This window comes from Miniopterus natalensis, chromosome 14 (assembly GCF_054644295.1).
Source record: "Miniopterus natalensis isolate mMinNat1 chromosome 14, mMinNat1.hap1, whole genome shotgun sequence".
In the NCBI taxonomy this organism is placed as follows: Eukaryota; Metazoa; Chordata; class Mammalia; order Chiroptera; family Miniopteridae; genus Miniopterus; species Miniopterus natalensis.
This window is the reverse complement of record NC_142094.1, coordinates 24,567,410-24,855,767: the sequence shown is the minus strand read 5'-3', so window position 1 is coordinate 24,855,767 and position 288,358 is coordinate 24,567,410. Positions and strand designations below refer to the sequence as shown.

The following is a 288,358-nucleotide window of genomic DNA, read 5'->3' as shown; positions in this document are numbered from 1 at the left end:
GAAACTGAATCACAAAGAAGTTCAGTCACTGACACAGGGTATATTAGGAAACAATTTCTAGGGCATATTAGGAAACACCTTCTATGTCTCTTCACATAAAAACAGAGGTAGAGAGAGTCTAAGGTGAGAGTTCCCTTGACTCTCCATAAGTGTCAAATTTGGCACAACTATACTTATCCCAGTAGAGTTAATCTTTAAAAGTTTGTCCCCACAGCCTTAAATACCTTCCTCTTACATATCACTGAGAGGAGATGCACTGTGTGTGTGCACAGGCAGGAAAGACAGGGTCATGGAGTTGTGACTGGTAGAAGGGGTTATTCATTGCGTAGTTTGTACATTTTTGGTCAGTAATCTCAAAGAACTATCCAAGAGAAAAAAAACACTCCCTTCATTAAAATAACAATAGTAGGCACAACAGAAATAAAATGCTGAGGGACGATGGCTTACCCAAAAGCATAATGTCCACAGTGCAGTGACACAGCCAGAAACAGAACCTAATTAAAATGTTTTTTATTTTATATTACTTGAATGTTGTTTACAAGCTTAGAAAGTGTCTACATCTTGGGTCTTAATGTTTTTACTTTTTCTCATGTGGCCCTTATCTTGGAGAGAGAAGGTATTCAATCTGTTAACAAGGTAAAAAAATCATTCCTACTTTTGGGAAAATAATAAATGAGCTGAAAATTCTTTGGAACTAAGTGGTTAATCATGACCACGTCTGAATAGGAAGCTGCTAAATCTGCACTGATGTAAATGATCACACCACAAGCCCAGAGGCCTCTCCAGCTCTTGTAAAGCTACCTGCAGGGTCACACTCTCCCTGCAGCACGACAGCCCTTTAATTCAGCAGGTAGCTTCTGAACACAGACTGAGTTACGGAAAACTGATCTACACAACATCACTTAGCTGCCTGCCAGTTACAACTCAGGGCTCATCTTTACTAGCTCCCTGGAGAACCGTCTGAGGCTGACCACAAATCCCAGAAGCGACATTCTGGATTGTCATAGAAATGTGCTTTTTGTATACTGGAAAATTTAGAAAACAGGTCTCCAAAACAGGAGACTCCTACACCTGTGATGAATAATTCCTCTTGCGTGGGTTGTTCTTTCACGATTCTTAGATAGGAAGGTATCTTAGAAACAAGCACAGAAACAGATGGGCCTTGGGTGATGTCTATGCTTTCGCTCATTCATCTTCCTCCTGCAGATTACAAAGGTTTATAACAACGATAAAAATAATAAAGCCAGGTACAGAATGAAAGGGACCCCCTCCCCAACTGGCATGAACTTCTAGGTCAAGTGGAATGCTTATACTGACAACAGTTCAAATGTCGGAACAGAAGAATTGGCGGTGGCAGTCCACTGCTTTAAAAAAGCTGCTGACTGTGCTTCCTGCTGTCAGGTCTGGCCACCAAGCTCATCGACTCATCTCCGGAGTCAAAGGCATCAGCTCACCTCATGCCAAAACTAAGCAAGGAAAGCTAACAACACAAGGGGCCTGGGAAACTGGAAAAGTACGATAACATAAAATGTATGCATCTGGGGATTAAAGGCCTTCTAAATCTCCTAGCATATGCAAAGCGGGAATGTCAGATCCGGGTGTGTGTCTCCAAGCTAATAAAGCAATCCCACAGCTATTTTCTCTGACTTCAAGGTCACCTTTTTTAAAAAGACGACTGCTTTAATGTTTCTCCTCTGGTCTTTGCCAATACTGCTAAAAACTGTTGAATTTTTGAAATCAGATAAATCTGCTAACTTGAGTGGAAATGTCCTCTTGTGATTGCTTTTCTGGGTGTATTTTATATCTGCTGGGCTGCTGGGTGACAGATGCACTACAGCTCTTGTCTAATTAATATCCTGGAGATTCTGGCTATAGTGTTTATATAAAAACACTGAAATAATTTTAATTGACTGTTGGTCAGAGATAAATGATTATGTTCACTAGTAAGACATTATCTTAAATTTTTTTATACCACAGTATTTTCATTTTTACCTGGAACTTCAAAAATTAATAAAATAATTAATTGATAAAGTTTAGTTTTAGAGAACTTTTAGGTTCACAGCAAAATTGAGTGCAAATTTCTGACATACCTCCTGCCCCCACACATGCATAGCTCTCCCACTATCAACATCAGCACCAGTGATACCTTCGTTACAGCTGATGAACCTACATTTGTAAACCAGAGTTTGTGTTATGATAACGTAAATGTAATGTAAACCAGAGTTTGTGTTATGACTCACTCTTGTTTTACATTCTATGTGTTTGTACAAATATATAATGACTTGTTTCAATCATTCTGGAATCATACAGAATATTTTCACTGGCCTAAAAGTCCTCTGTACTCTACCTGTTCATCCCTTCCCCCAACTCCCAACAACCACTGATCCTAGTTGATAAGCTCCGGTAGGGCACAGTCTATCTTTTCTCTGTCTATAATGGCATTCACCTCAGCACCCAGCACAGCTCCTGTTTTAAATATATATATTTGAGGAACAGATGGCTTTTTGCAAACATAATGCAAACTCTTTTGACATCATGTTGCTAGCCAAGAAAAATCAAAGCCAACTAAGATATTCTTCTTTGACACAATGAGCAATAATTTGACTAGACCAGTGTTGGAGTGAAAGAATAAGAAGGAGCGTTAAAATGAAAGAAAGGTAGGGGGAGGGAAGGAGAATTTGTAGAGCACATTTACTGGGCTGATTCAAAGCACAAAAGTAAAACACTGTAAGGATGTTCTCCTTTTCTTTTGGAACTCCATGCATAATTTTTAAAAATATATCAGAGTGATTTAGAAAACCCATCTCTTTGGATGCTGCTTATACTTTATACAAAGTGATTAATGGAATGCAGAGTAAGTTTGACTTTGTTTTTCAGTAACAGAAGAATTTCTTTTTTTTAAGTATGTCTTTATTGATTTCAGAGAGAGATAGAAACATCAATGACAAGAAAGTCATTGATCGGCTGCCTCCTGCACGCCCCGTGCTGGGGATCGAACCTGCAACCCGGGCATGTGCCCTGACCTGGAATTGAACCACTATCTCCTGGATTCCAGGTCGATGCTCAACCTCTGAGCCACGCCCAGCTGGGTTAGGAGCATTTCTTAAAAAGCATAAAATCTAACACTCTCATCTTGCAGAAAGTGTCCAGCCTGTTTTCTTATGAAGGGGATTTTCTGGACATTCACAGCTTTCAGCAGGTCTAATGCACACATGAACGATCCTTTAACATGATCCCCTTTATCGGCTCCCCACTCCTACCCGAGCGCTGACTGCAAACAGCAGAGGAGATCAGAAGAAAAGACTGATCTTCTGCGTGCCCTTAACTCTTTTAAATACACCTCCTATTTCAAGGTTAACCATTATTGGAAAGAAAACTGGTAGAAACCCACTTCCCCAAACCAAGGTCCTTTCCTGTATTTACTACCTAGCTATAATACCTGATTCTCACTAATAAGACATCCTGCAGATCTGATCTACACGTCTTACAAAAATCCATTTTGCTGAAGTTTGTCTTTTAAAACTTGACCTTAGAGCGAATATTGTAAAACTAATAATCCCTGGCATTATGTATTGGCACAATTGATAGGACTGTGTTTTTGCTTTTATTTTATTTTAAATTGATTTAACTGTCCACAATTAGACATCAACAGACTTTTACATTAAAATCTGTATTTCTGGGTTCTTTTCAGAAATTCTATTGTCTGACAATACAAGGCCTGTATTCATGCACAGCAATAATTGACCAAGGATAAGCTGAGGTCCATCCTTTAAAGTGGGCTTATGTTCTCTGTTATATCACAGATACCCCCTGACCAGCCCTTTCACTAATCACTTGTTTGTCCCCCCATTGTAAGCACCTGAATTCTCTGCCTCCAACTTGGGGACGTTCTGCACAGAAGGTTGAGAGTGGGCTGAGTGATAGAAAGGGGCACCTCTAAATGCATTTTAGATTAGAAAGAATGCCCCTAATAAAATGCTCTGCAATTTCAGACTTCTATTAGGGACTTAATAGGCTCTTGTGAACTAAAGGAGGAAGCTAAATAGTATGCATAACACTGATGAAAAGGCAGAATATATTCTAAGATTTAGACAATCAACTTATAAATGGACCACTTCTACTTTCTCATCAGAAAATGATGCCTGATCTCACTTAGGTCTTACATCCTGGACTAATCACTAAGTATTAGCTAAGCAGTTACCTAAGAATTACAAAGAATGCATATGGAGAAGTTCATGGGCATAAATGCATGCTTCTGGCTTTCTACTGCTCTGGTAAGGAAAGTGGAAGAAGATTGGAGATTCTTAGAAAAAACGAAGTCAACTCTTGGAACTTTCACAGCTTGATCCACTTAATAGCAGGTCTCTGGTCTAAAAGCATTCAGAAAGGTTTTCCTCTCTCCACCAAGGAATTAATGACATAAAACTTGGGCTCTTCCAGTTTTAGATTTATTGTGCTACCATTATCCTTTAATCTCTGACATTGATAGAACTGAGCCGATGCCCTGTTCTGCCATTCATTAGCTCTGTGACCTTAGAAGAGTTGCTTAATTTCTTTCAGCCGGGTGTCCGTATCAGCAAAATGTTCACTGTGAGCATTGATGTAACGGGGTAATAAGTAGAAAGTGCTTTGCACGATGCTGGTACAGATTACTAAATGTTTTATATTTGACTTTAATTTCTTCCCTTGTTTTTCTCTTTTTATTATCCAAAAAAGTGATTTTTGTCCTGTGAAAGCCATAAAAAAATCCACTCCTCAAATACTTCTGGTTAACCAGCCTTCTCCATCTATGACCATATTTTTTATGCCCATAAAACAAATAGAAGAACTCTACTCTCTGGTTCTTAGAAGTTTGAATGCCAGGAATGGAGAAGAATATTTAATCCTTTATTTCCCATTTACAGATAATCAAATTGAATTCCAGAGAGATTTAGTGATTTGCTAGAGCCACTTAAGCAGGAGAGCAGAAGAACTCTTCTAAAACACAAAAAACAAAAACGAAACCAGGTTTCAACAGCAGGTGTCTGTGCAGATGAGCTCTGTAGGCCACATTGGAGGGACTCACTATCTGTACTTTTAATTGACTGGAATAGTGAACCAATTAAAAGAAATAAATTAGTCCCAATATCCATGATCAAACATGATTAAAACAAAGTTTGGCTTCCAGACCTAGGATTACTTGTCAGCTAGTATATTCGCTTATTAACTCTTGGCCAAATACCATCATGGAGAGTAATATTGGGAAGTTTCTAGTTTCAGAGAAGTTTCACACACCTGTTAACTGTATGTCAAACTTTTACTACATAATTTCTACAGGAGCTTTTGCACGTGCCATCTCTTGGCCCATTAATGTTCTTAAAAAACACCTTTATCTATTTTCGGAGGTAGAACACAAAGGTTCAACAACTACAGCAAATTTGAAATTACCTTATAAAGTTGATTTTTCAAAAGGAAAATGCCATTGCTTATTAGAGGTACTCGAGATTCAAGTGACCTGTATTCAAATAAGATTTCGAGGGAAAAAAATTATGTTAAATAGGGGAAAAGGAAGAAGATTAATATTCACCGAACAACACTGTCCACCTCATGCGGCATTTGATGCCCCAATCTGTCACCCCATCCGACCTCACCGTCACCCTCACTTTACAGTGGAATATGTCCTTCACAAGGCAGATGCAAGGGATATATTAAAGGACTTTCCCAAGACTATCTAGCCAGGATTCGAACCCAGATCTGTCTCTATATTTTATACCTTACTCAATAGGTCACGCTGTTTACCATCTTTAAGATTTTCTAGCCCTGGCAGGGTAGCTCAATTGGTTAGAGCGTCATCCTGATACACCAGGGTTGCGGGTTCATCCCTGGTCAGGGCACATACAAGATCAACCAATGAATGCATCAATAAGTGGAGCCACAAATCTATGTTTTCCTTTCTCTCTCTTTGTCTCTGTCTACCTTAATCTCTCTCTAAAATCAATAAATACAATTTAAAAAAAGATTTTCTATAGGATTAATAAACATTCTACTTCATATGTTTATACACTAATTCATTCAACAATGACTTATTGAATGCTTCACTTGCTATACATCAGGCTAGGGAAACAAAAACCAAGGCTCTAGACAGCATTACAAGTGTCCAGCACAGAATATGTCACAAAGTAGGCCCTGATGATATATCTGTTGAATGAATAAATAAATAAATGAATGAATAAATGCTCTCCTGTCCTCAACTTGCTAATCATCTATCTAGTCCAATACATAGCCAACAGCCACAGGTGACTATTATACACTTAAAATGTGTGTAGTCTTGATTAAGACAGGTTGTAAGTGTAAAATATGCCCCAGATTTCTAAGACTTAGTACAAAAAAAGAATGTCAGATATCTCATTAGTTTTTATATCAATTCCATGTTAAAATTATATTTGGGATATATTGGATTAAATAGAACATACTGTTAAGGTTATTTCCACCTGTTTATTTTTACTGTTTTTAGTATGACTATTAGAACATTTTAAACTATGTATGTGGCTTGCCTTCTATTTCTACTGGGTGGCATCAATCTGGTGCCATTAAGTCATGAGGCCCTTGCTTTCCTGTTCCAATTTCATTATTAAAACTAGTTTTCTTCTCTCTCTTTAATGTATGGTGATAAGTTACATTTTAAATGCAGTCCCATTTAAATGCCAGTCTATGCTCATGAGATTCGAATCAATTGCTGGGGTTTAGAAAATTTGATATCCAGATGCAAAATAGTCCATAGGCAAACTCTCTCAACATGACTTCCCTGCAAATCCTCCCAACTCCATTACTGGATCCAGTTCTGTAGGATGAAGCCTAACCTCTTCTCCCTGGCAATCAAATATTCAAGGCTGTTATAAACTGCCCCTATTCCACTTCATGCTTCAGTCAATTTAGTGATCTAGAGCTCATTTCTACTGTTCCTGGAGCACAGGAATGAGCACTGTGCCTCCTTTCATGCTGTTACCTCCACTTGCAGCTCTAGTTTTTCAAATCCAACTCCTGCCTAGTCCTCAAGAATCACTGTAAATATTGTTTACTTCATGCTGAATTCCCGTAATGCTCTAATCCATATCATTTTCTCCCTCCTCTTAATTCCAAAACACTAATATTCCATTCAAAAATATATATTCTTGATTATTGTGGGAAGTCTCTGATTTTCCTGTAACTGTAGCACTACCCTTTTCTTGTACTCCAAAGACCCTGAATGGAAAATGTATAAAGAAACCTCTAAAACATGGAAAGATCATTCACTAGGATTTTAAGGATCATGCTCATCACATCTTTTGGCTGAAAGAGGACTATATGGTGACAGTTTCTAACCCAGGGAGCGGGCAGGCACACCTGTGTGCTCTCTTCTATATAAGCAAAGGCATTGCTGCCTTAGCTGTAACATCGCTTCCCACCAGAGGAGAGCTGCCAAGATGCTCGCTGAGAAAGGTGTTGCTCTGTGTACAACTGCAAGTACAGGTTTGCTCATTTCTTTTGAAGGGGCAAGGAGAAAAAAACGGAAGGGGATTCTAACAGCTTTATTTACTTATAACTGAACATACCCTTATTTGATAACAGATGATCGATTCAAGCAATGTGTGACATGGAACAGCGTCCTGTCAACAGGCAAAGACATCAGGAGAGCTGAGAGCAGTAAGCACTTCTTGCAAAACAGCAAGAGTCCCTCTGAAGCCTTCTCTTTTGGCGCGGGGGCTCTGCTAAATCTGGCTCACCATTTTGTGAGTGGGAACAATCAGCTTTGTAGGTTGGAAGGAAGTATTATAATTAAATGTCCACCTCCTTTTTTCCTTTTTGATAAAAGGCTCCCATGAAACTTACTAAAATAGGGTGAAGACAGATGAATTTTTGATGAGTAAGTCAAAGCACTGAGGAAAGCTGGCTTTCATATAAACTTCCTTAATTCATAGACCATTAACACTGTCGTAGTTAACAATAATTAATATGCTAAAACCCCTGGGATAAACTGGAGGTTTTATAGTCTTACTAGCAACTGAAGTGTTGGCATGAACTGATTTTCTGAGAACAAATTAAAATATGATTCAAAAATAATAGTGGAGTTTTAAAATTAATTTCAGAGAAATGTGTATTATTTATTATAATGACCTTTATAATAAATAATACATTTGTTGAATATAATGACAATTATTCTTCTGAATAATAGTTGTATTATCACATTAAAGTTACAGATTGCACCTCTAGAGTGGGCAAAGTTCTTTAAAGATTCTATCAAATTGTCACAAAGTCCTGAGCAAAATCTTCAGCTCGGTTTATAGTGTCTGCTCTTGATAATTAATGGAAAAGGCACCTGCTAAATCACTGTGAAGAATCACTTTAAGGCATCCATGCACAGTGGAGTAGGGAGATCCTCTACTAAATAATTGGGCGCAGGCATATATCTCCAGTCCAGGAAATGAGATCCACAAAGTCAACTGTTTAGAGAGAATGAGAACTGAGCTGCTGTTAGGAATGTGTTCCTTCCCTCAGTACCGACTGATTTGGCACTAGGAGCAAAGATTTTGCTATTATTTGAGGAGTCTCAAAATGATAAAAGATAAAATGCCTACTCTCTAGAATTACTGAATATTAAGACAAAATTAACATTTTTAAATTTTCTGTTTAATAGGTATTATTGGTGGAATCCAGTAGAGTTAATGGTGCTCTAAGTGACTGTCTGTGCAAGATCAAAGTACTGGGCACATAATTCAGTGAGCACATTTGTCACTAATTGCTAATCACTAGGCGAAGATGACTTTCAAAATGCCAGCTCCTTGATTCCTGCTTCATCTTCCCACTGTGGCTTGGTGGATCCAAAAACACAGAGTAACTTGGATGTTCAAAGCAGGAACAGCTTTGCGTAATAGTTCAGCATAACAAAATAAAATTAGTCACAAGGATGTAGGTTCTCCAAGTATTGGCACTACCCGGGATTTTATAACCATCGTTTCAACCATGAGCATCTTATAGTTTTTTACAAACTACGTGATAATATAACAGGAGGCCTCACATGTGACTCCGCCGGAGATCATGAGCCCTCAGCCCTAATTATTGGCCAACTTGCTCCTTATTTCCGCTTCTTTTCTCCAACACCCCAAATCCTGTTGGTTTTCTAATTATCACCTGTATAATTTCTTCATTGTTGTTGCCTTAATGCTTTGTGTTCAGTTCCACTTTTTACTATCTGTTTTGTAAAAGTTATACATGAATCATTATCGAAAGTGTTCCTTTAACAGCACAGAGCTTTTCTTCAAAGATCTGACAGGAATTCTTTAAAAGTGAACTTTTGTTTTATTTAAGTCTAACTTCAGCAAGTCCACTGATTTTGGATTTCTCTGACAAACACAGTGGCGGTATCCAAACCCAGACACGCTGAAAACAGCTTTTTCTCGAAGCCTTTTAGAATGGACCTTTCCGGCCTGCTACGTGAAACTGGCCAGCTCGGGGGCGAGAGGGGCACGTGGTGTGTCTGCGCGGGGAGGTGCAGGGCTGGTAAGCAGCCTCTACAGAGCGCACCCAGAATGGCTTCGGAAACTGTTATTTATAAGCTCTATTTCCCTGACTGTCACAGATGCTTCTGGCTCAATGTTTGTGATAAGTTAACGATGATTTTCTCTGTTGCTTTGGTTAGACATCTCTTTTCAAAAAATAATTTTCCTGGGAGATAAATGTAGTGCTCTTTTGTTTCCTTCTTAATAAAGAACACTGTACAAGCAGTATACCTAAAAAATCATTTCTATTTTCTCCTATGTCTATATCTCTTAGAAAAACAGAAGTCTCTCAATTTTAAGAAAGTATTTGTTGGATCACAGAAGTTTAGAAACTGGTAGTGGCCTTAGACATGATCTTTTTTTAACCTTCACTTTATAGATAAAGAAAATGAAGCCCAGAGAACTGTAGTAGATCGCAGGTGGCCACAAAACCTTTGCTATTCCTTCCATTGAAAAGTCGTCTCATGCCCCCTACCTGCCACCCCCTCCTTGTGTTTGGACAGGCTCTGTGATTGCTTTGACCAATAAAATGCAGAGGAGGTCTCATCCTGCCAATTTCTGGGCCCAGCCTTAATAGAATGTCAGCTTCTACTTTCTGTCTCTGTCTTGCTCCTAAGACCTCTCATCTCAGAACCCAGCAACTATGCCGTGATGAGCTGAAGTCACACAGGGCAACCATGTATTGGTGCTCTCTCGACACCCACAGCTAAGCTCCCAGCTGACAGCTACATGCACTTTCAGTCATGGGAATGTGCCATCCTGTATGTCTAGCCTAGTCAAATCTTTGAAGGGCTACATCCCCAGACAATATTTGACAGTAATCACATGAGAGACCCTAAGTGAAAGTTGCCCATCTCTGCCCAGTCAACCCACAGATCAGTGAGAGAATAATAAATGGCTGTTTTAAGCACTAAGTTTGGGGATGGTCTATTATGTATTAAAAGCTAAGTGAAACTGAAAATGACTTAGGCCAGCTTCTAAGTATATCAGGGTGAGAGTTAGAAGACTCCAAATCTAGTATAATTTTATAATGCGCTAAGGGAACATGCAGAGTTAAATTGGACTCATTTTCGGTCCTCCAGTAGCTCAAAATTCCAAAATCTTTCCTTTCAATAATAACATAAGATACATAATCTTCAAAATCCTTAAACATTTAAAACAGACCTGAAGAGCTCTGCCTACATAATAAAAGACAATCATTTGGTAATAAATTAAGGTGGCATTCTCAAATGCTCCCTGAAGGCAGGGCCTTGTTAATAAGTGACATGAAATAGAGTTCCTTAGTTAACTGATTTGGGGAAATTCTGACATGGATTTTTCAGAAATATAAAATGTCCAAGAGAATAAACATTTTCCCCCAAAACTGTGTGATCAAGGAGTCCTTCTTTACGAACATCTCATGAGGCTTATGTTTCATAGAAATACTAAACTGAGAAATAGAAACGGGGATGCAACTTTATTAACAGAAATCAACTTTTACTCTCAGAATAGTTCACCAAAAAGTTGGTTTTGGGTGCCTTCAGCTCAGAGAACATATTTTTAGACAAAACTTTTACAATTCTCAGGGGCTACACTGAGGTCCTTTAACAATCTGCTCCCTCTGCTCTGAACGCTTTCCTGGGGAAATAGTTAAAAAATATTGGAGGAATGAGTATAAGAAGGAATAAAAAAACTAGATAAATAATGAACAAATTAGTTAAAAATTGCAAACCTGGAAATCAGCTCTGACTCTAATTAACCTGGTTTGGGTTTTGTATGTTTATTTCCATATAAGGTCAATGGGAATTGTAACCATTGCCCTGTCTCATGGAATTCTTGGGAAGTTCAAAGGACATGTCAAAGTTGAAGGTGGGGGAAGTTTAGGGCTGAAGTGATCTTAGCAGCCATTTATTTATCCACTCCTTTCATTTTTTAGATCTGAGGACTGGGACTCAGAAAGAGAGTTTATAGTACATGTGCTACCAACATTAGAAACTTCCTTCCCAGTGGATCCACATAAAAGAGGTTGGTAGAGCCCTCTATTTTAGTATATGTTATATTGAAAGCTGTGGTTCTAATCCAGATGGTGACTATATCTAACACAAGTTTTACAAGCAACTTGGGCCCCCAAACACATATTTCACCAGTGTTCATGGCCAGTATAGGAAGGTGTGACAGTCGAAACAGTATGGCACAGGCCCTGAGAATGAGACTAGACATTAGCCCCAATAACTGGCACAGTCATACTGATGGTTACTGATGGGTACCAGCTCTGGCATACGGATGTGGTCAATCACAGTTCCCCCTTCCTGCCACTAGTCCCCAGCCTTCTGAGGACTGTCATATTACTGGGTGCTGGAAATTCTTCCACTCAGGCTCTATCTTACACTGTGGCTGCATTTTAATGCCCATAACACAATTGGTTCCATTATGTGTCTACTGGTAACCACCCAGTCCTTCATGGCCCCTGGAACAAATGCCACCCTGTCCCCCAAATCATGGAGCATTTCCATGTTTTAAGGTTACAAGTCAGAGGAAATTATAGTTTTATCATCTCCTCTTGCCCCAACTAAGACATGGACCAATCCACTAAACCCTACTTAATTACTCTAGACCTCTCTACCCCTCTATATCCTACATTCTTATTCTGTAGTCACATTACATAGCGGAATATTATTTAAAAGTTGAACCAGTAATGAAAGGTTGAACTAGCCATGAAAATATGGTAGAAAAACAAAAAATTAGCATGAGATAGAATATTTGATACTTTTAAGTTACAACGGAAAGAAAATATTTGTAAGGATAGAACAAACTATATGCTATGCATTTAACCGGTTTATCTGTGTAGCTCTGAAAAAATAGGCATTTAAAAAATAGGCATTTAAATATTGATTATAGGTTCATAGCTCTTTCTAAATAAATTGCTCCTTTTCCAAGCCAATGGGGAATGGTTTACACAGCTTGACATCTATACCTTTATATTACGCTGGCCCAGTTCTGCTTCATTGGTAATAAGTTGTCACGAGTTATTATTAAGTATAACTCAACTGTAAATGGGGAAGGAGACCCCATTCTCCCAGACGTAGAGTAGTTAAAATTCGAGCGCACTTACTTCCACAAGCCTGTTGGTGTGTTCACGAAATATCGCAGCATATTCTTTTATTTCCTTTTCCCGGCCATTCTTGGCAGCTTCGATGAGAACCAAAAGTGGGACTGTCGTATCCAGAAAAGAATCTGACACATGATCTATAATAGCCTTGCGGAGCTAAGAAGAAACAGAAAATTCATGCTTTTCAAAAAAGTCAGGAAGTAGTTCATGTTATTTTGTATTTTTACAACAGCAGCTATATTTATTTTATATATTTTTGCACAATCCCTAAAATCATATTTAAGACTGTGTATGTATGTCACTTACAAAGCTAAAATAAGCAAAATATCAAAGAAAATCGTATCGAGCAATAGCTCTCTTGCTCTCAAAAGTCTCTAATTTTTTCTTTACCTGTACTTAGCCCAAAAGTCAGATTATAAGTGATAATATGTCCATTTTTCCCCTCAAAGAAATTACACTACTGTAATGTTTATGCATGTGTACAAACAACATTGTACATCATGTATTTTCATAATTACAAAATTATGAAACATTTTCTACCTTGTTGGAGGAACTGATAAATTTTGATTAGCTAAACTGTAGACGTCATGGTGATTAAACCAAGTTAGATCACCGATTATGCCAGTTGATAATAGATTAATAGAGCAAGGAGAATCATAAATGAGTTTGACGTCCAATTCTCTTCATTTGCATTAATTGTTCTTGCCCTCACACCTTAAATTATTAAACAAGTGTAACATTCTGCTACAATTAGTTCTTTTAAATTAGATTATGTGTAAGCTTATAAATGACAATCAGGCAATTACTCTACTCAGCAGATAGTTCCAGAAATTTAAAACAGCATGAGAAAATTAATACACTGAATTTATATAATATTGAATGCTTAAGGATCACAATATCATGGAATGTTCCATTAACAATGTCAATGATTATGAATGGCCCCAGAGTTTTTTGATCACCCCTTCATTTAATTTAATAACCTCTATATGGGAAAACAAAGAAATGAACAGCTATCAGACAGAAAATTTATAATTTTCCTTTTGTGAAAATTATATTTTAGGGTATTTTTTTTAAAAATAGACACTTAACCTAGTTTTGGATTACATTAGAAATAATAATACATTTTTAAGGGGTTGAATGATGTACCTACATAAAAAAAAGAAGAGCACGGTCTATCTTTCTATAGTGATTATAGGAAAATAAATCCATAATAATTATAGATTCTTTGAGAAAAATACCTTTGCCCAAGATGGTAGAGCTTGCTCAGCACTGTGGAATTTCCTGGCTACCAACCATTTCACAAAGGCTATAGGAAATCCTCAAGGGAAAATTCTCCTTAGCATGCAGAAAGGCAAACCACTGGTGACCACTAATCAATATTTACTGAGCCCTTACTCGGACAGGGTGCAGAGTGGGAAGCGGTTACCAGGCAAACGCAGTGCATGAACGATCTGTTTGACCTCCACAAAGACTGACCCGAGGAACCGGGAACCACAGGCTGTGCTAGCTCCAGATACCTAAGAGAGAAGCTGAAGGAATCTCTCCGAAGGGGAGCCGTCTTCAGTGACCATTTCTCTCCCCCATCCGCCTCTTCTCTCATTTGTAACCAGGACGTGGGGAAGGAAAGCTAAAAGAAGACCAGCCCTAGAGAAATGCGACTGAAAGTCAGCATACGCATGGGGGCAATTTAAACCAAGGAGGTGGACACGACCATAGAGAGAGGGGATCACAACGAGGAGATGTCTAAAAATGAAACCTTAGGAAACAGGACCATCTAGGGGAGTCACGCAGATGGAAGACAAACTTAAAAAGAGACTGAGATGATGGCCAAGAAGCAAAGAGAGCAAATGACCGACAACTAAAGGAGAAGCTTTTTTTAAAATTTATTGTTGGCTTTATTACAGATGTCCCCAATTTTATCGCCCTTTACCCACCTCCACCCGGCCCCTACCCCCCTCCCTTAGGCCATCAACACAGTTACCTGTGTCCACGGTTAGCCAAAGGACAGATAAAGGAGAAACTTTCAAATAAATCTGTGTCAGTGCTCTCCAAATGCACCTATTGTACCAAACACAATTATAATGTCCACATTATGAACTTGTTGGAACTTTTTTCCATTTTACTTGATTCAATTCAACAGATACTCTGAAAACCATCCTTTACATTTCTAGCAAGTGCACGGTATTGTGCAAAATGTCAAGATGGAAATACATGGTCCTTTATAATCCATTTGAAAAGCGAGTCATTAAATATTATAATAAAGGAAACCAGGACACTGGCAGCAAAGAAATTTCAAGAAGATAATAAGTTTCAAAATCTAATTTCAAAGGTAAATTAAATGAAAATAACCTAGACTTGTCTATTGGATTTGACCACTAACAGGTTCCTGCTGAACTTAGAGTAGTTTCAGTGGAAAAACTGGAGCAAGAGTCCTACTGCTAAAGCTTGAAGAATACATGGGAGACGAGGGGACAGAGACAGTAACAATAAACTTTTGTTTTTAGTAATTTGGGACATGAAGAAGCAAGACTTGGTATTAACAACATCGAGACAGGCTTAAAGAGGGATTGTTTCTCATATAAAAGACTTTGATGTTTGTTCCCCTCTGCAAATATATGCAGAAAGTCAAACTGTCCTCTTGTGCTTTTAAAAAAATGCATTTTAATTTATCACCATACAAAAGACTAGAGAGATGGAGAATAACAATTGCCTCACATTGGGCCAATTTCTGTAAATACTTCAACAATTATAGCAATCTTCTCCCAGGGCTGGATACATTTGCTATGGTCTGTTCCTCTCCCCTCTCTGATGCTACCTTTAGTCTCTCCTTCATTTTTATGGTCTTTATACTCCCTGCTCTTTTTTTATTTCTTCAAGGTTTTCAACTATACTTTCTCTGCTATTATATCAACCCTTCATTCCATGCACAGGTATTAAAACATATTGCAAAGGAGAGGCTCGAGGTACAGCTGACTTACTATTAATTAAAGAATAAATAAATGACCTCTTTGGTTAAATTATTTTTTAAAAGTTAAACCAAACCAGGAACTCTGTTTTGCATTTTTCTAAGACCTGTTGCTAACTACATAACACATTAAATGAGAAAAGATGTACCACATAAGTGTGGTATTATGTTCAGTAGGACAAGACAAAAGGACTGGAAAATAAGCTTTCAAATAAGTTCTATGCCAATGTCTTCAACATGCTGTTGGAAAATAGGCTAAAATTACCTGACATAATATAGTGGCAAATATAATGAGCAAAATAAATCTTCTGTTCTGTAACTGTACATTCATTCAAATTAACAAATGCATTTTGAGCTGTCTGTCTAAGGACAAGGCAACATTCTAGGCAGCCTGGGGAGCGTGAGGATGACAAAGACTGGGTGACTGTTAGGGAGTGAGAGATGAACAAAGAGTTTGATGAGTATCTTAGAAAAAAGATTGAGAAAATGTACACTGATTGTCATGGTGAACAAGGCGTTAGTAAGAATGAGATACATGTATTCCATTTTAAAAGCTGAATAGGAAGTGGGGAACATAACATTCTAGGAATAAAGACTATCCATGAGCAAAGAAAATAGAGGGATCCTCAGGACATCATAAGCATCTAGTGTTACTAGAACATAGTGGTAGAGGGAGGGCTGAAATAAGATCTCATTGGGTACAGTGAGGGTAATGGAAAGCAATTTCAGGCAAAAAGAACAAAATAAGACAAAACAATTAAAAGATAACAATAAGATGCTCAGAAGTTGGTGACTTATGTTAGGAGTGATAGCACACAGTTGGCAGGCAGGAAAATACCTTCTGTTTTGAAAGCATCTTAACCCATACAAATAATAAACAGAGCAATTAATGCAACCAAACCACAATTCCTTCACCATACTGTCTGTTTGCTGATTCCGGGTCATTTACCGTCACATTCACAGCTATGACGATGGACTCTGCATTAAAGGATTTGCTGCTTTACGTTTCACCCACTGGGCCAGCCTCTGATTTCAGCTGTTGCTGAGGAGAACAGATCCACGTCCTCTGCAGACATCCCACCTTGAGCGCCTTCCACGTTTCTCTTTGTTATTCTTTCTCAAGACCTGCTCTAAGTCTCCATGAGATACTCAGCCCAAGCACAAGCACTTCTCCTGGAAGTTCTGGAGAGTCAACACCACTGGGAGCAACCCTCAGCCAATGGGGATGGAAGCTGCTGGATAAAACTCCCAGCCTCCATCCACTGGCCAGACAATTCTGGAAGGCATCTGTCCCCTCTCAGAGGCCCTTAAGTTCCTGTTGCCTATAGTGGCAACCTCAATAGCAAGTCCCTTCCTCCTTCCCTGCCTGTTCTCTTACACTTCATGGTCTCTTACACTTGCTTCTTGGCATCACTTCCCAAATAAACTACCTATAATCAGGCTGCAGTTTCAGGATCTGCTTTCAGGGCATTCCAATATTTGTCTGGTGTTAATATTGTTTGGTCACATGCCAAGTAACAGATTCTAATGTTTTACATAAGCTATCCATTGACAGTCACACTTTACCACTTCTGCTTTGCACACCACTGGGTTTGATTCCCCCTGTGTATCATGCTGACTATGAAAGAGGGATTATTAGAGGGATTATAAGATAGAACTAGAAACACATATAAGGACAAGACATGGAAGGCCTTGAATGTTAATTTTTTTTGTATATTCTGACACTCATATGGGATATTTTTTCACTTAAATTGCACAGTCATTTATATCTATATAAATATGTACGCATTTTCTATCTTATTTATTTCCATATTACTTTCCTGTCCAATGGAATAACTCATTCCTTTCACTTAGGTGATGGACAAAAAACTTTAAAGAAGAATCCAACATGCCAGTGTAGAAGTAAGATAACCTTAGAAGCTGCAAAACTAAAAGTTGGAGTCAGTGAGAGGCCAATAGCAACCAGAGGTATGTATTTTTAATAAATACCTGGATGAAAGATGTCAGGCACAAAACCAAACTGAGGGGCTTTCCATCTTTCTCACTACAATTTAATAAAAGGCTTTGAGACATCAATTCTTGTATCTCCCACTGATGTAAGTAGTTTGGGATCTCAAATAAAAAATAATATATTTCTCTACAATTGAAACCCCAAAGTGAAAGCTATATGTGAAACTAAAAAAACCCTGTCCCACCACAACCACCAAATAAGGAACAGAGAGGATGAAATTGTCAGGCGAAGGGGAAAGAAGAGAAAGTGTTTTAGAAAAGAATCATCCTTAGGGAACTAGGAAAATGTGTATTTGTGTATATTGATGCCAATTTAATTTTAAGTCAAATAGCACAATATAACTCTCAAAACTCAATTGACTAATCGGAACTAAATTACCTAATAATTAATTCAGCATATAAATACTGTGTCAATTTAATGGGACTTGTACCTTATGGATACTTACTATCATTTGATGATGAGAATGAGCAGGAAAAAACCTACATATTTTTTCTGAGTATGGCACTGGTACTACCAACATGAAGAAGAGGTGGATATAGCAATTCAGCAACTCAGCAAATAAAGAATTAATCAAGTTTTCATTTTCTTTGTTTCTTTTTACCAGAATCCTATTTTATTTGACATACCTACAGTCCTTACTTTGGCATCTAAGAGACAGACAATCTTTTTCTCAAAATACACACATAAAAATTTTAACTTGCCTTCCATCAAAGTAAATTCACATTTTACTTGGAATAATACAATAGATATAGAATTAATTCATTGTTTTAATTTTTTAATGAAGTAAAGGAGGTTTTAAAATTTTCCTCCCTTTTAAGAATTTCAATAGGTATGAATTTCTCAAATAAATAATGGGAAAGAAGACTAAGGAAGAATAATATTTGAATTTTTAAAAACATGTAAAATAAATAATAAGGAATAAAATAATTTATGATAGCAAAATCAGGGCATTAGGCACTAAAAATTCTGAAGGTGGACTGGCCCAGAGGGTAGTGGTTACAAATCTGAGCAGAGGCTGAATGGACATGGGCTCAAATGTTGGCTCTACCAGTTGGCTGGCTGCTGTTCAATAAGTTGACTCACCTTAGGGACAAAGATAATACTATGGTATTATTTCTTGTTTCAGGGATAAAAATCAATAATGAAAGGACTACAGTTGGTAGAGAGCTTTGGAAAGCATTTATTAAATGAGAGACGTTGTCATAACTATCATTTTAAGGGTTTAAAATTCAAGTGGGAAGGGAAATACTGGCTGAATGTGATGACTGCTATAATAGAACGACACATGCTATATGTGCTCGAGGGGGAATAAAATGAATTTCCAGCTGATGAAAATTTCAAAGGTTTCATGAGAGAGGTAGCATTTACTTTAGTCTTGAACTTCCTCAGTCAATTCCCTAATTGGGTATGGGGCATAGAGGGAGGCGGGAAGGCACCCAGTTGAACAAGCCATATATTCAAAGACACATGTGTGTTTGGGAGTGGGGAGAAAGGTGATGGGAAATTGGTGAATAGTAAGTAGAGTTTTTAGTTAGAGAACAGGCTAATGTGCTGGTGTGGTGAGCAGGAAGAATAGAGAGAGCGAGTGAAAAGAGAAGGAACATTAAGAATTATGGGGATTAAGTTGGAGCCAAATGACAGGGAACACCATGCCAAGGACTTTTGTCTTTGTTCTCAAGTAAAACAGGCATTAAAGTCGCAGAACAAGAGGGTTGAAACAAACTCTATGTGACCTACTAGGACAGTTCACCTTGTTGCCCCAAAATGTATAATTTGCTTCCCCCCAGGTATGTTTAAGCAATCCGTCTCATTCCTCACGGATGAATGAAATCCAGTGGTTCTCTGAGCCAAAGCTAAAATGTCTTTGTGTTGCTGATTGACAAGCCATGGGTAAGCAAGGGAATTAGGACGAATGGGCAGAAAGATGGGCTCTGATTATTTTTTACCAAAAGCAAAGAGATCAATAATAAGAGATGAACATTAAATATTCCAAAGAAAAACACTTCAAGGGTTGTGCCTTTCTCCTTCCTATGTGAAAGAGTTAAGGTGCTTAAACCAAACTGCTTGAAAAACTTTGCAAGAATAAGAAGAGGCGGAGATGACTCATGTTGCTGTTTAAACTAGTTTTTATTATTGCTAGAAGCATGAACATCAGAACAATTAGGATACTGAGAATGAATCATAGCAACTACCTCACTGACATTGAAGGCCATGGATGTGTACAAAGACAGCTTCTAATGATCCCACCCCTTCCTGAGTACTCACACTCATCTCCCACAAGAGATATTGCTCTACTTGCTCCTATTAACCTCGGAGAGGGTTTGTGACAATTTTAATCTATATTATGTGGAGGAAACAACATTCTAGTGACTTTGGAACTCAGGCACTAAGAAAGCCTGGCAGCTTCCATCTTTCTTTTCTTGGAGCCCTGAAACATCATGTAAGAAATCCAGGCTACGCTGCTGGAGAGAGAAGCCACAAGAAGGGTTCGGAGATTAAACAGTGCACTGCGAGAGGAAAGAAGGGGCCCTGAGGCCTCAAATACCCAGCTCTGAGCTGAGACATAGCCACCATTTGACTGCCACTGCATGGGAGACCACAGTGAAAACACTACAGGAGTGGCCCTGCTGACTCTGTTGATTCATGGAATTGTGAACATAATAAAATGGTTGCTATCATTGTGGTGGCTTGTTCAGCAGCAACACTTAACCAAAGCAATGAGGATATTGACCTGTGATGCCACACTGAGTTTTCATACCTCTGGAACACAACAGTTCTCTACAAGCTGGAAACATTCCCTTACTATGAGAAAAAGTATCAGTAATCCCCCATGTTCTTTCTATATCTTACTGACAATAGTGAAGTAGAAACTCAAGTAGGATTATAAGATAAACTACAAGATGCCTGGTTAAATTTGAATTTCAGATAAACACAACTATTTTTAAATACAATATGTCACATGCAATATTTGGGACATATACTAAAACATATACTAAAACATATTTGTTGTTAATCTGAAATTCATATTTATCTAGGCATCCTGTGCTTTTATTTGCTAAATCTGATAATTCTACACACAAAGGATTGCTTTATCTTGATGATGAACAAAGCTGACCCAGAGACATAGAAGCATGGAACAGACTGACAAACCTCAGAGGGAAAGCAGAGTTGGGGGTTAGGGGGAAGAGGTTAACCGAAGAATTTATATGCATATATGCATAACCCATAGACATGGACAATAGTGTGGTGAAGGCCCGGGGAGGGAGTGGGAGCAGGATGGAGGGGGTCAATGGGGGAAAAAGGGGGACATCTGTAATACTTTCAAAAATAAAGATAAATTTAAAATAATGATTCCAAAGCTTTGGAGATAATAAATGTAGATTAACTCTTTGTGCATGACTTCATCAAAGGCATAGAGGGATGAGAGGAATGAAAGACAAAATTGCTGATATAGGAACAACTTTTCCAAATCCTAGGAGGAGAATATGGAGTAGAAATCCTGAAGAAGATCCAGAATAGAAGCCAAGCAACCAACAGGGAGGATGGCCCTGGGGTTAAGAGTCCCTGAGTCCATTGTAGGTTCTGACCCAGTGTAGATGCGATGCCCCTTCCTCCTTAGACTACCTCACCACACTGGCTTGCTTTCTCCTCTGCGTCATAAGACAGGTTGTGCTAAGTTCCTTCCAGCTCTTATATTCCATAATTCTAAGTGCTGACAGTAGAAACAGAATTCACATTGAATCCATAAAGTTGAGATTCTGGATGTTTCCCAGCCTTCAAAATTGTGTTTTCCACAGCTAATTTTAACTGGCTGGGGATCCCTATTTATTCCTTTCCCAAATCTATTTCTGGATTAAAAGATTGCTCAGGTCATTTTACTAAATCTTCCCATTAAACTGCAGTAATATATTGCATTAAAAGCTTAGGGTTGAAAAGCTTTTGGCCCTCTTTTATGAGTTAATGGTGACCAAGTTAAAGTTGTGCATGAAAAAGAACTATGGTTTTTAAATAGTGGAAAGGAATGGAAAGCAAGAGTCTTTGAAAAAAGCAAAGTCTTCATATTTCTGGGAAAGGGGGAATTAATTTGTGGCATAATTATATAATGAAATTCTTTCTAATCCTATGCTCTTGATGACCTAAGTTTGAAAAGGAGCCTTAACTTAAACAGAAACTAACTTGTGAAACATCCTGAAAAGTACCTGGAAGGAGTAACTGGTAGGGTGCCTGAATGACTAACTATTTACTCTAAGCATTTGGATGATAAACTAGCTTTTAATGTAATAGAATCAATTCACCAACATTCCCTAAAAACTTACTATGTACCAGGCCCTGATAGGCATTTCATTGAATCCTTACGGCCCTATTGTGTATGATTAATTCCATTTTATAAGCTCAGAGAGGTTCAAAAAGATAAAAATCTGTCCCCAAGATCACACAGCAGATAAGGGCAGAGTCAGCATTTAAATGTAACCCTGACTGATAATAAGTGACACACTTCCTTCGAGATTATGTTTGTCACAAAAACAGTTGAGGTATGTAATGCGGAAAGGGCATATTTATTGTCCTTGTTCCGTGTTCTAAATTAATTTTAAGAGAACAAAAACAAGAAATAAGCATTCCAGCAATGGAAAAAAAGTTCGTTTTGCATGGCGCTTCTGTCTCCATGTCCCTCTTCCCTTACCTGTCTGCGAAGGTCCCTTGTCTTCTTGCACATGTTGTCTATTGCAGTATTCAGGGTGTTACTCCTTTCCTTTCTTCCAGTCTGCAAGGGAGAAAGAAGAAATGACGTAAGTAATGATACGAAACTTACTCTTAACAATTTGCATTCTAAATCCTCTGAAAACAACAGCTTGAAAATACAAGAAGAGAATTAAAAATTGCTGTGATATATTGCGTATGATTCATGAGCACTTTGCTTACGACTAAGTAGAATGGTGATGAAAGCTCGCATTACTTTCTTCTTCAAGCTTCTGTAATATTTCTGATACAGGGTTGGGTTGCATTCATTGTGGCAGTAGGCAGAGCATTATCTACCAAAACTGTGATTCTCATTCTTAACAAGTTGACTTTTTAACTGTTAAGCATATAATTAGTTTAAAAGCATTAGATGCCCAAATTGTCAACTTCTGTGGGAGTTTCTGAAGTCATTTTCTATGGTGCATTGTGTAAGTTATGCAGAACCATATTGGAGTTTTGCTAAACACTAAGTAAAATATGCAGTGCAAATTCATACAACTTGCAAAACTTGACCACAATTTTAGCTGACAATATTCCAAGAACAAATTGTTTCAAGTTCTTAAGAACTGGACGTTGTTTTTGGCTCTTTAAGATAATTTGTGCCATACTCATGTTTTAAGCAGAATGATCCTCTCTGTTACAGCCTTAACCTAAATCTTTAGGCTATTAAGCACATAGAGAGTCACCTTGGTTGGTATTTTCTACATATTACTTTTGTGGGAGACAATCGAAATTGAATCTAATCATACTTTTTTCAGCGATATCATGTATAAAAGAGATTGAGAAAAATCATTATGTGATTCACCTCCAGAAAATTGCTACTATTTAAATTAATAAACTGAAAGGGCTTTTGAGAGGAGACCTTGAAAATCAGGAAGGCAAGTTTAAGCAGCTGATAACTGAGGGAGTTTATAACATGGACTTCAGAAAGAAGGACTTTGAGGCAAAGTTTAGACCATTAGGCAGGATGCTATACCCTACCTCCAATGAAGAAACCCATACATAAATCCATACCTTCAAGTGGAAAGACTCCTTGACAAGAAGTTCAAGGCTATCTATACTCTATCCTAACCTGTCTTTTTAGTCTTATCTTCCACCGCATCTTAAGTTCTGTCCTTTATGGTAACAATATTCCTATACTTTCCTATTTCTTTTTCCAAGTTCTTACATACAATGTACCTTTGACTTCAGCAAGTGTCTCCCCAAATAACCCCCTATTAAAATTCTACCTATTCTTCAATGGTTTCCTAAAAGACTTCCCAACATTCTGCTCAAAAGCAAACTCTCACCTCTCCGTGCTCCTATAGCATTTTAAAAATTTATCAATGCACTCGTCTTATTTCTGTGCATAATCATCACCCCTATGGAACTGTTAGACTCTTGATGTTAGCAAGTGTGTTTAAATTATTTTTTCTATATCTGAGAGTAACTTGTATAGGACTTATTGAATGGTGTTGACTAGTTTGTAAATGAACATGATTCAAAATGCAACATAGCTTTATTAGGGGCCTACTACATGCCAGGAAGGCGTCATTCTAGATTCTAGAGGAAATTTTAGCATCTACCCATCAAGGCACTATTAAAATTCCCTATTGGCTAAGGTTCCTGGTACCCACCTAAAATTAGTTACACCTAGATTTTCTCAGCAATAGTGTTACTGATATATAATACAGGGAAAATCGCCAGAATCTGAGACCACATTCTATACACTGCACATTGTCTGACACCCATGCACCCTTGTCTACCAAATTCTAATAGCAACCCCCAGGCACTGCGATAGCCAAACATTGATCCCACACATTTCCGGATGCCTCCTAGGGGGAGACACTGTAAAGAACTACAAAGTCCTTTACTACATTTTATTTTTGAGGGAGCCCACTGTCTGGGAGAATATATTTGCCAATGATACATCTGATATGGGGTTAATTTCCAAAATATATAAGGAACTCATACAACTTAACAAAAGGAAGACAAACAATCCAATTTAAAAAATGGGTGAAGGACCTTCTCCAAAGAGGACATACAAATGGCCAAGAGACATATGAAAAAATGTTCAACGTCGCTAATCATCAGAGAGATGCAAATTGAAATGACAATGAGATATCTCACCTCACACCTGTCAGAATGGCTCCATCAACAAGTCAACAAACCAAAAGTGCTGGCGAGGGTGTGGAGAAAGGGGAACCCTGGTGCACTGCTGGTGGGAGTGCAGAATGGTGCAGCCACTATGGAAAACAGTACGGAGGCCCCTCAAAAAGTTAAAAATGGAGCTGCCTTTTGACCCAGTTACCCCACTTCTAGGAACATATCCTAAGAAACCTGAAACACCAATCAGAAAGAATATATGCACTCCTATGTTCATAGCAGAGCAATTTACAATAGCTAAGATCTGGAAACAGCCCAAGTGCCCATCAGTAGATGAATGGATAAAAAAGCTATGGTACATGTCCAACCAGCATGGCTCAGTGGTTGAGTGTCAACCTATGATCCAGAAGATCACAGTTCAATTCCCAGTCAGGGCACATGCCCGGGTTGCAGGCTCGATCCCCAGTCAGGGGCATACAGGAGGCAGCCAATCAATGACTCTCTCTCCTCATTGTTCCTATCTCTCTCTTCCTCTCCCTTCCTCTCTCTGAAATCAATGTATATTAATTTAAAAAAATTTTAAGCTGTGGTACATTTACACAATGGAATACTATCCAGGTATAAAAAAGAAGGATCTCTTACCCTTTGTGACAGCATGGAGGGACCTGGAGAGTATTATGCTAAGTGAAATAAGCCAGTCAGAGAAAGGCAAGTACCACATGATCTCACTTATATGTGGAGTCTAATAAACAAAATAAACGGATGAACAAAAGAGATCCAGAGACATGGAAGCCTGGAACAGACTGACGAATCTCAGAGGGAAGGGGTTGTGGGGGGGGGAGGTAACAGGAAGAGATTAACTAAAGAACTTACATGTCTATATGCATAACCCATGGACACAATGGAAAATGGAATATCTGTAACACTTTCAACAATGCAGATCAATTTAAAATAATAAACAAAGGAAGAGAGTGTGAAATGTGTGCATGATGGAGGCTGTGTCCAGTGAAGGAAGAAGAAACAAGACTGAGAGGGAGAGAGAAGTGAAACTGGATGTCGAAGCAATAAGAGCAACAGTGGCGATTACTCAGATAAAAGTGTGGCCACGTCCCAGCCGCAACGCGGCATCCTCCATGCCAGCAGCGAAAACTGTGGAAAGGTAATGCAGGGCTATGGAGGCAACGGCATATCCAGATTCACAATGGTATACAAGGCATTTTAAAATTTTACCTAAAGAACCAGCTCTTATTCTCAGTTCCATGCAGTGTTAGTTCTCGACTGTATCTCTTTCTACTTCACCAAATCAGAGAGAGTCAAAAAGGAGGAGAGGTACACAGAGAACGCCCCCCCCCCCCCCACACACACACGCACGCACAGGGTGTCAGGAATCATCTGAGCAACTCCTATTGTTTGGGCCATAAAAACCCACCAGCTTCTGCAATATGATTCATCAGCATCACCACAGAACGTCAGCCTGCTCAGAGCGAGCCGCGGTGGCATACAAAACTTTAATAAAGAGTACCAGGAGGGGACAGCATGGAGAGGGTCAATGTGGACTGTGAAGATGATTTCCTAATTTCCACCCAGGGCTTACCCTTAGTTAAAAATGTTTCATTGGGTCAAAGTCACTTTGTTGTCTAGGCAATCGTAAACAGTCCCCATCATTATAGGAAGAAGAGAGGTTCTCCTTCCTCCGGCCCCCCTCTCTCCTCCTCCCCTCTTTCTTCTTTCTCACCTCCAGCTTTTTATCGGGTTCGTGCTCTATTTATACAGATTTATTTGGCTTCCGTCAAACCATTTTATGCCTCTATATTCCTTTTGCATGGCATAAAAATAAATAAAGCAAGGAGAAATAGCCCCATCCTGCTTAAAAGCCCTCGTTCCTTCTGTTTTCAAAGCCTTAACAAATCATCAAGCAATGAGCTAGGACTGAAGGTAAATTGCGTGTGCAGTAAGGGATGGAAAGGGCAGGATATTGAAACACAACACAGATAACAGTCAGAGCCTCCCTTCATCCCAGGTGCTCAGCAGAGGGGATGCTCCTGAAAGGAAGCCTTGACAGGAGCCATCAGTAAGTCGGCACTGCCCTGCTAATGGAAAAGGTACCACTTACTTGGAAAGCCAGAGGGAAAGGCACTGAGAAAACATGGCATGGATCAGCACCACATGGGGAAAGCAATCACATTCTCCATCAGTAAATAAACTGCCAGGAAAGATTTTTATTGAAAAGAACAGTTTTGAGTATAAACTTCATTCAATGAAATGTCATTAAAGTTATTATTGCATATTATAAATCATGCCCCAGTGTGATCCAGGCTTATAATCTTAACTATGGTCTTTCTATCAATTCTGCCTCACCATTGCTCCCATGTCACTGTCACAGTTAATTGCACTCTCTTGTGTGGTGCCCTTAAGGCTGCCCACACATTTAGAAAAAGTATCTTTCTAAATAAGCTCTCCTTGAATTATCCTAATTTGAGTGCTCCATCTGTTTACTGTTGGGAGTCTGTTAGGGAGAGCTTTCTACACTATGTTGTCCAAAATGGACCCACCAAGTTACATGGGGCTATTTAAATTTTAACTAATTAAAATTAGGTATAATAAAAATTTAATTCCTCAGTTCCTTAATTTAAAGTAAGCAATAGCCACATGTGTCTAGTGACTACTGTATTGTACAGCGAACATATAGAACATTTCCCTCATCTCAGAAAGATGTTTTGGACAGCACTGTTTTAAAATACACCTTTTGTTTTTAACTGTATAATAAGTCTCTATCTTTATTTACACAAGTCACCCTTTATTTGAGAATAAAATAGCAAGAAAAAACACAAAACCCCAACCCTCAAGGTGTTTACTCTCTGGTAAACTTAAGGTCTATTCTGACACTTCTTTGTTCTAAAACCGTCCACTCTATTCCCATTGTCCATGGAATTAAGAACAAACTCTTGGTCATGGTCTTCAAGGTCCCACATGACCCACTCTCATATTTACTCATCAATAACTAATGAGATAATATAAATAATGGGTCCTTTATTTTCTGTGCAGTACAGTAACAATTCAGGAATGGTGCTAATGGAAAAACTTCATTTTGCATTTCTTGTCTTCTACTTTTTTGCATTATGCACTTTTTTTAAGATTCAACTCAATACATTTTACATGGAGTCTTTTTTGAACTTCTCAGTTGGAATTAACTATTCTCTTCCATACTTTCCTATACTTTTTTATATTTCTTTTATAATAATTAGTTCATAAAACTGTTCAATCTAGTCAAGAAATCTTCATTCTCTACTATATGACAGGCAGCATACTAAGGACCATTGGATCTTCTGCCTGCCTCTGAGGAGCAGACATCTAGTGGTAGAAACAGACATAAACACAGTATTTAGGAGAGGTATCCAGGGTAACATACGTGTCAGTGGGAGCAGCACTCCCATTAGGGATGAAGGTATCATTTGAGTATTGAAGCATATGGAGGAGCCTGCCAAGAGAGGCTGAAAGAGAGCCCACTCGGGAGGTACAGGGATAGCCTTAGCAAAGGCAAAAGTCCTTATGGAGTATTTAGTAACTAGTACAGAATGTGTGAGGGGGGACAGATTTTGGAGGTTTTTGCTACATTAAAAAATGAGGTTGAGCGTATAGGTAATTAGGAGTCATAGAAGTTAAGCAGGTGAGTAACACGGACAAATCATGATTTCCAATACAATGACCTGGCTATGATCTGAACAATGTATCTGAGGAGGTTAAGAACAGAGGCAGGCGAAAGGGTTGGATTACTGCAGTAACAGTCCTACAGGCTCTGTCTGAGTCAGAGGGACAGGATGGGAACGGGCAGGCTCTGGGGGCGAAGCAAGGAGAGCGAGCTGAGCTGGGCGCAGGCTCCCAGCAGTGCAGATGGGCGAGAAGGTAATGGTGCTTTGAGCTGAGGTGGTCACTTCAAGGCCGCTGAAGGGCCTGTGGAGGGCTCGCCTCCTGAGCGGTCCTGTGGTTAACTGCTTCTCCTTATGCATTTCTCTCACTGCTCCACGATCCTTGAGGGAAACTTCTCACATATAGTTTTTCCCCCATGGCATCTAGCACCAGGCTTTGCACATGATAGGAACTCAAAAGTTATTCGTTGAATAACAGAAAAAAAAAAAGAAAAAAAAAAGAGTGGATAAAGGTAGTCTTTGGCAAATCCCTTGGCACTCCTGAGAGGTAGCTTCCTCACCCATAAAATGAAGATTTGCCCCAATTTGTCCTTCCTAACTTTAAAATTCTGTGAAAGGGCCATGCTCTCTAATATAAAGAATTATAGAATAATATGTTACTTTTATTGTACAATTTCTTGTGTAAGTAGCCATTGAAATATGTCAGAAACATACTCATAATATAAATCAGAAATGGTACAAATAAAAAAGACATTTAAACTAGGAAGGGCCTGATGCTGACCTCAAAAAACCATGAAGCTTCAAATACTAAGAGATGAGTTTGAAAGCAAATGAAAGTGTATCTAATTCATAATCAAATGAAAATGTTATCAGTGCAGAAAGGAGCCCTGTATGAAATTTAAACAACAAGAAAAAATGGTTTTGTTGTTGTTTTGGTATTTTGTTTGTTTTTGCATTTTAAATGTGTGCCATTTTATTTAACCTTTTAAAATTATACATCTCCTTTTAAATGGGAATTCTGTATTTCATGGTCAAAATGAAATATGATGCCCTTAAGTTAGCTCTTTTCTGCAGAAATAGCTTTAAAAATATTTTATGCCTAACACAGAGCAGGGGCATAGATTCTAGTGAACATTTTTCAGGCATGAAAGACATACAAATAGACAAGCATAAAAAAAGGAAATCTCTTCTTCTAGAATGTCACTGTATGAAATGGCGTGTGAGGAAAACATCCTGACAGGGTCTGTGCTATGGAAATAAAACTAAAATAAACAAAAAATTAACCCTCAGACTTGAAATGAGGTTTTTAAAAATAATTTTATAGGAATAGAATGACTTCCCAATCAAGGGAAATAGGTTGAAGATTGTAAGTGTCTTTAACTTATATATTGTTTAGGAAAGTAAGATGTTGCCCCAGGTAGGGTGGGTTTGGGGGTCAATGAGAGAAAAACAAAGATTGTGAAATATCTACCACAGCAAAGTACTTTACATGTATTGTTTCCAATGCCATTCACAATAACTCTTTACACATATGCATATGAAGACACTGAAGTTCAGTAAGTTTAAATTAATATCCAAGGAGGAAACGCGGTAAGAGGTAGGATCAAGTTGAGTTGTGTCCAGTCTCAGGCTTTATCCACCATGCTTGAATGAGCTATAACTTAAACCTAAATTAATAGTTTATATAAGTTATATAACTGTATTTCTTAAAAATAATGAGCAAAATAGCATAAGTGTCTTTAGATTCAGTTAGAATTGTGTTTGAATCTACGCTTAACAGCTGTGTGTCCTTGGACAAATTACTTAATCTCTCAAAGTCTTACTTTTCGTACCTATAAAATAGAGATAATATAACCATTATACTATTACAGGATTATTTAAGGACTAAAGAGACGAAGAATGTACATGTTTCGGCAAGTAGAAGGGCACAAGAAATGTTAGCGGTTGTTATTGTATTTATCACTAGTGTCCCCATTGTTACTAACACTTGCATTTCCCAAACTCCACCTGCCAACTGATTTCCCTATGCTTCTCCGCACGCTAAACCTTCATCCTGGATTCCCTCAGCTCTGCCATTCAACAGGAAAATTCTTTTTTTTTTTAATATATCTTTATTGATTTCAGAGAGAGGAAGGGAGAGGGAGACAGAGATAGAAACATCAATGATGATAGCCATTGATCAAGCCCACAACCTGGGCATGTGCCCTGACCGGGAATCGAACCCCGATCGCCTGGATCCCAGGTCGATGCTCAACTGCTGAGCCACGCCCGGCCGGGCAACAGGAAAATTCTCAATTCATTAACTCAAGACTCAGTTCAAGCGCCTCATTCTCTGTATCATCTGACACCAAAATAAAAAATAAATAAAATTTTAAAATTAAAACCCTGCTCATCTGTGTTTCCACTAATTTCTCTTACGTATTTCAACTATAATACCTGTGAAACTTTTTGTCATCTTTTGTTTACACTCTGCCTCATCTTATAAACTGTCAAGTATTAACTCTGCAGTCGTAGTATCTACTACAGTGTTTGGCACTCAGTTAATGGCTGTGGATAACAAACATAAATGGAAGAATGGTTAACCACACTTTTAATAATAAAATTAGTGTTCATATTAGTGTTCAAGTAATTAACATTCATCCTGTTAGCTGTCATATGTCCTATTCAATCAGTGTTTTTATTCAGACTGTTATAGTGACTCCCTGAAAGAAAGTACAACATAAACTTGGTAAGAAATGTAACCCATGGATCAGAAAATGGGGCTTCTAAAAAAAGCTCCCTGGGTGACCTTAACTAAGTTGCATCACTGGTCCTGTCCTCAGTCTCTGCATCTGTAAAAAGAGACCATTGTACTAGATGATCTTGATTCCTTCCTAGCTCTAAAAGCATTTGGTGCTGGAAGTCCCTGTTGACACCGTCTAGTAAGTGTCTAGTCAAGAACCGAGACCACCACACTAGAGCCTGGTATATGTATCTTGGACCAGAGATGCTTATTCAAGACCACAGGATTTCAACTCATACGCACCAAAAATGAAAGAAATATTTGTGGGTTTGCACAGCAATAAAATTCAAGCTATTTCACTGGTGATGTTACTTACTTTGAATCTCAGAGATGGATATAAACCATGAGCTTCTCTTTTAAAGATAAAATCAGCCATATGTATGTACAAATGTAAATGTAAAGATTCACCCCAGTGACCAACAGGTAACCTTGAAAGAGAATGGAAGAGTCAGGAGTAAGCTGGTACTTTATTTCCTAAAATCACTGGCTCTTTCACGATTTTTACTTTAACCTATGATGTTCTGTGGTAATTTGCCTCGTTCTGTGCCTACCATTTTCCCCTCTCTTCCTGACAGTTTCTTGTCCTCCACTCAAGCCCAGCAAACTCTGGAACCAACATAGTTCTTAATAAAGAAAAATAAAAAAGAAGGAGCTTATTAATTTAATTGATGGAGTGATTAATTCAGTAATTCAGCATTAAGCTACACTTCTGACCCCTGCTCTAATGGGTTTCAGATCTAGCCAGCTCCTATGCTATGGTTACTATTAAATGAAGGGAATATGTTCCAAATTCTAGCCTTTACTTACACTCAAATAAGTGTAAATAAGGACCCCAAAATATTGTGTCTCAGGACTCATATGGTGAAAATGCAGAAATAGATATAATCAAGTTATTTGACCATAAGAGCTGTCTTTAATCTGAGAGACTTTTCATTTTTCATGCTTTTTAAATTTGTTTTAGAAAATGATGGTTTTATTTAATGGTAACAATATTTTTATTTAATACAGCAGAGTTATAGAAAACCTGTCAGTCTCATGAGTTTGTATATGTGTGTTTTGTTATTGTTGTTTTTGAATAAGTACATTGCTTCAGGGATTGAGGTTTAAAACAGTGAAATAAGAATTCTGACCAATATCCCAATCAAAACTGATTAAATCAGTCATTTGTGGCATTGGCATTCAATAATTTCTGTGCTTTTGAAACTGGACTTCTTTGCTCAGCTTGTTTAGGATGTTTTATGTCAATTGCATTGCATTTAAAATAACATTTGTGTTAAACTGCTATTAAAAGTCGGTGTCATAGGAGAATTGGATATATAATCTTCATGTCTTAGGGCTAACACTTACTAACAAGATGACCACATGCCAGTTACGTAAGTTAAGCATTAGTTTCCTCGCCTGTAGAATGAGGATGACAATACCTGCTTTAGAGGCAGTTATGAAAATTATGTGCAATAATATACAAAAAGCATGTAGGGCAGTAACTGTCATTTAATAAATTACATTTATTAGAAATAATAATAATTGTAAGATGATAGAGGGTAGAGAGCATAAACTGTTATTCACTGCTATATTCATAGCAGTGCTTGCCCATAATGTATGCTCAGCAGTTATTGATTTGAATGAATATTTTAAAAATGACTGACTGATATATGAATAAATAAACATATGAAACATGATATTGATCAGTTTGAGAAGGATTTGCTTATGGTCAATAGAAAGATTGTAGAGACCTTGTTATATTGGACTCTAAGCCATTGAAAACGGTGTAATCTTTAGGACAGTCAATGTAGACAACATTCAGATACCCAGGCCAAAGTTTACAAATCCTCTGATTTCAATTAATGAGTATATTGTGCATTATGTCTTTATTGACATTTCAACTTCCGAAATCCCTTTATTGAGTCATTGTCAGAGGTTCTTAGCATATTTCAGAAGGAACTGTGGCTCATTCTAGAAATCGGTGTGACCCAGCTGCCAGCTTCAGGAGAGTGCCTACCATGAAGAAACATCTGCGATGCTGATATAAGAGCATCTGTAAGAAAGTGTAAGAATGCAATGCTTTATGTTGTCAATCATACCTTGAGTTCTTTTGGCAAAGACTCTTTTTTTTAAATATTTAAAACCACTTCAGAGTCTAATAAGCAATGATATGGCACTATACACATTGATGAAATAAATTATTTTCCATTTTTCAAATAGAACTGCTGTCCTCTAGCAATTTTTCTGTCTCTATTATGCTTTCTTTGGGAGGTAAACTATTAGAACAACACTCGTCTCATTAAAATTTTATTTTCTGCCATTCCTCCAATTTCTTAAATCTAATTCCCATTCTTTTTGTTTCCAAAGCCAGGTTTTCTAGTTTAATTATGCTCAGTATGCAAACTTCGCCGACAGTGAGCTTTATAGAGTTTGTAGAGCTTTATAGAGTTTACAGACTAACAAAATTTTTTCATGGCCTGTACGTGTGAAATCTAGACCTCACAGGTTTCCACCATTCTGATTATTGTTTTTACTTTCACCATCAACTGCAATCTGTGCCTTGAAAACATGTTTATTTTTAACTTTATAATATAAGGATACAATGGACTTATTATTTCCTGATTAAAGCAAATTCTATCACTGCAGGCTTCAATTAGCACTTTCAAGGTTCATAATTCAAAGGGTTTCATATTCTGCAGAATGGAGAAATATTAAATAGGTTCCACTTGAAAGAAACTTGGATTCTGAATTTTTTCTTTTAAAATAAATCAGCAGGTAATAATGTCCTATAAAACTGAAATTTCTTTACAAATAAAGAGAATAAGTATATTCCCTTTTTGAGTATACCCTCCTTTATGGCAAGTCTACTTAACCTATTAAAAGTAGTATTTGGGCCCGGCCGGGCGTGGCTCAGTGGTTAAGTGTCGACCTAGGATCCAGGCGATCTGGGTTCGATTCCCGGTCAGGGCACATGCCCGGGTTGCGGGCTCGATCCCCAGCAGTGGGCGTGCAGGAGGCAGCCGATCAATGACTCTCTCATCATTGATGTTTCTATCTCTCTCTCTCCCTCTCCTTTCCTCTCTCTGAAATCAATAAAAATATATTTTTTTTAAAAAAGTAGTATTTGGTATAAAACTTGATTTCTACATACATCTTTAACAGAAAAAAAAACAAAAAACCCTCAGATTGATTCTAACCATGTGCAGTCAGAATAAATAATTATATGATGTAATTGGTATAATTTGAGTCTCTAATGACCCCTGCTTGAAAATATTCTCTCCTTCTCCAAACTCCCCCCCACTCCTAAACCCTACCCAACATATAAAATTTTCCATTTCTATTTGTTTCCTTGAAAATGTTTAGTTTTAGCTAACTCACCAAGATGCACATAGGGCATTTCACACTGATGAGCCAGACCAAGATAATGAGTTTCAAAAGAAATAATTAAAAGCCAGTTACATGACTCAAACCTCTCCTCTACAATGAAAGTATAAAGGTTGAAATGTGTGGCGGCCGCAGAGGTTTTTCGAAGAGAAATGGACAGAGCTCGCCTGAGGTCCTACCCGCCTCCCGCACTCTCGCCCACATGTCTGACAAGGGAGGCTCGATGGGACCATCTAGAAAGCACGATCCGAGGGCTGGCAGCTGCGACTCAAGGCAAGTGCAAACTGCCCCCGAGAAATCTACCTTGGCGGGAGGTGGCGGGCTAGTTCGCTGATGAACTCACAGGAGAGGTGACTGAGTTCCAATGTCTGAACATTTTCTGTGGTCCAGATACAGGCCTCCTGCAGAAGATAGCTGGTCTCGGGTCATCTCGGGGTTTTTTTTCAAGATCATTGCCTAGACTAGTAAATAAAGCTAAGCCGAGAGGAGTTATAGAAACTGCTGGACTTTGAGAATAAGCGGCCGGCTAGAGAAGAAACACTCACACATGTCAAGTGAATTGCAGGTGAAACAGAGACCCCATGAAGGCATCTGCGTCGGGTTTCTCCATCGACCCCTCCAGATTCCACTGTTTTCACCGCAGTCTCTGCCACCACAGCCCAAATGTTATAAAGATGTTCTCTTGTTCCCTGCTTTCAGGTGGGCTTGGCCACTGGGAGGCACGGGAGGGTGAGAGGAGAGTAAGGCCGGGTATTAATTTTTTAGTTGCTACTCTGAGGAGTTGCTGTAAGTTTACTATGCTCCTCTCCTGAACACCTCAGCTCCTGACAGGCAGCCGTCTTCATACACCTGCCCTTCCAAGTTCAGGAACCAGCCCTCGCTGGCTCCTTGGGGCCTGGGGCTGGGTTGGCCCTGGGCAGTTGCCAGCCCAGAGTCTTGGTCTACCCTTGTTGGTTCCCCTGAACCTTGTCCACACCATGTAAAAAAAGCCCTTTAATATAGTCTTCTCAAATTACCAGCTTGGTGCACCATGTTTTCTCCTGCTGGGACACTACCCAATACAGCAAGTCTAGGGAAACAGCTCTCACTACTCAGAGACCCAACAATTCTCCTGTTCCCCTTACCTCTTCTTCCCCTTGCTTCACGCCAGAAGGAAGGAGAAAAAGAAATAAAAAGCCAATACCATCCCTTTCCCAACTATTGATCACCTTCCTGCAGTAGGCCTAAACTGTGGGAAATTAGGGTTCAATTTAAATCAAGATAGAAGTTTTGACAATTATATTCTAATAGGTGATTAGAAGAGAGGAAGTAACACAAAAGACCTAAGGTAGCAGGGAAAGTGTTGAGATTGCTTGACTTTTCATCCAGGATTAGGGAAAGAATTTGCCCCACTGTATAAAATTAAAGGGATAGGAAGAGATAAAAATGCAATTGTTTTATTTTGCCTTCTGTTTGAACATCCTATGAATTTCGATTTTAAATTCCAAAGGCTGCCTTGGAAGCATCCACATGTTGGATATTTGTTACTGGGAAAGGATAGCAGGAAGAAGGAGATTTGTGGGGAGATATGTAGAATATTGACCATTCCCAGAGAGCAGGCCTGAGGACAGTGTTCGAGTCAGTCAAGGGGCAAGAAGGGCATCAAAAGGGAGAAAACCTAAGGCAGTAACCAGCTATGGAGTGTTGTCCCAGACTCACTTAGCACCCTGCCAACAGAATGACGCACACTTAAAATTCACAGTGCAACTTCAGAGAAAGCTCTTCTCTATTCAAAGTGATAGTTCAAAGACTAATTTCAAATATATCTTTCTAAGTTTCTTTTTTAATTCAGAATACTGATGTGGAGGGGAAAAAAAATTATACTTAGTGATTCAGAGGAGAGGGTTTAAGTCCTAACTTTTCTACTTACTGAATATGTGAACTTGGGCAAATCACATCATCTCTATGGGGCTCAGTTTGCTCTTCTGTTAGATGTGGTACAGGAACAACAGACCTCTTGGGGTCCCTTCCAGATCTGATCTCCATGTACCAACAGTTACTATTAGGAGTTCTTATTGCCTTCTGGTTACATTTCCCTACAGGAAGAACATTTTTTATTTCTCTTCCTAGAAGGGAACACTACAGGAGGAATATTTCCAGTTTGTCAATCCCTCAAGAAGCAGCAACTTACCTGGTGAGCGAGTTAGACAAAAGATGGGGGGGGCACATTCACAGCCCTGTCACTTGTGGGTTTTCCTCTATTTCACTCTCTGCTGTGATCTGCTTCATGGCAGGAGGTAAAGTCTCAGGCAAGCGCTGAGGAGTCCTCAGTTTAGGGAGGAAGAAATAGGAAGCCGTTTATGACCAAGTCTAGCCCCCTTGTCTGGTTCTGTTAGTTCTAGTTTCCCTGGAAGTGAGGAGGGGCGAGTGACAGGCCACAACAAAAGCATGAAAGTAGGTAGGCACTGGCGGCAAAAGATATTCTCATTCTCAGCCCAATGGGCAAGATTTAAAATGAATTACCATCTGGCCTATGGCAGGTGTAATAGATGCACGTGCTACCACATCCTTTCAAAAGTGCAGATTTGGACATGAGGCACTCGGTCCCCTTAAAAGCTGCCCGCCAGAGTGGTGCGGGTGGCCGAGCACCACGCTGGGCACCGCAAACTCCCGGGGGGGCTCACGCCCAGGCTGCAGGTCAGCCCCCGGGGCCATGTGTAAGGCAACCAAGTGAGGCTTCTCTCATTTCTCTCCCACATCGATGTTTCTCTCCCTCTTTCTCTAAGCATGCCCTTGAGTGAGGATTAAAATAAATAAAAATTTTTTTTAAATGAACAAGTATCTAAAATTGTTACTGAAAATCACACAAAATCAGATTCCAATTAGGAACATTCAGTGAATGGCACCAAGTCCTGGGGACTAGCAGGGGCCACGCACTTCATAACAAGTGCAGTGGATGGTGCCTGTGGTTCCCAAAGCAAAGCAAGTCAGGAAGGCGCCCATCAGTAAGGGACCTGCGGCTGGCTGCACCCCACCCCTTCAAGACCAGGCAAGAGATGGGCAAACGCTCCCCACCTGCTCCTTTCTGACACCGAGGGCATGGACATCTGCCCTGACCTTTGTCCGTTCTCAAACAAAATAAAGCTCTGCCAAATCACACAGACTAAATGGGGCTGGGGGCAGTAATGCTTCCCAGAAACATAAAAAAAAGAAAAAAAAAGAAGAAGAAAAAAGTGCAGATTTGGTGAGTGATTCCTCTACAGACAATCAATACAGGGATCTCTAAGGTCCTTCAGTAAGGTCTAATTAATGCTACTGAACAGAACCTAGAAAACATCCAGGTACCTGACAGGCAAAACTAAATACTGCATATTCAAAAGGGAAACTATAAAATAACCATTTGAAATGTGCCTCTGAATCTGAAGCAGTTCCCACCACTATTTTGCCACCTCTTTAGGAGATTTATACTCCACTTCTCATCTTAAGTTTGCAAGGGAGACTAGGTAACACATTTGCTTCATTATTATTAAGCACTGAACAAAACTCAGTAAATTTAACTTAATGAACGATACCATCTAGTGTGGTTCAGATGGGTTCAGCGTCTCAAATGTTCTTATTTAATGACCGCCGCTATCTTTCCCAAGGGTCAATTCTCCTTCTCACTGAGACTGTGCAAACTGGCCTACCCAGTAGGTGAGACAGACACCGCGGGAGTCATAAACCAAGGCTTGCCGAGCTGGGGTGATTTGGACGTGGTGCTATATATCAGTTCCAGGCGTCAGGGAAGCCTGATAAAGCCGCACAGAGCTCCCGATGAAGCACAGCTGAGTTGCAGGAGATTGTTTTGATGATAATCGTCAGAACAAACCATAAATTTTGGACTCAGAATTAGGAATGGCCTGTAAACATCAAATAATAGGTGTCTGAATTGAAAATGAAACTATCTGTTGCCTGTAATATTTCTTGCAGTCTGGCTTAGAGAGCCAGGAACATTAGAGCCAGCCGAGATCCTTTCCGATGTCTGCTGTTAGAAAGCTGACGATATTAACTTCTCCTTCCATCAAGCTTAAGGAAACAGAGCTAAATGAACTAGCTAGAAACCATGGGGCATGAAATACAGATCTATATTATGCAGCAAGAATTTTACAGGTTAACGAAATATACAGAGAAGCACAAGCATTGCATTGGAAAACCACACCAGCAAACACTAAAGGAATGAGCCCAAATGATTTACATGGGTAACTAGTTCACACTCATCTAAATATATATATTTTTAAACCCCAAACTTGACTTTCTTATACCCGATTGTAGGGAGATGTCAGTCAATTTTGTGTGAATCTACATCACATAACTATTTAAATATGGAAGTTCATGGAACCAGGATAATTGCAGATAGCTACTCTTGAAGCTAGGTTGTGAACTCAAGGATTTTTTAGGCCCTTTATTAAATAGGTAAAAATCATGTGCGATAAACACGTTTCTAATTAAATATGATAATTTATAAATAACAGGTGTGCTGCTTGTGACAAACATGTGAAAAAACATTTTGTCTTCTACCATTTATAAATAAAACATCTTTTTTGCTCTATATGCTTACCAAATGTTTGTTCTTAAAGAAAGAAATTAAAGATTTATAGATTAGTGACTTCCAAGACACATGAGAATTTACTATTACTCAGTCATAAAAAGATGAAATACTGTCACTTGTGACAACATGGATGGATCTTGAGAGCACTGTGCTAAGTAAAGTCAGTCAGATGGAAAAGGAGAGGAACCATATGATTTTACTCATATGTAGCAAAAAAGTAGCAAATGAACAAATAAAACTAACTCATGGACACAGACACCACCACAGGGAAGGGGGTGGAGGAGGGTGAAGAGGCTAACGGGGGTCAAATACATGGCGATAAGGAGCTAGGCTTTGGGTAGTGAGTGCATACAAGGCACTATATAGATGATGTAAGTTTTACGCCTAAGACTTACACAATGTTATTAACCAATGTCACACCAATGTTTAATTTAAAATAAACAAATAAGTAAATAAATAACTGGTGGACTCACAAAAAGAAAAAATGCTCCTTCAGATATTAGATAAGCAGATATTAAATAAAAAGAACCCATGGACACAAAAAGCAATATCCCAGCCAAGAAAAAGTGGGGCGAGAGCAGTGTGAGACACAAAAGAAGACAATCAGGCAATGGTAGAAGAGGCACAATCTTGGGCAGAGCATAAGTTAATTTCTTTGCATTCTTGGTGCAGAGGAACTTGAGTTTAATTTAAAAGAACCACTGGAGAATTTACATATTATATTTTGTGATATGTCAAAGTTAATGCATCAGAAAATCCATATTATTCTCACCTTAGGTAATAAGATTGGTCATTCTAATCAAATAATTTTATTGTCCTAAAAGAAGTTGAACCACAGAATGTCTTCATATTTGAAACCAAACTCCTGTCCCTCCCACCCAAACTTAGATCTCTTCATAGCCAGCCATAATGGGCCCCACACTGGAAATCCAGAAATCCCAGCTCCAAAAGCTCATCAAGGCCTTCATTTCTATTGCTGGAATCCATTCCCTTTTATCTTAACCACCACCACTACCTTAATTCTTTATTGTCTGGACTGACTACCCACCGTTCTCTAACTGGTCTACTTGCAACCTTTCACCCTCCCAGTCTCCTAGCCAATGCATTAGGTACTCCACAGTCAATGTGATTTTAAAATAAATAAAAAATAAAAAATTACCTTCATGTCATGTCCCCCTCTTTAAAACTCATCAATGGTTTCCCCTTAAAAGGTTTTAAACAGGACCCAAGTCCTTACATCCTTAAAGCTCCTAAAGGTCTTATATGTTAAGGCCATGATTTGGCCTCTGCCTATCCATCCCTCCAGCTCCACTTCAGGCTACCTTTTTAACTGTTTGTGTCCCAACCATTAAGCCTTTCCAGACTCTTAAACATGCTGTTCCTTCCCTCTCCACAGGGTTCTATTTATGTTGATCTCTCAACTCAAAATTCTCTTCCCACTCCCTAGCCCCTATAATCTCATCCTGGTTATTTTTTACTCATCTTTACCATCTTAATTCCAATGATGCTTCCGCAAAGAAACCTTCCTACTCACAGCACTTATAATGCTTATTACAGCTTATAATTATAAATTCACTTCTGTGATTAACTGATTAATGTATATCTCCCCCAACAAAGGCTGGAAATACTAGGAAGGTAAAGGACTGAGCCACTTTTGTTCACTACACTCTCCTCAGCACTTAGTATATGCCTGACACTTACAAGCTGCAATAATTACTACTACATATGTTAATGAATTTATTACTCATAGTTATTAGGATACTGTGTATTTTTATAAGAATATTGGCACTGAATGGACCTTATTACAATCAAGATTTTTTTCCCCAGAGCAAGCAGTAATTCTGAACAATACTTTCTTACCAATGTTTATTTCTATATAAATGGACCATATATTACACTCATCCACTATCACCTGGTACATGTTTAACTTGAAAAACTGAAAAATGTAGAAGAATTCACTGGGAAGATGGCAAAACTTCTGCAGGACTATTTTGTAAAATAAAGTTTAAACTGGTTACATTGCACTTAACAAATATAAATTATGATGACACATTTACCTCTTAAATCTATTTCACCAGTTGCCTGTGTAGCTTTAATATACCAAATGCTGATTTAAAATGACTTATTTTCTTTAAAAAAAAAAATATATATATATATATATGTATGTATATATATATATATATATATGTATGTATATATAAAACATCCTTTAACGTTAGCTTGTAAAGGAATTATTTTGTCTGAAGGTGGATAATTTACATTTGGTCTGGTTTTGAGATTAAAAAAGGTACTTGAAGTCAACAATCATTTACAAGAATAATGATTGTCATAATGGCTATTAATACTCCTCAAGTTTCATTATTTTCAATTTGTGACTCAGTATTAACAATTCACATAAAACATAATTTTAAGTTTTTAAAAAACACATGGCAGAGACGCAGGCAGCCCACAGCCCACAGCCCACAGCCGTGTTCGGTTCTCTCCCACAGACTCACTGCAGAGCCGCCCAGCACTGAGGACCTCCCAAGGCAGGCGGTCAATCTCTAGCCCCGCCCATCAAGCTGCTTCTTGGTGTTGTTAGAGACACAAAAAGACTTATTAGACTACAAAAGCATTGGGATTAGTGTTTTTGAAATGAGCCACAGGTCATCAGATTTCACTACGATTCTTAAAAACACAGAGAATCTTGTGTGGGAATTAGCCATTCTAGACAACTATAAAGGAGATTTTTGTGCAAGGAGGTGGGTCTGGCCAGTTCAGTGTTGTCCCCTTAAGCCTGACTGGACTGAAAGCAGGAAGGTGTGAGGACTCTGTGGTGATGGGAGCTTGGTCAGCTAAAGCCTCAGAAGAAGCCAAGAAGTCTTGGATTGTGAATATTGTCCACCCTAAACTTGGGAGTTATACAAAAATTCTAGACCCAAGCAGCTGGACCCTCAGCACAGACATCTCCTATGGGTATTACTGGACCAATGAGACCATGAAAGGTGTGGAGTTGACTTTATCCTTGTCATCAAGGGAGCTATGCTGGTTTGTGACATGTCCTCAAACTTCCTATCCAAGCCACTGGACATTTCCAAGTTTGGGGTGATCTTTGATGGTGCACAGAAGAATGTTGGCTCTGCAGGGGTTATGGTGGTGATCATCTGTGATGACCTGCTGGGGTTCACCCTCAGAGAGTACCCTTTGGTCCTGGAGTACAAAGTGCAGGCCAGAAACAACTCCTTGTATCACACACCTCCCTGCTTCAGCATCAAAGTCATGGACTTAGTCCTTGAGTGGATTAAGAACATCGGGGCTGCAGCAGCCATCAAATCTCAAATGATTTATAATATCATTGATAATTCTCCAGGATTCTAGGTATGTCCAGTGGAGCCCAAGAACAGAAGCAAGATGAATATTCCATTGCCCACTGGCAATGCCAAAGGAGAGGATGCTTTAGAAAAAGATTCCTCAATAAAACCCTTGAGCTCAATATGATCTTCTCGAAAGAGAATAGGTTTGTGGGAGCCATTTCAGCCTCTCTGTATAATGCCTTCACAATCAAGGATTTTCAGGAGCTGACAGCCTTCATGAACAAATTTTTAGAGATGCATCAGCTGTGAACACATCCTAACCAATATATACTCCACCCCTGAACAATGTCTAAAATTTAAAATAACAATGGTTTCAAAAACTTAACCATGGTATTTTTCTCAAAGGAACATGCTTATTATAGATTCTTCTCCCCGACCCCACCAAAGAACAGCAAAATATCCACAACTCTGCAAAGCTGGTGGGACTTAATAGACACTTTAATTGTGAATTGAACTGGAAGCATTAAAAAAAAAACCCTTCTTTTAGTTTTTCTAACGATTCCACCTTATGCTGTCTTTGCTGCTACTCTTTCTAGCTAACTCTCAGGATTCAGACTTGCCTGTGGGTTTACACATAGTGTAATTCATGTTTCTGGAGGCACACAAACTCGTAGCATTGAGGGTGGGTAGGGACCACTAGGTGCAAAATCTTGATCTTTTTCAAAATGACAGCAGTGGGGGCTCCTGGGCTCCACAGCTGTTAGTTCAGGTCAACCTTGACCATGTGGTGAGTATTTAGGAGTTCTAGGCTAAAGGGCCAACTGGAGATCTTTATACTGTTATTCCATAAAGAGATAAAAGTGACATACCGTATGTTTATATATCAAAGTCTGTTTTTAATACCAAACAGTTTATATCACTACACCCTTATATTTCTAATACTGCAGTTCTCAGTGATATACAGAGAGATTTTGGGAATTGGTTAGAGTCCTTGACCTTGCACATTACAGCATTATATTTTCAACAGTTTTGTCTCTCCCCTCCTTCCTCCCTTTTGAAGCTGTTTCACAAGATTTAGAAGCATCCCAATTCACTTTTATTTCCCTTTCAGTGGGTAGAAGAGAGAAGGTTGGTTGATCGGTTCTTTATTTTTCAGTTATGCTGCTAAACTAAAAGATCTCTGTTAAGCTCCCTTATGGTTTATTCACTTGACTGTTCTCATTATAGTGTTTGACCAGAATGATGCTGTGAGTTCTGGAAAATCCTTACTGGAGAGTCTTTTCCCCTATTGCTTACCTATTGTCAGTATTTTATGTTGAATACATGAAGGACATCAAAGTCCTAAAGCATCTAAAAGCAAACAAACAAACAAAAAACACCCCAGTGTTTCTCAAACTTCAATGTGCATAAGAATCTGCTGTGGATCTTATTAAAATGTAGATTCTGATTCTCTAGGTCCATGTGGGGCCTGAAATTCTGCATTACTAACAAGCTCCCAGGTGATATTGATACAGCAAGTCCACAGGCCACAAATATTTGAGTAGCAAAGATATAAATAAAATAGTCCTATCTAAATACCACACTGTTTGAGATACCCCACCTTTTCTGTTCTTTTTCTTTTTGCTTTGAATTCTGGCACACAAACACATACAATCAACTTAATGTTAGAGTGCCAAAAATCAAAAGTCAATCACCACTCTGTAACCTATTCCACCTATCTGCTTTTGAAATATCAAATCTATCCTGCAGTTTTGTAATATTAGGCAAAATCATGGGAGATATGATCAGGATATAATTGTAATATCTATAACAAGCTTCTAAAGATCACCTAGTCACCCAGGTCTAGGCAGCAGGCTGCCTAAAAGCCACTCTATTTAGGTTATTATCTTTCTAGAGGTTCACAAGAGTGTTAAAGGGGTTTTCAACTATTGCTTTTCATTGACCAATAGAATATAGACAACAAAAGAACCATAGTAAAATGTATAGAAATCACTTCATTTTTATCAATGTGGAAACTGAGTCAGAAATTCACCAAAATTCAACAGCTGGTTAATGATAGAGCTGATATGAGAGTTAGGTTTGTAATCTACCAGTGTTGAATGCCAAATGGTAATCCAGTGGTATAGTATTTTTATATTCTGAAATTCCTACCATGAAACTGTCTCACAGGGATTTTTGGCTTAAAATAAACTTATCCAATTAATAATTACCTAATTGTCTATATCAATTATAAACCAGGAACTGTGCTATTCTCTTTATGTGTTTTATCTACCTTAGTAGGTAGAACATTAGTATTCACATTTTGAAGAGGAAAAAATAGGTTCATTAAATTTTTATAAGTGGTAGAGTCCATACTTATTTTACACTATAGTATACACTACATATTTTAAATGCTTATCAACATTTTTATTGTTACGTCCTTTGAACTTGAGCTGTTATTTAGATGCCCACTAAATAGGCTCATGACATCTGCTCTGTTGATGTGTCAGTAAAGTAATATTTCTGCAACTACATAAAAAGCACATAAAGCCTATTTGTTCCCTGTACTAGGATCATATTTCTGACCTTTTCCCCCTATTTGAGCTATATCAAGTTGGTTCTCACATGAGACATTAGTCACAAATACAGTAATACACAGGCAAATTTGACACCGTGAGTCACTAAAGATCAAAGTATCCCACCCACCTTCTGTTGAGACAACCATTTAATTGCAGACTAGTACATTTTAATACCAAGCACTTAAGATCAAATTACTTGCCAGAAATACATGCTAAAGAATCTGGGTAAAACCAAATTAGGCCGTAGTTTAGAAGGGCATAGAAACAGCATGATAAGAAAACTAGAAGTTTTGAAAAGACCCCACAACACTCGAATCAAATGCATCAAATTTTAGGCCTTAAACAACAACCATCCTTTACTTGAACAGGCTGGGAAAATGTCATGGATCAAAATCAAGTATTAAGGATTCTTAAAACATAGTAGCCTGAAAGACCAAGTAGATATCAACAAGGAATGAATGAATGAATGAATGAATGAATGAATGAATGAGTGAATGACATAAGGTTCCTGTGGTCTTGTGCCACGTGACAAAGTAAAACTGATCCCAGCAGCATGATCTAGCCACCACTCCCCAACAGTGTCAATGCTTTCACCAAGCTCACAAGTGTTCTGCGCTATATGAGTTTTTCATTATGATCATCTTTACTATCCTTCATTATTATTGTTTTCTTTTTGTACTAACAGTCTTGAAACACACAAATAATAACTATCCTATGGGTTTAAAGTCTATTGACACAGTTTCAAGGAAAAAAGACTGGAAATAGTGAATAGCTTGTAAATACGTTATTTCCTTCTGAATTGTAAGGGCAAGAATGTCAATTCATGGACCACTGAAGTGCCTCACGTAATGATGTTTTCTCTTTTTATTCTTTGTTTATCCCCAATTCCTCAGGCCCAACCAAAGTCCTACCACAGAGGAGCCATATTTCTTGAAGCTGGAAATTAATTTAAAGATATCGCCCTAATACTTGTGTGGTAAGTGTTGTAAGGCAAAATACCTACAGCCAGATGATGCCTGTGTGGGGATTAAATTATGGTTCCCAGGATGGCAATGCTACATTTACACTGCACAAGCAGCCCCAAGAAGATACAGTTCACTGCCTCAACGAATTCAACGATAAAAAGGAACACATTTAAATACTAAAGACATTGTGCATGAATAAATAGCAAAATAAAGGAAACCTTTAAGTGCTTTCCAGCAGTTGAACCCATCACCATTCAATTTCCCTTTATTCGTTCCTCTTAATAACCTTTTCCCCTGGGTAACGCTGGGAGAGCACAGTGCCATTGTAACCTTGAATTTGGTATAAAGCCAATAACACATATTGACCTTTGCAATAGTTGTGTGTGTGTGGTGGGGGGTGTTATTCCTTATTTTAAAGGACAATTTTTTTAAAGGAAAGCCAAATCAAGAGTTTAGGGCTTGTTCTAAAGTTTCTGTGATTGCCTTTGCCCTAGGCCACAGGTTACTTATTTCTGCTCATTTTGGAGACATGGGGCAGGGGTCTCCCTGAACTGATATTTTCTTCAGTCTACAAACTCATGGAATAAGGAAAATAAGCTAAGCCCACTGAGATAGAGCCAGAGATTTTCCAGATAATGGAATTAACAGACAAGGACTTCAAAATGGCTAAGATTAATACTTCAATGAAAATGAGTAATACATAGACAAGATGTACGGAAATATAGAGTACTCAGAAAAACTGAGTATACAATGTATAAGATTGGCATATTAAAACTGAAAAATACAATATCTGAAATTAACTCATTGCACAAGATTAACAGTAGACTGGCCACAGAATCAGATGGAATTAGTAAATTTGAAGCAAAGTCAGTATAGAATATACACGCTGAAGCACAGGAGTGGGGAAGAGAGAGGACCACAGGGATGAGCAAAAGAGAAATGCGGGACATAGTCCAAATGTCATCCACACATTTAATAAGAGTCCCCAAAAGAGAGTGTACAGACAATGAGACTAAGGCAATATTTGAAAAATTAATGGCTATGAATTTTACAAATCTAAAGAATGAAAAACCCACAGATTCAAGAACCTCAGTGAACCCCAACTGGGATAACTTCAAGAAAACAGAACTAGGAACATCACAGTCTAATCTCACTAGAGCAAAATAAACATAACATTTAAAAAACAAGCAGAGAAAAAAGACTCATTACTTTTAGGGAAACAACTACATTAATGTTGTCTTTCTTCCCAACAGAAGCTGTGGAAGCTAGATGACAGTTAAATGGTATCTTGGAAGTGATAAAAGAATAAAAATTTTGAAAATCTAGAATGTAAAACCCAGAGGAAATATACTTCAAAATGAGTTTAAAAAGACAGTCTTAGATAAACAAAAACTGAGAGAATGTATTGGTAGATGTCATTCCCTATAGGAAATACTAAACAAAGACTGTTAAAGTTGAATCGTCAATATTTGGGTGCCACAGAGAACAGTATTGGGGGAAAACATATCTACAAATGACTGAAATATTTAGAAGAATTCGATTCTGAATGTGAAGAGTAATGACTTACTCCACATGTTCTGCTTATTTTTCCCCTTTGATGTATACACAATAGTGATAAATGTTTTAAAATTATGCTAAGTTATCAAAAGGGCTCTTTCAATAAATATAACATAAAGAGCATAAGAGATGAAAGAAGCAGTGTATCAACACTATTTGGCAGTGCTTTACTGTTTTATTTACTTTCTTAGTGGTATGTAAGTTAATGATGTATCTTGCTATCCACTGAATTATAAATTTGATAAAACACAGCAATACTTTAAAAATGAAATCTGCAAAATTGAAAGAGAAATCCCAAACCAATTCTTTGTATTAAAAACAATGAGAAAGGAAAATATTTTAGACATTTACTGAGAAAATAAAAATAAAAATAGCACATAAAAATAGATGGGATAAATAAGATATGGCAATTTTCAAATGTTCCTAATAAACTTAAAAATATTATTTAAATTTAAAATTTTCTGGGAAAGTATAACACAATTTTGTCACAAAAGGGTAGATAATCATGAAAACTACAACTATACAAAAATTGAATGAATAAAGATATTTTTAAATTATCCCCATTAAATCCCCTATGGATTTAAGTTAATCCTCTACATATTTATACATTAACTTTTACAAGTCCTATATACTCTATAATCCTCGGACTCTGACTTTACTTCAGAATACAAAAAAATTTGTTAACGTTTTAAGTACTATAACATTATATGCAATTCTATCAATTTTAAAATGTCAATAAAATGGATGGCTATATGAAAAAATATAATCAAACTAACTTAAGATGGTCTGAATAGACTAATTAATGAAGTAGTTAAAAGATTTTAAAATAACTTCAAATAGACTTTAAGCTCAGGTGGCTTAATGGGTGAGTCCTTTTAAACTTTTAAGGAATAATGTTTTTTAAAAACTTGTATAATATGAATTGTTCCAAAACAAATAAAAATAGAGAAGCCTCTCAATCCATTTTATGTGAGCGTATAAGCTTCTTTAATAAATTTTGACAAAAATAGCACAAAAACAACAAAAAGACATAGCAGATCTCACCTATGAAAACAGATGTGAAATATTCCTAAGTAAAAAATAATCATATTTCACACACAGGAAAAATTCAGACCTTAGGTGTTACTAGTGAATTCTAACAAAATTTTTAAAAAGTCATATAATCACACAAAATCTTTTAAAAATATAAAGAAACATTTTTCATCTCATGTATGATGCTAACATAACCCTAATACCAAAACCATACAAAGTCTTTACAAGATAAGAAAATTATAGGCCAATTCCCTTCCAAAATTATACATGCAAAAAACGTAACAAAATATTAACAAATTATACTCATTTCTATATAAAAATAATAAGCCACCTCAGCCAACTAAGCTTTATCTCAGGAATGCAAGGTTTGTTTAATATTCAAAAATCACTATAAGTCACTATATTAACAGAATAAAGGCAAATAAGTATATGACCATTTAAATATATGCAGGAAAAAAAACATTCGAGAAAATTCAACACCCATTATGATAAACTATCTCTGCAAAATAGGAATAGAAGTAAATTTTCTCAACCAAATATAAATCTATAACTAATGTCAAATGTTTTTTCTTCTAAGATTATAAATAATACAAGAATGTGCATTCTCCATATTTCTATTCAACATTATGCTGGAGGTCTTAGTCAATACAATGAGGCAAGGAAAAAAAGAAGAGAAATATTAAACATAAAGGAATAAGAAAAATTGTCTCAGAAAATAATTCATAGACATGATTATATACATAGGAAAACCACAAGAAATCCAGTATTGAAATATCAGAACTAGTAAGTTTAGTCAGATCACAGGCTATAAGATTATGTGAAAAACAAAACAAACCAATTATATGTGTATGTACCAGCAAGGAACAAATGGAAAACAGAATTTAAAAAGCAATGCCATTTGAAATATCAAACATCATGAAACACTCAGGATAAATTTAACAAAAAATGAAGAAAAATTTGCATTGAAAACTATGAAATATTTCCAAGACAAAGTAAAGTCTTAAGTAAATGGGTACCAATGACTTACATATATATCAGAAAAGTGGACATTGTTACATTGTCAAATCCCCCAAAGTTAATCTATAAATTTAATGTAATCCAAATCAAAAGTTGAGCAGGCTTTCCAGTGTAAAAATTGTTAAGCTAATTCTAAAATTTATATGAAAATACAAAGAATCTAGAATAGACAATATACTCTCAAAAAAACACCACAATAAAGTTGGAATAATAATGGCTCTTGATTTAGAGACTCCCTATAAAGAGATAGCAATCAAGAAATTGTGCAAAAGGATAGATGTAGAAATAAATAAAACAGAAAGCAGAGTCCAGAAATAGATCCATATTTATAAGGTTAATATAACTTTTACAAAGCCTCTATAGCAATCAGTGGGAAAAAGTAAGTCCAACAAAAGGTGCTGGAACAGCTAAATAACCATATTTTTAAAAATGAACCTCAATTCCTTTCTTACACCATGCACAAAAAATAGTTTGACATGGCTAATAAATAAGCAGCAGAAAGCCTCTTGAAGAAAACCTAATATGACATATTCATAATCTTCAAGAAGACAAAGGTTTCTTAGACATGATACGGAGAGTAGTAACTATAAAAAAAGAAGACAAATTAGGCTGCTCATAAAAACACTTAAGTATATGAAGAGGTGTGTCACAAATTGGGAGAGAACATTCACAATACATACATCTAACGAAGGACTAGTGTAAAGAACATATAACTAACACAATAATAAGAGAACAAATATAAACAATAAAAACGGGTAAAAAATTTTTTTGAACAGACACTTCACAAAAGAAGATATCCAAATGGCTAATAAACACACAAAAAATGACTCTACACCAAAGATCACTGTGGAACTGAACACCATTTCAACATCCATGAAAATGTCTAAAATTAAAAAGACTGACAACACCAAATTTTGGCAATATGTGGAATAATTTGGAGTTCTCTTACACTGCTGGTGGGAGTGTAAAATGGTAGCCCCTCTTTAAAAAAAGATTTGGCAACTTCTTTTAACATTAAAGATATATCTACGATTGAGCAATCTCTCTCAGTATGTGTCTAAAAGAAATAAAATAAATATCACCAAAAAAAACTGTACAAAAATATTCACAGTCATTCTATTCATAATAGTACCAAACTCGAAACAGTTCAATGTCCATCAGCATGAGAACGGATAAATTTGTAGTATATTGACTCAAAGGAACGCTACTCAATAATTAAAAGGTTCCAACTACTGAGGAAGGCATCAACATGGAGCAATCTCAAAAATAGTTTGCTGAGTAAAAGAAGCCTTATATAAATCATTTATATGAAACTCTACACTGAGCAAAACTCATCTTTGGCAAAAGAAATCTGAGCTTGGGGGGTGTCTTCTAGGGGGCTGGATTAACTTAACTGCATGTTGTAAATATTCTACATCTCTATTCTATATCTTGTTAGGAGTGTAAGTCACACTAGTGAATGTAGTTTTCAAAATACACCAAACTACTGTAACATGTAAGATTTCTACATTTAATTTAAATATGACTCATTTTAAAAATGCAAAGGTGTTGGAATCATTTGTTTATTCTTACAATACATAATTCACATTTTTTTTCCCCCAGCAAGGAGATTATTATCTCATTTTGGTTTGGTTCTGACTTTCCACTTAAGACCCTTTTCCTGCCTCTAACTTTCACATTGTACAATCCACCAATATCATCTACTTATAATTCCCTAAACATACATTTGTACATGAACTCTGTGTGCTTGGAATGTTCTTTCCCTCTTTCACCTACAAAACATTCACTTGTAAATTTTCAGACTGCAGTGAGTTCACTTCCTCTCCAAAGACTCCTATTCTCCTAGGAAAAGCCTTAGAGAGGAAGCTAATATCTTTGGAAAGGAAAAAATAGTATCTTCCACTTCTGTTCAATCCTGTGCCTCATATCGACTTTCACTATTGCGTATCAAACATTTTAAGAATTTATTTGCATGTCTCTTTCACCACATATAGTCCTTAAGGGTAGAGACTGTACCTATAGCACCTACTATATAGTAGCAACAGCAACAAATGAACCATTTATTTAATAGTTTGTACCTGGAACAGAGATAAGCATTCCTCATAAATATCTCATTTAATTTTCAGCATAATTCTCATTTTACAGATAATCAAATTGAGGTATAGAGAACCTGCACTGCCCATCAGTAGTCACAGTGCCAGCATACTGAATGAAGTTAAACTTTCAACTAAGTTCTCTTTGATTCTCAAACCCATGTTCTTAAATCAATAACTAGGATTAACTACTTTCCAGATCTCCTATGAAAAAATAATAGGTATTACCAATATTTGCATCAAATTGGCCAAAAAAGTCTACATTTCTTATGATACTATTAAAAAAATTAAATCAGCTGAAATCAAAGATACCAGAATTTTTTATGCAGGGGTAAATATGTATTGTTTTTCTTTCTTATCTGTTGCTACTGACATTTGTGAACATTTTCAGGCAAAAGTGTATTTTTTTACCTCCACTAGGCATCTGATTTAATTTTGTTCTTAACTACTGCCTGCTGTAATTAGCTGTGTATACGTGTGGAAAATGTTTTTTATCTTAGATATACTTCTATGGTTCATCCAAAGATGCAGAAAAAAATATACTACCAGCTCTTAAATTGGCTTCCAAAATACTGAAACTCTGTTAGACAACTCAAGAAGTCCCTGGTTTCTTTTAAGATTTGTTTTGAGTTTGCTGCTCTGTTTTGTTTATCAAATCATTGTGATTTGTGACTTTGGCCCTGGTATCTCCAGCTGCCCTAACTCCTCATTAGTGCATCTGAGCACCAGCCCTACAAACTCTCATCTGTCTCCTTACTCAGTATCACTTCTGCAGGCACCCTGTCTCCTAATAATGAGAATTAACATCAGATCCTTTGTCCTGAAGCCGAAATACCCCTTAGTTGCCTTTTTATGTTCGTACATATAAGTTATTTTACTTTTTGTTATTGCTGTACAATCTCAGAAGTCTACTGAAAGGATCACTCCTTTCATAAAACATTAGAGGAAGAAAATTATGGCACCAATTTTTTTTCCAAAAGAGCACTGAATAGATTAATATTTATTTAACTTCTACAATATAAAATAATATAATTAATATAAATATAATATAATATAATATAATATAGTATAGTATATAATAATTAATAATACAATAATATAATATAATATAATATAATATAATATAATATAATATAATATAATATAATATAATATAATATAATAATATAATATAATAATAGCTATATTGCTTTTCTCAGTTATTTTCAGACCTGAAACAAAATTTTAAAAGACTATGTGGACTTAGAAATATGTTGGATTCAGCTTATGTAGGGAATAGAGTTAGCATGGTGGCCTGAGACCGCTCTCCCTAGAAAGGCCTGTTTGCAAGGTTGGCCTTTGGTTGGGATCTAAGAACTTGAATGGAAAAGACATAAAGAAAGTAGTACTAAGACATAAAGAAAGATGTTCTGAGATGCTTGTTTTTATCAGAAAATTCAAGCCACTGCTTTTACATTCTCATCTGTAAACTCAAATTGCTAAGAGGAATCAATAGATCTAGAGAACAGTCAGAAAATACCAGTTGAAGGTCTAAAGAGTTAGTTCCTTGAAAATGTCCATCATTTTCAGCAGGAAATGATATTTCAAGGAGTTATAATATCTATATTCCAGGAAAATAAATGCACATTCCAGGAGCAGTCAGAGAGAATAAAATGTAATAGGTATATGGGAACAACTAGACAAATACATATTGAGTGAGTTCTGTGATGTAGAGTACCAAGAAAGTTTTTTCAGCTTTCACACTTACTCTTCATTTTATTTTTGAACTGTTAAAGTGATATTTTTCTTCTTTTTTTAATGAAACAATATTTTATTTTTAAAAGGCAAAGTTTTACTGCCAACGATTAGTAGTGTTTTTCCTCTTTGAATATCTTTTTTATTACATTTACTAGGTTGACACTGGTTAATAAGATTATATAGGTTTCAAGTGTACATTTCTATGATCACTGTATTATATTGTGTGCCCACCACCCAAAGTCAAATCATCTTGTCACCATGTATTTGGCTCCCTTGACCCTTTACTACATTCCCAATCCCCTTCCCTCTGGCAGCTACCATACTATTGTCTGTGTCTATGAGTTTCCATTTTATATCCCACATATGAGTTAAATCATATGGTTCTTAGCTTTTTACGACTGACTTAATTTGCTTAGCACAATACTCTCAAGGTCCATCCATGTTGTCACAAATGGCAGTATTTCTGAGAATAAAGAACGAAGCCAGAGGTATCATACAACCTGACTTCAAATTATACTACAGAGTGACAGTAATCAAAACAGCATAGTATTGGCAGAAAAACAGAAGCAAGGAGCAATGTAACAGAATTGAGAGCCCAGAAAGGAAATCACATGTATATGAGCAAATAATTTTTAACAAAGGAGCCAAAAGCATACAATGAAAAAAAAAAAAAGCCTCTTTAATGTGATGCTGGGAAAAATTGGAAAACATTTATTCACAAAGATATATACACCCCTATGTTCATTGCAGCATTACTCATGGTGGCCAAGACATGGAAACAACAAAGTGTCCTTTGATAGATGACTAGATAAAGAAGATGTGTACATGTATACAATGAAATACTACTCAGTCATAAAAAAGATGAGATACTCCTCCTCTTCTTATACCACTCACAAGAGTAATTTGGATTATTTCAAAGCAATAAAATGGAAAATTGGGGCGGGGGGAGGTCATCCTCATTAGTAACATGAAATTCTCAATGGTAAACTAAATAGTCACTTGATTATATGAGTGTTTGGGGGGGAAATAGAACTAAAAGAAGGAAAACAAAACTTCAAAAGCATTAAGTGCTGAAGTTAGAACATGACATAAATAACAATTCCTAAAAACATAGCATTTGCTATGTGCAAGGTATTGTTCTATATATTAACTCATTTACTCTTTGCAACAACCCTAGGGGATCAACCCCATTTCAACAATGGAGAAACTAAGTTTCAGAGAAATAAATAAGAATCAGTGAAGATCACGCATTAATTTGGAGAACTGGAATCCAAAGCCAGGTGGTCTAACGCTAGAATCCAAGCTTTTAACGACTATACTATGTCATATACTTAAAGACAAGACATATTATAGAAAGATATCTCAAAGTAGTGATAAAAATTTTGACTCGCTTTTCAAGTTTGTAGTTTTATAAGGAACTAAAACTGGGTAGAGGGACCAAAACTAATTAATCTTATAGAACCAAACACTTCCTTCCATATACGTAAATGCCCAAGGAAAGGCTAAGCCTTTCCTAAGGCTACATTCTCTATGGATCATTCATATGATTTAGAAGTATTTTGAATGAGCGTAACTAATTACAGTCTATAGATAAAACATTTCATGAAATAGATGTCTCTATGTTGATAGAGATCAAACCGCTGAAACACAGGCATACAGAAAAGAGGTGACAAAAAAGTATGGGCTAGGATGCAAGGTAATTACAATAACAAATCCTAAGCAGTTCAGGCAGGAAGAGTAAAAAGAATAAAAAAAATAATTTTCATGAATATTTAAAAACTATTTTTCCAAAATCAGAAATCTTAGTTTGGTGCCCAAAGTTTGTACCTGTACTTGGAGGACTAATGCCTAGCTGTATGGAATAGTGAGACTTATGTCTGTCAGCTCAAAACTGTATGAAGTCTCTGACTCTATTTTCTAGAAAAACAAAACAAAACAAAACACATATTTAGAGAGCCAGACCGGCAGTTATTTTCTTTCATGGGCCTCAGTCTCACCCTTTGAGGGTCGAATTACAAACACTTTTGAGTTTTCATATGCTCTGATATGCTTTCTTGCACTTGCTAATAGGAGCTATGTAACCTCTCATACCCATTTTGACTTAAGCTATCAAGGAACTCATTTTCAGTAGTCTCCTCTAGCAGGTTTTCTATTAGTATTATGTCATCAGTCTTGCTTGCTTGGTTCTAGCCACAGTATACTTAATTTATTTATTTTATTGTATTTGGCGCTCTGGTGATAAGTCAACACAAATTCTCTTTTGAAGTATATAAAATATAATAGGTTTATGAAATGCAATGCCTACACTAAGGATAAAAAAGATGTGTCTAATCAGTAAAAATGTAAAAGAACAGATCCAGTGGTTTTATTGAACAGTAAGTTCAATGTAGTTAAATAGTATACTGTGACTGCAAAGAAGTCAACATTATTTTACTTAGGCTACATCCAAAGGCATATGGCCCCTATGATAACAAAGAATATGTCCCTAGCAAAGTACTCAGCACATAGCAGATCAGCTAGGCACCAAATGTTTCATAAATTTAATAAGATATTCCTGTTCTTAAGGTCACACATGGAATATTGTGTTCAGTGAGTGAAACCACACTTTAAAAAAGATACGTTTGACCATACCGCGTACTGGGAAGTAGGTGACACTGCTGGTACAAATGGAAAATGGTATAATCACTTTGGCAAACAGTTTGGCAGTTACTTACAAAGTTAAACATATGTCTATCATATAACCCAGCCATTCCACTCCTAAGTATTTATTCAAGACAAATGACGATATACATCTAAAAAAGACATACACAAATGTCTACAGAAACTTTATTTGTAATTGCCAAAAACTGGAAACAACTCAAATGTCTGTCAACAGATGAACGAATAAATGTGGTATATCTATACCATGGAATACGATTCAGCAATAAAAAGTAACACTGATGCATATAAAAACACGGAAGAATTTATAAAGCATTACACTAAGTGAAGAAAGCCTGACCAAAAATACATACACTTTGATTCCATTTATATAAAATTTTAGAAAATGCAAATGAATCAATAATGATAAAAAGCAGCTCAGTGGTTACCTGGGAACGGGGTGGGGAAAGGGATGGGTTACCCAGGGCCACCAGGACACTCGAGGGGGTTAGAAATGCTTGCTGTCGTTTCAAAGATGGTTTCTGGGGTGTACACAGATGCCGAAACTCATCAAATTGAACACTTTAAGTATGTTTAGCTTATTGTATGTCAATTATAACTCAATAAAGAGTTAAAAAATAAAATAAAGAAAAAATAATAATAAGGACAAACTGGGCCTATCTAGAAGAGAGCAATATAGGCGGCTGCAAAGCCCCCAAACCATGGCGCTCACTGAGGAAGCGGAAATCTCTGCCAGGCAAACACAATCCCCAGCGAATCAAAATAGGCAAAGTAACGAAGTGACTTGGGCGGAAAAGTAATTTTATGTTTCCTGAATAGTCCCAATAGGCAGTCCTGGCAAAATGAACTCTTGCCTTTGCCTCACCATAGGAGAGAAACTCAAAACACGCTAGCGATAAACGCATTTTCCCTGCGCCCAGTCATCAGTATGTGGCATCCACCCCGCTGCTCACGCTAAATCTTACTCCCACAGCAACATTCAGTATACCTTCAAAATACGTCCTCAGTCTACCTGCTTCTCTTAATCGCTTCCACTATCCCTCTGTTCCCATGTGAAATACCCACGTATGTGTCAGTGCATCCAAAGCCTGCATCCCCGGGATACGCCTCCAAACGGTCCCCGTTTCCACATTTACCTTCTTCCCGTAAAACCCAGTCTCCTCAGGGCAGCCAGGGTGATCTTGAAAAAATGTAAATCAAATTGTATAATCCCAATTAAAATACTCCAGTGCTTCCCGTGATACCTCAGATAAAATCAGAACCCCTCCCACGCTTCCCGCGGCCCAGCACGGTCCCCTCTTACCCCGGGCTCCGGGCTCCCGGGTGCCCCGCCTCGCAGCTCACCCTCTTCAAGCAGCAGGACTGCGCCCTCGGGCCCTTCCCGGCCCTGCCCTGCGCCTGGAAACCATCCCTCCACACTGCCCCCTGCTGGGCCCTCCCTCCACACTGCCCCCTGCTGGGCCCTCCCTCCACACTGTCCCCGGCTGGGCCCTCCCTCCACACTGTCCCCGGCTGGGCCATCCCTCCACACTGCCCCCTGCTGGGCCCTCCCTCCACACTGTCCCCGGCTGGGCCCTCCCTCCACACTGCCCCCTGCTGGGCCCTCCCTCCACACTGTCCCCGGCTGGGCCATCCCTCCACACTGCCCCCTGCTGGGCCCTCCCTCCACACTGTCCCCGGCTGGGCCATCCCTCCACACTGCCCCCGGCTGGGCCCTCCCTCCACACTGCCCCCGGCTGGGCCCTCCCTCCACACTGCCCCCGGCTGGGCCCTCCCTCCACACTGTCCCCGGCTGGGCCCTCCCTCCACACTGCCCCGGCTGGGCCCTCCCTCCACACTGCCCCCTGCTGGGCCCTCCCTCCACACTGCCCCCTGCTGGGCCCTCCCTCCACACTGCCCCCGGCTGGGCCCTCCCTCCACACTGTCCCCGGCTGGGCCCTCCCTCCACACTGCCCCGGCTGGGCCCTCCCTCCACACTGTCCCCAGCTGGGCCATCCCTCCACACTGCCCCCTGCTGGGCCATCCCTCCACACTGCCCCGGCTGGGCCCTCCCATCACTTAAGCTTTAAGCTCCCCGTTTCAGACAAGCCTTCCCTGTTCATGGATTTAAAGTTTTTCCCTCTCCACAGCTGTCCTCTGTCTCATTAGCCTGTTTCACTTTCCTCATAGCACTTAATTCTGATATATAATTGATATATTTGTTTATTGGTTGCTCCCCTACAGAGTGCAAACTTTTATAAGAACAGGGGGTGCAGGGTGGACGGGGCCAAAGGGGGGGGGGGGAAGAGGACATCTGTAATACTTTCAACAATAAAGATAATTAAAAAAAAAAAAAGGAATTAAGTCTGTCATAGATACTTGAGTATCCCCAGTTTTTAGAGAAAATACAGATTTATGGTAGACAATATTAGAGAGACACATATTTGTTCAAGGCCAAAGGTTACTTTCTAATAAAGAGTTACTCAAACTTAAGTAATATATGGACTACTTTATAGGGAAAAAAATCTCCTAAGAATGCCCAGCATTGACTTAATTACTTTTGAGTATAACGTTATATAATTACTTATCACCAAAATTTTTGAATGCATTCTTTATTTATAGCTCAGTTATTACTATGAAAACCAAATTCACTAATAAATACAGTCAAAATTTTAAAACAAATATTTTGTTTGTTTTGAAAAAGCATATATGTAAATGATAGATAGTGTTGCTTTATTGAAACCAAATTACTTCTTGCAACATGAACATAGTGTTACTGACTGTCACAGCAGAGGGTCGCTAGAGTTTGGTCACCTTAACCACGATGTGTTAGGTAAAGACATCCTCATGTTATTTTCCTCTCATTTGAATTTTCATAAAGTCTTCATTCTTAAAACTCACTTTGACATAATTTGTAAATTCTCATTTCTTCTTCTACATAAACTTTAGAATTGGTGTGTGTGGGTGTGTGTGTGTGTGTATTTTAAACCAGGTACTTTGATTGAAATTGCATTAAATTTATTTATTTATTTATTTATTCATTTATTTGGCAAAAGATGACAGTATCTAGGAACATGGTACTTATTTCCAGTTATTTAATTATTATTTTATCTCCCTTAATAATTTTAAAAAATAGACTTATGTAACTATTAAAAGTATCTCTGGTTATTTTATGTTTTTGATACTGTTGTGAAGAGACTTTTTTTAATTATTAATGTTTTCTTGTATGTAGGCTCCTTACTAAATTCTCATTTTTGTTCTCATAATACATTTCATTTGAGTTGTGTCGATTTACCATCAAATCACATATAAATAATGATGATTAATTTTTTTCATTATTGTTAAGGTTTATTCAATTTAATTTCTATTAACCAGAAATACCAACTAATGTAGGATCATTGTGATGATACAAAACAACCTTGATTTATGTCTTATATTAAAGGGTCAGTCTTAGCACTTCTTCACATTCTATGGTATTTTCAGCTTGATGTTAGGTCTTTGCAGTACTTAGGAAGTTTTATTCTTTCCCTATTGTATATATGTTTTTACCTAGACTAGCTATTAATTTTTATCAAATGATTTTCATGCCTGTGTTTCTACAGTCATATGATCTTATTCTATAATTCTCTTTTAATATAATGAGTAATATTGCTACGTTGTTAATCACAAAATATCTATCCATCCACGGAGTATACACTATTTTAAACAAATCAGTCAAAATCATAGTTCTAACAACTAAACATACAAATATAGTATGGAGGTGTTTGGGCTTAGCAGCACTTCTTGCAAACTCATCAGGTCCCCTAAGCCCCTAAAATCACTCCTCCCCTGCATTCCCTGCTTCTCTGGAATATAACACTTTCCAGTCAGCCAGAACACTGAAGTCATCCGAGCTCTCTCTCTCTGACTCCCACAGTCAATCTGTCCCCACATTCTGTTCATTCTACTTTCTAAACATCTCTCAATTCCAGGTACCATATCCATGACTTAGGTCCTGGATTTCTAATAGGAATTGTGGTCTCCCATATTGCTCCCACACCCCCAAAATACTTTCCACACTTCAGACAGAAACTGAGTATGACTTTTGTTGCTTAAAATGCTTCAATGTTTTCTCATAAATAAGAAGGTGGTTTCCAAACTCCTTAACAGGGCACATAAGGCCCTGCATGATCTGCCCCTCACCCTGCCAGTCTCTGCCTCCATTCCCCATGCGTGTAACCCAGAGCTGTAGGTACGTTAGTTTCTTTCCATACTCATTGTGATCGCAAAGCCCCCTTGCAGTTCCACATCCTTCCATCGTAGCTAATCAGCTTCTTGATATGTGCTCCTTCCCACAAACCCCTCCACTCACAGTGTCCTTTCCTCAGAAAAAATCTTTCTTGATTACCATTCTCATAGAAGGAGCTAGTCTTAGACTATTAGTTTAGTCATCTCCCGGCTCCTCTGCATTTCACCTCTGAATCTCCAGTATTTGGAACAGCATAATGCACAGTGTGGAGACTCAGTTAGGTCTGAATGTATATATTGAAACTGTAGATTAACACAAATTGAATTTAGCAATGCATGTTCTGGTTTGCAACTTAATTCTAAGGTCAAAGTAAACAAAAGGTCACAGTATTCTGTGCAGGTACTATTCCATATGCATAGTGTACTAAATCAGGACATATATTCTAGACAAAACAGTGAACAACTAGAATGAGTTCAGAGAAGGGCAAGGACCCTGACAACAAGGGCACGTAACAAAATTTTCAAGATGTGTCCGATCAAGGAAAGACTAGCAACCCAACTGCAGGAACGTGGATTGTTTAGAGAAGAGGTACAGAATACTTGTCTCCTATACTCAGAGTCTTCAACTTAAAGAGAAGAAAGGTAATAGAATCACACATCACAGGATGAGAGCCGATTCTCACCTTAGGCAAGAGGAATTTAAGGAAATTTCATCCATATGACAGAATTCATAATGATAAAATAGCTATAATTCTTTAGCTTCTGCTAGTGTTTCTCAAAGATAAGTGAATGGCAGTTTTCAGTAGAGGAGTTCCCAGCTGGGTAGAATTGGGCACTGCAGAACACATAGCATCTCAGGTTCCCACCCACAAAACTCCAATAATGATCCTTGGTCATTGGGACAATAAAAAAAAAAATGCCCTAACACTGAAAATTGCTTTCATTTGAGGGCAACTGAAATTCACACTATGTTTTTGGAAATATGTGAGGTGTTTTTAATATATTTTTTAATTCTCAACAACCAAGCAAGATAGGAACTGTCATTTCCACGTGAAGATAAAGAAATGAAAGATCTAATAGAAGACAGACCTTCCTGAATCAGAGAGCCTGTTTGTGTATTTGACTGCAGAACATTTTAAGATTTCTCTCAGATTACATGGTCTATTCAGCTACCTGAGACTCTGTTAAGGTTCTGCGGTGCTGACGATTGATTTCACTTCCAAATATTTTCAGTGGTCGAACCATTTACATTCAGGCTCCTGTCTCCTGAGGTCAATTTACTTCTTGCGGTAGCTCTGCCACATCGAAACGATCTAGTTTGATGTCTGCTCTCTCTTGTTTAGACCTATCTCACTGTAGTCTTACCATGTAACAGGATGTAAAAATTCCCTACTTACTAAAATTAATCAAGTAGTTTAAATAAAGAGAAACGAGGCAACCTGCCAAAGACCATAAAGTAAATGAAGCTGGAGTCAAATCCATGTCAGTACTGAAATCAATAAATTGAGGATAAAAGGAATCCTCTTTTAGTTCGTGCAAGGAATACATTTGTAGGTTATATATAAAAACATGCTAAGAAAATATCTTAATTTTGATTGCTAAAGACAGAGAGTCCATGGAAGTCTGGTATTTTGTTATCATAACATAAAATTATGCAATATTCTGCTATGAAAATAATGTTAAATCTCAATTCATTGAGCAAGTGGGAGGGATAGTATAATGTAATTGTTAAAAATTCATGAACTGGAGATAGGGCATCTGAGTTTGAATCCTAGCGGGACAATTTATTAATTTCATGACTTTGAGTAAGTTATTCAACTTCCCATACCTCAGCTTTCTCATGTGTAAAATGAGATAACTGTAGCATTTACTTCTTAATCTGTGGAATAAGTAAACTAATACATAAAAATTGCTTAGAATATTTTCTGCAACATTAAAAGTTCTCCATAAATTTCAACTATTTATGGTTACGAGGAAACTGTTCAATTCCAACTTTACCATTTGTTATCTTGGGAAAGTCATTTTATCTCCCTAGGTTTGCTTTCTTGTCACTAAACAATGACTTAAAAGTCAGTTCAGAAATTCTAGTTTTATTAATAGAAATGCATCACTCTTTTATTCTTCAATATTTTCACTGGATATATCTGACCAATGCATCAAAATAAGCATGTAAGTCCTTGGCTGCACATTTCCTTTTGAAAACTACCTCACCTTTGTTTTACATTCCCATTCTGCTGACACCCAAGCAGTAATTTCTGGTTCTCTTTTTTAATTAATAAGTTCTGCTAACACCTGATGACAACTGCTCAGGGTTCAGCCTTTGTGCCTGCTCACCCAGGGAACAGAAAGTGCAGGCCGCCTACCACAGCTCCGTGTGCTGAGTGGGAAGAGGAAAGGGCGTAACGCTTGCAAGTACATGTTCGGAGCTTTGGAATATTCGATTTGTTGATCTTCTAAGAGAATTGCTCATGAAATGTCTGTTTTATGTCTCAGTATAAGATGGCCACTTCTACAAAATCTATACTCCATTTGCTGCATTTTATCCTGCCAGCTGTCTCTTTGGGATCTTGTCTAATAAAATACACGAGTGTCTTTTTTCCCCTCCTATTCATTATCCCTAAAAGCATTTCAGTATCTTATTTGGTGATAACAAGTGTCTACTCAATTTGTGCAATGATAGGAAATCTATGTTTTAAGTCATGCTTGTCAACCTCCTGAGCTTCCCCTAGTGTTTGGAAAGTTTAACTCACCAATGCTGCTTTAATAAATCTGCTCCACGAATTAGTTCATTCAGAATAAAATAATAATGCTGATGAAAATAGAATTTATATGTAATTAGTTAATAAATTCAATAAATCCCTCTAGGCATTACTAGCCATTCTTTTGTTAAAAATTAATTATGTTTTTATTATATTTCAGGCAATACACTGGACGTAACAATCTTTTTTAATGCTCACCCAGGATATGTTGTTGTTTTTTAAATTGATTTTTAGAGAAAGAGGAAGAGAGAGGGAGAAAGTGAAAAACATCAATCAGTTGCCTCCCACACATGCCCCAACAGGGGACCAAACCCGCAACCTGAGCATGTGCCCTGACCAAGAACTGAACCTATGAGCCTTCGGTACATGGGACCACTCTCCAACTGAGTAAGCCACACTGGTGAGGGCCATAACAATTTTTAAACTTAAGATGACATGGCTCCTTTTTTAGTTTGTTTATTTATTTATTTTTTGGATTCTATTTCAAATTTTTTATTACTTTCATAATCAGGAAAAAACCTAGTAAGTATGGTTTTAAATCATTCATAAAACTCCTTCTCTCTCGCTATGGCCCAGATAACATTAATTTATTTACAAAAGGGTCTTCTAGAACAAACAATTCTTAGAAATGAAAGTCCAAATGTTGGACCAAAGTTCTCAGGTATACACAAAAGTGATATGTCTTTCTTACAAAGCATTAACTTACTAGTCTATTCCATCCAAAATGTTTTTAAATATTGACAGCATATATGATTGCTTACTGAAAGTTACTTAGAGATATATCTGAGGCTAATTTGAATCTGAGTACACATGTGGGCATGCACATACAATCATAAATACACATCTAGGTCTATTTATACACATAGGTTCATGGACTTAGAAGCAGCAAATCTGTGGATTTTGTTATTATGATATACTTTTAAAAATGTGATTACATGTGGTTGACATTTTAAAGCAAAGGGAAAAGTATGGCATGTCAAATTATTCCAAATGTTTAATGCTTTGCCCTCAGGTCCTATGTATTTATCAGCATATTCCAACTATACTCTGAATGAATACAATAAGAGTTTGGACAACAGAAATCAATACAAAACAAAGCAGTAGAATTAATAGGAATTTGTAGGGGAAAAGTGATAGGGAAAGAAATAAGTTGAGGAATCCAAGTATTCATGAGTTCACCACAACTAAAAATTCAGTGGAGTATCAATTAGCAGCAATAGAAAACCAACAGCATCCTTAACCATACAGCTTTACCACATACCAAACGGCACTATCCATTTTCTGTAGCATAGTTTTGAACTGTAAAAGCAAATGATTCCTAAGTGTTTACTGTTATTTCTAGAGACTGAAACGGCGTCATGCTTGTCACCCTTGAGAAGATTTCCTTGTGAACTTAAGCAGAGTTAATTTCTTCCTCCTCTCTGTAAATATTCAGTATAGTACATATATTTATTATTGTATTTATTATATTTCTGCAATAGTTTTCACATCATCTCCTCTAGTCAACAAAGCTCCACAAGAACTTACTTAGCTCTAGATCCAGAACACCTAGAACATAGTTGCTAAGTTTTAGCTGAAAAAAATAAGGAATATGTGGAGTATTGATTGTTTTTGTAATTCACAGTTATCCTGTATATTTTATGAAGCACAAATATTTAAATTTTTTATACTCTTGAATATAAATAATTATAGCTGCCATGCTTTGGTCCAGCATAAATAGTGATTCTAGGGATATTCAATATACAAAGTGTCATTTCCTTCTGCCACACCCATAGCAGATATTTTTAATCCATCATGATCCCTTTACTGTAGAGTTGGAATGGGTTTGGGCCCCTCATCACAGGGTCCTAGGAAGCCACCACTAGAGTTCTAAACAACTTCTTTTTCTAATATTCTGAATATTCTCAGAGGAATCTCATTTGAAAAAACATCACTTTTCAAGATTTATAAGTACAATTAATGAAACATACTCTTTTGTCTATATATATCAAGAGTTCTTTAAAATACATCATACCCCTTACGTGTTCTAGAATCATTTTCCAAATGCTATGTTAAATGTGGCTCCAGAGACACTTCCTATAGCCTGTAATGAAATGACTTTAATATTAGACTATTACCAGCAGTCCTGTTTTGAACCACGGGGCACCGGTGCCATAAGGAGCGTCACTACTGTGCCTCTGGGAGTAAGCGCCTGCGTGAGGACTGGCGCTACCCCCGCCAGCGCGCCGGGCGGGCCGAAGCTGCTGCCCCGGCTGCGGGCCGGTCCCTGCGGGCGACTGAGCAGGTAAGGCCCTCTGCATTCCGGCAGGTGTGGGCTCATCCCCCGCTGCGCTCGGAAGCAGCGATCCAAGGCCAGCACAGAAAGCTGCACTGTTTCACTGAGGCAGCAACAGACGAACAGAAGGCTCTGCAGCGGGCATACCGAGACGACAACGACCAGTCCTTGAAGAGCCAGGGTTTGTGAGTGTGGGCAGGGGGCCCGCAACAGCGCCGGCGGCATAGTCCCCGACCCGCCTCTCGGGCCCCCAGCAAACGCAGGACTGTGTCTAGGGGTCAGGAAAATCCATTACCAGCAACTTGTCCACGAGCCTGGTGGGTGAGAACCGAGCAGTGACTGCCAGAGAATGCCAGTGGTAGAAGTCAGCTCCAGCTGGTTTAAAAAATAATAATAATAACCTGATCTTCTTAAATATTATACTTCCTTATTAAGTCCATGTGGTCACCGAGGCAAGATACAGCATGCAAAATCCTTTTACGATTAATTTCTTAATTCAAATGCGTGTTTTATATGGATTTTTAAAAACATCATTTCGTCCGGCTGATGTGGCTCAGAGGCTGAGCATCAGCCTACGACCCAGGAGACTGAGGTTGGGTTCCCGGTCAGGGAACAGGCCCGGGTTGTGGGCTCCATCCCCAGGAGGAGGTGTGCAGGAGGCAGCCGATCAATGACTCTCTCATCATTGATGTTTCTCTCTCTCTCTCTCCCTCTACCTCCTCTCTCTGAAATCAGTAAAGACATATTTTTAAAAAATAAGAAATTAAAAAAAAATCTCACTTCTTTAAAAGTGTGGAAACAGCCATTCTCTGCAAGCAGAGTGAACGCAGAGGTGTGGTGGAGGGCTGGTGGGAAGGATGCTGGAGGCTGGGGCCTCCAGAATGGCCTCCAGAATGTCTGAGCAGAATACCAGGCAGTGAGTGAGTGTAGTTAAGACACTGTCTACTATGATGGGACAGTGGCTGATGAATCCAGGTTTTTATTAGTTTATCATGCTAGATACTAGGAATAACAGTAAAAATAAGAACAGCTAATTTTTATCGGGCTGTTCACTGTGCCAGACACTGTGTTGGGCACTTTACATACTTTGTCTTAATAATTGACTCTCAAATCAAATTTAGGAGGTAAACATTATTATCTAAACTTCATAGATCAAAACATCAAGGCTTAGAGAGGCTAAGTGGCACAAATAAAGCCACACTGCTAATAATGACCAGAGGGGACAGAATCAAAAGCAAGAAGTTTTAAGTTTAGAGTATGCACACATTGAGGAATAAAAAATTAAAAAGTTACCATATTTTCTTTAAGGATCTTAAAAGCTGGAGTGAATTCAAATTTACATAGTGAACAGATAAGGGGAAAGTGACCTTTCTTTATTCCAGAAGCAATAACCCTGTGGATATACTCCTTTGTCCCCAGGAGTAGGCTCAAGTCCACTTTTTTTTAAGATTTTGTATTTTACAAAGAGGAAGGAAGAGAGAGAGAAACATGGATGTGAGAGAGAAACATCTAGCAGTTGCCTCACCTGTGTGCCCCGGCTGGTATGTGCCCTGACCAGAAATTGAACCCACAACCTTTTGGTGAAGGTGAATAGGACAACGCTTCAACCGCACCAGGGCCAGAGCCCAAGTACATTTTTTACAGTTAAGGAATGTTGAGTTAAAGAAAAAGTTCAGGATTCTTATTTAGGATCTCCTTGCTCAACTTTGGGTGTTTCGATTCCCAGGAAGGTTTGAGAGTCTGTAAGAAAATGGCGCAGTGGCCTGTGGGGACACCTCTGTACACTGTTCTTTTAGTTGCAGGAGTCTGTGATATGGCAGCTAGCAACCTGCACAAAGTTCAAGCTAAACTATATGGTGATTCAAATCCTGGAACAGAGCACAGCTAAGCATTTAGTCTTTGCAATTGTACCACAGAGGTGACTACATTATCACTCAAAGGCCTTAAGGTCATGGGAGGATTTTTTGGAATCTGTAATTCAAATCCTTACTGATTTGATAAGAAATCCTCTTTGCAGAAAATGCTGGTAAACTGAAACAGGAAATGTGACACCTAAGATGAAGAGGTGAGGCAACAGATACCTTAAAAATGATTTGAGGAGAATACGAGGTTTACTGTTGAAAAAAGATAAAAGGTATGCAAAATCCAAACATGAAGTTAAATAAACTTCTTTAGATTTGTGGATGGAATTCTCATTTGTTATTTCAAATGAAATAACAGTATAAGGGAAACATCAGACAAACCCCAATTGATGGAAATGCCACAAAATATCTAACTAGTAATCCTCAAATGTCAAGGTCATCAAAAAAAGGGAAAGTCTGAGAAACCATCACAGTCTAAGGAGCCTAAAGAGACTTGGAGACTAAATGTAATATGATCTCTTGAATGGGATCTTGGGACAGAAAAAGGGCATTAGATAAAAACTATGAAAATACAAATTAAGTATAGAATTTGGATAGCAATAATGTACTAATGTCAGTTTCTTAGTTTTGATCAATGCACCATGGTTATGTAAGAAGTTAACAGTTGGGGAAAATGGATGTAGTGTATATGGGAGCTCTGTAATATTTTTGCAACCCTTTTATAAATCTAATTTTTTTTTAAAATAAGCTTACTTTAAAGGCCAAATTCCATACACACATGCACACACACAAAGCAGAGAATGCCCTTATTTTACATATGACCACATATTAAAAGCATATTCATTAGCACTGAAACAGTTCCTGACATAGAGTGGGCATTCAATAAATATATTTTTGAATGACAAATGAATGAAGTGGATTCCTTTCCCTAGTTAAAATAAAATAAAAAAATTTTCAACTGTTCCTCATTATCTTAAATCTACACTCAGCCTCATTTTCAAGAGCCTTCACAAGCTAGCCAAACTCTATTTTCTACAAATGATCAGCAAACTACTTCTGTTCAAGTTAAGGAAGTCTATTCACTCTCCTAGGATTGTGCAGCCTTCATTCCTGGCTTCGCTTTGTAGTCCCTTTGCCCCAGACTGAAATGTTCCTCCAACTCATTCCACATGTTCCAGGCAGAATTCAAGCTGCTCCAGCTCTAAATATTGTTCCTAAACACTCCTGTCTTTTCCTGAAGTCTTCCCTCTCTGAATTCCTACTGTAGACCTCTTCACTTTAACATGTATATAAAATTTATTAGTGTGGTCAATCTAATGTTGTATGCATTTAATTTCCCTTTTGATTCAAGAGATATCAAAAGGAGAGATTTTTAGGAGACAGAGGGTGGTGAAAAGAAAGAATTAGAAAAGGACACAATGAAAATTTGTGGAATGATCAATATGTTCCTTACCTTGATTATGGTGATGGTTTCATGAGTGTAGTAGGTATATAACAGTCTTACCAAATTGTACACCTTATGATGTATGTGCAATTTACTGTATGTCAATTATAGCATGATAAAGCTTTGAAATGTCTATGTGGTTGAATGTTTTGGTTTTTACAGGGTGGGGCAAAAAGTAGGTTTACAATTGCTTGTACAGAAAATAATACAATAATTAATACCTAATAATACAAGAATAAACTCTGTGTTTCATATACTTACAACTGTAAACCTACTCCCCCCCTACACGTTCATTTTTTAATGATTTTATACAATTATTTTAAAATAATATGATTTGTATTGTTTTCTGAGGTTTAGGCCAAAAATAAAACTCAATAAATTCTAATTTTTAAAAATATTACATGAGCACTTAAGAAAAGGAATGAGTGCTTTCTAATTTAAAATATTTGAGACATATATTTTATCTCATTGATCTGTTAAGGAGTGAGAAAGTTAGTACTTTGGAATCCTGGTAACCTTCAAATTGATCGTATTTTTTTTTTTTAGAAAATAGCAAATCAGATCATTGCCATGGACTTCTAATATTGATTATATGCCATGGAGTCACAACTTCATCTGGCTCTTCAACCTTCACAGCATCCTCAAGAAACTTAACCCAAACCCTTCAACCATATTCCAATAACTACTCCCACCCTCACACTGCTGTGTCTGGGAACAGTGACATTACATGAAATGAAGTGTACCAAATCCCTTATGATTTGCAAAGGACTGACTATATCCTTGATTTTGTAGGCCTCGCTAACCGGCACCTGTGGCATCAGTTCTAGCTGTGGATAATCAGTGTGTAAGACGTCCCCGCTTCAGAGTGACGGTGGCACAGCATCCAGCTGCAGTCAGGCCTTCCCCCTGAGGCTGTCTCTTAGAGCAGCTTCCTGTCTAGGTCCATTCCCCACTCAGCAGCCCCCTGGGTTCTACTCTACTACTGACTTGGCTTCACCAAACTCACCGTACTCAGCCTAGTATGGTTATTACTTTACTTTCTCTCCAGTCCTCTATAATCTCATCCACTCAAACCAGGAAGAATGATACAATTTTTGCATTTACACTGTCAAAAAAAATTCTACTCCTTCATTTTGACCTTCCTTTTATGTCTTACATATAACAAGATTATCCTGCTATGCAACAGTGTTCGAAGTGCTTCATAATTGGAGGCTGAAGACTCCCTGAGTCCTGGTTTTGTCACTGACCAGCTATATTATCTGGAATAACTCACTAAATTTCACATGCTCTAGTTTCCTTGTATTTCAAATGGCATTGTGAAGGTTAAATAAAATGATGCAGCTAAAACATTTTACAAACTATAAAAGCTATACAAATATAAGATATTGCAAATAAACGAGGTATATTTATTCTCAATGCAGGTATATTTATTTGAGATCTTAAAATTAAGTAAAATATTCCATTTCTGAGACTGGAAACTACCAAACCTTTCAGAGAGCCTCACAGCAGTTTGGTGGATATAAAAATAGAGACAAAAATTGCCTCTCTGAGTACAGGAGGGATAAAGCTGAGAAAATATAAAACAACAGGTTCACTCCAATATGGAGAAGTGGATAAACTTGAGGTACTAATAGAAATGTTTGAAGACTGTCATCCTTCTAAGAATAATGTCACGCTTAAGAGCCATGTGTTCAACATCTGCAAACCAAAAGCAAATGAAAAATCTATTCGCTTGTACGAGAAATGCGAATACTCAGCTGAAACGAAGACTATTGTGGGGGGCATAACTCAAAGTAATATCAGGATGGAAATGATGCGTGAGAAGAAAAGGTAAAAATTATTACATAAACACAATTTATTTTGGAAAAGCATCTGAGCACATGCAAGGCAGCAAAATCTAAACTTTCTCTTGGTAATTGAATAGCAGAGTCAGCACAGGATTTCAGAAGAAAATCAGGAACCAAACTGAACCAAAGCAGTTTCATCTGTGAATTTTTTCCTGATTCCCCCAAGCCAACTTAAGTACTTAATTCTTTTTCTTTTTTTAATACATTTTTATTGATTTTAGAAAGAGAGAGAGCCTGGCCAGGTGTGGCTCAGTGGTTGAGCGTTGACCTAGGATCCAGGCGATCTGGGTTCGATTCTCGGTCAGGGCACATGCCCGGGTTGTGGGCTTGATCAATGACTCTCTCACATTGATGTTTCTCTCTCTCTCTCTCCCTCTCCTTTCCTCTCTCTGAAATCAATAAAGATATATTTTTAAAAAAAAGAAAGAAAGAGAGAGAGAGAGAGAGAGAGAGAGAGAAACAGCAATGATGAGAGAGAATCATCAACTGGCTGCCTCCTGCACACACCCTGTTGGGGATGGAGCCCAAAACCCCAGCAAGTGCCCTGACCCGGAATCAAACGGTGATCTCCTGGTTCCTAGGGGGATGCTCAACCACTGAGCCTTGCTGGCCGGGTGGTACTTTATTTTTTATGCTCCAATTGTCCCTTGCACTTTCCTCCATTGCACTTACCACCATTGTAACTATCACCACAATGACTAATACCATCTGTGTATATGCTAGTTTCGCTTCAGCTGCCCTTTTGGCAAAAAATGTATATTTTTTACTTTGTGTTCCCAGTGCTAAGAATGTCACCTGCCTCATGGTGATCAATAAATTGTTATGAAATAATAAAGAAAATACATTTTGGCCAGTAATATGTCTGGTGATAAATCTCAGATTCTTCTTGGGACAGCAAATAATGATACAGTCATTTTAAAACACTTACTTGATGGTGTATGGTTTATGGAAACAGCCTCATTATTTTATTAAAACCCAACTGTTTTTGTGCAGTTCTAGTCTAGACAGGTTTAGGGGTTTACCATTCAGAGTCACAATCTGGGTAAGACCATTCACATGGTTGATACCAGTGAAAGCAAAGTCACAAGGCCAGTGCCCATACAGGCCAGATGAAGTGGCCACTGAAGGTTCGGCAGGTTGCAGACTGCACGGCTCTGTGGAGATTCCTTTCACATCGATTAAACACGCAGTGTCATGCAATACAACCTGCACAACCCAAGCGACAGTACTGATGTCAGGTAGCTTGTTGATGATGAAATCAGCCTATTTTGCAGCCAAAATATGTAACCCTAGTCTCTCAGCATTTTTACAAACATGTGCCTTTGTTTAAACAATTAATGAGTTAATATTTTTGGACCACTTCATAGAAGACTATATTTCAATGACTATAAAAAATGACTCACATATTGTAAATTTCCATGAGGGAACACCAGTTGTGTGGGCTGCTAACAGATATCCTAGTAAAAGTGATTGAGGGGAGATTTGAGACAGAGAACATAGGAATAAACAAAGTGAAGCTAAAATTCTTTCACTCAGAATATCCCAGGATCTCTAATATATAAAAGACATTATCTCACACAGTGTATCTCACATTTCTTTTTCCCCAAACACTTCTTCAAGAAACAGTTTGCAAGATTAGTATGATTTCATGGACCACACCCAAAAATACTGCCTTAGAGCACAGCACCCACCCCTGCCTGCCTTAGACCGCCCCCTACCGATCAGAAGCTGTGAGCAGAGACCAGGGATCTGTATTTTGACCAAGCTCCCACAGGGGATTTTCATGCTGCCAAATGGGCACCAGTCAGTGGACTTCAATTGGGAATAACTACACACTTTAGCCCAATTTTTCATTACTAAAAATTTCTATTCTCAGAAGTTAAATGTCCCTGGCTCATCTTTCGCAGACCCCAAAATCTCCTCTCGTGTCTATAAGCATGTATGCAAAACAGAAAGACAGTGTGATTTTTAGTTTTAAATTTACTATTGTATAGGGTCAGCTTTCTTATACTATTAGCAAGGCTTTTTACTTGTTGAATCTAGAATTTCATTATGCTGTCTACCAGTGGGGATTAAAACAGTATTAAGATATTCCAGAATGCAAATAAACACCTGGAGGCTTTTCCTCGCTGAGTTCTTGCACACAGGCAAGCATCCACAGAATCACGGGAGATGAGAGCTGAAAGGAGTAACTACAGAGGTTAAGTTATTTGCCCATAGTCAAAGAGCTCATTAGTGGCAAAACTGGGGCTTAAATTCAGAGCTCTGGCTCTTATTCTGGTGCTCTCTCTTCTACTCAAATCAACACAGCACCTAGAAATCTATTTGAAACACCTGAACCTCTCACAGCTAGGAATCTACTCCTTAGGCAGCCTTTATGTCCTCAAATGAGGAACAATAATAAAGAGGAAGAGGGGGAATTTTTGGTTTATTTGCTTTTTAAAATAGCTTTAAAGACAATTCCCGGAAAATAAAATAAAGACTTAAAGGCTTTGTCAGATGATACAGGACACTCCAGTATCCACCCATACCTCCAGGTCCAATGGTGCATCATCCTAATTATCGTCTCTTACCTGGACATCAACAGTAATCCTATAATCACCTCGTGTCCCTCCAAATCAGTTTCCAACCTACAGAAAAAGTGAACTTTTAAAAATGGAAAACTGATCATGTTAATGTCCTTCTTTCAATCCTCTAGTGACTCCCTGTTACTCTGTGGGTGCATTACCCCTGAGGTCTTTGTAAAATCTTGCCCTCCCCATTCTACTTCTGGCTAATTTCCCCTTGCGCCTCAGGCTTCAGCTATACTGACTTTTATTGTTTCTTAATTGTGCTGTACTTTTTTCTTTCTGAGGATTTTACTATGTGCTTTCCCTCTGCCTGGAATATTTCTTACATTCCACCTACACTCAACCTCTTTGTTTAGCAAACTAAACCAACCTTTAGCTCTCGGGTTTGAAACCTATTCTGGGATGGCGTCTCTGGCCTTCATCACTAGACTGACTGCTCTATGACTGCATTTCAACTGTTTACTTAAATAATCCCGTGCTTAGACTGTAAGACCACGAAGGCAGATACCTTACTAGTGAGTAAATCCCCAGCCTCACTAACAGTGGCGATTCAATAAATACTTATGGACAGAAGGAAAGGAAAAGAGGAAGGGAGGGTGGGCTGAAGGAGGGCAGAGGAGATGGGAAGGGAAAGAAAGCAGAGGAAGGGAAGGAAGCATGGAAACAAGTCACTATATTCCCTAACGCTCCACCCTTAATACATTAGTCCCCCCATCAGCAGGGGATACAAGACCCCCAGTGGATGCCTGCAACTTCAGACAGTGCCAAACTCTATATATGCAGCTGACCCTTGAACAACAAGAGTTTGAACTGTGAGGTTCCCCTTACATGTGGATCTTCGGAACAGATGATGTAAAGTTACAGTATTGACAAATGCAGTGGAGTACTGTAAATATTTTCTCTTTCTTATGATTTTCCTAATACTGTTTTCTCTTCTCTAGCTTGCTTTATTGTAAGAACACAGTGTATAATATATATAACATGCAAAATGTGTATAACTGCTTATGTTGCCCATAGGCATTTGGTCAACAGGGCTATTATTCAAGTTTTTGAAGAGTCAAAGGTTCTGTGTATTTTTGACTGCAGAGGGAGGTAAGCACCCTTCTCACTCCCGTGTTGTTCAAGGGTCAGCTGTACTGTGTTTTTCCCTATACATGCTTATACTTTATGGCTTCTCTTGGTATATCTCAATTACCAGCATCACTACTCTGTGCCTTGGGGCCATGAAGTGAAATAAGGGTGACCTGAACACAAGCCCTGCAATACAGGGACAATCAATGTGATAACCAAGACGGCTGCTAAGTGACTAAAGGGATACACTCAGCAAAGGAATGATTCAGGTCTTGGGGGGGACGGAGCAGGAAGGCAAGATATTTATTTCAACATGCTACTCAGAATAGCACATAATTCAAAAAGAAAACTTATGAATTGTTCATTTCTGGAATTTTCTACTGAATATTTTTTGTCTGCAGTTGACTACAGGTAACTTAAACTACCGAAAATGAAACTGCAAATAAGGGGGGTCTACTATATAATGAATTCTCTTTTATCTGGGATGAGCCAGGAAGAGATATTCTGGTTCATGCCCATTCATTTAATTAAGATACAGTTCAAGGTTTCAAAAATTAATAAAGAAAGGCAAATACAGATAAAATAATATCTAATTTTAATCAAAGAAATTTAATTGTACGGAATATGGTACAAACTCTATATTATACAAATAACATAATAGAGTGAGTGAAATGTACTAGGTGTATTAAAACATTGAACAACATGCCTATGCATGCTGCCAGGCCTCCTGAAAAACCCAGCACATTCCAAAGCCCACAGGCACTACAGACCATTAAGTGATCACTACTCAATTAAAACTTATACTAATGAAATAATACTTCTATAAGTTAAAAAGAAGCAACATTCATTTTTTTGGCAGCACATATACTCCCTAATTCTGATGATAAATTGTTATTCCTACAGAGAAGTCTGACACCCTGTGTATGTCTACAGTAGACAGGACCTTAATTTTGAAAGACTCATGCCACACATCTAAGATCATACACTGTAAAAGCACATGCAGTTCAATTTATCTGTATTAGGAGGAAAGTGAGCCAGCTGGACCTTGCCAAGATTTGTACCTGAAAGTTATAGGAAAATGTGAAGTTCCAGAAAAGTTCTTAAGGCACACCAGTTAGACAAAATAAGTTGAGGAATATATTACTTTTTAAGAGGTCATTGGCTAAACTAACAAAATTAAAATAAATGTCCCAATCACTGAGAAAAATAAAAAAATTTTAAAAAAATAAAAAAAATTAAAAAAATATATATATATATATATACACACATATATATGTGTGTGTGTGTGTATATATATATATATATATATTCTCATTATGGGCCTCAGTTATTTCTCTGTAATTGAGATTTTGTTCTACTAGCTATAGATATATCAATTCTCAAAAAAATACCAAAAAGGGGGGATTGTATGACCCAACTCAGAATCATAGATTCTTATAGCTGGAAACAATATCAGAAATAATTTAGTGCAAGTTCTCATTTTATAGATTAGAGAAACTGAAGCCAAGAGATATTACATAACCTGAACAAGGTCACACTGTGAGGAACTGGTTCAGTGAGTACCGGAACCCCAAAGCCCTGACTCAGAAGCTAAATTTCTGAACATCAAATCACTCTAGTGAGCACCCATATTTTTCTATTCAGTACTTTGTGGGGTTTTTTCAAAGCAAATGCATCACATTCTATTTGAGCTTGTAGACATCTAAAACCCCCAGATGGCTTCATATCAACTTCCTCCAAGGCAAATCACCGGCATCCTGAGTTTGCATAATAGGTTATTTTTACTCTAAATGAAGAATTTATTTATATCCATGTTATATTTTATCTTGGTGATTTCAGATAATTGTTCCTGCCTTTTGAGACAAATATGAATGTTTGATCTTCATTCATGACATCAGCTCATCCTGCCAGGTCTGAATTCCCTATGATTTGAAGAGTGTGCCTTCCACGTCTTCATCCAGGTCACAGGAAAGACACTGAATGGGGAAGCAGAAGTGCAGCCAGCCAGGCTGCCAGGAAGCCTGATGCATGAGTCGAGACCTACTGCAGGTGGCTGTTCTGTAGGCACTGAAGTCATCTAAAGTTTCTGTTATTGAACCCAATTCATTTCTAGCCGGTTTTTAATTCTATAAGAAACACAGTAACATTGACTACATATAAATGCTTCCAGAAAAAGGCTTTTGAAAATAAAATCTCGTGTTTCTAGCATGTTTTATAGTTGACAAAGTACTTTCATATACATTATTTTATCTGCAACTTAGTGAAAGTAAGTAAGTGGATAATTATTATTTCTGTTTTATAGATTAGGAAACTAAGTTTCAGACAGGTTAATGGACTTTTCCACCATAGAAAAGCTAATAAGTATGGATGCAGAGTATCCCCATACACTTGTTCTGGCACTTTCTTTGCTATTTTATTTGGATAGTGTATGTAATTGTAAATATATGGCTGATATGAATTTCAGGGTATTGTATTACAAAATCTCAGGTGCATGATCTATCTGATCTTCTGAACACCATGAAAGCCCCACAGGAGGGAGATATCTTTTAGAAGATTCCCATGTGTTTTCTCAAGATGAACTCTCACAAATCCTGTTTCAAATATTTGCCATTAACACACACACACACACCAGACCAGTTCGGTTATTTTCTATTTTGAATAGCACAGATAGCCCATCCACCCTACCATTTGTTCCAATAAGTATGCTTTTATGGTCAAGAAAAGGTCCTAGTTGTCAACCAAAAAGTTATTGGAGAGGCTACTTACCAAAAACCAACAATAGGCCCTGGCCGGTGTGGCTCAGTGGTTAGAGTGCCCCTCGGACTGAAGGGTCCAGGAACAATTCCAGCCAAGGGCATGTACCTTGGTTGCAAGCGTGGTCCCTGGGGCCATGCAGGAGGCAGCCAACTGATGAATTGCTGTGTCTCTCTCACATCCATGCTTCTCTCTCTCTCTCCTTTCTACTCTCTCTGAAAAAACAATAGAAAAAATGTCCTGGAGTGAAGATTAAAAAAAAAAAAAACACAAACAGGGTGTATTGTTTCCCCCACCCCCATAATCCTGTTATTTAAATGGCACATACATACACTCAACTTCTTGATATCTCACAAGTTTCCAGGTAAAGAAAGTCAAGCAAAATTCTAAGGTCTCCAGTGAATCCTCAACTTTCCCTGCTTCCTGAAGTCTTGCTAATAATCAGCTTTTGTACCTACTATTGTGTACTTGCTTCCCACACTCAGGTCAGCTATTAAGTCCATAATCAGATGCCATTTTGAGTGTCAGCTTCCACACCCCATCCATATCTCAGAAGCCAGATATTACATCTTAAGGGTCTATTCCATGTCCTAACCTGCTGAGTATTATAAGGGACACATATAATGCTTCACAGTTACATAGCATTTAAGAATTTGCTAAACACTTTCATAGATATTGTGATCCTCACACTAAATGAAATAAACAGTACAGATGCCATTATTTCTATTTTATATAGAGAAAGAAAGTGAGAGCAAGCAAATTAAATTACCTACCCAAGGTCACAGAACAAGTCAGCATCCAAGATAGTTCTTAAACTAAAGTCTTCTCACTCAAGTTTAATGGGGAATCTAACAAGTAATCCAAAGATGTGACTTTAAAAACTGAAAGATAACTTTAGCCTCCCATATTCAAGTGCTACATCAAAGAGTTAAAGAAGACAGATGCAGGAATCCCACTTGATCTCAACGATAAAGTGCGCAAGGCCTCCGAGAGCCATCATGACAATCTTTTAAATCTTTTAACCCCAAGTCATAGTTCAAACCAGTAAACACTTTAAACTGCTTTTCATGCATTGGAAAGAGCTTCTATTATGTTGTAGAGAGTGAAATAAGAAAAGTATGAAATTCAGGTGCATTAAGTTATTCTAGTCAAAGGAAATAAATTCTATTCAAAACAGGAAAAACCACCTCTTCAATCTAGTGAGTGATCCGGATGGCAGTGAAAGGTGTGACTCATAAGGTCACAAACACTGCAAAGAGGAAGCAGCTGAGTTTCATCTGACACAATATCACAGTGCCAAGGCTGTAAAAACTCAGTAGGAGAATGAAGGAAAATAAAGTGCATATGACTCTGAATAATACCTTCACAGGAAATGGAGGGTTCAGCAGCCTCCTGCACGTAAAAATCATGCCCCGTATGATGTGGGCTGCACCTTCTCTGAGAAATCACAGCCAAGCTAAATGCAGAACAGGCTAGAAGAAAATGCTGAGAAGCTGAAACACACAAAAACAGATCTTTCAGAAGATGCTCTAGAACAGTGGTTCTCCGAGAGAGGTCCCTGGGTCCCTGGACCAGCAACATCAGGGTCACTCAGGAAGTTGTTTAGAAATGCAAATCATCAGGTCCTACCCAGGCCTTCCAAATTAGAAACTTTGGGGGCGGGCCCAGCAATCTGTTTTAACCTGCCCCCCAAGGGATTCGGACTCAGCCAGGGAAGAGGGCAGTCCAGTTACCACACTCTCCCACCTCACCTGCCCTCTGGCAGTGCTTTCAGCTGAAGAACAGGAGCCGCAGAGGGTGAGTGGTGCGTTTCCATCTGCTAAGAACTCAGGAAACAATACAGTTTTGACATATCCCCACCCACTGCCGTGAGCGCTATAAATAACAGTCCCATTTGCCATTATTCCCTTAAAGCTTGATAAGTGCAATGGGACAGGTGTGAGATAATTAACCATTCAATTATGGTCAGCCTTCCTTTAATTAAACATAACTCATTCCTTCTCAATCCCTTAGTCTGCAGAGCTGTGATTACCACACTGTTGCATATACATCAGACCCACCCCAGAGGGGGGACTTGTTAAAAGATTCCCGAGTCCCACCCCTAGAGTTTCTAATTCAGTAGGTTACAGGTGGAGCCAGATAATTTTCACGTCTAACAAGTCCTCAGATGAAGGTGATACTGCCGGTCCAAGGGCCATACTTTAAGAAGGCCTATGCTACAGAATAATTTTTTCTAAAAATCCGTGACTCGGGTACACTGGCTCGGTGGTGTGCGGTAACAGTGGAACCACTGGATCTCCAGGACAGGAAGAAAAAACAAGTCTTTGTAGCATTTGTGAATATCCTAGTATAAATACTTCAACCATGGCCCACACCAAGCTACCAACACGATGCCACTGAGCTCAGAGTTAGAGAGAGGTGTTCACAGTCCGCTTACAATAGCCAGTCCCAGTGCACCACTGTGGCCACCTTACACTTTTCTGGCCTCGATAGGGGTGAAACTGCAGCACCATGCTGTTTAAATCCCACAGTTCCCCAAGGAAGGAATTCGAGGGGTCAATCTGGTGCTCCATGTTAATTCTGCTTCATTCTTTGGCAAAAGAGTGATGTAAAGATCCACTTCTCACAACAAAATGTATAGTAAATTTCCCCAAATGGTGATGCATCATCCTAAATACCCAACACCCAGAACTTGATTTGGGAATGGCCTTGGCAGCAGACAGCCCACTAGGAAATGGGGATAGTATAAAAGTAAACGGCAAAATATAAAAGCTGTATTGCCAGGTAAGTACTGCAGTGGGGTTTCTAAAGTAAAAATCAAGGTGATTCCATCTAAGGATGAGTTCCTTTTAAAATATGGAATAAATGCTCCCAGAGTGAAACGCTCAGAAACCTTAAATGGCATCCAGTAGGAAAAGATGGAAGGAAAAGAACTATGTTCTGCTTTCCTGTCCCTTTGAGCCTCTACTGCACAGACATTCTGGAAAAAACCTTTTGTTGACTCTGTAAAATCATGGCATCCTCCCCACTCCTGCACAGCCGTTTTATGCAATTAATGTTTTCCCCATCGACCGATCCTCCAGATTGCTCAGTAATCCTGGTCAGAATCTTGACTCACGCACTAGCTAACCAGCCCCAGAATAATCAAAATGTGACCATAAAAGTGAAGTCTGCCCCAGGTCTTTCTTGATTTGTGAAAAGATAGAGCATTTCTCAGATCCACATGCAGAGAATAAATGGATCAGCACACTAGGTGCCCTTTAAAAAGTCCTTTTCTTCAATCTACTTATCAACAGATTCTTCTGACCATGGGTCCCAGTCAAAATCATTGTTAACTATGTAACGTCTGGAAGTTTTACCATTATGAATAACTACCAAAATCCTTTGGCTCAGGGCAAAAATGACACCAACTTAGATAGTATTCTTCTCCATACACTAATGAAAGTAATTACTTGTGACCCACAATTTCACCTAGTACTAAGGAACAAAGATAGCTGGTCCATGTATCACATGCCAACCTCAGCCTTCCCGAGCTTTCTTCCACACATTTCTCCCAGTTGCTATTAGCAGGCACTGCCCTTCCCCTGCTGAAGAGCTTAACCTACATAGAGTTTACTGGGAATCATTCAGCACAGCTGTGGAATTCCACACTTGAAAAGTCTCTCTTATTGTTGGACCACAGCCAGAACAAAATTAAAGCATTTCCTATTCGATTTTGTCAACTGCAAGAACTTATTCGTTTAAAGCTTGATGCCAATGAGTTAATTCAATTGTCATTCAAGAAGAAACATTTTTGTAAAATGTGTTTCCTGTCAGCAGCCCACACTAAGCTCCCATTTTCTCTGCCCCCCCTCCTTTCTCTTTCTCAGACATTTAGAAAATGCTACATCCTGAGAACTTACCTCTTTTGGTGATCCCACTGAGGAGAAATAGTCACTGGATTCCAATACACATACCATTACATAACATGTTCCTGAGGACACACACAAACAGCAAGGTCTATAAACCACCCTGACTCTCTCTGCCCATCTGACTGTGGCTCTGCTTACAGCTTCCTCCTTACTCGTAGCTTTTAAATCCACATGATTCATTCTTTTTCTTAATTCAAACTTCAATGACAGTACAGCTCTAAGTCTGAAGAGTCTTCATTGTTCCTCTCTTCCATCATTCATTGCATCAAAAAGGGTAATAATACGTTTTTCAAAAGAAACTATAGAGCAAATAAGACTTAAGTGGTTTATTTGTGTGTAGAGATTCCAGGATAAAACTCAAAAGTTACAAAGTCTTTTATGACGCATGACTTACAAGAATACAAAGCAGGCCAAGAACCCTGGACCACACAAAGGGAGTAAAACCACTAATCACTTATAGAGCACTCAACACAGCGGAGATGATAGAAATCCACGTTCCTAAAGTTCAGAACACTGTGAGTTGATGTTAGGTGATTCATGTATAAGCAATTTTGCTTTACTAATTATATGTTTAGAACCTATAACTTAGTAATTAATTATATTAATACTATTGATATTATAATTATGTTTTTTTGTTTTGTTTTGTTTCTGTCTTCTAAAAGTGAATTCTTTAAGAAAACACTAATCCTTAGATGGCAAAAAAGGTTTCAATGTGCATGACAATACTCAAAGATATATAGTGAATGACCGGAGATCTATGTATGGGCAGATGTTGAAACCATGTCTAAATTCAGCAGAAAACAAAATGCCTTCATCAATTATGGATAATTATCTTGGGTTTGTGAGCATATCTGTTATGTAGTTGCTCCTCTCCTGCCTGCCCCCAGTTCTATCTTTAAAAGTTCCCTAGAAGAGAAACTGTATATATACATATGCATATGGGTGTATTGCTGTGTTTTACACCGCTGTATTACCAATTCTTGGTGCATAGAACCTACTTTGTAAATTTTAGTTAAAGTGAATTGATTGATGTAGAAGCACTAAAAGGTAGCTGAATAAACACTGAACAAAATGCAGGAGGTCTGTGTTCTGAAACCAGATGATAAAAGTATCTGCAACCTCAGGCAAACCACTGACCTATCCCAGGCAGGTATTTGTAAAATGTTGGATAGGATGATCTCTAAGTCTTTTTGCAGCTCCAAAACCTAACATTTCATGTGTCCCTTCCTTTTTACTTGGAGAAGACATTTGTGACCTATGTTATCAATATATGTCAATACACTCATAGTTCAGAAAAATAGGATCAAGGGTAAGCTCTGAAAAGGTTTGATGTTTAAAATACTTGAAAGTTGTGAAAGTATAAAATAGAATGGAATGGACTGTGATTATCCCACAGGGCCACAGATAATTTTCAAAAAGAATCTGAACCTTGATTTGCTTCGGAGAGGTGAGCTTCTCAAATCAGATTCACTTCATTGTATGACACATGTCAGTGATCATTACTGATCACCTGCTTGATGATATTTGAGCTATAGGTTCATATTGGTGATTGGGAAGGGTAGAGATAGGGCAGCTGTCAGAAATATGATTAGAGAAAGGAGACCGGAACATAGAAGATGAAAAAAACAAAAGGTAAAAATTCTAGTTCTCAGATGACATATGGTATAGATAAGAGTATTTTACAGAGAAATCATAAAAATTTACAAAATTACATAGCATAGAGCCCAGTGAGATGCAATCTAATAAAAGTCTTATCAAAGCAAAATGACAAAAATCTCATAATAAAATTTTTAGCCATTCTGACTTTTTAGGATAAAACCAAAATAATACTTAATATCCCATAAAAAGTATACATGGACAACTGTTCTATGATTTTCATACAAGAAGTGTGAAATGTGAAAGCCCTTAGGGTGAATCTTCCAATGTCAATCTCCTAATTTCCTCAAAAGTCCCCCCCAAAAAAAATTCAGGAAAGCACTAACTATAAAAGTAAAAAGAGAACAAATTATAGCAGGCAGATATCTTCCACATATAAACAAACACAAAAGTATGCTCTTCTGTCTTAAAATGCTGTATACTACATTCCTCAGTGAAGAGCCCGGACTTTTAAAGAGCTCAGCTCTAACCATGAATCTCAAGTTTCCCCATTCATAGCTGTCTGTGAAATTCAGATGTTTGAAGTATCTAATTTTTGGTGGTAGGTGTTTACCTATTAAAAAACCCTAGCAATGAAAATCCTTCAAGTCATTTGAATTAGAAAGCTTATATATTGCTTTAAAAACTATCCCAAATAGGCCAAGTGTTGACTACTTCGGAAGCTAAAGCTGAAGAATTAGTTGAAATATGTTCTGGTTACAATCATCCTGAAATGGAAGAAGCCTTCATTGCCCAAAAGGGGTAAATGTCCCAGACCAGAGCAGACCAACTGAATCAGATGGACTATTTCTCAACTGGTATTTCCTTCAGTCCCTTTGCTGTGACAGACAATGTCAGGCCAACTCTGGCTTACCCTTGAGGACTTAGCTCCTACATGGCCTCTTTCAGGAAGCCACCTTCCTGCACACACACCGGTGTGGGTTGCAAGCCTTTCCTCAGTATCCCCATGACACTCTTCGCAAGTCTCTGTCATACCACCTGTATTTTATGTGCTTTCTATTCCCAGCACCCAGAATACCTGGCATGTTGTAAAAACAAACAGAGAAACAAATAAAAATAAAAGATATTCAAGGTTAAATGAATAAAGTCTTGAGTGCAGTGTGCCAAAATCTTTACACAACAGCAGTACTCTACTTTCACTAAAAGCATGAATTAGAAATTCTAATTTATCTTCTTTTAATGTAGAATTGTCTAAGGTCCCTCTATCAAATTAATAGTTAAGGTTGTTATTTTTCATTAAGATTAAAATGTATTTTTATTTTCACAAGCTCTCTGTTTTATTTTTTAACTTACATTACTCATTTGATTTTCACAAAGCATAGAATTAGGACTCATACAAAGAGAAGCCTGGCTTGACTCATGACTAGCCATAGGAGCCATAAAATAAATCAATTTCTTTCTCAACACTAAAATGAGATAGTCAGAATAACTGATCCAAGAGGAAGATTTCATCCCAGCTCTATAAGTCTATAGCCCAGTACAGTTACCTTCAGTATGATATCTATTTAAAAAAAACACATTAATTTGAATTATAGTAATTCAGAATGGGTCAGAATGTTAACTGAGATAATCAAACCTACTGTATTGTTTTGTTTGCTCGTTTCCTCTCTTAAGAAGAAGAGGATTCTGGCTAAATAAATTAACCACGCAGTGGAAAAGGTTGAAGGCACCTCTCTCTACTCTGCTAAAAATGCAAACTGGCCTTTAAGTGCTTTAGAAGCATCTATTTACTTACAAACCATGTAATTACAATATATGTAGGGCCGACACTGTTCAGACTAGTATTTTGATGAGCTAATTAGAGATCGTCTTTATCTATTAATTGAAACTCCACTAGGTAGTGTAAGAGTAGTTGTAATAGTTGTAGTTACTGTGTTCTTAAAAGGATTAAAACCGAAGCAAGTATTCACCAATTTAATTTATTTTTCTTCCAATTCATTCATATTAGGGATGTTTGACTATGTTTATGTTAAAGAGCTTAGTTTGCCGCTGTTTAACACTAGCCGGCCTACTGATTGAGGAAGGCGTGTGAAATTAATAACTGAGAAAGCCACTTGGCCTCATAGCGTTCAACGAAATCCTCAGCGTTCCTTGTACCTTGTTTGCAAATTATTGTCTTTATGTCACTTGCTTTTACATACATGCAACAGTTTCTTGTTCATACTGTGAAAATTTGTTTCCTACGAAGGTGTTTCTTCCTCTCTGTGTTGGGCTAGTCCTTTGTGGAATCTTCAGAAAGGTTTATCTTGAGGAGCCAGCCAGGAGCTAAGAGGTATGACGAAGCTGTTTCATGAATCAAACCATGTGTGTCCGTGGGAACATTTTCATGCTGTTCCTTTTCATTACACTATAGAGCTGATGATTTACAATGTGTCTCCCGCCCCCTTTGGTAGCGGAACAGTGACTAAATGGATATTCTCTCACTAAGAGTTATTTGCATTATTTAAAGATAACTCTACTGTGGTTTTAACATCTTAAAGAGTCAAGTTTCTTTCCCCCTAATTGCTGTATTTACTTCATAATAAATCTGGTTTCAAACAGTAGGAATGTTGGATGCTGGAAAGGAGAAAAGCAAGAACTAGAAAAGGTTTTAAAGATAGTGTTTACAGGCATTTTGTGGAACCAAGAAATACGCGAGTCTAAACAGTATAAACAATTTGCAATTAGGGAGAGAAATTAATGTACAAATTATAGTGTCCCGTGTAATTTAAAAGGAAAAGGGATCCATACAAACTATAAGAACACTTCCTTTAGGAAATGAGACTTGGGCTGTGCTACGAATGAAAAATAAGTAGCGTTTGCATTGACATGGAGAAGTAAGGGACGGCATACTAGGCAGTAAGAAAGCAGAAGCAACGAAAGTGTGGGATGGACATGACCCATGTATGAAATGATGAATATACCATCATTACTAATATGCTCTTTTAATATCTACTGAATCAAAATTTTTACTTTCACTGCTTAAATTTTCTTTAGTTCTATGTCTGCTTGATGTATTATGTTCTGACACAGGATGCTAAAAATCTCCCATTCTGATGGTTTATTGTCCATTTCTTCTTGTAACTGTCAAATTTTGCTTTAATCTATTTTGAAGCTATGTCATTAGAGACTTAAATGTTCATCACTGTAGATCTTTCTGATACACTTTTTCTTTTATTATTAGGTAGGGTTACTCTTTATTTGCAGTAAGATTTTTCCATAAATTCAATGTTATCTAATATTAATAATGTCATTATTAATATCTTTATCTTATTATTTTAATAATACACAAGAATAGAATATATCTCTTATTTATTTCAAACTTTGGTAGATTTTTTATAAGTGTGGTCCTTAGAAGAAGAATGTAATTGGATTTTTTTAATCAAATTAAACTATCTTTCCTTTCAGCCACATTCACCTATGGTAATTATTGTCATATTTAGACTTAAATCTATAATCTTCTTGATGTGCTACTTCACATTTGCTTTCATTTTTCTCCTTTTCTGATTTGTTTGGTGAATGAAGTTGTTACAATTTTTTTCTCAGTGTGTTTGGGATCTGTATAGATCTTTCTTTTCCTGTTGTCTTTAATTTTTTTTCAAAATATGTTTTTATTGATCTTAGAGAGAGGGGAAGAGAGGGGGGAGAGAGAGAAACACTGATGAGAGAACCATACATTGGTGCCTCCTGCACGCCCCCTACTGGGGATGGAGCCCACAGCCCAGGCCTGTGCCCTGACCGGGAATGGAGCCAGCGACCTCTGGTGCATGGGAGGACACTCAGTCAGCTAAGCCACTCTGGCCAGGGCTTGTCTTTAATTTTTAGCATATGTAAATATATACTTTTCCTAGCAAAGTACCTGAAGTTATTCAGTAATCCTTTCTTCTTTCAAACACAAGGCCCAAGCTCACTTTATCACCTACTTTTGGATTTTTTAATTTTTGTCTAGAATGTTAATTTTATCCTTTAAACCCAAACAAAACTTTGTTATTCTTATTTTTCACAGATGATAGTTGAGTTTAACTTCAATTTTTGAGCTCTCAGTTGCTTCTTGTATCCATGTTTTCATTCTAGGTTTATTTCTTTTTGCTTAAATAGTGCTTTAAGTGGAAGTTTCTACAGGATAAATGTTTTCAGTCTTTTTCTGTACGAAAATATTTTTATTTTCGTCCTCTGATTTATATTAGTTTGGGTTTATTAAAATACAAATTCTAGTTTGGCAGCTGTCACTTGGCACTTTTAATATTTTGTTCCTCTTTTCTGGTATTCAGTGTTACACCTGAGAAATCAGCTAACACTCTCTTGCTCTTGCTTAGTTCACCATCACGTAAAATGGTACCAGATTCTGTGGGAAATATAAGAGTTCAGTACACATGTCCTGCACGCGAATTTTCTTTTGCATTGGTAAGGGAATAGATGTGAAAGGAAGAATCAGAAAGCCATTATGCCAAGTAGTTCCAAATGGTATTGTACAGATTCTAAAACATAATAGGAATGCCCAGGTGACACGATCTATAAGGACTGGGGGAGCTCAGGAAAGCATCTTGGAGAGAAGAGACTTGAGTTGTGTTAGATGAGACAGATTGAGGGAATGGTTATCACACTCTAGGAAGACAATACAACTAGGTGCAGAGGAGCAGAAATGAGGGCGATGCGTAGTAGGATGGATGTGACATGTATGGGGAATAAGGCAGATTGAGATTGTAAAAAAAAGGGGGACAGCCATGGATCAGCACGGATGAGACTGGGATAGGAACTTCTAAACGCCTGGGGGAAGAGTTTAGACTTTAAGCAAATAATTTTCAACAGAGAGCTCCTTTCAGGTTCTTCTGTGGAGTAATGATAAAATGGAGATGGTATTTGGGCAAGATTTTTTCAGGTAGTTACACTTAGTTTAATGGGCTAATACCTAATTTTATGACCAGGCAACTGCAAGTTTGCATGCAAGTATCTTTTGATTTCAAATTGGGATGATCTAATCAGCCCTGTAGAAGGTGTTAGTAAAATGGGAGAAGAGTACACTGACAGCGAAGGGCACGTCCATCTGACAGGAAAGGGCACATTCCCATCACTTCCTATTTTCACCCATCAAAAATGAAAAGTACAGGATCAGACACATAACTTCATTTAAAGTCCACTTCGCATTATCGCCAATGAAAATATTCCATACTCTCCCGATGGCCCTTAAGCATTGTTTAAAGAATGTCACTGTTAAACAAACACCACATTTTTTCAAATAAAGCATACTTCAAATTATGAGCTTACATAGGCTTCACATCAGGCTAATAAAATAGAACATGTTGACATTGTTAAAGTTAATGTACAGTAATTTAGCACTTACTACAAACATATTCAAAACTTATCAGGACAGCAGACATGTTGGAACACTTTGGACACCAAATAGGCTTTCTGCTGTGTCCTTGAGGAGTGTCTAGGCTGCAATATTAATTTTGGAAAACCACCAAATGTAACTATAATGACAACGATACTATTAGAGCTCTACAGAAATGTTTTCAAATTTTATTTTATAACTAAATCATATTTTATTATTACACTAAGATATTTATATTGCACAGTTGTGCATAAAATCGTCCAATTGAGTATTCAGGAAAAAATAAACAAATTAGAAGGAAATAATGAAGCCATCCCAAATTACAGATGAATACAAAGCTAATTTGATCTTTAAGGTACTTCCATCTGTTATTTTTATTTATTTTAAGCATTGCACATTTATGTACCTTTAAATAAATAGTTGAAAGGCAGACACATTTACAGTGCAACACTTCATTCACAAGGAGAAACGTCCAATAAACATAATTTCTTTTGTAATGGTTTGATGGAGTCAGGCTGAATATCTGAGGGATGCAACTTTTTCCGATAACTGAGAAATAATCAGGCGAAGAAGGTATTAGGCAATGTGAAAAGTGAAAGAGCAATAAAATTATAGCACATCCTATAAACATCATGGCCAAATCATTAATGTGGTTTTTAAACTTTGTTCTTATTGTTTTGTTCTATTTCTTCCTATTGAGTAAGTTTAAATAAAAATAATGAAACTTTTAAGTTGGTATAAGTGGGTAGAATACTCTAAAACTTCTTGTCCACCTGAAACTTCAGAATGTAGCTTTATTTGTAAATAAGATCTTTGCAGAGGTAATCAATCAAGGTAAGGATCTAGGTGAGTTCATACTGGATTGGGCCCTAAACCCAATAAAGAGTCTCTTCATAAGCGAGGACACAAGAGACATAGGAAGACAGAGAAGAAGGTAGAGATATAAATTCAGGGGCAGAGGGCTAAGCTCTGCGGCTACAAGTCAAGGAAGTCTAAGAACTGCTATGACAAGAAGCGCAGGGAGCCGCAGCAGTGAGGACGAGGTAAGGAAAGATTCTTCCCTGAAGCCATCAGAAGGGGGGTGGCCCTGCTAACACCCTGATTTCAGGCTTCTAGATTCCAAACCAAGAGAGAAAATTTCCATTGTTTTAAGCCACCTAGTTATGGTACTTTGTTATGACAGGTCTGGGAAACTAATACAGCTGAAGAATTTTATTTAATATAGATTCTGAAATCTTTTGAAAGGTTGAACTTTTCACTCTAGAAAACTTAACATACCTATGAGAAAGAGCAGCATGTGGAAATTTAAAGATATAAAAGTTTCTTCTCAGACCCACAATGAAAGTCAATTTAGAAATTTATAAAAGATCCACATTCCTAAACGACTCAAAATGTGTTTAAGTACTGTTTTGACTAATGCATTCATCCAAATGTTAAAGAAAAGAAGATACACGTTAGAAATCGTGTCCTAAAGTATAAGGAATAAATGGAAATAAAAAATCTGGTATTTTACTGCTTCCTTTCGATCTAAATATGTCATCTATTTCACAGTGCATTAGTTTCAAATCTGAAAATTAACTAAGATAATCCATACCTGATCATCAATACCAGATCTTTATCCCTGCTTTCTTTTTTTTAATGTTTATTGTTGAAAGTATTACAGATGTCCTCTTTTTCCCACATTGATCCTCCCTCCCAGGCCTTCATTGCACTATTGTCCATAGGTGATGCATATATGCATATAGGTTCTTTGGTTAATCTTTTCCTGCCACCCCTTCTTCCCCCCCCCCTTCCCTCTGAGATTCCTCAGGCTGTTCCAGGCTTCCATGTCTCTGGATCTGTTTTGTTCGTCAGTTTACTTTGTTCGTTAGATTCCACATATAAGTGAGATCATGTGATATTTGCCTTTGTCTGACTGATTTATTTCACTTAGCACAGTACTCTTCAAAACTGTTGTGTCTATGGGAAATTAGAAGATTGTGATGGTAGGAAGGAAAGAATATAAAAATCACAATTTTTCATTTTACCCTCCAAATTTAAGAGTAGGCAAGTTATTTTCTCTTTTTTGAATCCAAATTTTATTTAATCTTTTATTAGGTCAAAAAGCTTTATTATTCTGTGTGCCTCGTTCATTTTGGGGGTATAATCCATTATTCAGTTTGCAATCCTGTGTGGCACTGTATTTAGGAGTATGTCTATGTGCAATAGCATGTAGCATATGATTTTTTTTCTTTCATCACTTCTTAATTCCATAGTATTTAGACTATCACACTTAGATAATAACACAACCATTTTTGTTCATTTTTTTTCTAGCTGAATAGAGTACATGAACTGTGAGAGAGTAGTCAATTAAAATCAAGGCTGAAAATGAAAACTTCTGAAGTCTGTTCATGTTAAGGAGCGCATGCCACTGAAAAAGTAAGTCTTGCTTTCTGGCTTACATTCAGGTGACCAACTCTCTGAATCCTGCAGTTTTCTCCTCTACCTCCAAAGGTATTTTGAAATTTCCTTCAGATTACTAAAAAAAAAAAAAAAAAAAAAAAAAAAAATGCATTGGCATCAGGGCAACAATTCATAAGTCAAATAGCTTTGTCTTGGGCCACTTCAGGGATTTCAAACTAATGTTTCCAAACTATTGTATTCTGCTTTCATCATGTCCCTCTCTACCAAAAACTTTTGATGCCTCGTGAAAGAAAGCCTCACTCGTCATGCACCGCAGCCCAGATGGACCTCATAATCTGGCTCAGAAGATACCTTCCCAAAGCCCTCTCCTAGGATTATATATATATCCTGGTACTATTCTCCATGGATTAGACTCATCCAGTCACTGCTTCTCAGGTACCTTGTGGGCATCCTTGTTTCTGAGCTTTTATTCACCTCCATCTCATTAGAAATGCCCATCACTGTTTGAGGCATCCAAATCTCCTACATGTAAGCCTTAAACTTCCTTGGAACTCACGCTCTTATTGCTTGGCCCAGAGATTTGGCACTTAATCACACAGGGTTGCCCAGCTAGGTGTGGCTCAGCGGTTGAGCATCGACCTAGGATCCAGGCGATCGGAGTTCGATTCCTGGTCAGGGCACATGCCCGGGTTGTGGACTCAATCAATGACTCTCTCATCATTGATGTTTCTATCTCTCTCTCCCCCTCCTTTCCTCTCTCGAAATTAATAAAGATATGTTTTAAAAAAAAAATTTTTTTTAATCACACAGGGGTCACACCAATTGGAAAGCACTGTGGTGTGTGTGTTTATTACCAATTAATATTCACAATAGATACTTGCACTGCCTACTTGAGTCTCACTTCATGTTTGACCATACCACATGCTTGACCAACTGGGCCCCTGAAATCTGAATCAAAGACGGTAAGATGAAGCATCGATGGCCCACACGCCGGGTGGGGGATGAAGATGAGGGTCAAGGTTGAAGTGGAGCTCAGGAACTGTCAAGATGAAGGCCAGGTATTTCCTTGCAAAAATTTGTATTTACATTTTGAAATTTGTTTGTAAAAACATCTTCCATGACAAAAAAGCTAAATTCTGATGTCCATGTAAAAATTATACTGCTTTGACTACATATTATTTTATGGTATTTCTTAAACTGTTTCATAGGTTATTACTGAAATCCAATTGCTAATACAGATGTCAACTTAAATATAAAGAACTTGATGGAAGGAGCTTTCTCTGATTCTATTCATACTTTTCAGTATATGTATGAGAAAGAAGGATATCCTACTGTTTGCAATGACATGGATGTACCTTGAATGCATTTTGAGAATTAAAATAAGCCAGACAGTGAAAGAAAAACACTATATGATATCATTTATATGTGGAATCTAAAAAACCCAAACTCAGAAAAGAGTAGTATTTACCAGGGACTGTGGGGTGGGGAAAATGAGGCAATGTTGGTGAAACTTCCAGTTATAAGATACATAAATTCTGGGGGATCTAATGTATAGCATAGTAATTATAGTTAATAATGCTATATTATATGGGTAAAAGTTGCTAAGAGAGTAATTGTTCTCAACACAAAAATGAAATGGTAATTATGTGACAGGATGGAGGTGTTAGGTAAGGTTATGGTGGTAAGCATTTTGTAATATATAAATGCATCAAATCAACATGTTGTAAACCTTAAACTTATACATTGTTATATGCAAATTATATCTAAACAAAATTGGGAAAAAACAAAATTGCTTTTAGGCAGTAGGAAAAAATACATTATGATCCAGCAACCTCACTTCCGGGTATATATCCAAAAAAAATGAAAATAGGATATTGAAGAGATAGCTGGACTCCCATGTTCACTGCAGCATTATTTACAATAGCCAAGATATGAAAACAACCTATGTGTCCATCAACAATGAATGATCAAAGATGCTGTGTTTGTACAATGGAATATTATCCAGCCATATAAGTGAAGGAAATCCTGCCTTTTATGACCACATGGCTGGACCTTGAGACATTATGGTATATAAAATAAGCCAGACAGAGGAAGGTGAATACTGCATATCACTTATATGTGGAATCTAAAAGTAAAAAAGTCAAACTCATAGAAACAGAGAGTACAGAAGTGGTTGCCAGGGGCCAGAGGTTGGTGGACACAGGGCAGGGTTGGTTAAAGGCAACAAACTTTCATCTATAAAATTAATAAGGCTTGAGAATCTAATTTATAACATGGTGACTATAATTGATAACACTGTATTCTATAATTAAAATTTGCTAAGAGGGGAGAAATTAAATGTTCTTACCAATAAATAAACAAGGTGTGTGAGGAGATGGATGTGCTAATTAAGTAGATGGGAAGAACACTTTCACTACGTTTATGTACATCAAGTCATCAGGATGTATACTTTAAATGTCTTATCATTTTATTTGTCAGTTAAACCTCAATAAAACTGAAACAAGTTTTTTAAAAGGCAGTAAGTACAGGAACAAAAAGTTGAACATTCTGAGAAAGAAGAGAAATATATTTCTTCTTCAAGTGACGGTAATACTTTGGTGCTGCCACCTCCTTCGACAGTGAATTGATGTAAGCCGAACACTAGGGAGGCGCATGAATGTTAAAAGGTTTTAATCTTGCCGACTATACTGTAGTATATTTCCTAATGTGGGTAGTCAGTAGTAAAGCTGATCATTTAAATTTACAAACGCTTGTAATAATATTGTTGAATGTTAAGTGCAGTTGGCTATTTAAATATAAATCTCATGTTTTTTCCTATAAAAGATATTCCTGCAATTGGTAAAGTTTTATATTTACTTTTTAAAATTTTGCACTGAATTTTTAAGGTTTTGCATTAGCACTAATATTATTCTTAATTTATCTCATCATGCCTTGTCACATTTAAAAAATTTGTAACTAATAAAATTTTCTTAGGATAGTAAAAAACATCTTTTTGGCCTATATTTAGAATTTAAAGTTAAGGTGGGCCAAATCTGGCCCATTGCCTGTTTTTGTATAGCCCACAAAAAGGAAGTGTTTTTTATTTTTTAAAGAGTTGAAAAAATAAAAATAAATATCTCATGTGTGACATGTTAGCATTATTTGTGATTCACATTTCAGTGTTCACAAATAAAGTTTTATTGGAACACAGCCATGCTTGTCTATCTATGTGTTGTTTATAGCTATTTTCGTGCTTTGTAATACTTGTAGCAGAGAGTATATGGCTTGCAAAGGCTAAAATTTTCAGTATCTGACCCTTTATAGAAAAAATTTGCCTGTCTCTAATTTCTGAGAAATAAAAAGAAAATATTAAAGTTTATAATATAGGCTATAAATTTTAAGTAACTTTCCTTTATGTGCAATGAGATAAGAACATTGTATGTTCCAGTTGTATCTATCCCCAGAACATCAAACATATACCCAACTTAAAATTCATAAGTACAATAATATAAATTTAAGACAAATACTTTCCACAACAATAGTTAATGTTTTTAGTTTAATACAAACCAGTATACAAGATACAACACACTAATTGTGACCTGTAATCAAGTAACACCCACTGGTCAGGAAATACTCACTGGTCTGTATAATCTCTAACAGGTATAAATTGATGCAATCTGAGGCAAATAGAATGAAATCACCCTTTGTGGGAATCAGAATGATTTTCTAAATAAATGTTAGAGCAAAAAATTATTCAGAACTACTGAAGACACCCTAAGCCATAATTTTGCTTTCACTTTTTTTTCTGCTTTGCTATTAGAGGCTATCTAAGCATTGTCTCTTCTAGATATTGAGAAAAGTACATAATTTCTGACAATTATGCTACATGCATTAGTGTTCCCTTAATGAGTACAAGTTGTAGATGTACTAAGAGCATCTTAAATGCATTGAATGTGAAAATTCTTCTGCATAAATGTGAAACGGAAATGTTTTAAATAAAATAAAAGATGTTCTAAATTTTAAAATTTAGGATTATACTATCATCCCACACCATCACCCATATGTACACTTTTCTATTCTTTCCAGTTGCTTAAGCACATGACCAGAAACACAGAAACAGAGAAATGCTCTCATTTCTTATTTATCCATTACTTACTTGGTTTGCATATAAAATCATAGCATCCACATAATACCTTTAAAAGGTGAAGTTTTTAGAAATCAAATGATTTTACACAAAAGAGATATTTCCAAAAATAGAGATGTTTGCAGTATATCTCGTATTTGCAACCAGTTCTTTTCCTGTCCCTAGTATAGATCTGTAGATCACCTTAATCAAATTGCTTACTTTTTCTTCATTCATTTGCATTCCTTTAGCAAATATTTTTTTTAGCATCTGCAACTGGGCTAGGTACTATGTGGGGTGTTTTAGAGAATAATAAAAAGATGAGTCAGATATAACTGTGATCTCAAGGATCTTATAAACAAGGAAGAGTATTAATCACACACACAAATAACTGTAAGGTAGAAAATGATGAGTGCGCCTGAGAGAGGCACAGATAAGACACTTTGGAAGGTCAGAGGGAGAAGTGATTACTTCCAGCTGGAAAGATCCAGGAGGGATTTATTGATGAGGCTGCATTTGAGCTGTACCTTAAAGGGTGGTTAAGAAGGGGAAATTAAATTGAGTGGCAAGGACATTCCACAAACTAACAGGGTGTGTAAATGACAGGTGAGACTGTGGTGGACAGGTAGGGTACAGAGGAAAATATTTGTTTGCCCATAGCTTAGGATGTGTAGAGTGGGACAAGTTATAGTTAAGTCTAGAGATGTAGCTAGAGGTCAGGACAGGAAGGCAGTGCACTCTGGAAGGAAGCTTTGAATTCAGACAAGTCTGGACTAGAATCCTGGCTTTAGATACTGACTATCTGGGTAAACTAGGACCCTTCATCTCTAAGTCTCGACAAGAAATCTAAAATATGTTTACCTACCTAACTTGCAAGGTCATTGTAAGATAAGAAATATATATGTATCTATTCTAACACACTGTCTGGCACACTAGTGATGCTGAATGAATGCTTGCTATTGTATGTCAATATTCTATTGAATAACAGGCTAAGAATTTTAGATAGTTCTGTAAGAATTTATTGTACCACCCAGCTGGTCGTCGCTCAGTGGTTGAGCATCGACCTAGGATCCAGAAGATCGCGGTGTGATTCCCGATCAGGGCACATGCCAGGGTTGCGGGCTATATCCTCAGTCAGGGGCGTGCAGGAGGCGGCTGATCAATGATGACTCTCTTATCATTGATGTTTCTCTCTCTCTCTCTCCCTTCCTCTCTCTGAAATCAATAAAGATACCTTTAAAAAGAAAAAGAATAAAAGAATTTATTGTACCAACTATGGGAAAGTACCACAAGGTCATGAGTTTCTGAAATGAGGAACTATGTATTTGGAAAGTAAGAGTCAGGGAGCTAACTAGTACTTTTTAATTGGGAATGGCCATTACAATCACCTGGTGATCTTTGCAAACAGTATCATGCCCGGACCTCACCCCACACCAATTAAATCAGACTCTCTATGCCTAGAGCCCGGAGATGGTGTTTTAAAAAGCTCCCTAGGGCTCTAAACTATAGCCTGGGTTAAAAGCTACTGCTGCTTTAGATGCAAGTTATTACAATTAATATGAGAAATCTAGCAAAATATAATTTATTATTATAAATTGAGTTATTTTTTTCTACTACATTAGTGGATGTCAGTTTTCCAGACTGTCTTTTTCTGTTTCTCTGCCACATTCTTTGGCTTGTCCAAAGGTCCATCCAGTACCTAACATAGGACCTGATATAGTAAAGGCCAAATAGATGTTTGTTGAATGACTACATGATTGACTTATATTATTCCTACTCCCCACTAGATAAAAAAGACAAGCTGAAGAACAATATAAGATGGGTACTATATAGCAATACTTAAAATATTTACCCATTAATTCTTGTTTTCTTTTGCAAAGGCAGTCTCATGTGTTGAGTTAATGTTTACATTAGGTTTATATATGTAATTATAATGAGTAATCAACTACATCTATACAGTAGGATCATAAGCCAAAACATGCAAGGATAAATTCATGATTGATAACATATCTTTAGATTTATTACAAACAATATAAAAGTAATATATTCAACATTTTTTAAAAAACTATTTCAGATAGTGTTTTACCTAGACAATACACATAGAAAAACTTTTCTTTTAATTTTATCATGTTTTATTTCAATAGTCTTTCCATATTATTTTATGGAGCAGTTGGTGAATCACAGTTATGATGTTAAATTTGCTAATAATCTTCAAAGAAAAAAATTTTCAGTCATAAAATCAAGTATAAATAGGGGAGACTGAGGTATGCTGAAGGGCAACAGATTGAGAAATAAGTGCTAAGGGAATCACCAGTGATCCGTGGCTTTTTAAAATTTAGAGGGATTTTAGAGATAATTTTGGAAAATATCTTAGCAAAAATAGGAAATTTCTCTCCTCCTGAAATCTAATAGTGAAGGAAAAAACTACTTGCTTCTTGTCAAAATATTGAAAAACCTAATGAAATATCAAAGCTCACCTCCAAAAGGTGGGTCTTCAATTTTGGGGCTCTCTCATTATATCTTAGTGGATTGAGAGCACTTCGAAGGAACAACCTCATTCAAAAATATAACAAACAGATGGCAAATTTCACAGTCAGCAGAAGTAATGGGGATATTAAAAGGCTACCAACAGGCTCCCTAATGGCTCTTGTTTTGACAGGTGTCTACTCAGGTAGTTGTGTTTTCTAAAATGTTTATTCCTGTGTACAAGGGGCCCTCACCTTTTATGAGTATCTAGGTCATCACAGTATTTGCTATACATAAGACAATCAAAACCATTAAATTGTCTCTAATCCTTTCCTCTGTGGTTATATAAATTATTTGTTTACTCTGAGAGTACATGAAAATTTTATAGGCACAATCTGGGATTGCATCTATCTAGCTTTGCTCTCCAATAAATCTTCTGTAAATATTCAAACTCGTGTATGTATACCTCAGTGTAACCACACTGTAATCCCTGTCTGTTGCTTTCACATAAACAACCCAGGCTGGCTAAAAGGCACACCTCATGGCCAAGAAAGGAACGTAATGATCAAATTCTAATTCTCTCCGGTTTGGTTCACTGTAACAGCCTTCCCCACTCTCATGGAGGAGGCCAACTATATCCTGGAAATGGAGTCTCAGAGAACTCATTGCAATCACGTCTCCTTAAACTGTCACATGCAAATTATTTCCCCTATTAGGCTGTAAGGTAGGTCATTCATGCAACAAATTTTTGTCCTAGCAACTGTTTTAGGCACTCAGGATACTATTATGAACAAAGGCAAAGTCACTGCACTAAAGAAAATTGTATTCTAGATTACAATAAAAAATAGAAAAGAAATCAGAGATGTGCCATGAAGAAAAATAACACACATTAAGGGAGACAGTGAATGGGGGCAGGAAATACTTCTCAAGAAAGGACAGTGAAGGAAGGCATTCCTGAGGGGGCCATGGAACACAGATGTAAAAGTAGGGATGAGATCAACCAGACATTTTAAAGGAGAAGACCATTTTGGAAAGAGATATAAAAAAAATCCAGTCTGGAGGCTACAATGTATTACAAGAAAATGAGAAGAGCCCTGGCCGCTTTGGCTCCGTGGTTAGAGCATCAGCTCGCCAACCGAAGGGTGGCGGTTCAGTTCCTGGGCAAGGGCACATGCCTTGCTGGCAGGCTTGATGGCGGGCTCCTGCCAGAGGCAATTAATGGATGTGTCTCTCTCACATCAATGATTCTCTCTCTCTCCCTCCTTTCCACTCTCTAAAAATCAATGGGAAAAAATATCCTCGGGTGAGGATTTAAAAAATAAATAAATACATAAATAAAATGAGAAGCAAGGAGGCCAGAGTAGCTGAAACAGAAAGGAAGTGGAGCAGATTAATAAATGATGGGATTAGAGAGATTTGTATCTGTGATGATTGATTTTTATGTGTCAACTTGACTGGGCCATAGGAGTACCTAGCTACTTGGCCAAACATTATTCTGGGTGCTTCTGTGAGAACTCTTTGGATGACAACATTTAAATGGACCCCCTGAGTAAAGCAGACTGCCTGCCCCCCCTAATGTGGAGGGCTCTCCCCTAATCAGCTGAAAACCTGAACAGAACAAAAAGGCTGACCCTCCCCCAAAAGGGAGAAGTCCTCCTGCCTGACTTCCTTCAAACTGGGACACTGGCTTTTTCCATCTTCAGACCCAAACTGAAATATGGCTCTTCCTTGGTCCCAAGCCTTCCTACCAGCCTTCAGATGAGAAATGCACCATTTGTTTCCCTGGTTTCCAGGCCATGAGACTCAAATGGGAATAAAGACACTGGCTCTACTGGGTCTCCAGTTTGCTGACCCGCTTTGCAGTTCTTGGCATTTAGCCTCCATAATCTTAGAGCCAATTCCTTGATATCTATATCTATATATCTATATTTATCTATGTATCTACGTATCTATCTCCTATTGATTCTGTCTTTCTGGAGAATCCTGCCTAATATAGGGGCTTAGAGGTGACATAATCTGCTTACTATTTAAAAGGGTCACGCTCTATTTAGCCTAGTCAGACTGTGGTGGGGTGAGGTGAGAATCAGAGAGAGCAGCCAGGATGTTATTGCAATAATCCAGGCAAAGAGAACAAATGGTGGCCTTTAGTAGGGTGAAAGTAGTGGAAATAAATGAGAAGTAGTGAGAGTCTATGTATATTTGAAGACTGAGCCAACAAGATTTGCTGCTAAGGGATAAAGGAAGGAAGAAGTTGAAAAAGGTTTACAGAGATTTTGTTCACAGCCCCAAACTGGTAGGAAAGCATTTCTATTTTCTGAGATAGAAAAGGCTTGAGAAAAGCAGTTTTACAGAAGAAATTGAGAGTTCAGCTTTAGGGCCATTTATTTTGAGAAATCTATTGGACAAGCAAGTGAACAGGCAATTAGACACACTAGTCAGAAGTTCAGAGAAAAGGTGAGTTAGGGATGGGGGTCAAATTTGGCTGTAATTGGTAGATAGACAACATTTAAAGCTAGAGGGCTAGAGGAGACCTCCTAGGGAGCTTGTGTGGACCCAGAAGATTTCTTCGGAAATAGGGGTCCCCTCACAAGGCTTGGCTGGAAAAAATATTTCATAATTCACAGAGCACCTAACACAATATAGTCTACCATAGAATTCAGAAAGATGTAGGGATTACATCGAGGTAATAGGTTGGTGGTGGCTTTTCTACTTATATTGTGGTGAATCCTACCAAAATGCTACTACTTCATCAGTCACTTCACTCATTTTATAAGATATTTTAAAGTTATTCAAGTATGAGATTAATATGCATTCTTTAACTTTTCTGTGCTATTAGTGTTTTCAGATTATAAGGGTATAATATGTGTGTACCTCATACTAATATATACTGAATACATTCCAATAATTATGTTTCCTAGGCTAACATTGACTTGCAATTGACTCTAGGTATCACCTCTATTTTTTGTCTTGACCTAAAACAATTTATTTTGGTTTAATTATCTATAAAAAACATTTCTATTTAGCAAAGTTTAAACACTGCAATAGGAGCTACTATACCCAAACTCTGTTAAAAAGTCCTTTTTAACATGGAGGCAATTTTTGTAGTTTATATAGATCCAAATAAATTCAACAACTTAATATACATAAAGAGTATAAATATCCTTTTTATATACCTAAAAGTACAACATAATATAATGCTAATATAAAAATACGTATTATATTAAAATATGGAATTTTTCAAAATTACATGTTTTATAGTTATATTGTAATCAAATTGTTCTACTTTTTCTTCCCAGAAGTTAGAACAGCATGTTTTAGGAAGAAACTACAGAACAGTGCAAAGAGAAATGGACCGAGAGCACCAACTATGACGCTGTTAGTATGCTATTGAAAAATCACAACCACTTAAGATATTTTTTCTTATTTATAAAATACAGATATCAGTATAGATGATTGCTAATGTTCCTTCTTGTTCCAAGGAAGCAGCACGCAATGAAATAAACAAACAAAAACAATAAAACAAAGATCCTCACCAAGAATATGAAAAGAGAAGCCTCTATCTCTTCCCCCCATCTCTCTCTCCTCAGAAAGAAAGAAGAAAAAAGAATGTGAAAAGACCACCCAAAGAATGGGAGAAAATATTTGCAAACTGTGTATCTGATAAGGGACTTGTACCTAGAATGCATAAAGAAATATTTATAGCTCAATATTAAAACCCAATTTCTAAAATGGGGAAAGGATTTAAATAGACATTTCACCAAAGAAGATATACAAATAGCCAATAAGCATATGAAAAGATGCCCAATATCATTAGCCAGGGAAATGCAAATGAAAATCACAATGAGATCCCACTTCACACACACTAAGAGTGTTATAAGCAATGAGACAGATAGTAACAAATGCTGGTGAGCAACGAGAACCACTGTGCTGGGTGGAATGAAAAATGGGGCATCTGCTTTGGAAAAAACAGTATGGCAGTTCCTCAAAAGGCTGAACACCGAGATACTATATATGACCCAGACACTCCACTAGTACACAGATTTTGTTCATGGCAGCACTGTTCATAATCGCTAAAAAGTGGAAACAACCCCAAATCCCATCAACTGATGAAGGGATAAATAAAATATGGCATATCCATGCTAAAGAATATTACTTGGCAATAAAAAGTAATGAAATACCAATATATGCTACAACATGGGTGGATCCTGAAAACATTATGTTAAATGAAAGAAGGGAGTCACAAAAGGCCACATGTTGTATGGTTGCATTCATAGGAAATGTCCAGAATGGGAAATCCATACAAAGAGAAAGCAGATGAATAGTTCTGTAGGGTTGGAGAGGGGTGGGGTGAAAGGAGTGACTGGGTACAAAGGTTTTTTAAGGAGTGAAAAGAATATTCTAAAATTAATAGTGGTGATTGTAGCTTAACTGTAAATATATTACAAATAATTGAATTGTATACTTTAAATAGGTGAATTGTATCTCAGTAAGGCGGTAAGTAAAAGAAAAAAGAATACTATGATTCAATATGAATACTTATCTGTGTGTGTGGTTTTAATGCAGCTCTGAAAGGAAGTATCGTTTTACTCCAAGAAAATTTTCATCACCATATTTTATGTGAGCTATACAGCAGAAATATGGTCAGGAGTAGGCATTTCTATCATCATGTTAAAAAGGCATCAATGTGCAGGTGCCAGCATCTTGTCAGTAACTAATCACAGTCAGTCCTGAACAGAAATTTCTGGTATGTGCTTTTACCACAACCACAGTGTTTTATTAATATTCTTAATTCCTTTAAATATATTTTAGTTAGTCAGTTTATGCATATAATCATATTTCCATAATTATACTTAAGTTCTTAGCAAAATTTATGTAATCAATAATTGCCACATGCAATTATATAAAAGCTATAAACATAATGGAAAAATTCAAAGAAGATGTATTTACATTAAAAAAAAAAACTTTTTTCACTTCCAGCTATCTATATTATTTACTACTGATTTTAACAATTTTCATTTTTAACCCAAATCACTAGATATGAAAGAGATTTATTCTTAAGAAAAAAATCACCAGTAATTTCCCATAGAGATGATATACTGTTAAAATATGTTAACACTCTAAGAAAAATTACATGTAATATATAATTTTTAAGGTATATTCGGGGAAAACAAACTTTCTTTTTTGCTCTTACCCTTAATACTCTTCATTTTTAATGCATTAATTTTATGTTTAGTTGTATACGTTCCTGTTTTATCTACACCTTTAGTTACCTGTATCTGACTATGAAATCATAGAGCCAGAAAAATAATGAAATTTAAAATAAATGTAAAAGTCATCTGGGACACATCCACCTGATTTTACACATGGAAAAAAGGCAGTCCTGGGAGTTTGAGTGACTCGCATGTTCACAAAACTAGTTAGCAGCAGGGCTTAGCCTGACCTCAGAATCCTGCCTGCCAGTCCGGGGCTTTTTCCTTCTACACCAAGAGGTTCCTCAGTTGAGCACTTGAAGTTCTGTAGTTCAGTGATCTGCTTTTGTGTTGATGCCCTTCCTTTGATTGTGAGCTCCTTGAAAACAAACGTTAGGTCCTCATCACTGTATCCCTCTGGAGCTTAGAAGAGTGCCTGGGACATAGTGATAATTATGAGCAATAATAATTACTCAACATATAGTTCTTTGAAAGATTTTTCAGCTTTTGACTTTTCTTTAAAAAAATTTATCTCCTCACCTATCACAGTGGGTACACAATAAATGTTTGCTTAATGACAACTTGTTGAATTCCTTATTGTAAAATTGAGAGTAAATATATAAAATGTGTATTTTATTTGGCTTTATAAAATATAAAAACTTGTTACCCACATATGTACTAAATCTTACACTGAATGCTAATTGTAGGGTATTAGCTAGAAGTAAGAGTGTCATAAATTCTCTGGCACTTCCATGGCAGAACTGTATAATTGACGAACTTTCATTTATATCAAAATTATCCTAACTCAAAGAATAGTTTATAGATAGAACATTAATATCCCATAGGTATTTTCATTTGCTGCAGCATCAACTTTTTCTCTTTGAAACAACTGTATTTAACATATGTGTATTAGCATTTGGATATTTAATAAATGCTTCTGGGTTTCCATTCTGGAGGCTCCACAGGGTAGATGTGCATTTATTTTGTTTCTACTGAGAAATTCACAGAAAATTAATAACTGATTGATACCAAATCATTGACGAGGTCGAAGCCCTTAACAGCAGATTGCCCTGTATTTGCAAATGGGAGCTATAAGGCACACCCTGGCGATTATCAAGAGTAGAGAGAAGGAGGATAAACTAAGATTTCCTTTCTATGGGATGTAACTTTGGCTTCAGAGGATGAAGGAACAGAGCAAGGGAAACTCAAGGCCCATTGACTTATTTTCTCTATTTTCCCTATTAGCCAAGACTGAAATATAACATATATCTCATACATAAATTCAAGCTTCATAGTATCATTAGTGGGAACACATAACAAGTATCGATGAACAAAATAAATATAATGTTCTGAACATCCAATATGCATCTGCTACATCTTTTGAAATCAATATATTTGGTGTGAAGTATATATTTATATTTCAAAAGAATAGCTCCAGTTCTCATTCTCTCCACATTTTTGCCACACACCAATCTCAAAGTTGGAGACCAAGCTACAGTGCTACCAAAAAAGTCTTTTAACTCAGAAGGCAGAATTGTATGTCAAATATTTTGCTCTTTTAAATTTGAAGGTTTTTTAAAATATACATTGTTTTTTAAGGACTGGGTCTGCTCAACACATTGAAGATATTGAGTATTTACAACAATGATAAAGATTATAAAATAATAGTCACTTATAGGCAACCACAAGGCAGATGACACTACCTTAGTCTCTGCATTGACACAAATAGGCACAGTCATATTCTCAAAGAGCTTCCTATGAGCACAGGGGAGACAAAATGTTACATAAAATACATCCAACAGTTTGAAGCATTTAAAAGCTAAATAAAAGATGGAGATGATGAGTAAGTACATAGGAGTTTAAAAAATGCTAAGAGCAAGAAAAATTCCTGGAGGAGCTGAGACTTATTGTGGACCTTGACTAAGAGACAGCATAACAGATTCAGAAGGTGCGAACTCTAATGCCTACGCTAGGCAGCTAAATATTGCTGAGTAGGAGGGGAGATGCGGGGTTGCCGTGTTTTCCAAGAGGCTCTGGAATTCCAATTTGATATGTAACAAATCCTGACTTTTTAAATAGCGTCGATTAACTCAGTTGAAAAAATGAAATGTTACATAGGCCAATAAAATATACTTATGGTGTGCCTGTTATTATTTTCTTTGTCATGTCCTCAAATATTGGAGCAGAGAAGAGGGACTGCATGAGCTAATGAGCTGTGATGACACCAGGTACAGTTAATTTAAAAAGACAATCAGAAGACCTGTGAAGGAGGCAAGCAGTAGTGGAGATAAAGTGGAGTCAGACTGAAGATGATTTTTGGATATGAATGAAAGCATTTAACATTTACTCTGTAGGCAGATTAGAGAAAGAGCACTGTAGGGAGAGAGGTTCAATAGTTTAAAGTGCATCATCTTGAATAAAGTCAAACTCCTCTTTTTTTGATGGCATTTGAGTAATGACATTAATCCTTTTGCCCGGTTTAATTGCTGAGTTTAATCCATTTCATCTTAGAAATATTTGAAGTGGCAGGAGCCAAATACCACACAAAGGCCTCAAAGAAATGTTGCCATGTTAGTATTTTTTTAAATTTACATTATTGGTAATGATAGAATAGTGACCCAAAAAATTAAGACTTTATTAATATTTTCTGATACTACATTCACATCTAACACATCATTGGCTAGTTAACATTTGATAATTCCAATTGGAAGGGTTTGAAAACTTTTACTAGGATTTACCATGGCTATATCCCATGCAAACAGCATACCACCCAGCTTGGCCAAGCAACTAGGTCATGCTCAGTTGATAATTTCTTTTTAACTTCATTATAAGAACATTTGGTGTCTCCTATAAACTGACAATCCAGTTAAGAGATACATTATGCAAATTAAGAAATCAGCAACAAATTACTTCTGATGCTACTATCTGGTTCTCCACGTCAGATTTGCAAAAATGTAGTGATGCAGTAAAGTCTACCAATGAATGTTTTGTTACCACTATTAATAAATAATATTTTATTGCAATGTTAAATTTACTGCAAAATTTGGGAACTTACAATAGCATACATTTTCTTATACAATCTAATATAATTTAACTTCCTTTGTCCTATGAGAAAAACAAATAAAGGTAAAATGTATTGCAAATATATTCACTTGAGCTTGAACTTTTACCATTTATTAAATATTCAGTCAAATTTAGTATCACCCCAAGAGCTGTGAACCCATTTTATATTCTCCAATGGAAAATTAAAGAATTTTCCGTCTTCACAATATTGGTGAACATTCTTAGCTTTAGTCACATGTTTCTGATCAACGTAATTTTAGCGTCTCTCCTCTGTTCATCGGTTGTTCCTATTGTTACTCCACACACTGATGCCAAACTCCCACTCCAGGGATACCAAATGTATCAGGAGCCATTATAATAAATGTGTAGTTCAATTTTTTCCTATTCTTTATGCTTATTTATGCTTTTCTGTGTAGGTCCTTTTGACCATCAGTTCCTCTAACCTAATTCAACAACGAGGTCACAAGCGTTTCTGTTTGTCCTAAGGTGTCTGTACTGAGCTAAAAACCTACTATGTAAAAATCCAAGGGAAACCAGATCACACATCTTATGCCTCATAAACGGAAGACTGAAGCTGCTGACTTCTCTCATGTAAATAAAACCATTCTGAAATGCATTTTAGAAACAGGGATTTTTGTTTGGTTGGTTTTTTTATGTTCATTTTGCTTTGCTAATTTTGTTTATTTTCTATGTTTGTTGTTTGTTTGGACGGCCAAAGTACATTTACCAATGAGTTTTATAAAGTACATGTATAAAACTCATTGGTAAAAAGCACAGAGCAAAAGTAGAAACTGTCCACCAAAGTTGAACCCCGTTTTGTGCACCAAGAAAGCATCGGCAGATAATTTGTATTCTCTGATTTAAACGTATTGTTCTGCTTTATATAACAATCTAATTCAACACATTATTTTTTTTAACATAAGTTCATATGGAGTTTGAAACAACCAATTAAACTTTTATTTGGTAGTTTGTGTTTTAAAAACTCTAAAATATGCCTGGCCGGGCGTGGCTCAGCGGTTGAGCGTCGACCTAGGATCCAGGCGATCGGGGTTCGATTCCCGGTCAGGGCACATGCCCAGTTGCGGGCTTGATCAATGACTCTCATCACTGATGTTTCTATTTCTCTCTCTCCCTCTCCTTTCCTCTCTCTGAAATCAATATATATTTAAATAAATAAATAAATAAATAAATAAATAAATAAATAAATAAATAAATAAATAAAACTCTAAAATATACCAAAAACTCAAGTCATTCACTTTCCCTCTGACTTCAGGGGAAAACAAACTCACCTTCCGTTGTAGAAGACAGACATACAAATGCTCGCTCTGGACTGAGAAATTTCCAAACAACACTCTGGCACGCCTACAGTGCCTGGCTTCCTCTAGTGAGTTACACTGTGGAACAGAGGTACAGGAATAGCCTCTGTCTTCAACTCTGCTGCGAAATACATCAGACAAGGCTCGGAGCTTCTTAAGCTCAAATGGAGGCCTATGAAGACACACCTTTCTCTTTATAGTCCTTTGGACATCTAACTTATGAATAACACTTTAGTAAAGCCAGTTATAAGATGTAAAGATAGCCAAAGATAAATTATTATCATATCTGTATAAATAATGAAAGAGTACGATATTTTCAAATGCAGTAATTTACAGCTTTGTCATGAATTGTTTTCAACCCTCTAAATTATTCTAATTTACATTATCTTGGAATAATTTAGTAATTAAGTAATTACTTCTTTCATTTATATCTTGAAATAAACCAAGATAGAATTAAGTAATTACATGGAAATAAAAGAAAAAGAGACTTAAGAAGTCTGAAATATTACCTTTCTAATTTAATGACTTTACTTACCTATGGTTTTTAGTGAATTAATTACAAGATAGAATATACCTCAAATCTACCAAAGTAAGAAGTAACAAGTACAAAGAACCACTTTCTTTCCAAATTTAGGATAAGGAAGGAGAGTCGAACAGCCTTTCTACTCAGGGCTCAGGCACGCAATTAACAGATGCATTCCTGTTGTTTCAATTAGTTTAAAATACTCGCAGAACATGTGTGGTCTCCTGAGGTTTGGGAGCATGAGTGCTACAAGGACACATTTGCTCTTAAGGAGCTTTTGTTTCAAAATCCTGGGTATTTCTAGGGAAAATGATGATCATGTTTTTTACATTCCCTTCAATCAACCCTTTGATAGTGTCATTATATTGTCTTTACATATGGAGAACAAGAAAACATTAACTACCTCTTTCGGTGGTAACTAAGGAGGTGCTTGATCACCAGCTAAGGGCACTTACATTAATACCATTGCCTGGCCTTTTCATTTGTGAAACATTTTTATTTCGGAACTAAAATTGCTAAAACTTTTAAAATTACTGTAAGAGAGGTTTGGACTTTTAAAGAAAAATATATAGATTTAAAATATGATTTTATAAAAATGAAATTAACTGATAAATATACATAGTTATTTAAAAATATATGTCCATAGTACTTCTGGAAATGTTAGGTAAATAATGGGTGCATGAACACTTTCAGGCCACTGTAGTCTGAAAAAAGAAAAAATAAACAAGGTGCTCTAATGTGACAGATAGAATATGTGCTTGGAAAAACTAAGGGTAAAATGTTCCCCAGGGTATGAGGTGCTTTACATATGTAAGACGATGCCATCTCTCCAACTCCTGAGTAGAGTATTGATGAGCTAAAGGTCATTACTTAAGCATAAGAAGTCAAGATTCTAACATCAGAAAAATAATCCCAACTTGCTTTCTTTTTTACTCTTTCCCATTTAAATCTTGTTGTTGCCCAGCCAGGCGTGGCTCAGCGGTTGAGCATCAACCTGGGATCCAGGCGATCGGGGTTCGATTCCTGGTCAGGGCACATGCCCAGGTTGCGGGCTGCAGCCGATCAATGACTCTCATCATTGATGTTTCTATCTCTCTCTCTCTCCCTCTCCTTTCCTCTCTCTGAAATCAACAAAGATATATTTAAAAAAAAAAAAAATCTTGTTGTTACCATTAATAGTTATATGGCAGTTAATTCAATTGGGAATTCTGTTCTCCATAAATGCAAGATACACAATCATGAATTTAATGAAAAACTGTACTTATAAAATAAGTAATATCAATAAAACAAAAAGAAAAATTTCAATCAAAATTTGGAGATTAAAAGGACCTGCAAAATTATGTAAATAACTTGCCATCAAAGTGCATGTACTATTTTGAAAGCTTCACATTGAAAAACTACAGAATGACAAATGTCAGGAAGAAGTCACCCATAACTAGCATCCATTAGGGATTCTGAAATCATTATAAATGCTAGAGTTCAGGAAATTAATTTTCTTTGATTATATGACTATCACATCATTTTATATGATAAATTTCATGCAAGTATGTCACAAAAATATTTGAATCGATAAATTTTGCGCACAACTATAGTAGTCTCTATTTTAACCCTGTGCAAGGTGCAAATACCGACACTGTTATTTTCCATTGAGGCACAACTAGCAAAATTAGTTTTGTAGCACAATGAAAATATTAAGGGATTTTTACAAAAGTCCTTCTGTAATATATATATATTTATTTTATTTTTTTTAAATATGTCTTTATTGATTTCAGAGAGAGGAAGGAAGAGAGAGAGAGAAAGAGAAACATCAATGATGAGAGAGTCATTGATCGGCTGCCTCCTGCACGCCCCCGACTGAGGATCGAGCCCACAACCCGGGCACGTGCCCTGACCGGAAATCGAACCCTGATCTCCAAGATCCTAGGTCGATGCTCAACCCCTGAGCCATTCCCGGCTGGGCTGTAATATACTTTTTAAATTTCTATGCACCTGAGAAATAAACACCCACTTAAACTCTCAAATCTTAATCTTCATGATTATTTGCTTATTTAAGAAAGCAATTTCCTTTTGTTATTGTTTTTGCTCTTCATACATTGTCCCTTTTAATCCATGATGTAGATGTTATTAACCACATTTTATGTATGAGAAAACAAGACTAACAGAAGTTAAAGCTTTCCTAATTTTGTGCAGCTATTGTTGTAAATACCAGAACTCAAATTAAATGCTCTAATCAAAGGGTCTGGCTCCCCATTTGCCAAATACAGGATTTCCTCTGTCTCCTCCTTTTCCCATCCTGTTTCTTCTTGCCTTTCCCATTCAAGTAGGCAAGTGCTATTCTTAAAGAAAAATGAAAAATTCTAACTCCTTGAAGCCCTGCCCCTGGAAAATATAACCTTGCATTGGCTGCTCCCTCACTGCCTTCTTCCAATTGCCTGTGCATATGTCAAATCTTTCCCTCCTTAAGGATTTCTTGATAGAAGGATAAGTTACTCTGGATCCTCTGAGAAGCAGATTCCAACACCGGATTAAACATGTTAAGGATTTTGATCAGGGAGGAAGGCTGGTAGAACTGCCAGACACCAACTCTCATGCAGAGACAGGGAGGAGGTTTGGGCAAAAGCTTCCTAGACTGCATAGTCTAAAGAAGTTCTATAAAGGCCACTGGGGAGTCCTCAAGCCAAAGTCAGTCAATAAAGAGGTTCATGTGTCCCAGGAACAGGGTTTACTTTAGAATCTCTGCTTTGCTCAGCCACTGGCTAGGACCAGCACTTAAAGAGTGTGGCCTAGGTACAAACGTGGTGGTGGGCTTCAGGGCAGAGCAGCTGGACACTCTTTAAACAGAGTCAGCTGCACTCACCAACTGGCGGACTACAAGATGCATTCATAAGACTGACAAAAGGAACAATTCACAACTGGGTCACTTGTGTGCTTTTATCACGTCAGAAAGTCATGGAGTCTCTGAGTAATTTTACAAGAGTAGAACTGTCATAGGAAATAGATGTGATAAATTCTGTGAAAGTACCTACTGCAGGAACTACTCAAAAACATTAGTTGTTTGCATCTTCTCTGAATTCAGTAGATTTCCTATACATAGTAGGTGCTTAATATTTTAAAAATTATTCTATGTGTACATATATAAATAAAAAACATGTGTATAAACCTGCATTCACACGTACCTATATAAAAATAGAATCTTTGTTTCTATATCTCTGTTTAAAGAATTTTCCTACTAAATTTCATGTTTCATCTTTAAATCAAATGTTTCCTGTATATACCAATCTATATTATTAGCTTTGTTTCTACCAAAAGAGATACTTGTACAAGTGAAGGTAATCCAATGACAAGGTCCTGTCTCATAAAAACAAATAAATAATAATAATATAAACTTCTTGCTGTGTTCATTCATTTATATAGTCATTCAATAAGTATGTCATACTCTGTGCCAGGCACTATACGAAGGAAACAAAAACAGACACTACTCCTCTTCATTCAGCTTACATTCCAGTTCAGGGAAAGAATTACCCAAAGGATCACATAAATCCATGGGAAATTGCAGCTGCCACAGTGCTTTGATGGACAAGTTGCAGTGTGTAATTACCGCGCACCATGGGCTGTTGGATGGCGTCAGGGGGTTGCCAATGGCTTTCTGGACATTGTGATACTGTGCTCTAAAGAATGAGGACTTTATAAGCAATGAGGATAGGAAACGCTTTTCCAAGTAGAGGGGAAAAATTATGTACAGTCCAGTGTCGTAGGAAGATGAAAGTGGGAAAAGTTTCATAGAGAGAGAAAAAAAGGAGAGGAAGAGGCTGAGAAACTGGAAAAATCAGGAGGGCTGTGGGTAAATGTAATGGTTACATAACCATCCCCAAAGACTGTACCCGAAAAATAGACTCAGAGCTCACTCCTGGATTTTCATCACATTCACTGAATTATCACTGTCCATTTTGTTCCATTTGCTTTTAACCTATAATTTTAAAAAAGACAGCAAATAGCAGGAAACACAGGAGAAATATCAGTTGGCCAGTTACAAATCATTCAATAGTATTTAAATGGCATTAAAGATATAATGAAGAATACAAAAATGGGTTATTTTATGCCTCTGCTGATTCTATCTCTATATAGCCAATATCTGATTTAATTATTGGACTATATGAAAAGTAGTTTATTCAATAATATGACAACATAATAGAAAGTTTTAAAATAATAAAATTAGACAATCTTCTAATCTCATCTCACAGAGCAGAAGAATAAAATTGTCATTTGACCCATGAATGTTGAGATAGTCTCATTAGTACCTTATTTCAGTGCCTGAGGCATAGCAATAGCACTAATTCAATTATGGGGGAGAAAGAGTAGTAAAAAGATGCAATCAACCACTGGCTCAGAGACCATCATTGCTGAGACACCTTATGGGTCAAAAGAGTCCTTAAAGAAGATAAGCACATTCAGAATTTTGCACACATACAAACCCTTAACTGTTTTTCAGTGTCATGTGCCCGCAGATTTGTGGTGTGTGGCCTCTTGGCTAATGTGTTAAATCCCCAAAGGTTACACTAGGCAGGCCTGAGCCTTGTTTAAGGTAAATTGAAGACCATACTCTCAGTCTCTTCAGAGAGTAGTATTACCAAGTGAGATATGTAATAAATACCTGCCTTCTCCAGAAGAAATATGTAATATTTTCTTATTGCTATATCTTCAGGGAAAGATTTGGATCAGTGATAAAATGGGTCATGGAGAGGCTTCGGTGTGCATTCTTAAGAATTCCACTCTGAAAACTTGTTAGAAAAGAAACTAAAACTCAAAAGAGAACAGGTTGACAGCTCGGGGGGTTGGGTGGCATGGAGAGGTTGATGACAAAGGAAAAGAGAAAGAACACATGGACGTGGACAACAGTGTGGAGCCTGGGGGCGGGAGGGTGGAAGTGGGAGAGAGTATGAGGGGATAAATGGTGATGGAAAAAAATTAAATTAATTTTTTAAAAAAATAGCAGAATCCTTGCCTCAAGATTTAGAGTCTGATAAGTTGGGGGGGGGGGGGGGGTGTCTTTGTTTTTAGCCAGTACAGCCAGACATTCTCATGTTGATGTTCTATGTTCTAAAACTTTGTTAGAAACTGCTATTAACTCTTTTGTGTCACATATTTTTGTTAGGGATTTAGCCTTTGTTAAATAAATTTGAATCTGATTATGTTATAAAAAAGACCTCAAAGTAGTAAAGCAGAAAACTAAGCATGTATTAGATTAAACAAAGAAACAAAAAAATGCTAGTCAGATCACTAAATCTTCTAAGAAAATAAATAAAATTGGGACAAAGAACATTTTGAAAATGTCTTTGTTTTTAATTTAGTTTTCAAAGCCTTAGAAAAACCAGGTATTTTCTAAGAATTACTAGGTATTTCTGAGAGTCGCTATTTCATTTTTAAATGCCTTTTGCCTACATAATATGTAATACTTGTTTAAGCTAGTTCTTGCAATAATGCATTAGCATGACCTTGATAAAAAATATAACGTGGTTATATTCTCATACGCATTCATACTCACCCAAGCCAAATTTTAGAAAATATTTGTTATCAACCAAATTGCACCCATGATTGAAATATGGACCTATTAGGAATTTTTTCTTAAAAAATAGAGCAATCCTACATTCGGCCTTAGCAATGTTTAATCTATAGCAGGATCAAGGAAGGTCATGATTGCTGTTAGGCGAGAAGAAATACATACGGGAGCAAGAAAGTATAAGTAGGGGAATAGCAAAAGAAAGAAGAGAGAAGAAAGCAGAGAAATCCCCAGAGAAAGGCTAATCTACAAGCAGTTGTTCTGAGACATCTGAACTCTGGAGATCTATTTTTATTAGGTTCCCCACACACGCCTGTGCTTGCCTCAGGAACAGTTTTGTTTTGTTCTTTTAAAGACTAGAAAGACGGAAGCCCTAAGACACGTAATGCAAAGGGCACCATTGATCTCTGCCTTTCCTCTGCAGATGCTCAGGACTGAGCACTGGGCTGGGCTGTCTGATTTTCTTGCCTCTGCATCACCTGATATGTACCTTTCCCCAGTTTTGCCCCCACTTCCCCGTTAGCCAGCCAGCTTGTTTTGATAAGACACCCTGCCTCCCTCCCATCTTGGCACCTGCCTAAACCTTATCATGTTAGTACTCTACGCACTGTCTTCTGGCTTTTTCATAGCAGCTCCTAAGCAGTAAATTGCTCAAGACCAAAAAGGAAATGGCAACTCCAGAATTTATAAAGAACTGGTATAGGATGTGGTGGGGACATGGAAGGAGAAATTACATAGCCTCTCTTGAAACTGCTCTTTTACACAGCAAGGCTGTTGTGGTTTTTTGGGGTGTTTTGTTTTTTTTTTACTTGCTTTGTGTTTTCTTGAAGTGGACTGGGGCCAGAGATGAGCTGCTGCTCAAAGTCTAGCTCCAGGGCCTCTCACCAATCCCTGCTGCCTTTTATTACTATCTCAACAACTGTCACCTCTCAGGGACTGCACTGGAGCCAGCATCAGTTAGAACAGTAGGAATACAGAAGCCTGATAAGATTCTCTCACTACTCACCTGTGAGAGGGACACTTACATTGCTCCTAGGGAAGCAAGGAGGAAACATTTTTAAGAAAATAAATCCAGCTTTCCTCTTTCAAGCCTTGTGACCATTTTCAATTACTGACTCTTTGAACTCAGTTTACAATCACTGCTTTTTATCTATAGCCTATACTCTTGCCTTGATCTAGAAAAATAGGAAGTTTCACCTTAGGTAAGTAATTTTAGATCCTACCAAAAAAGCAGAAAAATTTATCCATTTTTGCATCCAAATATAACAGAGCTTAAGAAAGTTTACTTAGGGGGATCCAAGATGGTGTCTCCCCAATCAATCATTCAGGCAACCAGTCTTCTCAACAAATCTTACAATACATAATTATGTGTTTAGCATTTTCTGGAGGTTTTTTTTTTTTTTCAGGGTGGTGGTATGCAGAAATATATCTTCTGTCTTGACAATGACCTAATAGGAGAGAAATGCCCATGAAGAGTTAAGTAATGATACGAGTGATCAATGCACATGCTAGCTAAGGGGACACAAATAATAGATGGGAATACAGCAGAGAAAGAGAGCAATCTTCTTGGGTTCCTGGACTGGGAAAATTTCAGAGTAGAGGTGGAGGGCACAGGGAAAACAGTCGTGCAGAGGCAGACCTGAGCAAGGCATATATGGACAGCATGAATAGGACTGAAGTTGACAGTTCGAGTATTCATGTTAGGGAAGTAGTGATAAGCTTAGAAATAGCCTGGGGTCAAACCATAAGTCTTACAAGACACTCACTGAGAAATTTAAACTGTGTCTATAACTAAGGGTAGAAGAGGGAGTATTGAAGATGTTGCAGCAGCAAACTGATATGATGAAAGCAGTGTTACAAGAAGATTACTCTAGCAGCAATTTCAGAACGCAGTGAAGATGCCAGAGACCAAAGCCAAGAGCAGCAGTTTGGAGGCAACTGCAGGCAATCAAATATGAGGTAAAGTCCAGAGAAGGGAAATGAAGAGAATGAAGTGACAGTGGAGCAGTAATACTGCTCTGTGTTTACGAGGTCCTCTTTCATCCGCCTCTTCCTTCTACCTGTTTCCCAGTTAGTTCTGGACTATGAGCAGTGAACAGAAAAACAGATAGAAGCTCCGCAAGTCTCTCTCTTTCCCCTGCCACAGGGACCTAGAAGCCACGCATTCGGATAACAGAGCTGTAAGACGGTAGCAGAATGCATCCTGAAGTCACTGATGGAAGGCAGCTGCCCTGCAGAGCCACTGGACAAACAAGGCTTTGAATGATAAAATCTAGATTTGTATGTGTTTTAGGATTTGTGAATCAAACATAGCCTAATCTTTTCTTGCTAATACAAAGATGGCTGTGTCAGAATTGATAGCTGAGTTCAGGAACTTTGAGAACCCTAGTCTTGAAAGCAAACTGAAGGCAGGGATGGGGGGGGGGAGTGGGAAGAGATTAACCCAAGAATTTATATGCATGTATGCATGACCCACAGACACAGACAATAGTGTGGTGAAGGCCTGGGCCTGGGGGCAGGTGCAGGGTAGAAGGGGTCAATGGGGAAAAAAAGAGGACCTCTGTAATACTCTCAACAATAAAGATAAATTTTAAAAAAGGTGGAAACAACCCATATGCCCATCAACTAATGACTGAATAAACAAAATGTGATATAAAAAAAAATAGGAGACAGAATTTGCCAGTGACTTCAATAACGGCACTAACGCATTACATGTAAAGAATGCCTGCTGTTCAATGAAAGCAACAATTTTTCTATTGTTATTTCATTAGATTATGAATTTTTAAAAATCATAATATTATATTAAGTAATTAGCAAAACACAGAATTCCTTTCCATTACAGTGATAGCAGCACTATAATATCAGTTTTCCTATAAAGCTAAACCAGAAGCTCTAAAGAACCATATATGGCCCTGAAATCACAGCCATACCACTCATAGGAAAGTTCTTCCTGACTACACAATCGTAGAACGGAGGAGGGATAGAAAGGGAAGGCTGTAAAACACACTCCAGCATGCGTCAGCGCAGAGGGGTGTTGAATTAAACATGTAGAATCCATCCTGCCGCTCAGTTCACAGCTGTATGTCAACTGTGTCAGACATTATCAGGAGCATTCTGGCTGGCCTACCAGTAGGCTTTCTCAATCATTATAATTACCCAGTTCCTATACCCACGGATATTTCTACTCTTGGAGCCTCTGAAAAGAAGCCAGAAGGATGAGGACAACACAAGGCAGAGTTTGTACTAAGTTCCAACACTACACAGATCATGCACTGGTGTCCACACATGCAGCCAAGTAATCTGAGTAGCATGGTCTTCCAAGGCAGGGAAGGCAGAGTGCGTGTCATACAAAGCCTACAAGTAATTGTTTACACTCTTTTGTCAGAGGGAAGGCTCCGGCAAGGCCCCCAGTAGGATTAAAAGAGTAATCTGTGACAATGCAATAGAACAAAACTAAATAACCCACTTGGAAACTAAATCCAGATCTTGGATGTATTACAAATGTGCTTTATCCAACAGAGCTAATTATGAGAATAACCAGACATTTGTGATTAAAAATTTCCATCTGGGAACTACCTTTTGGTCTGTGTCTTTATTGTAGACCAAGACTGAGCCTGGAATAGTTCGGAAAGCCCTGACAAGTGACCTTCTCATAGCTGTAGATGAGAGCCAAATGCCCATGCTGATTCTATGCTACATTAGCTCACTGGCATTTTCCAAGAGGACACCTACAGATTCTCCACATAGGACACGGATATGAAAATGTCCTGTACATATCAAAATATTTAGCAGCAACATGCCACTTTGGATGACATATTATTGGCTTCTGAGCTGTCGTTTGTGGGATATAATCAGGGGGTGGAGATGTCATTAGACTAATCTTGACCAGCCAAACCCAAGATATACCTCATGTGGTGAAAAAACTATTTGTTTTCATTCAAAATTAATTAAGTTTGAGATAGAGCAGAAAGGGAGTGGTCCCATAGCTTTACTTGCAGACATTCAATACAGTACAAAAGACTGGCATCCCAGTGCGTTGGCCTTGAATTCCTGCCATCAAAACCATTAGTCACTTCAGAGGCAGGGCTTGAGCCCCTGCCTGCCTGCGCTCAGCCATCTGCTGCCAGCCCAGCCCCGCGTGCCAGGGCCAGCCCGCAGTCCAGGTGCCAGGGGCCCTGAGCATCCACGCTCTGCAGAGCCCGGGGGGCCCGTGCGCCTCCCCCAGGCAGCCCCCCAGGCAGCGTGGGCTCAGCCCTCCTGCCAGGAGAGTAATCCACCTCAAAGCGACGCCACAGATTTGGGCCTGCTTAATTCTTTCTTATGATTTTAAAATGTGGAATATATTATCTGAGTACAAGGGGTTTGGGGTTGGGTAAAGCGAGAACAATAAAATGAGATGCTGCAGAACAAGTGGGTCAAATGAATATTGAGAAAATTAAAGCAATTTATCAAGGGGAAAAATTGAAAGCATAGAAAGAGAAGATTTAAATAAGTGTTTTTAGACTATTTTCCCTTTGGTCTGATACAGAGATTTTCAACCTTTTTCATCTCATGGCACACATAAACTAATTACTAAAATTCTGCGGCACACCAAAAATATATTTTTTGTCGATCTGACCAAAAACAGGTAAAATTTTGACTCATTCTCACCAGATGGCTATTGGTTGGCTGTTGTCTGTCTTTTTTTTTTTTCTTTTTTCTTTTTTTTTAAATCTAAGGGAAAAGAGGTAACCCTGACTAAATAGTCAGGTATTGCATGTTTTAAAAATTATTGCAGTACACCAGTTGAAAATCGCTGGTCCAATTAATTTAGACCATTTGGTCTAATGATTGTTATAAGAGATAAAATTATCAGCCTAAATCAGTGGTTCTTAACATATCTGGGAAGATTAAAAAACCCCAGATGTGTAGGTACCATATGGCCTCCACACCAATGAAACTGGAATCTCTGGGATGGGATCAGGCATCAGGTTTTTTTAAAGTACTGTTCTCCTGGGGATTCCAATGTACAGCCATGTTTGAGAACCACTGTCTTAAAAGAATGAGGCATCAGTCTGTAAGGCTCTGTTGCTTCTACTACAACTGACCCAGTGTGCTGCAGGAAAGAAAGAATTTTACCTAATTTTATATGTAAGGAAAGATGACTTTAAAAAGGTGGAAAAGTTTGCCTAATGTCACACAGGTCATGGACAGTAGAGCAGGGTCTCAAAATCAGAGCCATACACTGAGTGACATCTTCACTAAGACACACTGAAGCCCTTGGGTGAGGGTCACTGAGGGACCGGCTGAGTGAGGGATGGAGGTCATCCTTCCGACTGAGGAGAGTGCTGATGACAGTAAGCACTGCTTCACGCCCATCTGACACAGCGATTCCCACCACTTAGAAATTTCTTTCAGTTATTCCAAAGTCACCTAAAGTTCCCAAATACCATGAGAAGGCTACAATAATAATTAATGTTATTGCTATTATAGCTACAAATTATTGTGAACCTGTTACATACAATGCTGCTTTATATCCTGTGAAGTAAATATCAAAATGCCCATCTAACAGTTGATAAAAGTGAGGTTTATAGAAAATAAGTATCCTTTCAAAAGTCACATAATTAGCAAATGGCAGAGACACGATGTGAACTGGCTGTGTGCTCTTTTCTAATCTTTACATGTTACTCAAAGGGGCTAAATATTTTAACACAACTACTCTTAATTATTAGTTTAGTTAGGAGCTGAATCATCCACTAAAGTTATTAGACAGGAGACAGATGGATTGAAGGCAAGGGCCGGGTGTGGGCATGTGGTAGTTTTAAAATATGTCTACCAATTCTTTGATACGCCTCCCTTTCCGTGTGAGCTGGGCTTAGTGAATTGCTCCCAATGAGCAGAATGTGGAGGGAGTGCTATTGTATAACTTCCAGAACTCAGTGAAAAAGGCATCACTCACTCTGGGAAAAGCCGGCCGCCCTATCAAAAAGCTTTCCACCCACAGCCATGTGATTGCACCATCTCGGACGCAGACCTCCAGCCCCGGTCAAGCCTTCACATGACGACAGGCCCGTCATGACTGCAACCTCATCAGGGTTCCCGAGTCAGAAAGCCCCTGCTAAGCCACTCCCAAATTCCTGACCCAAAGAAACTGTGAGATAATAAATGTATATTATTTTAAGCCACTAAGTTTTGGAGCTATTATGTAGCAATAGATAACTAATATAGAAGAATTTAAAAAGACTAGGGAGGAAGATAATAAAATGTCCAGAAATGGGGCTAAATGATCCCTTAGAGTGAGCAATCCTGAGCACCCAGAGATACCAGGAGGACACTGGGTAGCTGCATAAAGACAGGGGACGAGTTTGGAGAAAGGGCAAAGAGGGTCATAAACTATCTACAATCACTTTTTTTAAAGGGGGAGAAAATGCTGATTTGAGGGTAAATTCATTTTCCCAGGCTATTTCAGAGCTTGACAGCACTACATATGACATACTAAAAAGCACCCAAGCACCTGAAGCAATAATGTGTCATTCAAAGTCAAGTAATTTACTTACTGGCAAGATATGACTACTGTATCACAGAGAAAGACATCCCTCAGAGTGTGGAAATATCAGGCAGGGAAGTCAAAGTCATTTGCAACAAAGCTTGTGTTTCTGAAGTAGGTGTAGATTCAGAAATAGACAGTTCTCTTTGGACATAGGATATTCAAAGGTGAAAACAGCAGGACTTTTAAAATCATTTTGCTATTTTATATAATTCAATAAGAGAGTTCACGAGAATATGTCATTAATGTGAATGGACTGCATTAATTTGAGGCTAGGAATTATGTATAATATCCCTTTACCTATATACCTTAAGGCAAAATGTTATTTATACCTTAATAAGCAACTGTATCTACTACGAGGAGATACAGACGTCTGAGGTTCAGTTTGTCAGTCGTAAGTCTTGTTCAGGTGTTCAGTTGGGGAATGTCCAAATTTTAGAATCAAGCCCCCTCTGAATTTCATAGATCATGATCTAACAAGTCTGTTAAGGAAACACTGGAGAGAAAACAGGATACACTGATTTTGTTCTTGCCAGTAAGTCACCTCCCCAGGTAACTGTTCTTACAATAAAAATGTCAGTGGGGCAGCAAGTCTCTAAGCCAAGAAAAGGTTGTATTTTAGCCCTCTCATGCAGCCAGTACAGATTTTAAAATCACAAAGAAGAAGAAAAATAAAATAAACTCCTGCTGAATAAAGGATAATAGAAGGAGAAATGGAAATAATTTGGGGGAGATTCCTTGTAATGCACCTTTGGAATTGCAGTTGATGCTTTAAAGGGCAAATACTGTGTGTTTCCTTAAGAAAATGAACTGATCATACCAGTAACTGATAATCCTATCTCTGTTTGCCCAACTGGATAACAGGACTTCCTCCACTTGATCGTTTGCAACATGTCCCTTTTTGAAAATATAGAGAAATGTCTGTATCAAGACTTCCCAAAGAATCTTCCCAGCTGATTCCCTTTCTGTATTTTCCTTACTGCCCCCATATCTTAATAGCCTCTAAACCATTTTGCCATGAGCCAAAAAACAAGAAAGAAAGGGCAGAAACGGGTTGGAGAGGAGATGGGGATAGAAATGAGGTTTGTTGTGTTTTTTTAAGTGCCATGAGTTTTGGAGAATGTTCTAATATATTTTTGTAATCTCCCTGTGGCTGGGGCCCTTGCCCTCTACCTATAAACTCCATAATCTCACTATGATAAACCCTGCTGTGGCCTCAGAAAGGATGTGCTCAAAAAGCTCTGCTCCGTGATCTCTGACTGAGCATCAAATCAACCTGATGCTGTTTGGTTTTGCCATCAGGTATCTTTGCCCTGCTCTAAGCCCAGACTCCATCTGGATCACCCTCCTGAAACGTGGACCCCTCAGTTGAATCCTGTGCTTTAGACGCTCAGAAGCAAGACACTGCCTCACTCTGCCTAACCCCACCTCCAGGGACTACAGACTTCTGTTCTTCATCATTACCTGCCCAGGAATTTTCCATCAACATGCTGAATCCTACCCTCAGCACCACCCGATTCACTTTTCTTCTGCCAACATCCTCAACTAATCAACAGCCTTAATACCTGCAGGCTGACGGTAGCCAGATTTTCCAGAAAGGCTAGGATTCATCTTAACTCCTTACCACCGTCCACATTTGCTTCCCGTTTCCTTAATTCCAGGTCATACCCCTTTTGAGACTGCCCATTCCACTGTTATTATGTCAGGCCATATCCTGAGACACATTTTCCTCAGCCAATGCAAAAGAATGGAATTAAATGCAAAGCTTCCCTTTCCTATAATATAAACAGGGAAAAGTTTTTTCTTCTTCAATCTATCAAACTTTAAATTCTGAGGCATAATTTTTCCTCTTTTTAAAAAAAATACCATTTTAACAGACTTTGATTGACTCATTGGTTCACCAGTTCCAAACTAACGTTGAGTTGCAAAGAGCAATGACATTTCTAAGTGCTGTCTGCACTTCCTGTATCAGGTGATAGGTATCCGTGGAGTTTCGCCAGCCCAGAAGAGCTGTCTCACCACTGGCTCTCTTCTACATGCTCCACTGTTTTGCTAGTTAACATTCATGCAATATATATTTGCTCCCTCTCCATGCAAACAGATCAAGATTGACACCTAAGAGCTCATCTCTAGGTGAGAACAAAAATCCTTAGGGACTCAGAAGAATCTAATTTAAAACAAAGTTCTGTCTTAAAAATATCTGGTGCTTCTCCTCTCCTGAGCAGCAATGCCTTCTTTCTTCGAATAATTCTATTTCCAAATCAGTAGCCTACTACCTCCTTATGCTAAAACAAAAGGTCTAGTATGAGAAGAAAAACAATGCATATGCAGTTTCATGATTACTTTTGCCAAACACTCATGTGATTTTTTTCTTCTTACCCCCAATACAAGAGTGAATGTTCATTACAGAAAAACTAATGTAATGTGCCCAAAACATGTTCCACTCCAATTCCTCAGGAACCCGTATCCCTGGGGACCAACAGTCCAAACATGTAGGTTTGAGAAAATTTATTACCATCATATTGATCAGATACAATCTCTGGTCTACATAGCTTCTATCATCCCCAAATTCTCACAGCTTTAGTTAAAGGAAAAGGGTATCAGAGAGGAGGAAAACATGAAGACATTTTATAAAAATGCATGATATCTAGGAGAGCAAGAGAGGAGAGAGACTGAAAATAGAGAAAGCAGGCCTCTGTATCAGATACCATGAAGAGACGGGGTGAGATGAAGGCAAAGCAGTGGCCAGGAGACTTGGTAATATGGAGATGTCTGAGAACAAGACAATTTCAGTGCGGTGGAAAAGGCAAATTGAAAGTAGTTTGAAGAATGAATGTTGTATAGGAAATTGGGGTTGATACAGGTAGTTTAAGTATCAAAAAAGTTATTATATAAAAGGGAACACAAATGAGGGGTTGCACTTAAAGGAAGGTCCAAGGGAAGGCTATGATTTATTTTCTCTTTTAAGGTGGACGCTGAAGAATGTTGGGATACTAATGGAAATGATTAAGTAGGGAGGGAGAGGATGGTGACACAGAAAAGGTGCCACCACTGAAGGAGTAAAGTGAAGTCTTCGAAGCAGTAAAGGGGTGAAAATCAGAGTACATGGGGAAGGAGCAGGGGGGGAAAAAGAACCATTTACATGTCCACACACTTCGATTCTGACCAACGCCCAAGCCCTTCTACAAAATAAAGTTCATATTAAAACCCAACTCATCCCCCTCCCATCTTTCCTACTTGACCTTGTGACTGGGGGGATTACCGCGTCTCTAGTCCATATCATAATATATGACAGAAATAGCTATTTATTCCAGTGGAATCAATATTTCTCTTTCAGCTTTATTTCATTGGTTGTGCACTCTGAGATATTAGCCTGTCTGATTTATCACCACAGAAACAAATACATTTTAATTTATTTTTACATAGTAAGATTAAACATACAGTTTAGGACACATGGAAAGGGGAGAGAGAAATGGAAAGAAATGCTAGGTTATGAATTTCTACAGAAGTCAATCTAAGTCAGTTTAAGTTTATGATAAATGGGTCTGATAGTTCTCATAACAGCAACTCTCACTACGGAAGGTCGGGTTCCAAGAGTCAAACTTCTATACAAATACCTAGAAAAGAATTTTGAAGGGCATTTTGATCACATCATTCATCATTTTTAATCATATTCTGAAAAACTTCAAGCTCTGTCTTCCATAGAAGAGATCAGTCAATACGATATCCCCTAAAAGAGTGCGACCTGCTCTTCTCCCTGTAGTGGTCCTGCAATTACTTCTGTACATTGTCCATAATCTAATTCTTTGATTTTTTTTCTTTGCATGCATTTCAGAGAGAGGTCCTATTTCTGCATATTTGAATGACTGGGTTATAACATGTGATAAAATAAGTCATTAGGAGTTGAAGATTTATATTTAAGTCCTGGTTTTGTCATTTGCTAATTATGCAATTTTAGAAAATTCTTATCCTTTCCTGAACTCTGGTTTACTCATCTATTCAAGGAGATGCTAAGAATGTCCCTACCTAATCCATTAATATTACTATGAGGCTCACTAGAGGGTTTGTAAGATTATGTGAGGCTCAAATGAGTTTGGCAAGAAAGGGGAGGAGAGTAGGACAGGAAGGGGGAACATAATAAGAGAGTATTTTTAAAACCACAGAATGCAACACAAATGTATGGTATAGCTGTATGTAAATAAAGCTCAAGCTAAGTCACCACTGAATTATACAAAAAGATTCCCATTTCATCACAGCCCTAGACTAGAAATTTCATGCTCCTATTTTCTGGGATTCCACAAATCAAGGAATCACAAGGCATGGAGTCCAGACAAAGGGAAAAGCACTAGCGTGGATATCCAGAGACTTGTGTTTTAGTCCCAGTTCTGTCACTGCCAAATGTAATCTTGTACAAATCACTCCACGTTTCTGATTCACATTGATTTATGGTTTTATACATTGTACAATAGTCACTAAATAAAGGCATCAGAAGCAACATGATAAAACTAATAAAACTGTAAGATACTTATTTTTATAGCAGAAATTATTGTAGTTCCTTTACATCTTTTTATTGAAAGATGAGATTTAAGGAAAGGAGAAAAAATTCCTTAATAACAATGGCAACTCAAACGAGATGAAATTGCTTCCAAAGTGCCAACCTTTCAACTAGAGACATCAAAACTCAGTGTGTTCTCTTAGCTTCATTATTTTGAAACTTTCTCGTTTCCCAATGAACTGAAGAAATAAACAGTGGTTTTATTTATTTATTTGTTTATTTATTTATTTATTTATTAAATATGCTTTTTATTGATTCCAGAGAGCAGAAGGGAGAGGGAGAGACAGAGACAGAAACATCAATGATGAGAGAGTCATTGATCAGCTACCTCCTGCATGCCCCCAACTGGGGATCAAGCCCGCAACCCGGGCATGTGCCCGGACCAGGAACCAAACTGCAATCTTTTGGATCCTAGGTCGATGCTCAACCCCTGAGCCATGCCAGCTGGGATAAACAGTGATTTTAAAAATGAATTATGTAGTGCAATTTTTTTTTCAGGAATACCAATATAGCTTAATTTTCATTAACTATATTGTAAATTTCACTACTCTGAGAAAACATTCAAGGGTGTTTTTATTTATAAACAAATAGATGAGAACTATAATGCATTTATTTTGTGTCTGGATACTTTCAAAGGTGGCTTCTTACTTGAAAAAAACTACAAAGTAGAATTCAACGAGGGTATTTTTCCTTCTAAACTCTTTCAAATGAGAAAACTCAATATATCCTTGAAGCCAGAAATAGTGACATCCAGGGTTAAACTTCAGGATGCTAATTAGCTAACCATGACTGTATGTATAATGAAGATATTAAGCTTTTCTCTAAGAACATTCCCCATTGTGGGGTAATTGGGAAATATGATTAACTGATTTAAACACTATTGAAAATGCAACACAATTCCCTTTCAAGAGGAAGAACAAATATATTCTATAGACAAATGCCAAAATGAGAATTAGCACATAGGCAAGAAAGGAGGTGACTAAGAGTACACGAGTAACCACTTTGAATAAATCACTTTAAAGCTAGTCACAGTGCGAATGAGGATAATTACATGGCTCTCAACTCTGCTCATGCTTTTTCTCTTTCAATTGCAAATCCTCACAATTGTCATGTGTAGTTGTTTCTTTGAGATGTTACTATACATGGTAACAGATGAATCTGCTCTTCTGTGAGTTTTATAAACGATCTTTGCTCACATGGCAAAGGCATTAAGCTTAGGTTAGGAAAAGCTTGACCCTTGGGTGCTTGCATGCACTTTTCTGTAGCATAAAAGCTTTACAAAACTCTATAGGAAGATTTGAACAGACATCAGAAAATAATCTGAAATGCAGAAAGTAACCAAGATATCCTGTACTTTTCATTGCTTGTACGATTGCATGTTTATAAAAAAGAGTAAGTCAATAAGCTATTCAACAAGGGATTCCCAACGAGAAGGTGTGCTTTAGCAGGAATGGCTAATTTGGACCCTCTGGGTTCTTTATAATGTTCCAAATAATTATGTATAATCACCCTAACAATCAGGAGATAGTCAATAAAAGTAATTACATGAAATCAGTCTAAAGCATGGATTAAAATGCAAACTTTCTGGAGGAGATAGCCAAGAGAATATTACAGGCAACAAAATTTCAAAATGGAAAACCAATTAAACAGAATTATAAAAAGCACCATGGAGAAATAAAAATCATAATCAATCTGCTTGACAGGTATTTATACTTTTAACTGTAGGAGAGCTACAGTGACTTGTACTTACTACCTAGTAACAGGAGCAAGGTGAGGATAAAGGCTAAGAAAAGCAAGACCTCTGGGATAAAATTAGTTTACTCAATCTGAGAAAACAATGAAAAGAAAAATAGGGAAAATCTAATATACTAGAATTTAATGCAAGGTGGATCATTTCACTGCTGAATGAATACTCCAATTATTTTGTTCTAATATTACATACTAAGTTCTTCTGATTTGCCATAGGCATTGCCTAAAGGATCAAAGCCGTAAAAACTAAGTCTAAAGGGGCCCTCGGGCAGAGGGAGACAGAAATGTGGCAAGTTCCTTTCAGCAGGGATGGTGTCTTATCCATCCTTAGGTTTCTCTGCATCTAACACCACTAGAAAAGCAGTAGGTGCTTGATATATGTACATATTTTTAAATTTCATGTACAAAATTTTAAAATCTTATTTCCCTTTAAGCAGGTTTTTGCAAATACTGTACTTTTTGTGCATACAGTAGACTTTTCATTTTCGAGAAAAGTAGAAAAATGATTAGAGCTTTAGGTAAATATTTTTTAAAATGAAGGGAAAAAATGAAGACCCAGACTTCAGGAACCTCGTCTGTTGAGCACTGGGTATCAACTGATCTTCAACCACATTCTACAAGAATATTCAAAACGTTTGTGAAATAGATTAAGATGTATTATCACTAAAATCAACTAAGATTTGTTCATTAAATAGGAAAAATGATAGTGACTAAAAACTTCTTAATATAAAATGCTCTTTCATAAATATTCTTCAACTGTGTATATCCTTTGGCTTCTTTCTCTCCCTTTCTCTCTCTCTCTCTTTCTTTCTATTCCAGGAGAGGGAGGCAATATAATATAGTCATTAACAGCCTCCACCCTGGAGTCATGCTGCCTGGATGAGTAGGGCCCTGCCCATTTACTACTCATATATACTGGTAAAGTCCCTTAATCTCTCTATGCCTCAGTATCCTCATTTATAAAATGGAAATAGCAAAACTGCTTCTTTATAAGAAAATCAAGAGGATTTACAGAGGCAATGCATATAAAGCACTAGAGCAGTGCTTGCCTAAATATTGTCATAAATGATAAGATACAGTAGGAACAAGTTTAGTGCAAGAAAGGATACTTATTTTAAAATTCAAATGTAAATATTGCATGCTGCTCTGTGACATTTAAGGTGCGTTACAGCAAAACATGTCCTGCCTTCCAGCTCTAAATGCCTGTGGCTCTGTTCTCTTATGGAGGCTAAAGGGCTCTATGAAACACAATTCATATTTTTGTTCTTTAAATTGTCTGTACTTAGATTACATAAGAATTGGAGGTGGGGTGGCCAGATGGTAGGTAGTTGGGCCACAGGTTGGTTGGTTAGTTGGTTTACTTTAATGATGACATTTTATTAAAGGTTTGTTCTTCCTGTACAAATTTTACAGCATATCCAGCAGGCTATGTTCTGATATTTAAGAACATGATTGACGGTAACATGGACTATAAATCATTTCTTAAATAATGTCTGTAAACAACTGAATGAAGGGTGGTATTTGTAAAATACAACTCCTGCTTCAGCAGTTTCATGTTAAAGTTCTTTCTTTTCTAAGCTACTGAGATTCTTCAGGCTCCGTGGCCCAAATGACAAGGACTTCACTTGCCCACCTGTTTCTCTAGCTTCATTCTCTAGGGTCCGTGGTGTCATTCCCTGCTCCATGCGAATTCACTCCTGCCCCCTCTGCGCCAGAACCTCCTGATCCACCGTAACCTGGCCAACTCCTGCCCTTCCCTTGGGAGTCAGCTCAAGGCCTCTCTGTTTTGATGTCCCACCTATGGGCTCCTTGGGAGCACTATGCGATGGCTGCCATCAGCACTGGGGAGTAATTGTTGGTTTGAGGGTCTCTCTCTCTGATATTAGAGCTTAAGCTCCATTATGACAGAGCTTTGGATTATTAATCTTAGTATCACAAGACCATTACACCTCCTTTGATTGGGTTCTCCGTAAAAGTTTGTCAAATGAATAAATGACAGTATCTACCCTGGTTCCTGAATAGGTCCCATGCTTAAAATGTATGCTTTTGTGGGGTTTTTTGTAAAATGAATGAGGAATATTACTAACTACTGTTAGGATATATTTATTTTTTCAGTGAAAAGAAACAAGGTGCTTAAGCATATATAGTATGCTATCTCTTACCAAAGGAAGGAAGGATAGGAATACAAATATATATTGATACATCTGTATACTTTTTAAAAAAAAGGAAAGATAAACCAAAAATTAATAAAAATGGTGACATCCAGGGCAGAAGAACAAGAGAGGGAAGCTAGAATTCTCCAAATGTGCTTTACTTTGAGGTTTTGATTTTGGAAACATAATAATGTTTTAAATAATTACTAAACAAAATTAATTCCAACTAAAGAAAATAATCCATGAAAACTAAAAGCAAAATGAAACAAGGGAATACAACTGTGTATGAATTGGTAGCTTAACCATGCACAGATTATTTTCAGTGGTATAAATCAATAATAATTAAATTGTATACTCCTGGTGGGTATTTCCTAAGGGCAATAAGAATTGCAGAGAAATCAAATTGTTTTTACTAATCATATTATTAATATTATTGCTGTTGCTCTAAAATTCTTCTTAAATTATTATATTTAAACAATCATATGGAACTAAGATTTTACAGTTTAAGAGAAAATAGATAAACATATGAAATAAAATGAATTATAAACAAAATGTATAAACTGAAATTTGAATTAGAAATATGGAAAGTTTGGAAATATCAATATAAACATATAAAATATTTCTCTTTGAAAATATTTCTACAGAAAAGACCTAGGAGTGGCCAGTTAAGTAGCACTGAGCCTTCCCAGTGTCCAGATTATGGATATCAATTTCCCACAAAAAACAAAACAACAAAAACAAAATGTCTTAGAGATATGGCTGTTTCCTGCTCTGGGCAGAAAGTATAAGAGAGGAGCGTGGGGCTGCTTGTCCTACCAGGGCAAGGATGTATCAGTGACTCCTGGGATCAATTCAGAAGGACTTGGGAGCAAAACTGAAGGAATTCCTTGGGAAATATGAGATAAATTCAACATCATGAAGAACAATAACTACAATGGATTAAAAAATATAAAATATGATAAGACCACCCATGAAGTTATGCAAGACAACTCAATAGTCAGCTCTAGAGCATTTTAGAGAACCAGCCTACTATTTTGTAAACTTATAATTAAAGAGAGAGAATCAAGCATTTTTCCTACCTTTTCTATATAAAATGTATCTCAACATAAACACCTAATACAGTGAAGTTATTCTTTATATGAAGAATTTCAACTAATAAATGGGAAGGTAATGGTAGAATCAAGATTTTACTATTTTACAATACCTACTGCACAAATAGGCCTATGTAATAACCATCAGTGACACTAAATTATTAGGTGAAAAGCTGATGGGGAACTTTATAATGGACGAATCGGGCTAATCGTACATAAGCCTATGGATCAGTCTTAACACCATAATAAAAAGGCATTAAACATTATGGTTCCAAATGTGATGCGATGGGAGGGTCCCAACATCCTAAAGGAATTAATCTTGCCAAAACATCAAATCTGGATCTGATCAAACCTCTATGTCTAGATACAGTTAACAGAAAATAGAGGTTAGAGAAAATTTTTAAATAATATCATGGAGATGCATTCGGCAGAACACAGAATGTGGGAAATTCTACAGGACAAATGACCCACTTATCAAAGTGCAAAGGGGAAACAGAGGGAGGGGTGAGTTCATAGTTTTAAAAAAAATTTAGGTTAATATGAATAAAATACCAAGTGAAGATCTAGTTTGGATCTGGTTTAAAAAATTCAACCATGTATTTGAGAATGTGCGTGTGCAGATGTATTCAGTTTGAGGTTGACTGATATTTGATTTGAAGCCTCCAAATTTTTGCTACTTTGAAAAATGGGATAATAGAATCATGGAAATACTTTTTTAAAAAAGAGCTCATCTTTTAGCACTAAATACAGGTAAATTATACAATGTCTTGGATTTGCTTTAAAACAATCCGTTGGTGGGGAGGGGTGCGGGTGATAAAAGGAGTTTGGCCATGTGCTAATAATTGGTGACACTGAACCTAGGGTACAGAAAAGTTCATTGCATTTGTCTCTTTACTTCTACGTATATTTTAAAATTTATGTAACAGAATGCTTAAAATGAAAAATATGATTAAAGCATAGAGTTAACACAAAAACTCCTGTTGCGGTTTTGATCATGTTGCATTGTATTAATACACAAATTAATACAGGCTGCTGCATCTTCATATCCAGAAACCTGGTCTCTACCTCCATTCTGTTCGTCAGTTAACTTTTTGTTGTTATAATGGCCGGTTTTCTTTTCATTTTCTTGTTATCGGTCATGCACATTCCTACGTGTAGTCAGAGGTAATCCTTAATTTGGAAGACTTTTTCTGTTTTGCTAGTTTACAAGTCTTTTCTGTTTTACTAACAATAATCAGTTTGAAAACAAATAGGAAGCAATTGCATTTGTATACTTACTTTTTAATGTTCATGGTTACTATGCTGTCTTTTTGGCACTAATAACTTTTTGACCTAATATGTAATGTTCTAATATCTAATTGTCAATCTATTCTAATCTAATTTCTTAGTTATTTCAGGTGGAAATCCATAATCTACAAACAAAGAATAATTTTTCTCCTCTCTTTAAAAAACATGTGCTGTGGACTGTATTGAAACCACTGATACCACTTCAGTTGTTTCCTGCAACTCATATTTTGAGAGGTTTACTATCTTAAAGCAAATAGAAATTTGTATTATGTTCCTGCCAAATTCAGAGCTCTCAATATCTCATATCTAGGAAGTCTGAGATTAACATCCATGTATCTGACGAATTTGCATAATGATTGAAGTTCTCAACTCATTCTACCATCAATTATAGTTGGGAGAACACCATCAAAGTCTAACAGTTGAGAATACCTATCCCCAACACATGTCAAAATACGTGTGCCACAACCACTGGGAGGCTACACAATAGAAGGCTTCCCTGATTATTTTCAGCTCGATGAAATAAGATGATTAAATTAAAATGAACCCAGATAGTTCCTTATTTTAAAGTGGATGTAGAAGACGCTATCAGAGAAACTAACTAAAAGTTTTGGAACCCATCTCAAAACATCAACATGTTGGTTTCTCTTCTTTTCTTTTTTACCATAAGGAATGCATTTTGTAGAGAAGTTACATTATTATTCCAGAAGACATTATCTTGGCTTCATTACACACAGCACATCTGGGAATTGTCTGCTTGAAAGCCTGGCTAGAAGCTCTATGTGCTGGCCTCAAATTGATTCTGATATTGAAAAGTCTAAAGGAAGTTAGTGCGCACCACATGCCAGGCTGCTTGGCAAAAACTGCCTGAGACACCTACTCTTATCGTGGGAAAACAACAAAACATTTTGGATCAGGGATCCACATTGATTTTGCATTTTGAGATAAAAAAACTTTTTCCTTCAGTATACTGCTTTTTGCAATGACTTAAAGTGCTTTTGCTTTGACCTCAAGCCTCTGTGGTGACTCGATGCCAGTTTTTTTGCAGCACAGAATCTGCCAGACAGTTACCTCTGACAATCGGTCTGCATTTGTCACAGTCTAGTTATGGTATTTGTGCACAAGGATCTTATCCAAGCTGTTACCATGGCTCCTCATCTGTTTTAAAAAATGTTTAGGATGAAAGGGTGATGCACACTACCCAAGACTCCCTGAAGTGGATTTTTTAAAGATCCTGACCAATAACCGTTGCCTGGTTTTTCATTGACCAATACATTATGGGCATTCACAGGGGTTCTGGTCATGCTGAATTCTAGTTAGGATAAGTTTCATAACTTATCCTGTATTAGTTTTTTTCTTTAATTTTTTTTTTGCCCCAACCATCATCATTTATTTTCACTTGCTTTTTAAGTTGTCGATTAAGTTATCGCTATTCTCTCTCTCCATTTAAAAATAATGTTTTTCCCATTTTCCCTCCCTGCTGATTCCCATATCTTTTCTCCATGAATATATATATATATGGGACATAACCCCAGAGTGCTTATGAGAAGTCACCAAAATCCATAGAGAAGGTTTGAGATACATCTCACAGATTTCACCAGATTGGGGGGGGGGGGGGGTGTCTGTAAGACAGGGCAGCATAAACAGTGACTTAAGGCATAAGAGAACGTGGCTCGTGCAGAGAATGATAATCACCTGGGTGTGCCTGGATTGTAGGTTGCACAGCATATTGGATAGTGAGTGGAAGTGACGACAAAGTAGATTTGGACCAGACAGTAAAGGATCTTTGTATCAGGTTGCACCCACTGTCTTTCATAACTGTAATTAGCCCCACCTAAAGCCAAGGCTGATACAACTTCACCAAAACCATTAAGCCTCCATCAGACCTGATTAGACTCAGGATGATCACCTTATCCAAGAACAACCAACTCATAAGCCAGATGTGCCACATGAGGTGGCACAGTACAAAAGGATCGGTCTCCTCTAGAATGATAAAGTAAAAAGTACTGAAAAAAATGAGCTGATTTGCAAAGAAGCTGAGAGCATCATGAAGTTGTGTGTAGCACTAAGGATATTATGGCAAACCAACCACATAGGAAGCAGGAACCATAAACAAGTTAGAGCTCTGAGGCAGAACAGAGGTGGACAGGATGGAGATACAACTGGAGAATAGCAAAAGGCAGGGCACTGGGATGAAGCTGCGGTGCTTTTTCCAATGAGTTTCCTACTTTTTTCAATGGCTGGTTGGTTTTATCACAACAAAACAGTCAGATCACAAGAACCTTGTGTGTCATGAAAACGAGTCTGTTGTTTAACTGGAGGCGACAGTGAGCTATTCAAGGGATTTAATCATGACAAAAGCATAACCAAATTGGTGGTAGTATTTTATGGAAGGGGAAAATCATCCTGGTGATGACCTTCAGGCCGTTCTACTAAAGACTAACCAAATCTCCAAAGAGAAGAAAGCGATATTTTTTTCTTTTCCAAAGCCAATAATTTACATTTCAGTGACTTAGGGGAAGGTGAGCCTGAATAATTCATCAATCAAGATTGTCCTATAAACAAAATTCCTAACCGTAGAAGAAATTTAAAATAATTTTTACCCACTGAAAGGAATGTGATGCATTGAATTCAAGTTAATGAAAAATCTGTATAGTTGCCTAAATGCTAATTGGGATTATCTTTGAATGGTGAAATATGTTCTCAAATAAATATGTATTCCTTTTATAACAGGAGGAAAACGAACTTAAGGAATAGGTTAGTTGAAGACTTATATGTTTCATTTCTAGTTAGCAAAACAGATTTTAAGCCTTACTTATCTGGATAAATCTATACGAGACTAGAAAAAATTTACCTATTAATGTCCGCTATTGTTTTTCATGTGGTATAAAGACTGGTTTAGATTCAAAGACAACAGAATGGTTATAAAAATACAAGTAGAATCAAAGGATCTATGTTGCACTCAGAGTTCCTATACTCATGTCATATATGAATAGAGCCACTTACTTCATCTTTCTGAGCTTGTTTTCTGAAATGTCAAATGTGGGTTGGACAAAATAATCTCAAAATCCTTTCCAATTCCATGATTCTCTAAGTCTTTATATCACTATTACTTGGCATTACTATAATATTTTTTTAAATTTAACTTGCAAAGCTTGTAAGCCACTTGAAATTACGTAAAACCTCTCAGGTCTTTTAGAAGTATCCCCAGAAAATCTACAAAGCTTAAGAATTAGGAGTAATGGCAGAAACATGTAATGACGTGTTTGCTTTTGTTTCTCTAGGCAGAAACTTAGAGTATCTCAGAAGGAAAACATCAAGACTAAAAATCGTATTACCAGATCAAAGATATTTCATGATTTTAGCTAAATACTACAAAGAGAAAAAATACAAAATCAATGTAGGCTTTTTGCATTTAAGAGGTAGTCTGATCTCAAATATTGCCAATGACTAGAAGAAATCATTTATATGATTATGTGATACCTATTACCAGTTTTTGAATACAGGCCTATATGGCTTATTAGAAGATACAAATTTAGATCATAAATAAATGGTTGCCTATTTAAAATATTATACTTACTTGTAAAGCTCTACTTCCTAGAGATGTAAAAACGCACACATCATATTCATACATATCAAGTTCATGTTTTTCTAATTTTTTACTCTTAAGTCACAAACACAAATTTGAAAAAAGTATATATTTTTCAGTTTGAAAATTTATTTTAAAGTGTAAAGGATAATAATTAAAACTATATCTTGATACACACACAGAAAGGTGAGAAAACATCCCTATTTCAATTCAGAGTATACTTGGTTATTTAAGAACACATATGGACACAATTCTATGATTCTATTTCATTATAAAATTATAAACTCATTAATTTGAGGAAACATTGGGTTCAGGCAAATTAAACACATTTATACATACTGAAAATATTTAGATTTACAAACAGTTATAATAAATACAAAATATCAAATGCTAGAGAAGATTTAGCTTAAATGAACACTGTGGCCTGAAAAGTCATTCTATTTCCACCAAATATATTCCCTCAATATGCACAGCAAGATGTAAACACAAAAAGTATCTAAAAAAATGTATTTCCCTAGCACTTTTGGTGGCTGATGGCTTGAGGAAATGAATAGGCTGGTCTGGGCTACAAGGAAGATGTGGAGAAACCTCACAGAAGGGATGATTCAAGGTTCAAAATCAAAGGAACAAATGAGGGGATACTTCAACTGCAACCCTCAGAAGAGTGAATAAAATAATAGTGGGCACAAACAGTTATACAGCCGAGGAAGCCACAAGGACAATATACCCCAGGTTCTTCTCATTTAAAAGACCATAGAGAGAAATATGTACATAGTAAGAGATCTTATAATGATACTGCTTAAAAGTTAGCCTGAAAGACATGAGTTACCAGGAGGACAGCAGCTCACTTTTAATATTAAAGACCTTTACCTCCTTTCTGTCACTGGGCTATAGAACTGGCTTGTATTACAGCTCAGCGAGGCTCTCTCCCACCCCCCTGTCATTACCTGCCATGCCTAAAATCAGTCATGAGAAATTTATATCTGAAACATGGCAGATTGAGTGCACACTTTTATTGCCTCTTCCTCCTCAAAAGTCATTTAATGATAAATGAATACAAATGAGGATATTGAGGAGATAAGAATGGATGAATGATTTTATAAACTTTTTGGAAAACATAAAATATACAATTAGGGTATCCCAAAAAACATAGACACATACTTTGAATAATTATAAAGGCAGTGTTTATTTAAATACATTTCATTTTCAAAATTGAGCTACCAGTTGTTACAGTGTGAATACATTTTGGGGGACACCCTGTATATGACTACAATCAACAAAGCTATAACTTATTTGCTTATGGAAGGGGGACCCCACATTGTACAGAAAAGTCTTAAGGGGGTTCTAGAAGGTAAAGGTCACTAAAAGTATAAGGACTGGTTTAAAGTCTTCATGAAGGATAATTAATTGCCAGATCCCCATCATCACACCAAAAATCCAGTGGCCTGAATGTTTGTGTGTCCCTCCTCCCTCCCCCTGCTGCCTGCAAATTCATATGTTGGAGCCCTAATGCCCAATGTGATGATATTTGAAAGTGGGGCCTGGGGAGGTAATCATGAGGGTGGAGCCTTCATGAGAGAGATGATGTCTCTCCCTGCCATGTGAGGATACAGCAAGGATGTTTCCAGCTGCAACCCAGGAAAGGGGACCTCACCAAGAACCCAAACATGCTGGTACCTTGATCTCAGACTTCCAGCCTTCAAATCTGTAAGAAATACATTTCGGTTGTGTAAACCACCCAGGCTATGGAATTTGTTATTTAAGTCACCTTGAGCTAATACACTACTCCTTTCTTCCAAAAGAGAAGAGGGAAAGTTTATGTTCTGGCAAATACAAACCCAAGAAGCCAGACCTAAGTAACGGCAAAGGAGTGAGGGTTAGGGCTAAACATGGGAGAATTAAATGAGAATGTACATAATGAACTTGGGGACCTCAGCTGAGACATCACCTAAAATTTAAAAAAAAAAAAAAAAAAAGAGATAAAGAAATGGAAAATAGGAAAGAAATAAAAACAAAGAATCAATCAAAGAAGTCCAAAATCTTTCCAATAAAAGTTTCAGAGAGGGGATACAGAAAATGGGGAAAGGTAATTAAAACCAAAAAAAGACAAATTTTGACAAAACTGAATTCAGGACACAAGTCTTCAAATTTAAAAGGTCCACTGGATACCCAGCAAAATGAATTGAAAAAGGCCCAAAACAAAATACATCTTTGTACAATATCAAGAAAAAGAAAGTATCATAAAATTTTCCAGAGAGAAAACAATAGATTATACACAAAGGAGTGAGAATCAGAAGAGCATCTGATTCTTAACAGCAAGAGTGGATGTGAGAAGACAGTGGAACAATGGCTTAAAGAGTCTAACGAAAAATGATTTCTAATTGTGAAATATATATGTATACAGCCAATCTATTAATCAGTAAAGACAAAAAAACCTCCAACATAGTTTTTATTTCACATGCACCCTTTCTTAGGAATCTACTAATGGATATGGTTTAACAAAATGAGTGGTAAACTAAGAAAATGAATGTATGAATCTACTAGTGGGTATGCTTTAACAAAATGAATGGTAAACTAAGAAAATGACCTAAGAAACAGGATACCCCAACTAGAGAATGGTAAAGGGGAGTATGAGATTAACAGCTATGATTAGATATTGGAGCAAAGCAATGGAATGCTGCAGAAGGAAGGGATTATTTGAATTGAGGGGAAAAATTAAGCACTTGACAAAGCTTTTAAAATATTGGGGAAAACAGTTAACACTAGGTACAGACAAAACTAAGCAAATTTGAGAGAAAGAGAGCATGAGAGAGAGAAAACAATTCTTAATGGCAAAATACCCAAAACGTGAAATGCAAATGAAAACATAATCTAGTAGCCCACTTAACCCAGGAGCATCATTGCTTGCACAGTCATCTTAAGTTAAATACTGTCTATTTATTTAATACTATATTAACATAGGTTGTGGGAAACTAGGAAAGGATATAATACTATATGTTTAGTTATAATAGCAAAAAATAAAAATATCAACAAAATTCAGAAATAGTATATGAGAAGAAAATAAATAGTAATTGTTGAAAGCAGCTGAGTCGGAGTAAGCATGGATGTTTTCAGTACAAGCCTTCTCCTATTTGCTTTTCAAACTATGTACATAAAATTCAGTTCTCTATGATCCCTTAATATTTTTTCATTTCGCAGTTACCTATGAAATTTCAGGTACACTGAGAAAGCTATTACTATAGGCCATTATCAGCTAATAGCACAGAATTGATTTGTTGACAAGTGGAAATACATACACACACACACATATACACATACATAAAAGGGTCACCATAGACACTAGGGACAAAGAACTGAAGATAAGGAAATCACTGAGGAAAAGATAAGGAGCACTTGGGGAGAAAGCCTCACTTTTCATTGTGTGTGTGTAACTCATGGGTGAACACTGGGCTTACTGTGCGATATGACTGACGAGGCTGAACAGTCTTTGAGTGGGCAGTGTCACATCTGATAAAGCAAATATTCCCCGAAATCTGAAAACTAGACCTAAAAGCCAACTCCATGAAGACTCATTTCATCAGTCATGTTTCTAGGTTTGTTCTATGTGTTATCTCTTAAACTGCTTGATTTTTTTTAATTTTGTAAAATTTTGTTTAAACTTTTGGCTGTGCTACTTGTTCCAAAAAGAGAATATGTCCACTCTTGGGCTGAAGTGTCCAAGGGGGGGGAGCAGTGACTGCCTAAAGCCACTGTAAAGGTCTCAGGAGTGGTCAATAAAAAGCTCAGGGAGATTATTTCTGAGGGGACAGAGTCACCTGTGTTACTTCCTATTTGCTCTCAATGTGAAGTCCTCAGAGAGGGATTTTCTGACCACTCTATTGAACTGTCACTAACTCTTATCCTGTTATTTTTGTTCATGGAGCTTACCTCTAGTGGACATTGTAATGTGTGCCTAAGATGTTTATTTTTTATTATCTCACCAACTAGAATACAAGTCCTCTGATGGTAGGCAGGCACTTTGTCTCATTCATTGCTGTATCCCCAGCACCAAGAACAGAATAGGAGCTTGACAAATATCTGTTGCATAAAACAATTCTCAACCCAGTACCAGATATTTTATTTTTATTAAGGACCTGTGGCATTTGTTTCCAGGAACTAAGTCAATTTCTGCCTAAATCACAATTTTGCCACATGGGGGCTCTGTTGTTAGCCGCAAGAGATTCCTAAGCATTCCCCACACTCTTAAGGGAACTACTTTTCAATCAGGATTAAGCATTAATATAGAGAAGGGTTCTCCAGCCCAGTTTAAGAGTCCTCAAATAGACCGATGCCTTTTATTGTACAATAAGGACCCTCGGGGTCCTATTCCCTGCTACTACACGGCAGACTTATGCAAGGTTTCTTTTCTCTCAGAACTATATCATCTCTTAGGTTTGCAGCATTAAAAAAAATTTAAAAATCAGACTTATTATTTCAGAAACAGAAACAGAACCAATGGAACATTATGCTTTTTTATCCAAATCAAGATTTCTATTATCTTTCCCTGCCTGGTGGTTGAAAAATTTAATTCTTAATGCTGATACATTTGTCAGAAAGGCAAATTTAAAAAAAATAGACTACTAAACTCAGTTGAAACTACTATACACATTCTTTAAATATAAAGAAAATGTTATAGGCTGAACATTGGTGGCCCCAGCCCCCAGCTCCCAGCCCCCAGCCCCCAGCCCCCAGCCCCCAGCCCCCAGCCCCCACCCCCACAGTTCATTTGTTGAAACCTAATCCCCAATGTGATGGTATTTGGAGGAAGGGCCTTTGGGAGTTACTAGGTCAGGAGGGCAGAGCCCTCCCTTCAGGATCAGTGCCCTTATCAAAGAGGCCCCTGAGACCTCCTTTGCCCCTTCTGCCATGAGGTACAGAGAGAAGACAGCTGACTATGAACCAGGAAGCAGGTCCTCCCCACACAGGGAATCTGCCAGCCTCCTGATCTGTCTTCCCAGCCTCCAAAACAGGCAGAAATACATTTCTGTCATTTATCCACTACCCAGTTTATATTCTATTGTAACAGCTCAAACGGTCTAAGACTGAAATTTTTCTTTAAAAAATTATGTTACATCAGAATATATGTGAAGCAAATATAGCAGTATGTTTATTATGATACCATTTAAACAATATTGACTTTATATTCAGAGCACAGCCATCCATGTCAAGTAAAACATAATATTAAGGTGGAAAATTGGTTAAGAGACTTTTATCTAAAACTCCTTTGTTCTACTGTGAGAAATTATAAGAAATTTGGGAATATATATAGGAGTATAAATTTTACAGTGTGACTCCAGTACCACATGTTCCTTCATGGAATTTGCTCTAAATGAAAAGCGAGAAAACTGATTTCTCTCAATATAAACAACAACATATGAATTTTCATTGCTGTTCTTTTGATAGGAATGCTTTGAGCTTTTTTTATACAAGTACCTCAGCGTCAATACAAAAATTCGCCATTTGCCCTAGCCAGTTTTGCTCAGTGGTTAGAGTATCGGCCCTTGGACTGAAGGGTCCCAGGTTGAACTCAGGCCAAGGGCATGTACCTCGGGTGCAGGCTCAATCCCTGGCTGCAGTCAGGGCACTTTTGGGAGGCAACCAATCAATGTGTCTCTCTCACATTGATGCTTCTCTCTCTCTCTCTCTCTCCCCCCACCACCCTACTCTCTCTGAAAAGCAATGGAAAAAAAATATCATCTGGTGAAAATTAAAACAAATAATTAGCACGTTTGACTACAGGCAAAAAGGCAAGTGCAATGGGAAGTAAAGAACAGAAATACTGGTAAATATGAAAGTTAAACCCACATAGGCTCATGGCATCTTAATAGTAAATCTTTCCTCCCAACCTTGCCAGTTGATCTCATCACTCAATTATCCTATTACATAAATACCACAAAATAAAAGTACATATTTTCCTCCAAGCTCTAAGTCTCTTATTATTCAAAATTTCTGCAAGTCATAAATATGCTACCAAGAGTGAATAGGTGCCCCCAAGTATACGTTTGGGGCTGGATATACTGCTTAAATCTGCTTAGATAAATGAGTGGACTCTTGCTCAACATGTTTTCCATTAGAACTTACTCCTTGCAAGTTAAATGACATAAGGGGCAGCAATCAACCAAGTGCACAACATGAAGCAAGCTACAATCCAAATGACCTGGAATCTCCCAACAAATCAATGGCATTAAAAAAGTTAAAGAGACTTCAGAAACATGAAAACCAAATGCAACGTTTGGGCTTTGCCTAGAACTTGACTACAAGCCACTTGAAGGACTTATTGTTGATTTTGTTAGGTATACTAATGCTGGATGGTTCAATTATTGGCTAGAGCTGCATACTAAAAATATATGTGGCTAAAGTAACATAATTTCTGAGGTTTGCTTTTACAGTAGTCCAAAAAAATACGTGTATATGGGAAGGGCGATGGACACAGCTAAAACAAAATTAGATATTGTTAAGTTGATGCTATTTATACTATTCTCTATACTTTTTTAAAAATTTTTAAATTGTATTGTTAATCCTCACTCTAGGACATTTTTGCCACTGATTTTCAAAGAGACTGGAAGGGAGGGGGAGAGACAGAGAGAGAGAAAATTTGATGGAGAAATATCAATTGCTTGCCTCCCATATGCGTGGTGGGGGCAGAATCGAGCCCGGGATCCTTCAGTCTTCAGCGGACGCTCTATCCACTGAGCAAACTGGCTACGGCCTATCCTCTCTACTTTGAGGTTTTTTTAATTTCCACTAAAAAACAAGTAAACAGTTATTTTCTCAAAGTCATGTAGTCTTCTCAGTCTTCAGAAGTCTACCTCTACGTGTTACACTTTGTTTATTTTTTCTTATCTCCAAATATAGCTGAGGGCTACCTCTGCAGGAAGTGACAGTGAGAATGCAATAAAAGCTGAGAATAAGGATTGATGCTGCAGCATAAATGTAGCTTCAGGTGAGAAAGAGGGAGATGCGTTGGGTAACCTTGTAAGCTCTCATTCATTTGAATTTGCCTTGTTCAAGAAAGACCCTGAGAAACTATTTTAATGATCAGACCTGGAACTTTATTCATCCATTTATTTAAGTCAGAGCTATTCACTAAGAACCATATGTGACCAGACAGGGTTTGTAATGGACCCCTTGAAGCAAGCAGATGGAAACCAAGGCTATTTCAGAGATGTGTTAATGCTCTGATGAAAGATCAGGATATAATTACAACTGAACAAATGCATATGAGTATTCTCACCAACTAGATATGAAAAAAAATCATTTTTATAGCTGTAGGAAACTCTGTTAGCATTCTGACAACCTATTACATGAAGAATAACTGAGTCAAAAACGTCAAGCTCTTTATAATATCTAGATCAAACACATTTATTGGTGAAAGTACTTTATGAGCTAGAATATAGACTGTCAATGATGCCTGCCATATAATGAATGGTTGTGTTATTAAAACTGTAGTAGAAAGGCTCCTGAGGAATTTTTTAATAATATTAGTAAATTCTGATTCTGCCCTTCGTTATGTTAGTGACCCTTGATATATGTTCATTCCAGTGTATGCTCATGACCAGAGAACTTAGAATCAAAGGAAAAATAATTTTCTCATAGTACTCTGACTCCAGAAATATTTTATAGCACTTTATAGTTTACAATATATTTCCTTATGAATTAGAAAAATTGATCCTAAGTAAAAACCTTAGAGATTCATAGAACAAGTTTTATGAGTCCCATTTTCCAGATATAAGCAAACTGAGACCCTGAGAACTTTGGCCATAATCAGTTCCAAATTCTAAATGTTAACTGACATATGCAATAAAAAGTATATGTCATTCTCTAAATTATTTTAGAAAGACATTTTCTATTTACCAAAGTTATTTTCTTAGAATGCTCAGTCCAAATGTTTCCATACCTGGTATTTACGCAATTTTCCATTTTCATCAAAGCTTTCGCCTTCCTAACCCATATGCAAACATGCTGCCTCTGTCTAGGCCATCTGAATAGAAGCCCATGTTGCTGTTGCTTAGTGGCTAATTTTGCTAATTATTTTATAAAAATATTTTAAAATACACCATGGTGCTTTGAGGCCTAATATCAAGAAGATATTTTCAAAAATTAAAGTTTCATAAAATTGAAGAAAAGTGACAGCCAAATTCGGACTTAATTCAAATGTATTAACTCTTAAACTTATGCCCAAGACTTGACCCATGGCAGCAGTGAATGGCTTCACCAACCCTTCCAGTTGCTCAGCCCATAAAACTAGGAATGGTCTTTAATTTCTCTCTTTATCACATACCTCCACTTTTTATCCATTAGAAAACTCCTGCTGCTTTTACCTAAACATACACACAGAATCTAACCAGTTCTTACCACATCAGCTGCTACCATACTGATCCAAGTGCCCCTCATCTCTCTCCTTGATTGGTAGAAGAGCCTCCTTACTGGTCTCCCTGCTTTTACTCTTGTCCCTTTAGAGTCTATTCCCACAACAGCAGCACAAGAGATCCTTTTAATAGGCAACTTGATCATATCTTTACTCAGCATAAAATATTAAGTTGGCTTCTAGTTTTCTCCAGAATGAAGCCGAAGTTCTTTCAATGGTGTGTATAGCCCTCCCTGGTCCAGTATCCAGTCCCTCTCTGACTCCATCTCCAATTACTCTACCCCTTGTTCCTCCCTACTCTAGACTAACTGGCTCTTTGCTGTACATTGAGCATATGATCTGCTCTCACCTGAGGACCTTTGCACTGGCCACTCCCCATATATATTTAATGTTAACAACCTCATCTCCTTCAACGGTCTACTCAACCACTTTCTTAATAGTCCTAATCATCCTATTTAAAATTACAACCCACTTCACCCTTTGCATTCCCAATCTTCCCTATAGTTCTTAATTTTATTCTTTCTATAGTACATGTAACCTAATAATATATAATTTACATTTATTTTTATTGTCCATCTTACCTCTTTAGACTGTATGCTTAGGTCTTTGTTTTGTACACTGATATACTCCATGTGTCTGAAACAGTGTCTCGCACATAGTGGGTACCCAAACTATGTATTTTTGAAATAAATAAAATCTCTGAGGCCAACCCATTGTTAAAATATCAGTACATCCTCTTTAAGCCTGACTTTTTAAGTTTATATTTTGCAATTCAGTTTCATATTGGTCTGAAATTTGGCATTATATACTGAGATTGGATTTATTTACCCAATTTAAACAAAACATATTAAGCAATTTGAAGTACTATAAGTGTAATAAAAAAAAAACTTTAGATACATGGCACTATGTTTTATAATTGCACAAATCTTTAGGGCCCTGATTCACTGGGGAAATTTAAAATGTCAGGTAGTTTATGGTTTGTTCTGTATGTGGTATTAGGTGCAAACAAATTTGCTAAACACGTAATGTACTGTAATTCTGCTTCTGTTGAGAGGCAAATCGGAAATGATCATCTTGATGTAGTCAGTGAGTAAAAAGAGGGTAACCTTGAAAAGTACACCAGCAAATTACTAACATCTTTCAGGTACAAGCTGTTGGTTTTTTTCTTTTGAGAGACTACTCTCTGTTTGGGGAGTAATTTCTACAGCTTCAAGTATTCAGTCTGGCTTCAAATTGCATTATTTTATCCTGGATATCTCTGTACTAGCCTCATGATGGCCTTCCTCTTCAGGAACGTCATTACCATGAACCAGGACAGACCTGGTAGTGATGCCAGCTTAAAGACTACTGCCAAGGTAGGGGGCACACAAAGTGCCTGAAATCAGATCCACTCCAAGAATGGTTACTGATCACATTGAGGAAAAGACCAACAGTCAGTATTAAGAGAAAATATCAACTATGAGATCTAAAGAGTGAATGTGAAGTCAGAACCACGGAGCAAGACAAGATCAGAAACCAAGGTAACAGGAAAATGTCTGAGACCTAAGGGCAAGGTGCATAGCACAGCAAAGAATATCATTCATCATAAATAATCCAAGATTTCTCCCCAAAAAAGTAAAGTGAGAGAATGACATTCTCAGTGGGCCCATCTGTGCTTCCGTCATCAGGAAACGAAAAACAAATCAGGGACACAAGGTTGATGGGGCCTCCAGTCATCCTAGAGGGGCCCCGTGCAGCTATTAGGCAAAGCAGACATCTCATGGCTAATGCTAATAGACAAGCAAGGCAAGTAAGAAGAAAAATCAGAGGCTTTCGAACAACAGAGGTATGAGAGGAATTATAAATATGATTCCCTTTAGTCTTTTTTAATAGGTACATACTGTCAATCCCCATTGGGAATGTCAGATGATAAAAGTTGTGATATGCCAAAGGTAATATTCAAAAGTATATTTACTATTCTCATAAAATCTATGACTTAACTACAAAGACAAGCGATATCTACGTGAAGAGTGACGATCACTTGCTGACCATCTACATGTTTCCACTTCCCAGTTTCTTGCCTTTTCATACACATTCTTTAAAAAAAAACAACAAAAAAAAACTTTCCTCCAAAATTGTATCCAATCACAACTGGCTAAGGAACTCTGCAGGGACCAATGCCACGTACACAAAACTAGCATTACATTACCAGGCTATCCTACATCAAGAGTACTTGTAACCCCCATAAAAACATACTTATTCAATAAATATTTATTGAGCATCTATAATGTGCCAAGTACTGTTCTAGGTAGTAGGGAAACTGAAGTAGACAAAGCAATGTCTTCATCACCATGCAATGTATATCACAATGTCATAGGTTTGCATGTCCTGTCTTCCTACTAGGAGAAAATTTATTATTTTTAATTATTCCCTTATAGCACCTTTCTTCTACCTAGTTGTCCATCAGAGTCTTGATAAGCACAGCCTCTTCCATTCCCTTGAATGAGAATTTTGGGAGAGGGATTGGGGAATTCATCTTTTAAACAAGGTCTCTAGGGGCTTTGTCTGCATTCACACCATTTTAGGTGGAACCACTGCCCTATTAATAGCATCCTATCTGAGGAACTGGTGCTCTTCATTGGACTATTTCTGCGGGACTCCTTTTGATTGTCATGATTTACTGTTACCAAACTTCTCATTTTTGGTAATGTGAAAGCTCTCCAGGGTGTCCCAGTTAATTCACCTAACAAAAACTAACAAGGCAAACTTTTTAAAGAATGCCATTCCTTTTTAAACAAAATGGTTTTCTCTACTTTGGGGAAGAAAAGAATCAAACATTGGTCACTAATTATGGTCCATAGAACCAAAAGATTCATTTTAAAGATAAAGTTGAAATAATGGCATAAAGATGTGTTCCTATCAAAGAAGGCAAGACTGAATCTCAGAAATCCATTGTGAACGACACAGAAAATATTCATTAAAGTAGTTCTTGGTGAGCTAATGACAATCGGTATAGTTGATATTTAATAGCAAACAACATGCAATAATCAATTGATATTCAAATAGCAGCTAATGCAGGCTTTATGTGCCACACACTATTCTAGGTATTTTAAAGATATTAAGATGACTTACTCCGCACCCCTCTCTGAAATGGGTTTTTGTTATCATGTCCATTTTGTAGAAGAGAAAACTGAGGTACAGAGAAGAAAAGTAACCTATTCAGGGTTATACAGCTAGTAAATTTTAGCCAGGATTTCAACTTAGTTGCAAAAATCCATGTTCTTAATCATTAGACGAAACTGCCTGTCCTTAGTTTTTATTATACTTCTTTAAAAGACTCATACCAAAGAAGTTTATGCAAACCTATTCTAGGAAGCAAGATATTTTTTTTCTTAACCATAGCTTCCCTGCCCCGATGCCTCAATCAGGCTAATTTTCTTTTCAGTCATTTTAAAGTGAAGAGAACAATGCTGTTGAAGCAAGATCACCCAGTTAGCAGTTCAAGCATAACAGAGATATTGTTCTGAATCTCAGTTCTGCCACCTGCTTGCTATATGACTTTGAGCAAGTTACCTCTCCAAGTCTCAGTTTCCTCATCTTTAAAATGAAGGTTTTAATGGGACCTACATCATAACCCTATTTAAAGATAAAACAAGATAGCCTGTTCAAAGCACGTAGAAAGCACTCAATAAATATTATCCGTGTAATACAGCAGCAATAAATAGAATCTAATGATTTCATTCATACTAAAAATAGTTTATTTCTCTTCTAATTAAAAAAAATGAAAAAACAAAACAAAACAACAAACCAAGCCACAAGCCATTAAACCAATGATGTCTTTTGTGGAAAAACCAGAAAGGCTATTGGACACATGAATTTGTGTCATTAGTTATCTCCTCTATTACAAAACCTATGTGTTCTAGCATCCTGAGACACCTTGCATAATATAATCACTGTCACTCCTAGAGGTCAAATGGGCAGGCAGCTAATACTTCTCTATGAAAAGCTCAATAATTCATCTTCTAAATCTCAGTTCGAAGCCTACATTGAGGTTAAAGAAAATTGACATTCGGTCTGTGAACTTAATGTCAAGCTCCAAAAAAAACTCTAGGCAGCACATGTTTAGCGATTAAGTGGACGCAGACAATAAAGACGTTGCCAAATTGTAAAACAAGACTTGGAAATTACAGAAAATGGTGCTAGTTATTGATTATGGTGACCATTCAGTTCTTACTGAGCCACCCAAAACAATCATTCATTTTCCAGCAGAGAGCCTGCTCATTTGCAAGATAAAAGAGGGACATTTCTGCACATGCCCATAATGTTCTTCACCACTGGGGGCAGCTTTACATAAGACTGCATTCACGGAAACCAAAGCAACAGTCGGAGCAGCTTTCAGAATGACAGTCTGCAGAAGTGAGCTGAGCGTGTGCGCGGCCCGGGGCTCTCCTGCCTTCTGGGCTCCAACGCAGCTCTGTGGCTGAACTGGGTGCTCAGCACCAGAAATGCGGGGCTATGGAATACAGATGTGGCAGCTCAGGTAGCCCCGCGTTGCCTGGAGGAATACAGCATGCTTTCTGATAAGAAGAAATTGTAGAAGGCAGTTTGTTTGTTTGTTTTTAACGACACCCCCCCCAAAAGAAACCTGTAAAGATGCAAAAACGTAATATCCATGAAGATCCTATTACCTAGGAAGATTCTGATGTTTTGCTGCAAATGCGGAGTTGGGATTTATTTGTTCTTGGAGTGTTCTGCGTGGCTGGCAAAGAATAATGTTCCAAAATCGGTCCATCTCCCAAGGGGTCCAATTTTTCTTCCGGGGTGTCAGCGAGCCCTGACTCACTACAGAGCGACTGACAGGGGCTGTCATGCAAGTGGCCCCCTAAGCCAAAGCAAAAGACCTAAGGACGACCTTTGAACAATACAAAGGATGGGTATGTTTTGTCATTTTTCTTCTTTCCTTCTTTAAAAAAAAAAAACATCCTCTAGTCTGTGTATTACTTCTGCCTTCATTATTTTAGAGATTACCTTGCTCTGCTCTAAAACTATAAATTCAATTGCTTAGTGAACACGTTTCTTGCTTAACTATTAAAAAAAAAAAACAACCAAAAAACCCCTGAAGACAATTCTCTTTAAATGACAAGGTGATGCTTATTTGATGTAAAATGTTGTTATCTAGATTTAAATTTTTTAAAAAATGAAAATACATGCCTGTTCTTGCTTGATTAAAAATAAATGAATTCTTTTTTGGGGGGATAACTTCTAAGTTGTTTTTATTTTCAGGTTTCAATGTAATTAGGCTACTGAGCGGATCAGCTGTAGCACTGGTGATTGCCCCCACTGTCTTACTGACAATGCTTTCTTCTGCCGAGCGAGGATGCCCTAAGGGCTGTAGGTGTGAAGGCAAAATGGTATATTGTGAATCTCAGAAATTACAGGAGATACCCTCAAGTATATCTGCTGGCTGCTTAGGTTTGTCCCTTCGCTACAACAGCCTTCAAAAACTTAAGTACAATCAATTCAAAGGGCTCAACCAGCTCACCTGGCTGTACCTGGACCATAACCATATCAGCAATATTGATGAGAACGCTTTCAATGGGATACGCAGACTCAAAGAGCTGATTCTGAGTTCCAACAGAATCTCCTATTTTCTCAACAACACTTTCAGACCTGTAACAAATTTACGGAACTTGGACCTGTCCTATAATCAGCTGCATTCTCTGGGATCTGAACAGTTCCGGGGCTTGAGGAAGCTGCTGAGTTTACATTTGAGGTCTAACTCCCTGAGAACCATCCCTGTGCGAATATTCCAGGACTGCCGCAACCTGGAACTTTTGGACCTGGGATATAACCGGATCCGGAGTTTAGCCAGGAATGTCTTTGCTGGCATGATCAGACTCAAAGAACTTCACCTGGAGCACAATCAATTTTCTAAGCTCAACCTGGCCCTTTTTCCGAGGTTGGTGAGCCTTCAGAACCTGTACTTGCAGTGGAATAAAATCAGTGTCATAGGACAGACCATGTCCTGGACCTGGAGCTCATTACAAAGACTTGATTTATCAGGCAATGAGATTGAAGCTTTTAGTGGACCTAGTGTTTTCCAGTGTGTCCCGAATCTGCAGCGCCTCAACCTGGATTCCAACAAGCTCACATTTATTGGTCAAGAGATTTTGGATTCTTGGATATCCCTCAATGACATCAGTCTGGCCGGGAATATATGGGAATGCAGCAGAAATATCTGTTCCCTGGTAAACTGGCTGAAAAGTTTTAAAGGTCTGCGGGAGAACACAATCATCTGTGCCAGTCCCAAAGAGCTGCAAGGAGTCAACGTGATCGATGCAGTGAGGAACTACAGCATCTGTGGCAAAAGCACCACGGAGAGGTTCGACCTGGCCAGGGCTCTCCCAAAGCCCACCTTCAAGCCCAAGCTCCCCAGGCCGAAGCACGAGAGCAAACCTCCTGTGCCCCCCACGGTGGGAGCCACGGAGCCCAGCCCAGAGACCGATGCTGACACCGAGCACATCTCCTTCCATAAAATCATCGCCGGGAGCGTGGCCCTTTTCCTGTCCGTGCTTGTCATCCTGCTGGTTATCTACGTGTCATGGAAGCGGTACCCTGCGAGCATGAAGCAGCTGCAGCAGCGCTCCCTCATGCGAAGGCACAGGAAAAAGAAAAGACAGTCCCTAAAGCAAATGACTCCCAGCACCCAGGAATTTTATGTAGATTACAAGCCCACCAACACGGAGACCAGCGAGATGCTGCTGAATGGGACGGGACCCTGCACCTATAACAAATCGGGCTCCAGGGAGTGTGAGGTATGACCCCTTGTGCTAAAAGCGCTCTTAAAAGCTGGGAAATAAGTGGTGCTTCATTGAACTCCGGTGACTATAAAGGGAACGGGCGCCCCCTCCCATCCCTCTCCCTCTCCCTCTGCTGGCAAGGTCCTTCCCTGTCCGTTTCAGCACATTCATAATACCGGTCATTTTCCTCTCATACATAATGAAACCATTGAAACTTAAATACCACAGTCAATGCGAAGCTTGAACTCTGGTTTAATATGAGCCTATTGTGTAAGACCCTTTATTGATTCCATTAATGCCACACTCGTTTTCAGATAAAACTTCTTTTACAATTAGCCCCCCACATCTGCTGGTATTCTGCTAGAACCAGATGTACGGTTCTCAGAGGTTTGCAGTTCGTTGGCAAATCGAGGGAACAGTGAGTGACCCCGGGTTCTCGTACCTTGAACTGACTCCAGGAGAATGCCCGATAACAGGAACCCTTAGCGACAGAGCCCTGAAACAATGCCTGGCTCAAAAAGAAAACTGCAGGAAGCTATCAAAAGATGGTGCTGGGTAAAAGCAGCGCCACGAGCAGTTTTCAGAGGCGTCTGAATTATGATGAGGCAAGTCCAGGGGCAAGCGTTGAAGGGTTAAAAGGCTGTGAGTAGACAAGTACAAGATGTGAGGTGGTAAAAATACAAAGTTTCAGACTTGAAGCCCTGTCTCTGAAACCCATCCCTGTGAGATCAGACTAGAGGTTTCACCGTCAATTTCCTCTAGTCTCTACACTCCCCAAATAAGTCAATTAACTCCATAGCCACGAAGCAAATTTGAGGAGGCAGGTTTCCCCGCAGCTCCTTGGTGTTAGGGAGTTTTCAGAGACCAGGCTTGCAACAGGGGAGGCAGCCTGCTATATGCATGTGGTTGGGAGCTCACCAGAATTTCTCATTTCAGCTCTTTCAGGGACCCTTATGCAATGAGTGTTCTCTGTTCCTCTGTTTGGGGTTTGTCAGGCTGTCCTGTTGTGTTCCGTTTGTGTCCTGCACACACTAGTCCCCTAATGACTGACACTTCATTCAGAGGTGCAGAGAGAACACATTCCAAGATATGCTTTCCACCAACAGCCTCATTAAAAAGGACCGTTTTGATAACACCTTACTAAATGTATAAAATAAATCTTAGAGAGGAAAAAGAGCAACCCTATGGCACTTGTCTTTGCTTTTCTATTACTGATGTTACGGTGTCCCTGTGTTCATCTGTATTGTGAACTCATCCATCAGTGTGATTCTGTACAGACCCTGTTGGCAGTGTGCAAGCTGCATGCATGGTTTTATGTCGTAGGTGAAAGTTTATTGACTGCAGCACAAATATCACAGCTTTTGGATTTAAGTAACTTTGACCACAGTTCATTAAGATTTTAGAAAAATGTCTTTAGCCTGTGTCCTCTGTCACCCTCCAAAATGAACAATCCAATTACAGGGGTAAAAAAATCAGGAATTGCAACATTAAGTCTGTTTCATTTAATTTGGCTTGACAAGCCATGTCCCTGTTCTTTCAAAACAGAATCGCTGCAGCAAAAAAGAAAAAGTGAATGGCTATTTTTATCAGCATTTTCATATAGTTTGGAGGCTTTTCACATGCTGACAGGCAAAAATCTAGGCAAGTCACCACGAAATATAATTGCAAGGAAGCCAGATTATAAAAATCATGTTTTTATAAGCAATAAAGAAAAGGGAACATTTAAAGTGGACTTTGGTTTTAATTAAATTCTAAAATAGATGGCAGTTCAGAAAAGCATCATAGCTACAGTATATCTAGCCATGAATAATTGTCGACTATACACTTATTAATGGCAAATTGTCACAGATTCCCAATTGATTGATAATGCAGATACTTCCTTACAGTATTATGAACTGGATGACTGAGCCTACTGTGGTGTTTTTCACTGAAGTTGTAAGTTTACATTTTTTCAGAAAATGTCAGTAAATACACATTCCATCTAAAAAAGAAATTTTCTTTGGTCAGACTCATTTTTATCTGTACTAAAGATGATTGTATTAATTAAATGCAGTGTTAAAGTGAAAAGGCCCATTTCTATTCTTTGACTTGACCTTCTGTCTCATTTGTCATGGATACCAAATAAATTTAGGCAAGACATATTTATATTTTTGAATTCTTGCAAATTCTCAATGCTGTGGTACTGCTAGTGTATACAAAATATATTTGCTGTATTGAAAAGTGTTTCTAAAATTCAAAGCCACTTGGTGTGTAAGATGAATGACCAATATTTTAAAGGCTAGTCATTTTTTAACATGTAACTGTAACTCCTTATCAATTTAATGAGTAAGAACCTAAATAAAATCCCATAGATAGTGAAACTTGTTTTGATTTAGAACACGCAGGTACAAATTTTTAAAAAAAGATCTTTTCCCCTTTTGGGGAATGAGGCTTCTCTAGTTTTTAAGTATCTTCTCAGCTCAAATACATAACCCTTGTAAGTTAGACAATAACTTGCTCACCACCACAAATTTAACAAAGCCACCTGGAGAATGTTCTCCTCCTCAAAAGTTGTTTCCCTCACCCCTACCCCGTGGCACTTCCTTAACTTTAGATCATAAATCTATTTCTTTAGTATTTCAAACTCACTGCATATTTGAGACATATAATTGATATTCCATTTTCTAGTGCAAATTTACACGAGGTATCTGACTTTCCTCAAAAGTGACAACAGCCTGACCTGTTGAACTACATAACAGACACACCTCGAGGCAGATGGATTCAGTCAGTACTTGGACTGCTTGGCCAGAGAGGAAATGCCATTTAGTCTCTGAACTGCAAGGGGTTTTGCCCCCACTTTTATAGCCCCAGTACCCAAAGTGCTACCGCACCTTAAAGTTAACAGTCCCAGTGCCACCATGTTCTAGCAAGACTTATGCAAGATATAGTCCTTTTAAATGAGTTTATGTTTTCCAAGGATGTTGACATTACATCTTTTCAAAGAATTTAAGCCATTTTTTCGTTATTTAGTGAATCAACTACCTAAGTAGACAACAGGCAATAAACTGTATTTCTGTGGAGCAGCAGTGACCTCCAGTGGCTGCTTAGACTAACCACAGCAATTCATACACATTTTATATAGTTTTTAACCCTGAATCCTTACAGAAACATGGTTGACGATGTAGTTTTTGATCTGTGAATCAGATTTGAATTTATTTAGTTAATCTCCCTGGGAAATTCAGTGATAGTTTTTTTTAAGTTATATTTTGCATATTGACTTATTTAGCAATAATTCCCAAACATAGGCCAGAGAACTGGTACTGAGGGCTCAAAATAAGTGCCCAAAGATGAAGAGCAAGTTATAATGTAATAAGAATAGATAAGAAAAATTTTAAAGCATTTATACTCATTGATGTTGGGCAAAGATACATACTTTCATTAAATGGGCTAACATTTTCCATAGGCAGGGTACTGAAATATGATGTAATTTAGTTTGGGAAAAATAAACTTCAGTATAAATATTGGAAGAATCAGCATCAGTTATGGACTAGTCAGTAGGAATGTCTGAGCTATCACGTGAGGGAGGCTCCCCTTCTGGCTCCAGAACTCTCCAGTCTGTGGATCATGCCGGTGACCTGTGCTTTGCCCCACTGCTCTCTCCCTCCCTCCTTCCCCATTTCAGCCAGCTAAACACTGGTTCTGTTAGGCTCTCTGACAATGATGGTGCAATCCAAGAGGCGATGATTCATGGATAATGAAATTATGCTCTCCTTCTGGGGAAGGATAATGCAGAGTCAGATTCATAGATTTGGCAGGGGTTTGGGGGATGCTGTAGGTGCATGAAATATCTTCTCTTTCCTTGACATTTACTGAGAAGAGAACTTAAAGAGTTTATTTAAACTGTGAATTAGACTAGCATCAGAAACAATCAACAGGCCATGAAGCCTAACACAAAATGAGTTCTGCACATGACACATGAGAATTGAACCATGAGAAATGAAAAATTCAGAAACTGTCTGGCTTCTTGTATTCCTTTCCCCCGGATTCACATTAGAATCTGCATCTGTAGCAAAGCAATTGTATCCTCTTAGCTACCTACATTAAAAATCAGAGGCAGCTGGAAGTTACTATGAACATGAAAAGTAATATCAGTAAATTCTAATTATAAATGTTGTAAGAGAAATAGAATTGATGAAAGCTGAATAGCTTGTATTAAGGGACTCTTGAAAACTAATAAAAAATACACAACAGAAAGTGACAGTTTCTCTAATCCAATCATAATAGCTTACTGAATTAGACCCAAATTTTGCTTAGTCTCCAAAATCGTTGGTGATATTTACATAGTTGGGTAGAAGACAATAGAAATACTATAGAGAAATCTATATAAAAATAGTTCTTTATTTGAGGGAAATATCATAGCCATATATGATAGAGTATAGGTGTTAGGTTCAAGATTATCTGACATTTGCTAATCAAATGATCTCAGGCAAATTACTTAGCTTTTCTGAACTTGAAGTTCCCCATCTGTAAAATGGACATATATTATTGACTTCACCTGGTTACTGGGAGAAGGAAATATGAGAAGTACTTTGTAAGCTATCTATTCTTTTCCAAGAGTGCTCAGTGAGATATTTAGCTGTGTTTGCCAGTGTTCTATGTTTGGTCTGGGTTACAAAGGCATAACTACCTCTGCGTTACAGAAGCCCAAATCCACTTTACATTAATATGAATTGTGAAACATGCCAGTGAGTTTAGATCTTAATTTGTCTTTGACCTTTAGTTTCCATAAAAACAGTTTCTTCCGCCCCATGTTATCTAAGTCTAGCAATTTATCAATAATGATCACAAAGTACAAAAGACATAAATAGACACCAACCACAGAACACTGAATTAAAAGATTATCAAACTACATCAAATTTGAACTGTTTCCCAAATCAGGTAATTATAGCAAGGGCTTTGAGTCAACATGGCTTACTTATCCATCCCTTTTCCAATATTGCTATTTTGAGCCCTCATTGACTTTATAAATACAACATGTATGGCAAAAATGAGATTGTTATTGAGCAAAAAGATATTAATCACATGACATCTACTCTGCTGTTCATTTTCCCCCCACTGAAAGACTCCCCAAAATCTCAATAGTATTGAAATTACTATTGACTTTATTTATAAATTTTTATGAGTAACCACCTATTCACTTATGCAAAATAAAATACTTAAGAGTCCTCTTCCTGGGCCTTTCATGAAAAACAATTACCAATGTAATCATAAATCTCTCTCCAATGGATATAGCTGGTCTTAACAAGTATGACGTAGCAGGTGTATTTCCAAAATTCTTATAATTCAAGTAGACAAACTGTTCCTGTTTGACAGCTGGGTTTCTCCGAAATTTCCAAAGAACAGAGATAACAGTGGTTTTTCATTTGGAAAAAGCACTTGTGAATTCTATGCTCCTCTACCTTCATGGGGTTATTGGTGGATGTTCTTGAGCCGGGTAAGGAGAATTCCAGGAACACCGAGAGAGCAAGGATGTAAGGACAAGCACAACACTGCTTCCTAATGACAGACTCTCCATAGACAATAATGCATTTTATTGAAGTAAGAAGCTTCTGTGTTAGTTATTCTATCCAGCACATATTGTAATGAAAACTCATGATTTTCTTTTTTGTTGTTAATTTTCACTCGAGGACATTTTTTCCACTTATTTTTTTTTTAGAGAGAGTGAAAGGGAGGGTGCAGCGCCGGTGGCGGGGGGAGAGAGAGAAACACTGATGTGAGGGAGGCCCACCGATGGGCTGCCTCCCTCCCGGGCCCCAACCTGGGCCAGGAGTCAAACCCACAGCCCTTTGGTGCTCAGGGACGGCACTCTAACCACTGAGTCACACCAGCCAGGGCTGAAAACTTATAAAATTTTCTTGAAAATTCTCTATATTTTATTTTTATTTTTTAAGGACTCCCACCCCCACACACACCAATTTTTTTTATTCCTTTCTTCCACTCTTGTTGTTCTCTTCTTCCTATACAACAAAAAAATATCTTTCCTCATATAAATCAACACAACTTGGTCATCTCACTCCATGAAGAGCCCATCTCCAATGAAAAATATTAGAACATAAAATTTAAGTCTGGCTGACACTCTCTGCTTTCCTCTATAGCCGACAAACCACCTCTTTAGTGTCTTATTTTCAAAGGAAGAAAGAAGAAATATAGTTGAATGACAGGCTGGCAAAGTATTAAAGTCTGCTATTTTCCTTAGTTGACTGACTCCTAGAAAACAAAATTTTGGCCTTTATGTATGGGAGTGCTCAACTACATTTTACAAATGAAAAATGCTCATACCAACGATCAGAATTTTGTCTTTTCAGGAATAAAATGCAAATATTTGTGGTCTCACATATAAAATGATACGGCAAATTCTATACTGAGCAAAGGTAATTTCTGTTAAAGCTTAATTGTAATAATTACCATCTATCCAGGGTGTGAAATACATTTTGCCAGTAGAGAGCAAAAGGCTTCAATTAAATATAAATCCTTATTCAGCACTCTTGGGGCTCAACTTACTAATAAAGTGGGGTAAAAAGAAAATGCCCTCCAATAGCGAGGCTATTAAGCGGTGTCCATGACTTCAAAGGGTGTTACACTTTCTGAAAGAAGAAACATGCTCAACCCCTTTTGATACAAACAACCAAAATCCCACAGGAATATTTAAAGGAAAACTAGAAAATAGTAGGTGGAGGCTGAAGTAGTAGAGTGACTTTAAACCTGTGATAAGATGACAACAGCGAAAAGTCTCTAAGAAGTTTAAAAACTAACTCGGTACTTCAGGATCAGTGTTGGCTTGTACTCATTGATTTAGGAACAAATTTTGCGTGATTTGTACTAAATTTTAAAGTGAAAAGGTATAAATAGTTGGGCACTGCCGTTTATCCTATGAAAAGTGAGGTAACATCACTGAATGATGATTTAAATGGAATAACATATTACATAAGTGTATTTGTCTTTCACCAAGATAGGCTTGTTGATGCTTGGGAACGAAATCTGTGTCCTTCCTATAAGGTGATATATTTTTATTACATATTTGTAGGAGTGTGTATACTTTTGTGTGATGGAACCCTTATTACGTGCCAGGAATGTCTATATAATTTTAAATATAAAAACACAGTCCTAAAAGTTTTATCCATTAGTCTTATACCTTGCCCCTTCTTTATAGGACTGCCCTGAAATAAGGCATACCCCACCACACAGGGTTTTTCAAGCCAAATTATATATCTCTAGTTCTCATTAAGTAGTGATTTCCAGTGATTTACCATTGGCTATCCCTCTGCTAAGTAAATTATAAGCTTCCAGTACAGTATTCGTCCCAGCCTGTGGCACACGCTCCAGCCCATCACTCGTCATTAAAAGGCAGCCTGCACTTAGTCCCACAGATTTTTATCGGAAGGACTGAATAGGAAAGTGTAAAAATCTACATATATTTTTATGGGCCTCACTTTGTTTCTCTTTATGGTCTGCCACACAGAGATGTGTGGGGCCTTTGTCGGTTTACACTAACATGCAGAAGCATCAAGCTAGCTGTCAATGAAAAAGAAAAGGTCAAGGTAGATTTTTTAAAAGTAGAGTCCAGAGCTCACATTATCTATTTATTAATCTACAAATAATCCTAAGTGATGAGCATGCTTTATGTCACTTTCCTGACATCTGATTTACCCTCCCAGTCGACCATCGTGTTCTTAACTTCACATTCTTTTCATTTTTCATTGCTGACAGGGAGGTTCCTTGCGCTTGCTTCTTGGTGGTTTTGTTTTGTGTTGTTTTCTGCCTGTAGGTACTCTCCCCATTCTTGGAAGGTATCACTTTGCCTGCTTTTCTAGAATCCTCAAATTTTGATCCTGTCAGAAAGTTACAGGGAAATTTGTTGGTTTTACGGTTGGGGCAATCAGGCAGACAGACTGGGTTTGTCTCTAGAATGCAATCTAGTCAAGTCCGGGATATCTGCCTCCTATCTTCCCAGCCTCCCGTTTCCATGCCTTTTCCCCATCGGATTTTTCCCCAAAGGATTTTTCATACCGAATTCCCTCCTTCCAGTAATACCAAGGGATCTCTCAGTTCCTCACTTCTTACCTAATATCTATTCCAAGATATAGACCAGTATTATTGTCCATCCCAAGAGCACTCACATTTAAATAAAAACCTTTTAGCTAAAGGTGCAAAAGTCATATGCTAAGAGCAAGCATACCCAGCAGGGTTGGGTAAAGTGCTTCTGGGGGCAGAGGGCATTGCAAACACTTATAAAATCATCATATACATACATGCCTCTGTATTTTTCTTAATCATGAGTTTGGGCGTTCTCACAAAGCAGGGCAAATAATCCAGGTTTCATTCAGTAAACGAGAGTTTGAGAAATATCTTCAGTAAATTGCCATATACACAGGTGTGGGTTTTTTTTAGTTTTTCTCAATGGAGAGACAATATTGTATAAAAAGACACTTGGGCTAAGGATCCAGGAAGACCCACCCAGTTTGGATTCTGGTTCTGGGACTTAATAACTAAAAACACTTGAGTCTTAGCTTCTTCATCACAAAAAGAATATGCATAATACATTATAATCATCCCAGAATTGTTATAAAAGGGCGAAAATTCAGGAATCAGCATTTCTTGAATATTTTTATGTACCTTGTTTTGACAGATAAAATCACTTCCTACAAAGCTTGCATAACAGTAACTTTCATCTTCCCTTCATTAACTCTAACTGCTAACAATTTCAGTACCCCCATTATGTTTTAATAGTATTCCGCTACCTGTTTTTATATGGAATAATAAACAGATATCTGACAAACTTTCAAGAAATAGCATCTAAACTGCCATAAGCTCAGGGGCATCTAGGCACATGGTTAATACTGAACAGTAATATGCCATATAAAACCAGTGTCCTAACGCTCCCCACAAAGGCCAACTGTGTCTCCACCTGTATCTCCACCATTTCCCATGCTCTAACACTGGCTAGTTCTTGAAGTAGCATGTGCTTCCCTACCTCTGTGCTTTGGTCAATCTATTTCCTTTGTGAAAAAATGACTTTCCTCCCTCCCAATCCTCCTGGCAATCTCTGAGACTTTCTACAATAGATCCACCTCAAATTCCACTCATTCTAGGCGGCTTCTTAATCTTGCTCTCCCCTGTTTTCCATATATTGTATCTCTATTGGAGACAACATCACAGGCCGCCCTATATAGGAGCTATTAAGGTATCTACATATGCTTTTTGAGGAAATGGACCGTCTTGCCTCTTTCTTCTTCCAGTGATAATTGTACAGCCTTTAATTCATGGTAGTTATCTGTTCAATCGATTTACCGGTGATATTATAAGGTGATTGTCAACTTCATATTTATTTATAGAGCCTAAATATACACTTTTGTTTTTATTTCATATATACTTTTCATATATACATTCTTCTCATTTATAATTTAACTGGTTTCACTTTAAACTGTTTTCATGTCATAAATAACCCACCAATGATTTTCCTTTGATAATTACCAAGGGTGTTAACATTTTAGGGCGTATGTTAAAGTGACTAAGAGCTAAAAATAATGTAAGGCAAAGAAAGAATATTTAATTCTAAGTATGAATTCATCTTGATTTTAGTGGAGACTGAGTAGTCAACTTTTGTTGTAAAAGCCATATATCGTGACCTCTCTTTGTCCACTGCCTCTTGGGAAAGGTCCTTTTCTCTTTAACTTGCATATCTCCACATCCCATGCCCAGCTCCAGAAGGCTTGTGCTTTAGACACATTCCCAGGCCTCCCCTCTCTTACCAAACACACAAAGGGGCTACCCTACACCATCAGAGAGATGAGGTCAGAGGTCTTTGTCTTTCTGGTCTTATACACATTTTCAAAACAACTATTCTACTGGAGGCTTCGAACATCGAATACTCAGAAGTTGACAATTATCAATGTCCATCTTTATTGCCTCCTGAACACTTCTTATGCAGAAGGCACATCAGATCATACAGAACTGAAGCATCTGCCCTTTGCTGGTGTCTCTCCCTTCCTCCCATCTGTCCACCCTCTTACTCTGTTTCACTGAATTTCTTTCCTCTCTTTCATCTCTACTTAAAATTTCTTTCAATTTTCCCCCTCTATCTAACTTTTATTTCTAAGTCAATTTTAACTGCTTGAATTTGCATTGTCTGGCTGGGTTAAAAGGTAAATCCTAATGGTTTTTATCTCTTAAAAAGCAATAATTAAAATGACACAGTCTAATAATTTAATTGAAAAGAGTCAAAAACCTATTTGTATTCAACAGCTTTGTTTAGCTCTATAAAGAACTGTAATTTTGTAAATTATAGTTCCATCTCAGAAATAGAAATCACATCCTCCCTAATATATTTTTAAGTCATATTTTTTATCATGATTTACAAGGCAGAGAAGATTTGTAGAACATCCAAATATTCCTTCTTGTATGAGGTGTGGATCAGGCTCTGGACCTCGTTAATCTTTGCCATCAGTGGAGCATATTCATTTTTTGGAACGTATATAATAAGAGACTTGAAATGAAACCCTTATTTAGTCACAAAAACTCATAGCTATAAGGATTTTTGAGAAACTTGTGATTCATTTTCTTACCTTCTATTTGAAATTCTAAACAAATTTAATGGAATTTCTAACCATATTCCAAGAACTGAATTCTTACTCCCTCTCTTAGTTTCCCATTCCAAGTTTTCACCATGAACACTATAGCATTTTCTTTCACTTCTAACCTATATACCTCTTAATATATATTCAGTGGTTATTTAAATTTCAAAAACTTTTTGTTTACATTTTTACTAAAAAGGAAGAAATATAAGTAGTGGTTGGGCTTTGGTATTGTTTTTAATTTTCAGTACTGGAATCTTCTTGGTCTAGCTCAGACAGAGGCCCCTAGGTTCCATGACATATAATTTGAATAGATGAAAAACCACTGTTCTGAAATTGGCACTAATATGCATTAGATTCAAGATGTTCTGCATAGAGTGACAGCTGAATGAAAACAACCCAGTTCTTAACTAACCTATAACCGATCACATAGGCAAGAAGTTTCAATGCCAGGCTCACAAATTATATTTCCAGAGGTCAAATTTGTACATAAATCATTGAACCCCAACCACCTCCTCATATTCAAATCAGTTTTAACATCCAGCACTGTGTTGTGAAGAAATGATCAATGGTTAAATTATTCCCATGTTGTTGGCTCAGCTCACAGTAGCCCACTGATTAGGTTTTTTTGGTTTGTTTTTTAAACTATCTGATATTCAATCTGTATTTCAACTGTACCCAAATACAGATGCCACCTCCGGTAATATGACAAAACAGATTTAAGTTTATAAATGTTTCCATGTGCACCAATAACAGCATGAATCTTGAAGTAACTATACTGTGTTCCCGAGTGTTGTAGAACAGCAACTGAGTTTGCTGGAGAATCATTTTTGAGTTTATCAAACCTTCTCCACCTGTAATTTAAGAAAAAAGAAGAAGCCCAACACTCTTAAAGGCCATGGGGGAGAGGCAGCTTAAGAAATAGAAGTCCTCTGTTTATCCGGGGAGGCACTTTACAAGGCAGACAGCCACCCCACAGTAGAGAGACCACATTTCCTCCGCTGATTCGGTTAATTAAAATGCACAGTTACAACAGGCTTTCTTAGAGCCTGCAGCTGAATGACCGGAGTCTCCATTTTCCTCCGGTGTCACCCAGAGCGTGGAGAGGCAAACATACTGCCCAAACACAATTTGACTCACTAAAATCCAGCGCCATAAACATGAAATACATTTCTCAGGCACATTTTAAAAGACGTATTATCAAGATTTATGGCATAAGGATAGAAATAATTTGCAGCGAGGCAGCACCAGGAGAATATTCTAGGTTCCTCTCCAAGTAGTTTAAAGTAAAATTTACAAATAAATCTTATGGGTAGAGTCCACTTTCAATGCAGAAATCTTCAACTCTTTCCTTTCACAGATATGGAATTTGAATCTGACAAACAGCCCGTATGTTGCCAGAATTTATGAGTGATAGGAAAAGCCACAAAAGCTATTTGTCACATAAACTGCAGAGCGCAATGGCAGTCTGCAGGGCTCATTTGCAGAGGCCGCAGGAGCCGGGAGGAGGGGCCTCCAACAGCTGCAGCCTTGCCCGCCCCGCCCGCCCGTGCCAGCCAGAATCCAAGCCGAGCCGAGCGTGCCTGAGGGGGGTGGGCAGGCAAGCAAACAGAAAGAAGAGGGTCTTATTTCGAAGTTTGTATTAAATCGGTACATCAGTGCGCACAGATGAATACCTGCAAAACCAGTGTATGACAGATGAGGCCTGCAGGTATTCAAATTAAATCTGTTCATGAAAGACTACTTGCAGTTCCTGCTGTAGGGGAGAGATCACAGACTTTGAATCAGTTTGACTAACAGCATAGCTTGGAATCAGTTTCCTCATCTGTAAAATGGGACCAGTACTTCACATCTCAGGGAATTTTGAGGATAAACTGAGATAACATATATTTGTGGGCATGGCGGGTCCTCAGTAAAAGTCATTTCCCTCCCTCTTGCTAGGTGTTTTCATGATGCCGCAAGTTGATATGGATGACAAAATGAAAGTTCCCGTATTAACCATTTAAATGGCCAAGTCTGCAATGTATAGAAAATAATTATATATCCCTGGAGCTTCCTTAATCAATCATTAAATCAAACCCAGAAAGGGCTTACCATAAATTTGGCAACCCTCTGTTAATATCTGTTAATGGCACTGCTCTATTAAGTATCGTTCTGTAATAATTTTGCTTTGCTTAGCACAACAAAAAAATTCTGATCTTAAGATGTATTATCTTCTAATAATTCAGGATATTGCCTTTTCAAAAATATTGCTCGAAGCATTGACTCTATTATCTTTTAAATCTCTCTTTAAAATGTTGCTATAATGTCTGACCGCCCCCCTTCATTTTTCTCCCCAAAACAGACATATCCTATCCCTTCACACTCAGTGCTGAAGGGAACATGCTATTACTGTTGTAGTGAGCCAATTAACCTACATAATTTAGCACATAACCCATTTCTAGTGGGAAATAATTTAGGCATTTGGAAGAAAGCAATACAATATTAATATTTATATTCTCAAAAATTACAATTGAGTCTATAAAATGATGGCTGAATTGTCTAAAGCAATTTACCCAAAGAGTTATAATACAGGAATTCCAATGGGACATTTATGGAGCACCTACTATGTACAGGCACACAAATGGATTTTTGTTTTTTCTCAAAGCAAACAAAACATAACAGAGGACATACGATATTTGAAATTTGGAATCATATCACCAGGAAAGCCTTTGAATTATTTGACTGGTTTGGAAAGTTACTTCTTAATAAAGCATTGGGTTTTCTGCTCTCAAGAGAGAAATCTGATTCGTACCCTTCACTGGGGACATGACAATACTCAGTTCTTTTTAAAGACATTGAAAAGAGAGAGAGAAAGAGCTATAAGAGTTTCTAAATGACACAAGATCTGTGAAGTGGTAAATATTAACACAAACCTCATAGAGCTGCTATGTGGATTCATTAGTTAATTAGTTAGTTAATGACTTGGAAGTGTTAAGTCTTACTAGATTTTTTTTTTACACTTTAACGAATGTGAGAGAGAAATAACTCTGTCTGAAATTAGAAACTGACTATACCACTCTCACATATCAGGTCTTTCCATGATATACTTTCAAGACACTCTTTCCTACTCTGATTTCTTTTTTTCATATGACTCCTGAAAAGCCTATCTAGACCCTGAACCCCAGACCCTTTATTTTCCAGTATTAACATTGGTTTTCAGTTGACACTAAGCACAGAATTGAGAAACCCTGAGGGTGAGGTATTTGATGTGATAATATAAGGCATTATTCGATAATAAAGGCATCAAGTATTAAACATGATATTTAAATGTAGTTTTGTATTTCTGTACAGCAGGGGAGAAAAAAAAAATTGGGTAAATCTGAGAGAAAGTAGACAAGGGAAGGAGCTGAAATCCATTGATAACTACCTTGCTGTTTGGAAATAGTGACTGATTTCTCTCCTGCATGCTGAGAAGTTGAGGAAAGACGGCAGAGGCATAATTAGGTTAGCAATATTCTAATATGTGGGCGGCAATTCTACAGCTTAAACAAAAACTTTTGGGCAACATATATTAAATAGAAAAGTGCACATCAATACCATCAATGTACAGCTCAATGGATGCTGGGCACGCTGGTGTTCTCTGCACTCAGATCAAGAAACGGAAGATTCCCAGCATCCAAAAGGCTCCTCAGCTCCAATTACTACTAGCCTGTCTCCAAGGGTAACCACTGCTGTCACCTCTAGCCGCACAGAGCAGCTTTATCTGTCCTGGTACTTTATACAAATGGAATTGCAAAGCACGTGCCCTCTTCTGAGCCTTGCTACCTTCTGATGCACATTATCTTTCATGAGATCGCCCATATTCTTGAGCATAGTTGTAGATCCACAGATACCTAATCTCTGTCCCTCCACCTCTCCCACTCCAATACCCATAGAATTAACCCTTTTCTTATTCAAAGAATGGCCATGGATCCCTGTACTGGGAAGTCTTTGATGAACTTCTTCTCTCATATACTCCATAGCATGGCTGACTCAGGAAGTGCTAGTGAATAATCTTCTCCAGTAAATATAATACAACCTTAAATTATTTAGCACTTTTAAAATCTGGCCATGGACAGAGCTAGCTCTAAGGAGCACTGAGAGGCAACCATTTTTTTCAGAAGCCCTAGTTTTCAGTCCCAGTCCCCTTCCTCAGCTACCCTCCCCAGCAAAGCCCTCTCAGTTCCAGGTCCTCAGCTCCTAGAAAGCCTGCCCACCTCTAGCAGTTGTATACAAAAACAATTGGGTGAACTACATCACATCAAGGCATTGATGCCTAAATCATTAGCTCACCAAGGTATGGCCCCAGGACAGTGCTGTAACAGAGAGGTCCAAATACTCTCAGATTACTCCCTAAGGGCTTTCTTGTGCTCTGAGTCTCCTTTCCATTGAAGAAGGACTCCAAGAAACAGATCTGTGACACTTACCACTGTTTTTACTATTAGAATGCAATTGAAATTATTTCATTACATCACACAATAGTCTCTTTATGAGAGCTGATGGGGGAAGAGAGAGTAGTTCTACTTCTTCTCAATGACTTTATTTTAAAATGTTATTTTACATGCAACTGATCCTGTCCTCATGCCACCCCCACGTCCCCTCCTCTCCACCTCTCCCCCTCTTTCCTGCTAAAAAAATCAAAAACATCAGAGACAAACACTTCCGACAAGGGTTCAGGCATTTATAACTTGTAACTTTGGTCTACCTTACTCACCCTTGGTTTCATCTGCTTTTTTTAGGTTCTCTGTTCAAATGTCTAATTTTTTTTTTTAATCTGATGAATTTAGGAAGGAAATAAATTAAATCAATAAACTATGCTATCCCCTAAGGGAAAAAAATCAGTCATTGTCATTAGGCTAGGCTGGCCAATGAAGGAATATGTTTTAGGCAGAGGGCTCTTCGACAATTTTCAAATTACACCCCATTGGCTGGCTGTGATTAGAAAGATTGGAGGAACTGATATCTGAGGGCTGAATGGTGTAATTACTTATACAACATAGGTTTTAGTAAAGCTTTGCTGAATGCGTTGACTAAATTCAGGTATTTTCCATAAAGTGAACAAAATGAGAAAATGTTTAGGAAGACTCTAGATCAATAACAGGATAAAAGATACTTGTGAGAAAACATGGAGTTGTGTTTTCAAGATAGTGGAACTGTTACTATTTTTCTTATGTGATATTTTGCAACTACTAGTCCATTCTTATTTTCAAGGCTCTCAATTAGAGTTCTAGTTGGGAAGATTTGATTAATGCATTATTTATCTAAGAGTCATTGATTTATGGAGCTTAACCATAAGATTCAGCACAGCTCATTTTCTTTCTAATATTTATGTCTACAGGAAGAATGCCCCAATGACATGGGGTGTTCTACCCTTGACTGGTAATCCATATAAGCAATCACCCAAACTGACAAAATTGAAAATATTAAATGATAACAATCTGTTATTTGTTCCTTTCATTGCTAGGATTCTTCTATTGAAAATAAGTGAAAAATTTTCCAGAAACTCAGTGATAATCCATAAATCATTTATACCACAAAACAGTCCAATATGCATTCCAATGAAATGTTCTCTGAAATGGGGAGAAGATGCCAAATGTGGATCTCTTTGTTAGTCCCTGTATTCATTTTTAGATTAAAGCAATAATTCTAGCTCAGATGAATTAAAATTATGCGGTTGTTTTTTTTTTTAGTTTGTTTGCTGCTCAGGCTATTTGATTATGAGACTCTGGGAAAAGCATCTCATCTTGAAAAAAAAAAATACAAACACATTTTTTATCAGAGATTGTGTGAGATTAGCAAAAAACTTGCAGTCTGTATTCATGGTGTTCCTAAGGTGTTCAATGCGACCATTCAGTAACATAACAGAATACATTCATATTTACATAATTTTTACTTATTCAAATATATTTTGCCAAATTTATTAAGAAACTATCACTCCTGGAAACACTACAGTAAACATTCCCATTAAAAGTCACTAAATCCAACATAAAAATTAGGATCTAATAGGTTAAAATTTGCCTCTCAGCAGTGATTATAGAATTAAATATGATTAGAGTACAACTGTGTATATTTCAAATGCTCATAATGTACAAGAATTAACGTCTATTTGTTTATGCTTGGCAAACACCAGCAGACGTGCTGGACCTTCGCAGCCTCCAACTTCACAAGACCTGTGTGCCCAATGCACACGTAAAAGGATCTCTCAAATACTTTGTGCACAGAGAAAAATGGATACTGAAACTATGAAATGGAAAGCATTTTACTAGATTTCTGAGTGTTCGGAATCATAGGCCCCAAAGCCAGACACTGCAAAGTGAACATGTCCTCAAGTCTTTCTCATTCTGGAGTCCAAGCTCTTGACCGCTCTCTCTACTTTATTGCCCTTCATTCTTTTTATAATCTTTCAATTATTTTTCTTAAAAAGAAAATTAGATTACTTGAAACACTCACTCTTTAGAATATTTATCTTAGCATGGGAGAGGAAAGATCTAAAGGACAGAAATGGTGTGGAGGGGGGAGGTAAAGAGAGAGGCTCATCTCACCTGGTCTCACTAAGCGGTTTACATTTTTCACAGAGCCCATCTCCAAGCCGAGCCCTAAAATGACAGTGAATCTTGACCTTTAATAGACAGAAGACCCTGTAGCAGGGCCATTTAGATAAACAGAACATACATCAGGGTAGCAGCCAGTGCCCTTAACAAATTGGCTTGCTTGTCTCTGACCCCAGATCCATGACTTTCAGAAGCTACACATAATATGGGAAACCAGTCAATATTTTCCAGCATGCTGAGTCCATTTCCTCCCCCCGATATTTTTAAGCCTGAGACAGGTGCAGAAATCATTTCAGTCAGCACTGGAGGAGTGTCCAGCAGCTGTCACGTAGCCGCACAGAGGCAGAGGACAAGCTCCCCAGATGCACACAAGAGTTCTGAGGGTTTGAAAAGGGGCACGTGACACTTTTATACTCAAGCTAAGAAATACAACCTTTCAACAGGTCATTAGGAGGTATAATCAAGTCTTCAGAGAGAAAAGACATAAGCAACACATCTGAAAACCCAGAAAGCAGATCGTTTGTAAGCTAGCTCCAAGGGGCCTTGAAGATGATTCAGGGCATCCCCTCTTGTTTCCCACGTCATGACAACAAGGCCCACAGAGGTTAATATTTGATGACTGAGTGAAGCTTTGTCAATCAAAGGTCTTGAAGCCAAAGCCATGACTTCTTTATTTCTCCTACCCTACCCTGATGACTCTAATCTTTCTGTTTTGTTTAGTTTTATTGTTTTTGCTTATTTTGTTTGTTTTCTAAGGGTTGCTTAGTGAAAGACAAGTGTGACATAGCACCAATACAAGAGGAATTTCTTCCAATAAAGGGAATTCTGTACAATGAGCATCCCTCTCCTAGCCAAGGCACTTAGTTGCTCCTGTAGTGAAAATAGTTATAAACAGAAGTTCATGACAAAGAAATAAACTAAAATAGATATTCCTCTGGGTTGTGACTGAGCTCAGCTCTCTGATTCCAAAAGAACACCTCTTTTCTTTATGAAATCTTTAAGTCTCCGCTGGCTGAAGTATGAATTGTCAAATCGCTGCACTCTGTTTTAAAATGATCGGTTTATACACAGGTCATAAGAGATTTATGTACTCATCAAATCTTTATGTATTCATCAAACCAAAGAAGCATTCATCCAGCCTGTTTGATGCCAGACTAGATGCTGGTGATACCAAGGTTAAGCGTCTGACATATAATACACCCATTTTACAATCATAGAAAAGTGATATCCTGCTCTGTGGTACAGCTGACCTCAGTCAGTAGTTATTCACTCACTAGCAATTAATTAATAAATATTGATTTATTGGCTTGTTATAAAAAGACTTATAAGTATGCAGAAAGATACCAAAGCATAAGCTTAAAATCAAATGGAAAATATAAAATGTACTCATATGAAGTGATGAAAAAACAGAATGGTATTTTAATAATCATTATGATATATTACAAGGTGAATTTAGCAGTAAGATTATATGGTGTAAACATAGAAAAACTTGGAGGGATTCCTAAAGTCGGTATTTTGAAAAAGGGATGGTTGTAAAAAAAAAAAAAATGGATGGATAGAAGAGAGACCATTTTAGAAAGAGCAAATGTAGAAAAGTAGGTCCAAGCGTGGAGATTAGCAGAACATTAATTTTACAAGATTAGCTTGATTAATTGAAGTGGTTTAATTACGATATTATAAGCAATGGAAAAAATGTAGCGCTGTGTGTGTGTGTGTGTGTGTGGTAATTTACTGCTTATGCAATAATAGGCCATAATAAATGCTAAATCAATTCATTGTAAGTTGATATTGCCACAGTCAGATGAACTCAGGATCTCCCTGTAAATCCATTTTCATTTACAATCTGAGTGGCAATCACTATGGGTGCACCTGTTGTGTACAGCTAGGGATTCCTATGCCTAGTTGATGCTCATGTCATACTAGTTGTTATATATTTTTTAAATTGTCCCATCTTAATAACTGATTGTACTTCCCCAACAAAAAGTTAAGTTATACCATCGTGTTCCTCTGGAATTACTCTTTTCTTAAAACAGTCTTATTGGAGCACCGTGCTTAGTCATGACTCACAAACTTTTTTTAAAGATAAATATAAACTTCAAAGATATGCTACCTCATAAAAATAATGAGACATATTTCTCAGAGATCCTCCTCTGTTTCATCTTTGAAACTTTAAATAGGTATTATCTAGATTGTAGTTCTGGCATGTTTTATGACAAGTGACATTGTCCTCCTAAGATAATATTAGACCTTATTAGTTTATATGGTTTTTTTTAAGTTAACCAAAGGTGTTTGTAACCTTTGTTTAATGTACTTATACAAAGTACAGGGGCCAGAACCAGATTCATGGGTCCAAATCTCAACTAGAAGAAGGCTCAGAGTAATTTATTCAAGAGCCTTGAATATTTCCTCTGCTATAAAATAAAGATAATAGAAGCCATCTCAGAAGGTCAAGAATACCACAGAAGTTTACAGATATAAATGGTTAATACAAAAACAGATTACAATGGTAATTAGAAAACATAATAAATGCTCATAAAATATTAGCTGTTACTTTGTTTTTGCATATTTTAATTTAAAATGCTGGTCAACAATAGAATGGAAGCCTCCATTATTCAATAATTCAAGCCTCATCCAAACATAATTTTTGTATTTAAAATAAATTGTTTCAGACATTAAACTTGAAAAATATGGATTTTTTTCTTAGTACATTTCAGTACCTGATTTTAAGAATTGGGTATAACCATATATTGTTTAGCAGATATTGACAAATGTAAATAATTCTGTAGATTATATATTTGCATTTTCTCCAAAATTTGCCTTACGTCTACTTAAGCTAATATTACAATCAAGGTTGCTGCTTTATAAGCTCCTTTCCAGGGCAATGACTAAAGAAAGGAAAACAACCAACACAGAAAGAGCTAAAATAATGCCAATGCTGTGTCAAAGGCAAGTCTGCCATGTACAGCTGTGTCATCAGCATTTACCTCTTGTTTTATTTTGGCCTAGTTAGTGAATTTCTCTGCATTTGTTTCCTCAAAGGCCCTTACCCTGTTGAAGGGGAACAGAAGTGTTCCCTCACAAAGATTCCAATATATATTCTATAGCAATTTACTGTGTGCTGGCAGACCTGAAGATTGTTAATTCTCTGAGAAACTATTACAGCCCCGGTAGAACTGCATGTGGCAAATTCAGCTGCTATTTTTTATTTTTTTTTTATTTTCAAATTGTCAAGGTCTTTCCACAAAGGCTGATTATATAGCCTTTGGTTAAGAATAAAAAAGCCACTGGACTAGAAATCAGGAGCCATGAATTCTAGCCTAAGCACTGCCATTGGCTTCCAATGTTATTACGTACAGTTTTCTCATAGATAAAATGGAAGTCATAAGCTCTGATAGCAATTAGGAAAAGTATTGAGATAATAGGTGTAAATGTGCTTTGGAAAAAATTAGAGCATATTAACATATATAGTATTATAAGTCTTTCCAAATTTGTCATCATAAAATGCATGGTAAACAAAAAATAAATAAACAGACTCCTGTTAACCTCTAAAAAGTAAGAAACTCTTTCTAGTTGTCTTTGGTCTTTTGTAAACTTAGTGTTGAAAAGATTGATTTTACTCTGAGCCATTACTGTAGAAGACAGGAAAATAAATATTATGTATATAAGTCATCAATGGAGAACAAGAAAAAAATCATGATTACTTTGTGGTATCATTGCATCATGCCTCTATATAATACCTATTGATTATTGATTACCCACTGTGTCAAGCCCAGTAGGCACCATAGAGACGCATAGTATCTTTGTCTATCACTCATCCTATAATGTAAGTGATAAGATAATCTGTTTCCCAGATGATGTCAACTCAGTAAAGTTAATTATCTTGCATAAAATCATGCATCTAGGAAGTTGGGAGACCCAGACTTTTAGCACATGTCTGTTTGTCTCCAAAGCCTATGTTCATTCCAGGATTCCTCATTGCCTCTCATAACATTTGACACAGAGTAAACACTCAATAGGTATTGATATATGGATGGAAGGATGGAACGATGGATGGATGGATGGATGGATGGATGGATGGATGGATGGATGGATGGATGGATGGATGGAAGGATAGATTGACCTCTGGAAATTACAAGTCTATAAGAACAAGACTTAGGTAGCCTAGCTGGGCTCTGTGACAAGATGGAGTTTAGCTTCTATTATGCTTTCTTTTCTGCAATTTGAAATCCCCAGGTTATAGGAGTTTCCTAGCTGCTGATATGAGCATCAACTCTCCTCCTATTATTTCTGCTCCAATAGATCATGGAGGAATTCAAATTCTTGGAACCAGTTGCTCCTCACCTCCACAACTGAGATCTGAAAAGGGTCTCTCTCTAGCAAGACTACAGCATGGCATTTTGCTATTTGCTCAGGCAAAGTTTGGTAATTCTGGTCATGAGGAAGTACCCTGCAGAAAAGGAGTTCTCAGATCTAACATTAAGAGCATCAGAAAGAATTTTGCAGAAGCAGCCACAAATAAAAGAAAAAAAAAACACTGTATAAGTCCAGAGCTCTGGCATTTGCTTTTGCATGATAGATGAATGAATAAAGAAGGTGTGGTATGTGTATGTATATATATGTATGTGTGTACATATATATGTGCACATGTATATATGTGTGTGTATATATGTATATATATATGTATATGTGTGTGTGTGTGTGTGTGTGTGTGTGTGTGTGTAATGGACTATTATGCAGCAATAAAAAAGAACGAAATCTTGCCCTTTGTGGCAATATGGATGATCTAGAGGGTATTATGCTAAGTGAAGTAAGTCAGGCAGAGAAAGACAAACATGTGATGTACTTGACAACTGAAGGAAGAGGCACTCTCTTGTTAGCCTTTTTACTTTGCACATGTGGGGGAATGCACCTTCCCAGAGTTCCCCTTTTTTATTTACACAAAAGCAATGTATAGGCCAGTAGCTATTGTATACCATTATAGGATGGTCAATCCTAAAGTAATGATAATACCAGGTACATGAAGTAGATAAGACTTAGTATGAATAGCAATGTATGTCTTATAATTTCAAGAAAGGCTCCTAGAAAGTATATTCACTCAGTCATTTATTGAATAATATATGTGTGTGTTGGGTGGGGCAATGGGTGTGTGGAAGGTGACTATTCAACAGATACATTCTATAGTTTAAGTGACTGGCACTATAGTCAGACTCATAAAAAATGACAATACAGTGTGATTGGTGCCATGACAGAGGTTTATAAGGACCAGAGTACTAGCAGAATCAGCATCACCTGGGAACTTCTTAGCAATGCACAGACTTATTGAACCAAGAAACTGTAGGGCCAAGACTGACATTCTGTATTTTAATAAGGTAAACCCACCAGCTGATTCTGAAGTCTGCTAAGGTTTAAGCACCACTGACAGAGAAAGCTTTGGGAGCAGAGTGCGGTCTTCCCAGTGGAGGTAATAGTTAAATTGTCTTAAAGAATTAGTAGACATTGCCTGCTGTCTTGTTAGCAGTATGGACCCTACAAAATCCACTGATATCCAGATTTAACTAAATCTCTAGATTAATTCTTTTGCCTCTTGGCTTGCGGAGTTTGTACTGAAAATCTTTGCAAGTCATCCAGGCAATAAACAATTGCATTATTTCCACTCCTTAGCAAGAAAGAGACAATCTTTGCAGGCAGCTAGTAAAGGTTGGCAGTTTCCCTCCAGTGAAACCTTCTCTACAAAATGCCAACCGTTAACAGGCATAACGCTATTATTTCAAGGTGAAATTAATGCTTCTTATAATTTTTACCTGTTGCTCTGGTTCCACACAGAGCAAACCTCAGCAATCTGGCTGTTTTTAAAATAGATGCAACGGTATTTTTCCTAACTGGTTGCTTAATTGCCTTTGGCTGAATTCAGCCATGACAAATCACACTCCAAGAGGAGTCTAAAAACTGACCCATGACAGGTTCAACAGTGACCACTGTCCTGTTTACTCCTAACCCTTACGAGACCAGGTGGAAGGGCCTACCACCATAAAGGAAGTAGGGAGTGTAAAAGTTTTGTGAGGAAATGGTGAAGTGAGGAAATGGTGGAGTAATTAGGGAGAGCCCAATGGCTTCACCTTGGGGAAAGAAAAGTAGTGGTAATAAAACCCAGGGAAGTGGGAGATCTAATTGAAAAGAGAAAAGGTATAATACTACCTAGCTCTGTGTAAATGAAACTCATAATATGCATCCATCACACACTTCCTGCACACCATCTCCTGGTGAGCAACAGAGAACAAATAGAAAAATTTCACCCATTATCTTATGAAAAGACTTTGGTTTAATGTTTCCTATCTTGGTCAATAGACGCCCAACTTTATCAAGGGTCCAATAACCACCACCCCCAAATCCAGTTGTACCAAATGGATAGAAAAAATGTCATTAACTTTTTATATTAAAATTTTTATTTGCTCACTTATTTAAAAAGAATATGTGAGAGACAAATTAAAACACTTCATTAAAAATAGATCCAGAAGTTTTATAGATGTTGATTTGATCTTGAGAAAAAGGAGACTGCACAGTTTTTTACTTGGGCAAATTGGAAAGGGTATTAGAAAGAGGTATGATGACCTGGGTCCCAGTCCCAGCACTGTACTTACCAGAGTTATATCATTCTGAATTCTGGTAGGAAATAGATGGACTCAAAAGGGGTGACTCGAGAGAGCTAATGGAGCAAAGTTTTGCAGCAGTGTCAGCAGAGTAAGGAGAGCTATCAAGGCCGGTGAAACACCTGGGACCAGCAATAGCAGGATTCCATTACCCGCCTACGGCAGAAGGACAAGGGAAGATAAAGTTGCCAGAGCTGCTAAAAGGATGCTGATAGGAGATGGCCACCAGGAATTCAGCCTCTACTAACCGAGGCAAGCAGTGAGTCTATGTTCTAAATGTTGTATGCCCCAAAATTCATATGCAGAAATCCTAACCCCCAAAATGATAGTATTATGAGGTAAGTCCTTTAGAAGGTGCTTAAGTCATAAGGGTGCTATGGGATTAATACCTTTTAAAAGAGACCCCACAGATATCCCTGGCCCCTTCCACCATGTGAGGACACAGCAAGAAGGCACGGGCTATGAACCAGGAAGAGGGCCTTAATCAGAACGTGATAGTACTGGCCCCCTGATCTTGGACTTCCCAGCCTCCAAAACTGTAAGAAATACACATCTATCAACAATTCAATCTACAAACAAAATGAACAAGCAGAACAGAAACAGACTCATAGATACAGAGAACTTTTTGTTGGTTCCAGATGGGAGGGAGTTGGGGGGGGGGGCGGAAAAGGTGAAGGGATTAAGAAATACAAATTGGTTGTTGCAGAACAGTCACAGGGATGTAAAGTACGGCATAGGAAATATAGTCAATAACATTCTAATAACTAGGCATCAGGCTAGATGGGTGCGGGATTTATTGGGATGCTCACATATTAAGTTATGTAATGTCTGGTCACTGGGGTGTACAAAAAATATAGTAAAAACAACTGTAAGAAATTAATTTCTGTTGTTTATAAGCCACCCAGTTTATAGTATTTGGGTTATAGCAGCCCGAAAGGACTAGTGAGTTAGAGAAATGAGAATCCTGTCCCTGCTCTCCTGCTGCTGCCTGGCCCTGTGTTTGAGAACCTACATATGACTAAGTCCAACTGAAAGCGGCAAGAGAGCAAAAGGGCCCCTGAAGCATCCCGTCCAGTGTAGCCTCTGGGGCCTGGAGCAGGGGGGAGGGGAGGGAGCACAGCACGGGGCACACCCGCAATGCAATTCTTGCTGCCTGCAGTACTACCTTCTAGAAAATTAAAAATCTGAGCTGGATAATCTCCAAACGTCATTCCATCTGTAGTATCATTAATGAAGACTGAATAAAAGAGAAAGGAGGAAAATAAATGTTCTAATTGGCCCAAATGATTTATTGGAAACAGGTAGATTTAGCAACTTAGTTTTTATCGGTTAACAAACCATAGAGATTTTTTTTCTCCACCTGTTTTCTTGTAAGAAAAACTGTCTGTGCCTCAAGGTTATTTAGAAAAGCTTCTCAAAGCTATTAATCGAAAGCAAATTTAAACCCAGTCTCTAAAAGGCTTAACTTTGTATATGATAGTTCTGCCCTTGCAGAAAAATTTTAAAAAGCTTTTTGGGGGAAAAAATAGCATATAGCTCAGATTATTAGCTATCTCTTTGTCACAAATGTGCAGCTGGGTTCAGAATTTGCATGTTTCCCAGGCAAAAAGAATTCAATAAGCAAGTAAGCGAATCCTGCCATTTTATTAAATACTTTCAGAAAACAAAACCAAAGCAAGCTTTCACTCAGCTGGAACCAGAACATAATCCCCAAAGCCAACAGCACATGTTAAAATTCCAGCACCAGAGCTAAGCTTGACAAAGAAACCCTCTATCCTGCTACCCCTGTGGCAAACTCCCCTACATGTGATTCTCCCCTCCTTCCCTTTTGAAAGCCTCTAAACAGGGGTGCTCCAACAAGGGAGACGGGAATTAAGACAGGGAGAGCTAAGATTTGAGGTTTAAAGTGCACTTTCAAGATACCTTAGTGAAGTGGGAGGTTTCTGAAAGCGCCCTTCATAGGCCAGATACCATTTAACTCGCCCTAATAGCTAAGCTTCTGTATGGGGGGTAGGAAGAGACAGTGAAAATGAATTATCTCCTCCCTACGGCCTTTCAGCAGAGCCTTCTCTTAATTACACACAGCACTACTGCACAGGTCCCGCTGAGCACTGCTGTCCACAGGGTAGGTGTTGAAAAAAATCAGGATTGTCATGTTCGGCCCGCTGCTGTTATACCCACAGACTCAGGGCAAAGGCTTACAGCAGAAGTTAGCTCAGTGTCCTAATGCTGAGGATCCATCTTTCTGACAACCTTTTATTCTTTTCAAAACCTCCTTCTCTTTACAGAATTTCATATTTCCAGTGATAATGGGGGCATTCTCAGAGAAAATTTCCAGAGCATCCAATGGCTGTCTGGATTAATACTTAGGGAACTCTTTGAGCTAGAAGCCAAGAGAGGATTTCTATTTTTATTCCTGTTTCAATCTTTATGCTCAATGGAGATAATGAAATCTTTCTTAAACTCATTTGTTTTATTAAGAAGAGTCAGGATTATCATTCTTTCTACTTTCGTGGCAATAAGCATGGAGAGATTGAGTCCAGTCCACTGAGTTCTAGGCACTCTGCCCCTGGTTATTTGTAAGCATTTTGGGAAGAGATTTAATCTCTCTGGATCATCTAAAAATGAAGTGGTTAAAATAGATGATTTCTACAGCTACTTTCAGATTTAACATTCTTTGACCTTGTTCGGCCCAGTGCCTTCCATTCCATGTCTTCTAGTCTCAGGGTAACTGAACTTACTTTTCCCTCATAGCAATCACTAATATCCTGAGCTCTTCTTAATTTCTTAGCCCACTTTTCTTTCCCAGCTTCACTTTTCTCTCTATCCAGCATGAAATTCCAGAGTGAGACACTTTGCTGAGACTCACAAAGCACTATCTTTCTTGCCCCATCTTCTTCTACCAAAGTCACTTGGCAAGTCCTCAATCTTGGATAAACTCTACATCTACATTGTTATGTCCAAGTTTCCAAGCATGAGCTGGCATCATCTCAAGGCTAGTCTATGCTGAGTTTATAATTATTTCCTTTCCTATGTTTCATCAATCCAAGTATGTAAGCTTCATGAGCTGAGCCTCATAGCTGTTTGGAAAGCATTTTATTCACCTCTGACAGGCACCCTAAATATATTTCTTGCTCCCTTCAAGCTCACAGACTTCTCTCTGCAGATAACTTTACTTTTCAGTAAAGTGATTACAATAAAACCATTTTCATAATGAAAATGTTTAAAATTTAAAATATAGCAGCTCATTTTTAGTGCCATTACATTAACATAACAAACGATTTCAAATCTTCTGCAAAAATCATGGGGTATTTCTACATCACTTCCAAGTCGGCTCCATTTTGATTTATAAGCTTGACTACAGATTTAGCTGTCAGACCAGATGTTGTCTAGAAAATACCAGCTAAGTCTGTTTGGATTTTTCAATCTGCCTTATTCAAAACCCTACAGCAAAACAGAAGTAGTTATGAAACTTCAAAAAGTTTTAGGGCATAGCACTAATTGCTAATTGGAATTATCTTTTCTCAGATAATATGTAGCATGAAAATACAATTTAATCATTCATAAATGCCTATAAGAGAAAAGAGAGAGAAACACAAGACATTTAACTGAATCAAATATTATGACATGTTTGACATTCTGATAATTATTGGAAGGTTCATTTCACTTTGCAAGCATCACTTCATAGCACAACATCCCCAACCAAAGTTTAAGGGGGAAATGTAGACTAGGATGATATAGGATCAGTGGTAGGTAGAAAACTATTTTTGAATTCTACTTTGTGGGTTCCATTAAAAAAGGAAGAGCAGTAGGTTAGGTACATGGGAAATGTTGGTAGAGGGTAGAAGAGGAAAAGAAGGATGTGTAGAAATCTTGATAGTAACCCTAAAATAGGCGTGGTTCTTAGTTTTGTTTTGTTTTTTTCTGAGGACTACTAGTTAATCCCATGCACCCTCAGAACAATGTTTTCAAATGCATAAAATAAAATAAAAACATAGAATTACAAATGAATTCAATTATATTGACATAGTTTTCACAATATTAAAAACACAAATTTGTGATACAGTAATATAAATGCAAATTTATGAAATGTTCAATAGCAAGATCTTGCAGCAAGTCTGATAACTGCCATCATTATAAAAATGATGAACATAAAAATTCTCTGTAAAGCTGGCTGCAATAAGTGTAGTATGCTATGGAAATATTGGTGATTTCTATTGTCTGTAATCTCTGATCTCCAATTCACCTAATTCTCTCTTTTCAACTTACTCCAAAGCTTTTTGCCCAAAATTCCACTGAAACTACTCCCTTTAAGGTCACCAGTGAACTCTATGTTGCTAAATCTAATGGTAGTTCTCAATCTTCATCTTACCTGATCTGCCAGCAATATATGACACAGTTGATCACTTCCTCCTGCTTGAGCTCCTATTGTCATTAAATTCAAGAACACTACTCACTGCTGTTCTTCCTCTTGCCTCACTGGCCTCTCCTGTGAGGTTTCCATGCCTAGTTCCTGTTCATCTAACCAACCTCTTTATCTTGGTGTGTTCCAGAAATCAGTCCTTGGATCTGTTCTCTTTTGTGTCTAAATGTATTTCTTTAGTAATTCCATCAATACTACTAATACAGACATATACAGATGATTTCAAATTAGTACCCATAGCCTGGACTTCTCCCCTGAATTCTAGACTCATACCAGGAGGGGCAAAAGTAGGTTTATAGTTGTTCATGTGGAAAAAGACACGCAGGTTGTGATTACTGCAATAGTTTTATTACCTCTGTGTTTCACGTACTCACAACTGTAAACCTACTTTTGCCCCACCGTGTATATCCAATTGTCTACTCGATGTCACCTCTTGAAGGAGTGATATCTCAGACTTCGCATACGTAAAACCATGATCTGATCTCCACCTCCCCTCCATCCCCGTTAAACCTGTTCATCCTCTAACGTTCTCCAGCCCAGTTAATGATGCGCTCAGGTCAAAGTCTTTGAAGTCATCCTTGATGCTTGTCATTCTCTCTCAGGATCACCAAATCCTGTGATCAGAAAGCTGCACGTTCTAACTATAAGCAGAATCTGGCATCTTCTTACCAACTCCACTACTACCATTCTGGCCTGAGCCACTAACATTTCTGACCCGGTTTATTGCTGTAGCCTTCTAATTGGCTTCCACCTCTACCCCATCTGAAAATGTCAGCTAGGGCTATCTTTCAAAACATAGTCATAGTCTGTCACTTTTCTATTTAAAACCCTCTAATGGCATCCCCGTTTCCATCAATGTGAGAAGCGAGGTAATTATAATAAATTACAGTAGCCTCAAGGTCTTACAGAATAAGATATATATATATATCTTCTCACTGACCTCACCATCCACAGCTCTCTCCCTGGCTCATTACAGGCAGGCACCTTCCTCAGGGCCTCTGTGCTTGTCTCTGCCTGCAACAGCTTTCCCCAAATGTCTACATGGCTTCCTTCCTCATCTCTGCCAAGTCTTTATTCAGATTCCTCCTCAGCAAGGCCTCCATGATCTCCTCTATTTAAAATTATTTTAGTTTTCTCCTTGTTTTATTTTTCTTCAAAGCAATTATCACTATATAGCATAACATATATTTTATTTTTGTCTTTATGTCTTCCCCAACAAGACATCCTATGAGGGCAGGGACTTTGATCTGTTCTATTCACAGATATATCCCAGTGCCTGGCATAAAGCATGCATTTGGTAAATAGTTGTCGAAATGAATGAATGAAGAGGGCCTTTGGAATCTTATCTTCTGTGAAGTCTAGCACATTTATCCATTGTAGTGAGAAGTACACATAGTTCTACTTGCCAAAACTGTATCATACTTTATAAATTGACTAAGATTATTTTAAACATGATGCTTGAAATGAAACAAAGCTAGAGCTTGGTACTTGCTACAGAAATATCATAAGCATGAACAAGCCACTGATGACTTCATGGGATGGTGCAGTCACAAAAGGAATGCTGCATAATGTCACAGAAGGAACAAGAGCTGTGAGGCCAACAGACATAGCTTTGAACTCCATCTGTGCCACGTGTGTGCTGTGTGATGTTGGGGAATTGTTTACCTCTCTAAGCCTCAGTTATTTATTTGTCTATAACATGGAAAATGTCACTAATATGTTTTAAATGACATTATATGCGTAAAGCACCTGGGCACTTGAAAAAGATGCTCCTTGCTCCAGTCTTCTCCATGGACCTATTACTTTCCAAGGAGAAGAGAGTAAACAGTAAGTTACTTAAAATGCTCAAAGAAATGTGAGAACAGGGCAGGAAGGACTGGTGTCACATGAATTGTCAGTCACCTCAGGTGGCTCGTAGAAAGGCTTATTGGATTCATCGTAACCCTGACAGTTCCCACAAAATGATAGTTAGGTCCCTTTTCATGATAAGGTGTAGATGGGGTCTAGAAAATTGTTCTGAAAGTAACATGCCATGACTCTATCCATGAAGATGAGCAGAATGAGAAGGTATCATCTGGGAATACAAATGACAAAGGAGAAAGGTGAAGCTGAGCAAAATCTGTTCTGGAAAGGAAAGTTGACCTATTCTCAAAGATTCATGCTACAAGAGTCTTTATCAGTGTATAGACATTGATTTTTATCCAAAGCAAATTCATAGGAAAAACTCTGTCACACTCTTTTGGGAATCAGTAGAAGGATTCTTCCCTCTCCTTAGACACACATGAGATACGACGAGTCAATAATGAAGAGCTAAGCTTTTCTATCTTCAGTCAATCTAGATGTCCCAGGTACCAAGGAAAAAATAAGTAGAAGCACTGTGTTTTGTCATAAACCACTATACATTGCTTCTTGTACTTCATATATTTTTAAAAACTGGCACAAAAATACTGTCTTGGGAGAAGACAAAAAAAAAAAAAAAATGGATAAAATGTTCATTAGTGGATAGCAATTGTCAATACTCATGAATTAGGGACCAGGATTCCTGTTTCCCAAGGAGTTGGCCTAGCCTGGGAGCAGCCTCGCTTTAGGCTAGAGGTGACTCTTAAAGACTTTAATCATTACATTTATGCATTAAGTGTATCTGTCAGGTGATTTCTGATTCACTTCAGAGGAACTGTCATCTTGATGCCTATCACAGGACAGAGTCACCTTAGCCTGGAGCCTGCACTTGGTCTTCTCTTACACAAGTTCATGATCCCTCCCTAAAACTGTTAAGGCGGCATGAGGGGAGGAGGGAGAGATGAAAGAGAAAGCAGAAGAGGCAGAGCTCATAAACCCAAACCATGCCTGTGACTACTAGGCTTTCCCCTTCACAGACTAGTCAAGCTCAAATCAAACGGCAGAATTAAATCTTGCCTAGTGTAAAACCTGTACTTAGAAATACATTTAACAGAAAAATTACATTTTCAAGTGTAGAAAACAATGCTGATTAAAAATTCATAAAACAGGATGAATTCTAAAATAAGGTTGCCACATTCCACCTCTTGAATTAAGGCATACGAGCAAATGTGTCCTTCCTCCAACTTCCTGCTTCTACCCTCCTGGCGACCACTGTGTGTGCCCACTGTGGACCAGGCTCTGTCCTTTGTCCCATGCCACAGAGTCAGCTGGGAATCATGGGTAGAGGCAGGGAGTCCCCTGGATTTAAGCACTGGTCTTCTCTGGGTTGCATTTAAAAGCTGTTTTCTGTATAATGAAACCTAGCGAAATATTTCTGAGGAGAGCAAGACAGCTCTCAAAATATCTAAGTGATTTCCATATAGAGACAAGGATTACTGGTTTGTTTCCAAAGCAAATTATAACAAATCCCTTCACAAAATTAATTCTCTCTCTCTTCCATCTTCTCTGTTATTTCCTTGCTCTGTGAATGGATCCATGTATTTCAAAAAACACATGATAAAGGAGAGGAGAATAGTACTTTAAGTGCCCGCATCTTTTCTTTCTATGTTAAATGCAAATATTAATTTCATTTAGTATGACTTCTTATGGTTATAAAATAATTTTGGAAAAAAATGTATTCCCCGTGGCTGTTTCCAAAATGAGTGGGTTGCTTTGCAGGCATTATATAAGCCCAGCACTTGGGTGACCTCAGTACAGTAAAAGCAGAATGTAGCATTGTGGTCAGGACTCAGTATTTGAATCCTCTGCTTGTCTCCTATGCTTTGACAAGTTACTCAAGATGCCTGTACTTCAGTTTCTTCAAGTGGAAAATTGGGACAATAATAGTTCTAATTTCAGGTGCTGTTGTGAGAAATAGTGAAGCATCTGGTACACAGTAAAACTTCCATAAATGTTACCCATTTTAATAACTGCCATTAGTAAAGGAAGACAATTTTATTATATTCAGAAACTATACAAAGGTTCCCTTTCCAGTCAGAATTTAGTAGATACAGGTCCTTTTAAATCATATTGTTAGGCAATTAAATTAACCTTTTAAGTAAAGATGGTCTTATTCCCATTTTTGATATACAAAGTTTTACCACCATATAACTAATTATTAAAGATTCTTTGTATATGCAGTAGAAAATAAATTTATTTGGATTTCAATATTTTTTAAAAGAATCAAATGTCATATAATTGTACTCACCATGCAAAATGGCTTTGTAAAGGAATTTTTCAGGAAATACCTTTCAGGTAATACAAAGAAATAGCTAAAAGTGAGCTTTCAGACTCAAAGAAGCTTTTTAATACAGCCGCCTGGGATCAGCTTTAGTGATAAATCTAATGGAACATACACTTAATTTTCAGGGGAAAAATGAGCAAGGGCTATAATTAGCAACAACAACAAATAGCCCTTCCCTAACTGATGTCAGAAGAATAAAATCATAACAAGTTCACATGATCACTGATTGGGGAACTACGTACCTAACAACCTACTAGAAGAAAAAACAGTATAAATGAGCATGCACTCACATCTCCACATCTCTGCATACCCCCACAAACTAGTAGTTCTTCTCAGACACGCTTAGTAGCTTTTCCTATGCTTTCCTTAATTCATTTCCAATTTCAAACCCAAAGAAATGGGCTAAGGATAATAGAAATATTTTATATTTGGACAAGGTGATCTATCTTACATTTATGTATGTTGTTGCAATTTTGTAATGTAAGTTCCAAGAACAAAAAGAAACATTAGGCATAACATGGAACCTGGTATTATTGATTAAGAGCACATATATTGTTAACACTTCACTGTACGTATTGATAGTTCCTGTAATAAGCAGTGGAAATAGAAAACCACAACAGGAATGGAAAAAATAGATTCTTTTTCTAGAAATGCAAGTTTCCTCCATGATAAACATTGACTTTGTTAACAATTAAAATATTGTGTATTGTAAAAGACAAGATCCTTCATTAGGGGTATACACACATACAGCATTTGTATAAATTACAATAAGTGAATAAGTGAATGAATGAATGAATGAATGAACAAACAAATGGCTCCATCTGGCTAGATGAATTAGAAAATGGCACCTTTTCCTCAGCACTGCAGGATTTCAATCACTATTTGCATCTCCACCCTCCACGCACCTTGGAGCCTTACACAGAAAAATATAACCATATGTGAGGCAGGACTGTGAAGAAAGTCCATTAAAAACCACCTTCCCAGGCAAAATAAAAACTGACCATTTAAAAAAAAAAAAAAGATCATAAAACAAAGAATTTAAGAATGAAGTCTTAAGAATATTCTGAACTGAACTATAAAGTAAGATGAATGTGCCAGTGATAAATAATAAAGTAATCTCATTAGCAGATTTGAGTTATCATTAATTTTATGCAATACTTGCAAACAGTACCACTTAAGGATTATTAAATATAATGTGTCTGAACATATGTAATCCTGATTAAGATGGAATATACCCTCTTAAAAGTTCAACTCAACAGTAATGGTTAATAGGTTCTTGGAAGGGAGGAAGCTATTGTATTACTGAATAGTAGTGAAATCTGTGATTCCATATACTTCGAACATTTAAGAATGCTATTTGACAAATGGATTTTTTAATAGCTACTGAATTGTTTTTCTCCTCTTCATATAAAAGGACAGAACTACTCTAAGGAAACATGCTCTGAACATCAAGTTACCACTTAGAGGCAGTTCTGCTGAGGCTGAAAGATCCAATCTGTTCCCAGAAAAACTTGCCAATAAAACCCACAGGATATACTGAAATTATTCAAGATCACAGCACCATCTCCACTGTCATCAAATAAGACTAGTGTGTCGCTGGCTGCAGTTTCTGCCCTTTTTTTTTTTTTTTTTTTTAAATTTTAACCTATTTGCAAAACAAAACCAAGAGAAAATCTGATTCTAGGCTATAGCAAGTTAGAAACATGTAGGACGGTTTAGAGAGTATATTTAAATTAATATGATAGATATGGCACATCTATCATATATATATATGTTAGATGGACATTAAGGAAAAAAAACTTTAAAACTACAATGAATTTAAGTTAGAGAAAATCCATTTATAGAACCATATTGTAGTTGGGGGGGGGACAAAAAAATTGGATATGAATAAAGTTAACAAATCTGAAAATAAAGTGGTTAAAGAGATTGGATCCAGGAGTTCCCTTTAAACAAAACTTAGCCAGTGCCATGAACAGCACCTAACACAGAAAAGCCACTCAATGCATATTTGTGTAAAGAATGAATGAATGAATGAATGAGTGAATGAGTGAGTGAATGTGAACTTGAGTATGTGGCACCACACTGAGTGAAAAAGATACATTTTTAATAGGTGGAGTTTAAATACATACCTTTTTACTTAATGAGCTGTTTGTTTTAAAATAACATCAATTGCTCTATTTTCTAATTATAAAAGCAAAAATGTTCACTTCAAAATACTTTTAAAATATCAAATGCTAATAAAAAACATAATACCAATAAAAGATAAAATTACCAGCAAACATTCTTGTATCTATGCATAGGCATTATTTATATGTACATACTTGGAACCATATTGTATATTAATTTCGTGTCTAGTTTTTATAATATTATTGCATTGTGAGAATTTCCCATGTCATTAAGATTTCTTAAAAAACGTGAGTTTTAATGGCTTCACAATGCCCCAGAAAATAAATGTACAATAACTGAATTATTATGCTATCAATGTATGTACATTTGAATAATGTATAACATCAAAATATTGGGGGGGAAAATGTTAAGTGGCTTCATCCATAAAACTTTGATTGCATCTTTCATTATTTCCTTAGGATACATTTCTATATGCCAAATTGCTATATCAAAAAAACAGATTTAACATTTTTGATCCATAGTAACACACTGTTTTCTGATCATTTGTATTATACTTCTGGTAGACATAAAAAGTACTTATTTTAATCACATGTGGAATGTAGACATCTTAAAGATAATTTTTACAGTTTGATAGGCCAAAATTGATATAATTCAAATTTGATTATTGCTGAAGTTGAAGATATTTTTATATGTTAATTGGCTATTTATATTTCTTTTTGCATGAGCTGCCTCAAATAAAAGGGAGAAAACTACCTCTTAACAACACTCATAAGGTTTTATGACACTGGAGTTCTCAACATTTCCGTATCATGGATAGCATCATGATGTACAACCACTTCTATCAGAAATACATTTCTGAAACCACATTAAAGGTTCTGAATCTCAGGGTTACTACATAAATATGAGATTAACAACAGTGACTTACCTCAAAGATTTTCCCACAACACAATCAGTACAAAGCACTTTGAGACTAGAATGAATTGGGAGTCAAGGCTAGTTCCATACATATAATGAGCTGTAGATATCTCAGCAACACCAAAATCACTGTAGCCCATGATGAATCTCTAGGCCTGTCATGCACAGCCACATATCAACACACAAACAAGACAGATACTCTGAATTATATGAAATTTAGAAGCCTTGAACTACAGCAGATGTGATAAGTCAGTATTAGAATCAAGCATCCACAAAGGTTTATAGTCTGTCAGTCACAAGTACAACCACTGGGATTTCTTTACAGTTACTCTTGTATTTTGTGAATTTATACTTTGGTTTTATAACACCATCTCTTAGGAAAACATCCACACATGAATTTCTGTACACACAGATCAGCTTCTCCTCTGTATAGAGCAGATATTTATTAATCATTATTTTCTTCTACAACATTCATGGTAATATTATATTTAAGTGCAGTGAAATAACTGATAGTCAGAAAGCAACTGGTCTTCCTCATACCCCACAAAAGGTCTATTTTCTTGGGGGGGGGAGAAGTCTTCTATTAGGGTAATTTTTAGCACTTACTTATTTTCACATGAAGTACTAATGATGCCAAGAAAATATGTTTCAAAGCAGGAGCTATAAAAATTTAGAGATGATGATGACCTGAAATATCTATTAAAATAACCAGAAAATCTGTGTCTAGATAATGACAGTATTTTCACAAATCATGAAAGCGGCAGCTTAAAAAATCAAACTCTGTCCTTTCCTTGGCTCCAGGCAGAACTCTTTCATAAGTTAACACATGATTACCCAAACAATATTTGAATTCTACCTGAAAGGAAACTCAGTATGACAAACAGACCTCCATTCTCTGTATACTTTTTTTTCCCTCTTGATATCACTTCATTTTCTCAAAATAATAGAGGTAAGATTTCAAAATGTCTCAATATTCAAGCAACAAAATGCCCTGAACCAGATGAAATAGGAAGATTACTTATGCCAAGATTTTAGTCATTTCCTTTCCTGTCTTCCTTCTTCCCTTCTATTTGCATTTCTCTGAGTATTTGTATTATGTCTTTTTCTCGCCCTTTCCCCTTTCCATTATTTTAATAGAAACAAAAAATGTTTACCAAGTTATGCTTTCTTTAGTTACATAGGGCACAGCAAAGGGGCAGGACAGTGAAGTAGAGAGAGTAAAAATTTTAAAATAAGCATAAGACTGTGCTTAAACCCCTGTTGTACTCTATCATCTGTGTGGCTTTATGTCATTTATTTAACTTCTTCAGGCCTGTACAGTAAGGAGTATAATTCACTGTTTGATGTAAAGGACACAAGGTAGAGTAGTTACCCATAGTAAGTGCTCGATAAATGTCAATTGTCATTCTCATTTGCGCTGGTAAGAGCAGGTAAGGGGTAAGCCGCTCCCACTTGGCCGAGTCTGCAGGTAAATCACGAACATCTAACAAAACTATACCATCAACATAATTTACTTTCATTATGGAGAACCCTGTCATTTCTACTATTCCTATAAATTCACATCAAGTTTTTTCTTTCAAAATCTCATTTCTTGGCCAGAATAATGTCTTTGTATTTACCAGGTCAGAATGTATTCTTTTGTTTTCAAACACTCGGATGTACTTTAGTGTACTTCATTCTGTTACTATTTGTTTCATGAACTGTGAACTAAATGCAGTTATGTTCCTCTATTTAAACCCCCTGCCTTTGGAAAATTTTCCTCATTTCCTTGAAGCTATGGTTTTTAACAGCTTTTATACGGTCTTTAGCGCTACACACCACTTAGTTTTTAAACTTTCTAAAAATGTTGCCATTGTATACTTACTCTCAAATTTGACAGCTTATCACCAATTTATTGTGGTTTTCAGGTTCCATTTGGATGAACAAAGCTTTATTTCTCTCTCAGGCTGCTCTCTTTCCCCCTTTGCTATTCAGCTTTGGAGTTTAACTCTTTTCTTAGCCACATTACATGATCCATTTAAATTTATTGTAATATACATATGTGTGTGTATATATATATATATGTGTATATATATATACACACTATCTTTGAATACAATTTATTAACTTAAACATATTAATTCTTTTCCCTTTTTTTTCAATATGAAACAGTATGTTTGGTACATTTGCTCTTGGAAGAGTAGTTAACTTTGGCCTTAACAGACCCACACAGATTGTTTTATTACTTCCTTCAGGTGATAAAAATTTATTTCATAAATTACTTTTCCTAAGTAATATGTTAACATAAGTGAATCCATAATATTAAAAACTTTATATCAATATTATTTAAAGAGCCAATAAAGTAGAACTTTTAAACATGTTTCATAGATATAGAAAAGTAGAATACACTAAAGTAAGAACTTTTCAGAAATGTCAGTATTAAAAATTAAGTCAACCACAAGCAATTAAATACGTGTCAAAAAAAAGTTATAATATTTGAAGATGGTTGAGAATAGTTCTTTTTAATTGCTGAAAGTCATTTCATACTCTGTTCATCAACCTATTCATTGAAAATCATTTTTTTAACTAACAAATTTTTTTTCAGTTGAAATGAAACAATATTGCATAAGAATATAATGCTTTGAGTTTTTATATAAAAATTGAAAATTAGCAGAAAATTATATGTTTTTCAATCTACCAGCCTTTCCATGTTTTTTGATACAACACTAACATTAATATTACAAGGAATTCTCACTAATTAGGATTAACAGATGACAGGAACAATCTGAATTAAGAAGAAAAAGAAAGTATGCTTGGAAGCATTACTTTCACAGTAATTAAACTTTTGGTAACCAAGTATTTCTATATATGAACCATTTCAGTTTGCTCTTCAAAACTGCTTCAGTAACATTCCCATTTATAACTAACAGCATATAATTTATGCTTTTCAAAGAGCTAAAATTCTCTTGGGTAAATTAAATATGCTCCAAGATAATTTTGTTAGACTCTTGAATTACTTACCTAATTCTTGATTGTTTAATCCATTATTAAGGTATAGTTTTCATACATCAAAATGCACAGACAAAGTGTATGGTTTGATAGGTTTGACAACTGTATATACCAAGAGTAACTACCACACAATTAAGATATCGAAAATTTCTATCACCAAGAAAGCTGTCCTGTCGTCCTCTGCAGTCAGTTTCCCCAACTCAATACCAGACAACCACTGATCTGTCTCTATTACCATTTATTAATTTTGCCTGCTTTTGAACTTGATAAAGATGGAAACATTCAATGTGCTTTCTTGAGTTTAGTTTCTTTTACTCAATACAATTTTAAGCCCAGTTTTGATTCAGAGGCTTTTGGTGACTTGGGCTGGGATAAGTTGTCCCATAAGAGGAAAGAAGTAATATAAAGAATTCATTAATTTTTATTGCTGAGTAGTATTTCACTGTATATTCATATACAACGTTTGTGCATTCACTTGTTGGGCATACTGTTTCTAGCTTTTGACTACTATGAATCAATCTGCCCTACAAATGCACAAGTCTTCCATAAACATGTTTTCATTTCTCTAGGATAAATACTGAATTGAAATTGCTGGCGTGTGAAATGGTATCTCAATGTGGTTTTAATTTGCATTTCCCTGATGATTAATGACATTGACCATCTTTCTATGTGTTTATCAACCATTTGTTTATTTTTTGTGATGTAGTGGACCAAGGCTTTTGCCCAAGTTTTATTGGATTGTTTCTCTTAATATTGAATTTTAAGAGTTCTTTATAATCCTCCTTTTTTTGTTAGGAAAACTTATTCCAGCCCCAGGTCAATAACAAGCTCTGAATCAAGTGTGGACCTAAAATCCAAAAACAGTTTGAAACATCGGGCTTTGAATCAAAGGTTCTTAATGAAGAGGAGATGAGTAATCCGGTATTTTAGGCTCTCTTAAGAGCTGCCATTTTCTATCTAACCAAAAAGACCATTCTTCAATCACATTTAAAATCAGCATTCAATCGGTTAGAAAATCCTGCTTCATGATGTGAATCCGCAATTGACAGCTCAACCCAGTACCGACTTGTTCGCTAAGGAGGAGCACTTCTGACAAAATGCATAGCTCTCACCCCAGCACCTTTCTAACAAAGGCCCCCACGTACAATTAGTAGCAATAAGTAGGACCAGCGAGCAGTATGTAAAACATGCACACTGCTTTCCTCTGCAGAGTATCGGAGGGGGTGGCTAAGCATTGCGGGAGAGAACGTGTTTAGCTATGACTGGTGCTCTGTCCCCTTCGCAGCCTGGCTTCTGACTCAGCAGCTGTTGGTGTAAGTAAACAAAGAGACTAGAAAGGCTCCCCTTTCCTGAGGTTTTCTATCAAGGAGTGACGGCTGTTTGGCTGGATACTGCGAAGGGAAATCAAGAATCGGGTCTGTCTGCCTTTGACTTCTTTTCTGACTCTGACTTCTAGTCTATGGCTGTCAGGTACAGAGGACTTGGCTTCATGGTTTGTGTATAGCTTTTAAGATTTAGTGGTGGCTTTGTGCTGGTCCATTCGCAAAATTGTGTGGCTCTCCATCTAACTATGAAGCCAGGGTCACAGTCTTTCTGCTAAATCTTCAGCCTCTCAATTCTCTGCTGGCTCCTCCCCATGGCAGTCCTCCCTCCCTGCTTCTCTAAGTCAATGTGTGCATTTTCACTTCTGTAGTCCAAAACTGCTCACAAGAAAACATGTAGCAGTCCCTTCTTCTAAAGCTTAAATGATGGGCCAGTGACTGTTTAACATGCTCTCGATGTTCAAAACATGAGTTATACTTGACTCTTTCGCACCCACTCTTCCCCTTTCATTTCCCTGTATGCCGAGTAAGTCAGGAAAGGCCCAGCCATAGCCAGTTAATCCACAGAAACTCGCTGAGTGCTTTTCTGTTAGGTACCAGCAGCACTGCAGTGAATGAAACCACCACCATCCCTGCCCTTGTAGGCTCTATGTCCAGTGGTAACGCCTTCAAAATAATTACAAATAACTAATTAAATAAATACAAATATTTCTAACCCTGCAAGGTAAAGAACATAGTTTTGGAAGCATATAAATGGAGTGGGGCACTCACACGCGGGATCAAGGAAGATTTCCCTGGAAAAGAACATTTCAGCTGAGACCTGGAGTTAAGGAATTAGGCAGAGAGAAGGGACAACATCTCGGAGAACAGCATGTGTCAAACGTCCTCCGGACTCTGGAACCCACAGGCCCTTCCCATTTTCCTCACTTCTCCTTCTGCCCTCATCTGACCTTTTCCATAGGTTACTACAATAGCCTCATTGCCGGCCTGCCCTATGCAAAGTTGAAAGATCTCTTTATATAATAGCGCCGTAACAATGTCACCCTTACTAAAAACCTTTTTTCCTTAAAGAAAAAAGGTGCAGTTGCCAAGCTTTTCATTTTTAGCTCTCTTCAATCTGGATCGAGCTCACTTTTGTAGTCTTATTTTTTATTAGTTTTCTACTAGACTGATGCGTTCACATTGCGCATAAAACAGTTTTATTCTCTGGACTGAGTGCCTTTGTTCTCATCATTCATTTTATCCAAAACTAGCCTTTAAGTCTCATGTTGAAGATGTATTAGCAAAATGTATAAGGAATCACAGCCTCTTAGAAAGCTCACCTGTATTTTTTTTTTTTTAACAGTGGTTGTTTTATAAATAACTAAACGTGGGTTTACCATTTGGTTACTGAAATGGATCAGAATTGAAATTTATAGCATGGAGAAGTTTACTGGGCATTTCATGGAAGTTTATTGGAAATTCAATATAATTTCTATGTCTAAATCTTTCCACGAGAGTTAGCTAACAGTTGGTAGTTCCATTGTCTAAAATAATGATTCTGTATAAATACAGGGTTGGGAAAAAGTAGGTTTACAGTTGTTCACATGGAAAATAGTACAATAATTAATATATAATAATACAAGAATAAACTGTGTTTCACTTACTTAAAACTGGAAACCTAAGTTTGCCTACTTCCACCCTGTAAGTGGAAAAACATATAAGAGCTTGGGATGGCAAAATTAGTTTAAAGGACCTAAATTGCCTGTGATATATAAAGATCTTGTGATATAACCCTGGGCTTAAGCTTAGCAATAAAATTTTGGAATCTATAGGAGTGGCCCCAGTTCAGAGCTCATAGAAAGAATGATATGTTGTGGTTCCTTGTCACATGTAGAATAGAAAGTCAGGACTTCAGCTCTCCTATCTAAAGAACTTCCAAATGTGTTCTAAATTTATAAAATCAAACAGGGTCTTGTATGTTTTAGAGGTAAAAGAAAATTTAAAACAGCTATCTGTCACTGTTAGATAAGGAGTCAGTGTTTTGCCATAAAAAGAGTACAGGCTGAGAGAAGGGAACAAGAATCTGTGTCTGAGATAGGTAGATAGTTGCTGTCCATAAATCCTGTGCTTCAACCGTCACTGAATTTAAGATAAGTCACACTCTGTAGACTCACATATGTCTGGACACTTTTAATTTGGAAACTACACAAAATAGTTCATAAATTTAAGTATTCTCACTTAATATTTATGGAAACAAAATATATTTTAGGGAAAATGACACATAGTCAAACTTTTATTCCTAAGTGTAGAAAAACCAAAGCTGTATTTAGAAATTCATATTTCTGTAGACCATCATAAGTGACATGATGTACATGCTATTAATGAGATTTCTGAAAATATGATCCTGGGGAATTAAGAGAATGGAGAGTTGCTGTGCAATGGGCACGTGCACTTATACATTTGTTAAAAGGATGTCCTTAATGCAATTAAAAAGATTCAGAAAGAAAGGATGCTGAAAGAAAGTCTAATAAATAAAAATTTTGCAATTCAGAAAGTTTCAATGAATATAGTCACTAAACGTCACACTATTTCATATAGGTACTATATTAATTAAATAAAAAGCAGTATGAAAGCAAAGCCTGACATATAAAACAATCTTGGTCTACAATTATTGCTACACTGAATTATTATGAAAGGCATTTATGTGAAGCATATGGAACCCTATCATTTGAAAGAAGTCTTTACTCAATCTTTCGGCTAAAGTGATGAGCCCCTTCACAAAATCACCACTCCTCACACACCTATTTCTTAAATATGACTTTGAGATCCGGGTCATTCTAAAGTGAAAAAATTAGATGTTTATTAGTATTCTATTGGATTTTAGCTTGTCTGTAGTTTTAGAGCACACCTACAGAAGTTTTCCTCATTTGTGCATTTTAATTAAAAAATTAAGTACTGCAAGAGTTTCCATCCAACATAAGATTCTATATCACAGAAGCAAAAGTGTCTAGAAATCAGAGTGCAGATTTGGGTGTTAACTTGCTGGTTTGTATAATCGCTCTGCCATGTGCTGGCCGTGGTTCCTAGAAAAGTCAGTTAACTATTCTATGACTCAGCGGCTGCATCAGCAAAATGAGGAGGAAAACAGCACTTACAAGGTAGATTTTTTGCAGGGATGAGTAAAACAATATGGGTAAAATGCAGATAACACTGCTGGGCATACACTGGGTGCCCAATAAACATTTGACCCACTTTATCTTTGTCATCATCATCATCATCTAGTTCCAGAGTTTTCAAAATTTTCTTCTATGGAAAGTCTTTTGAAATGGCACTGTAATTTCCTGGGTTTTGAAACACCAGACTCATCTCCCCTTTTCCCCTCTAAAACTGGTTTTATTTACTTTTGCCTTGCTCTCCTTTCTGAAAGCAATGATGGAACAGCAGGTGGTTAACTCTCAGGGTTTTATTTTTGCGTATGTTTAAAAGAAGAGGAAGGAAAATGAAGTTATACCTTGGCAATAGAGACATTCCTCACCCCCCAAAAAAATTTTGGAAAAGCCTAAAATATTCTTAGTGACTTGTAAGACAACAAACATATCTATCTCCTGGTTACCAATCAGTTGGCATTTCATTTCTGAACCAGGGAAGACTACACAAGTTAGGGGTAGAGGTCAAGAGGGCTAACGGAGCCGTCGCGGTCGGTAACCAGTCTTGCCTCAACTGCACCAACGAAGTCAGTTACTGATTCAGAGACCACTGTGGTCCCTGTCTACTCTCCCAAGCCAGGTGCACCACAGGCAGAGAAGACAATAGTTTTAGAGAGCCAACCATGAGGACAAAGGAACGGCTTACTGTCTGCTTGCTGCGTTAGCAGCAAAGTACGGGAGGAAGCCACCTTCTGGCTCACACAGAGGAAAAAGAACCCCGGCATTGCGACAGCTGTCACTAGCCTTTTCTGTTTCCCAGGCAGAAATCAGAATTGAATGGGAACCAAAACTGTTGAGACCTCCCTACCCACTTGTGACTAAATGAGCCAAATGAATAGCAAAAAGGCAGATGGCCTGGAGTTAATGAGAATCTCACCAGCCCACAATTTTGTTGAAATAAAATTTTGCCACCTCAGCTTTGAGTACAAAATTAAACCAACTGGACGCCCCAACAGTTTTCCCTAAGATGAAACTAGTTAACGTCACGAGGGTCCATTCTCAGAAAATAGCCTTCAAGTCCAAGAGTGCTCAAGAGGGTCTCGAATCCCGTAATAGTCTGGGTTTGTTCTGACTTCTTACACACCTGAATTGTCCTCTCAGAAATTGATCACTTTGAGCACCGATACTTTTTCTAGCAGTTTATTCCTAAATCAACATCCTGCCTACAATAAGTCCTAAAGATGAATGATCACATTTGTAACTGTTTTCTTTTACCTTCAGTTATATCTGTAAATATTTCTTCTGATTAGACCACCTGCTTTAAAACTTCATCAGCTCCCTCAGACATCACTCGCCCCGAGTTCCCCACTCTTTTCCAGGACTTCGAGTCCTTCGGAATTGCCAATGACCATAGGATTGCCCTCCCCCGCTTCCAGTTCCATCTTTTTTGGCAGCATGACCTCATTTCTTCTTCCCCTCCTCCTCAATTACAGCATATCTCCAATTGCTCTTCTGGCCAACTTCCATAGCACAATATTTTCTTCCTGCTGCAGCTAAATCTAAGTCTGCAGCTGTTTTAATATGGCATCTGTGGTTAATTTTTGGTACAATATTGCACATCTTGAATGACAGTAACGTTCGATGCCACTGCAATTTTCTGCAAGATTTCATATGGATGGAACCTATTAACTCTCTGTAAACGCATGCATTATGGACGTGGCATGACGCCTCGCTGCAGTGCACAGGACCTGGGTGGGGAACCTCCAGGTGCCTTCAAACACTTAAGGAGTGAGGACATTGCATCGCCTTCCTGCTGCTGCAGGGCTCTGTAATTTTACCACTTGCTTGCTCGCCGAGTAGTATCAAAAGAACAAAGAGAAGATGAAATCCACATGAAGTTCCCAAGGGTTGCCTATTTGGCTCAGCTATCTGTTCATTTTTCTAAGTTATGGGATTGCTCTTGGTGACTTTTGACAGTATGAGACTGCTTCCCTCTACCTTTAATGATGAGACAAGGGGCTCCATACACATACTGTTAGATACATGAGAACTCAGTGGAAAGGAGTAAGCCCACCAATATACTGGGTAGACCAAAATGGTGAAAGAAATACATTTGTATTCTGGCAGTTGCAACAACAGAATTATTTGGAAAAGTGGTACTAAAGAGAATGAGCCCCTTTAAGGGCAGCCAAGAGCTAAATTTTGGTAGTTAAGCATTTAAAGTAAGACAAAAGCAAGTTGGAAGCATCTTTTTTTTTTTTTTTTTTTTACTTAATTTTTTCAGCTCAGAGGCTGACAAAATTACTTTTGAATACCAGCATTACCCCTCAGTACCTGAGTGATTCAAGCAAGTTACTTAACCTCTCTTAACCTTAGTGTTCTCACCTATAACCAGGGATAAGACTTCCCTTGCATGATTCTTGAGAACATAATTTGATGTAAAGCACCTAGGACAATGCTTCCCTCAAGCGAGATATTTTCATTTAAGGCGCAGAAAATGTTGTCTTAAGAATGAAAGAGAAGGGCTGAAATTAAACGAAAGCAATTAAAGCAGAAAAAAGAAATTCTATTCGCCTTCTGAGGTTATAAAAAATGAAAATAAAAGAGATAAGTGGGCAAATAAGTCCAGATGGCAAAAAGCAAGCTAAGTAAGACAAGCTAAGAGACAAAGGGAAAGGTGAGAGAAAAGGAAAGGTAGCAAATAAATTAAAACATCAAAAGACAGGTATAAATGGAGCCTTGCCTCTCCAGTAAGGTATTATGAGGACATTAGGGACCGTGAGGAGAAGCTGGAGTCCTTCAGCTGACCTGAGTCAGAAGAGAGACGGGAGAAAGCACAGGAGCACGGGGAGACAGTGCGAGCTACATCTTAAACAGTGTCTGCAGAGGCCTGGAGCCCTCCAGCTCTGACAGCGTCCTTGGCCCCGGCCGCGCTGAAGGAAGTGCACTAACGAGCAGGGGCAGGCGCTGGGGACGGCGACCGCCGAGCCTACCGGTCAGGCAGGGGCTCTGCGTTTCATAAACCAATTACAATCTGCTGCACTGATTTCACAAAGTCAGCGGGACTTAAAAAGTTAATGAGCAAAATATTTTTTTATTATTTCTGAAAACACTGCAGTGTCTACAGCTTAGCACATTGGGCAGAAAGACAAATGGAGGCTTTGGCTGCCTCCGATGTCATTCCATCCTAGCCCCGCTTCCATGGTCCTCCTCTCAGCACCGGCAAAGGACCTGGAGCTGGCATAAGGCTCCGGCGCACTGTGCCAGTAAATCTCTCTCTGGTATCTGGAGCAGGGGCAGCCCAACTAATGTGTCTGTGTTTAGGCGCTGTCGAGTCTTGTACGGGTGCCCAGGCCTCTCCAGATGGAGCAAGCAAGGAAAGGGACAAGAGATGCACCTGGCGAGGGACAGAGAGCGCAGCAGGGCTGCGTGTGCGATTGCGGTTCTTGAAAAGTAGTTACAGCGCTTGCTGTACTAACATCTAGACTGGAGTTTTTAAATGAGCTATTTCTTTTGGACAACACCAAAAATGGGAAAATTGTTAAAGGGCCTGTTCTGCCAATTAACCCTGGCCCAAGGCCAAGGGCAGCAGAAATACAGCTCAAGTGGAAGGTAGCATGGATCATTTAGCTTCTCTCCAGAGGAAAAGAGGTTTTGCCCTGCATACAATATTCAAGAAAAAAATTAAAAGTGAGGAATAAATAAATGGTGGGTGATTCCTATTAATGGATTAGTATAAAATAAGCTACTAGTCACTTTTTAATTTTAGCAATAGTCATAGCAATACAATGTGCCTTGATAAAAATGGAAACTTTGTTTCATTTAAGCTACCTACAAATTTCAGAAAGAACTCCTTGCTTTTTATGAAAACTTTAGAAATCACCACGAATACCTATTTCTTATTGAGCCTTCCCATGAGAATCACAATATTGTTTGCTTCATATTGTTTATTCAAACACAACTCTGCTTCTTCATGAGTCTCTCCATCAGAATCACAGTACTGCCATTCAGAATCAACAATATTATTTACTCAGTGACATCAAGTATAAGCAATTTTAGGGTCGCTTTTCACATATTTTTCTTAAATACAATACTGTCTTTTCTAATAACACATGGCTTTCAAGATCACATGTCTTTTTTTTTTTCTTAAAATATTCCATGTATTGGCTGCTGAATTGGCTTTTCATTAACTCAGCTGTATTTATGAAAACGTATTTCCTTTTAACTTCTGCCATGAGCTCTGGGAAATACCTTTGTGAACATTTATTATACTTATTAGTCTTCCCAAGATGCTATTAGAAAACAGAACCTCTAACACCTAGAGAATTGTGATTACAACTTACAAAGTACGGAAGTGTCTAGTGAGAATAACGATCCCTTCCCATCACTCTGCAGCTCCCACCGCCCCTGTTCATTCTGGGATCTCTCTGGCTGACATATAGTCCAGTACACATGCACATACCCCCAAAATAAAAAATCCTCAGAAGTCATAGTGCCTTTGTATAGCAGACAAAAGAGAGAGGGTTGAAATTACATTTAAACAGTCTATTCCGTGGTGAGACAAGGAGTTCCTAATGTTTCAAATAACCAAAGAGGTGCACTGACAAAGAAGACTGTGAGGGGAAGCACCTCCACCCATCATCCCGTCTAAACCCGGAGGACATCACGATGCCGCCCAGGCAAGACAGGTTAAATGGATCTGACCTTACTCGGTAAAGATTTCAGGGGACCAGGACCAGGACACAATGACCACAGTGTAGTACAAAGAACAGTAACCAAGAAAAGAGAGGGTTGGATTCCATTTTAACTCTTTTATTATCAAGACGTACAAATTTAAGCAAGTTACTTCATCAAAGGTATATCAGAAAACATGAGAGTTTTAAAGTTGAGTGTACATAAAAATTATAGCCTGCAGAAGTTTTACTCTATTAAGTATTTATGTTTTTTTCTTGTTATACTATTTAAATCACTCATTTTTTTTTTCCTTTATGCTTTTTTTCTTGTTATAATATTTAAATGACTTAAGAAAACATACTACAAATAAAAGAAAATTAAAATGTAAATAATGTATTTTTAGTAAGTTTCCTTTCACTCCTTACAGAATTCACAAATAAACAGAATTAGGTAAAGGCACACCACGCAAAATATTACCTTTTACTACCACATTTTTCTTGCTTTGTTTTTGTTTTTGCATTTTCTGTACAACAGAGACATTAATGCAAAGTTAGTACCTGCCTAGATCCCACCCTCATTTCTTATAAACTTCCCCTTTGCTCAGTACACTTGAGCCAATATCTTTCAGTTCTACAAACATACAGAGATCATCCCTGCCTTAGCTCCTTAGTCTCAGATCTCTTTTGCCTAGGATGTTCTTTCCTGGATCTTCTCCTCATGGCTGCCTTCCTCAAGACTCACATTGCCTATTACTTCATCAGAGATTACTCCCCTAATCACCTTTTCTATCATGGGTGGGTAGAAAATAAATGATGCAATTATAAAGTATAATTAACAAAGGGACTATTTGGTATAGTAATATAATTATGATTTACTATACTATAGGTTAGAAACAACAATCAGAAATAATGTAATCTTCAGGAGTGGTTGCTACTCCCAGGGGTGAGAGAGTAAGGAAAGGAGAAGTTCCCACAGTTCTGAGCACGAACATATATGGAGAGGGTCACCCAACAGGACATGACCTTAGATAGAGAAGAACACTCACTGCCCATCAGTGGGGACCTGGCAGGGAGGATCCAGCCCTCGCCCTTCCCCAGTTCTCAGATATTCTGTCAATGGTTCCCATTGGTCAAACATGACCAGAGGCCAATGGTAAGGGAGTCCAATTATGCAGTCCATAAAGGTCAGCCTCAGTACTCTGGTATTTTCTTCTTAGTTTATGTATCTGTTTCTCTAAGTGTAAACTCCAGGTTTTTCTGCCTTGTATATCAGTATATCTCAAAGGCTAAATCAGTGCCTGTATAGATTAGCCCCCCACACACAATAAATATTTAATGAATTAATTAGATTAGCAAAACTTCTATGATAAAAAAATTTAGATTGAAAAATCTAATCATTCATGAATAAATAATTTAGTAGTTTATAGAAGAATGATACCGAATAATATCTCATTTCACCTAGTAAGAATTTTAAAGTGAATCAATGGTACTCCACTATAATGAATTTACAACTTCATGGTCATCAAGATGATCATTTTGATCATATCTATCAAAGGGAGACCATGCCACCTGTCAGAGTTAACATGGAGGTTAAATGACACATGTGATTGTCATTCACTTTCTTACCCATTCATTTATTCATTCAAAAAAGAGTTATTGAACACCTACTATAGCACTGTATTTGGCAATACACTTGGATACAGTAGTGAAATTTTCTATCTTTATGAAGTTTCCATTTAAGTAAGAGGTCAGAGTCCTTAAACTTTGTGAAGTTAACTTTAGAAGAGCACATCTTCATTCAAAGACATACCACTACATCTAAAATTTAGGATATCAAACATCGGGTGAGACTTTGGCAAAATAGATATTTCAGAACTATTTAATTTCTGTGAATTTGGTTCATGATAACTAAATGTAAATAAATTTCGAAAAATAAATTTTGATCCAGGTTTAAGATGTAAGCAGTGGTTTTACAATTTAATCTTATTTACAATACATGAAAGTAATCCTTTTAATGCAGAATGTTTTGAAAAATCAGGTTTTCACATTAATCAAATGGTATTTTTAATAAATATATCCATCATACCATGAGTTACCAAATTATAAAGAATTAGAATACAGTAATGTGCAATTAGCATTGAAACTATATTTAATATAATTTAAGGTTTTGGTCAGTAATTCACTTTGCTTTACTTCCAGTGTAATACAGTGCAGAAACAGAAGCTTTCGAGACAGAAACTGAATTCAAATTTCCAGCTCCTTCTTAACTTCCTAACATCAAAACCTTGGATGAGGTTCCCTGATCTCTTAATCTAAGTATCTTCATTTATTTAAAAATTATTCCCAAAGTAACTACCTCATAAGGTCATTGAAAGATTATGTTCAAGTGTTTGTTCATTTGAATTCAGATAATTTAGAATTTACTAATTTAACACAAATTTGGTAGAAATCCATTGAAAACAACATTTGAGCCAACAGAATGATTCTCCAGCTACCACACAGATATTTACCTAAAATGAAACGATCTCTTCTACTTCCACTCTACAAACTCAGCCATTCTTACTAAATTAGAACACTCTGCCCTCTGGACACTATGCACTGTCTACTCAGCGGTCCGTGGGACGATTTCATAGCCTGGTGAAAAGCTGATATTTTCATTATGATTTACCATGTTACACCAGTCCTTCTGACTGCCCAAAACCATCTGTTTGTGTTTAAAAGCCTTTAGAACATTCTTTAGTCTGGTTAGAGCTTCTCTCAATACTAGAAGCTAAAAATAAGGCCAAGGCTAAGGAGGAAGGGGTGGGGGGGAGGGGGTTTGTTTTTCCTACTTAAGCTCTTTTCCCATAACAGCAGGTACAGTGGATGGTTCATTGTAAACCTCTTTCCTGAAGCCCTTCCCTCTCCCTGCTCATGCCCCCCAACACACAATGTAAATGACCCCACTCTGACCACCCACTGCAGGCTCATCTCCCTCTCATTTCCATATAGGGCGAGGTGCTCCCAGAGGTCTAGTCCTCGGCTCTCTTAAACACTTTAAAAAGATCCCTTCTAACCTCTCCTCTGTGTTTTATCATCTCTATGGCAGTCATTTTCTCCCTTCCCTGAATTTCCTGGGCATTTTATCTGTTTCACTTTGATGGCTCTTGTTCAGCAGTTAGAAATAAAGGATCAGAGAGAGATTTGGAGTAAAAACTCTCCAAAGGTGATGCCAACATCCCTTCCTCTTTGCCCGCCCACTGGGCCTGGCAGCAGGCCCTCTACAGACTTCATACTTAGCTCTTGAATTCATCAACTCCTGTTCTGCAACAGAAAAAGCGCTCACACTGTCCATACATAGCCACTTACTCCCGCAAGTCCACAGAAACAAGCATGTGGCAGAGAAAGGTACTGAACACAAAATGTTGTTTCAAAATTTTGCTTCTTGGTTACATTTGTTTTTTTTATGTGCAACAGAATTAGACTATGTTAATGGCTAAGTTTGTTTTAATTTTATTTTGGAATGAAATGGGTGCTGCAGATGCCATGCTATGGTTAGATTTTCATGTACATTTACCCTGACACATGCATCATCAGCTCAAATGTTGACCTTAGCTGACATACAAGAAATTGATATACATTGTAAAAGGAGTCTTTTGTATACAGATGTGAATAGCTTATCTAACACATAATTTGAACAGAATAAGGCTATTTAAATTTTTACAGAATTTATCTCCAGGTTGTTTTTTGAGTGAATGTTCTTAGAAAATTCATGTCCATGGCACTGAGGATTATCAGTCATACTTGGATGCTGGCCTGAGTCCATCCAGAAATAAGAGTTGTCTTTTTATCACATGCTATAATGTAATATCTCAAATCAGAGAAATTATATTATGGTTTTAATGGTACCAGGATTTAGCACAGTTCCTTTGATGCTCAATAAATATTTTTTGAACTAAATTTAAAAATTAAGATAACCATTTCAATATCTTGGTATATATAATCCTTGCATAAAGCAGATGACTCTAGGAAACCCATCTTAATATAAGATAGGTTAGTAGAGTCTTCATTTCCTATGAGTTTGTATTTCAAGCTTGTGAGTAGACAGTGTTGAACTTCTGTTGCTCATTTGAATCTGCTGCATGAATGAAGTCAGGTTTTCTTCTATGGTAAAACTAACAAGGTAGGGCCAGTGCGTCCCACTGCCCCCCAAATCCACAGCAGCGGCCCAACACCCTGCAGTGCTGGGGCTAGGCAAGGAGACTCAGAAAAGGTGGCCCTATGCTTTCAGGGTACCACAATTCCCCCCTTCTGAAAAATCACATCCTGTTTCCATTGAAATAGGAAAGTAGCTTAGACACTCAACCCACCCATTATTTCATGACTTCAAGAAACAAGGGTTAAATTATAGAGTTGTTTAAAATATTTTCTGTACAGAATTTCTAGTCACCAAATTAATCCAGCATTCCAGAGTATCTGCACACGGATTGTTCTTAGAGTCTTTGCCCGTGAAGACCTAGTGAATCATAGAAAGAATTAGGAATCATCTACTTCTCGTATAATGCCTGCATTTGGCATTCAAGGTACCTGAGGAATAGGAAGGTCAAATGGTACTCAAGGTGGTCGAGCAAGTTAGGAGCCAGGTATGCACTGGCTAAGTGTCCCCCCCTATACTCCACATGGATGCTGTGTATCTACAGCAAAGCTAACACTGAACCCTTGAGGGTTCATTTGGACAATGTGGAATATGTATATCTCACTACATGATAATGCTCATAGATTGAACTATGTAACCAAAAACTGGCCCTTTCCAATGCTGATAACTCACTCAATGAGGGGAAATTTTACCAGCGTTATGGCAGCTTTATCATGTCAATTCTAGTAAACCAAGTATAGTATCTGGTTAACTTGTCTTGAATGGCAGGGCAAGCACAGTGGTATTGTGCCTATGAATACTTAATGCTTTCTGAGTAGCCAAATGACATGTATTAAACATTTTAGAGGTACAAATACTTGCTAGTGGCACCACTCTTAAAAGATATCCTGCAAAAGAACCTTCAGAAAATTATACTTGACCTTGAAGAATAGATATTCTAAAACACACATTATTTGGGTTTTGTACATGAACAGCACTTTAGACTTTTCCCAACTTTTTCAAACATTCAATAAATTTAAAATGACATTATGCAATGTTTTCTAAACTTTTGTCTTTTAAATTGATATAATTTGAGGGAAGTTATTGGTTTTTAAATGATCTGTACATTGCTCATTAAGACATAGAATTCTATGTGCCAAAGTCCAGAAAGCAATTTGCTCTTCTGAGATAATACTTCCTTAAAGAGAAACATTTGATCAAATCAAGAGGCTATCTAAGGAAATTATATTAACATTAACTAACTGGTAATACAGTCATTTCATGTCAATGTTCATTTATTTTGACTTTTGAAATAATTTAAAAGCACTTATTTGGACACTTTTGAATACCGCTAACAAATATAAACATCATAGACTTGGTGAAAGTGAAATCTTTCCTTCACCATTAGTAACATTTGTCTGAACTCTGTGCTTTTTAAATTTAAACTGAAGCATGTGTAGGATATTTTCTAGACCTCTCTGTATATAATTGCCAGGATAATTTCTAATACTTTTATGCCATCAGTTCTAAGTATTTTATACCAAAGACAATCTCCACATTCTAAAAACCAAGGCCATTTATTCACCACGTCTCTTGGCTGTTAGCCCTCAGACTTACCTGCTCAGTGTCTCTTAGGTGTTCTTTTGTCATGGTTTCTTTTTGGTAATTGATTTGATCCAGTTCCTGTCTTTAAATATAAGCTAAATGCTGTGGATGGCCAAGGTTCTATCTGTACTCTTGACTGTTCTTATAAGGTCCAGAGCTGATTGTATTCTCTCCTGCATCTCTGGTGTCTCACTTTATCTCAAACACGACATGCGCAAAGCTGAACTCTGCAACTCAGACTCTGCAAACAACCCCCGGCCCAATCTCCACCAACGCCCACCCACCCCAACCTCACTTAAAATATGTGGCCAGATTGACCTTTATATAGTAACTGGCAGACTGAAGCTATTTCTCAGTCTTTTCCCTGCTATTAACCACCCTACAGAAATGCATTCCTGTAGGAACCGCAACACTTAGGCTATGAACTTCCTCTGCTTTACCAGATGTTGCCAAATTGCTTTCTAAAGAACTAAGAACGACTTACATTCCAACCAGTGGTGTATAGAAGTTTCTGTTTCTGCACCATCTAAACATTTGGTATTGTCATGCTTCAATTTTTAACATGTAATGGCTGTAAGATATAATCTCATTATTCATTTAATTTTTATTTTGCTAATCACAGGTGAAGCTGAGCATTCTATCATATATTAACTTGTCCTTAGGCTTTCCTTTTCTGTAAATTGCTTGGTTATATCACTTGCCTATATTACATTAGATTGAGGCTTTCTTCTTTTTTCTTTTTTTTTTTTTTTTGTTTCTAGGAATTTATAATACCGTCTGGATACAAATCCTTTGTCAGTTCTATGTATTATAAATATCTTCTTACACTTTGTTTTTTAACTTTGTTTATGGCAACCTTTCATTATACAGAAGTTTAAATTCTAATGTATCCAGTTTATCAATGTTTTCATTTAACATTTATTGCTTTGTTTGATAAATACTTTTTATCCCATAGTTATAGAAATATTTTCTTCAATTTTCTTATCACATTTTAAATATTTTGTTCCTCACATTTAAATCCTTAATCCAACTGTTGCTTATTTTTGTTCAGAGTGTGAAGTAAGAATCTAATTCTGATTTTCCTTGAGAATTCCTATCATTTATTAAATGCCTTTTTGGTTTATACGCCAATGCCCTTATGAGTAAAAACTACTTTAAGACTCTCTATGCTCTTCAATTTGATGATTTTTCTATTATCATGCTGCTTCAGTTATTATAGCTTTTAAAAAGCACTTATATTGGTGTTTCAGTTACCCATTGCTGCAAAACAAACTGCTCCAAACTTTGTGGACATTTTTTAAAAATCATCAATTTTCATGATTTTGTGGTAACCACAAAATTCTTTTTCCCATTGTATTGCTTGGCCACTGGGACAACAATGAGCTCCAAAATAGCTTCTTCACAGAGTGGACATTTGGTGTTGGCTGCCAGGTGGGAGTTCACCTGGGGCTGTCAACCAGAAGCCTTTGTTTTCCTCTACATTGGTCTCTCCACGTGGCCCTGTGGGCTTTGCAGAACACAATGGATGGGGTCCAATAAGATATGTTCCAAACTGCAGATTTCTTAAGGCTTAGCCTCAGAAGTGCTCAAGTCACCTCTGCTTTATTATACCGGTCGAATAGGTTCAAAACATAGACTCTGCCTCTGGATTAGGGGAATGGCAATCTCACATTTCCAAAAAACACATGGGAAGGGAGATAGTGTTGTGACCATCTTTTGAAATACAGTCCACCCCATTCTGGCAGGGCAAGCCTTACCTTTTCATTAGGCTTCTGCAACATAATTTTGGTACTTTTAGGTCTTCAATCTATGAATCTATGAATTTTGGGGTCAACTTGCCAAGTTCTATTCAAAAAAATATTTTAAGTGGGATGTGAGTGAATTTTCAGATTCCATTGATTCAACAAGTTTACTGGGTGCCTACTATGTGCTAGGCACTGTTCCAGTGCTACTGATATATATATAACTGAACAAAACGGGCCAACTGCCTTCTCCAACCGAGTTTATGTATCAGATAATTTGGAGAAAATAGACATAGTTATTACATTTAGTCTTCTAATTAATGCACATATTTCATTCCTCAAATTTAGTTAGATTTTCATTCATGCCCTTCATGGAAGATTCCTAATTTTTTCTCACAAACTTGTACCTTTTACTTGGTTCTTCTTCTTAAGCAATTTGGCTTGTTTTTTCCTGCTATTTGAGACCAAGCTCTTCAAGGGCAAGAGTTTTTACCTGCTTTGTGTCCTCTTACAGCTCCTTATAACACATCACACAGGACAATGTAACTTGAATGAATAACAAATTGAAAAATCCATGTACACTGAAGAGAAAGCTCACTCCTCTGTTTGTAAATCTTAACCTCACCAGGTCCAGCTGTCTGGACTAAGCTACACCCCTACAAATGGGTAATATTCGTGTAGCAAGCGGACAGACACAGTCGTACAGTTATCGAGTCGCCTATCAGGGTGGGAAAAAGTAGGTTTACAGTTGTTTGTATGGAAAGTAATACAATAACTAATACATAATGATACAAGAATAAACTCTGTTTTGCCTACTCACAACTATAAACCTACTTTCGCCCCACCCTGTATAAAAGCCATAAAGTAACGTAAAGGAACAGCATGCCCAGTTATTTCAATGGTTAAAAATAAAAAGAAAGAACATGACTTTTAACCTTTATATGCACATTTAAAAAAAAGAAAAATGTATTTGTCTGGCCTTAGCTTATCATACCTTTAACTAATAACTTTGAAATTTACTTCTAAATTGGTTACAGTGTGGAACAAATTAGCTCACTTTATAAATGGAATAAAGCTCAATGTGAATCTACTTAAAAACAGAAATCCATGAACGTTCTTATTTTCAGACCCTCAATCACCAAATATCTACAATTCTTAGTTTTAGAAGCTTGTTGAACTTTTCTGACAGTATGGAGAAAGCAGCCAGAGTAATATTAAATGGCACAAAGATAGCAGTAAGTACTGAGGAGACCAGAGATTTATACTTCAATTCTGCACTCTTAAGATGGGTAGGTTCTGACACACAGTGTCACCATGCCATCAAAATTGCTGTCAAAATCAAGACTAGGCCATCAAACAGAATTTCCAAACATTTCAAGTTCTGATACATGGAAGAGGAATATCCTAATGACAATTTCACTATTTTCAATACTATTTACAGTTACAACCACAACCCTTTGTATACCTGAGAATTACTGTGAGGAAGTTTTATAAAACACCAGTCCTTTGAGAAGCTCCAGATTTTGCATCAGTAATTTGAAATCTGCAGAATATTACAACATGGAATGAAAAAGTGGGAAGCCAGAATGGAAAGAATGGAAAACATAAGCTCAGCTAACACCAAAACACACTGCCAAGATGGAAACCTCTGCAGAGCCTCTCTTCTGGCCACTCCTGGGCTGCTTAGTCCCTACAGTTCTCTTCTTGCTGCAAGTGCATGCTTATAACTCCTAATTCTAAATCTGTAGTCTGAGATCTGTCACTTGAGCAACAGATCCATGTTTCTTACTCCCCCGAACACAAAAACTCTGCAGACTCAGCCATCCCGATCTGAACTTGTGATTCCCGCCCCCACCCACCTGCTCCTCATTTTGTATTTCCTGTCTCAGTGAACAGCAGCATCACCTACCCAGGCCTCTGCCAGAACACTGGGTGTCATCACAGAACCTTCTCTCTCTTATTTCACACACATAAATAATTACCAAGACCTGGGGTCACACAGGCTCTCATCCTTGAATGGCATATTGGCCAGTTTTCTCTTCTTCACACCCACTGCTACAGCCCTGGTTCAAGTCTTCATCATCACCGACATGGACCATGGTCACAGTCATCTAGCTGGACCCCTTGCTTCTAGAAGTATCCTCTTCAATTCATTCTCCACACAGTAACCAAATGATCTCTTTAAAATGCACAGAAGATCAAATTACTCACCTGTTTAATACTTTTCAAAGGTTATCAATGTTCTTGCAAGATAAAGTTGAAATACTTAAGCATGACTTGCAGGGTCCTCTATGACCTGGCTCTGGCCTATATCCTTGGCTTTCTCATTAAGTCCTGGTTTTCTCCTCAACCTACTATCTACCCATGCCAGACCACCTAGACTCACTAACTCATAGCCTAGCTCACACTCTCCTGCTTGGAACATGCTCTCCCCACCTTGAACCTAACAAAGTCCTAGTAATTTTCATAGACCAATGCAAGCATCACTGCTTCTGCAAACCTTCCTGAGGTCTACAGGTAGAATTCTATGCTCCCATCTTTGTGCCATAAATATAATATGAGCTAATATTTAGGGAGCTCTTCTGATGTGCTAGACATTGTGCTGAATGGTTTATTCCATAATTTCATCATTGCACCCTATAGATAAACTTACAAACTTCTTTCACATTACCTTACTACTACATTCTACAAACACATTTATAAATGAATTGAGGATGCTTTTTTTTTTTTAACCTACTTATTTATAGTTTGTATTTTTTCTACTAGTCTGAAAACTACTAAGGGCTGAACTATGTTTTATCTTGTTATCTATTATCTAAAATCTTTCATTGCACAAGTAAGTCTCAAAGCTCTGCTGATAAATGAAGTTGAATGGCTCCAAGGAGACTGATATAATATATGTAGCTTTGATAACCTTCTACCTACTTAGAGGTTCTCCTAATACAACCAGAGATGTTATGAGAAATATATTTTTAATTTTAAATGCATCCTGGATCAAAGAAATTATCTCCCTAACTTCTAGTTGTAAAACAAAGGAAAAAGAGCCAGACTGCCATTCATGATGTCAATATGGAAGTTAAGCTAATTTAAAAATGCATGTTTGTATTAATCACTTATGCATTTAACTGAATTCATTACAGCCTATAAGATTTTCTGCTTGCTCAACTTACTGGAAGAAAAACTTTTTCTAAGGGCATGTTTAAAAATACTGTCTAAAGTAGAATTTGAAAATTTTATCCTACAATATTGTTGAATAGTAATTCTAAACAATTCCACTTCAGCTAACACCAGTAAACATTCAGCAACAATCTACCAGTTGAAAGCCTGTGACTCAGCTTTGTGAGTGTTACTGGTTTCTGACATTAAATCAAAAGATTTAATATCATGAATTAAATGAAAAAGACAATAAAGAATAACCCAGTCATGTAGCTGTCTGACAGCAGGAAAGTTATAGATCTGTTGATATTAATACCAACAGAGCCACAGCTCCCCAAAACATTTAGATGTAATGGCAAGAATAGAGTAGGAGGTGATTTGCATATCAAACAGTCCCACCATCCTTGCTTAACATTTAACAAAACAACCCCTTGCCATATTTCAACATTTTAGGGGTCTTGAATTTCCATGCTTGTGGCCACAAGGGTAACTTAGCCTATGCCATACACAGGGTAAGGTCATAAAAAACAAATACAACAAATACAATTTAAGCAGGAGGTACTCATTTACTGCCAAATTAACCATAAATATTTTCTTGTTTGCACAAATTGATTTACCTTTATTAAATTATTTCAACTAGATTGATTTTAAAACTAGCACCTTCAGTATAATGCACCCCCTCAGCAACTAATAAAACAAAATAAAAGCTTCTGAATATTTTAAACCAATTTTTGTCTGTTCATAATGCCCCTGTAAAGCCTTTCAATGCCTTCCATTTAAATAAATATCTCTCTTAATGTTTATATAATGAAGCAATTTTCCTATACATAGTTTTCACTAAATTCAGGGTTCTGGATGTTCTTTCCTCTTTATTAAAAAACGATCTTCCTATTGTAGCATTTTCCCAGGCAGGCTTACCATCTGAATAATCTTACAGCTCATGCTATCATAACAATCTATAAGAGAACACCTTCTGCCCCAAGCAGGAACAGGCCACCAAACTGCTGGTATTTCCTGTGGGGCTATCTTCTTGGTTAGTGACTCAACCACACACTCAATCACCCTAGGCAGAAACCTGTCCTCACCCATTCCATTACAGCCCCACACCCATAACTGGTCATTAGGACCTATTGATTCTTCCTCCTGAACATATTGCAAATCTATTGTTCCTCCCCAAGTTCACTACCACCGCTTCCCCAGTCATCACTTGGATTATTGTCGTGAATTATAATTGGCCTCCCTCTCCTTAGCCTCAGCTTCATACCCTCATCCCATTCATTTGTCTGTAACAGTATTTTTTAAAGCATAGATAAGTGTGAATAGCACAAAATGAAATGGTAGAAATAAACCGAAATACATCAATAATGAGAATACATACAAAGGGTATAACTATCAGCTAAAGGACAGATTTGTTAATTGTATTCTGTGCTTTTTGCAAGGCACAGGAGTAAACCACAATAAAACATAAAATTGAAAGTAACAAAACAAAAAAAAGTGAGACTCATGTAAATACAAAAAAGCACACTGGAATAAAGAAGTTTCTACAAAACAATAAAAAATAATTCAGCTGGAAAATATGATCATTCCAAATTCATATATAAATAACAATATTGCCTCAAATATACAAAGGAAAATGGAGAGGGTTAGAAAAATCCATTGCCAACGATCAATAATAGTGGGATATGTCAGGGCATTTCATTGAGTAATTGATAGATAAGGCAGCAAAAAATAAATAAAAAATCAGCACACTTTAGATGATTTAAACAGCACAGTTTAAAAGTTTGATGCAATGAATACGTATAGAGCCTGCACTCAATAATCAGAGAATACATGTTCTACTCAGGTACATCATGAACCCTTAAAACCAAACATGTTACACCAGAAAGCAAGGCTCTACTCATACTGAAAAATCAATAACCCACAGAAATTTTATGTGAAAATAACACAATTACGCTAGAAATGTAAGTTTAAGACGTAAGTTATGGTAATTTGGAATCCAGAAGTTTATAAAACTGGAACATGACAGAAATACAGAAAACTAGAATTCTGGAAATAAAGGTATTTATACTACTTTTCATTTGTTACTTTCGAATAATGGTTTGCGTCTAAATATTTCATGAGTCAAAATGTTGATTCCTTCAAGAATATCAATGTTATTTTATGCTTTCAAATTACTCAGTTAAAGAGTTGTGATTGAACAATCCAGACTGATTAATGAAATAATGGGATTTCTAACTGTATACCACAAGCCAAACTTTTATTACTGGTCTTTAGGCTAGCATTTCCAAGAAAAAACTTAGGACTTCTGAAAAGTAATATATAATTGAGATATTTGGATAGATGAGTATCCAATAACTAAGTTAATGTCATCAATCTGCACTAAATTTTCAGAAAATTGGGGTATTATTGGCTAATATGGTTCAAAATATGATTGGGCAATAAAATTCATCCATCTACTTTCAATCACCCTGATCTGACTATATAGATGTGATCAGACAGCATTCCTTTTAGGTCATAAAAGAAATTCTATTAAATGCCAACCTGTAAATGGCGCTCTTAGAAATATAAAAACTGGATTTGGGTTAGTTTAAGATGAAATGGGCCTTAACTTAGATAGAAAATGGAAATGAATAACGTATATTTCGGAAGTCTTCATGCAAAAGATATTGGCATTTCACTGTGTTTCATCATTTTAGCTTAGTTGAATTTCACGTTGCTGACAAGAAGGTGACTTGACCATCAATTTTTCAGATTTGTAGAGTAATAGTGGTTTTATTTTCCTAAAATCTTTCTTTCTCTTGTAACAGAAACGTATTCAGAAATGGTAATTAAAAGGCACTGAAGGTCATCTGATTTGTTGTATTGGCTTTAGATCAGCAACTAGATTTTCCCAGTCACTGCTCTGTCAGCTTTAATCCAGAGCATGCATTTATCTTACTAACAGTTCAATTTGTGGGATAGCTGTTTTTCACAATTAAAACCATTGAAGCTTTAATATAGATGGAAATTATCATGATAAGCATTCTCTCCAAATTTCTAACAACCCTAGAAGGATCTATTACGGAAATACATACTGATAACTACAACAGGTTCTCTGAGGACAACTTCTAAGATTGTTATATGATCTTAAGAGAAACATTAACATGAATATTAAGATGAGTTATTGAGCACTGCAGAAATAAGACCATTTGGAACAGACTTACAAAACCACTCGTATAAATAATCTATAAGGGATTTAAGTGGGAAAGAGCCCCTTGTACCCTCGCTGAGAGAATGGGAAAGACGGCTGATTGTGGAGCGTTGAAAGAACTGGCATACGATGAATTGCAGGAGAAATGAAGCTGACCTGCCTGGTGAGATGATTTAATGGCTACCTAGTTAGTTCTATAAGAGAAAACACCCACTTACACGAAATATTTTACTTAAAGTTAGTTTAAGCCCAAATCAGCAGTCACAGAATTATGAAGAGCTAGAAGGGAATGTTAAACATCACCTACTTCAAACCCATTGATCTAAAAAGAAGCCAGGAGGTTATATCATTTATCCAAGAAATACAAATTAAATCTGCTGCCTCCTATGATAGGGTCCTTTCCATTGAATTAAACTGAATTAGACATGTGGATTCAAAAGAAGCAATCTTGCTGTAAAGTCAATTAGTATGAGTACAAGCCCTGCCCCCAATATCTGACAATTATAATAAAATTCTATGGGGAATGCATTACGAAGAGTAGAAAAGAATGCCAGTGCAATTCTGCTAAAGCTAAGGCAATCTGAGAATTTAATTTGATGTGTCTAGCCAAAGTCAATTACTCATGCACAGGGGCTGGAAAGTGACCAAGGGCTGACTCAGCAGCTTCCAGACTCTTCTGTTGGATTAAAAAAAATAAAATAAGAAAGTAGGGGAACAGAAAGTGGGGAAGGAACAGTGTAAGAAAAGGGTATAAATTAATAGCTTAATAATGAAATAGTGAACACTAGGCTGTGAATTCACTTCAAGAATGCTAGGTGCTCATGGAAATGTATCTCAAGTCAAAAGGAAACATGATGTTGTACACTTTAAATACATACAATTTTATTTGCCAATTATATGTCAATTTAGCTAAAATTTTTAAATAAAAATGCATTTAAATCTATTTTTAAAATTGTTAAAGATGATGAAGTAGGAATTAGAGACAGGAATGTTAGAATAGAAAGGTGAGGGAAAGAGATGGGAGCAACAAACAAATGTGGGAAAACTTTATAGGAATCTAGACTTTTTCACCAGCTTGACATGTGACACATTCTCATTGAAAGAAAAAGCTCTCATATATAATAACTATCTAGCATTACAAAGAGATAAACAGTGTTTAATATTAAAAAAGAATCATTTTATGAAGTTAGCAAGGACACCTCTAGATAGTGCATCCTAGTTGTATTTATAATTTGATTTATAAAAATGTGATTTACATACAGCCTGGCAGAAACACAGCCAAGAAATAATCAGATTTTAAAGCACGTGCAAAATAAAAATACCATAAAAAATAAAATTCACAATATCTACTGGCTATATTGCTTTTTTCTCTTTATTTTTACTTTTGTCATCATCACAGAGAATCTCAGAAAACTTGCCCGTTCCTATAGCTACATTTTTTTATAACAAGGCATTTCAATGGTCAGCTCAGTACTGGGCCATTTATTTCAAGATATCTACTTGTATGTACAACTCATTTTTTAAAAAACAAACAAATAGGCTAACACGGAACTAAGTTACCATGTGGAAAAATGTTTTCAAAATTCCAGTCACTGACCATATTTCATAATTGCTGGGTAAAACAAATAAACATACTTAGTTTTTATTTAGCATATATCTGATTACAGATCTCTTCACAGAAACAAAAACAATTTTTAAAATAAACTAAATAGAATAGGCGTAAAATGTAGGATAAAAACTTAATATTATTATTCTAAACATTACAAGGCTCAAGTTTTCTTTCCCAAAGATATATGCTTAATGAGACTTGTGAATGCTGAATAAAGTACAATCATAAGATGTTGCATTGTTTGCATGGTAATTATGATAATGTTTATAATGCCATGGTTCTATCCATAGGCTACTAATACAATGCAGTCGTTTAGCTGCAGTAATCAAACAATAATACCATAATTACAATGCCCCTCCCTGTTCAAATACTCTGTGCACCCTGCCACAGTGTCTCCATCCACACTGGGATGCTTGCAGAAACATACTGCCTCAGTTATTCAGCCAGGCCGCCTGTGCCTATGACGAATCTCAGATAAAATTGAGAAATAAAATTAATGTTCTTGAATTTCTGTCCACTATTGCCATTTCCTTCCTTTTTTTGGTATCTTCTTTAATCCTTAAACTGAGTAACCTTCAACTACTCCTGCCATGAAGAGAGACTTGAATGCTGTATGAAGTCCTTGAGCCCTATACCATTGTTTCCCAAAGTAGTGCCAAGGAACAGCAGTCTTATGAGCTATTAAAATTAAAAAATCAAAGAGAGTATAGAGGGATTCCAAGAGCCAATACTTTTGGAAAACTTTGTATACTATATCCCCTATCCTGAGGATTACTCAAATCAGTTAGGGTATCAAAGGCTTTGAGGAGTCCAACAATAATGATATATCTTATCTGTATTTAACCCATGCAAACAAAGTATTTATTTAACTGTTCATTTAACTATTCATATCCTTTTTTTCAAAAAAATATTAACATATCTGATAACCAGTGGCAAACATTAGGCACTTTCTTGCTCTCATATAGAATTTAACTGCTGAGGTCCTAGTCCTTTAGAGGTTAGTTGGATGCTGGTTAGTTAACTGGAAAAAATCAATATAAATCAAGAGGTTAATTTTTTATCATTGATTCGTGTGTTACTTCTGTCCGAGGACGGCCGAGTTCAACATACATTTGCAATGTATCCACCAAAGTGCAGAATAAAATGGAAATTTCAGGCACCAAATTCGTGAAGCTGCACCTCATACATGCTTCTTATTGCACATGTCAGCAGCTATATTGGTTCTGGGATTTCTATGGTCAAAGGGCTAATATTCTTAAGCAACAACTGCAAATACTGAGTGAGAGCAATATTTGTAAACACATTTAATCAAACCATTTTTCTCACCTAACACAAATGAATTTAGTCATTTGCTTTTTGATAAACAAACAAACAAACAAAATAAAACAAAACAAAACAAAAACCAGCCACCTGCCAATGCCAAGAGCTGACTGTGGAGTCATGGCTGTGTCTCAACCATTTGTTTGACTAATGACCAATACTTGATTGACTGGACCATTATATTGAGGGGAACTTCTGAGTTTTAATTTCTATAAAAAGATTTAAGAGGAAGATCTCTGCTTTGAAAATCTACTTATCTTAGAAAACTACTATTTGAATCTGCTGTCTATATACAAGCCACAATTTAGATGATTTCTTCCCATCTGTAAACGAAGTAGAAGCATGAATAAAAGAGACAGAAGCCACCTATTGATAGTCACATGAATCAAAGGATTAAATGGTGATAATAAGGAAAGAAAAGGTGAGGGAGCGCAGGAGTCTTTAGACCAGGAGTGGGGAACCTTTTTTCTGCCAAGGGCCATTTGGACATTTATAACATAATTTGTGTGCCATACAAAATTATCAACTTAAAAATTAGCTATGAAAAACTCCTAGATTTATTGAATTTCAAGTCCCACCTGCAGTTGCCTTGGCAGGGCCAGGCCAAATGATTTTGCAGGCCATATACAGTGGCGGGCTGGACATTCCCCACCCCTGCTTTAGAATGAAGTTGGAAACTCTGTCAAAACATGTTTTTCTAGGACATTTATGACACATCTTGCTTCCCTGTTAGAATGGTAGCACATATAAGGCCAGCCCCCCTTGCACATGTCTGACGCTTTGTCAGCTTTTTATTCCCATATGTTTGTGCCCTCAGAAATGTTGGTCACAGAATTTTTTGAAACACAAAGTATTTAGAAGTGTTTTTTCCTCAGTGGAAACCAGCATAATTGCCTGCAATCTTGATATACATTCTAACAGAGGACTGCAGAACTCATCCTACAGCAAGTCAAGATAATTGACAGCATTGGCAGGTGGTTGAAATCCTTAGTCTAACAAAATAATGCCTTTGAAAGACCAGTATGCTCACTGATGAATGTCTTTTCAACTTACATCATGTCAATTATTTGCAACCGCTTCTCTTTATAAAATATTTATTGGGAAATGCAGTTTCTTGTTCCTGATTCTTTACCTAAACATCAATACGATTTTGTTCACTCTTACAAAGCCAAAGGGGAAATACCTTTGTACTTCCAGCCAGAAGGGAAATATCTCTAGTAAAATGCAATATTTTAGAAACAGAATCTGTTGTTAGGCTGTATCACCCCAAAGGAATGGACAAAATTGAAAATATTACATTAGTTACTATTTACTAGCCAAAGTCTCAAGGCAGTTTTATAGATAATAACAAAAAAGGAAACAGTATACAAACATGGTTTTGGTATTTTCCTACAAACTCATGAATGTCTTTTTTCTTATTGATTTCTTTTCTAGCGGAGAGAAATACTAATACTTTTTCTGGATAATGTTTCTCGACATTTTACTGTTCGCTTTTACATTCTATTGAAGAACATGGTTCCCAAGGCCAGACGATGCTGTTCAGGGGAAGATGATGCCATACAATCAAACTTCTGCCTCTTACTAGTGTCACATGTCCTTACCACTCTCCTAATCAATGGAGAAGTGGCATAATTAAAGGGGAAAAGTGCCTGATATAAGGAGACCCTTCCATCCAGCGGGATACTCTCCCTCTCAGCCCCCAGTTCATGTCCCTCATTGCCTTTTCAATTTGAAATTACTCCTTTCTTTACCTGTCCACTGACTTGAGTCTCATTCTATAGGCCATAGGTTCCATACTGAAGGGAATTTTGTACACCTATTGGCCAGCAAGAATTACTGCTGAAAGAAGGAATGACTAAGGGAGGTGGGAGGAGAAGGGGGAATACATATGACGGGTCAGAAGAAAGTCATAGTATGTCCCAAACAGTAATTAGCCTCTAAATGTATTAAGTTATGCTTCTGTTTGTTTGCTTATTTTACCCCAGCTTATTTATTGATCGTTTATTTCCCAATTCTTCAACATCTTTCATTGTTCTATTATTTTCCTAATTAGCTCCCACCTATTTAACAGCGCAGTGTCAGGTACTCTACATACACTTTTGCAACCATCCTGCGAGGCGAGCGCCACTATGCCTACACAGGGAAATCGAGGCACGTGGAAACGAAGCCACAGGTCACACCGGCAGGAAGAGGCAGAGCCAGGATTTAGCTTATTTCTGCCTTACTCCACAGCTGTGCTCTTCCCTCTGTACACTGCATTTAATTTAATTTATTCAGTTTGCTCTACACTGATTAATTTTTATTGTGTGTTGCTTTATAAACATGCCTAAGAGTTTGGTTTTTAAAACGATCCTTATGTCTTACCCAATTGACAATAAACCTGATAGAAGTAGAAACTAATTTTTTTACCTAATGTGCTGTGTGCTCTGTATATGTTCCTCTGCATCTTGAAAGTGTAACTTTATGTTCACATACTCTGTAGCTTATCCAAGTGTATTTCCACAAGCTTAGCTACCTTTCCCTGGGGCTAATTTCCCAGATATTTTCTACTGTCTTATCATGTCACTCTTTACCCACTAAAGTAGAATTCTAAATTATTTAGCATAGAAGATTTAGAATTGTGTATTGTAAAGTTTACCAATTACATATTGAAAGTTTAATTAATTTAATCTCTTAAATAATTATTATGCAATCAGCACAAGCACTATCAGATTTTAAAATCTGACAGTGAAATATTTAAAAACGGACATATTTAAATGTTCAAATTCTGCTTGATCTAGTTGTTCCCTGTATTTCTTCAAAATTACTGCCTTAAAAATCATTTATTGCTTATCAGTTCCTCACCATAGGCTCAAGTACGCTGTCAGTTGTGCCTGTGTGAGTCCCAAACCACTAAACTCTTTAGAAAAGTTATTATTATAGCAACTAACACGTCTCACGATTATATGCAGGCAAGTATATGTCCTCTCATATTAGTTAGGGTTGTCCTTAGATACAATAGCAGAAAACCTAACAATGTTTTAAATTTTTTAAAATATACATTATTTGTCTTACAAAGAGAATTTAACAAGTCAGGACACAGTGGCATCTGGTGCCGAGGCCTAATATCTTTCCAATTATTTTTGGCTTATCACCTCATTGTCCCACGGCGGCTGCTGCCCTCCAGGCATTAAATCTGTGTCCAAGGCAAACATAAGAGGAAGACAAGCATGAGCCACAGCGTTTTTCCTTTACTAGGAAAACAGAAGTATTCCTATCACCTCTGCAGCCACTACCACCTCTAGCAAATTTCTACTCACATCTAAGTAGCTGCTGGGAATTTTTCAGCATGATAGTATTGGCATGAAAGAGAGAGGAGGGTTGGGAAGAGCTACTGACTCAGCCAAACAACAGTGCTTGCCATCCCCCAAATAAGAACTCAGCGGAAAGGATTCGCGCGTATCCATCTTCATATGCCCAGCACTTAGCAGGTTTGACACGCTTGTATATGCCAAACAGATATTTCTTGAATTATACCCCTCTTTGGCTAACAGTATTTATTGTTCTCTGAAGCTATAATTAAATTAACATTTTCAAAAAAAAATTAGCCATGGCTCTAGAACAACTGTAATAGGAATTTATAATACAAATCTTAAAATCTAATATTATTAAATTGAAACAAAAGCTCTGTTCATCAGAGATATCAATCTAGCATTTCATGTGGCCAAAGTTGTATTAAAAGAGTAAAATCTGTCAATATACGGCACAGGTTTGGAGTGGCAAAGGGAATGTGAGATTAGGTTCATGGTCTGATGGTGAAATGCTTTTCTGCTTTATCTTCCCTATGTGATCGCTTACTCCCTGCATGGCTGAGCAAGGCTATTCTGTTTTTAATACATTATTCAGGAGGTTACAAATAAAGTGGAATACACTATTGCTAACATTAATAACAGGAATTAATCTGTGGAGTGCATTCAGGATGCCAGAAAGTGTTTTATAGTGCTCCACTGCCCTTTATCGATATTTATGAAATCTTTTCATTCTATCCCATAATGCATACATGTCAATTCTAATAGAAGTAGTATTTTTTCCAAAATTTTTAGTAGAATTAAAACTTAAGGATGATACATACCAAGTTCATCCTGGGCTAGTGCAACCATGATGACAACGATGACGATAGTGATGATGACAATGATAGCAAATATGTTGAGTGCTTCATGTGCCGGGCAGTTTTCTAAGCATTTTACATGTGAACTCATTTCTTCCTCACAATGACCCTCGGAGGTAGGTACTATCATCACCCACACATACGTAAGAGAAAACTGAAGCAGAACTTGAAGAAACTTGCCCAGGGGCCTGCAGGTAGCAAGTGGCGGAGCTGAGACCCAGTCCCAGGCCGTCTGGCTCCAGAGCCTGGGCTCTTAATCGCTCGTCCCTGAAACCCCCTATGGGTCCCCAGGAACACTCAGACCTGGTTTTGATAAGCATATCTCCATTATCATTTCAAGTACTCTGTTACAGAGGCATTATTTTCTACATTCGATGCACAAGGAAACAGGAGCTTGAAGGAGTTTGTGTAAGTTGCCAAAACTCCCAAGAGCACTAAAAATGATTCAAAACACAGCTCTAACCTCTACATTCTTATACACTGCTCAGTGCCTGGCACTACCTCCGACAAGCAGGGAAGGCCCTCCAGTCGGTGATGAACATCCTGTGTCACAAAGTATGAAGAATACCACAAGGTCACAGAATTTCAGAGCTGGAAAGGATCATCTAGTCCTACCCATGTCCTTTACAGGCTGAGAGTCGAAACCCAGAGAGAGTAGGAATATACCCCCTCACTGCAGCTCTCCAGTATCCTCACCTAAGGGTCAGTCCTCTCTAAAACATCTTCTCTCCTTTTCCCTTTATGTTGATTTTCCATTTGAAAATCCTTTGATATAGTGTAAATTATCATAGCTCACAATTGAGAGGAAGCTGTAAGTATTTCCATTTATCATTTTAGAATGATGAAAGCCTTCAGATGTCACAGCCTTTATGTTTATTTCAAAAAACAGATTTATTTCAAAAAACATTGTCACTGTTTTTCATCTTAGAAAATATAAAATCTACTTGCTGGAAGGGCATACGACACAGCATGTATCAAACTTGTCTCCAGGAACCCTAGGAAGACAAAAACTGTGACAGTTCATACCCAGCACTCCTGAAGAAGTGTGTGCATTGTATATCTGCTTTTCATTGGTTGTCCTCTTAACTTAGACAAATATAATCACTTGGGTCTTTGAGTGATTTCCACCTTCACATTGGTTTTGGTTGCACTGCTCTGCAAAACAATCAGATTTCTTGCAAGTGTTTGTTAAATTTTATTCCAAATGATCGCAGAAAGTGTAACTAGAACTTATTATAATGTATTATGTAGGTTGGAAATGTTACAGCCCCATGAACATAAAACCATGATGAATTAGCAGAAACACATACCCCTTTTCAATGCTACTATTTCATCATGAAAATAATTAGCACTTTTGCCTTTTATTTTCCAGGCAAAGAGTCTCATCAGTTCTGATGCACTGCAATGGCCATTAAGTAACATCCATTAAGTGATATTGTCATTGTGTATGATCATTTTATAACAACTGTAAATTAGATAGGAAGGACATAGTCTCTCATTTTGTAGATGAAATTAAAGATCAGAGAGGTGAGGTGAAAAGACCAGACACTAACAGGTGGAAAAGCCCTACTGAAATTCAGGTCCATCATCTGTAGCCAGTGTCCTTAATGCAGTATTAGGTTGCCTTCCCTAGTTTAATAACTCTCTCTACCATTCAAAATTAAAATTTTATATCTGTAACATTTGCTCCACTTTTTCCCAATAATAATTTTAAAGTAGTTTATTTAGATACATTTTCCTTTATCAGAATTTGTTGAAACAAAAATTTTTTTCTAATACCTTTAAATAATCACTATCATTCCCAATAAGCAAAGAAGACTATTTATAGAGACAGCATCCTTAGACATGCAACACGCTTCAAGGTCCAACCACGTGCTGTGCAAAAGTCACATTAAAGTACTTTATTCTGAACTGCCCTATGACATCAGAGAACATGGGCAGTTATTCCTACAGGCACAGTTAGTTGCACTAGCTCATGGCCATGAGTAAAGATCATTTTGTTTTATTAACAGCATTAAAAGAAAAAATAATGTACTAAAATTATTAAAAGTATTTACATCATATAGTTAACTTTGAGAAAGAATTCATTTTGAGGAAGGTTCTATGATCACAGGTAGGTACAATGGATTAGTCCTATAGCTTCAGATGTAATACAGAAAACAAAATTTTTCTTTAAAGAGGTTGAAAGTGACTCCGACATGATATCCTAAGATCATTCTTTCCAAATGCACATTGCTGATTTTCATGAATTCTAAAGTCATTGCTTATGAATGTGGGAAGGATGCAAACTCACTCGTCCGAGGAAGAGAGTAGCCCCTCTCCTTCGGTGTGCTAGTGTGGTTGTAGAAACGCGTCAGAGCCAAGGGTCTAAGAACCTGCTAACCTGAGCCTCCCGGACATTCCTTTGTCAAACACCAGCTGTTACATCTTTAAAAACAAGAGATTAAAGATAGGAAAAACGGGCTTGCAACAAACACTCTTTCCCCTTCAAAGAATCACTATGACCAATTTGTACTTTGGTTTCATGCAAGTGTAGATCACCACTGTGCACTACACCACCGGACAAAGGATCCACTTCCTAACATTCTGCACCACGCATACCTCAGTGCTTGGCAGATGTACCAGTCATTTCTTAAATTGATAACCACACTGGGCTTATATATATTCCTCATAAAGTTGATGTAGGAGGTGTAATAGGTTTACACAAAAATTGTAATTTATGTCATGCTGCTCTGTTGAAGAGAAGCTTAGCTTTTATTTATAGCTTTGATAAGCTACTGCACGCTTTTTAATTGTGTAACTTGTGGAGTTATGGATTATGTAAATTGAGAAATACCTTTATCTAGGAACCGCAGATGGTGTCTGCTTGTAATATACGCTTTTGTAAAACATATTCTTCTAGAGAAAACTGGCTTTTAGATTTAAATATTAAGGTTAAGTCTCACTGTGGTTTTAATTTGCATTTCCCCGATGATTAGTGATGTTGAGCATCTTTTTCACACGTCTGTTGGCCATCTGTATGTCCTCTTTGGAGAAATGTCTGTTCACGTCCTCTGCTCATTTTTTAAAATCAGATTGTTTGTTTTGATGTTAAGTTGTATTGAGTTCTTTATATATTTTGGATATTAATCAACTTATCAGATATATCATTTGATGATCTCTTATCCCATTCAGTAGGTTGTCTTTTAGTTTTATTGATGTTTGTCTTCACTACATGAAGATATAGTTTGATGCAGTCCTATTTGTTTATTTATTTTTCTTTTATTTCCCTTGTTCGAGGAGATATATCCAAAAAGGTATTGCTAAGAGTGATGTGAAAGACTGTACTGCCTATGTTTCCTTCTAGGAGTTTTATAGTTTCCGGTCCAACCTTTAAGTCTTTATCCATTTTGAGTTTATTTTTGTATGTAGGGTAAGAAAGTGATCAAATTTCATATTTTTTGCATGTATCTGTCCAGTTTTGCCAACACCTTATTGAAGAAAGTGTCTTTGCTCCATTGCATATCTTTGCCTTCTTTGTCATAGATTAATTAAACATATAAGTGAGGATTTATTTCTGGGCTTTCTGTTCTACTCCATTGATCTACATGTCTGTTTTTACGCCAGTGCCATGTTGTTGTGATTATTTTAGCTTTGTAGAACAGTGTGATATGAGGAAGCATGACATGTCTCACTTTGTTCTCTTTCTCGAGATTTCTTTGGTTATTCAGGATCTTGTGGTTCTTTATAAATTTTAGGATTAGTTGTTCTAATTCTGAGAAATCCACTGATATTTTAACAGGGTTGCATTAAGTCTGTATATTACTTTTGATAGTAAGGGCATTTAAACAATATTAAAGGGAATGGTGATATTATCTACCTTGAGACCTTGCTGTTAAAATTAAAGGAGTTAATTTATGCAAAGCACTTAGAAGAGATCTTGGCAAGTGTTATACACTACACATAAATTTTAGCTACAATTATTAGCCAGGCATTCAGTGTACAATAAACATTAGTTCAATGTATTTTGCAAAGGGAATGGAAACCATTAGGTAATCTGGCAAGAGGGTTAAATGGAAGCTGATAAGAAGAGCCCTTATTTTCAGCATTTGGTAGCTAGTGACCATTACTAGATCAAAAGTATCCTGAGAGCAGGGGCTAGATCTGTTCAGTTCACTATTGCATACCTAATAAGCAGTGCCTGTACTTAATGAATATTTTCTGAGTAAATGAATCAAGTTCAAATACAATGGAAAGATAAAGTTTCTACAACACCATACCAACACTACCTAATAAATATCTGTTACTTTACATTTAAAAATAGTCATGACATTTTTCTGATTTGATCTTCACAACCACTGTATATGTACTTATCTCCATTTTATATAAGAAACATGGAGTGCACCGAGGTTAAGTAACTTGCTCCAGGTCACATAGTGAGTCACTGGGACTCCAATTCAGGCCCCCCTCTCTCTGGACTTCACCCATGTAATGTCATTCTCTCAGTTCAAATAGTCCTAAAATAATCTCAGCTAATCCTCCATTGTCTCCATGGATTCGATCTCCCGTGTTTGTCCCATTTGACTTTTAGTGTTCCTTCCTCAAAGTTCAAATTCTAAGCATCTGTTCATGAAGGTGTCAGTTACTGTCCCATTCATGCCTAATTTTCTCTATTGCTGTAACTCTGTCATAAAAACAGCCAAGCATGAGATTAAATGTGGTTTATGAAATAAGAACATCACTTGTTTAATTTGTTTTAAATACCCCACCTTTGATGCATTTAACAACATAATTATATTAATGCCAATACTACTGTTTTCCCTCTCACTGTGTCAAGAAGCACATGACCTTGACTCTATCAAGGTCACCATCTTGCAATTCAGTCCCACACCTGATGATAAAAAAAAATATGCTTTCAAAAGCAGTGACTAGGCAAATTTTCAGTATTTTATATAATAGTAGCTTAACAAAATTAAATGGCTGGACCACCTCAATCTAGGCCAATTTTTAAAATACCATAGCAATTGAAGTGAATAATTGAAAAGTTAGCGTGGGGGGGGGGGTTGACTGTTTTTGAGGGCAAACAGAACTCAAATACACAGACTCTTGTTTCAATGTATTGCTAGGAAGACAAAGGAGTCTTTGTATGTGTAACCATTTCTAACAATCTGTCTCTTCTATGCTCTTATTATCTGCAAGGGATCTCTCCTGCATGAGTGGCAACAAGGATTTTATAACTTTCCCCAATTTCATGAACTTAAAATGAAATGGAAAATTCAGCTTTGGAAATAAAATAAAAAATTATTCCTTGGGAAAAATTAGACAAGCACCAAAACTAGGGCTTAATCAAAGCATAGGGGGAACACAGACAAAAGAGATCAGTTCTAATGGCATAACCATGTGGGCTTCAAGGAGGAGGTAGTATTTGACGGTTTCTTGATTAGTACGATTGGAACAGAGGCTTCAGGTGAAGAGAAGGTAGTGAGCAATGATACAGAAGAGGAAAATCAAGGGTATGCCAGTGAGGCTGACGCTCAGCACACCTGGAGGATGGTATGACAAAAGGTTAGAAGCGGGTTAAATGCTGAACAGGAGAATCTGGAATGCCAAATAATGAAGTTACCCTTATTTGATAACTAACAGTCAGAAATTAAAGCTTTTCCTCATTTTGTTTTTGCAGTGGCACGAATTCCTGGTATTTTTAATTAATTGCTAGTCTGTCAGCAGGAGGCAAAATGTGACAGGAGAGGAAGACCAGTTAGGCTATTAAAATAATGATAAGATCACAAAAGAAAGTTCAAATGGCCAACAGAACACTGGAAAAAATGTTCAACCTCGTTAATTATTAAACAGAGGCACATTTATAACCTAGTACCATTTTATCCCATTTACTAAGCCAACATTTTAAACAATGATTGCTAGTCAAAATATATAGGGCGCATTTGTACATAATCAGTGAATAAATTATTTTTAAAAACTTTCGTAAATAAATTTTTAAATATATTTTAAAGTCACATGAAGCTTTTTATATATTTTATTTTAAAAATATCCTAATTTTGAAAATAGTATATAAAAAGAGTCAGTAAAGTATCATATGTGATTGAAAACTATTAGGAACATCCTAGATATCTAACAAAAAAAATACTATAATAAAAAATATAATTAAAAATGTGATGGGCTCTTATGCAGTTATTAAAATTATACTCATAAATATATGTAATGATGTCAAAAAAAATGTATAAAATGGAATAAAGTTGTAAATATAATATGATGGCAATTAAATAAGTATATATCCTAAAAAGAAGGGGAAGAATGCATACAAAATGAAAACAGTTGGAATACTAAACATTTTCCTCTTAATATTTGTGGAATTGTTAAAATGTGTGTGTTAAATGATTTAAAGTGTTAATGAGTTCCTGAATCAAGACAATGCCAGTACAAATGAAAAGGAAAATTACAAAAAGGAAACATGGTAAAATTAACACTCAGATAGAACTCTTGGACTTTCCCTGAAGTGTCTTGTATTTGAAGCCAAATGATTTAAAAAAAGAAGAAGAAGAAGAAATCAAAGTACAGTAAGACTATGGTTCTTCATGGCTCTTCATGCTTCCCAAAGTCAAGAACTGTAGGGAACAAGCATCATATGATAGAAATTCTCAACCCTGGCATTTGAAAAGGCTTACCAGTAGACCTTCTACACATAAAGATGACTAGAATCCACCCCCAGATTATTATTCAATAGCATTTCTTCTGACTTTAGAGATCTATGATAATACATGATTTGATTTTCTACCTTTCATACTTGAGAGAAGGCCAATATTATCAGACAAGCTGATGATCCTCACCTTGGAAAAATCTGAGTTAAGAATCATTGAGGGTACTAAGTCCTGTCTCTACACTGTCATCGAAATCTATGAGGAGATTCAAAGCCAATGTGCATTGATCCATTCACACCTACTGATCTTCTTAGAAGGACACCAAGAAAAATTATAGGTAATATGAATTACTGAAACATGCTTGGGATTTTACATAACACAATATACAAGAAAGCATTTTAGATGGCAAGATTTGGATATATGGGTTTTATAATTTTTCTACAGATTGCATAAGTTTAGGCAAAATGATAGTCAACACTTTCTGTTACTTATGTAATTCATGGGTAAGAAGTTGGACTAGAAGAAATTGAAACTAGAGGATGTCTAAGGTGCTATTATTCAAATCTGAAACCTCAGGGTCTGTATTAGTTTTCTATTGCTGCTGTAACAAATGACCACAAATGTAGTGGCTTAAGATAACACAAATTTATTATCTTATAACTCTGGATGTCACAAGTCCAAAATCACCTTTGCTGAGTTAAGTCAAAGTGTTGGCTAGGATGGGCTCCCTCCAGAGGCTCTAAGGAAAAAATCTATTTACTTGCCTTTTTCATCTTTTCATTCCTTGGCTCATGGCCCCTTCCTCATTATTCCAAGCAAGCAGTGTAGCATCTTTAAGTCTTTCTCCTCTCTCACTGCTTCAGTCATCACACTGAGTTCTCTGAGAGTCTGACTTTACTGCTTCTATCCTCTGTCCCCCTCTTATAAGAATCTTTGCAATTACACCATTGAGCCCACTTGGATAATGCAGTATAGTCCATCTCAAGATCCTTAATCACATCTTCAAAGTCTCTTTTGCCATATAAGGCAGTCACAGGTAGGATGTGGATATCTTTGGGGGGCCATTATTCAGCTTACCGCAGGATCACAGTAGTATATCCTTCAAAGTGCCTATGTGTCTGCGTTATTGCTATAAAATAGTTTTCTTAATTTTGAAAGAAACATAATGAAACCAACTATATATTCAAGTGGGTTATAACCAGCAAAGAAGTCACCTTGAAAAATAGAAAATTGGTCTACTGATCTTGCCATTGCTCAGATTTTGGTAAATTAGTTATTTGGAAGAGCTTTCAGAACCTACTATGTGTTCTTTTAGATGTCATAAATGTTGCTTTAAATATTTGGACATATGCAAAGATTGCTCATAACCAGTATTAATGAATAAAATGAGGTATTTTGTATTTCTGAAACACAAAATATGAAATTATAAAAAAAAATTTTAATATCACCCATCAATTGTCACTGAAAGAACTTATCAAAAAAGCAGTTTCAATAATGTTCTGACTGATAACAGCATCATGGGAGTAAATGTATAGATGTTTATCACAACAAATTGTAGAGAACAAAACTCGTCCTGCTAATTAAATTCTGGTATGTTTCTGCTTTAAAGTTATTTGGTTAGTTTATATTTTGTAAGCACTAAAAACATCCCCCCACATGCCCTAAAAAAAAGTTTTATAAAGGCCACATATCAAACCTTCTACCTCTTCATATCTAATATTTTTTAAATGCTTTTTTGCTCACAAGTGCAATGCTCAAGAAAATAAGGTCATAGAGAACTAACCTTGTAAAAATTCCAGATTTTCCATATAATTATATATGCAAGTTTTATTAAAAGGATAAGAATGTATTTTGCATTTTGCTATTTATAATGTTACTGAGCAAAGTTCAGTTTCTGACATTTTTTTTTTAACCCTGTGGGAAGGATACTTTTTGACTCTATGGTACAAGTTAAAATACTCTCTAAAGTACTATATCATACAGAACAACAAAAAGATATATTCTTAGTAGCACTTTGAAAACCCGGACAAGATATAATGCCCATTGACAGATGTTCTTAATTTTTATTCAAATACCACGACCATCTGGAAATCCAGATTCAAGAAGAATTTTATGAGGATAAATGAATTAATAATTTTTGGAACCTTTCATAAATATACAATGCTATCAACAGAGCTAATGAATTGTATTAAATGCTATTTACAACAAAACAAAAATAAAAAATAAAAAAAGTGTTATATAAATAATATGGCGAATAAATAAATTGTCCTAAAGCCAACTAGCAGGAAAGGCATTCAGGAAGATGCTGCTATCATATAGCTGCTTAAATATCAGTCAAGGTTACCTCTTAAGATAAGAACAGTCCTCTGAATATGCATGTTCAAGGGAAAGGAGCTTTGAACTTGAGAGGAAACCAATCTCTCCATGAAGAGTTTCTTTCACTTTGAACAGCTGATGAAAAATGGGTATATTAATGCCCATCATTCAGTTCCATTTAAAACCTCATCTGCCAGGTCCTTAGCTGTTCAGAGTTGATTGACACACAGAGAGATCTATAAAAAAATAAAACTTTTCTCATGTTTTGAGTTAAAAAAAAAAACAAAATCAGACACCTAAAATCTAAAAAGCTTTTTGATTTTCCTCATATTGCACCATAACTCTGAGAGGCTGCAATTTCAGATCATGTTAAAATAATAACCCTGTAAATCAGGGCTCATGCCTTCTTCATTGCTCTGTACAGGACAGGGTTAATTCTGGGTTCTCAGGAAATTCATGATGATGAAACACCTCTTACCTAAATCACAATTTCAAAAGACTCAGCTAAATTGAAAACTCCCTGAGAGCACAGGTTTTTGCCTTCTGTTTCTTTTATATCCTTATAGCACGTCCAAATTCTGCTGACAGAGCAAGTGCTCTAGTGAAAAGAAAGGGAGAGGGTCCTCGAAGAGGGAAGGAAGAGGGGAGGAGGGAAGACCTCCTGCATGAGTCAGGGAGGCCTTTTTTATTCCCCCTCTGGAAGCTCCTGAAAGGTTTTCATCTGACATTCAGCTGACATTCATCTGAGATGGGTATTCCCAGATTATCTTAACGACTCACTCAGAAAATATCAAATACAGGTATTTCTGTCGATGATAGTGACTTGTCTTTTGCTGTTTTAGGCCATTTTCATAAAATCGTTCATAGATACTTCTCTCCAAGTTTGCTTGGGAAATACAAGTCCATTAGAGCCTGCAAGAAGTACACATTTTCCATTTCCTTTCAGAAACTTTAAAATTCACACTACTTCCTTTTTGCTTCTGAAAGATAAGCCCTTAAAAGAGTGTCATAGTGATGAGGAGGATAGCTATCACTCTATACCTATATAGTACTTGGTGACTCACAGACTCCACCTATGTTTCCTCCCTTGGCCCTCATAACCGTTCTGTGAAGCAAGTAGAGCAGTTGGTCTTAACTGTATTTCACAGATGAAAAGGACAACCTGAAGTTCAGACTGTGGCACAGCCAGGATTCACTCTCTTCTGATCCTAGAGCCTTTACTTTTCCCTAACCATGGAGTGTATGCTGCAGTGCACTGGACAGCTTCATATGGAGCACAGTCTTTTCACTGGACTTTTCTGCCATTTTTTAAAATTTATTTTCTTCATTAAAAAAATTTTAACATAATAGCACGGGCAGAGAAATTAAATGTGGTCTTCACAGCAACAATTTTACTGATTGACTTGAAAGTTAGAAAATAGATATGCGGACTAGGTATGGCCCACAGCTTTCCTGATTTCCATTGTATTTAATGTTCTCTAACTGACTGTAATTTAGGATTTTCCAGTCAGTCTTTATTTTAAAAAATCTGGGAGGTAACACTTGGGAGTGGACAGCTTAAGGGGACTATGAAAGGAAGACTCCAGTCAAGAAGCCTGTGAAATTGTAGACATTTTGAGGACAGAATGTAGTTATTTCAAAAAGCATGTGCAATGGGACAGAACTTGCCAGCTCAAAAAACAAATCAGAGATAACTTGTACAAGCTGATTCTATTTTTTTTTAATTATTTTGAAGTTTCTTTCCCCCTTAATATTTGAGAAACTATTTTAGGATATTCAAAACTCTAAACAATTCAGATCTCCTAAGAGAACTGGAAGCAGGCTAGTGAAGTAATTTCAATATTTTTAAGGCTTCTTCCAAACCTTCTACAACAAGTAATTAGATTAGGAAGAAGGGAAATCTCCAGGTAGACAGTTAATAGTTTAATATGAAAATATCAAAACTAAAGAGTCATTTTAACATCTGTGTGCAACATAAAGCAAAACTCAACTTTTCATTCTACCAACACTAAGAAATTAGGCAAAGTGCTTCAAAATCATGGCAATCATATTGCAGCTCACAGTTACCCTGAACTCCCTATTAAGTGTTCTCATTGTGCATTCCGTTTATAATATCAGACTACTTCAGGAGTACATGTGGATGTACATTATGGTGAGTTCAAAACATGTACTTTGTCATTGATCTTCCCTAACGTGCCTCTACTGTTCAGTTTAATCACATTTTTTATTAGCTTATAACTTCTGTCCAGGCTGTTACTCTATTAGCTAAATATCAATAGCTATTTGAAAAGGTTCACTTATGCCCTAGACTATTCTTAAATTTCTAGTTGAAATAGGATCTTTCAACTAAGCAACCAAAGCAAATCCATTTGGAGGTTGTTACATTGCCAAACAAATATGGTCACAGATAGTTTGGAGGTAGTTTAGAACAGGTTGACTCAAGTTGGAAAGACCTATAAAGAGAGGTTAAAGCATTGGATAGATGGTCCTGGTTAAGAGGTGGTTTAATTGCCATCTTAGAAAAAGAGCGGTAACCAGAAGATCTTTATCTATTCCAAATAAAACATGTGCACACTCAAACCTGATTTAAACTATAGAACTAAAAATGTTGAATGTCATGAATGAGTTCTGACATTGAATTATTTAGCACTTGTGTAGGTTACTAGAGAATTTTGAGATGGCTTTTTCTGGTCGCTGTTAAAAATAATGATTCACTTTTTTTTTAAAGACAAGTGTGGCTCTACTTAAATATGGATAAAAGAACTAGATATTCTTACAAATTCACTTTTAAATCTCAGACTCTATCTCAAAAATCAATCTATTCCCAAGCTGTCTAATAGGGTAGCAACTAACCTCATGAGGCTATTTTTAACTTTAAATTAATATTAAAAATCCAGTCCTTTGGTTGCACTAGAAACCATGCTCAATAGCCACACATGGCTAGTGGGTACTAGACTGGGTATAAAATATCCACATCATGGCTGGAAGTTCTGTCAGACGACACTTACTACAAGTGCATATTCCAGATGCCTCCTCAGTGCTTTGTTAAGATCTTTATGCCCTTTATTTCAACATTCTGATCAAAAACTATTTTGAAAAATAATAATAATCTTGTAATAGCCATATCAAAGGCACACTGTAATCATCAAAAGAATCTGTTTTCAGTGTTTAGCTAAATTAGTCACAACAAATAATCTTGCCCTGAAACACCAGTTGGGTGATTTGCAAGAGAAATTAGACATTCACATGCTTTATTTTTACACTAGGCAGCTTCACTTTAACTTTAAAACATTCTGCTCTACAGAATGGTGCTTTGCAAAAGCTGAAGGTTAAGAAACATCTGAGGTAGAGTTTTAAAGTAATCATACATATGTTGTCATTTACCTTAGACACTTTTGAAGAACTTTTAAAGTGCCTCTCAAGTATGAACTACTCAAATAGCTCAGAATTTTGTGAATTAAGGAAACAGTCTTGAACTATCACCCACACACATATGAGGAAATGCACACATCTACATTACCACTCAAGTGTCAAAACAAAAGAGAAGCGAATAATTTTTTGCATGTATATCCATTATCCATAAAGAAAATAAAGCTGAAACAAAAGGAGTTAATTTAATCCAGGATATCAATAAAATAAGTAATTTGGTTGTGTCTCATCTGAGCTCTGAACACACATTTTATACCATTCGCTTGGCTTCTATTTTGTTTGTTTTTTTGGTGCATTTTTTTAGTTTAGTTTATTGTGGAGAGTTTTAAGATGCCCCCCCATTTCCCCCCTTTGCTCCTCTCTTTGTTTTTTTAAAGAAGAGATCAAACCAGATAACTTCTAAAGTAAACTTTGATTATGAAATTTTCATTCCAGATATAAATAAGCCCCAATGATTTAGACAAATGGGTATATATTGATGTATAACTCGGCTAAGTTTTTTTCCAGTAAAATCATAGCTCGGCATTCAAATGAGGTAGAAATTCACAGATTTAAAAGTTTTCAATAACAGAAGGGAATAAAAAGCAAGGAGTAGGGTTGTTTGCAGAAGACGACAGAAAAAAGTCAGTATCAGATCTAAGAATATAATTCCTTACCTTCACTCCAGGGTACATTATCCCTTCCACTATGCATTGTGCTTATTAAAAATGCATTGAATTAACTTCAAAACCTGAGTTCTCTTTGAAGGCTTTGAAGCAAATTTATCATTTCACTGATAATTTAATAAGGTAATGCTGCTAAGTAAAATCACTCAAAGACTGCCAGGGACTACCGAGGACATTTTAGAGGAAATAATGCAACTGTACTTTTAGAGACGTCATTGGAACCTAAGTGTTGGAAGTTTGGAACATGCTGTTCAAAGTGGTTACTAAACTGTCAAAAACAGCACACTGAAATACGCACTCTGAGAAAACTAAGACCTTAGTTGCAACTCAAAGCTAATGTAATTCTTGTGTTAAAAGATCCATGAAATGAGTATGAATTGTTCTTAGCATCCCACTGCAATGTCATATGATCGTGGGATGGACAGATCAGTGGAAACTTCAAGCAATCCTCGCCCACCTGGCAGCAAAACATGCCAAGCAATTTTTTATACTTATGCCCATTTTAATTCCAGTCTTTATTAATGATAACAGTTATTTTAGCAATTACTTTTAAATCTTGGAATTCTATGACTCTGACTAGTTTTAAGAGTCTATGATTTATATAATATGGTTCATAGCAATGCATAGTGTGTCTAAGTTTTTTTCTGGTAAAATGAGGTAGGCCATGTGCTTTCCATATATCAGCTCATGAAATTCTATTTCCCCCATGAGGTCTGTCTCTGTTTACACATGAGGGAAATGAAGCCTAGAAAAAAAACAAACGTATAATTTGCCCGTGGACACGCAGCTAACAAGTGGCTGCAGCCAGCACTTAAGTCCCATTTTTATGGCTCCAGAACTGGCATTGTTACACACTGCGCTATGCAGCTTCTCTTTTTGTTTTCCTGAACAATGGTGTATCGTTACCTAAGCAGAGGCAACAGACATATAGAAACTTTTCTTAAAAATCAAGTAAAAAAAATTCATCTACTTACTTAGCAGCTCTATTAAATCATGGTTGATGGGTTTATTTCTCAAATATTAGTTCAATTTGCAAAATTTAAGAGAGAAAAAAAAGAATATGTGTGTGATTTGTAGAGGTCCTGCTATAGGTAATGGGACTATATCATGAATGATGTAACAATAGTATCTACAGATATCCCCTTGTATGTATGCCTAGCATAGTGCCAGACATTAGGCATCATATAGATGCTACTGATTTCTATCTATAGCTATAATTTTACATATTAAAATTCAAATGTATTTAGTGGAAAAATATTCAAATTACAACCTTACTATATTTAAGGTTTCTGGTGTCAGTATCCATATTCTATGTAAAAAAAAGTCGAACAGATAAAATCACTTAGATGTATAAAACCAACAAAAACAATCTGTTTTATTTTTATGTTCCCACTTCAATTTACTCACCTATCAGAGCACAGTGAATCATCAGCATTCATTCACTGACATGTACACTTTCTAGTGTGTATTAGAAAAAGGAAGGCTCCTATACTCCAGAATGACACCTTCTATTTAATTTTCAACACACTGTAGGATTTTAAATTATTCAGACAGCTGACTTTTGAATTAAAGCACCTTAACTTTTACCTGGATTATTTTACGGCATTTCCCTCTGTGCATAAAACAACAAAGATAACAGCTGTTTTTCTCATGAGGTTTCTAGAAACTCACAATTTTAAAACGAAGTATTTTAACTAAAATAAATAGAAACTTAGGCTGATTTTCATTTCAGAGATGATTTCTTCTAAAGATACACTTTTTAAGATATTTCAATGTTTAAGCTGTTCTACTGTTAGACCCACCAATGCTTTTAATTATCTAACTGGTGCCAACAGGTATATTCTTTACCAGTAAAGTCAAATTTAGGACAATCAAGACCACTTTCTTCACCCACACTAAAGTTTACTATGTACAATCATTTCTGGGCTATCACTTATTTATTCATTTAATAAGCATAAATCAAGTGCCTATTGTGTGCTCATACTATGCTAAAAGATGGGGCCATAACATCCCATAAAAGGTAAGTCCAAGCTGACATCAAGGAGCTGCTATTGCTTCTTCCTATTTCCCATGTTTGCTAAGGATCAATCACACATCCTAGAATCCTGAGCCTCTGCCCTTCAGTGCCCTCCCTATGCCTTCACATACTGGTCCCTGGTTGTGGGCATCATTTCAATCTCTCTCCCTCCACTAACATCATCCAAGCTCAGATATCTACTAATAGCCCACAGTTATATTATTGTAACAATCTTTTTTTTTTATTGTTCTCTCTATACCCAATCTTTGTCTAAAGTGCATTATAACATCACCAACCCCCTGCTGAGACACAAAACCTGACTCCCTACTGATGGTATCGTAAGATTAAAATTCATTCATGTACTATTGCTATTGTTTAAAATCTGATCCCCAGCCTACCAGACCAGGCTTGCTTCCTACTATTTGTTTCACATGCATGGCAGTTTAACAAAACAAATCTCTGAGCAGTTACCTACTTACTAGTTGATAATTTGATGACATGCTTCTTGGCAATGCCATTTTTCTTGGCATCAGCCTGAAATATCCCCTCCATGTCTGCACCAGGAAATTTTGGAAGCTGCAACTCAGATGTCACCTATTTCATGAAGCCCTCATTGAAGCCACCAGTTAGAAGTGCTCTCTCCATCTTCTGGATACTGATAGCTCCTTGTACCTGTCATCTGATGCTCATCTACATTGAGTTATCTGTGCATATTTCCCCTTCAAGGCTGTCATATCACTGAGAGCAGTGGCAACTTCCTTAGCCATATGTAGACAGATGTATATAGTACAGTCCTCTGCATGTAAAGTATCTGTTAAAAAAAAAATATTCTCTGAATAAGTAAAACTATGACTAAAAATATCTTCAGGCCATGAGTATCTAGATTTCTCAAAAACACAGGTGTAACGTTACCATACCTGCTTTTATAAAAATATCATATGGAGAGTGGCTTAGAAGGAAGCAAACCTGGAGCTAATAAGCATATAATTAGACTATATTCACATGCTTTATTTAAGGGTAGGTTCTTTTGGAGTTTTTTATGGCTGCTGTTATAGATGTTAGTATTTTTCCAAAAAAATTTTAATTTGGAAGTTAGAGGTCAGGGAGACAGTAAAGAATCTGAGGAAACTTTACCTGTTCTCCAGTGAATCAGTACATCAGTACATTCCAACTGGAAGTGCTTTTTGACACACAATTTCTCAGTTCCAGTCAGAAACTCTGACAGGAGCAGCAGTTACGTAAGAAAAAAACCTGAGCTATGCTATCAATTCACCCTTCTCAGTACTCAAAATTCAATCTTTCAATCGAATTAAGCTACAAGCCTGAGCCACATCAGCCCCGAGCAGATCACAAAGTTGCTTTCACTGTACTGAGCTTTAATCTTATGCTTTTAACTTCTGCCAAAGTTTGCTTTTAATAAAAGTCCAGAGCTGAAGCATCATCTGCATTTCACAAAGAAACAGTCCATTAAATTATTTTATATTCCCCGGTTAATTCCTACATTGGTTTTCTTTAAAACTTCTGAAAAATAGAACTAGTCAACTTCTCTTGCTTTTGTTTTTTTGATTTTTTTTTTTTTTTTTTTTTTTTTTTTTTTTACTAAAAGAAAGCTCAAAGAAAATTTGGATACAGAATTAGAGCAATGAACTTAGCAGTTCTGGCTGCTGCATTTGCTTCCTTACCCTCTTTACCTTATTTCTATTTTATTGACCTTATTAGAAATATTCTTCACCATAAACTACTACAAGTCATTATTTTTTCACATGCTCTCGAAGAACAGCGAATTTACTCTTTCATGTATTCATTCGTCCAAGTGTTTATCACCTGTTCAGGCTGCAGAGGTACGCGAGTGAGCCCTAAGGGCAAAGGCGAGTTCCCTCGTGGCGACCAGGCTGCGGGAGGTGGGACTAGGCAGGACAAAAGCCACGCGTACAGGACGGCGGGGGACCCGGGGGGTTGGGGGGGGCAAGCTGGGTTATGAGCGGAGGAGAAAGAGAGAAGGGTTGCAGTTTTAAATAGGAGGAGCTGACATTGGATGAAAGGTTCGAAGAGGTGAGCAGCACATCTATGGGAAAGATCTCCAAGCAGGGGATCAAGTTATCAAGTTCAAAGGCCTCCGGGAGCTGGGAGCTCAAGGGTCAGCAGCAGGCCGGGGGCTGGGCTGCAGCACAGCGAGCGAGGAAGACAGGCCGTGGAGCTAGGGCATGGGCGCTGCTGCAAGGGCTTCGGGCTCGACTCATTGAACAGATTAAGAGAGATGCTGGCTCATTTCAATTGATAGTAACTGGTGGCTTTTAAATGATGCTTATTTCTCAACAAGTATAAGCAAAAATTGGTACTTGAGATATATGTGGTTGTCTAGTTTTATGGCATCTTTTTTCTTGATTAATTCATTTACTCAACAAAAGTATTTTAAGCACCTATAGGTGCCAATAGTAGTAATACAAAACAAAACAAAAAAGAAAAAATATGGTTTATAACCTCAAATAAATGTCTGTGAAGTGATAATTACTTATTATTAAAATATCCCTTCTTTATCTTTTAGGTAAAGAAAACCATGTAAGATATTTGTGGAGGGGGTGAAAATCATATTTCCATTTCAGACAGATCAATACGTAAAAGAGATTTGAATGACACATAATTGGACACAGAAAGATGAATTAGAAAGCTGTAAAAAAAAAAAAACGTGAATAAAACCTGAATTAAGATACCAACAGAGGATGGGGAGCGAAAGTCACAGGCCGTTTTTAGAATGAAGAGTTGACAGGCCTTTGTGACTAAATAGGTGTGGGTGGTGTGAGAGGGGTGAATCAAGAATAACCCCCAGCTTTCTAACTTGAACTACATGATGGTGGTTACAGTTAGAGTTCAGCTGAGGACAACTGGAGACATATCGGAAACCCATCATTAGCTGGTAGTTGATGTCATGGAAATCACTGAGCTAACCCAGAGAATGCTCAATTAAGACTGTCAAGGACAGAACCCCCAAAATACCAACATTTAAATAGTGGGCAGAGAGAGTAAGACCAGCACACAGAAGGGAACTGAAATGAATAGAGGAGGTTTTTATGGAAGCCATAAGAGAGATTTTTTGTTTTACCATATTGTAGCCTGTGTCTACCCATAGTGGCAAACTCAGCATGATTATTTACTTAGCTTAATAGCATCGTTTACAAGAGCATTTTCAGATCAACAGTGCCCAGTTACTCAATTTATAAAACTTACCCACAATTAAAACAGATAGGCCCTCCTGTGTTTAAAATACGTTGGACATATATTTTTTCGTGGTTGTTTATTAGCCATCCTAAAAAATATATACTCCTGAAGTTAATGTACATTGTAAAGTCACTTCTTGCAGTCCTTCAAATATATTCATTTCAATGTATGTTTTAATATTTCATTTATTAAAAGAAGTTACTACCTAACAATTAAAATCATTTCCCATAGAGAAAAGCAGAGTGCTACAAAGAGAAGGAAATGGGTGTTACAAAAAGATGAAAAGATGCCCAGGAATCAGAAAATCCCAGGCTACTGTGTGAGTTCTGAAAAAGCACAATACAACTCATCTATAAAAATGAGGTTAATATACAGTCTGACATCATGGGGATTTAAATGGATTATAAAACTAATGGAAGCCTGATGCTTTGAAAAACTTTAAATCTCTGTAAGTAGTATGGGTCATAACATCTTTCACCCAGATGTTTGTCAGCCTAGAAGGGCTTACAGCATTTCCCTGTAACTTCTAAGGTGAGGAAAACTTAAAGGGTTAAGTGTTTTTCCAAAAAACGTTACCAGGTAATTGGCAGAACCCAGATTTCTATTTCTAGGATTTTTTTTTTAATATATCTCTTTATACTTAATGACTTTAAAAGTAAATACACAGCACAACCAGCATGGCTCTGTGGTTGAGCATTGGCCTAGGATCCAGGAGATCGCAGTTCAATTCCCAGTCAAGGCAAATGCCCGTGTTGCGGGCTGCAGCCGATCAATGGCTCTCTCGTCATTGATGTTTCTACTTCTCTCTCCCTCTCCCTTCCTCTCTCTGAAATCAATAAAAACATATTTTAAAAAATAAAAGTAAATACACAAAATGAAAACATCAATATGTATCCTCATATGCATACAAATTTAATACATAATACATACAAATTTGGTAAAAAGAAACACATTGCCTATAAAGTCCAGATAACAGCATAAATCTGAAATCATTTTTTTAGGAAGAGTCACAATAGATATTAATTTTTCAGACATAATCAAGAATTTGAATCTGAAGTGTAGAAAATTCTGGATACTAGAGATTTAAGAGATTGCTGTATTAGCAGATAAGTTCTCTGTTATTTTTATAGCAGTTCTACCTGTTCTTTGCTCTACAATAACATGTGAATAAATGCCTCACGGTGAGGTTATTATGAAACCATAAGCTATACTATTACCATACTGAACATTATAACCGAAATTACAACTTTGTAAATTGTAACTAGAGGAAAATTATAGGTTATACCAAGTGCAGCAGGTGTATAGGAGAGTGTAGCAGCAGTTAGAAGTCCTGAATATTATACCGTATAAAATTATATTTTCAGTTAACATAAATGCTGAAACAGGTTATTCATTCTAAGAAGTTTTTCTGGAGACAAACATTTCCGTGTGCATCAGGCAGAGCCTGGTATTAGAAAACAGATGCTGCTCTTACCAGTGCATTTGAATGTTCAGAACTGCAAATGAAATGTATGGTTCCACTTAATTAATCTAAGGATATAACAACTAAATAATTATGTCTCTATTCACCTAAGGGTGATGCATAAGACTTACTAGGAGATTTTTTGATACATAGTATTTGTTATGTTTTAAAAAATAATTATAAAATAATGAGCTCAGCATAGCGAGAGAAGTAACATCTAGAAGTTAGAAATAAAACTTAATAAAGGGACCAGAAAAGTTAAAAGTCATGCTAGAACACTGGTTGCTATGTAAATAGTTAAATAAATCAAGCTGAAGGATCCATCCCAAAAATGCACCTGCAAAATCTAAACAAGCGAGAAGAGGTTAGTCCACTGCTTCAGCAATGACCACTTCTTTGTGTGAAAGATAATTATTGATTATTATAATTGACATTAATTTACTCATAACCAATACAGACCAATCTGAATATCTATGACCTCAATCTGACCTATAATCCTTTAAGACAGTCAACCCAACCCTCTCTCATAAAGCAGAGCAGGTGCCCAGGGGACTGCCACTGCCTCATGGAAGTTGCCCTGTCCTCCATGTGCTGGCTGAGTTGAAGGTTAGTGACACGCCATGCCCATTTGTTATTTTTTTAAGTAGTGTGACGAATTCAGTAATTGCTCTAACAGTGTTTGTTACAACGGCATTATTCAGCCCCAGCTTATGCCAAAATGTAAATGTTAAACGAAGGGAAACAAGCCCCAGTAGTGCCCTTTAACATTCTGAGGGCACAGGCACTCCGTGAATTTGACATTTCCTTGCTCTACATCTGGTTTCAAGGATTCCAGAAAAAGACGCTTTAAAGTGTCAGAGTCCTCAGGCATTTCCTCCGCAGATAAACAGCGTGAAATTGTGTGAAGGAACAAGAAGGCACCATCTTTAGTAACTGGGGAAAGATTGTGTTGGTTTCCCATCTGATAATGGGGGGCCACTGTGCAAATGTCAAACATTTTTGATGCAAGGCGTCCTGCCTGACATCACAAACCTGACGAACGCACCATGAAAACGACAGGCTAGCGTGCTGCTGCTTCCCATCTGTGATGTTCACTTTCATCCCTTCTCAGCTTACAGATTCTTATGAAAAGACGAGATAACATTTTCTCCTAATGGTTTTAAAAATTATGTCTGTAATTTTAAACACTAAACACTTGTGATGTGAAGACATTGATAGCAATGTAAATTAAGACCACTGAGGCTTCAGTAGATGCAGTGATAGGGTGAAGCAATACGTTAAAAAAAATGAATCCTGGAACATTCATTTTAAAGTAGAATCCATGCCCTGTCATATTTTTCAAAAATATACTGTGGATTGTTAAATTATCAGCAAACATCAGTTTAACCTAGCAAAGATTCATTGAACAGCTATGTCATCCACTAACAATAGAAAGATGAGAAGACCTAGATTGAGCCTTCAAGGAGGTTCTGAAGAGCCATAAATGATGAGACAATATCAATATTTTATATATTGCTTTAGATTTAGAAATACCACATAGGAGGAGAAGCAGATCTTTTTATGACACAATGAAAAAACAGACTTTTCATTGATCCTAAGGGTAAGTGCTATTTGAACCAGGGAGATACTCAAGGTGATTGTCTTTAGTTGGATAAGCAGAAATAAGTAGAAAATGACAGTATACAATGACACAAGTCTGACTGAGAGCTGGGACGTTTAGCCAAAAATGGTTCCTGAGCGTGTTCTGCCAGAGCAAATAGTACTGAAGTGAACCAAACTTGTTAGGAAAGATTTGCTGAGATACGATGAGCTACCACTTGAATGTGAAGCTGCACTGGCTACATGGAGAGCTCAAACTCCCTATGCTTCCCAGGGGGCTTTTTGTTACCTGTGTTGTTACTGTAAATAAGAGAAACTCCTTAGTGAGTGCCAAACATTATCCAAACAGTCAACAGTATTTATTGTATACCTATTTTGCATACGTCACCACAAAATATACCGGAAAATTATCACCATTAATTTTTGTATGCATAAAGCTTTCTTCTGGTCTCCTTTCTCCATTCATAAAATAGTTTCCAGAAACATTATGAAAAACAAGTAAAAAGCTTAATGGCTCATAAAACACTATAAAAATTAAATCCCAGCTGCATTGCCATTTCCAGACTCATGCTTTTTGGCAATCTAATGCCTCAAAGCTATTAAAATTTACATTTGTCTATTAATTCTTTCATTCAACTCAATAAAACTGAGGGTCTATTACTTCCGAAGCCTTGATGACTCACAGATAATATTCTACCCTCCAGAAGCTTAGCATCTAGAAAGAAGATAACCAAATAATCGCAGTCAAGCTGATAGAATGTATTATGTAAAAAGAGTCATATAGGAGATAAGCTCATAATGATTCATTCTCTCCAGTGGGATCAGGATGAACTTTATAGAGGAGATAATACGTTCATTGAGGGATCAAAGACTTGTGATCAAACAGCCACACTCCCGGGGCAAACAGAGCAGTTTGATAATATTTAAGCTGACTGTAAGGTGCATGTGAAAGGGCATGAGAAATGATAAGGGATGAGCTTGAAACATAGGAAAAGGCCTAATGTTTTAAATTAAGAATTTAGGCTTTTCACACAAACAGAGGAAACCATGAAAGGGGAGCAACAAGGATTTTTCAGCAGAAACTCTAGAATGTGTTTTAGGTATGCACTCAAAAGAACAAAACTGGATGCTGGGAGGCCAATTAGAGGACTGGTGCAAGTGTGGGCGAGAAACAGTGAGGGTCTGACCCACAACTGGCAGCCCGTGATGAAGGCTGAGAGAGGAATGACGTGTTGAGAGGAAGAGTGGACGGAACTGTCCATCGGTTGGATGTGAGACATGAATAAAAGAAAGAACCTGACACCCAAGCTTCTGGCTTGGATAAGCAACTGGATGGTGGTGTCACTGGGAAATAAAGAGAACATCATATGTTTAAGTTATGACATGTTGAGTTTGCATCACCCAGGCATGTGGATTTTTAGGTATGGAGCTCAGGAGAGAGTAGGAGTTATCACTGAGTAAGACACAAAGCATCTGACCCAGAACAAGGAGAGAAGAGGTGAAGGGCAACGCCCTGAGGAACAGCCGGACTGTCAGAAGCTGGGAGGAGACTAAGGAAAGACCAAGGAGGCTGAGGAAAGGTGAGAACCAGGAAACTCGACGTGGTCAGCAAATTCAGCTGCCATGGCGAGGAAAGGAAGAATGAAGACTTGGCTTCTTGGGTTCAGAAACCAGTAAGTTTGTGGTGTCTGTCATCTGTGGTTAGAGGGTAAATAGGAGTTCAGGCCTTAATTCCAATGGAAATGTGAGGAATAGGAGGTAGATAAAGGCGAATGGGCTGGAGGGTCTGACTGTGTTTCCTGGTACAAATTAGAACACGTTCAAAGGCTCAAAGAAAGGAGCCAAATAAAGTACAAACTGAGGAGTCAGGTCCCAGTCTCATAGAGTTGGTGGAAGTGCAGAGAAGTAAAGGTTAAACAGTAATCAATGTAAACAGAAGGAGGGAAGTCAGTAAATACATATATAAATTCCCTGTAGGTATGAGGGCTAGCAGTTGGGGAATTTCATATTTCAAGGCTCAATTACTTCTGTGAATAAAGATCTAGGTGCCAACTTTCTCCCTATATTTCATATACCTCGAGTGTGACTAAGACACTAGATACGGCAATATCTCACATAGGGTGAATGGTATAAAAATAACCCAAGGTTCTATATCATTCTTAGAGTCTCTGATCGTTAGAAATGTGTTCCCTGATGCTCAGCAGCAGAATAATGTTAGAACCATAGTTGCAATGGTCATCTCTTCAATTAGCCAAAACATGTCATTGAAAGCTTTCTTCTGTCTCACAGAGAGAAATGGTCTTAATTTTTTTTTTTTCCCTGAAGGAGTAGGTTTTCCTCCTAAGCTGAATGTCATTTTTCTCTTTTCTCCCTATTTATCATAGCATAGAGTTTATTTCAATGATTTTTCTTCTTAATCTGATGCTGTAACACCTCTAAATCTTACACCTTTCTTGAGACTCATTGATGTGCTGTTGACTCTGCCAGATCATTAACAATGATTTTTTAAGAACAGTTAATACCAATTCTTGCAACAATGCCTACCCGTCACTTTCTCACTGCTCCAGAATAAAATCATCCTTCTTTATAAGTCTTTTCATCAATCACTGGTATTTATGCTTTGTTCCTTCTGACAGTTTTTAGTCAATGTGACTGAGTTTTATGCACACGAATTCAATAGCACAAGTAATTGTGATATATTAGAGACTACTTTCTCTGTTTACTTCCATACCAAGCATTCTGTTTCGTTGGTGATTTAACAACTGGGGGGGGGGGGGGGGGAGTAATGTAAAAAATAATCTAAAGAAAATGTATTTACTTTTGCTTAAAAATTGAGGAGTATCTGAACTCTAGGTGGTATTTGAATTTTTCAAATCAATTCAAAGATTAGAAAGAAAGTACTAGTTTTAGATCTCTTCAACCTATGATACTTAATCTGATTTTTTGCACAGAAGAAAAAAAAATTCTATGGCTCAGAACTTTATCCATGGTACTTGCAAGTGCTAACCAAGCTGCAGCATATTTAGCAGGCAAAGTTGATTTGCCAGAAGACCAGAAATATATCTACTTCCAATCTAACCCACACAGTTTTGTTACTTTATTTTACAAATTAATGGAGGGAGAGGAGGGTTGTGTTATTTCAAAATTATTTAAATGTTTATAAATAGAGTTTTACTTGGCATTGTGATATGGAAATACAAAGCAGCATTAGCTAAGAATAGGACAAATGGAATCTAAATGGATTGCCTAAGAGTAAAATGCAGTGTTAGAAAGATAACATTTGATGCTCTCTGGGAAGATTCCCAGGCTCTCCACCGAGCTAACCTCTGTGAGTGTCGTTATGAGAAATGACAGCTACCTCTCTGGCCCAGAGTCAGGCTTTATCTTATCCTTCATTGCCACAGTTTGTATTACATTAAATAAAATGAATGCAAAAGTTATAACTTCTGTTTTGAATGACTTGCACGAATTTTTCAGAGGACTCATAGGGATGATGTAAGGATAAAGTAACATAATAGGTATTTTGCTCAGTAAAAAGCTTGATTCAGCATAGTACAGTGGAAAGATCATGATCTCTGGAGCCAAGAAAAAAATTGGATCTAAACCTCAGCAACCTGAGCTCTGCTTCTTTCTAGCTTTATGACATCCAGTAAGGTTTTCACTTACTCAGAACCGCTATTTCCTCATTTGCAAAATGGGGATAATTGGACTCACCTCAGCTGTGAAAATTGAATGAGATTTGATATGTACAGTACCTTGCCCAAAGCCTGACATCCAGATGTTCAATAAATGTTAATTTGTTCTTTGCGTATCCCCAATAGCATAGCTCTCATCCTGTAGATGCCAGATATCAAAGAACTGAATACATACATAAAAAACATACATATGTACATATATAAACACTACCAGATGTATAATGCTAACCAGTGAACTCTTAGATGTAGTACAGATCAAAACAGACAAAAAACCTCTTTCCTTCCTGGATTATAGATTTCTTTATTTTTAAAATCATTCTACAAATACTTACTGAACTAGAAAATAGCTAATAGACTTTCAACTCGAAGACCTAGTTTCATTTTCTTAACCTGAAATAATGTCTGCCCATTTTGCTCCTTAATTTGCCATATGATTTATACAATTCTCATCTTAGGGCCTTGTTGCTACCATAAGTCTAATACGACAGGTTTTAAGTTTCAGCATTCAAGGCTAGAGGTGAGAAAATGGCTTTTTAATCACTCAGTTACCTCTACCAGAGTAACTGGACCAGGGATCCCCAACACACAGGACCTCTCATCTATCCTAACTTTGGTTAACTCTAAGCTAACAAACACTGCTACAATCTTCTTGTGGATGCACAAGGAGAAATTACTACCTTTCACTCCAACAGTAAACTACCTTTCTATCAGTATTCGGTTTTGGCATTTTATACATCTGTAAGCTCCACCACCCTAATAAGAATTCAGAAAAACATTTACATAGTTTCAGCTGAAAGGATGGGGAGCAGTGTACTAGAGATATTATAAATTTGGGATTGGGGAAGATAAATGCGCTGGCTGAGCATTACCCTTCACTCTGAAATCCACCTCTAAATAAGCAGAAGCAGGGACTCAGGTCCTGACAGGGTTTCTGGACCCTTAAGGTGAGACCAGTGGGCCAATGGATGTAACCAAAAGACTTTCCAAAGAAGAGAGGCAGGGGAACAGTCAGAGTCTTGAACTTTGAATTAACGAGGTGCCCAGCAGCAGCAGCAGTCTACGGGGCCTGGAGAAGCCCTGGCGCTGGGACCCTGCTCCGCTGCAGAGGGCGGGCGGGGACAGCGAGGAGCTGAGCTTGGAGTTTGTTCAGGCACTAGGACAGGGAGCAGCCGCTTCAGGGTCGCAGGGTTCAGAGCCCCGTCCCACCGCACACTAGCTCGTTATTTAATCCTGCTGAGTTGCAGTTTCCTGAACTGTAAAATTGGTGTAATAGCTGTTCCTACTTATCAGGGCCAATATGAGAATTAAAAACATTTGCAATGTTCAGGAAAATGGCTGGCCCTTACTCGGTGCACAGGGAGGTTTTAAGAGGACTTCTTGGGGAGAACACAGGAATTAATTGCTCAGAGACAATTTGGGCGCTATATTCCTTGGAAATCAGTGGCTTGGAGAAGAGAAAAGGGGTCAGAGGTGCATAGGGAAGAAATAATTACCAATCGGGAGGGAGGGCACAGAGGGGGGCAAGGCACGGCCTCTTGTTTGCAAGCACTGTCCCCCCGAACCACACATTCAGGGTCCAGAAGTCCCTCCTGGGTCACACTCCCTGCTTCTGCTTATCCAAGAATGGAGCCTAGACGGGATAATGGAACAGAATGCTCGGACAGTGTGCTTGTTCTCTCCTGTCTGCATTTGTAAGGTCTCCAGCACAGTGCTTCCATTCCTTTCTGATGAAACTGTTCAAAACTTTTTCTAGAGTCTTATTAAAGTGGTGCAGGCCCTAGAGGTGTAACACGCAGGTGTAGATGCTTCCAGTGAAAGACACTGACCAGGGGAATGGAAGACAAATGCTCCTCTTCTTTCCAGGAACCCCGCTGTGTCTGTAGGTCTAGAGGGGCACTGTCAGGATCTCTTAGCTTGGACTTAACACCAGGAGAAAAGGTACAAAGCAAGAGAGAAGAAACAAGACAAGTGCTATGTGTGAAAGAAGAGCATGAAGGAAAGGAGTTGACATAAAAATGCTTAAATATGTGGAATCTAATGAACAAAATAAACTAACAAAGATAACAGAAGCAGAGTCATAGAGAACAGGCTGACAGCTGTAAGAGGGGAGGAGGGCTGGGGGGCTGGGTGAAAAAGGTGATGGGATTAAGCAAAAACCTAATAATAAAATATAATAAAATGAAAAAAATAAATAAAAACAAAAGGAAATACAGCAAATAAATAAATGAATAAAAATGTTTAAATTTATTTTTGGGCAAAAGTGTTACTGCGATATATTTAAACCTGCTTAACACAAGGAGAATAGACTGGGGAAAAATAAACAGAAAGTTGTTTGCTTCTCACATGGCTCGTTGACTATCAAAACCCAGCTCCTACACCTCCCACTTCCTCAGTCCAGCCTCTAAAATAGACAATAAAATGTACTAAAGATTCAAGTTGCTCCTAAGAGTTCCCCTATGTTCTTCCTTTCTTTTTTTTTTTTTTTGGCATCGAATTTATTTATATTTTTGCCTTTCATTTTTTAAATTTTATTTTTCAGTTACAGTTGACTTTCAGTATTATTTTATGTTAGTTTCAAGTACACAGCATAGTGGTTAGAAAATCATGTCATTTACAAAGTAGTCTCCTGGACATTTTCAGTACCCAATTGGAAAGTGAGGGATATGTTTTTGTAGAAATGAAAAATTTGCTAATTTCCTATCTTAAGCAACCACCTCTCTAATCAGGCTAACCTGGTCTAGAACAAAAAATAAAATAAATGATTTTTTTTTTAAGAAACATTTTCCCTTCATTGTCTTCTTAATTTCTCTACCTCTATTCATCCCCTGCCATGTCCACAGGGAAGAAACACCAAAAATAATAATAGGGTTAACCAGGAAGCTACTACCCAAGTAAAATCATTCATATAAACAAGGAAGCAAGTTCTGCTAAATTCTAGCAAATCAAAGAATATTTTCAAATGCATCTAAAAGCTAGTCTATGTGATTTTTGCACGGCTGTAGTTATTAATACTTAATTTCTTGAGGAAACAAAGCCAGTATGTAGATAGACTTCCTGCAAGATGATCAACACCAAGAAATTCCTCATTTTACTTGCATTAACATAAATGTTAAATATGATTTTTATCCAGTGAGTTGTACAAAAGCAATAACTTACAAATTTGGAATCCAGAAAATATTACATTGGTCCCCAATATACTACAAGTTACTAATGAAGAGGAAAATTTTAAGTATATTGAGGACTAATTACATACACAATCACAACACTCAAAGAATGAAAACCATGTATTCCTTTGAAAATTATACCTTTTATTATGAGAGCTTCAGTGTATACAATATATGCTGAAGCTCTGCACAGCTTTTACAATAAAATTCCAGAATCAAAAACCAAAAAGGGGTATATGATAAAATGAGCAAAGTAGAGCAGACAACAGAAAACACCAAAATGCCAATAACTGAACATTCTCATTCTTAAGATTTGCAGCATCTCATAACATTAATAATAGCACAGTGTCTCTGTTGTTGCTAGCGCATCCTGCAAAAGTTCCAGTCATACAACTAGACATGGTATATTTAGTTACTGTTTAACATTATTGTCTTGTAATAGGGTTAAGTATGTATATCAAAAAGTTTGTAAACAAAACTATACCCTTCTTATCTTAAAAAAAATTCAGAAAAAACTTGTGATCTATTAAGGAAACTCAGTAACCATTCCATCTAGGAAAATGTTACTTTACTAATGAGGTGGCATCATTTAGAGACGGGTACAAGAAAAGGGGACAGTCAGTAGAAACAGAAAGCAGAAGCCACTTATTTCCACATTGATCTTGTTGATTATGCCTGATAAGGTAATAGGGCCATTATTGCTCAAAAATCCCAATTAATGATGAGGGCTCAATAGCACTCCAAAGTCAAAATGTTATCTGAAACCCCATTATCTAAACCACAGCTATTTATGAGCTACCTGCAAAACATAAATTGAATTTACAAGTCACATACAACCATCAGTATAATTACTCTGTAATCAAAATACACCCTTAATCTAATACATATACTTGTTTCCTACTATAGAAATGTATTCAGTTAACTAGGAGTCAATTCATTCAAGGTTTAGGAGATAAAATTTCAAGGGTTTATTTCAGCAGGATGCTTTACATTTTATTTGAAGAAAAACCCAAAACAATTGTTAAATGAAAAACCATGAATTTTCAACACTGGAATTTCAGGAAAGAAACAGCCCCTGACAATCTCAAATTACCCCACATAGAAAACTGCCTATTCAGCCCCAATCTATACACAAAATCTATGCTGCAAAGCTTCTATTTAGTAGCACTTACAGTACAAAGATCAAAGGTTAAATGTCGATTTTTGCATATGTTATACCAATACATATTATAATTAATATATATACACACATTTGGTACTAGTACATGTACTCTAAGCATTAGTCTTAGGATATGGTGAATTTTATATTTAGAAATCCCCTAGTGTATATAGAATTGAAAGATGTATTACTTTTTATATACCCTTAAATTCACTTAATGCAACTTTCCATTTATAAATTACTAGACTCTGATTTCATCAACTCATCGATTGTGACTAGGCATGCACAAATTTCACATAATCTTAAAGATTATAAAATTAATATACATTTCCTCCCTCTGATTTCCATTGGCCTGGACTCCTTGCACTAAGCTATAATGCCGTTGCACATATTGCATGCAGAATGCATGCAGAACATGCCACAAAGAGTCTGCAATGTAGATTAGAGTGAAGCATTATCCTTAATTTGATTGCATATCACACCACACACAGCAAACAGTTTGTCAAATATCAAACAATTTACATATTCTAGTCTCCTTCCCTCCTTTTCTTGCGCATTAGGGTTTCTCTTTTTTTTTTTTTTTGCAACTGAATTTTATAGAGAGGAAAATATATCTTTAGTTCAGCTGATGTAATTTGAAAATATGAGTATTAGATTTCTGCATATGACTTAAGAATACTGGAAAAGTGCACCTTCAGCTTAGATTACAGAACAGACAGGGAGCTTAAAAGGCAAGCTCTGACTCAGAATTCAATTTAGCGGCCAGTTCCCACAGTGAACCACAAGACCCCCTCCCTCGGCAGCTCAAGTGGGAGACATTGTCATGCTGCTCTCTCCGGCTCCTTTGGACACTGGGGCTGACGTGGTTCCCCAGGCTCGTGCACTGCACAGAATTTAAACTACTTTTGTGAGTAACAGCAAAAGGAATTTATTGACTTCCTCTCAGACTAAAGCAGAGGTGACCACCTGCATCAAATGAGCCACTTGGATTTTTAGCTTATTAAAAACGGGTGGGTTGTGATTGATGTTGATTTTCATTCAGTGGTGTCTCCTATCCTGATACTGTAGGACCTAAAATGTTTATGCAAAGCTCTGTTTGGATTACTTACGCACTTGTGTGCCAAGGTGGCAGCACAAATCACATCATCTGCAGAGGTAGGGGAGTCTTTCCCACAAATCAGCCCCACGACAACAACAAATATTTATTTATTTCAGCTCTTGGAACAGCTACAAAGAGATATAAGACACAGTTCCTGTTTCAAGAACCTTACACACAGGAAGATAAAATATTTACAGATACAAATAAACAATAAAGAAAGGAGATGATACAAACGATGCCACAAAGCCAAAAATCGTAGTGGAAAATCTGCCCTCACAGGAATGAGATCTTATTATTGTACTTGGACGACGTTATATTTCTAGTTTTCAGTCTCTGTCTCTACAATGCGTAAATTAGACAAGATTATCTCTAAATTCTCTCCCAGTCTAAAAGTCTAAAAACTTGATATCTACTCTTCTGCACTTACCCTTAAATGCCTTCGTACTTTCGCTGTGTCTTATTTGGCAATGTAAGACAAAGGGAAGTCAGTGGCCTCCGAAAGACATTTCCATTTATCTAGTTTCTCTGGATACTTTTAACAACTAAATGACACTACCAGTCAGTGGCATTATAAACTGGAATCCACATTTCATGGTAGCTCCCATAATACTGTTTTTTTCTTCTCACATTTTGCTATCACCTCTAATTAAAAGCCACTCTTCCCTAAAATCTTTAATATTACAGAAAATAAGAATTAAAGATAGTTTCCTAATCTGCTACTTTAAATAATACACAGATTTTCCTAGACCTTAGCACACTTGACTTTTAAAAGAACACACACTGTCCTAGATTATGCATCAAAACTCCAAAACCGACCATTCTAACAGAGTTCACACAAATTCAACTGATACACTTTTCAGTTTGTCACACATAGTGCAGCCTGCCAGTCAAGTTTTGCTGCCGCAAAAAACAAAGTTTATGAACCTTGTTTCCTATTTTGCTATTGAGATTTTTTTAAACATTGATATAAGTAATAAGTGTAAATTTTATTAATTATAAATGTAATACAATTGAAATAATAATCGTACTCCTTTGGCATGCCTAAAGCAGCAAACCATGTCAATAGGACGTTCACTGTGTTTAAGTTGTCAAGAAAAATAACATTAAAGAGCAGGTGAAAAATTGTATTCTAGAACACATACAAAATGCTAGAGTTACACCATCCTCTGAAAAAGAAACTTTGTAATAATGCTCTATAACAATAATAATGCAACTACTTTATCATCATATTCTGTTTTCTGAATCACCTCAGAATATTAAAGTTTACTCAGTTTTCACAGAATTAACTTTAGTATAGGTAGAAAAAAAAAAGACAACTTAAATAGAATGATGCAATGTTTCCCAAATATGCCAATCCTAAAATTCTCTATAAATACAAATATATAGGATATTTCATTGACCTGAGAAGGCAAATAAGGAATCTGAATTTTTTAAAACACATCTCCAGTAATTTTTATTAACTGGCAAGCTTGGAGAACAGTAGTATAATGCATCCAAAGCCAATTGCTGAGAGTTGTTAGATTATCGTTACCAAGCTGCCCATCAGTCAGTATTTATAGGCATATCATTTGAAGGAGCTTGAAACAGAGCTACTACTAAAAATATTTCCTTCATTATGCACAAGCAGCATAAATTCACTGATTTTCATCTTAAGCACTTTTTACCCTTTGAGGGCGACCTTCTAAATGGTACATTCCCTGGCAATGCTACCAGTCAATATCTCTGAAGAATTAGATAATAGGAACACAACAGGTGCTGGGAACCAAATGGGTGAAAAGAACTCTGTGAAAAGAATTATAAGGGGAATTTACTCAGTTTCCCACTGAGATTAATCTTTTAAAACCAAAATAAAATCTGGGGGCAACAGATTTAAATAAGCATGAATTTATGTATGACTTTTGCTAGAAAGGACTATCTAATCACAATTGTCTCCCAAAACATCAGTGAGAATTTAACGAACCTTCCTTAATGACTTTATGTCAAACAGCACATCTTAGCAATAGTAACTCCCTCCCCAACATGACCTATATATCTCTAAAATAATCCACTGGGAAATTTCCTTCAATTTTTCCCTCTTTATGGATTCTACACAGTTAATATTTACAACTTCAAAAGTCAGCAGGCTGGTACCCTTTGTAATTCTGCCCACTCACATAAATGGTGGTGATGATTCAGAAAGTACTTCAAGATCAGTCAGCGTCTCCTGCTTATAACTTTTTAAATAAGGAGAATGTACTTCAATCATATACACTTATCACCAGAGTTGAGGTATAAAAATTTATTCCAGGAAGGTATGAATATATAGAATAAAATTATTGAAATTTAAGAAAAACAGAGATGTGACCTATAGGGTCTTTAACAGTAAACTTTTTTATTGTATTTATTGGGGTGACATTGGTTAATAAAACCATACAGATTTCAAGTGTATAACTCTATAACACATCACCTGCGTACTGCATACTGCATCCTGGCTCACCACCCAAAGTCAAGTCTCTTTCCACAACCATTTATCCCCCCATTTGCCTCTTCCACCTCTCCCCAAACCCTGTCCCTCTGGCAACTCTTTTATTATGCAAAGTTAAGTGACTGAGCAGGATCACAACATTGATCCTACAAGCCAATCTGAGCCACTTCTTCAATCTCTGGCCTAATGCCTCATTATAGCATGAATTCCCCAAAAATCTCACTAACAGGGGCTCAACAATTGTAACTTCTTAAAAGCAAATGAGTGGTAGGCTACTAATGTCTTATAGATTCCTTAATAGAAAAGGGCGATGCTCATACAATTAACCTCTTTCTCATTACTCTTCTCTCCAGGTTAGATAGTATGCAGAGTTCACCAACAGGGGGAGACAGAGAAAAAAATGAGACAAGTGGGAGAGGCACCTTTCACCCTTCTTTCCATCAGTTAAAGTACTTTTTGATCCCCAAGATGGCTTTGGGGAATGATCTTATCTTTCTTAAAGGTGCCAACCCAGCAAACTGTTCACTAACACTACTTTTGAGTAGTTGTGAGATAAGAAGCCCAACCTTTCCCTAGAGACCTGTTGGGACTTTATAGGGACAGTCGGGAATGTTGCAAATGACCTTCACTATAAGGCTAAATCTAACATATATGCAAACCCCCTTTCTCTGTGAGATAAGTCATTTCCCAAAATATTACCACAATAAAAATTTTTAAAGTCTATATAAAAAAATAAAACATAAAGGGATTAATTAACCAGGACATGGAATCCCTAGACACAGAAAGCAAGGATGGACAGAGATATGTAACAGAACCATTTACAGTTCCAATTTGAAGGGGAAATTAAGAAAACAAAGAGGTAGGTGCTATTTTGATTAAGGAAGCAGTAAGACAATGAAAAGGAAAACTGCACAAATGGGAAAGAAACAATGCTGTGAGCAGGCTAAGCTGATACAGAAATTTTTCTAAGCAATAAATATTTAATGTGACACAAAATTTAATCAACACAAACAGTGTTTTGAAAGCAGACAATGCTTCAGAAAATAGAAATGAAATATCACTTACCATAAGCTTTGTTCTTTGTAAAAAATCGCTAGTGTTTCTGTGTGAGTGGGGCCTGGGAATTTCACACCTCAGAGCTAACACTGGGCAGAGAAAGAAAGATGTATCTCAAAGGTTCTTTAAAGCCATAAAGATATCAAGGGTATCTTAAATTTCCCAAACCACCTCCATATCCCAAATGATAAACTGCTATGGTAAATAGTTGTTCTATAATTCTGCATGAATATGGATTTAGTTATTGATTGACAGAGGGTTATGGAAAAAAGAAATATTTTCAGGTTTTATTTACACCGATAATAATATGTTTTCCCATGAGTATACTACTATACTCTCACCTCATCTCTTAAATTCTATTGCCACAATATATGTGTGTTATATTGTTGAGATGGGGATGGGAGAATGCTTGTAAAGTATTGGATAGAATAATGTCATGTTTTATGCCCTCTGAGAAAATAAAAAGTTAGCCTTCCTACACACTAAAATAAATACTATCTGCTAGGCATTGAGTTGATATCACATAAGAGTTGATTATCTGAGTTTTAATGATGGTCATAAAACATGGTTGGTATACATTTTTAATTCTAGATAAAATGTCTTAGACCAATGTGTATGTCTAAGGCACTAACGTAGTTATCCTAAAAATCTCCAGATTAAGAAAACATTCCTAGTTTAAGTCAAGTTTAAAATGTTCAAGGAAAAGCAACATTCAAATTAGGAATAATACATCGGCCAGGAGAACAGATGAACTGTAAATTCATTAATTTTCTTTTTAGGAAAGATGGGTGTCTTGTGGCAAACAGCAGGTAAAATGAAGAACTGCCTTAAAAGAGGTCAACATTTTGGAAATAAAAATCACTCTGCTGAGTAAAGTTTTGTAAAATGTTTTATTATGACTTTAGTTGTTTTTCTACCCTTAATTTTCTGCTAATGGAAAAAAATGCTGCTCCAAAATATAAAAATAACAATATTTCAACATACTATTAACAGTTTCCAAACTCTATGAACTCAATGTTTCTTACAAAATCAAAATGTTCTACTAACCTTTCAAGTAACTTCCTTACTTTTCAGTCAGTTCATTTTATTTATCATCTGAATCTGATAATAAACAAAATTATGAGAATAACTATATAACTTGTATATGTACCCTCAAAAAATAATAGTCCAATAAGCGAGCAACAAGAATTTACTTTTCTTTTAAAATACCACAAAATGAATCCTTCCCAACATGAGCCATAAAGATAAAGCTACAATTTAAAACATCACTAAATATGAATGCATCTGTTTACACAGATTATTCTATTGATCTAGCCTCAGGGGAGAGGTATAGTCTTGTGCTACCACTCCCATGGCAGCTGGGCCCTTTGGGAATATGACTGGTACTTCTCTTGTTTGGCGCTGGGTGCTTGCAGACTCACTGGGGCCTGAGTAAGGAGAATATACCTGCAACCTCTTTTTCCGGTAGAGGTTTGCAGGTAAGTCTGTGTATAGTCATTGTTCATCTACCTGATATAGGAATGGATTCCAGTCATACTCCTACCATTCATTTTTGTAGCAATTTTGTGTTCACAGTTTTGTTTTCTTTTTATTAATGAGGGTTCCCCTAAATTGTATAAGCTTCAAGCCCTATGAAACCAGGAACACCTGATCTGTATCTCAGAACACTGTATCTCTTAAGCATTTCTATATCTACAGGTTTGAATGGCATCAAAGGACATTCACCAGCTTCTAGAGCATTCACAATACTGTGGACAATGAGGCTATTCCAAAATAATTAGTGACAAAAAATAAATGCAAAACAAACAATCCTTCACCCATAAAAGAGCAATAATAATATACAATAACTTTCAGTCAACATGATTTTCAAGAACTACACCTAATAAAGCAAATCATTGAATAGGTAAGTAAACAATATACAACTTGTCAATACACTTTCCATTAGTTCCATGCAGTAGGATAATAGAGCTCTGTCTATACTTAATTCATAAACCCTTAGAGTTCAAAAGGTCTAAAGTTCTCCTGGAGAAACTACCTGCCTCCAGACCAGAGTATACATGGCATATGAGATAAACACAAATGCATGCATTCACTTGATGCGAAAAGACATCCTAATAGTTGGACCTAGAATGACTCCTCCAGTCAAGAGGACACATTGCACTGAAGCTGTCCCCCTTTCCCACTCATTGATTCTGCCTTGAAACTCTATGGTGACTGAATATGTGAACTACATTTTCCTGCCACATTATAAGAGGTTATCCTTGGCTGTATGTTTATGAAACCATTTTTCCATAAGTAAATATACAACTACTTGAAGTCAATAAACACACACACACAGATTCTAGTCTAAACAATCTTGCAGTTAGCTAAATCCTAGATAATAACCGGTAACTACAAACCATGTATATTTAGCATAGTGAGGTCAAACGAAACTATGTCCACATCCCAGCTTCACCCCTATTCATTGTGTGACACCCTACACTTAGGAAATTCTCTCTGCCTCAGGTTTCCCATTTGACAATAGGTTTAATAAAACTCATCTCACTGGGTTTCGTAGGATTGAATGTGAGGATGTATGTATGGTTTCCAGCATACATAATAAGCAACATCCATTATTTTTACCAATTATAAATGCCTACTTAATACATTTCAGAAGATAACAATACGATTAGCCCAATGGTGACATTATTGGTATTTCCGCCATTACCAAAATAAGAATTAGCATTCAAAATAACAACAATAATAATAACTGTAACTGTTGGACTGTAGTGTAAGTGGGTCATACTTAAAGTAGCAAATTCTAACATTTTCTATAACAGATAGCTCAGATATGAACACGATGAAACAAAAGGCAAAGCATGTCATTTACTTGTATAATCTGGATCACCTCAGGAAGGCTCGCATGAGGTTATACCAATATCGAATGAGAAAGGAAGGAGCATGTGATGGCCCAGGAGAAAATGGATTTCCTCCTGCTCCCTGGTGCAAAAGAGTAGAAACTGACTGAGAGTGATTATCTTTATTCTTTCTTGACAGCTTAATTAAGTTCTCTAATTAGTCACAGTCACTAAGCACTGCATTATCAACCCTGCTTCCTGCTGGATTGGCTTCCTCTCTACTCTGATAACTGGTTAGAAAAGTTCGCTGATCTAAACATTGTCTTTGAATTGCAAAGAATCTTGACCCAGCAACATAAGTTTGGCTCACTTCAAGACGTACCATCTGTCAAGTTTCAAGGCCACTGCACTGGGTCCTCACATTCTACAACCATCTCGAGTTGGGATTTCCTCTCACTTTCTCTCCCATTCTTTGGGTGTCTCCCTCTTCTCCCAGGGATTAGTACTTTACTCCTCAATCTCTTCTGCTATCCCTTAAGGAAAGTAACCACCAAATATTCAAATCAAGGTGTTTGAGTTCATACCCACCCCATTAAACAGGCCTTACACAGAGAACTTCAGAGAGGGCAATGGCTACACCAAAGAAATCCCTTTCTAACTGCAGACTTACAAGTAGTCAGCAATAATGATGAGTGACCATCCAACTCTCCTCACATCATATTTAACCCAGGAAACTCTGATGTACCTAAGGCCCTATTATATCCTTCCAATTAATCTCTTCTAGTGAGCCAGGATTGCTTAACTATTATATCCAGTAACATATTTTATGCCTCTAATTACAGGCTTCTATAATCTCAGGAAATTGTTTTGTGATCAGATTTCTAGTCACAGCATCTCATAACACACCCCCAACCACTATACTGCAACAACTGACAAAAGTTTCTGGGATTATGAAGATATAACATTTAATCTTTATCCATTGCATCATTTTCACTAAAAAAAGTTTGTTTTAGGATTTTGTTAGATATCATATTTTTTCTTTATCCATTACATTGGTTTCACCAGGAAAGTTTATAATTTTTTCTTTCTTGTTAAAAATCCAACCACAGGCATAATCTCTGGCTCTAAATCACTATTTTCAAACAACAGCTGTAAATAAGAAGTAAACAACTTTTGAAACAGTTTTAAAAAATTATATCTGGCCCTGTCTAACTACTTGGCTAATGTGTTCTCTGAACTAAATTCCTCCTTACAGGGTATCACCCTCATCCTCCATCACCAGGCTCACTGTCTCTGCATGCTGGGGCACGGGGAGCACCTTCTTTAAGTTTAGAGGGTATGCTGATATACAAACATGAAGGGTGACTATAATATTTTTGCAAGTAGGACAAGCTTGCCCAACTAATGCTTCTATTTATTTTTTTTCAAGTCACCTATTGTGTATCTGAGGAATCATGACTAGAAAGGCAATGCTGCTTCACAGAAGTGTCAATTGAGATAGTACTGGCAGGCCTGCCTTTCCCCTGTATCAATGATTCTGTAAGCCACAAATCATCATACAAGAGCAAGAAGTTATTTTTATTGTGATTGAAATATTGTTTTATCTTCCTTCAGTCTTTAAATTCTGCTAATGCTGCCAGCTGAGAGGAGGGCATTTCTCATAAAGTATAAATAAATGTTACTGGTATACCCAAATGAATCCACTTAGTCTTGAGAATGTAACCCTTTAGTCATAATTACCTTGGTCTCCATTCAATCCAATTTAAGAATTCTACTGACAAAGCAATAAAACATACACTTTTCAAAATGCTGGGAAGAAATGTACTCTGCCCTCAAGTTGCTTACATTGTTATAAGTGAACCAGATCACCATTTTACAAGAATATGGCATATTGGTTATTAATGATCTACATGAAATGATACGGTGTTCAATAGTGAGAAGAGCTTTAAAAATGGTAGTGACTGCTATTTCAACTAAGCAAAAGCAAAATAGTGCTTTAGGACCAATCCGGTTTAAGAAAATTGACAGTAAATAAAGAATTGAGAAGTGTTGATTAATTGCAAAAACAGAAGGGATAATTAAGCCTAAGCAGATTATAAGAGAAGTTTGATGGCAAGAATAAATTTAGACTAAAGGTAACGTGCAATTGGGCCATCGCAAGGATGGAAGGTTTTAATAAGAATGATATATGGTCAAAAATGATTATATTTGGTGCCATTTGGAGAATGACTAAATCTTAAAGGATTTTCACATGATTTCATTTTTTTTTTTAAGATGAAATAGTCAGACTGTCCTGTCCTGAAGAAAGTAAACATGTCTTCTGATGGTCAAGTAACAGTTCCTCTGAACTTCTGCACTTATCTTCAAGGCTAAGGAATAAAAATGAAGAAAACCTAAAAACACCCAGGAACTTTCCAGTTTATCTATATAAACCTGTTTCAAAATTAAGCAGCTATGACTTTACATTTATGCTAATACATAGTGGGAAACAAAAGCATAGATATGTCCTTATCAATCATTTTGCAGTTAAGATATGCAAAAATATTCTAGGTGCTATAAAGGGACACTGAAAAATAGAAGATGCTGTTTCTGGCTCTGGCCAGGTAGCTCAGTTGGTTAGAGCATCATCCCAATACCTCAATGTTGTGGGTTCAATCCCCAGTCAGGGCACATACAAGAATCAACCAATGAACACATGAGTAAGTGGAACAACAAAAGCAATGCTTCTCTCTCTCTTCATCTCTCTTCCTTCCTCTTTTTCTCTAAAATCAATCAATAAATAAAAAGATGCTGCTGTTTCTGTTCCCTAAGATTTTACAATTTTGTCAGGGCAGATAAAATGACTTGCCTTCACATGTGGCCAACGTAAAAGAGATGCTGCAAAAGAAACAATATCTAAGTAGCTGTGTGTGCACATTCCAAAACGCATCTTTGTTTCTAAGGCTTTTGATGCATTCTCACCTAAGCCTTAATTAGAAATGACAGCTTAGTTTCAAAACAGGTTCCTCTTTAGCTGATAAGCAGATAAGCACGAGAATACTTAAGATTACTGACAAGGATCATTCATTGGGCAATGATGTTCTAGATTCATTCAGGGTTTTAAAGAATTTGTACAGAGTCTTAGGAAAGCTAATTATTGTACGTATAAAAAAAGTCTTAGAAAAATCAGCCCTACATTTTTCTACCTACTTCTGCAAAACCAGAGTTCAATCCTTAAATAGAATAATGGGGAAATGATATGAAGGGAAGAGACTAATGTATTTGAGAACCTACCAGTGGCAGTTACTTTTACATACATTATCTCATTCAATAGCATAACAAAGTTTGATAGGTGGGTTAATGTTATACCCATTTTATAGATAAGTTAACGCCCACAGAGGTTAACCTGTTTAAGGTTGAACAAGTAGTAAACCCCACTCAGTCTGATGCAAAGCCCATGATCTTTACTATAACTTATAATACGCCAGCTCCTGTAAGAAAAATAATTTATTCAAAATTTCTTGCCTCCTATACATACTCTCAGTGTTGTTTCTAAAGATATAATCTGCACAGGTTTAAAATTAGTGATGGAAAATATCAATGAGAGAATGACATGTTTTTGCATTACCTTGTTAAGTATACAGATGATTAGCTTTGAAAAGTTCATAGGTCGACGTTCAGGGGTCAGGGCACAGGCCCGGGCTGCGGACTTGATCCCCAGTTGGGGGCATGCAGGAGGGAGCCAATTAATGATTCTCTTATGATTCTCCTTCATCATTGATGTTTCTATCTCCCTCCCCATCTCCCTTCCTGTCTCTGAAAAACATACTTTAAAACAAAATTTTTTTAAATAGATACATCATCTTTCTTTGGTATTTTTTTAGCCATTATTTGTTTGCAAAGAGTGCGAGAGAGAGAGAGAGAGAGAGAAAGAGAGAGTGTTCAGCTATAGAACATTAAGGTAGGCAAACTGAGAACACCAAATATACATATTTTAAAAAGAGCCAGACATTTAGATGAACTCATTAGAATGCCAACATTCTGAACTGTTTTTTTAATCAATTCAGGCTTATCTCTGCCCCCTTTCAATGATTTCCCCTGCATTGCCTGGAAGCTATACTTCCAGAATTCCTCACCAGCAGGGTTCCAGATTAGGTTCTGCTAATGCAGTGTATTTGCAAGAGGCTTGGGAGCAGAGAAGGAAAAAATCATTCCTCTCCTCCAACAATCACTGGCAGGCAGGCGGAAGGCCTGAAGTCTGCATGGCCTCAGGCATTCTGAAAACCACCAGCTGAAGTGCCCAGGCAGCCAGGATTGGCAGAAGTTTCCTGCATTTCTCCATGTTTCTAGTCTGCTGAGAGCTAATGGGCCATTTTTGTGATTGTTGTCTCCTAGGCTTTCCAAAGATATGTAAGCACCTAATTTGCTGAAGTTAATTTCTCCTGGCTTGAATTTGTAAGAGTGATTCCTATTTTTCTAAGCAAACCCTGACCAATGCTGTATGTCCAATAAGATCTCATTATCGGGCTCTCAGGAAGACTTACTTCAACAAAGGCTTATGTGGAAGGCAGTTACAAAGCATGGATGCTTGAGACAGCCATATAGCATACACAGTGAAAAGCGCTCCATAATAATTCTGATGCAAAGTACATGTCCAATTTCTTTGAAGATGTATTAGTCTCACCTGTTACATTAAATGATTTGGAGCCACAACAACACTGACACAGGACAAAACTGAGAATCTAACTAGATAAAGCAGCATATGGTAAGTATTTATGGTTTGGAAAAGTTAGGGATCTCAGTCAAAGAGTTGAAGTCATTAGAGAAAAGGGTATGAGTAGTCTAAGTGCCATCAGTAAAAGGATTCTGACTAATGAACATCTGCTTTAGTTTAGATAATGCATATGACATGAATTCACCTCTGACCAGGGCTCTTAAGAATAAATATTCAGGTATCCGATATGTACAAAGTCACATATAGAATTGACATAAGCCAAGTGAGGTTGACCTGAACTATATTTAAAATCTTATTATATAGCCCATGTTACTGGGAATTTCTTGGAGGCTGGTTGGGTTAGATCTTTATGATGTTGAATTCCACAATTCATTTAAAAAGATAGAAAGTTCTAGAAGGATCATGCTAGCAACAAATCTGATACCCTGGTCTCCTCTAAAAGGGAATTAACCTCATTGTGTATTTGTGTGTCCATTTATACTCTGTACACACACACACACACACACCACCAACACACCAAATATAACACATCTGCTAGATGGAACTCAAAAGTTACCTCCTGCTATGTATGCATGCATTAGCAAAATCACAAACGGTATACCTAACATCTTAACCTTCCGTTAAATAGTTATTTTATCTGTTTTTAACCTTTGAGTAATCTTCTCAAACCTATTAGCCTATCAACTTTTATTTTCATGGATATGCATAACTACTTATCTTTTATCTTACATCATTCTGACATGTGAATTATTAAAATTCCTTTCCATTATGATTATGTCCTGTAATCTCTGAGTCTGCCTTGTGTCCAAAGCTATACTATTTATTAGCATTCTGGTTAGGTTTAATTTCATTTTCTACAATGATTGTTCCTTTAAACTCCACTAATAAATATGCAAAGCATATTTACTGCTAGTACTAGTATAATGGAAATTACCACCTCTAGGGAATTTTTATGAACTTGTGAGGTACAAAATAAATTATTTTTAAGAGAACTGAAGGATGTTTAAGTTCACATTTAATTTTTTATCATTTGTGGACCCTCATTATTAGTCAGCATCTTTGTACACAGTTAAATGTGCAAGCTTTATTGACAGCAATTCTCTAGGACATCTCTAATTTGAACAAAGTCATTTTGACTTGTTCTCCTTACACAACAGTTTGTGTTTTAATTTCCATCCATGTCCATAGGTTATTCATGAAGGAAAGGGAAATGTATTTCTCATGGGCTTTGCTGTCTAAGGTACACGGGGGATCAGGAATTCAGTTAGGCTGAGTTGTATTCCAGATGCTCTTAGAATCTAGCTGTATAATAATCTTGAATTAGGTATGAAAGATAATAATAATTCCAATCTTATTTTGATTTCATATACATAAGATGTGGTGATTACTTTAAAGTCAGAGGGGCAAGACTAATTCTCTGGAAAATTCAGACATACATATTCACAGACAACTTTCAGCCAAATCTGAAAATTATGTGAGGCAGGAGGCTTTCAATTAGAAAAGAAGTGTAACTGCATAGACGCTCCTTGGAGTTGGAGAAGGGCCACATAATTTCCTTAGTCTTTGTATGTCACCAACACCTATATGGCAAGTCTCATTAAGCATAAGTGGAATGTGACATCCACAAAGCAGAGCAATGCCCATGAACCCAGGACACAAGGTCGATGGTTCAAGGTACTATTACCCCCCTCACACCTTGGAAAATGTAATTGTTTTTCCCTTAAAGGAAAAGGTTTTGGAGGCATATCAGGAAACAGCTTCCTATCCCAGGGTGACCACATGCCTTGGGCAACTCATTTGACCACTATGAATCTGTTTTATCATCTGAAAAGCGAAGCTAATAACTCATCATTTTAGAACTGGGATAAGAATAAAAAGATATCATGAAAATGAGGGGGCTTTGTAAACTATCTATAAAGGCATTGATATTTTTCAACCATTTATTGGTATGCGTTATTCAATCCTGTGGCAGAAAAAAGAAAATAAATATTGAAAGGTATTATGGTAGAAACTGGCTAGCTGTTTACCAAATCTTTTTCATCTTCTTCTTGAGTTCACAGAAATTCTACATCCCTCACCTCCCTCCCAGTTAGAAATGGTCATTAGACTGCATTCCAACCAGGGAACGTGAAGGGATACTTCAAGTCTCGGCCCATAAAAATTTCCCATGCTAGGTCCTCCATTCCCTTTCCCCATCCAGGTGCGAGATGTAGAGACCTCGCCCTGGCTCGTATGGCTCTGGTGGTTGGAGCATCATCCTGTACATCAAAGGTGGCAGGTTCGATTCCCGATCAGGGCACATACTCAGGTTGTGGGCTGTGGGTTCGATCCCTGGTTGGGGTGTGTGGGGGAGGCAACTGATCAATGTTTCTCTCTCACAATGATGTCTCTCTCTCTCTCTGATCAATTTAAAATAACTTAAAAATAAATAAATAAATGTAGAGACCTCCAAGGTCCTAGAAAAGGCTGAGCCACAAGAGGAAGGAGATATATCTCTGAATGACCAAACAGAAAGTCTCTTACTAACCAGAAACAGTAATTTTGGGTTTCACATGTATAAGTTATATTAGATTATTAGTAGTACTTTAGGTAAAACAGGGGTATATATAGGAAAGTTAAATATCAAAAAGAATAAGTTTTGAGGATCTAATGGGCAGCATGGTGATTATAGTTAATAATACTATATTGTAGACATGAAATTTGCTAAGAGAATAGATCTCAAGTGTTCTTACCACACACAAAAAAAAGGGAGGCTGGGGGGATTTGGTGGCTATGTTAGGTCATGGATGTGTTAATCATACCTCAGTGTATCAGTTTTATCTCAATAAGGCAAGGGCGGTGGGACTGCTGCCCTGGAGCAGGATGCCACTCAAAATAAAAAAATAATAAAAATGCCATCAAGAATAAAGATGTCAGCTATAGTGCCATGTTTCTAATGTAAATATAACATAAACCAGCCATTAAAGAAGCCAAAATAGCTTGTTTACACTTAAAACATCTGCAGGTATCCTAAAATCTCAAATCATGAAATAATAAAAACCATGAATGTTGTTTTCTCATCTTAAATATTTATTAAACAAATATGATCCATTTTTCCTTTCTGCCTTCTACTCTTTTTTAAAAAATCATTTTGGAATGTTTTTGTGTGTGAATTACAGCATTATATATTATATGTAGCATTTAGATAAATCCTCTCTAGTTCACCATCTAGTATAGGGAAATTAAATAAATAATGATATTATACTATAGAAAATCTGCCTTTAACTTTAAAATGAAGGGTAATGGTAATGAGCATTTGGGTATGGACAAGATTTCTTTGGACAGAGAAAATAAGATAGGCTTTATTAACATGACACTGAGTTAGAGCTTAAGCTAAGATTCAAACCATTGAAGAATGAATGGTGGCAGACAGAAGGTGCTGTGTTTTAGGAATCAAGAACTTATAACCAAAACCCTGTAGACTAGACATAGTACAAGTTCAGCTTAGCTAGCATTACACGCATAGTGACTGTAAGGCTACACAAAACATCTCTACCCTGCAGTCAAGCCCCTATGTTCATTGTTGCATTATGGAATACCTTAATGGAAAGAAAGAACGCAGCAGTCTACTGGGAGTTTCCACTGTAAATTTGAGTTCATAACTTCATGAGTTTTATACTTCCACTGGTCCACTGTATAATGTGATTGTCACATACAACAAACCAGTTACTCATCCATGAAACTGGAACCTAAAACATACCTGAACAAGAATGCTGTAAGGAATAAGTGACAACACCACATAATCAGAATAAAGTGCTGCCTAAAGGCAGAATAATCTCAGGGAAAAGTAATGCCACTGAAACAGGTCACAGACACAAACAGGTCATACTTTTGGTTTGCCACAATACCATACGGATACAAAGAAAGAGCACAACAATATAATCTGTAGTACTCTAGTCATATCATTTAGCCTCATGTATCTGGGCCTAAACAACAAGGATTATTTTTCTAAAGATTGTGGTAGAATTCATAAGGAGATCTTTTAGTTAGAGGCCTTCTGATTTATTCTGCTGAACTCAGATGGATCTGCATCCAAATAGCTCAATGCCACGTGTAAAACATACATTTTTAAGAATAAGTGAACACTCTCTAAAACCTGCACCAAGAACCACAATAGCAGTTCACATACTTACTCATCAAGAAATACATTTTATCTTGAAAAACAAGTTGCTCTTACTTCAAATTTAGCTTTTTCTTCCTACGTCTGTTCCTCACAGTCCCTCTGCTAATATATTTATTTGAAGCAGCACCACAGCTTTCTCTTCCCTCGGCTACATGGCACACCCTCCTTTCACATGAATCCTGTCCCTTAATTTACCATGTGGGAATTTTTGTTTATATAGGTGACTGTGTGCAGCACTGGATATTAACCACTTCTGAGTGAAGATGAAATCATTTGCTCCTATTCATTTTTTCCCTATCTAGTGCTTCAAAAATAATTGCCTGTCCCCCATAATAACATTTCCATAATTTATTTCAGGACCAGAGATTAGTCAACAAATTTTGACAGGTGTCAGGTCAGAAACATGTGCTTGAAAATGCTTACAGCTTAAAAGATAAATTTAATTTTATTTCAAGTAAATAAGTTTATATAATCATTGAGACCCATGTTATCCAAGCTTACCTGACAAAAACAATCTCCCAGCCCTTTCCCTAGAGAATGCTCATGGCAAGGGCCAGAGGTAAGTATGTTAAGAACTACTCAAGTCAGTCAAAATGAGAAACTGCAAATCACAGATTCAGACTAAGTTCAGTTCCTCCATTCATTAGGCAGGCAGTCATCCATTCATTGTTTTAGTCACTCAACCCCGGCACACTTGTATGCTGGATATAGCAGGATAGATAAGACACACTCCTAGTCCCACAGATACATGCAATAAAATATGATAATGCTTCATTAAAGTATATACAGGCTGTAGTGGGTTCACAAAGGAAGGAGTCGTCAATTCTGCCTGAGAGGTTACGAAAAGGTCAGTTCTGGCTTCATAGAGAAAAGAGCATTTGAACCAAATGAATAAGTGTTAACTAAGTCAAAAATTAAAGAAAGAGCATTTTACTAAGAGAAACCATTGCTGGCATCATTGTGCAATACATAATTAAACAGACATTCTTTACAAACTATCTGAAATCAAGAATTTTTAAATCCCACCAAAAATTAAAAAACTGAGATAAGTCATCACTATCAGACCTGTGCTAAAAGGAGTTTAGTATAGAAACTAGAGGGAGTTTCTATAAGAAGAAGAATGGCCCTAAAAACTCTCAGTGGAGTGGAGATAGAGGGATCATACTTCAACAGTTTCTTTCTTTATCCTCAGGCCCAAACAGCTAATGCATATATGTATATACATACGGTATATGTCTTCAAGAAAAGTTAAACCCTGTGTTTGAGTTTGGTGTCTCCCTCCTGGAAAGTCCTTTTATTTGTTAGTTGGTTTCCTAAATACCAGAAGTCCACTGAAGCTTTCCCTCTGCCTTTCAGAAGCTTTTAGCTTCACCCTTGATTCTTATTTGGCCTCGAAACACAGCAAAGATATCTTGGAGAAAGCTGGCTATGTGTTTCAGGTCCCTTAGGTTTCCAGTTTGCTATCCCAGCCTTGAACGGTCAAGAAAAATGTTTCTGGCTATTCTTATTCCCATGAGACACCTTCTGCCTGGATGAGTCCAATCCTCAGACCACACTCGGAGTCAGTAAATGCCCTCAGGAAAGGAAAGAGATGACAATTAGCAGCATGCTTTAGGATAGTTTTCATCCCTGAAATTTTAGCAAATTTAGTCCCTGTTGCTTCCACAGTTCTAGAAAGGATGTATTTAATTTATTTGGGCTGTCTAGGAATTTCAAAAGAAAAATTGGCCTGCTATATAACCTACCTGAAAATGAAAAAGTAATAACATTTTAATAGCTCTGTGTGGTTTTTTAAAATCTTTATGTTGAAAGAAAACTGACTCTCCTGCATTCCCCACAATCTTAGTTTTGTAACATGGAATAACATAGAAATACTTTATTCTCTTACATTTCTTCATGTGTTTGAAGAATCATTGCCTTTAAATCTTTTCCCTCCAGTCTAAATACAAACAAATCCTAAATTTATTTTTTGTATTTAAATCTTTTATCATAGTGACCATCATCCTCAGGAAATACTCCAGTTTGTCAATGTCCCTCTCAATATGCAAATGTGAACAGGTATACTGGGTGCTGTCATTAAGCTCCATGTATGAAAGGGAGAGTCACATAAAGATTAAAATAATTACAAAAGAAGTTATCTGATGAGCTGTTTTTGAAGTCACATGGACAAAAGAGCCAAAGTAATGTAATAAACGACAGAAAGAAAAAAAAATTTACAAAATAGAGACAACAAGAATGGAATAAAAGTTCCAAACTGAATACAAGCCCATGGAAAATACTAAACATAATCAAAAAGAACACTTTATTCTTTTCAAAGCCTTTTCACAGCTTACTTCAGTTCATTTTCACAATTTAATCACATTTTATAGATTAGTTAGCTGGGAGATTTTAAGTGACTTTTGCCCAATGTCAAAATGTAGTTAATAACAGAGATTTTTTCTTAGTTCAGATACAGTTATTTATTTTATACAGCTACACTCAGATCTACCAGGTTGTCAAAACAGTGCCAAGTATCCAGTTTTAAACCATATCATAAAAATTTAGTTAGAGCAAATTACCATCTAAAAACACAGATTCTTCTACTATTCAAAGAATGTGTCTAGTAAGTTCCCTCTTATATCAGCTAAATACATGCATGTAGAACCACAAAACACATTTCTTAAAATTAGTAAGGCTATAGAGAAGGGAGAGTGAGAAGACTTATACATGTGCATTGCACATTTACAAATCAAGCTACCCACTAAAATGGTTAGTTGGGTTTTTTTTAAATGGATTTAATTCTAAAAATATGCAGCCCTTGATCTCCCTCTCACATATTAATCGAATATCTTGTAATTGATTCCCTCTCCTTAAGTATATAGGGATACATTTTGGCACCTGAGGGTCTACTTTGAGCTTCTAGTAATACGTTTGTTTTCCCAGAGCCCTTGGTGCCTGATCAATTCTAAGATACATTTGCAGAGATTGTGGTTTAGAGAAGAGGGATACAAATTTGGCTATTTTGTCTTGCTTCTAAGAGTTTCTCTGCCAATAAATGCCATTTAAAATGTTCTTAACTGAGAAAATTTAATGTCAGAAATCTTAAATTTGAAAAAAAAAAATCAAACCCTAGGCCCCCTTTACCTATAAGTAAGACAGTAATAGTCTAAATTTAAAACTGTGTTCACAGGAACAAGTATTTCATCCCATAGTTAGAGATGAGATTAGGGGGGGAAAGTAACCCTGAGAAAGGAGCCAGTTGCACTTAAATTCATGGTAAACGGTAAGTGAGAGCAAAGTTGTCCTGGGCCTGAGCACAGGTTTGACATATGCCATTATTAGGATGGGAAAGAAACATGAGGGGTGAAGTTGGAGATACTTAAGATGAGCCTCCCTAACTTAATGAGGCTGCATACTTGCCGTTCTGCCAATGTTTAATATTTTCTCAAAGTAAGATACAGATGAAGTTCTCCAGTCCAGGAAATTAGATGGGCCCAGGTTGCCACTAGGAGGCAAACAAAGTTAATATAAACATTCGGAGTTTGAGCTAATGGAGAGTGCTTGATAATGTTGCCTGGCACCTAGCAAGTGCACATTACTATTAATTGAGTTGAATATGATTTGAATTGTGTGTTTACTAAAAAGCATGCTCCCTGAGTTAGGAGGCCTGAGCAAACAGGGCTAAAAATTAATTCACAAATTCAAAGCCATCTAATTTTAAAATGTACGATAAGCAACACAGGAAGCATTCACAACTAGCAGACAAAATCTGAGCTTTCAATCAACAATTTCTTTCAGTGAAGGTGTGGAGCACAGAATGGATCCAGAAGCACAGATGCTATTTTACATTTGCACATGCAATTTCCTTTTTCTCCATTTTTATATAAAACTCTATCTTGTTTTTTTAAAAGAATGATAGAATTTACCAGTAAAATGCAGCCCTACTTACTGCCCCTGAAAATGTTGCTCACCTCCATTTCACATTTTAACGGCAATTTAACTGTCTTTCAGCATGTGTACAAAGATTTAAAAATAAACCTTATAAACTCCCCTTTACGATTTCCTGAGTAATTTCAGATGATTCAATTCCTTCAGAGAGCTAAAACTTTTCCAGTATTTAAAGCAAACGCCTTTACCTATCCTCATTCCTAACTACTTTCTTAGGATTAATGCTAACTTTTCATAGAATCTTCCAGCCAAAGTCAACTTTGGAGATCATGTTAGTGCAATGCTCTCCTCACTAGAGCAGTAATAAAGGCCCAGCAAGCCTGGCAACTTGCTCAAGGTCACTTTGCTGATTAATGTAGGGGAGATGAGAAAAGTACCTTTGCATCACAACCCGTAGTTACACATGTACAAAGACCAACAACATATCTCCGAAACTTCATGCCCAGGACTCCTTCAGGACACAAAGCCCTTACTCGTCTAAAGTAAGTCGGATTCATTTCTGGATATAAAGAAGTCTGATTGTGAAAATCCAAGGGTATTTTTCAAAAATACAAATATGTTTCATAATCTTATCACATTCAAACAAAAATATAGCATTAATATTGGATGTAATATACACCATGGCGACTATAGTTTAAAAAATAACATGGAGCCTGGCCAGGCGTGGCTCGACAGTTGAGTGTGGACCTAGGATACAGGAGATCATAATTCGATTCCCGGTCAGGGCACATGCCCCGGTTATGGGCTCAATCCCTGGTTGGAGGAGTGCAGGAGGCGGCCGATCTATGGCAACTCTCTCATCATTGATGTTTCTATCTCTCTCCCTTCCTCTCTCTGAAATCAATAAAGATATATTTAAAAAATAAAATAAAAAATAACATGGAATGGAATGAACTTACAGGTTACCGAACACAGTACAGGAAACTCTATTTGTCAATTTGGGTAAGGGATCAAATAACATAATACCACCAACATAAACTAGGAAAATGTTTAAAAAGGAATGTTCAGTTTACCTTTAGAAAAATATCCTATTGAAACAAACAGAATCAGTTAATATATCCTCTCATTGTCATGCTGATTAATACTCTAGCCCAGACCTCTCTTCTGAGCTCTAGAATTGAACAAAGTGTTTCCTCATCTTCATTGGCTATGTCCAAATCTCCACATCTTCACTGTGTCTAACACCAAACTCACAGCCAAAGCAACTGCGAACCCTTTACCCTTGCAGTGTGTCCTGTTCCAGGGACTGCCCCCAACATCAGGACACATGTGCATCCAGAAACCTGAACATCCTTGAGGCCTTCTTCTCATGCACCCCCATTCCTAATCCCTTCACCAAACCCTGTCCCTCTACCTAAATGCTCCTGAAAACTTGTCAGAGCCCCTCTACCTCGTGGCACCCCCTCATCCACATGCCTTCTCACTTCTCTAATGGCTCCTCCAGTAGCTTCCTAACAGCTTTGCACACATCCCCTCCTGCTTTTAGTTCTCTCCCTTCTCCAGAATGGTCTTTTTGTAAATACAAATCAGTTCGTGTCACTTCCCTGCTTAAAATCGCTCACTGGCTTCCAACTGCTTTATGAAAACATCTGAATCCTTTAAAACTCCCTGAAAAATTCATACAATGGCCTACAAGGAACTAATGACCTCTTGGGCCCATCTCAAACCAGACTCCCCCCCGCCCCCATCCCTATAGTCTCTAGTCCAGCCATTCTGGACTGTCCTTCCCACGCTTGCCTCTGATCCTTTGCTCAGTGTTACCTTGGCCTGAAGCATGCTTCCTCCCACACTCACTCTGTTCATCCATCTCAACTCCTATGAAACTTCCTTAGGGAAACCTTCCATGATGTACCCAGCATGGCCAGTTCCCTGTACTTGTTCTCCACAACCAACTTCAAAATTTATAATAATATATTTGTGTGACTCTGTTAATATGCCCCCTTATTATACTATCTAATTCTATTTTTTTTCTCTATTTCTATTTATTTAATCACCCCATGAGCACCTTGGACAGTAGCTGTCACAGAATATATATTCAATGATCATTTATTGAATGGATGAATGAATTAATAAAGAAAAAAGAAAAGAGGGAATTAGAGAAGGAAGAGAAAGAGAGCTGGAATGATTTATAATATGAAACCCACCAAGAGCTTAGAAAGTTCCATTTCAGGCTTATCTGTTAGCTTGGATCATTGAGAGCTAGTAGGACATATACTAGGGTCATAGACAAGTGTCACACTTTGGCCAAGTCAATCCGAGTTATCCAAACTTCAGTCAGTTTAAGAGCTTCCCCCTCAGGGGTAATAACCTCATGCAAGAGTATCCTGAAATCTCCATATGAAAGAACACCATATTTAGAATTTTTTGTTGAGCTCAGTGAACACCCTGAAACGGACACGAAGAGTGAGTGACCTTCCCCCAGTGCAAGTCCAAGCCCTGGAAAGATTCATGTGCACATCAAAGACTCTCCAGCTACAGTGCCTACTAACTGGATAATGCACAATGTAGAACGCGCTAAAGCATGGCTGCTATAGTTTGTGTGTGTGCATCTGTGTCTCCAAGGTTTTGAAGGAGGAAATGATCAGCAGGGAAATGATAGAGAGAGAAGCCAACATATGTTACTCCTGTTAAATTATTTAGGAAAACAGAATCAAGGCAATCATTGTGCTTTATAAATTTTTTTCTGATGTCTTCTTAACATTAGTATCCTCAAAATTCAGGGGGAGATTACCAGGCCAAATATAATTACAAAAGTACAAAAGCAGAGAAAGATAGAAAATGCCAGTGCAGTGCAGTAGAGCACTTCATTTGATTAAAAGACTTAGGACACTGGCGAAACTCGGCTCCCATTCAGAGTTTTCAGAAATTGGGATACAATTTTCAAGACACTCTTAATCCACCTCAACTAGAACCTACACTACAAATTTAAAGTCACCAATAATTCTTAATATCCAGAAAGCCCAAGCATAATCCATATTTATAAATTTCAGAAACAAGATCTGTAATGCCAGTTTGGTTTCTCTTATGCTCCGCTCACCGTATTTTTTGTGGAGGAATATAGGATAGGTCAATTTATGAGAACATGCTGTGCATAAGGCAGTTCACTTCACAGAATAAGGGGGGTAAAATCCTAGCACCTGTAGGAACTACCATGAACAAGGACACCAGGGTCCATGGCCCAGCCTGCTCCCAGCTCTCTGCCACCAATGGGGAAGGAACACAGTGACAGGGCAGGTCCTGCAGCTAAGACCTGGGAAATGTGTGGTCTCAGGTAAAGCTTGTGTATCTAGGTTTGGAAAGCCCTGAAGAAGCCAATAATCTTAAAAATATCTCCTCGGGACCAGGGAAGACAAAAGAGAAAGCAAAGTAATTGCTCTCCAGAGCCTGTGATATCACTGGGAAGATAGGCCACAACTCATCGTGAGATGGTCACTAACACGCAGCAGCACGTATGACGTGCCAGGAGAGGAGTAAAACAGAAAACTGCCACAGTTCAAGGAAGGGCGGTTATAGAAGCTTTCGTTGTTTGTTTCCAAAGGCTTCATTCAGTAAGGAGTTAACCTGGCTCCCGGCAGGATCCAGAGGAGACAGGGAAGAGATAACGAGAGGAAACCAGAATGAGCGACAACCCCAAATGCTTGCACTTCTTTATAAAGGGTTCCTTTCTCCCAAGAATAAAAAAATCATCCGTGTTACATAAGCTAGTGGTGTTTTGTAGGTTAGAGACACCTGCTGCTGGATTTGGTTTTGAGATTGTATTTTTCCGCTTACAGCATCTATATGGGGGTGGAAAGAGAAGTATCAGCAGGTTAATTCCTACCTTTCAAAGAGACCTGCTGTTTATCATTTAAAACAAAACTACTGAAGTGTGGAACGAAATTGGGGAAGTCAGTAATACATTTGGAGAAACTGACGTTAATGAAAAAACTAGACTACAAATATAATTCCTGCTCGGGGTGTTTTATTGTTCAGTCCCAACGTCAGAACAGATCTGCTGACACATTATTTTTTCGTCCTCAGAGAGAAAAGCGATTGTTTTATTATTTATCATTCCTATGCTTAAGCCTGCTTACTGGCATTTATTCAGCGGGCATCGACTTCCTCATTTTACAGACGGCACAGGAACGCTGAAGTCGGCGCCGGGCGCCGAGCAGCGAGTGGGCTCCCTCCACCACAGTCAGAACCCTCGGGCCTTTCTACTTAGGTGGGCATTTGCCATCGGAACTATGCTGCTTCCCACTAGGAAGCCAGCCATTCTGATGACGTCCAGAGGTTTCACTCCCCCCTTTGGTTCTGACGGAGCTTATACATTTTTGAGCACTTTTATCTCAAGAATAGATTAATGCGGCAACAAGTAATCATTATTGAAAAAATGACTGTTGGCAGCAGCATTTAAAAAATGCTTAATTCTCCGGGCTCATTTCAGCTGTATATCGCACCGTGGCACAAGAGTGGCAAGCAGTGAACTATATAGAAAAAGTAAAAGGACAGGATGGAGGGTTTCAATCAATCAGGAATAATATTTAATCACCTCTTTCACTTATTGAGACTTACTTTTCCAGGAAACACACACGTTTTCTTCAGTGCTAACGACAACACCGTAAGGTAGGGATTATCATACTCATTCAGCACACACCAGTATTATGGCTCAGAGACGTTAACTAACTGCCCAAGGTCACCCGCCGACTATGGGATGGAGACTGACCCTTTCTTTGCACCCCCGCTGTTAGTGCCAGGTACGCGACCTGGTGCCCTCACCGCCTCTCACCACCTGTTCGGCTGTACTCTAAGGACACGTATGTATTCTTGTTGCTGCTCCTCTGTAGCCATCACTGGCTCCTGACATTCTGAGTTCCAGTCCCCTGATCAGTCATGCTGCCTCCTGCCTCTGAGCCTGTGCCCTGGAGGGTCTTCCGGCCTTTCCCCTGGCGAGTCCCTGTTCTTCCTTCAAAGCTCAGCTCAGGAGTCTTCTCTCCGAGGCCTTCCCTGACCCAATCCCAGCAGAGCTGATCCTGCCCTCCTCACGGCCAGTGCATAGAAAAACCCACTGAAGGCTGAGCTTACTCACTGCTTATGTTTACCTGCTTGGAGCCCTCTTAGAGATTGGGAGGTTCTTAAAAACAGGAACCATGCTCCCATTATCTTTTAATTACCAGTACTTAGCGCAGGTCCTGAATACTAGCTTGTGTCCAATAAGTAGGAATACTTCTACCACCTTGGGTAGAAGTTTAAACTGGACCCAGGGTGACTGCAGATGACACGGAGGATGTTAATTCTCTTTCCATTACAATGTCATTGAGGTTGCAGTCAGCAGTCTCAAGGTTTTCTTTCAAAGCTATGGAGAGAGTTAAAAAAAATCATAAACAAGAGAATTTCATGCTGCATTTTAGTTAAAAATTAGATCAGTTACTCCTTCATTTGTTGTTCATTTTCCCTCTTACATTTATTAATTATCAAAGATATTAGTTGGTTTGAACAACTGCTTGCTCCCTTATAGGCCATCTGTGCTCTCTTCTCAATAATGCATTGAAGTCATAAGTGTTGGATTTATTGCCTCGGTGATTTCTATGGCACAAATTGTGATTTCACTACAGCACTGAGCAGAAGGGAAAGCTAATGGGCAAGGCACAAAATGCATAATCAGTATCACTCATGGCATACGATTAAAACCCCAAACCCCCAAGCAGATTTTGAAAAGGGCTACACTCAAGACCCTAGTCTCTAGAAATGTGTTTCCTGTACCATGAAGTTGAGAATCACTTTTTTCCCTCCCAAATTCTCAATTATTTCACAGGCGTCTTAGGCATGCACAGTCTATGAATAACTCAGCTGGCCCACAGGAAAAGAAATCCCTGAAGAAATGGGGTGGGAATATATTATTTCCAGGAAGGGACTTTTCTCCCTAAAACACATGCTTTTTTTTCAGATAAGGTATCTATTCTGCATCAGCACAGAGAAAAAAATGTCAGAATTTGAGTGCTGAAAGAAATCTTAACAATCAGCTATCAGTCCTGGATCTGGCAGAAGCACCCTGAAACCTGGGTTGTCCAGGGGATGGACAATATTACGAGTCAAGAGACTGACCAGGTTTTGGTGACTAGGAGCCATCGCCTCCTCTATTAATGAAGGGCACATGAGTAGGAGCGTAACTGTAATGCTGAACCAGGCACACATTTCTGCTGGAGTCATGCATTGCTGTGTGTTCTGACAGAAGCCACCTGTGTGTTCTGACAATAAAGCAGGTGTGCAACTCAGGATCAGGAGGGTCAAATGTGCTCAGGGGACAACTAAGCATCCTGGTGTGAAGACTTCTGCATTATTAAACTTCTTGAACTTTGAATCCCTTTAAATACTCCCAGGAGCTACTCAATGTATTAAAGAAAGATTCTTCCTTTCTTTAAAACCACGTTTTTAATGTCCTCAAGTCAAAAGAAAAGGTCTAAAACGTTGCCCCAACACCATGACACAAGACTAAGCCACACAGTTTTTTCATTGGACACACGGTGACAAACGAGGCATCAATATAATGGTGAGCAAAGAGGCCAGTTAATTTTTCAATGTTCCTTCATTGGCTGCAGCTAGGAAATACTGTCTCAGTGCTAAAACGTATATAGTCTTTTTTCCTATCGTCCAAATCCCCAAAACAGAATGGCCCTATCCTGTTTTGTTACTTTTCATTGTCTCCTTCAACACAACATTTTAATGTCCTTAGAATTTTAACTAGGGTTGAGTCATATGTAAAATGCTCTTATTTTCTAGAATTTTTCTGTTCTTCATTTAATTTTTAAATTTCCCTTCAGAATAGCAAAGAAAACCTGCATTATTCAGATACTAGATAGTGATTACAGCTCAACAATAAATCCTAGTACATTTATTAATAAACTGCAGTTTCTCCTTACCCTGTCACTTATATGTGTCTCAATTTCATGTCCCATAATAAAAAATTATGAAATCATTAAAAATAAGTGTCATTCAAAATACATTAGTTTTCCCCAAGGGCATTTGGAATGCTTTGTATTTCATACTTTTAAGAGTTTGATTTACTTACAAATGTTACAAATATTTTATCCAAATGTAAGTAATTGAAGCAAATTTAAAAAGTATATGGAGAGAAGAAGAAAGATAAAGGGAAAGAAAATCTAATCAGTTTTCTATTAGGATGAGAGAGAGACATGGTAAATTCAGTTGGGAATATAATCTTTTTTCAAGGTTAATGCCAATCCTAAGAAGAGTTGACTTGTTTTGACAACATTTCTCAGGGAGAAGGTAGAGTCAAGGGCTCCAGTGTTTCCCTGTAAACAAGCACAAAAGACCACACACTGAAAGCAATCTCTCTTTGCATCCATACTCATAACTAATGTCAACTTTACCTATTATTTTTAACTTTTTTATTCACATATTCTGAATGATTATAGAAGCTCAGAGATAGTAGGCAATCTGTCATCATATTTATTGCTCCTTGAATTATCCTCAAACATTTGGTACAATTCTGTGCCTGGAATGAGAACTCCACAAATAGCTACTAGTGAGAAAGGGTAAGAGGAAGAAAATACCAAATGCTCCTACTGGGAAAAACTCACTGATCATCAACGTGTGTGCATGTGTATGTGTGTGTTTGTATTTAGTAATGTGTGTATACACACACACAAAGCTTGGAGATGTATATACATATATATGTATGTGATGGTTATATATATAAAATATGCTTATATACAATATGCTTACATAGCACATGTTATATAATTCAATATTATATATAATATTAAATATGCTCATCTCATATAATTTCAGAACCCCATCAATAGATTTTAAAACCAAATCTGAGGTGAGTGAACCACATATTAAGAGACACATTAATTTAAAATTTTAATCTATAATTCTATTCTAAGGATCATGCAAGTGAGAACATCTTCATTAGTAGCCATGAGAAAATAAAATATCATTTTGACTCCTTACATTAAATTAGATTTCCTAATTCATACATTATATTTCCTTAATCACTTATTTTTACAAGATTCATGATCAATTCTTCCACTTAATTTCTGATACTTTGATAACAGATACTAAAATAACAATTAAAAATGATGAATTCTTAATACTAGCTATGACGGTATAAAATTAAAATTTTCACAGAGAAGCCTATGTCCCATACAGAATCTATCTGGAGTATGTCTATAAATTAAAGGTCATCATTTTGTTTATCACTGATCCTATATCACTCAGGTTTTGACTAGCAGTATAAATTATAGAACCTAATAATAAGGAAACAATAATAAAAACTCTTACTAAAACTACCTTGTATTATTTTATACTTGTACCTTGTATATCACCAATTCTCCAGTCACATTAAAAGAAGCTAAAACATATTCTCTGAATGGGGAATCCTGATAACAGTGAAGACTGTTAAGCAACCTCAGGCTTGAGTTTTACAGTCCAAATACGGCCTAAAACATTTTTTTTAAATATCTTTATTAATTTCAGAGAGAGGAAGGGAGAGGGAGAGATAGACACATCAATGATGAGAGAGTCACTGATCGGCTGCCTCCTGCACGCCCCCCACTGGGGATTGAACCTGCAACCCAGGCATGTGCCCTGACTGGGGATCAAACCTCAACTTCTTGGATCATAGATTGATGCTCAATCACTGAGCCACACTGGCTGGGTAAACATTTTGATTTTTTAAAAACTGTATTTGATATCTACTTTGAACCTTCAGTTGAAACCAAATCTATATTGTTAACAAAACAAGGTGAATTATTAAGAAATAACACCTCACATTTTTTCTTTATAATGTATTTTAATTAGTTTAATCAAAGCCATAGTTGAAAAAAGATTATCTACATACATATATGGTTGATCACATAACATTGAACAAAGATAAAACCACTTAGCTTCTTCATGATTACTAAGAAACTAAAGACATTACATTCTATGAAGCAAGGTAACAGAAATTGAACCCTAGGAAATGATAATTTTTAAATGCTATGTGTAATTGTGAGAGAAAAAAAAGAGAGACTATAATTAAGTGAGAAAATACTGAGACGATAAAACACTCAGAGCTATATAATCCCCACCCCCAACATTACTTCCAATCAGTCCAAGGATAGTCACCCCTCAAATAACCTATATGTGCGAAAGCAATTTAGAAGGTGATCTTAATTTAAATGTCAACAAGAACCGTTTACTGCATTATGATAAAAGCTATATTATCAGGACTTATCATTTTTTAAAGTCATAGTATTTATGCATATAAAAATCTGAAATAATCAGTTAACTGTATATATTAGCTCATCACTTATTATGATATCTTCATTGCAAACGTAAGTATATAAGTATATAAACTATCTGTGAGAAATAGTTCTGTTTCTTGCCTGTCTTTCCACTAACAAGAATTTTCAAAATTTTACCAATACACAAGCCTGTACAAATGCCATTAGTCATAGATACAGAGTTATTTCTGTTACTTTTGTAACAGTACCAAACACTGTTATTTGTTGTTCATCTTGTAGTGTTTAATATAATTGGTGATTTTCATTCTCATAGATTTATACAAACCTAGATTAAAAATATAAACTGCTGTCTCATCATTATAAGACACTCGAGTGGTATGCTGTACCTAGAATTTTCAGGAAAAAGAAGAGATTGATTTCACATTGATTAGCAACTGCACCTCATTGCACAGTAGTATGAAGAAACAGATTTGAAAACATAGCATCAAGATCAGTGGGGCCTTTGAGCCATAGGCTCAATTTGGGTCCCATCATTTTACCTGGCAACAGTGAGGATTTAGCAGGCATCGGGCTGTGCAGAAAGATTTGCATGTAAATTAAAACAGTTTGGGGCATTTTGCTTTGCCTCAGTAAAAGAGAAACATCACTTTTCACTGGCATAAAATGGAGGTTAACACAGAAGGAATCAGGGCAGAGTCCATTACAGGGAAAGCTAATTTGGCAGGTGCACCAAACTCTTGGAGATCATGGGCCGTGCTTCTGGGAAGCACTAAAGAGTTTGAAAAATGCAGGTGTGAAGGTATTGAAGGACACACATAGCATTCTGAAATATACAGGAGAAAAATCCCCAATTTAGAACAATTATTTTATTTTTAATATTGTTTTCTAAAGTTTTATATGTTTTAAATTTAGAACTCCTACTTTACATAAAATATATTTTAAAATTTAAATAAAATTTTTAAATAATTGAAATAGAATACAGAAGGGTATCAAACATTATAATGCAGAGCTATGTGCCCCATCATTAGTGTGGATTTTTGAAAATTCACTTTAGCCCTCTACCTCTATCGTAGAATCATTACACCTGGTCTTGACATCACTAGACTTTAACAGATTTTCTTAGTCATACAGTTCCCATAAAGCCCAGTCAAGATGAAGGTTTGTAATTTCTACCCAGACTCTACTAAATACCCTTTCTTTACTATTCATTTATTTATGTCATCATTTATTCAATAAATACATATTTAGTGTTTTGCTATATTTAAGGACAATGTAAAACAATATAAGCCATAGAGAAATGATTAGTCATAGGTTAGTCAAGAAGGTTCTGGTCTAACATAAGATAAAATATATGCACAAATAAAGACCACAGAAGACAAACTTCAAAATAAACATGTTATAAAAGTAGTACTGAGGAAGTGCCATGAAATTTCAAGGAAGAGAGAGAGCAAGAACAACAGTGAGTGAGTGATGCCAATTTGGAAGTCCTCTCTCTTCTACTTGCTAAGTGTGTTTTAGATTGTTTTGTGCTCTGTCCAGCAGCCTGAAAGACAAGGACTTGGTGTGTGTCCAGCATCTAAGACATTCAGCAAATCTTTGTTGAAGTAAATAAATTAATGAATGAATATTTCCATTTGGTTTTGTAGACACTAGCATACAAACTTATAAAAACAATGCATATAGCTGATGCCTATTTATTTTTTGTTGCAAAACTGAAATAAAAACAAATTGTTTTGTAAAGAACAAAATACATTCACAAGTGGCAATGCCATTTAAATATTTAAGATATATTTTTTAAAATTGCAAAGATAAAGGGGCCTGCATTTTATTACTCTTCCTGTTACTTAAATTGACTGGGAACAGGCACTACTGAGTTTACAAATTTACAAGACACACATAAAGCTACCAAAATTCAGGATTTTATTTTAGCCTAAGCCTAATGCATTTTGGTGCAAGAGGAACTATGTCCTTTCAAATAAAACTCAATTTTTTTTTCACTTTATCATTTTGCTCTGCAGGAGTTCACTATAATGTACTTTCCACACAAAAGGCACTAGCAGAGTTCTCCTCCTCCTGCAAACAATGTTTTCTTTCACATTATTCTTAAGTTACAGACACTTGAAAGTCTTGAATGTCACATTGAGTTCCTGCCTTATTACCCTACACTTGTGATCTCAGGATAGCAATTGTTACTTTAGTTGGCAATTTAGCTCTTAAGAAAATGCCAAAATTGAATAGTGAGGCCTGTATTACATTTAAAAGCAAAGAAAAATATTTGTTTTACAGGTTTAAAGGTAGCATAACATAAATTCAGGCTCTTGATTCAGTACTTTCTGAAATTTTTGTTTTTTTAATTTTACAAGTAGAATCAAGATAATTAAAATTAGTGATCTGACAGTCTGTTGTACTCACACATATTAACCATTGGAATATTAAAGAGTTCCAAGAGATGGACTTGTTTGCCCTTCAAACAAATCAGGTTCAAAGTAAAATATTTTATCTCTGTGGTAGAGTCTATAAAAGCAAATATTGAATCACTTCTCGGCAATATTAACTCTCACCAATAAATCTGAAAAATAACAACATTATTTCCAAACGAGAAAGAAGGCTAGTTCATTTTACACCACAAAGGATGAATGATATGGTTAGCAGAATCAGCCAGTCAGAGCACAATGTATATATATGTAGTAGATACACATATATATATGTAAATATATATACTAGGCTCTAATTGGTTGATATATACATAAATATATATCACATATTGGCTGATATATCTCCTTATACACGTGGGCAATAACTTGTCTTCCAGCCTGCCTCATTCATTACCTTTCTTTCATTTCTTACATTATTTGTCTGTCTCCCTCACTAGTCTGTCATTTTGCCAGAGCGCAGAAATTGTCTTATTCATGTTTGTTTCTCCACTTCCCCAGCCCTGCTGTCCCTCAGCACCTACCTATAACTGTTTTACATATAGAAAATAAACCCAAGCATCGTTTAATATAAAAGAAATAATCAAACTACAGATTAATTGAGGTTTTTAATTTTTTGTATCTTTTTTTAAAGAGAAAAGCAAACATCATTTAATTAGAAATTGGCAGAAATATATTGCTAGTCAAAACAAAAATTTATCTTTAAAATCCCTAGGATTACATAAATTTGTATCAGGGAATATATAGAAGGTTCCTATCCCGTCCAGAATGTCCTCCAGATTAGACCTTTCTCCTTACACTTTGTGTTGGCCAATATGAGTTTAGTTAGAATCAGAGAGCTCTAATTTTGAGGTGTCATCATCTACCCACATCATGAATCCCCCCAAAACTTTGTTTCTTTCCTGCAGACTTAATGTTCAAAGCAGTATCATAAAGCTATGGTGTAGCAAAGGATATCATGGTGTTCATCCTACTGGAAATAAGACACAAATGTTGAGAAATGGTGTTTAAATAGCATCAGACATTATATTGTGTTCACCTTTCTAGGCTCCAGGACCAGCGAGAGTTAGATAAAGTGATATCGAGGCAGTAAAGCACAGTGGTTAAGAAGTCAGGCAATCCCTTTTGCAATTCACCGGTCTCAGTTTCCTCAACTGTAAAATTAAGGTTAATTATGTTTACCTTGCAGCAACTCTGAGAGGTTTAAATAAGATGACCTAAGCCCAGCATGTGGCATGGTAGCTAGCACACAGTAAATGCTCAATGAATGACAGTGGTGATGGTGAAGAGGATGTTAGAGGTGTGTCCAAGGCCTGTATTGACCAAGAGATGGAACAAATGCTCACAGCTGCTCAGATGGCTACGCATAAAAACCGCTGCAGAAATCCTAAGGAAATCAAATCAGGATCCAAGCTAGCTGACTTGGACATTCTGCCAGGGAATCAAGCTGCAGCGTGATAATTGCTTGCACTATTTCTCCTCATATAACACATCTTATCAACTTTCTTAATACTTAGAAACCAAAATAGTGATTAATAATAAAATTTTCATGATGGGAATCTAGCCAGTAGGAAAGGCATTTTCCTTCAAGAGTTCAATATTAGTCAAAAAAAAAACCAGAGACACACAGTTTCCTATTTTGAGTATAAGTAAAACTACTAGTCTGTCCATAAAGTTCATGTCTTCTAGGACTGAAACAATTGCTGCTAACCAATCCCCCAAACACATCAAATAGTTATATCCTAGCAAAACCCAAGGCTAGTCTTAAAACTCAGCTTACGTAAATAAAACAGAAATTAGAGGCATCAAGATAGGTAATAAAGTTACCAGCAAGAGTATCTTTAAAAAAATTAAAACACTTCTTTAAAAAAATTGAGAATTTTACAGGTAATGGTGTGATATAAACACATATACATGTTTATATACATATATATGTATGTATACTCACATATATCTATATATATATATATACACATATGAAATAATATATTTAAGAAAGCTAATTTCCCAGAAAAAAAAAAAAACACCGTAGATTTTAAATTTCACTTCTTGCCAAAGACAAGGTAATGCTTCAGACACAACAAAAAATAAAATAAAGGAAAAAGGCATTCACTATTTTTACATGTTGCTTACATTTAGTTAAATAAAAATATAATCTGCTCCAGAAACAAACTGACAAATGTCTATTTATTTGCAACTCTTAGTGGCAACAGAAATGAAAAAAGCCAATGCATGTGAAACAAACTGACAAATGTCTATTTATTTGCAACTCTTAGTGGCAACAGAAATGAAAAAAGCCAATGCATGTGAAACAAACTGACAAATGTCTATTTATTTGCAACTCTTAGTGGCAACAGAAATGAAAAAAGCCAATGCATGTGAAAGACACATGTCAGTCGATGTCAAGAAAGTAACTGGCAAATAACAGGACATTTGGAACAAAGGACAGGAGAGAGTCTGACTTAAGGGAAAACTGATTTAACTTGGTCTGTGTTCCCCATAACAAAATAAGGACCACAGATGATGGTCAGCATTTCTTTAATAAAAAAGTATTTTTTAATTAAGGTATGTACATTTTTTGGCATGGTGCTACTATATACTTAATCAACTATATTACAGTGTAAACATAACTTTTCTATGCACTGGGAAACAAAAAAATTCATGTGACTCCCTTATTGAGATATTTGCTTCATTGTGGTGGTCTTGAACCAAGCCCATGGCATCTGAGGCATGTCTATATTACTTTGAAAAATATTATAATTCCCCTTTTTAGATAGAAATAAACTGAATTGAAATGAAAATTCATTAAGTTTAGTAGAAAAAGACAAAAGTAAGATAATACGACTCTAAATTACAACATAAAATGGAGAAAATGCCTTGATAGTGATAAAGCCTACATCTCAAAAAATGAATTCCTTCATGAAGCCTGTTTCTGTCACTATATGCAGATCATTGAAAACAACAGCTACAAAAACCCTACAGTGTCACCCTTTACATGGCCCAGAGAGGTGGGATACTTGCTAGATAACATTTGTCTTAAAAAACTGTAGGATTTCCTCTGTGACATATGGGAACAGCATGAGCATTCTGTTCAAGAATAATGAGTAGTGCCCAGCCAGCGTGGCTCAGCGGTTGAGCATCGGCCTAGGATCCAGGAGATCGCGGTTCGAGTCTGATGAGGGCACATGCCCAGGTTGCGGGCTTGATCCCCAGTCAGGGGCGTGCAGGAGGCAGCCGATCAATGACTCATCATTGATGTTTCTATCTCTCTCTCCTTCTCCCTTCCTCTCTGAAATCAATAAAAATATATTTTTAAAAAAGAATAATCAGCAGTAATATTCATACTTACTACAAACTCTATTCAGAAAGAACACTTAACAAGCAAACATTTTCTATGTTTTGCAATTCTAGAAAGGGGGGAAAATAGCCTTTTTAAAATTTCCTCTCAAAAGCAAACTATAATTTTCTATTCCTCAGAATATTATACTTAAAATAATCCTTGCTGTCCAACAGAAGAGATGTTTAAATGGCTTGTAACCCAACAGCCAAGATCTGGAAACAACCCAAGTGCTCTTCAGTAGATGACTGAATAAAAATGCTATGGTACATTTACACAATAGAATACTACTTGGCCATAAAAAAGAAGGAAACCTTTACCTTTTGTGACAGCATGAATGGACCTGGAGACTATTATGCTAAGTGAAATAAGCCAGTCAGAGAAAGACAAATACCATATGATCTCACTTATATATGAAATCTAATGAACAAAATAAACTGACAAACAAAATAGAAACAGAGGCATAGATACATGGAACAGACTGACAGCTGTCAGAGGGGAGAGGGGTTGGGGGACTGGATGAAAGAAGGTGAACGGATTAAGCAAACACACACACACACGCACACACACACACACATATATATATATATAAAATCACATAGACACAGACAACAATGTGGTGCTAGCCAGAGGGAAAGCGGGGCTGGGGAAAGGTAGAGGTAGGCAAAGGAGGTTATAAATAGGGATGGAAAGTGACTTTCCTTTAGCCCTGACCAGGTAGCTCAGTTGGTTAGAGCCTTGTCCTGATACGCCAAGGTTGAGGGTTCAATATGGTCAGGGCACATATAAAAATCAACCAATGAATGCATAAATAAATGGAACAACAAAGTGACTTTTCTTCTCTCTCCAAAAAACTTAATTTAAAAAAAAAATTTTTAAGTGAGACTTTGCTTTGGGCAATGGGCCCATGATGCAGTGTGTAGATGATGTTTTGTTGAGTTATACACTTGAAACCTGTGTGGTTTTGTGAACCAATGCCACCCCAATAAACTCAATTTAAAAAATAAAATAAAATAATGGCTTGTAACCAACTAATTAGAATATGAGCAATACATATGCATGTTCGTATATGTACATATATATTTGTACAAATATACATAGATATTTATGCAATAAATATAGTTTAAAATGAGCATTTTTACTTAATTCCAAATGGGAAACTTCAAAAAAACTACTCTTTTCCTTTAAAATCATAAGCTCAAAATGATATATGTATGGGGAAAAGACCATTAATAATGAGTTATTTTTATTCATCTGACTTTATAAATCTTTTCTATGTAAAAGGCACATATCATCAATATTGAGACAGATACTGGAAAACTAGTGCTTAGGCAAATATCATTGATGTCAAGATAGTAAGTGGTTTAGCAGAGTCAAAATTTCTCCTGAGGGGAACTACCCCTCATTATAAGAATAACATATAATGATTTCTTAGCTCAGATTCTAGATAATATTCCTTTCTGGAGAGTAAGTTTTCATATCCCTGGATCTCTGCAAGTTATGCCTTAAGAATAATTATCTCCCCTGCAAAACAATAGCCTAAATGACTAAAGGAAACCATAAGTAATTATAAATAGTTTATTACATTAAAATACACCTGAAAGAAACTGTTATCTCTCTGAAAGCTATGACAAGAAGATTCTATGGACGCTTTAAACAGAGCAGCCTAACAGAAGTCTGAGAAAGCAGAGCCTCATTAGATTTCAATCCCCTCCTGTCCTTCCTGGAACCATACTGACTAGCTAGTCAAGCACCCAGAGCTGCTGTTCATTTCCATTTTATGAAATAACATATTTGGGTCATCTACAGGTAGGATAACTAAGTGTGATTTATTGTCCAAAATGGAACAGCAGGTGTAAACTGGGACTGCCCTGTTGCAGACCCTGTCCATAGGGGAGATCAGGGCTGTGTGCCTCTTCTGATTAAGCATATTAACATGAATCAGGTGAAAATGGAGAGACAGAGAGAATAAAGAGAATACACCAAGGCCAGGCTGGCAAAGGGGGAGGAAACAAAGAGCACAAAGTCACTTGGTAGTTATGTGAACCAATGTTGCCCTGCAAGGGGCTGCTACACTTACTAAGTTGGTGACAAGAAGGGATTTACATGGATTGTATCTGAGCCTCAAGGTGTTTGTTTAATGCCAGTGGGTAGCCTCTTCACACTTACCCAGGCAGTATATATACATATTATATATGGTGTGTTATATCTACATACATATCTTATATAGATAACAAGTATTTAATACTTGTTAGACCTAGTGTATCCTCCAAATCTGCATTTTCTATACTTGATTTAAATGATTTTGAAATCATAAGTAATTGGCTACAAAATTATACATGTGTATTAATGTATATTGTGTATATATGTATGGGATTTCCTATAAACACAGGTGAAAATATCCAGTGCTAACCCTTAGATTTTCAAAATCATTTAAGTCCATCAGGGAAAAATCTACTACGATGTTCTATTCAGATATGGTTACCTATTAAATTATACTTACTGATACATCATATTTTCTTGATATTAAAATTTAATCTAATTTAAGAATCACTTTCAATTGCAGGGGGGGGGAACATGTTAAATATCCACACTGATTATAAATACTATCCCAGTTTCAGAAATAGAATAATAATGCTTGACATTGAAAAAGTCTAACCACGGGGTTAGGTGCTTCAAAATAAGCCATATCCAAAAATAAGAAACTCTCTACAGAAATTATGTGGGATATTTTAATAAATAATGAGAGCTAACAGCTTAACTGATATGGTTAAAATCAGTATTTACATTCTGGGTACCAGAAGCCTCTAGATATTAAATCAAGCAGTAAATTGTGTGGGTATACACACACATACACATAGAATAAACGTATTATGGGTTATTATTTGTCCTAAATCATCACCATGGAAATCACAAATTACTCACAGTAGAGTTAATTCCAAGTAAGCCAGGAATGATGTAGCATGTTTGACCAATAAGTTTCCATGACAAATAAGAATATATAAAATCCTACAGATATATGACCCATAACACATTACAGAGGCTAATGTAAAACTCATGTACCCAATAACAGCTCTGTTTTCATTACCTCCTATAACTCAAATCTATTCATGCTACATGATTACTTTTACATGGCATTATATTTTGGTTATCTTAGCTATTTCAACAGTAAAATCAGGAATTCTTATTTTAAATGAGCACCTTTTGAAGTATTCTATTATTTTCTTTATGATCTTTCAGTCACCTTGTGTTTTTTTTAAAGTGTATGATGTCTTTTATTCATACATCAGATAACTGCATACTTCAAATTTTAAGAATCCACATAAAAAGAAAGTTACTCAGGAATTTAATTTGATGAACTGGACTACATTTCTATGTCCAATGACTAAGCCCTGAATACTTGATACATTGAAATCTTCATATTAAAAACAAATAATAATCTCAAAAGAAATGAATACTATTAAGAGAAAACAAAGAAATATTTGCTAAACCAATTTTTATTGAAGAAAAATTAAATATGGGTAGAAGAGTACAAATGGAAATAAGAGGAGGCAAAGAGGATTCGTATGCATGGAGAAAAAAGAACCAACAAAAGAATAAAACCTAGACATTTTATTTTTATTAGCCTTGGGCTATAATCTTAGCTGAAATCAGGAATTTTGTCTGAAATGCTCAAGCAAATGTATTTTATCCACTCATCAAAAAAGAATGGCAGTTGTTTTTATTCAAGGCAATTTCAACAACATGAATTAGAAATTAGGATATTAAACAGAGATCAGGGCTGAGGGTTTCTCAAATCTGCCTACTTTTTAGGACAAGCTTCTATCTTATTGAAAAACATGGGCATAATCTCTAGAATTTGACATCTGACATTTCAGACTACCCTTTGTCGGTAACATGTATGTTTCCTTCTGCTCACAGTGGTCACTCTTGCCTTTTTCCTCATATCTTTAGATCTTGCATTTTTCATGAAGCTGCAATTAGCAGGGCAATCTCTTCCTTACATATACCACTGGTTCCTTCAAACTAGCATCAGCCTTTCATAATTTTTAGAACTTCATAGGAGTCATAGATGCTTCCTGGCATTTCTCTAAACCCTAAATTTTAGATATATTGACCAAACCACAGACATTCACATTTCAAAGAATTCTCATGTGAAATAAATATTAAGAAGAACCAGAATAACCTGCTTAGACAATTCTTTTCTGCAGAGGCTTTCAAATTGTGGTCCTGGGTTAACAGCACCAGCATCATATGGGAAACTGTAGAAATGCAAATTCTAGATCCTGCCCCTGACCAACTGAATCAGAAACTCAGGGGATAGAAATGGGGGTGGGGGAGGGTCTGGTATTCCACACATAACCAAGTAATAGTTTTCTTAGTTCTAAAGCCACAATTTTACCCCAGTGAGGAAAAGCATTTTTCTGACTCTTCGAATAAAGATTTTAGCATTTTCAGGACCACTTAGGTTACTATTTGGAGGTTCTAGGTAAGGTTGAGCAGCTTCATCCCAGACTTTAAAACTGTCACACTGTGTTTAGTATGAGAATAAGGGACATTAGTGGGACAGCACTGGGACACCTGAGCCATATAACCATAGAGGTTAGTCAGGTGAGCACTTCCACAGTCTCCAAATCTTACCCTCAAACTTGTCTATCTTTTTATAACTGACTTTTCTCATATCATTTTTCCCCAGATACCTTTATCAATGAATGTGTCAACCTTTCTGGCATACGACCAGCCCACAATCAGTTACTGTGGGGTGCATCATGAACTTCTCTCTCACAAGTCCTTTGAAACGAATGCACAGGAAGATACGATGGAAACACACCTAGAGACTGAGCTGGACCTGAGCACAATCACAGCAGCTGGCCGCATCAGTGACCATAAACAGCATCTGGCTTGACTGAACTATTTGGTAGCCAAGGGTTGCCACCAAACTTTGTAACCTCAAGGACAAAATGAGGAAGATCTGTTCATTGTGGACTCTAAAAACAAAACATAAAAATCCCCTGTTAAAATAAATGAAAATCCAAGATTGATTCATGAAATAAAGAAGACATGAATTGTTTCAAGTCTACACTTTATAATTAGCTAAGTTGTGCAGTATTTTTTTGACTTAGAGTATTTCCCTGAAAAAAGAATCTTTTTCCCCCAAAAAAACTCATCCTACCTATCTGTAAAAACTGTACAGAGCTAATGTATTTTTCATATTGTAAAATTCAATTATACAAAGAACTGGTATGTACAGTACCATAATTTAATTACAATTTACTTTACAAACTACACACTTCAGTTTCTAAAAATTTTAAATTAACAAAAATTATTTCTTGTGTTAGTCAGTTACTCAGTTTTGTAGGGACTGTTTTGTTACTGCTTTTGTGCCCAGGAACCTTGACTCTAAAATTCTGTGCTGTGAGAAACATGCACGATTTTTATCATGCTTACCGCGTAGAATTTTATCTACTTGTTCCAGAAATAATACATTAACCAAAAAGGGTTTAATTGTTGAGACTTGTTAAGAAGTTCAATTATATAGGCAGGTTTTTCTTATAAATGAAAAAAAAAAAAAATCAAAGATTTTTTTTTTAATACTTCTTCACAGACTTAACTGTTGCCTTGAATTACAGCCTAGTTTCTAAGCAGTGAAATGTAATGATAAAGAGGGATATTTTAACAACATATTTCTGAATGAATGACTCATTATTTCATTCTTTTGAGTAATCCACTGTTAAGAGTAGAGGGGGAAGCATGGACAAAACATCCCTGGAAACAAAGGCCGTAACCACAGCAACAGACTTTGATACACTTAAAAGGTGCAGCTGTCAGTGACAAAGAAAAACTTGTTACATGTCATTATATTCAGGTCAAGGTGGGAGAATAGAGCATAATCATGTACAGGAGCAGTTTTTCTCTTATTTAACCCAAAGTGGTTTACTTCAAAATAGTCATTGGTCACTGCAAAATGTGCCTGGTTTTTAAGACAGCTTCTCATTTAGAAATGGGAGGCTATATTTTGGAAACACCTCAAAGGAAATACATGAATTTTTAATCTTTCTCTCCTGGGGGAGGAGTCTAAACATCTACAGCTCATTCAATATAGATATGACCCATGGTGGACGACTTGATCACTCGAGTAATCTGTGAACATCCCAATATGTTCTAAATTGTTTATATTGCCATCATAATGAGAGTCACCTCCGAATTATCTGAAAAGATAACCCAGAGTAATCTGAAACCAACCCAGATCATATATTGATTACCCAATTCTATTACGTAGTTCATTCGAATCAAATTATGAATACCTGACCTTTTAGATGCTGAAATGATCAACTGTTTCTGGTGTTTGCTTGGCACTGGTTACTCTTTGAAAATAATTCTATTTTATCTATGGTATTCACACATACTTTTGTGTGCTTTTTAATATGAAACTACAAGCTTCAAATGCTGTTGCTCTACGAGACATGACTTTTTGTTGTCATTTTATAATTATGACATTAAAAATAGGTTGAAAATATATCAGTCTTACAGGGAGGGGTCAAACAATCAAAAACAATGAAGGAAATAATTTGTGAAAAACAATGTCAAACATTACATTTTTTTATTTCTTCCAAAGAAATCGTATCTACAAGAGTCTGGTTTTATCTTGTCAAATTTAAGAGCAGCTTCCCGAAGAATGAACTTTAAAAAAAATGTAGAGCAAATTTTTGTTAAAAATATACAAAGTCAGAAAGAAAAAACAAAATGCTGAAAGAAGCAAACTCTCTTATTAATTTAAATGAAACTAAATGTTACAGTACTTTTATCTATTTAACATCCCAGATTTTGTAGCAAAGTTTGCATAAATTGCTATTAAAAATTTTTTGTCATTTTAAGTCAAATTTTAATCTTTTATTTTTAAATTTCTAATCTCCTTGCAGAGTATTTTTAATCCTCTATATTGAGAATTTGCTTTGCACAGTTAGCAAATTTATATAGCATTAATTATAAGTTTATTATTTGTGTGTCTACAATCAAAGGCCAAATTTTATTTACTATGTAAATCAAAATGTCATTTGAGATTTTTCTTATTAGAAGTTGGCCTTGCAAATATTCAAGCATCATTTAATTCCCAGACATTTTCAAATTGATAAATGACTTTTAAAATTTTTAGGTTTCAGGGAGCCTCACAGATATATGCC

At 37.0% G+C, this 288,358-nt stretch overlaps 1 protein-coding gene and 1 pseudogene across 1 annotated transcript; both read left to right on the top strand.

Moving 5' to 3' along the window:
• Positions 1 to 25,390: 25,390 nt before the first annotated feature.
• LOC107526060 (phosphoserine aminotransferase pseudogene) lies at positions 25,391 to 42,365 on the top strand (annotated as a pseudogene).
• Positions 42,366 to 145,842: 103,477 nt separating this feature from the next.
• LRRTM3 (leucine rich repeat transmembrane neuronal 3) lies at positions 145,843 to 286,248 on the top strand. Its single transcript, XM_016198414.2, has 3 exons — positions 145,843 to 146,225; positions 146,575 to 148,106; positions 285,874 to 286,248. Exons 1-3 carry the CDS (start codon positions 146,222 to 146,224, stop codon positions 286,081 to 286,083), a joined length of 1,746 nt encoding a protein of 581 aa, XP_016053900.1. The 5' UTR covers positions 145,843 to 146,221; the 3' UTR covers positions 286,084 to 286,248.
• Positions 286,249 to 288,358: the final 2,110 nt, after the last annotated feature.

What these genes read in the sequence shown, in the direction of transcription:
- LRRTM3 (XM_016198414.2), top strand. An exon ending in CGGGCTCCAGGGAGTGTGAG is followed by an intron (nt 148,107 to 285,873) that starts GTATGACCCCTT and finishes ATTTTTCCCCAG; the next exon opens with ATACCTTTATCAATGAATGT.